The sequence below is a fragment of the Megalobrama amblycephala genome, linkage group LG16, assembly GCF_018812025.1.
Source record: "Megalobrama amblycephala isolate DHTTF-2021 linkage group LG16, ASM1881202v1, whole genome shotgun sequence".
NCBI lineage: Eukaryota > Metazoa > Chordata > Actinopteri > Cypriniformes > Xenocyprididae > Megalobrama > Megalobrama amblycephala.
This window is the reverse complement of record NC_063059.1, coordinates 6281571-6562522: the sequence shown is the minus strand read 5'-3', so window position 1 is coordinate 6562522 and position 280952 is coordinate 6281571. Positions and strand designations below refer to the sequence as shown.

The 280952-nt window shown below is 38.8% G+C and overlaps 14 protein-coding genes and 2 pseudogenes across 16 annotated transcripts; 1 reads left to right on the top strand and 15 right to left on the bottom strand.

The window, feature by feature from the left end:
• Positions 1–30199: 30199 nt before the first annotated feature.
• Positions 30200–35898, bottom strand: LOC125248967 (C3a anaphylatoxin chemotactic receptor-like). Of its 3 annotated transcripts, XM_048161138.1 has the most exons (4): positions 35285–35551; positions 32589–32672; positions 32299–32432; positions 30200–31791 (listed from the first exon to the last, which is right to left on the bottom strand). In XM_048161138.1, the coding sequence occupies exons 3-4, from the start codon at positions 32300–32302 to the stop codon at positions 30845–30847; spliced, it is 951 nt and encodes a 316-aa protein (XP_048017095.1). In that variant the 5' UTR covers positions 32303–32432; positions 32589–32672; positions 35285–35551; the 3' UTR covers positions 30200–30844. The 3 variants fall into 3 exon arrangements, with proteins under 3 accessions (XP_048017095.1, XP_048017094.1, XP_048017096.1); XM_048161137.1 differs by lacking the exon at positions 35285–35551 and adding an exon at positions 35624–35898 and having other exon boundaries at positions 32299–32672; XM_048161139.1 differs by lacking the exons at positions 32299–32432; positions 32589–32672 and having other exon boundaries at positions 35285–35554.
• A 9092-nt stretch (positions 35899–44990) lies between these two features.
• On the bottom strand, positions 44991–47346 carry LOC125249125 (C3a anaphylatoxin chemotactic receptor-like). Its single transcript, XM_048161330.1, has 2 exons — positions 47170–47346; positions 44991–46597 (listed from the first exon to the last, which is right to left on the bottom strand). The coding sequence occupies exons 1-2, from the start codon at positions 47171–47173 to the stop codon at positions 45648–45650; spliced, it is 954 nt and encodes a 317-aa protein (XP_048017287.1). The 5' UTR covers positions 47174–47346; the 3' UTR covers positions 44991–45647.
• Positions 47347–59451: 12105 nt separating this feature from the next.
• LOC125249435 (C3a anaphylatoxin chemotactic receptor-like) lies at positions 59452–63060 on the bottom strand. The gene is made up of 2 exons (XM_048161730.1): positions 62903–63060; positions 59452–60684 (listed from the first exon to the last, which is right to left on the bottom strand). The coding sequence occupies exons 1-2, from the start codon at positions 62904–62906 to the stop codon at positions 59729–59731; spliced, it is 960 nt and encodes a 319-aa protein (XP_048017687.1). The 5' UTR covers positions 62907–63060; the 3' UTR covers positions 59452–59728.
• Positions 63061–76100: 13040 nt separating this feature from the next.
• LOC125249437 lies at positions 76101–78883 on the bottom strand (annotated as a pseudogene).
• Positions 78884–92534: 13651 nt separating this feature from the next.
• Positions 92535–94626, bottom strand: LOC125248095 (C3a anaphylatoxin chemotactic receptor-like). Its single transcript, XM_048159689.1, has 2 exons — positions 94336–94626; positions 92535–93768 (listed from the first exon to the last, which is right to left on the bottom strand). The coding sequence occupies exons 1-2, from the start codon at positions 94337–94339 to the stop codon at positions 92813–92815; spliced, it is 960 nt and encodes a 319-aa protein (XP_048015646.1). The 5' UTR covers positions 94340–94626; the 3' UTR covers positions 92535–92812.
• Positions 94627–117614: 22988 nt separating this feature from the next.
• LOC125249250 (C3a anaphylatoxin chemotactic receptor-like) lies at positions 117615–120300 on the bottom strand. The gene is made up of 2 exons (XM_048161500.1): positions 119306–120300; positions 117615–118742 (listed from the first exon to the last, which is right to left on the bottom strand). The coding sequence occupies exons 1-2, from the start codon at positions 119307–119309 to the stop codon at positions 117787–117789; spliced, it is 960 nt and encodes a 319-aa protein (XP_048017457.1). The 5' UTR covers positions 119310–120300; the 3' UTR covers positions 117615–117786.
• A 10561-nt stretch (positions 120301–130861) lies between these two features.
• On the bottom strand, positions 130862–132645 carry LOC125249361 (C3a anaphylatoxin chemotactic receptor-like). The gene is made up of 2 exons (XM_048161640.1): positions 132528–132645; positions 130862–132095 (listed from the first exon to the last, which is right to left on the bottom strand). The coding sequence occupies exons 1-2, from the start codon at positions 132529–132531 to the stop codon at positions 131140–131142; spliced, it is 960 nt and encodes a 319-aa protein (XP_048017597.1). The 5' UTR covers positions 132532–132645; the 3' UTR covers positions 130862–131139.
• A 19123-nt stretch (positions 132646–151768) lies between these two features.
• On the bottom strand, positions 151769–153425 carry LOC125248221 (C3a anaphylatoxin chemotactic receptor-like). Its single transcript, XM_048159951.1, has 2 exons — positions 153422–153425; positions 151769–152866 (listed from the first exon to the last, which is right to left on the bottom strand). The coding sequence occupies exons 1-2, from the start codon at positions 153423–153425 to the stop codon at positions 151923–151925; spliced, it is 948 nt and encodes a 315-aa protein (XP_048015908.1). The 3' UTR covers positions 151769–151922.
• A 17049-nt stretch (positions 153426–170474) lies between these two features.
• On the bottom strand, positions 170475–171985 carry LOC125249514 (C3a anaphylatoxin chemotactic receptor-like). Its single transcript, XM_048161822.1, has one exon. The coding sequence runs from the start codon at positions 171655–171657 to the stop codon at positions 170560–170562; it is 1098 nt and encodes a 365-aa protein (XP_048017779.1). The 5' UTR covers positions 171658–171985; the 3' UTR covers positions 170475–170559.
• Positions 171986–175958: 3973 nt separating this feature from the next.
• On the bottom strand, positions 175959–178653 carry ctrl (chymotrypsin-like). Its single transcript, XM_048162045.1, has 7 exons — positions 178546–178653; positions 178282–178385; positions 177924–178003; positions 177737–177818; positions 176487–176667; positions 176262–176392; positions 175959–176170 (listed from the first exon to the last, which is right to left on the bottom strand). The coding sequence occupies exons 1-7, from the start codon at positions 178592–178594 to the stop codon at positions 176009–176011; spliced, it is 789 nt and encodes a 262-aa protein (XP_048018002.1). The 5' UTR covers positions 178595–178653; the 3' UTR covers positions 175959–176008.
• A 1275-nt stretch (positions 178654–179928) lies between these two features.
• On the bottom strand, positions 179929–182605 carry si:dkey-238d18.3 (chymotrypsin-like protease CTRL-1). Its single transcript, XM_048160427.1, has 7 exons — positions 182306–182605; positions 182024–182166; positions 181815–181894; positions 181623–181704; positions 180782–180965; positions 180536–180666; positions 179929–180382 (listed from the first exon to the last, which is right to left on the bottom strand). The coding sequence occupies exons 1-7, from the start codon at positions 182349–182351 to the stop codon at positions 180221–180223; spliced, it is 828 nt and encodes a 275-aa protein (XP_048016384.1). The 5' UTR covers positions 182352–182605; the 3' UTR covers positions 179929–180220.
• A 117-nt stretch (positions 182606–182722) lies between these two features.
• On the bottom strand, positions 182723–193811 carry hsc70 (heat shock cognate 70). Its single transcript, XM_048160426.1, has 9 exons — positions 193656–193811; positions 191398–191607; positions 190938–191143; positions 189409–189561; positions 188622–189177; positions 188339–188541; positions 187752–187950; positions 187389–187621; positions 182723–183352 (listed from the first exon to the last, which is right to left on the bottom strand). The coding sequence occupies exons 2-9, from the start codon at positions 191600–191602 to the stop codon at positions 183164–183166; spliced, it is 1944 nt and encodes a 647-aa protein (XP_048016383.1). The 5' UTR covers positions 191603–191607; positions 193656–193811; the 3' UTR covers positions 182723–183163.
• A 2395-nt stretch (positions 193812–196206) lies between these two features.
• si:dkey-238d18.4 (TBC1 domain family member 15) lies at positions 196207–214627 on the bottom strand. The gene is made up of 10 exons (XM_048161296.1): positions 214120–214627; positions 206301–206486; positions 205991–206109; positions 204854–204957; positions 201699–201766; positions 200529–200675; positions 200314–200404; positions 200076–200224; positions 199529–199670; positions 196207–197590 (listed from the first exon to the last, which is right to left on the bottom strand). Exons 1-10 carry the CDS (start codon positions 214364–214366, stop codon positions 197428–197430), a joined length of 1416 nt encoding a protein of 471 aa, XP_048017253.1. The 5' UTR covers positions 214367–214627; the 3' UTR covers positions 196207–197427.
• Positions 214628–217220: 2593 nt separating this feature from the next.
• LOC125249233 lies at positions 217221–220766 on the bottom strand. Its single transcript, XM_048161484.1, has 4 exons — positions 220176–220766; positions 219832–219894; positions 217625–218023; positions 217221–217492 (listed from the first exon to the last, which is right to left on the bottom strand). The coding sequence occupies exons 1-4, from the start codon at positions 220195–220197 to the stop codon at positions 217371–217373; spliced, it is 606 nt and encodes a 201-aa protein (XP_048017441.1). The 5' UTR covers positions 220198–220766; the 3' UTR covers positions 217221–217370.
• Positions 220767–228948: 8182 nt separating this feature from the next.
• Positions 228949–255267, bottom strand: si:dkey-238d18.5 (B-cell receptor CD22). Its single transcript, XM_048161314.1, has 10 exons — positions 254991–255267; positions 254710–254776; positions 253910–254275; positions 250166–250457; positions 248843–249094; positions 232331–232582; positions 231821–232084; positions 231650–231731; positions 231457–231540; positions 228949–230128 (listed from the first exon to the last, which is right to left on the bottom strand). The coding sequence occupies exons 4-10, from the start codon at positions 250332–250334 to the stop codon at positions 230053–230055; spliced, it is 1179 nt and encodes a 392-aa protein (XP_048017271.1). The 5' UTR covers positions 250335–250457; positions 253910–254275; positions 254710–254776; positions 254991–255267; the 3' UTR covers positions 228949–230052.
• Positions 255268–279887: 24620 nt separating this feature from the next.
• LOC125249360 overlaps positions 279888–280952 on the top strand; it is a 14987-nt pseudogene continuing 13922 nt past the window's right edge.

The window sequence follows — 280952 nt, the reverse complement described above, 5'->3', positions numbered from 1 at the left end:
ACACTGAAGTGTCTATAGATCAAAGGAAGCCATTACCAGCCATCACATTTTGCCTGAGAAACTGCAATTTAATCTAATATAAGTTTTAAGTACTAAACAAAACAACATTACGTCGCTGTCCGATGAAAACCACGTATGTCCATTTTGCCGATTTTGAGATTTTTCGACGGATTGAATGTCCAGGTTCATTTCCGTATACTGTATGCTTCGCATATCTAAATGGCCAATGAAAAGTTGTGAAATCATGTCATCTGATTTTCACGTATATCCATTTGGTGTCAAAGCTGTCAATCACGCCGCGTATCTCCCGCCCTGTGGAAGCATCTCGCCGGTCTCGTGAAGTTTCATCGAAGCTCAGCACTGGATAGCCGAATAACACTGTGAGGTTACATTGCCAAATAAACATAGCCTGGTGAGACAATGACTTTCCTTTATCGAGGTAAACGTTTCCCCCCTGACGTACGTCTAGGAGTGACAAAATTACAGTAGGACTGTGCAAACAAAGCATCTGTCTAGCATTACCAAGTCAGTGTATTGACTCATTGTCCCTTCATAGTTTGCAAGAGACATTTAATAAATGTATAATTAATATATGTAACACAGTTCGTAGATGTGGGAAGAAGGAGGCGGGAACCGGCGAACGTTCAACAAAACTTTAATTCAAAATAAACAAAGAACAAAACGAAATTAATGCCGGCAGACCCTCGCGGACGTCTGCAGGCCACACAAACATAATAAAACATAACGTAAAGTCCAGGCCTGGTCCTCTCTCGTCCTCCACGGTCGTCGCTCCTCCTTTTATGCTCCCGGAGCTCCTCCATGAGAGACTCAAGGCCGGTGCGCTTCCCAGGTGATGCTCGTTATCACTTGCGTCACCGGCCTCGCGCCGTTCCCTCACGGCTCTCGCCCGCCCTGGTTGCCACAATATTAAATAAACTAAGCGTATTTAATAAAACTAAGACGTAGGCTATTTAATAAACTGAGCGTATTCATCTGTCAATATGAAACGCGACTTGGCCATTCTAATTAATGATCGGAAGAACGCGTATCGACCACCGTTACTGTAAAATATGCACGTATGTCCATTTAAACTCAATTTTGGTCAAATGTGGATTATATCATTACACTGGCAAGAATATGGTTACATGTAAAGATGCCGTACCAAGTATGACAACGCTACATTCAACTGCTTTTGAAATACGGTGTTTTTTTCACTTCCTGAAAAGTAACCGTTTTGGACATACGTGAGTTTCATCGGGCAGCGACGATTAGTAACCCAATGGCTTCTACACAGCTAGCGGAAAACACCGGCTGACATGGGTGGGGTAGGTTGTAACACATCTTTAAAGAGTGGTGCAACCATCCTCTTGCGTACAACTAAGAACAGTTTCTTTGGAAAAGTGGAAAAGAATAACAGATAGATGTGTGCTGGCCAGTGTTTTTTTTTTTTTTTTTTTTTTTTTTTAAGAGGAAATGATGAAGTTCTAAAGAAGGACACATCAGTCAGATCAGTTGTGAATATAGGCCTATAAAAGGCAACAGAAAGAAAGAAAGAAAGAAAGAAAGAAAGATTCCATCTGTTGTGACCATCAATTAAACAATAATAAAAAGTTTAAACCAATCCCTGTGACATGTAGTTAAAGGGTTAGTTCACCCCAAAATGAAATTTCTGTCATTAATTACTCACCCTCATGTCGTTCCAAACCCGTAAGATTTTCATCAAAAAGAATGTTCATCTTTGGAAAACAAAAAAAATATATATTTTGATGAAATCCGAGAGATTTCTGTCCCTCCACTGACTGGATAATCTATGAATAATCTATATGAATCGAGCAGTTTTGTTCAAATTTTCTGAAGCAGGGTTTCTGCAGGTTTCATCAAATCTATCTATTAATGCCTTTTTAATGCCTTTTTTTTTTATGCCATATACAGGTGCTGGTCATATAATTAGAATATCATCAAAAAGTTGATTTATTTCACTAATTCCATTCAAAAAGTGAAACTTGTATATTATATTCATTCATTACACACAGACTGATATATTTCAAATGTTTATTTCTTTTAATTTTGATGATTTTAACTGACAACTAAGGAAAATCCCAAATTCAGTATCTCAGAAAATTAGAATGTTACTTAAGACGAATACAAAGAAAGGATTTTTAGAAATCTTGGCCAACTGAAAAGTATGAACATGAAAAGTATGAGCATGTACAACACTCAATACTTAGTTGGGGCTCCTTTTGCCTGAATTACTGCAGCAATGCGGCGTGGCATGGAGTTGATCAGTCTGTGGCACTGCTCAGGTGTTATGAGAGCCCAGGTTCCTCTGATAGTGGCCTTCAGCTCTTCTGCATTGTTGGGTCTGGCATATCGCATCTTCCTCTTCACAATACCCAATAGATTTTCTATGAGGTTAAGGTCAGGCGAGTTTACTGGCCAGTTAAGAACAGGGATACCATGGTCCTTAAACCAGGTACTGGTAGCTTTGGCACTGTGTGCAGGTGCCAAGTCCTGTTGGAAAATAAAATCTGCATCTCCATAAAGTTGGTCAGCAGCAGGAAGCATGAAGTGCTCTAAAACTTCCTGGTATACGGCTGCGTTGACCTTGGACCTCAGAAAACACAGTGGACCAACACCAGCAGATGACATGGCACCCCAAACCATCACTGACTGTGGAAACTTTACACTGGACCTCAAGCAACGTGGAGATTGTGTGCCTCTCCTCTCTTCCTCCAGACTCTGGGACCCTGATTTCCAAAGGAAATGCAAAATTTACTTTCATCAGAGATCATAACTTTGGACCATTCAGCAGCAGTTCAGTACTTTTTGTCTTTAGACGCTTCTGACGCTGTCTGTTGTTCAAGAGTGGCTTGACACAAGGAATGCGATAGCTGAAACCCATGTCTTGCTTACGTCTGTGCGTAGTGGTTCTTGAAGCACTGACTCCAGCTGCAGTACACTCTTTGTGAATCTCCCCCACATTTTTGAATAGGTTTTGTTTCACAATCCTCTCCAGGGTGCGGTTATCCCTATTGCTTGTACACTTTTTTCTACCACATCTTTTCCTTCCCTTCGCCTCTCTATTAATGTGCTTGGACACAGAGCTCTGTGAACAGCCAGCCTCTTTTGCAATGACCTTTTGTGTCTTGTCCTCCTTGTGCAAGGTGTCAATGGTTGTCTTTTGGAAAACTGTCAAGTCAGCAGTCTTCCCCATGATTGTGTAGCCTACAGAACTAGACTGAGAGACCATTTAAAGGCCTTTGCAGGTGTTTTGAGTTAATTAGCTGATTAGAGTGTGGCACCAGGTGTCTTCAATATTGAACCTTTTCACAATATTCTAATTTTCTGAAATACTGAATTTGGGATTTTCCTTAGTTGTCAGTTATAATCATCAAAATTAAAAGAAATAAACATTTGAAATATGTGTGTAATGAATGAATATAATATACAAGTTTCACTTTTTGAATGGAATTAGTGAAATAAATAAACTTTTTGATGATATTCTAATTATATGACCAGCACCTGTATATGTCGATAGATGACGTTGTCACAGTTCCTGTCAGTTCTGAACTCAATCTCCCATCATCCTCCCTGGCCCACACCTGCACTCACTTCCTCATCACCTCTCCTGATCAGCACATCACCTCACTTAGGGTTCCGTTCTCGTTGATACCAAGGACTACTCTTGCTATGCTTCCAGTCATCGTTGATACCTACCCATTCTACTCCAGCGTGCTTCCCAGTCTTCGAGCCTTATATCTGTGTGTGTCATCCCACCGTCTCCATGAGTCTGCTTCTCCACTCTGCTTCCAGCCATCCACGAGTCATCAACCTGCAATACAAGGGACAGTATCATTACTACGGTTTCACCATTATAGGGCATCGTTCGACAGAACTTACCAAATGACTTTATCAACAAGGAACATGACCAAACAAAGCTTCATTTGACCAAAAGATCCATTTCCTGACCCCAAGACCCCCAGCCTTAACAGAAGTGATGACGCAACTTCTTTTAACAAAACTTTGTCTTGAGTACTTCTCAGCTCATCCGGAGTAAACTAATCAAAGCCTATCATGTGGGGTCTGATCACATTAAATCTATCGATTCTCTCTCAAAAGCTTCTGTATTATCAACGGACCAGGAAAAGACCAATCAACGGATTTAAGACCAATGGTTTCTGTCATGATTGATCACAGGAAGCAAATGCGAGTAAACACGTTTATTAACAAGAAGAGAGATGGAACACAATCACTGAACGGGCAGGCCTCTGGTGACGCAGGGATTGAGATGATCGGCTGGTGGTGCGTGGTGGTGACGAGGAGTGCTGAGGTGAAGTAAATTCAAGGTCCGGACATAGAATGAGAACACGAAGAAAACCGAACTGGAACTGGAGACAACACGACTGGAACTCCGAGCAGGAACAGGACGAGACAACACAGCACAGGACACCAAACAACGATCTGACAGGGAAGATGAGAATGAGGTGAGCTTATAAAGGGTAAGTGAATGAGCAGCAGCTGGTGAAGTGATGGGTGGCAGCTGGATCCACTGATGAGCCACGTGGCCTGGACACACCTACAAACACACACACACACATACACGCCCACCGCTGTCACAACACAGAACACGCGACAAGAAGGAAACAATGCATCTGCGAACCGTGACAGTACCCCTCCTCCTAGGAACGCCTTCTGGCGTTCCCCGACTCCCTTACCTGTCGATTGTAATCATCGATAAGGGTGTGATCCAGAATGTCTCTGGCAGGTACCCAACTCCTCTCCTCCGGACCGTAACCTTCCCAGTCCACCAAGTACTGGAATCCGCGTCCCCTCCGCCTTGAGTCCAGAATACGGTTGACCGAATAAGATGGTTCCCCATCTATGAGTCGCGGCAGTGGGGGAACCGGGATTGGTGGATTAATATTGGAATGAAACACGGGCTTGATTTTAGAAACATGGAAGACGGGATGAATCCTCCTGTACGCCGGAGGAAGTTTGAGGCGGACTGCCACCGAACTAATGATCTTGGTGACGGTAAATGGACCAATAAATTTGGGAGCAAGCTTATTAGAGATGGATCGGAGAGGAATATTCTTGGTAGAAAGCCACACTTTTTGACCAACGACGTATACGGGAGGCTTTGACCGGTGGCGATCGGCCTTGGCCTTGGTGCGCTCCCTCACTTGGAGAAGAGTCTCTCAAGCTCTCGTCCAAGTGCGGTGACACCTCTGGACAAATGCGTGAGCAGAGGGGACCGCGACCTCGGATTCCAGACTAGGAAAAATAGATGGCTGGTAACCTACACTACACTCAAACGGCGATAGGCCTGTGGACGACACTGGTAACGTATTGTGGGCGTACTCCACCATTGAAAGTTGCTGGCTCCAGGAGGAAGGATTCTTAGAGACTAAACGTCGCAACGTTCGCTCCAAATCTTGATTGGCTCTCTCAGTTTGACCATTGCTTTGGGGATGAAACCCTGAGGATAAACTGACAGTCGCCCCCAGCAATCTACAAAACTCTTGCCAAAATTTTGACACAAATTGGGGTCCCCTGTCGGAAACCATGTCCATCGGGAGGCCATGAAGCCGAAACCGCTATATACCGACTATAACCGCTGTCTCCTTGGCTGATGGTAATTTGGGCAAGGGGATAAAATGAGCCGCCTTCGAGAATCGGTCCACTATAGTCAAAACAACCGTGTACCCCTGGGAGGGTGGGAGGGCGGTGATAAAATCTAGCGAGATGTGGGACCAGGGTCTCGAAGGGACTGGCAGCGGTTGGAGCAACCCATCCGGGGAACGATTGGAAGTCTTACCAACAGCACAAACTGAGCAAGCCAACACAAAATTGCGGACGTCCCGAGCCATAAGAGGCCACCAGAATCGTTGCTTGACTAGAAATTTAGTGCGTTTGACTCCTGGATGACACGCTACCTTAGAACAATGACCCCACTGGATGACCATGGACCGTAATCCCTCCAGCACAAATAAGCAGTTCGGTGGACACCCGGGCGGAGGCGTTACCCCTTCTAAGGCCGTCTTGACCCTCGATTCGACCTCCCATGTGAGTGTGGAGACCACTAATGTCTCCGGTAAAATGCACTCGGGAGTAGACGGGCGTTCGGAACGATCAAAAATGCGTGATAAAGAATCGGGTTTGATGTTTTTAGAACCCGGGCGATACGAGAGAGTAAAGTCAAAACGTCCGAAAAAAAGTGCCCACCGAGCCTGCCTGGAGTTCAATCTTTTGGCAGTCCTAATATATTCCAAATTCTTATGATCGGTCCATACAATAAAAGGCACCCCTGAACCCTCTAACCAGTGGCGCCATTCCTCTAAGGCCAACTTGACTGCCAGCAACTCCCGGTTCCCAATGTCGTACGTTCGGCAGGAGATAAACGATGGGAAAAAAACGTGCACGGTGCATCTTATCGTCTGCGGGAGAACGCTGGGATAACACTGCACCTACCCCCACCTCTGATGCGTCGACCTCCACCACAAACTGCCGTGATGGATCAGGGGCAACGAGAATGGGGGCTGAAACGAAGCAACCCTTGAGTTTGGCAAACACAGCCTCAGCTGTGTCTGACCACCTGAACGTAGTTTTGGGGGAGGTCAAGGCAATCAGAGGCGCGGCTATTTGGCTGAAATTGCGAATGAAATGCCGGTAAAAATTGGCGAACCCCAGAAACCTCTGTTGGGCCTTACGGGAATCTGGACTTGGCCAATCCACCACAGCCTTAACCTTCTCAGGATCCATGCGCACTCCCTCAGTCAACACGATGTACCCTAGGAAAGGAACAGACTGTGCATGAAAAACGCATTTCTCCGCCTTGACAAAAAGCCTATTCACTAGCAACCTCTGAAGTACTCGTCGAACGTGCTGCACATGTTCCTGGAGAGACGAGGAAAAAATCAATATGTCGTCCAGGTAGACATATATGAATTGATCGACCATATCTCGCAGCACATCGTTGACGAGTGCCTGGAAGACCGCTGGGGAGTTGGAAAGCCCGAACGGCATAACCAAATATTCAAAGTGCCCCCTAGGGGTGTTAAAAGCGGTCTTCCATTCATCCCCCTCCCTGATGCGGACCAAATGATAAGCATTCCTTAAATCCAATTTTGTGAAAATAGATGCTCCCTGCAACCTCTCGAACGCTGAAGACATTAACGGCAAAGGATATGTATTCTTTACCGTTATGTTGTTCAGCCCCTGGTAGTCAATACAAGGTCGCAGAGATCCATCCTTCTTACCCACAAAAAAGAATCCCGCCCCCGCTGGAGAAGAGGAAGGGCAGATGAACCCCGTCGCCGGTGAATCAGAAATATATTTCTCCATAGCCTCCCTTTCTGGAACAGAAAGTAAATATAACTTGCCTTTAGGTGGAGATTTTCCTGGCAATAAGTCTATAGCACAGTCATAGGGACGGTGCGGAGGGAGAGAAGCAGCCCTAGACTTACTGAACACCTCCTTCAGGTCAAGGTACTCCGTGGGCACATTAGACAGATCCACTGCTTCCTCCTGTAAAACAGAACCAGAAACAGATGAACATGCAGAGACAAGACAAGACTCATGACACTCCTTGCTCCAGGCCACAATGGAATTCTGGATCCAGTCTACCCGGGGGTTGTGTTTGGTGAGCCAGGGGTGACCAAGGACGATGGGTGTGAGGGGAGAATCAAAAATCAGGAAGGAGGTGAGTTCAGTGTGGTTTCCGGAGGTGATGAGTGTGATGTCTTCAGTGCTGTATGAGATGGTGGGGAGACTCTGTCCGTTGAGGGCGTGCACAGCAATTCTGTTGGTGAGTGGCTTGAAGGGGATGTGGAGTTTTATTGCAAGTGATCTGTCCAGAAAATTACCTTCAGCCCCGGAGTCCAACAGTGCTCTGCAGTCGTGCGTGTGGTTCGACCATCTCAATCTAACCGGGAGGAGCGTAGATGTTGATGAGGTCTTCTCGGCGGAGATCCCACCCGACAGTAGCCTCATACTTACTGTCGGGCTTGCCCTTTTAACGGGCAGTTGTATGCGAAATGGCCAGCTCCGCCACAATATAAACAAAGTCCCTGGGATCTCCGCCTTTCCCTCTCCTCCCGGGAAAGCCGAGCTCGACCCACCTGCATGGGCTCGTGATCTTGGACCGGGCTGACCGTGTCCCCGCCGCTGGATCGCGGACCTTCCATTCCGCTAACGCCTCTATGGGCAGGAATCCTCTGCTCGACCCTGGTCAGTCGAGCATCAACTCTTAGCGCCAAATCAATAAGTCCGTTGAGTGTAGTCGGAAGATCCAGCGCATAGATCTCCCTCTGGACACGGTCAGCCAACCCATGCAGGAACATGTCCCACTGCGCCTCCTCGTTCCAGTGACACTCAGCCGCTAACGTGCGAAATTCGATGGAAAAGTCAGACACCGACTTCTCTCCTTGACGTAATTCCGCCAGTAGCCTGGCGGCTTCTCTCCCAGCGACCGACCAGTCAAATACCTGTTTCATCTCCGCGGAGAGTGACTGGAACGAGGCGCAGCATGGATCTTGATTCTCCCACACCGCCGTCCCCCAAAGAGAAGCCTTCCCAGTGAGTAAGGTGAGTACGAACACCACCTTGCTTCGCTCCGTATTGAAAGTTCGAGGCTGTAATGCAAAATGCATAGCACATCGAGTTAGAAAAGCTCTGCAAAAGTTCGGTTCACCTGAGTATGATTCGGGCACCGGAAGACGAGGTTCGGGACTGGTGGCGTCCTCAGATGTAGAGGGAAGGACGGCCGGTGTGGGCAGCACAGCGGGACTCAGAAGAAGCTGGAACTGCTGGGTGAGCTCGGACACCTGCGCCACCAAAGCCTGAACCGCTCGCCCCGTCTCGTTCAAATTCTTCTCCTGAGAATCCATTCTGTGAATACTGCTGTTGATAAATTCCTCCAACGCTGTATGCGGGCTGCTCGCTGCTTCCATGCCTTGGTCAGATCGTTCTGTCATGATTGATCACAGGAAGCAAATGCGAGTTAACACGTTTATTAACAAGAAGAGAGATGGAACACAGTCACTGAACGGGCAGGCCTCTGGTGACGCAGGGATTGAGATGATCGGCTGGTGGTGCCTAACAGTCTTTGGTTTCTCAGTCATCGAAAACATCCTCTATAGCACCTTTAATTCTGTGTGCATGAAACATTGGTATCAGGGAAACAATTTGGTATCAGGGAGATATTAGGAAACTTTATAAAGTTACTAATAAAACAGGATTATGTTCCGCGAACATCACATGTTGCAATAGACAATAGACAGGGTGTGTCTAAGCTCCGTAGCAACGTCTCATTTGAGGACCGCATCTGAGGATGGAGCCAACTTTCTCCTTTAAAACTATGCTGTCCAAACAGCTAGGGGGCTGAAAAAGTTGCTTGGGTTGTGCTGAAAAGAAGTTGAGAACTGATACTTTTACCGGGGCTGATTTTCCATCTAACAGTCGCAAGACCGCAGCTGACCGCAGCTGACCACCCAACAGCCGTCACATCCAGAACTCTGAAACACTCTGTTGAACTATTTGACCAAAGTCTCCAAAGAAGAGAGCTGCTCAGAACAGCGCGTTTCACCAACCGGCAACAACTTCAAAGCTTCCGTGCTACCCAACGTCGGACTTCCCCAAGAAGACGTCACCGCAAAGACAGCCAATCCAGGCCAGGATTCTGCTGCACACGAGTCACGGAACAACCCGATTACCTCAGCTGTCAGAGTGAACACAGGTACAAGCAAAACTTCTCTTGCTGGAAACTGGTGAAACTCCTTTAAATCTAAAGAATCAAGCCAAAGCTCTGCTTTTGTGATTTTTCTCAGGTTACAATTTCAGTTAGTACAGAACTTGGGACTTTCTTCATAACTCATATCAACTCCGTGAATGTGTGTGCATATGTATGTGTGTGTGTTTAGCCTTAGTTTCTTGTAATCATTAGAAGTAGTCAATAAAGTCTTGTAGTCTATTCATTTTCACATATACAAGTTTCTTGTGCTGTTTCAAATTACTGCCTTAAACGTAAAGATCGGTTACCTTGCTTATAATAATCATAATTATATATTGTTACTGTTGGCCACAGGATAATATTTTATCCAGAATTGATAAGATACTTTAACCTCAATTTTTCGCTGGACGAATAATTGATGGTGTTAAATATTAATTCTGAATCATTTACAGTTTGAATCCGTTACAGTTGATTCAATTATTATTCCCTGTAACTTAATTACCCCTCTTTATAATTAATTGAGCTAATAAATAGGTGAAACCCTACACCATTACAAAGAACCAATTTACCAGTCACTTACCTGTTCATCTGTGTTTTATCTGCTGTTTGTTAATAAACCACTTTCTATGTGCAAACCTGTTGTCTCCTACCCTCTGTCTGTAACAGACGTCATGCGGCAATTTGTTTGCTTCTCTGCTGCTACCCTTTTTGCTCACATATTTTAATACAGCCAAATTCCCAATAAAATTGTTTCATCTATATATTTTTCTGTTTTTTGTTGTCAGAATATATGAAATGGTGACTGAAACGCAGCCCATTAAGACTTCATACAGGGCCTGTATGGAAGAGTTAGTGGTAACGCTTTAGATTACAGCCCGGAAAGTACTGCATAATTACAACGAATTTACAGCGTAACTATCGATAATTATAGTGTACCTATACAGTAAGTATGTGTAAGTATAGGGGAACAATATGTAAAGTATTGGGAATAAAGGGGTAACAACCAGGAAAGTATCAAATTATTTATACTGTAAGTATTTTAGAACTAAGGGGTACTTACACTGTTATGATAGACAACAATCTTATGTCTGGGAGCAATTTAGCGAGAAAGTGCACTGATTAAGTTGTTTCAAGGCAAGTAGAAAGAACTATTGCAATCTTTTTTAATACATGGGCAAATATAGCTACTTTTGTTTCATGTAGTTATAGGGTAAGTATGACATTACGGGCCGTAAATGAAAGTGGTGCTTGTTACCCTCTTATTTCATGTAGTTACAGGGTAAGTATGACATTACGGGCCGTAAATTAAAGTGGTGCTTGTTACCCTCTTATTTCATGTAGTTACAGGGTAAGTATGACATTACGGGCCGTAAATTAAAGTGGAGCTTGTTACACTCTTATTTCATGTAGTTACAAGGAAAGTAAAAAAAAAAAAAAAACGCAAACAATCTGATATCACTTGGAAACCTTTATTTGAAAAACAACTAATTTCAAAACAGTTTTGAAGTTACAACACTTCTCATTTGTTTCTCTTGCTTGGCTATCTCCTCCTCTTGTTCCTCTTTTTCTTTCTTTCCACTGATGAATCTTAAGAGGTCCCATTTGCTATTCTGTATTAAAAGAAAATACAGTACACCCGGAAATGTGCTTGTTTACTCATCTTTTACCTTCATGCCATCTGAGATGTATACGACTTTCCTTCTTAAGATGAACATAAAAAGGTTTTTAGGAAAAAATAAATCATATGGGAGCACTTTATAATGCAAGCTCACGTGTTCCTAAAAGTCAAAGCATCAAACAACACAAACAGCAATAATGTCTAGGTAATTGGCCAGTGAGATTTACATGCGGGACCACACCCCCGGCATCCGGGTATAAATAGGGCCGGCATACTCACCTTCATTCATATTTTTGCTGAGGAGCCGAGATAGGTATCTGGCCGCTCAGCGGTGACTCAGAGCTATGGCAGGGGAACGTAACGTCTCCATTCCCTCCTTCTGGGAACGGGGATTACAATAGTAACCTAGTAGAGGGGACTCTAGCCGAAGTGATGGTGTCAACTACCGTGGACGGTAGGCCACTTAAGTCTGCCGCGTCCCGTCCAGGAACCACACGTGGTCGGGACGTGGGTGCCATATGGTGCCCTGCCCCTGAGAAAGGAGGTCCTTCCTCAGGGGGATGCACCAGGGATGGGCTGTCGCGGGGTGCCAGGTCCGGTTGGGCCAGTATGGCGCAACTAACAAGACCTGCTCCTCGTCCTCCCTGACCTTGCACAGTGTCTGTGCAAGGAGGCTCACTGGGGGAAACGCATACTTGCGTAGGCCCCGGGGCCAGCTGTGTGCCAGTGCATCCGTGCCGAGGGTCCCCTCGGTCAGGGAATAAAACAACTGGCAATGGGCGGATTCCTGAGAGGCGAACAGGTCCACCTGTGCCTCTCCGAATCGGCTCCATATCAGCTGGACCGCCTGGGGGTGGAGTCTCCATTCCCCCGGGAGCGTGAGCTGTCGTGAGAGCGCATCGGCCGCACAATTGAGCTCGCCCGGGATGTAGGAGGCGCGCAGCGACCTGAGTCGGTGCTGACTCCACAGGAGGAGACAGCAGGCGAGTTGCGACATGCGACGGGAGCGTAGACCACCCTGGTGGTTGATGTACGCAACGGTCGATGTGTTATCCGTCCGGACCAGTACATGCTTGCCCTGCAGCAGTGGTCGAAACCGGCGCAGCGCAAGGAGTACTGCCAGCAACTCGAGGCAGTTGATATGCCAGTGGTGATGGGGTCCTGTCCAGGAGCCCAACGCCGACTGGCCACTGCATATGGCACCCCAGCCGGTGGTGGAGGCATCTGTTGTGACCGCGGCTGCGGATGCCATATGCCCCAGGAGCCTCTGAAATTGTTTCAGTGGGACCGCTGTTTTCCGCGAGAACGAGTTCAGGCAGTTCAGCACCGACTGTGTGCGTTCGTTGGTGAGACGTGCTGCCATGTTGACCGAGTCCAGCTCCACACCGAGAAAAGAGATGCTCTGCACGGGGCAAAGCTTGCTTTTTTCCCAGTTGACCCGAAGCCCCAACTGGCTGAGGTGACTGAGCACCAGGTCCCTGTGTACCAGGTCCCTGTGTTCTCACAACTGCTCTCGGGACTGGGCCAGAATGAGCCAGTCGTCGAGGTAGTTGAGGATGCGAACACCCACTTCCCTGAGCGGGGCAAGGGCCCCCTCCGCGACTTTGGTAAAGACGCGAGGAGACAGGGACAGCCCGAAGGATAGGACCTTGTACTGATATGCCTGCCCCTCGAACGCAAACCGTAGGAATGGTCTGTGTCGAGGAAGGATCGAGACATGAAAGTACGCGTCCTTCAGGTCGATTGCTGCAATCCAATCCTGGGTGCAAACGCACGTGACAATGCATTAAATAATGTTATGGGAATGTAAGAAATGTTAGGGGGAAATGATACGTCTTAATAAGTGAGTCATTTATTTAAACGATTCATTCCAATAGCTGATTCATTAAAGAATGAGGCAGTTGTTTATGAATTGGTCATTAAATCTTTAACTCAAAATGCTTCAAATTGCTGAATCATTCAGTAACGAAAACAAGGCTGAGCCTGCATCTCAATGAACATTCTATCCATCCTAAATAGTATGTAACATTATTAATATTCAATACTATTTAGGGCGGACAGGGTGGATAGACAAAAACAAAAACGGAACAAAAACAGTCAATGTTCCTTCTAAAATGTAAGTGACTTAACATTAAATATTTGTTAACTGAACTGTTGTATGAAATAAATGTCACGTTTATAATTGTGGTAGCCTGTTTAGGAAAACAGCATTCTTGGTCTTGTGATACTGCTTAACTGTATCAAGTTATAAAAACTCCACATTTTGAATTTTTACAGCAGTATGTTTAACTGAGTTTCTTTTTGTGTGTGCATGTTTCCATTTCTCCTCGAGATGGTGCGCAAGCCTCAACAGCGCAACCTTGTTATCGTCAGTAGCCTACATTATACAGCCTATTATTATTCACTATCGATCGCCACTTAAACTAAATGTAATAAAGTCATTCCTTTTTTTTTTTTTTTTTTGTATTGACCAGCGCTAAATCCTGATTTATAATCAAGACGTTGTCTGACAAAATCACAATACACATTATTACACACGTTATATGTACACGTAAAATGATCAGCAATAGTATCTATTTTAATCATTCTCTGGCAGACAACAGCAGACGCAGAGAGAGGTGCGCCTGCGGCAGCGTCAGGAAAGCAAGATCTCGCGGTCGTGCGGCAGTACCGGTGGGTCTCAGAAGCTAGATCAGGTTAACAAGTATATTCGTCATAACGTGCTTTCTTGGAAAAAAAAGTCGCAAAAGGGGTCTGTTAAGTTGCTAAGTTGCCAACACTGATGCAGCCTTCTGCAGGTCACAGCCCACCGCTGTCCAAAACGGCGTTACGACAATTTTGCACCGGCCGGAGGCAATTACCAAACTGGTTGCGTGTGTGTATCACACCAATGTACATATTTTACGACAGCAAATCAAAGTTATTCATTATGAAGGCTATATATTTAATATAAACTGGTAGTTTTATTTTTCTTCAAACTATCTAAAAAAATGTAATGCCTGTAGGAATAAAATTTAAGGCTATTTAATGCCATTTAAGGCCTTAATTTTCACAAAATCCATTAATGACGTTTAATGCTTTTTAATGCTCAGCGGATACCCTGTGAAGAGACTTGATCGCTTTTTATTGTGAGGAGATTTAATTTAAAGGGGACCTATTATGCCTATTTTTACAGGATGTAATTTAAGTCTCAGGTGTCCCCAGAATGTGTCTGTGAAGTTTCAGCTTAAAATACCTCACAGATCATTTATAAATTCATGTTGTAAATACCAATTTCTGACTATAGTCAAGAACAGGCTGTTTTTGTGCATGTGCCTTTAAATGCAAATGAGCTGCCATGCCCCGCCCCCTCTCTACGATCACAGTTTCTGCCTCAATCGGATTCTCTGCCAAATATTAACAAGACATCTGCTTGGTTTTTATTATCATCTATATCGTGATCACTCTCGCAAATAGCATAGTCCATCTTTCATCATTAAAGTTTATTATTTCCACACGTCTTAATCAATTTAAACTTCTAATGGATCATTTTCTGAGCGCACTTATCTGAAGCACATGCACACACAGACAGCTGACTGTCAGACATCAAGTCTTGTGAGTAACTTATTTCACATTTTTTGTTTTGTTTAAACTGTCAAGTGAGTTGAGTTGACTGTTGTCTTCACTTTGTAGCCTGTCACAAATATGACAAGCCCATTTCCAATGTATGGAATCCCAAACCTGCCAATATTAAAAGTTCCAGGTTCGGGATTCCATACCAATGAAGCCCACAACAAAGATGGTGAGGTAAATGCATAAAGTGAAGATCTGGGTGCTTGACAATCTCTCTTTCACCTGTCACTAGTCAGATTATCATATCCCAAACTGGTGCAAACTATAGCAAAAAAGAGAGAGAGAGAGAGAGAGAGAGAGAGAGAGAGAGGAGAAAATAATGCAGTGAGAGTTGGTTCTGCAAAAATATGCTAATTAAACATTGTGTGTTTTTTGTCTTGCAACACATTTTCTCTGTTAGAAATAGCATTGTGTAACATTTCTAGTGACTTGTTTCAGAATGTCTAGAGAACATTCAAAAGTATTGTTCCTATAATGTGTGCAAAATGATAAAATTGAATTGTTAGCGACTGCACTCGCGATCAGAGGCATAAAAAGACCATGGCGACAGGAAATCCCAGTTGAGGTGCATTTATTGTACAGAGAGTGTAAATCCCACAGTGAAAAAAGCCAAACACAGGAAACTATAAAAATAAATTTATATATATATATATATATATATATATATATATATATATATTACACACACACACAAAAGTCTTTTGTTGGAACGTAGTCACAACAGCCGTTGTATAGTCTTAATAACACACCTTCACTTCACTGCACAATATAACAATACAACAAATTAATTAACAAAGATAAACCTTGTTTTACAGGAATATTGGAAACCCCCCTATGACATACCCAACATGGTTTCTCCCATTCAGAAGGCCCATCCACCATGTTTAAATACTCAACTTTTAAAACAATGCAGGTTTGGTCACTGGTGTTTTACAAGCAGGTAAGTTATATTTGTTGGTGGTCATTTATACTAACAAAGAATGAGCAATGTTAGCTCTAACTAGTGATGGCGAGATGAAGCCTCATGAAGCACTGAAGCTTTTCAGCCAAGTGGTTCATAAAAGGGTTCATTTCTCGAGGCTTCATTTGCTCACAATACCACCTGGTGGTCAAGTGTGTAAACAAGCAGATTGTCTCAGGTTATGACTATAACCATGGTTCCCTGAGAGAGGGAACGAGACACTGCATCCCGAAGGGGGCGCTATGGGAACGCCCTCAGCATGTAAGCATCTGATGCACGTGTGTCAACTAGTCCAATGGCGAGAGTGATCATCAGCGGTGGGTGACGTCACGACCAGGAAAGTATAAATACACATCCGGAAAGACCGGCTTCAGCTTAAACTGCCGAAGCAAATTGATCACAGGGATGCAGGGAGTATGGCAACGCGACGCAGTGTCTCGTTCCCTCTCTCAGGGAACCATGGTTATAGTCATAACCTGAGACGTTCCCTTTCGAGGGAACTCGCACTGCGTCCCGAAGGGGGCGCTATGGGAACGATATCCCAAAACGCCATAATTCCAAAATACCTGTCCGTGTGAAACTGTGGCACACTAAGACAAGAGCACTGATGAGCCTGGAGCTGCATCCAGGCCGAGATAATCTCACAAACGTGAGTGGCGAGAATCAGCCCGCTGCATCACAGATCTCCTTGAGGAAAACCCCCAACATCCAGGCCTTGGAGGCCGCCATACTCCTAGTAGAAGGAGCTCTGACAGACAGTGGATACTGCTGACCAGAGACCTCATACGCAAGTGAAATAGTCTCAACTATCCACTTGCTAACCATTTGTATGGACGCAGGGAGACCCCTAATTGCGCAGTCCAAACAAACAAACAGTCGATCTGACATTCTCCACAGGGCAGCCGAGTGGAAATTAGGTGATTCAACTAATTCAACTTTTCCTGGTCTGGATCGGAGAACAGAGGACAGAAAGCTTGCAGCACTATAGGCCGTGGCATATTGGTCAGAACCTTAGGTATATAACCCAGTAGGGTAAAGGAACACTTTGACCATCCCCGGTGCACACTAAAGGCACGTAGGGGATACAGATAGGGCCTGAAGGTCTCCTACTCTATAGGGAAGAAATGGCAGGAGGAACACAGTAAAAACTTCAGAAATTTTCTGAGACAGAGTCACGCAGCTCAAATAGAGCTGCAGATAGCCTTCCAACACAAAGGCCAACTCCCAAGCAGGAACCTTAGTGCATGTAGCAGGCCTCAGCCTCAAAGTGCCACGAAGGAAACAATACCTCAAAGGGTTATACCCCACAATTGTACCATCCACAGGCCAAACCCACAGGTTCAATACTTCTGGACGGGGTGAAAAATCAAGCCCGTCACCTGAGATAGGTCTCTCCTGATCGGAATCTCCAAGGGAGAGCCGTCGAGGTCCAAGAACCATATCCGACTTGGCCAGTAAGGCGCTACTAGCAGTAGACTTATCCCTTCCAGGCGAATTTTGTCCAGAACTCCTGGGAGCAGAACAGTTGGGGGAAAGATGTACAGACGTAGCCTCGGCCATGTCTGTACCCTGGCATCCAGTCCAAGAGGAACTTGATGCATAAGGGCTAACCACAGTGGACAGTGCGTCGTATCCTGAGACGCGAAAGATCCACCTCCACGTGGCTATAAATCTCCCATATGAGCTTCACTTTGGGGTGAACTCTCCATTCCCCTAGCCTCAGCCCCTGTCTCGACAGGATGTCTGCTCCTATATTCTAGGTCCCTGAAATAAGATAAGATTGTTCTCGAGGAGAGCATCCTCCCCAGGGACCACAGGAGGATCTGGTGCGCCAGATAGTGGGCGCAAACGCAAACCCCCCTGTTGATTTATATAAGAGACCATCGATGAATTGTCTGTCCAGACAGCTCGATGACCTCTCAGGTCTGGGAGGAAGAACTTCAACGCATTGAAGCCCGCCATCATCTCCAGGCAATTATGTGCCACGAAAGATGATGACTCCTCAACAGCCCTTGAGCTGAGCAGCCTTCCATTACCACTCCCCAGCCTGTGAGAGAAACATCTACCATGAGAGTGACTCAATGATATTAAGCTCCTAACACAGGGCCCTGGGACAGGAACCAACTTTTCTTCCATATAACCAAGGCGCGGAGACACCGCTGTGTGATCTTGATCATAGGAAGTGGATTCCCCCTCAGGGAAAACCCTTGGTCCTGAACCACCACTGTAAGGGTCTCATGAACAGCAGGCCAAAAGGTATCACCATTGGACACAGCTGTCATCAGACCCAACAGTTTTAGAAAACTGTTTTACAGTGAGTGACTGGCCTAGTTATATCTCCTGTGTGACTGAAAAGATTGCAGTAATACAAGTGGGCGACAGAACGGCCCGCAGTGTCACTGAATCCATACCATGCCCAGGAAGGTGGTTCTCTGTAACGGAGAAAGCACACTCTTCTTGGCGTTCAGCCACAACCCCAATTTTTATGAGCAAGAACAACATCTCAATGTTGAACTGACCATCTGTTCCGACTGCGCTAATATTAGCCAGTCATCTTATCAGTTCAGAATGCGTATGCCCTGCAGCCTGAGCAAGGCCAGAGCTGCATCTACGCATTCCATGAACATGTGGGCTGATGGAGCTAGACCAAATGGAATAACCTAATATAGGTATACTTTGCCCCTGAAAGCAAACCCGAGGAACTTCCTATGCTGTAGAATGACGGAGACATGGAAGTATGCATCCTTTAGAACTATCATGACAAACCAGTCCTCGGATCTGGTTTAGAGTCAACATTTTGAACCTAAGTCTCCTGACTGACTGATTCAAATGATTAAGATCTAATATAGGATGCAACCCTCCATCCTTCTTTGGAACAAAATCGTAGCGGCCCTAAAAACCCTAACTCTCTGCTGGGAGGAGGAACCCATTTTGTAGCTCCTTTCGCAAAAGAGTTTACTTTCTGTTCCATTACCAGAGCCTGCCCATTGAGATACATCTTTGGCAGAAGCCTCAACTCTGCCAGAAAATCCACAAAAGGGAACCAGCCTCTCAAGACTGGTCTCTGGTATACCTAGAGCAGCCACTTTGGTGACCTGAAATACACTGGCAGGAAATAACCCATTTGACTGCTTTTCGACCCTCCTCAGAGGGTGTGAACCTGATGCAGCGTCGAGTGAGCGCTGAATCAAAGCTTTCTGGAAACCGCTGCGCCCCAAAGCACTAAGAGTGATGGGGTTGGCAGATCGGTCCCCTGAGGGCAACGAAGTGCCACGGGCATCGTATACTGAGGTGTACACCACTCCACCCCGCAGAGGGCTGCCCCAAGAAGCCTAACACCACAGGCGTCCGGATCTACATGAAAGGCTGAACTAATACATGAATCTAACTACTTAAAGTCAGATAAATATGCATTATTTTAATTTCTCAAAATTAAATTACAGCCAACTGTCCATTTAATTCCTCAAAATTAAATGCAGCAAATGATCTATCAGACACGTTAATATGGTCTGAAAGAAATGCTAAATATAGTATGTATATATATATATATATATATATATATATATATATATAGGCATATAGGCCATACACACATCAAATTACATTTAATCTCTCAAAATTAAATGCAGTCACATATCAACCAGACAGGTAACAACGGTCTGGATGAAAGGCTAAATAAAGAGTTATTAGTGCAGACATATAGCTTTTTAAAAACCAGGCAATATCCCATTTAATTCCTCAAATTAAATGAATCAATGAACCACCAGACAAGTGTACACGGTCTGAATGATTGGTTGAATATTTATAACTGCCGTCTGCACACCCTAATCTACGCGTTGCCTCGGCAAACACGCTAGATCAAAGCCACTAGAATCTTTATTGCAGTTTGCAGACACGAAATCTACGCGTCGCCTCGGCAGACGCGAGATCAGAGCCATTAGATTCTTTAATGCAGTTTGCAGACTTGAAATCTAAGCGTCGCCTCGGCAGACGCGAGATCAGAGCCACTAGAATCTTAATTGCAGTTTGCAGACACGAAATCTAAGCGTCGCCTCGGCAGACGCGAGATCAGAGCCACTAGAATCTTTATTGCAGTTTGCAGACCCGAAATCAACGCGTCGCCTCAGCAAACGCTTGATCCAAGGCCATAGATTCTTTATTGCTTAAGACTTTATTCCCTCGAGAAAAAAGCCAAGAGGAGCAGAGCTAAAAATCTCGATAGTGCATCACATCGGGAAATATGAATGAACACTGTCAGATCCCCTTCTTTTACAAGAACTGACGTGCATGCTCTGCTCTAAAACAAACAACACATGAATCACGTGTATCCCCACTCGTATAGTAGCGAGTGCAGGGAAGCACACACGACTCAAGTTGCTATTTGCTCACCAATAAGCTTCTGTCTAGAATAAATATAATGCTTGAGGACAAACAACAATAAATAGACAGAGACAGTTTAACACAGAGCGCTTTGCTGAGGCACAAAAGCTGAAGCCGGTCTTTCCGGATGTGTATTTATACTTTCCTGGTCGTGACGTCACCCGCCGGTGACGTTCACTCTTGCCATTGGACTAGTTGACACACGTGCATCAGACGCTTTCACGCTGAGGGCGTTCCCATAGCGCCCCCTTCGGGACGCAGTGCGAGTTCCCTCGAAAGGGAAACATTACAGATGACCTGATGTGATCTGTGATACACTTTATTTTGCGCCAGTTAAGGCTTAGAAATAAAAGTGAATAAAAAATCAATTTCCACATAGACTAATCTATTTATATGAATATAATACAGACATAACATAACTGTATAATAAACATATTGGCTTTAAATAAATGGGACTATTAAATGTGTTTAAATATATTATTTGGTCATAATAGGCTGGAGGGATGATATTATTATTCTAAAACCACACATTTTGAGGGGATCCCATGGGTCGCTTATATATCTCTCAAAATGTCGTGCCAAGACCAGTCATGTGGAAGCGAGGCTTCAAACATCATCAACGACGTCATTGGTCTAAAGCGATACAAGCCTCGATACGCGCTTCACTGAAAGCTTCCGGGATTTCTCGACACATGCTCTGAAGCCTCGGCACAGAATGTAACATCACTAGCTCTAACACATTGTACATATCCACTATAACAAACAAATGCACATTGAATCCCCACATATCTTAAACACATAAAACACAACACAATCAGTATTCAGTCTGCGTATATCAGTGTCAATAAACAGATCGTGTTAATGCTGCAACAATATATTTATCTGGCTATCACCAGACCAAGCTCAATTTAAAATTGAACATTGGTCTGGAGAGGCTGTATGACTCAGTACATATGACTCAGTAATGCCCTGACATTCGGTTCTATTTATTTAATGAATCATAATGCGATTGTATTATTCAACGCACTATTATTATGTTTAAGATATAAACCACTGGTCGATGACCAAAATGTTTGTATAAACTGTAGGTAACAACTGGTAAAATGTATACCTAGATCATAAATACCGTAATGATACCTAAATATTTTCTTCTCAGCCATGTCATCAATTGCTCTTGAGTGAAATCTCCTCCCATCCGTTGTCTGATTGGCATTTCGCAAGGATTCCTGGGTAGTTAAAGTGTGCGGAGCCTGCATCTATGCGGGCTTCACGGAAGATCGCTTCAAGGGTACAAAGGGGGCTCTGCTGAGCACACTTCAGAGCATTAAAATGCTGAATGGGACAGCCTACGGACTTGTAGACTCAGTGAGCATGCGCAATTTAAGTCCACGAGACCGAAAGTCCACATGAAGTGCGTCATTTGGGACAGGGCCAATCACTCATTTGGAACACACTACAAACGTCATCAAAGAAAGTCAATGACGGTGTTGCGCAGATTATGATATAACAAATAAATAGATATAATTTACTTTCAAATTTAAAATGGACTCTTAACAGATTTGAAGCTGTAGCCTCTCATGCCATATAAAAATAAATTCTCATTTTGATTAACTGTATAAATGTATTGTTAATCCACCGTCTGGGTCTCATCTTGTGCGCTTTCTTTTCCATGCGCAGCCACATAGTAAACACTTCTGAAGTAAATAAAGTAAAATAAAAAATGTCAGAGCCTCAGCTGCTTTTCAACACTTTTACTTTGTCATGCCTATTCATACAATAAATATGCAAATATACTCATCTCCATAACCATTCATACTTTCGTTCGTATAATAATAACAAAATGTATGAATACTCAAAATTCAAATGTAAATTCCTCCATCGGAGAGCCGTTAAAAAACAGCTCTGCTCCATCGTAGTTCTGACTGGTGACGCGGTGCGCAATGACAGTTGGGTGATTTTACCTCTCTACTACCTGTGAAGTGATGTTCCCTTATTCCCTATGCCGTTCTCAGTGCCCTTCGAACTGAACATGTTTGCTCCCTTCGGAATGGAATCTCACTTAAGATGGCGAAATACCCTGTGAAGTCCACTTCGCAGTCCACTTGTGGTCGAATGGAATGCACCTTTAGTTTGTATTGGTTTGTAGCATTGATCAGCGGTTTGCAGAAGCAGCAATGGCATCGAGTGATTTTTGCAGGTTGTGCAAAAAAAAAAAACATGAAAGTGAGTGGTATTTACACCCACTCGAGCGATTTGTTTGCTAAACTAAAGTAGTCATTCAGCATCATCGAGAGGTTAAAAGGAATTGGATTGACGGTCGTGCTTGCCATCGCTTCTCTATCGTCATCGTGTTATACACGCTAATAGCGAGCAAGGTGAATAAAGCCAGCACCCCCCCCCCCCCCCAACACACACACACACTTAAACTTTTGCAGATAAAATTATATAACTTATATTTGATTAAATTGTAGCTACTCAGGCAAAATGTGATGCATTTTTAACCTAATTTCAAACCATTTTGCTAAAACAGCTTGCTGAACACTGGCTGACAGGGGTGAGGTGGGTTGTAACACATCTTTAAAAAGTGTTACATCCCCTTTAATTCAATCAACTAAGAACAGTTTCTTTTAATAATCTTATAGAATACCTACACAGTTGAAAAGAATGACAGATAGATGCGTTTAAAAAAAAGGAACTGATGAAGTTTTAAAGAAGGGCAGGTCAGTCAGATCAGTTGCGGTGACAATGTTGAAAGCCAGTGGTGAGAATTCTGAGACAGCAGAAAACTTTTTTTGTATGGAGCTATTTGGTAACTCAAAGCCAAATGAAGTGTGGGTAAAATATGCCATACGCAACCTCTGGGCCCACCAAACCTGCATTCTAGAGTTAAAAACACTGTTTTTTTGTTTTTTGGGTTTTTTAACCAATGTTACTCTGAGAATATTAACATATATACACACAAATTAACTTTTTTGTTGTTGTTGTTGTTCTTTACATGTGTCGTGACAGATCGCTGTAGTGCCTCAGTTCAAGCGGCTCATGAACTGATCATCTCTTCCTACTAGTTAATTTATAGCATCAAATAAACATGAATGATCAGAAGGAATGTTGTTTCAACCACGGAAAGATGTCAGTACACACCATTTTTTAAGTTCAAGTCCACCGATATTCATTTACTAACTCCCCTGACTGCTTTGTCATTGTTTTGAGCTGACTTTACAGAATGATTTGAAATGGCTTGGGCTGCTCTGAATAGGAGAGATGTTGTGCTTTGAAGCCAAATACAACATTCTCTGAAATTGGCTGGGTTTTCTCTGCATTAGGGCTGATTTGGACCGGCAGTTTGAATGCATTTGCTTACTGGATCCTTGGACTGAAAACTTTGCAGGAGTTTATAGCTTAAAATGTTCTGATCAAAAAAAGAGGAGTGGAAATATGGCCCATACTTTGAAAACCCCTTGATTAGATCTTAAAATCCTTCCGGAGATGCTCAACAAGCTCTAATCTAATCTATGTTTAGATCTCTGTTTTTCATTGCAATCTTGAGAACAATGTGTTGTTCTAGAAATCGGATTGAATTTCAAGCACAACTGTCAGAAAACAAGACACTTATTGTGACAGCATTTTAATGACCAGAACGAATAGAGTCTCCGGCCGATAGATTGAAGCGCTAGTCTGTGTGAAGACTGCGCAGTGTGCACAATCGCCAACACTATTGCGCTACTGAGAACAGCGGCAACAAGCACTCAACATGATTTCAAAAACACATCCCAGCGATAGATCACCTATTATTTAACACAAACGAATGAATTGCTAATCAACTAAAGATGTTTCTTTTGTATTAGATGCATCTGCGCTGCGAAATGTTTCAAAAAGTGGTGGGGACAATATCGCCCCTGGCAAAAAGTGGTGGGGACATGTCTATGCCTATGAGAAGGGTTATCCTTGGCACCCTTCGAGCCATTTAGACACAGCTTCTGACAAGTGTATCTCTCTAAAGATGGTGTTTTCATTAGTGATTACACCCCTCAAGAGATTTGGGGACTTACAAGTTTTGTCAGTTGCTCCCTCCTGTTTGGAGTTTGATCCGGGTGGCATAAAAACTATTTTGCACCTGAGACCGGGTTATGTACCCAAAGTACCCACTAATTTGGCCCGGACTAGTCCTCCAGGCCTTTCATCCTCAAGTGTCGACCAAATCTGAGAAGCTATGGTTGCTCTGCCCTGTCAGGGCCCTTGAGATATATGAGAAACATCTCAATGGAGAAAATCTGATCAACTGTTGGTATGCTTCGGGCCCCCTAAGAAAGGCTGCCCAGCTACAAAACCTACTGTAAGCAGGTGGATTGTAGAGGCTATTTCTATGGCATATGAGGTGTGCGACCTGCCTTCATCTCTGCCCCTCAAAGCCCATTCCACACAAAGTAGAGGTCTGCATTCCCAGATATTTTGCGCCGCGGGATTAAATTTCCGTCTAAAACACGGTAGCGGTCGGTAACTCTGGTGTAATTTGAACGGGAGCAGTCGGTCATTCAGTATCACATTCCCGACATCCTTTCAGAACAGCATATCTTCGCTTTACTTAATCTTATCGACCACCCGGTATACAGCCTGCACTCAGGACCGTTATGCACGCACTGCACGCATGGACCAGTTCTTTCTGCGTCATGCATTGTATTTGCGGGGTCTGTGCGCACAGCATGTGCATAACGGTCCTCAGGGCAGACCGTACCGGTGGTAAATATACAGCCCTCATAAAGAACAGGCAGGTTGTCGATGACTGACAGTGCAGAATAAGGATGGCAGAGCAAAGTGTGGATGCACTGTCCTTCAAGGACGTTCAACTTGGACTGGAAAATGGTCAGTTTACTGCTAAGAAACCCACGTCAGGCAAGTCTGATGTATGGGAGTCCTTTTCATGTGTCATAGACGCAGATGGGAAAAAAAAAAAAAAACCCTTTGCGCAATGTGATAAATGCCTAAAAGTGTTCCCGTTCAGCAGTCACAAGACTGGAACCTCGAGTTTAAGGCGGCACTCATGCATCATCACAAAGGGTCAAACTAAACTGACATTTACAAAGTCTAGGCCGGTGCCAGAGCAGTTCGACCGTATGATACTGTGTCCGGAAAAGGTTTTAATCAGCTGGCCCAACATTTGGTCGACACAGCAGCAAAAATCAGAAAGTTTAATGTCAGTGAGATACTTCCACATCCAACAACAGTATCAAGAAATATTGAAACGAGGGCTCAGAGTCTGCGTAGACATGTTGTTGACAAAATCACTGCATTTACAACAGACATATGGACAGAAACTTATTGCAAAATGTCTTTTTTGTAGGCAACCATCCATTACGTTAATGAGCAATCTGAGCTACATTCAAGAGTGCTTTTTGCTGTCCCTTTTGACCCAAGCACCTCAAAGACGGGTGAAAATATTCGAATGCACCAGCTGCAGAATCTCAGAATATTTGGCATTGATGTGACAGAAATGGGCAGAAAGATGGGATCAACAGCCAACATGATCAGTGCCTTACGAGGATACACAAGACTAAACTGCACAGCGCAGATACTAAACGTGACTCTGTCCAGTGCGTTTGGTCCTGCCGTAATGGAAATGTCTCCAGAGATCGCTGGGCTTCTAACTGGTGTTAAAAAGTTGTTCACATATTTCAAACACTCAGGACAGCAAACCAAGCTAAAAAGGTCACTGAAACAATCCATAGGAACAGTATGAAGACATCGTATATGTGCTGACTGAGAACAATAATCATCACAAGATCATACGCATCAATGCCAGCACGCTCAAGTTACTAGTATCATTCATGAAACCCTTCAAAGAGGCAACTGACGACTTGGAAACCGACAACACAACTCCAAGCGCCTCACTAGTTCTTCCATGGTCTGTGCGATTAATTGAGCGCTGTATCAGCCACAAAAGACCCTCTGCTCTCTGAAATCGCAACAGTCTGTGTGAAATGGCTGAAAGAACTACTGTCAACAGACAGCACTTTGCCAAATTTGGTTCACATGCTTTATAGAATAGCAACCTTTCTGACACCAAATCTGCGAAGTTTGAAAATGTTGGATGAAAGAGGGCGTCAGGAGGTGACGAGGAGGTACAGAGTGTCAAGGAGATAATCAAAGATTTAAAGTTTGATACCCATGGTGAGGATGTTGAGCCAACACCTGCCAAATGGCCTACTGTTCTCTCTACATTTTCAGATTGGGAGGACAATGAAGAATCATTTGGATCGAAATCACTAGATATTCAGATTCAGGACCATGAAACTTGAACTATCAAGTCAACAAAAAGTGGTGGAATTCACAGCAGTCCCAGTTTCCTGCTCTGAGCAACCTTGCAAGATATGTCCTCTGCATCCCGGCCACGAGTGCACCTTCCGAGAGAGCATTCAGCCTTTGCGGTTGGATTTTGGTGGAAACACGTTCGGTACTGAAACAGTCATCAGTCAGTGACATTCTTTTCTTGCATGGATATTTAAAATAGTTTGGAAAAAGCTGATTTTGCCAAGTAAGTAAACGGTTTTCGTTCATTTCATATATTGCCTACAATTTTGAGATGTCATTTAATTTATTATTAGTTATTGTTTGAATTTTTCTTTTGTAGGAGAGACGTTGAAATTGATGTGGGGACATTCTTCTCAGGGATGTTAAATTGTTCGGTTAAAAAGTGATTTCATTTCGCGATGGAAGCCTACATATTTTGCTTATAATAAATGACATGTCGTATTTTTTTTTTTCTCTCTGACACTTTTACTGTGTTGACATCGAAGTATTTTGACAATACGAATTTAGGTCAGCAAAATGTTAAATTTTGTATCTTGACAAGGTGAATAAAATAATAAATACAATTTTTGTGCAGACTACATTTTTATTTTCTCTGTGGAAATTTAAATGTGAAATTCTGGAAACGAGATCTAAATTTAGTGGGATGGTCGGGTCGGGAAGAAAATTATTCTAAGCAGACAGTGGGTGAACAAAGAGTGTATATATATCGGGAACGGGTGGGTGCGGAATATAACCCCAGCGAGAGCGGGCGGGAGCGGGACTTAATAAACAGTCCCGCGCAGACCTCTAACACAAAGTATGGCACCATCTCCAAGATATCTGTGATGCTGCGGGATGGTCCTTCCCACACAACTTCATTAGGTTCTATAGTTTGGACCTGCCGGCCATGCTGGGTTCTCAAGTATTCATGATCTAAGCTGTGTCTTAATTTCTTCACATCAGGACAGGCATTTTGTCAGTATGGCGATGTGGGTATGTCATTCCCCAAAGTGTCGTCATGACGACGTAGCACGAGTTCCCTCGAAAGGGGAACGTCTCAGGTTATGCATGTGACCATGGTTCCCTGAGAAGGGAACGAGACTACGTCACCTTGCCATACTTCATGCATGCATAGAAGCAGCCTGCTTCAGATCAATGGGCTGAAACAGCTGTGTTTGCCGGATCCTTTTATAGCTTCCGCCGGCATACGTCACGGGATGATGTTGCACCAATCAAGATTGGAATAGTTGCACATGCCTTCAGGAGAGCGTACACTGAAGGTATTCTCCAAAGTGTCATCATGGCGACGCAGCGTCTCGTTCCCTTCTCAGGGAACCATGGTTACATGTGTAACCTAAGACGTTTTGTGCCATATTTTTGTAGTTGCAAGCTATGAACTATGCACTGGAGGAAAAATCTAATAAATTAGAAACATTTTTTTAAATTTTTTTAAGAATGACTATATAAAGCACATACCTTTTTGTGAGTTGCTTATATGGGAAAAGAGTGGTGGGCGAAGTACACAAATCAAGTACTTGTAAAATTGTACTTATAAATATTAATTATCACTATTGACCCCGGGGGCTCGCGAGATGATTTCCAGAAATAAAAAAAAAAATAGATTTTTTAATGATTAGAAATAGCATATTTTAGCAATAATTGTAACAAAATACTAAAAATAGTAGTTAAATTAAAAACAAAAACTATGCAAATAAAAAAGCCATCCACCTTTCGATTTTTGGTAGCCTCGACCGTGACTCCTGTGGTGATTACGACAGATTAACGACATAATAGCAACAGCATTGTAGCAGGTCAATTTACAGCACCATGTTAAATATTCCGACATGTGCACGTAGGTAATTCTTTAGGCTTTAAGCTTTGGATATTATTTTTGTTGAAATGAAACGTTTGTTAATATTGACCAAAGACAACGTAGGGAGGCCAGTGGAGGAGAGTGGAGAAGCACCACCTTCATTCCTTTGCAGTAGCCTAAATGCAGTACGCACTACTGTATTTTCACATATGCCGCGTTTGCATTGCGCAGCTGATCTGCGGCTGTTTATCACAAACACAACATTTACTTATTTTTATTTCAAATCCAAAAGTTGTTACTGAACATGGCTTGTCAGCATTGCGATTCTTATACAAGATGTCACGTTTAACACACTACATTTAAACATTTTATTCCTTTCATTACACTTTATATTTATATAAAGTAATACTTTAGATTTATATATTATGTTGCTTACACAAGTGGCAAAACATTTAAACATAAGCTTTATGTTAAAATCACAAACAATTTAAATTAAAACTTAAAATAGAAAAAAAAACAGGCTCTCCTTTCTTTCCTTTTAAATCTTTTTACAAGAAATCCCTCAGGCAATAAAAAACTTTTTCCACCTTCGTGAAGAGACGAGTGCTATCCTTTGTCTCCTTGGCTGCGTTTACTTGTCTTTTCAATGCAGCCCTTGTTCACCAAAATGCCGGGTAAGGTACCATTTTCCTTGCTTTACCCGAGGAAAAAAAGCCATGTGTTGACTGTAACAGAGACTTTAAATTATATGCATCTATGGTGAAATTACTAGTTTTTCACATCAATGTTTATTTTAATGCATACAGTGTGCTATCGTTTTATTTCAGCACAGTGCAGCACAGCAAAAGACTGTGCATAAATGAACGCTGCACTGCTGCAGACGTACCACTTCTGGAACGCACTGCCAGACCGCATCCATGTGTAGAGTTTGGGAACCCCTGATTTAATATAAGCAAATCTTTTATTTCATTACAAAAGTGTATTATACATTTTTCTTGTTAATAATACACTTTTACGACAGATTTACTTCACAAATAACTGACAGTCAGGACCTAAATATGACTTGATTTACAAATTTACCATTAGTAACTTCCTTTTTGTGCCATTCAAGCTCATGCACAAATAGCAGCATAAACAACATAACATGAGGATTCATACATCACACACCTGCAGCGCTTCTGCAAATAGAAAAAAACAAATACAATTATACATAAGGAATAAATGGGCCTATTCGCAAAATACAGTTCACTTAAAGCGGAACTCAGTAAGATTTGCGAAGCTCCCCCTACAGGTTCCTTCAGTGAATCACACTGTCGTAAATACTCCAAGCGCAGCTCTGGACTACAACGACTACAACGCTCACCAGCACAGTAGTTTTGCAAATTTAGTACAAGAAATCTCGATGGAGGTGGGTAATTTTCGAAATTGTCTTATAAAGTCATAATATATACATTGTTTTTGAATTACCGTAAAGCATTTTGTCACTCTCGCGTGAACGTGAACATGAGGCGAGATTGTGTCGGGTCGGCGCAGCTCAACTTGCAAGTGCTGTTTTCTGGCGTAGACGTGCCAGAGGGGGTTAGTGCTCGCCTCAAACACACCACTACAAGTCAATTAACCATCATAAGGACTTAGAAAACTATTTAAGAAGGTAAAAAAGTTACTTAGTTATGCTTTAAATAACAGATTAACAAAACGAAAGATAAAATAGTGTGACAAATTTTGGTTTATTTTTGTGACACACTCCACAAACAAATTCACAGAAAGGACAACGAGAAAATGGCATTTTTTTTTTTTTTTTTTTTTTTTTTTTTTTTACAAAATCACAATGTTTTGCTTTTATTGTGAGTGTATGCAAATTAAAACACACCCTTTACAGTTTCGAATGACGTCTTAATCTGTATGACCATAAATTATGAGTGCTTTGTTTGTCTTTATGGCTGGCAGTTGGCAGGCATAGAGATGGTGGTATATTTTGTTTGCTTTTAAACTCGGTAATCCAAATTAGGGCTGTAACGATTCTTTGATTAAATTTGACTACTTGATTTTAAAAAAATCCTCGATTTCAATTTGCCAGTGTCGAGTAACTGGTAAAATACCAGAAGTGGCGACCATTTTCTAAGGCTGCATGATATGTGCTGCAGCCTGCAGGTTTAATATGTGCTGTAATTATTTACATACGTGTAGGTTTTATATATATATATATATATATATATATATATATTTTTTTTTTTTTTTTTTTTTTAAGCCAAATGTGTAAGTGAATGTGCTTTGTTGTGCAAGCACCTTTATAATGATCGCATTAGTGGTTGAGCTATGCATGCGCCATGTTTGTTTATGCTGCGGTCAGGAGAATAGATCGTATAGATCTGGCGCGATTACTTGAGGAATCGTTAGAATAATCGAACGATTTCTCAATTACCAAAATAATTGTTAGCTACAGCCCTAATCCAAATGATCCTCAGCAAACACCGTCTCCAGCACCAGCAGCAGAGACTGTTTAAGCTTCTTCTTAAACTCCTCACACATGAACACATAGAGAATGGGGTTCAGACAGCTGTTTAGAAAAGGCAGGCAGGTAACTACAACTTCTGTTTTATAAAAAATCTTTTTAGCAGACCCACTCAACTGATTCTCTTTTGCACTTAAGTAATACAATTTGTTGACATGAAAAGGAAGCCAGCATATGAAAAAGGCCAGGACCACAGCTATAATGACCCGGTAAGACCTGAGCTGATTCTCCATTTTGAGACGTTTGACTCGCACACTGATAGCTATATATGAAGATGCAATGATCAGGAAGGGAATGACAAAGCTCACTATAAACCTGTATGTGACCAGAAACTTGTAGTATTGAATAGGATAGCCATAGATTCCTTCACTCTTCGCTGTTGAGTAATTGATGAATACTGGGATGCAGCCGCTGATGGATAAAACCCACACAATCATGCAGATGATTCTGGCTTTGAATACGGTTCGATTATTACGAGACCACACAACCATCCATGTGCACAGACATCGGTCCAGACTAATAGTCATCAGCAGCAAAATGCTAGTAAATGAGTTTATGTAAATTACGAAACAAAGAAATGTGCATTGTAGTTTGTCAAAGTCCCAAATACTGCCTTTGACTAAAACGGTGTTCATGAGTACAGCTAAGGAGGAGGTGAAGTCTGCAATCGCCAAGTTGAGGAACCAAATGGAGTTGACTGTCGTCTTCATTTTGTAACCAGTCACAAATATGACAAGCCCATTTCCAATGAGACTTACAGCAGGGATGGCAAAGAACATGCACACAATGAAGATATTAAAGCCTGAGATAATCTGTTTCTGCACTGTAGTATTGTTCGTAGTGAATCTGGTCAGATTTTGAAATCCAATAGTAGTGCTTGCTACATGAAAACAAGAGAAAAAATACAGTGACTTTAAAGTATTCTGCAATGTCCAACAGTAGATAATAGGACTGCATTACAGGATAATTCTTTCATTTATTGTCCTAAATATTTCAACAGCATGTACTGTATCTATGCAAACACATACAATTAAAATAAAGTTTTCATTTTTCAAATAAGTTTATACAATTACAGTTTATAAAACACAATATTCAATAAGGATTTACCTAATTTTTGTTATGGTAAATATTAAATGGTGTGTGATTATTTGTTATCATCACCAGATATATAGAAAGGTTCTAACTGTTGTGACCACCAATTTTTCAAAACTAAAAAGATAAAATCAAACTGACACATAGCCTGTAGTTGAAAAATAAAAATCATTTTGGAAATATCTCTTATCTCTCTACAATTTCAAAATCAACAAAATCAACCAACAACAGAGAAGTATAATATTTTCTCTTCACACCCATAGATATGCATATAATGTGCACATTCGATTCTTACCCATTTTCTGTATGGCTTCAGTCCCATTAAAAACCTCTTTGCAAGTTCTGTCTACAGTTGAAAATCAACAACTGATGATACGTCCCCCTTCTCTTAAAACGTGATGGTGGGATGGTGTAGGAAGAGAAATTCTTCTACAGAAATCAATTTTCAGAAATCATCGACCATGCAATATTCTAAGAAAAGTTATATTTCTGCGGTCTGAAATATTAATTGAATGCAGAGGAATAACAGCAAGTTTTTTATTTCTCAGCAGCTGGTCAAGGAAGAGTTCGCTTCTTCTTGTTTACTTTGTGATTAAAAAAGTCCAGATGATCTTCAGCAAACGCTGTCTCCAGCACCAGCAGCAGAGACTGTTTAAGCTTCTTCTTGAACTGCATGAACACATAGAGAATAGAGAATGGGGTTCAGACAACTGTTTAGAAAAAAATAGGCACACTTGTTTTGGAAATTACTTCTCAAACATTGATATTCTGCTTATTCTCCACTGCATTTAATGAAATGAAACACTGATAAGAAAATCTCAAACAACAGTTTCACCTTTGACAAAACATTCTCCACACAAAAGAAATAAACTTATGCTGTATGACTGTAATGTCCCATTTAATGTTTCTTTCTTTCTTTCTTTCTTTCTTTTATAAATCAAGACAGGTTGGTGGTTTCCATATACAGGTATAGGGTAACGTTTCTCTTCACAGGTTGGAACTGGTGTTTGTGCTGTTTCACTGGAAGATACAGTGCCATCTTGAGGTGTTGTTGTATCACTTCCACTGGTAACAGTATTAGTAGTGGTGAATGGAACACTCACAGGACCACCTTAACTGTGGTTTATTACACCTGACTCCAGTTTCTCTAGCCACACCCAGGCCTAATTACTGCCACACCTGTTCGCAATCAATAAATCACTTAAATAGGACCTGTCTGACAAAGTGAAGTAGACCAAAAGATCCTCAAAAGCTACACATCATGTTGAGATCCAAAGAAATTCAAGGGGAAAAAAATTAAAAAGAAAGTAATTGAGATCTATTAGTCTGGAAAAGGTTATAAAGCCATTTCTAAAGCTTTGGGACTCCAGCGAACCACAGTGAGAGCCATTATCCACAAATCGTGAAAACATGGAACAGTGGCGAACCTTCCCAGGAGTGGCCGGCCGATCAAAATTACCCCAAGAGCGCAGCGACGACTCATCCCCGAGGCCACAAAAGACCCCACAATAACATCCAAAGATCTGCAGGGCTCACTTGCCTCAGTTAAGGTCAGTGTTCATGACCATAAGAAAGAGACTGGGCAAAAATGGACTGCATTGCAGAGTTCAAAGATGAAAACCGCTGCTGAGCAAAAAGAACATAAAGGCTCGTCTCAGTTTTGCCAGGAAACATCTTGATGATCCCCAAGACTTTTGGGAAAATACTCTGTGGACTGACGAGACAAAAGTTTAACTTTTTGGAAGGTGTGTGTCCCATTACGTCTGGCATAAAAGTAACACAGCATTTCAGAAAAAGAACATCATACCAACAGTAAAATATGGTGGTGGTAGTGATGGTCTGGGGCTGTTTTGCTGCTTCAGGACCTGGAAGACTTGCTGTTATAAATGGAACCATGAATTCTGCTGTCTACCAAAAAATCCTGAAGGACAATATCTGGCCATCTGTTTGTGACCTCAAGCTGAAGTGAACTTGGGTTCTGCAGCAGGATAATGATCCAAAACACACCAGCAAGTCCACCTCTGAATGGTTGACGAAAAACAAAATGAAGACTTTGGAGTGGCCTAGTCAAAGTCCTGACCTCAATCCTATTGAGATGCTGTGGCATGACCTTAAAAAGCGGTTCATGCTCGAAAACCCTCATATGTGGCTGAATTACAACAATTCTGCAAAGACGAGTGGGCCAAAATTCCTCCACAGCGCTGTAACAGACTCATTGCAAGTTATTGCAAACGCTTGATTGCAGTTGTTGCTGCTAAGGGTGGCCCAACCAGCTATTAGGTTTAGGGGCAAGCACTTTTTCACACAGGGCCATGTGGGTTTGGATTTTGTTTTCCCTTCATAATAAAAACCTTCACTTAAAAACTGCATGTTGTGTTTACTTGTGTTATCTTTAAATCATATTTAAATTTGTTTGATGATCAGAAACATTAAAGTGTGACAAACTTGCAAAAAAATAAAAAAAATCAGGAAGGGGGCAAGCACTTTTTCTCACCACTGTATGTACACATACAGACAAAAACAAACAAACAAAAAAAAAACTTTACTGCAATAATAATAATAAAAATCAATAATAAAGCAAACTGTAACTACTTCAGCAACAAGGGTGATTTGAAACATGAATCTTGCATTGTTTGCTATTGAATGAACGGATTGTTAAAAGTAATGACCTAAAAGAAGATCATATTGTTGTTTCGGTAATTAAACCAAATGTTCTCAATGCATTTCACAACGATCTTTTGTTCTGAAACAGTGGATATGTAGAATGGAAATATGTACACCTAGAATTAAAGCATGAGATCAGGTGTTGAAAGAATGACTAGCTGTGTTACACGTGTGATCAGTTTGGAATTTTTTTTTTTTGTACTAAGAGTTTTGAAAATGTACATCATACTTAGAAATTGTAAAGGAGAATTTTGTCGCTTTTTTTGTCCTAAATGTTACAATCGCATGTACTGTTTCTACAATACATACGTAAACACATAAAATGTAAATCAACTTTTCAACCTTTTCACGTTAGACGACACAATTACAGTTTGAAAATGATTGTCCACAAGTGATTTCCCTACTTTTTTCCCCTAAATTACCTACAAAGAAAGAAAGAAAAGAAAAATATTCCATCTATTGTGATCATCTATTAAAGTTAATAAACCAATCCCTAGGACATGTAATTAAGGACACATATAAAAAAAAAAAATCTTTTGGAAATCTATCTAATCAGATAATGATAATATTATCTCCTCATATGCTCTCAACAGGCAATGTACATATTAGATTCTTACCCATTTTCTGTATGGCTTCAGTCCCATAAAAACCTCTTTGCAAGTTCTGTTTATTGTTGAAAATCAACAACTGATGATAAGTTCCCCTTTACTTCTCTTAAAGAGTGATGGTGGGATGGTGTAGGAAGATAAATATGCTTCTATAGAAATCAATTTTTATCGACTACACACTTTCTATTTCTGCAGTCTAAATGAATTAATATAGACTATATTTTAGTTATTAATATTAATTATTAGTTATAGTTAATATATGAGTAACTAATACATGAGAGGAACATGTTCAAATGATATATCAAGTCAGCACGAGAGGAGGCTTATATATATACGTAGCCGACTCACCTGTATGTTCCTCGATGGTTTTTGGCATCCCTCCACCTCACTCTTGGCTGGTTCCTATCACAGCAGGAATACAGGGGCAGTACTCTTGGATCGGTCCAAAATGATTATTGGTAAGTGTGAACTCGTGAACCAAGAAAAAACTGGATGTTTTGAACACGACATTCAGAAATAATGTTTTCATAACTTAATGCTAACATTGGCAAAATGTTTTTAGAACATATTTTTATCTGATATTCACGAGATGCTGCAAAAGCTGCGAGATGTGGGCATCCATCTATGATTAAGGGAGACCGGGTATGGTTGTAACATGGGGAGAGTTTTAATACCACCAATTCCACCAATCAGGGATAAGCTAGGAGTCCTATGATCATTTCATTATTTAGCAACTTTCTCCCAGATCCCACAAGAATGGTTGTCAAGGCTGTCAATAGGTACATGCAAAAACTATAGCTAAACCTATATTTTGTTTAGTACTTAAACGGTTGCAGATAAAATCATATAACTTAAATTGAAGTTTCTCAGGCAAAACGTGACACATATTTAACCTGCTAATTCAGCTTGTAATGGCTTCCTTTGATCTATAGCCCCTTCAGTGTAGCAAAGTATCTTTGATGCTACAGCCTCTTTGAACAAGACTTGAATTTTATTGTAACAAAAACAAAACTGTTACAAAAACAAAACTGTGATTCCAAAGTAAGCAGTATAGTGTAGTGTAGAACAAAAAAAAACTGTCACTTCCTATTTAAAATTGGTACAATTCATTCCCTTTAAAGTGGAAGTACAGAAATATAGTAACATTTAGTAAAAACATTGAATAATAACATTAGTAACCCTATGGCTTCTACAAAGCTGAACACCGGCTGACATGGGTGGGGTAGGTTGTAACACATCTTTAAAGAGTGGTACAACCATCCTCTTTCATACAACTAAGAACAGTTTCTTTTTAATAATCTTTTTTTAAAAATGTCAAGACAGTGGAAAAGAATGACAGATAGATGTGTGCTGGCCAGTTTTTTTTTTTTTTTTTTTTTTTTTTAAAGAGGAAATGATGAAGTTCTAAAGAAGGACACATCAGTCAGATCAGTTGCGACAACAATGTTGAAACCCAGTGGTGAGGAAACAATGAAAACTTTTATGATGTCTGTATAGAGCTATTTGGCAACACAAAGCCACAGGAAATATGCCCTATGCAGTCTCTGGGCCCACCAAGCCTGCACTCTAAGACAGAATATATATGTGAATATAGGCCTATAAAAGGCAACAGAAAGAAAGAAAGAAAGAAAGACTTGCAACTACCACTTTGACGCTTCAAATAGATCATAAGGAGATCATAAAAATAATCTATATGAATCGAGCGGTTTTGCTCAAATTTTTGCTCAAAAAAGAGACTTGATCGCTTTTTATTGTGAGCAAATTTAATTTAAAGGGGACCTATTATGCCCATTTTTACAAGATGCAATTTAAGTCTCAGGTGTCCCCAGAATGTGTCTGTTAAGTTTCAGCTTAAAATACCTCACAGGTCATTTATAAATCCATGTTTTAAATAGCCATTTTATGACTATAGTCAAGAACAGGCTGTTTTCGTGCATGTGCCTTTTAATGCAAATGAGCTGCAGTGCCCCGCCCCCTCTCTACGATCACAGTTCCTGCCTCAATTGGATTCTCTGCCAAATATTATGCTGCGTTCACGCCACCTCGTATTTACAGGAATCTTGTGATGACAACTCGTGACATTATATTCGGAGCTGTTCACGTCCTTGGACTGGGAATTATGCATTTCCATGGCACCACTATCAACGTCTATGAATCTACAGCGGTCAGGTTGTACAGCGGCCACATGGTACATCTGGGAGCTTTCAGAAAATTCCCAGCTTACAAGTTGTAATTGCGAACTCTACGAGGACATGAAGGCTTTTCACAAGCTGGAATCTTGTAACTACAGGAATTACAAGGCCGTATGAATGCACCTTTAACAAGACATCTTGGTTTTGATTATCATCTATATCGTGATCACTCTCACGGATAGCATATAGTTCTTCTTTCATCGTTAAAGTTTATTATTTCCACACATTTTAAAGCTATATCACTTTAAACTTCTAATGGATTGGTTTCTGAGCGCATTATCTGAAGCACACGCACACAGACAGCTGGCTGTCAGACGTCAAGTCTTGTGAGTAACTTATTTCATATATGTTACATACACAAATACACACAAGGTTCTGTCAAAAACACACACAGTTCACATAAACACAGTCAGTTATGTCTGTGAATGTAAACAGCAGGCAACGTTACAGAAATTGTGTGCATGGTTGTGGGCGGGGCCTGTGGCTAATGTGACGTCACATTAGCACCGATTAGCACCATGGCTGAAAACAGGTTGTTGGGAAACACTGCATATGATTTATGGGGATTTAAAAAAAGGAGTGGGTGGAGGGGGGTTGTGTACACACACTGCCAACACACATTTATGTCCAAAGTGAATTTTGCATAATAGGTCCCCTTCAAGCTTTTACTCACATTTAAATATTGATCAGCAAATGAAAGCAGAAGCTCAACCGAAACAGTTTGATGTGCTAGAACAAACCTCTTCCAGAAGCTCAAACATGCAGAAATAACCAATGAGGTTCATTCTAGTGTGTTAAGCAGCACATCTGAGCTTCCACAAGAGGTTTCCCTACCAGCTGACACACTATCAAAAGACACTATCCCATGACACAGCACATCCAATGTGAAACTTTCACTGTACAGTTTATATCTAGAGATTCATTTCTGGGACATTGACTTTGACTAGATTGCTTGCCACAAGACACCTTTGACACACTTTTATTTACAGCACAAATCAGATTAACCATTGTAACACAACAGGCTGTAGCAACATAGAGTCTGATGTTCTTAAAGAGTTTTCTTGTCTCAGCAGCTGGTCAAGGAAGTCTTGGTTTCTTTTTGTTGTCTTTGTGATTAAGAAAGTACAGAAGATCTTCAGCTAGCGCCGTCTCCAGCACCAGCAGCAGAGACTGTTTCAGCTTCTTCTTAACCCTTATAGGGTCTTTGGAGTCTTTTTAGGCCCTAAACGAAGTTTGCTAAATTAAAAAAAAAAAAAAAAAAAAAAAAGTTCTATTTGTCCAAATGACATGAATCTTTGTGCAGTGGTTAACGCTTTCTAGATCTACAAATAAAAAATAAATAAATAAATGGAGTGATATCTCGTTTGTATGTTAGTGTAGAAAAAAAATCACACTCAGGGTCTTTGGGGTAGTGTACTTATAGTACATTTGAACCCATAGTGTACTAAAATTTAAATACAGATATAGTATATTAAATGCACACTTTAGTTCATATTTCATGGTGTCTCAAAATAGCACAGTTGAGTACACTTAGATGTTCTTAAGATGATCTTAAGAAGTACTAAAGAAGAATTTTTAGTATATTAAGTACAAAATTAGTGCACAAAAATAGAGCACTTTAAGTACATTATTGAAATTATTGAATTATTGAAAAATCTTTTTTTTTTTTTTTTACCTGCGTTAACTAAGATTGAGCAATAGCTACATTTGTTACATAAAGTATTATTTTTTTGTTAATGTTGTTAGGAAATGCAACTGATCATTGCTAGTTTTATCTCATGTCCATTAAATAAGTTATTTTGTTTTTAGTAATGTTATTAAACAGTACGAAATTAACATTAACTAAGAATAATTAATGCCTTAAAAGTATTTTTCATTGTCAGTTTGGTAATAATGAATTAACACGTTAACTAATGAAGCCGTATGTCGCTAAGTGTTACTGAACAATAAAAAATAATCAGAACATTTTTAATCATTATGGCATGTTGTAGTCAAAGACTATAGAATAACACAAGACACATCACTCGTATTGCTTTGAATGGGAGAAAGTGCAACGCGCAATATGGCGGAATAAGTCCTGCCTTCTAAATAAGAGCCCATAGATATATACACTAGATGTCGCCTTGGCTACGGCAGTTCATTGGAACGAATGCGTCAATAGAGCCGCCATCTTGGAACAGGGGAGCCCCTCCTCTTAAATGCATCAGCGTCAATGTAGGCAAGAAAATCACCACAGTGGTACTTGGGGAGATCTAGAACAAGAATCAGGTGGAGTTTGTAGAAAACAATTTGATTTCATATTTTTATGAATTTTTAAAATACGTCTGTATAGCGAGGTAGTCTATGACTTTGACATAATTATTAAAGAATAAAACAGTAAAACAACATGATAGTCACCACAGTGGTACTTAATTGGGAACATGATGTCAAGAATCAGGTGAAGTTTGCAGTAAACTGTTTCATTTTATTTATTTTTTTATTAATTTAAAAAATATTTCTACCGACACTAAACACCTACCACGCAACCTCATGTAGACGCGCAATACATTTTAAGCATAGATGGCGTCGCATACAGGTCGCGGAGCAGACGCGTTTAACCGTGGCAGGTCGACTGACAGGCGCGTTTATCCATGGCAGGTCGTGGGGCAGGCAGGTAGCCATGGCAGGTCGAGTGACTGGTCTCAGTGGCAGCTGCCCCTGCCACGCAAAGATTTTACCCCTACTGCGGTTTTCCTAACTGTCAAAAACTAATGGGTAACTTAACTAGCATGGATTAGCTGCGGTCGTTAACCAAGGACTGAAACAAACCAACGTAACCAGAGATAAAATTTCGTAACATTCAATATCATAAAACACATTCTCACTTGTGAAATGTAATCCCTTGCTGTCTGGTTTTTAGATTTCTTTCGTTTGAACATCCATACGCAGCACAAAAGTCCGGCATCGTCCATGAATTCAAAGTAAAGGTGGAGATAGCAGCGTTACCTAGCTACTTCCTATGACAAGACCCCTGATCCAAGATGGCGGCAGTTTTGACGCATGCTTAGAATCCCAAGGCGACATCTAGTGTATATACCTATGACACTAAACCATGTTAAATAATCCATGTTTTCTCCATGAAGGAAAGTTAGAAATGTGGGTCTTTTATAAAGTGAATTTTTGTTTTTGTATAAAAAACTATTTAATTTGTTTTTATTTATTTATATAAATTTAAAAGAATATGATAAATCCTCAAAAAACTGCACAAATGTGGAGTAAAAACATTAATAAACAGAGTAAAATTACATTTGTTTATATATATATATATATATATATATTTTTTTTTTTTTTTTTTTTTTTTTTTTTTTTTTTTCAAAAAAATTGCATTTTGTTGCCAAAGACCCTGAGTGTACACCCCAAATGAAGACCACACAAGGGTTAAACTCTTCACTCATGAACACATAGAGAATAGGGTTCAGACAGCTGTTTAGAAAAGCCAGGCACACTACAAAAGGTGTTGTTTGAGAAATGAGAAATGATTTCTTGAACATTAACAGTCTGCTTATTCTCCACTGCATTAAATGAAATGAAACACAATTTGTGAATATGGTAAGGGAACCAACATACAAAAAAGGCCAGAACCAAAGATATAATAAGATGGTAAGATTTGAAATGGCTTCCCTTTTTGAGATGTTTGACTGCATAGTAGCTGCATATGAAGATGCAATGATCAGGAAGGGGATGAGAAAGCAGTCAGAAAAAAAAAAAAAAAATGCTTGCAAACATATTTAGCTCTGTCATGAAAGAAAGAAGCTTGGACAAAAAGTAACCCAGTGGCTTGCCAAAGACCAAGACAAAGCGTATGACTGGTGCAAAAGAAAAAAAAATTAGTCTGTTGTCTTCATTTTGTAGCCAGTCACAAATATGACAAGCCCATTTACAATAAAGCCCACGACAAAGATGGTGAGGTAAATGCATAAAGCAAAGATCTGCAGATTTTGCAGATGGTTCTGCAAAAACATTTTGTCTTGCAACACATTTTCTGTTAGAAATACCATTGTGTAACATTTCTAATTACTTGTTTCAGAATATCTAGCATTCAAAAGTATCGTTCCCATAACATTTGCAAAATGATAAAATGGAATGGTCCCTTAAAGTTTGTATAACCAAGAAAAAACATGACATACAGAAATAACATTTTCATAACTTAATGGGGAAAATGTTTTAGCTGCGAGATGCATTTATCTGCAAAAGCTGTGAGATGTGGGCATCCGTCTATGCTTAGGGGAGACCGGGTATGGTTGTAACATGGGGATAGTTGTAACACCACCAATTCCACCAATCAGGGATAATCTAGGAGTCCTATGATCATTTCATTTTTTATCCACTTCCTCCCAGATCCCATATCAATGGTTGTCAAGACTGTAAAAAAGTACATGCAGATTTTATGAAGAAAAAAAAACAACAACAACAACAACAGATATTTTGGGTAATAATGCAATTTCTTTTTTACTAAAACTGTTTTTTGTTTAGTACTGAAACTTTTGCAGATAAAATTATACAACTTATATTAGATTAAATTGTAGTTTCTCAGGCAAAATGTGATGCATTTTTACCTGCTAATTTCAAACCACTAAAACAGCTAGCTAGCTAGCTGACAGGGGTGAGGTAGGTTGTAACACATCTTTAAAAAGTGTTACAACCATCCCCTTACATATATTTAACTTAGAACAGTTTCTTTTAATAATCTTATAGAATAAAAAAAGAATGACAGATACTGTAGATGTGTTTAAAGGGAAAAAAAAGAACTGATGATGTTTCAAAGAAGGACAGGTCGGTCAGATCAGTTGCGGCGACCATGTTGAAAGCCAGTGGTGAGGATTCTGAGACCGCAGACATGAAAACTTTTATGTTGTCTGTATGGAGCTATTTGGCAACTAAAGCCAAATGAAGTGTGGGTAAAATGTGCCAAATGCAGTCTCTGGGCCCACCAAGATATATCACATCATTCCACTCAGTAAAAAGTAATCATGCACTTATTGGGTTTATTCACATTCAAGATTTACATTTTTAAAGGAACTGAGAAATCAAATTTTCCTTGAGCGTTTGACAAATAAGAGGTCATCATACTTTAAGAATATCCTCTAAGTTTTAGAGCTGAAAACTTTAATTGACACCAGACCCAGCAAACAACAGGATTTACACAGTAAAGATCTATGGTCAAAGGGCAGCAAGCACTGCCTCTGCAGAAGAAGATCAACGCCTACTTCATCACTGCTTGTTTAGCCCCGCCCACCGATTCACGAATGACATGCAATAGAGTAGGTAGCCTAAGTAACATAGGCCTGTGGTGCTAAACCAGATCAAGCTAACAAGCAATAAACATGCCGTTGAGGATTACAAAATATTGTGTAGTGCCTGGACTCGACAGTAATGTACGGAGCCCAGCACATCACCTATAGGAGAAAAAAAAAAACAATCCATGCCGACAGTTTTGCAATCCAATCCCTCAGTTTATAAACCGTGCTCATGAATTCTTAAACCGTTCCCTCGGTTTAACAAATCGTGCCCATGGATTAATAAACCCACGAATTTCAAATCTGTGCGCTCAGATTTTGCAAACTGTACCCTCGGTTTTTAAATCCATTCCCACAAATTCACAATCCGTGCGCATGCTTTCGCAAATCCGTACTCACGGATTTGTGGCCCCGCCTCCAATCTTTACTGGCAGATTCAACCAGGCCTGGGACCTGTACCATGAAGCTGGATTAGCTGGCTAGTAAGTTTCAGATTAGTTTGCGCCAATCCTGGGTTTTAGCTACCATGAAAGTGACTTGGCTTTTATTGGCGTTCATCGCCATATTAACTTACGCTCCATGGCTAACCTGCTCCAGGGCAGGTTATGTTCTGGTTCAGAAATCTTAAACCAAATTTGGGCCAATCGGATGTAAGCAAAGTGACACTGACACATCCAATGCAATAAAGTCACTCTCCCAGTTTCTCGCCCTCCAAATTAAAGGTCACTATATAGTAAAAAAATATTTAACAGTGAAATTGTCTGGCTTTAATGATAATTACTTAGAATGTTTTTTTTTATTTTATTTATTTATATATGATTTATATAATAATTCAATGATATATATTATTATTAATCCATTACACAAGCGATTTTATTTTAACAGTTATTATTAATTATTTAGTTTCAATGAATATTAATATATACAGATCATATGTAATATAAATAAACTGTGAATAAACTTTAAATATGTCTACATGTGAAATGTCTGAGTCTCTATCACTATATAGAGTACCTCAGGGATGACGTGTTTTTGTAGGCCAACCCAGAAGTTAGCGGCGGACGGGTTTCCTCGATCGAAAGCCTATTCATGTTTCCCATAGACTTTTGGAATTTCACTTACATGTTTTGTCTATCAAGATAATGTTTACAAGTTAACACAACATTTATACATTTTGAAGCCTAAATAAAGTCGTCAGATATAAAAGGCTAACAGTAGGCTATAAACGGACTACAGCACACCATGGTCGTGGATCAACGTCACCACCACCAAGCTTCCTCAAACTTTATTTAAAAAAAACTACTTTATTTAAAAACATGCTTGCTGATTATGATCTGCGATGTGAATGAATACTTATGTTTAACATAATTAAACAACATCTTTATAAGTTGTTTTTAAGAATTTCATTTTGTTATTATGTTAAAATGTTCAGTGTTCAAACTGCTCTCCTATAACACAGTTTGGTACATCCCTGACTCATTCCTGAAATCTCACAAAAGAGAACCATTCCACAGTGTACTAGAATAAAACTAGTAATGTCAATCATTTCTAGTTTCCTCATAAGTATAAATATGCAGGTTTTGCATGTTTAGCGGTAAAGGAACGACTGCAGTAGGTTCCCAAACTGAATAGTTTTGAGGTTTGTGATGCACGAAAGGGAAAAATGTTTTGTCATTTTTTTTGCACAAAACTTTAGCAAACTATTTTATGTCACATATCTGATTTTCTTTTTCTTTTTTTTTTTATTTTTATTTAAAGTGATGTTTTGAGCCTTCTTATGATTTAAACTCACACTAACATCAAGGATCAAGTTAAGCCCACACAGACTCTTTGTTGTTTTGTGCCATATTGCTTTAGTCACAAACCACTAGAGGAAAAATCTAATAATAAGAAATCTAGGTGGTGTTTTTTTTATAAATAATATATATAAATGATGTATAATTAATATATAAATATATATAAATATGACTATTAGGTACATCACTTTGTGATTTGCATATATTGGAAAAGACAGTGGTACACAAAGTACACAAATCAAAAACATCAGTAAAAGTACAGATACCCTATAAAATATTACTTATAAATACTAATTTTCATTAATACTTGTGTAAAAATACAAAAGTATTTGATTTTTTAATGTACTTAAGTATTAAAAGTAAAAAGTACTGTTTGAACTGTTTATTATATATTCTAGCCAGTACTAGTCATTGGTCAGCAATAATAAGAAAGATAAGTGCAGTCATTTAATATATATTGATCTGCAAATAAGCAAACCTTTTATTTTATTACAAAACTGTATTATACATTTTTCTTGTTAATTATATACATTTACAACAGATTTACTTCACAAATAACTGACAGTCAGGACATAAATATGACTTTTTTTTTTTTTTTTTTTTTTACAAATTCAGCATTAGTAACTTCTTTTTTTTTCTGCCATTCAAGCTCATGCACAAAAAGCAGCATAAACAACAGAACATGAGGATTCACACATCATCACATCACATACCTGCAGAGCTTCTGCGAACAGAGAAAAATACAATACATTTATGTATAAGGAATAAATGGGCCTATACACAAAATATATTTCACTTAAATAACAGTTTAACAAAACAAAGGATAAAATGGTGTGACAAGTAATATGTGTGAGTTTTGGTTTATTTTTGTGACATGCTCCACAAACAGAAAAGGAGACATATCCTGTTTGTTTTCTTTATTTTACAAAAGAACAATGTTTTTTTTTTTTTGTTTTTTTGTGAGTTTATGCAAATTAAAACACACCCTTTACAGTTTCGAATGACGTCTTACACTGTATGACCATAAATTATGAGTGCTTTGTTTGTCTTTATGTGGCTGGCAGCTGGCAGGAATAGAGATGGTGGAATCTTTTGTTTGCTTTTAGACTCAGAAGTCCAGATGATCTTCAGCAAACGCCGTCTCCAGCACCAGCAGCAGAGACTGTTTCAGCTTCTTCTTAAACTCATCACACATGAACACATAGAGAATGGGGTTCAGACAGCAATTTAGAAAAACCAGGAAGCTAACTACAACTTTAATTTTTGAAAGAACCTCTTTAGCAGAATCGCTCAACTGCTTCTCTTTTACACTTATATAATACAATTTGTATACATGATAAGGAAGCCAGCATATGAAAAATGCCAGGACCACAGCTATAATGACCCGGTAAGACCTGAACTTATTCTCCTTTTTGAGACGTTTGACTCGCACACCAATAGCTATATATGAAGATGCAATGATCAGGAAGGGGATGACAAAGGCCAAAATAAACCTGGATATGATCAGAAACTTGTAGTATTGAATAGGATAGCCATTGATTCCTTCACTCTTTGTTGCTGAGCAATTGATGAATGCAGGGATGCAGCAGCCGATGGATAAAACCCACACAATCACGCAGATGATTCTGGCTTTGAATACGGTTCGATTATTACGGGACCACACAACCATCCATGTGCTCAGGCATCGGTCCAGACTAATAGTCGTCAGCAGCAAAATGCTAGTAAATGAGTTTAGGTAAATAATGAACCAGAGAAATATGCACTTGAAGGTACCAACATGCCAGATACTGTGTATGTCTAAAAGTGCTCTTATGAGTAGAGATAAGGAGAAGATGAAGTCTGCAATCGCCAAGTTGAGGAACCAAATGGAGTTGACTGTCGTCTTCATTTTGTAACCAGTCACAAATATGACGAGCCCATTTCCAATGAGACTTACAACAAGGATGGCAAAGTAAATGCATATTATGAAGATGTTAATGCCTGAGAAGATCTCTGTCTGCACTGTGGAATTGTCTGTAGTGATTCTGGTCATATTTTGAATTCCAATAGTAGTGCTTGCTACGATGAAAACAAGAGGAAAAAAATACAGTGAGTTTTGGTTTCTGGAATCTGAATATTTGTTATGCCATATTTCACATGCAACATCTACCCCAGGATGCCATACGAAGCCTAGAGTTTAACACTTTCATCAGTTTATTTAATTTTCTATTTTAGTTTTTTTTTTTTTTTTTCTATTCTGCAATGTCCAACAGTAGATAACAGGACTGCATTACAGGAGAATTTTTTAATTTATTGTCCTAAATGTTTCAACTGCATGTACTGTATTTACGCAAACACATATAATTAAAATAAAATTTTCACTTTCCACATAAGAGGACACAATTACAGTTGGCCTATACATAGCAATTAAAAAAGTAATAAATTAAAACTAAATAAATAAGTGATGTGATGTGACCACCAATTAAAAAAAAAAAAAAAGTTGAAACCAAGCTATCTGTAGTTGACACATGGTAAAAGTCCTTTTGGAAATATATTTAAACTCTCTGCATTTTTCACCCAACTACAGAGAAAGATAATATTTTCTCCTCGCACCCATACATAAGCATATAATGTACATATTAGATTCTTACCCATATTCTGTAAGGCTTAAATCCCATAAAAACCTCTTTGCAAGTTCTGTTTATTGTTGAAAATCAACAACTGATGATAAGTTCCCCTTTACTTCTCTTAAAGAGTGATGGTGGGATGGCTTAGGTAGAGAAATGCTTCTATAGAATATTCCATCATTCCATGTTCCATAGTTCCATCGATTTGCTAAATCATGCGCACGATTTGCTAAATCATGATGATTTAGCGCATGATTTAGCAAACCGAGGGAACTAATTAGTTAATCGTGCGCACGATTTGGCATATTATTTTTTTTTCATGCATGTCTTGTGCGGGGCTCCGTATTTAAGTTCTATTTCTGCAGTCTGAAATATTAAATGCAGAGGAAGGGTGTTCCCTACCATCTGACATGCCATCAAACGACACTTTACCATGACACAGCACATCCAGTGTGAAACTTTCACTGTACAGTTCATATTTTGAGATGGGACATTGACTTTGCTTGCCTTATATACACTCATAAGTCACAAGAAACCTTTGACACACTTTTATTTAAAGCACAAATCAGATTAATCATTATATCGGAAGTTTTCCTGTCTAGTGTTAGTTTCTCTTTGTTGTCTTCGTGATTAAGAAAGTCCAGTGGCCTGTTGCATGAAGCTTTCAAAGTTGGTTTGGAGTTGACAAATCCAGATAAATCCAACCTGGTTTACATCAGGATCAACTGTTGCACAACGCTCGGTATAAGAGTTTCCAAAGCACGTGCACCTAAAAGTGTGACACGTGTGGCAAACAGCCAGTCACACAGAACAAGGAGAACGTCAGTTTGATTCACTTCTCGTGAGAAATCCACACAATTCAATTCAAGACAATGTCTCTTCCGAAGATTAAGAGATTGTTGTGAAAAATATGAAATTAAACACATTTACAAAGCAGGAATAAACACTGATGCAGTGAAAGTTTGAGAAGGCAGCTGAAAGAAAATATCTGACTAAATCAATGCATGTGAATCAAACAAATAGACTGAATAATTAATATAGTTCACTATGAACTGCTTTAATTTGGAGCGAGAGATACAGGGGGAGTGGCTTTATTGCATCAGATACATGTCACTTTACTCACAGCTGATTGGTCGAGTTTGGGTTCATGATCTCAGAATAAAACCTGCTCTGGAGCAGGTTAGCCGTGTAGCGTAAGTTACCATAGTGATGAAACCCGCTAAAAATCAATCCACCTTCATAAGCCTGAAAAACCAGAGTTTGCTCAAACTAATCTTGAAATTACCTTGGGTGCGTTTCCCAAAAGCATCGTTAGCCAACTAACATCGCAAGTTCTGTCGTTACTTACATAGTTCAACAATTTGGTGTTTCCTGAAACCATCATTCAAACGAACGTTCGCAAACTTGTGTGGTTGTAACAACAGCACTGGAGCTGTGGTTAGAAGCATAGTTTCTTGTTTTTATGATATGTGGACTTAATAAATCGTTATCTTGTGCAAAATAAGCAAGCTGACATCAAGTACAATGTATATTTTTTCTTTCGAATATACACAAATGTCATTTATATATTTTAGTTTGTCACGAGATTTAAAGCACCGTTTTTGAAGAGTGCGCATGTGTGTACGTGCTCTAGTACGTCAGAACAAGCATTTGATTTAATCTGGAAATAAAGCAAAATAACTGAGGAAAATGAGAATTAGTCCTCTAATGCCATGTCTTTAATTTATAGCTGAAATTCTAGCATTAATTCAATCTCAAACGGATTCATTTAAAGAAGTTATTACTCACCACCTGCGTGACGTCATTCACCAACGTGGCTGAACGACAGGTTTGCGACAATACAGTTTCGGAAAACAGTCGTGACTAGCTAGTTGATTTGTTCAACGATGCATCGTACTATGGTAGTTCAACAGCGGGTAACATTGTTGTTCGGGAAACGCACCCCTGGGTAGCAACTGAAACTGGCTTTGTGCAACAGGCCACAGATGATCTTCAGCAAACGCTGTCTCCAGCAGCAGAGACTGTTTCACGAGTTCACACTTACAAATAAGTCAGGTAAATAAATTGGTAAACGTATTTGGCGTGCTGTCCGGGGAGAGGGCTCCGAGCTCGGTAATCGGCCCGAACACAGAGTACCCCCCCAAAAGCAAGAGTTAACTACGGACAGCAGCCGGGAACTGAAACTGTGACCCCCCCCCAAAAAAATATAGAAATAAGGCTGATGTTTGCAAGGAGAAAGCTGTCTGCGTGATCGGGAAGGTTCTATCTGACGGGAGTTCAATACTCACAGCGAACCAATGAATAACCTCGTCGACCGGTAAACTAAGATAAGGTTTAAATGTTTTGGCTGGTGGCGCCTGCAGCATCCGACGGGAGTTCAATACTCGCAGCAATCGGACGGTTAACCCCTGCTGATGGTGGGTGGATGTTTAGAAATTTAGAATATTTAGCCATAGTTGAACGAGAATAGAAAATGTATACTGTTTCTGAGGTTCTTATGGGAGCTCAATACTCATGGTGTCAGATAGAAGTTTGACGGATTTGACTGGGTGGTTTGAATCATCTGTTTAGAGGGTTAGTTTGAAGACCGGGAGATTTCTTGCAACATTGGATGAGGGTGAGTTTAGGAAGAGCTGGGCTCCTGCGGGAACGGGGGTGACATCACTGCTGCGGCAGTGGAGAAATTAGCCAGAAGAACTGATCTGTAGGAGCCGAGGCAACATCACTGCTGCGGCAGTGGAGAAATTAGCCAGAAGAGCTGATCTGTGGGAGCCGAGGCGACATCACTGCTGTGGCAGTGGAGAAATTAGCCAGAAGAACTGATCTGCGGGAGCCGAGGGGACATCACTGCTGTGGCAGTGGAGAGAAGAGCCAGAAGAATTGAGCTCCTGCGGGAGCCGAGGCGACATCGCTACACTGGCAATGAGATCATTCCCATTTTATTGGAATGATGGTATTAGTGGAGTTTGATATGGCTTGTGGGTATGTGTGAGAATATGAGCTGGAGCTGAAAACCTAGCTGATAAGCGTTTGTTAGGCTTCTTTAATGTGGAAACTGTTTGATGTAGTTCTTAAAAGCTTCTTATGACCAGTGACCAAGTGTTTGAATCTGATGCTGGGAAAGGCCTTATTGAGCAGCTGTGGTTGTTGCTCCTATGGGGAACGAATGACTGGAAAAGTGGTCTGCTGGGAGCTTGGAGGTTCTTAATGCTGTTTACATGATATGAATAAAGTAATGTTGAGAAGAGAAAATCAGGAAAGGCAGGCTGGAGGAACGGCTGGGACCGAGGCCACTTGCAGAGGCAGCCTCATGCTCGGGCTGGCCCTGGAACCTAGGGAGGAACAAGAAGTGTAGAAAAGAGGGAAGCTGGGAGTCCAATAAGGCCTCTGGGCCTGCGCCGCTAACGGAGGCAACCTCACGCTTGGGTCAGTCCCTGGAGCCTGGGGAGGAACAAGAAGTGTAGAAAAGAGGGAAGCTGGGAGTCCAATAAGGCCTCTGGGCCTGCGCCGCTAGCGGAGGCAACCTCACGCTTGGGTCAGTCCCTGGAGCCTGGGGAGGAACAAGAAGTGTAGAAAAGAGGGAAGCTGGGAGTCCAATAAGGCCTCTGGGCCTGCGCTGCTAGCGGAGGCAACCTCACGCTTGGGTCAGTCCCTGGAGCCTGGGGAGGAACAAAAAGTGTAGAAAAGAGGGAAACTGGGGAGTAAAATATGGGATCTGGGCCTGCGCCGCTAGCGGAGGCAGCCTCACGCTAAGGTCCGTGGTTGAGCTGTAGACCAAAGACAAAAAGAGAGTTTGAGACTGATGACCGGGCCTGCGCTATTAGCGGAGGCATCCTCACGCTAACATCTACAGGCCACAGACAATGGATAGGGTAAGAGACGGTGGGATGAAATGGCTGAAACAGCGGAGCTTGCTCTGCTAGCAGAGGCATCCTCACGCTAGGAGGGAAGGCATTCGCCAAGAGGGCGAAGAGAGCTGTATGTGGTGTGGCACCTGGGAAACTGCGGTGTGTGGCTAGGCGGAGGGAGGAGGAGAGTGGGGAATCTGGGGCCCAGCCCAGGCTCACTGCGGCCTGACGCCTGTCTTCTAGTGCATGAATCAAAGCAGCAAGAGAGAGGAGATGAAAAAGCGACCTGCGGGATTATGCGCATCATGCTGAGCAAAGATAGCAGTTCCTGTTTAGAATAGTTTGGACCATCTATGAAGATGGAAACAAATAAAAATATCCTATTTTTCCTTATGTAGTGAGGCCTAGAAATTAACTGTATTTAAGTTAAAGCCCATAAATTCAGTTTGAGTTCAGCGAAACTGTGCAAGGCTGAGAAATCGATTAATTTTTATTAATAAGCCTAAAATGCTTTATAACCTGCATATATTCACCTCTGGCACGATTGTTTGATACCATACTGTCGTTTACAGTTTGTACTGTCATTGATTGATGTTGAACGATCATCAAACAGCAAAGTAGGCTACAGACTGATTTAGATGATCGTTTGTTCTTTTAACTGTTGCTGGTTTGAGTCACGTGCACCTTCATTTAGTAAAGATCAAAAGAGACTAGCTTGTAAAAAGAGAGCTTTGCATTTTTTTTTTTTTAAATTAAATTTGTTTACTTTTTAGTTCTATTTCCCAATACTGATCCAGACCTGGTACTCAAATTACTCAAATCAAATTCCATGCTTTCTCAAACTGCGTAGGAACATACAACATAACAGTTTATTCACTGGTTATTTGTCTATGGTTCGTTACGTTACTTACAGATTTCTGCTAGTTCTAAATATAGATGAACATACAGATGAATAGGAACGGTAAAATTTATTTAAATGCATCAGCAAAAGAACGATTTTAAGAATCTGTCCTACCAGTCTGTGCCTCGTCTCAATAGTGAAGCTGTGGGTTGAAGTTACAGAAATGCATACTATTACTTTAAGTTTCCAAGCGATTTGTTGATAAATCGCAGAACAGCGATGACAGTAAGTTCCGAGTTTCATAGTGATTCAGCGTGCGAACTGAACGTGATATATGAGCCACTGTTTGCGTGTTTAACCACAAGGAAGCGGCACAGTAATTTATAACGGCAAGTCACAGAAACAATCCCCCGATCAACATTGATCCAGATGAATGACTGAAAATTCAGGAAAGAAGACGAGAAGGATTTAAACTGTGCTTCTTGCGGGGTTGAGCCGATGGAGTGGAGAATGTGAGCCGGCTGGGAACTGGATCTGCACTGCGGTGCGGCTCCGGGCTTACTGAAGGCCTGCTGCGGCGGCCTGGCGCTGGAAGAAGGCCCGTTCCGTCGCGGGAAGAGGCGGCATTGCCCGAGACTCGAGCTTGGTGCTCGGTTGCCTTATTGTCATTTTTCTATGACAGTAATGATTGAATGGGCCAGAGTATGGAAATACACAGAAGGATATCGCGGATGATTCGGACGTGGTGACAGGCCTCGGCGTTTTGGCATGCAGGGACCCGTTTGTTTGGGCTGACGCCCCTCCGAAATAATGCCGTTGGATTGGAGAAAAATTGTTCTTAAGGCCAGAGGATTGTGGCAAAGATTCCGCGAGGATGAAAGATTCTTCATCGGACGCGACTTCGGACATGTTAGGAACTTAGGGCGGGACCAAATTCTGGAAACTGTCGAGGATCCTTGGGTGAGTTTTGACTGTGATTATATACAGGCCTGAACTCATGCTGATTGGGTAGATACGTTGAATACAGATTGTTGACAGCTGGTTGAGATGACGTAATCATTAAGATGACGTAATGATTGGGTAGGTTATTTGACTTGTTCCTCCTGAACTACGTTAATGAAACATAATTTAAGCTTCTTCTTAAACTCATCACACATGAACACATAGAGAATGGGATTCAGACAACTGTTTAAAAATACCAGGCACACTATGTTACAACCTCTCATAAAAATATCAGCTCGAAGAGAAGAGAGATTATGTAATATAAATAAGAATGACTAAACGGCAGAATCAATCCAATCTATTTATTCACTCACTCATAACAAACATCACCATAATAACAAACATAACCAAATAAAGAATTTAACAAAACAGACAACGATTAACAAAGGGGGGAAAAAAACAACAAAAGCAAAATAAAGATTATAAAGACACTTATTTGCTGGCTAGCCCACAAAATCTGTCTTCTCCGTCTCTTTCTCCTCCTCGTTGGCGTCTTTATCAGTCAGCTCAATCAATCACACCAAGAAAAACAAGGGAGGGACAAAACAGAAAAAGATCAAGACACAGACTAAGCCACCGACCGTAACACTCCCCCACCCAAAAAACAAAACAAAAAACAAAACAAAAAAAAAGCATATGTTTTTGAGTTGAGTGTACATGAGAATCCAAACAAACAATTATAACACATAACACATTATCATCGCGAAAAAGCATCTGCAACAACATTGTCACTACCCTTCTTGCACTTAATCTCCAGGTTGTATTTTTGGGCCATCAGGGCCCAACGCATTAGGTGCTGGTTATGATTATACATACGTGATAAAAACATCAACGGATTGTGGTCGGTAAAAACCACCACATGCACGGATGCAGCCCCCAGATAAACATCAAAATGTTGTAACATGAGTAATGTCTCCTTCTCTATGGTCGAATAGTTCAGCTGAGGCCGACTGAACTTAGCAGAGAAGTGAGACAGGATGAGAAAACCCATCAGCACCATCTTGCAGAAGGACAGCTCCCGCCCCCGTCGCACTCGCATCCATCTCCAGCGTGAACGGTCGGGACAGGTCAGGGGTTGACAGGACTGGAGCACTACAAAGAAGAGACTTCGCACACATGAAAGCATGTTGACACTCGTCAGACCAACAGAAAGGTGGCACGATCGTAGAGAATTTTTTACAAAAGCACCTATAATATCCAGCCATTCCTAAAAATCGCCGCAGTTCCCACCGTGTCGTAGTAACGGGATATGACAGAATAACAGTTACCTCAGCATCTATTGGTTGTACCTTTCCTCGGCCAACTTACTTATGTAGGGAACCCCCCATCGCCCCAAAAACAGAATCTGATGGCCTGGGCGAAGGTTAACACGTGTATGTCTTTTCAGCGCCCCTGTGAAGTTCACTTAATTTCACTCATTTAATCTGACTCCAATTTCAAATGATTATTAGTCTTAGGTTGTGCTTCCAATTAGAAATTAATCATTGGTTATGTATTAATTTAGATATTTGATTATTTTGGGTATCCCATACTTTCAATTATTTGTTCATCAGGGACCCAATGCTTCACAGAGATACTCGCCCCGGGTTTGTGGTAAACTCAAGGACATAAACTCGCCAGTCTGTTTTTCGTCAGAGGGTGTAATAAGTTAGCTAATACCTTTAGTCAGTTGCCTACTGCTCACTCAAACAAAAGTGTATTTTAATTTAGCCACTTACATACACCTTACTAAATCAGTGGAAAACAGAAATCAAAAGGTCTTCAGATGAAGTGCCTACTGCTCCTCCATTCACGCGCTTTCAGTTTGTTCTACCCTGGACACAGATTTACGGTAGCATTAGCCTCCCATAATTTACTGGTAATAATGATATCAGGAGAATCCAGAGTAAATCAAATATAACATTTTATTTGTCAGGTAAAAGTGTATCATTCCACTTACACAAATAACCAATTAGAAGCCAATTCAGAAATCATAAATACATAACATCAGTTGCTCAAAGATGACTCTAAGAGTAACAATTGCATATACACACAGTGGTGGATTAGTGTTTTTAAGACACGCACCCATCGCTGCATGGGGGTTTCTGGCTACAGAAGATCCCACATGACTGTTTTGCACTTTACCTTATATACCAAGAGCAGAAAGGATTGTACATTTTTACTACACCAACACCTGTTTTGGGGGGAGCGGAGTGGGTTTTCACAAGAGACACCACCCGAAAAGAGGACAGAATTCTCCTTAGTTTTCAATCTTCTTCATAATACCAGTGTGTCACGATTTCTGTCTGGACTACACTTCCCATAATCCTCCCTGCCTGTCACATGCACACTCCACACCTGTAGCTTGTTATCTGGACTATTTAAGACACACTCACACACCACCTCATTGCGAAGTCTTGTTTACCCCGGTTGCAGTTCTGAGCGTTTGTATCCTGTCTGCCTGTCTGTTACTGATCCTGCCTGTTACCTGCTTACGATCCTCTGCTGCCTACCCCTGACCTGTGCTTTGTATACTGATCTGTGAGTGATATCTGCCTGTCCTGATCATTGCCTGTATCCTGACCTCGACTCTGCCCGTACGACTCTCGACTCTACCCTGCCTGTACAACCATGCTCACTTCTAATAAAGCTTTGCATATGGATCCCTGCCTGAGTCCAGCTTTGTTACACAGTGACTGCTGTGAAATTGAGACCATTTTACCAATCGCACTGAGACATTTAAAATGATACCAAACATGAAAGGGAAAAAAAATGTAGCATTAGTGTCAGTTCTGGCAGGTCACGTCAGTCAGGCTCGCATCAGCTGACTCCCAGGTGACTTACGCCTACCTATAAGAATATGACGCCTATCACAGCATCTATATATAAGCTCCTCAGTATTATCAACAGCTATTGCATATTGTAGATGTGTGAGGACAGTTTAGGGCATAGCGTTGTCATATGCTATTTCTTTGAGATCTTCTCTCCAGATGAGTTTTATTGCTTTATTGCAGAGCGCTTGATCTCAGTTTTTGTCTGAGCAGGAAAATCAAGTCTTACACAAGTGACAGTTGCTTTCGCGAATTCACACTTTTTGGTAACGCTTTAGATTACAGCCCGGAAAGTACTGCGTAATTACAACAAATTTACAGCATAACTTTCAATAATTATAGTGTAACTATACAGTAAGTATGTGTAAGTATAGGGGAACAATATGTAAAGTCTTGGGAATAAAGGGGTAACAACCAGGAAAATAACAAATTATTTATACTGTAAATATTTTATAACTAAGGGGTTTGTATGACATATAACTAAGGGGTAAATATGACATTACGGGCCGTAAATTAAAGTGGAGCTTGTTACCCTCTTATTTCATGTAGTTACAGGGTAAATATGACATTACGGGCATTATTCATCAGTGGAAAGAAAGAAAAAGAGGAACAAGAGGAGGAGGAAGCCAAGCAGTTAACCCCGCGTGCGTCTGATATTGCTGCTTTTGTTACGCCAGATTACCTTGCTCAATATACGAGGATGGCTTACAGATGGCTTACAGTATGCAGTCTTTGGGCCCACCAAGCCTGCACTCTAGAGTTAAAATCACTGTTTTTTCACCTTTGTTACTCTGATTGAGAATATTCACACATAGACACAAATTTACTTTTTTTTTTTTTTCTGTCCTGACAGATCGCTGTAGTGCCTCAGTTCAAGTGGCTCGTGAACCGATCATCTCTTCCTACTAGTCAATTTATAGCATCAAGTAAACATGAATGATCAGAAGAAATGTTGTTTCAACCCCGGAAAGATGTCAGTACACACCATATTTCAAGTTCAAGTCCACCTATACTAATCTACTAATTCCTGACTGCTTTGTGGGACAAAACAGCAGGTTAAGCATTATGATTGGTTAGATCGCCTGTCAATCAAACTCCCGGTGAAGGGTCAGTTGTTACAAATTTTCACATGCACATCAATAATAATGGACTCTCGTCTCATGTGCCTAATGTAGGTTACGACTCCTGTATGCGTCGTCCATCAAAACTTTACTAGTACGACACTGGTTTGCTTTACAACAGGGAGATGTAATTTGCGCATTATATGCTCATGCAGTGGTTGGCTGTGTAAGACTTGATTTTCCTGCTAGACAAAAACTGAGATCAAGCGCCCTGCAATAAAGCAATAAAACTCATCTGGAGAGAAGATTTTAAAGAAATAGCATAGGACAATGCCTTGCCCTCACAACATCTACAGTATGCAATACAATTATTATTGATTTCTTCTGCATTATTCTTAATTCATTATTTCTAGTAGATTAAAGCGAAGGTATCAACGCAAATCTGTGTTCAGGATTGTTCATACGAAAGGTTTAATAGATGGAGCTTAGGGCACATCAATAAGTCCATTTCAATTTCTGACTATCACTGCCTTAAATAAGTTGAAGTTTTCGTAAATATATAAAAACTATCCTTTTTGTTACGAGTAAGCAGAGCGCCACCGACTTAAAGGTAGATATTTGCCCTGCATCCAATGTTTAAGGTCAGAACTGATGAGTTTGTGTCCAAGAAGAGCACTCAGTCAGCCAAAGTGACTTTTCTAAAGCATTACCGGGACCACAGTGAACAAATAATTGAAGATATCATATAAGGTAATCAAAAATCTAAATTAATACATAACCAATGATTAATTTCTAATTGGAAACACAACCTAAGAGTAATAATCATTTGAAATTGGAGTCAGATTAAACGAGTGAAATTAAGTGAACTTCACAGGGGCGCTGAAAAGACATACACACGTTAACCTTCACCCAGGCCATCGGATTCCGTTTTTGGGCCAGCTGTTTTGATCTGATGTTCACTGGATGATTAGAAATGGCTTGGGCTGCTCCGAATCATGCACAGAATAGGAGAGAGATTGTGCTTTGAAGCCAAATACAACATTCTCTCTCAGCTGAGTTTTCTCTGCATTAGGGCTGTTTTGGACCGAGAGTTTGAATGCATTTGCTTTCTGGATCCTTGGACTGAAATTATCTGATCAAAATCAGAGTTGAAACACGGCCCATACTTTGAAAACCCCTTTATTAGGTCTTAAATTCCTTCTGGAGATGCGCAACAAGCTATCTTAGATCTGTTTTTAATGGGAATCTGGAGAACAATGTGGTGTTCTAGAAATCGGATTGAATTTCAAGCACAAGTGTCAGAAAACAAGACACTAAATGTCATGACAAAATTTTACTTTTTTTTTCTTGATTGCTTAAGCACATTTCTTGAAACTATGCCTCATATTCTCAAAATAGTAAACACAAATCCATAACGTCTCACCCAATTCCCCAAAAATCATATTTTCAGGTCAAAATAAAGCTCTACACTCAAAACCATTCACTCTGGCTGAAAAATTGTATTGCAAGTAATGTGCTTAAGATATATCACATCATTCCACTCAATAAAAAATAATCATGCACTTATTGGGTTTATTTACATGCAATTAAAACAGCAGTTTTAAAAGATTTACATTTTTAAATCTTAGTTGGTATATTTACTGATAATAGTAATTCCTTAGTCTGACGGGTGTTTAAAAATCTGTCAATTAAATAACTTAAAAATATCCCGTAGACTTACCCATTTTCTGTGCTTTTTTATTTTAACTTTTTTTCTTTATTCTGTTACAAGTGAGATAAAACTAGTTTTAATAGATAGATAGATAGATAGATAGATAGATAGATGACTGATAATGCATAGAGTTTGTATTGGCGGTATGGTTCTGTTCTGGGCAAGAACTCCCTGCGCATCCATGCAGGCTAGCATGGATAAGAGCAGGGAGAGCAGCAATAAACCCCCCTAGGGTAAACAGAACAGGACCAACATAAGCAGATATCATTAAATGTCATAATTGAACATGTACACATATTTCAAGAATTAGCCTGATTCAGGGGAATAATAAGGCCAATAATCCTGACTGAAGAGAGGAGGAGCTGGGGATGGAGGAGAGTAATTTGCTCCTGAGAAATGCAATAGCTGCTGATAATACTGAGGAGCTTATATATGAATGCCGTGATAGGTGTCGTAGTCCTATAGGAAGACTTAAGTCACCTGGAAGTCAGCTGATGCGAGCTTGACTGACGTGACCTGCCAGAACTGACGCACACTGGATTTTGACTGAGTTTAGATAGATAAATGGATAGATGGATAGATGGTTGAGTTTGAATGAGTTTCAGTGAATTAGAAATAGTACATAGAATGCCAGCTTCATTGAGTCTAATGGGCTTCCATAGTTTAAATTTGAATTTTGACAGTTGGAGTTTGAACAGTCTTGGCTCATCTGAACATTCTGTCAATGAAAGTCAATGGGATTTTTCAGAGTTTTAATAGTCATTTTTAGGAAAGCCATAAGTCCAGTCAGTTAGAAAAGATATAGCACACTAAGTCAGAACAGTCTGAAGGTCTAAGCCAAGTTTGGAGTTTATAGAGTTAAAGCTCTAGGAAGAGTTAGAAATTTTAGTCTCAGAAGAAAATAGCATTACATTAAGTTGGCTTTCCCAAGCCAACTTAATTATATATAAGGAATAAATGGGACTATACACAAAATATATTTCACTTAAATAACAGTTTAACAAAACAAAGGATAAAATACTGCGACAAGTAATATGTGTGAGTTTTGGTTTATTTTTTGTGACACACTCCACAAACAAGTTCACAGAAAGGAGACAGAGACAGCAGAAAGTGGCATATCCTGTTTGTTTTCTTTATTTTACCAAAGCACAATATTTTGTTTTTATTGTGATTGTATGCAAATTAAAACACACCCTTTACAGTTTCGAATGACGTCTTACACTGTATGACCATAAATTATGAGTGCTTTGTTTGTCTTTATGTGGCTGGCAGCTGGCAGGAATAGAGATGGTGATATCTTTCGTTTGCTTTTAGACTCTGAAGTCCAGATGATCTTCAGCAAACGCCGTCTCCAGCACCAGCAGCAGAGACTGTTTCAGCTTCTTCTTAAACTCATCACACATGAACACATAGAGAATGGGGTTCAGACAGCTGTTGAGATTAACCAGGAAGCAAACTACAACATACATTTTTGAAAGAACCTCTTTAGCAGAATCACTCCACTGATTCTCTATTGCACTTATGCTATAAAATTTGTAGACATGAAAAGGAAGCCAGCATATGAAAAATGCCAGGACCACAGCTATAATGATCCGGTAAGACCTGAGCTGATTCTGCTTTTTGAGACGTTTGACTCGCACACCGATAGCTATATATGAAGATGCAATGATCAGGAAGGGGATAACAAAGCTCACTATGAAACTGTATTTGACCAGAAACTTTAAGTATTGAAAAGGATAGCCATAGAATCCTTCACTCTCCTCTGCTGAGTAATTGATGACTGCAGGGATGCAGCAGCCGATGGATAAAACCCACACAATTATGCAGATGATTCTGGCTTTGAATATGGTTCGATTATTACGAGACCACACAACCATCCATGTGCACAGGCATCGGTCCAGACTAATAGTTGTCAGCAGAAAAATGCTAGCAGATGAGGTTGGGTAAATCATCAACCAGAGAAATGCGTACTCGGGGATATCAACATCCCAGATACCGCGAATGTTTAAAAGTGCTCTTATGAGTAGAGATAAGGAGAAGATGAAGTCTGCAATCGCCAAGTTGAGGAACCAAATGGAGTTGACTGTTGTCTTCATTTTGTAACCAGTCACAAATATGACGAGCCCATTTCCAATGAGACTTACAACAAGGATGGCAAAGTAAATGCATGTTATGAAGATGTTAATGCCTGAGAAGATCTCTGTCTGCACTGTAGAATTGTCCGTAGTGATTCTGGTCATATTTTGAATTCCAATAGTAGTGCTTGCTACATGAAAACAAGAGAAAAAAATACAGTGAGTTTTGGTTTCTGGAATCTGAATATTTGTTATGCCATATTTCACATGCAACATCTACCCCAGGATGCCATACGAAGCCTAGAGTTTAACACTTTCATCAGTTTATTTAATTCTCTATTTTAAGTTTTTTTTTTTTTTTTTTTCTATTCTGCAATGTCCAACAGTAGATAACAGGACTGCATTACAGGAATTTTTTTTCCTTTATTGTCCTAAATGTTTCAACCACATGTACTGTATCTGCTCAAACACATAAAATTAAAATAAAATTTTCACTTTTCACATAAGAGGATTCAATCACAGTTGGCCTATAAAAGGCAATTAAAAAAGTAATACAGTTTTTTTTTCAATTGCTAACAAGCGTTTAGCAATACTTAAAGTACTTTTTCTAAACTCTTAACACAGCAACACACAAACATCACACACTTAGCCAAATAGTTAATTTTCTGCCCAAAACCATATTTTGTTATATAAACACTAACTCCACATTTCAAAACGCTAAAAACCTTTTTCAACATATACTAACTCTATCAAAACACAGCAAACCTGATTCAAAATCGAGTCGTTCTGTCAAAACATAGCACTAGTTTTCTATCCAACATGAACATATAGTCAATCAAAGCACAATGACTGTCAAAATGCTAACAGTTGATGGCATTATGAAAACTGCATTACTTGTCATGTTTCGGTTCTAACTGGAGAAAATATGAAATCCATTGTTTTTATAATTCAGTTTCCTTTTACTACAGTAATAGTATAATGCATGTAAGCCATTCTATATTTTTGGTTGAGTGTTGAATGTGTGCATTCTTGGCAACAGAAGTGAGTCATTATTTTATAGAACGTGCAGTAGAAAAAGAGAAGAAGAAGAAAAAAGTAACAGAATTGCTCAGGGCAGCCACTGGTCAGATAAGTCCCCAGTGCAGGACTTCAGTGTCTCCCTTGGTTGAAATCTCTTTCTGGGGTTAGGTGTGAGGTGTTGATGTTGCCCCCATAGAGGATGGGATGGTGTCCCCTTGGTAGTTAGTGCCCTACGCAGACCACATATTCTGCATATATGAAACAGTGGTAGTGGAATCGTTGTAGTAAAAGATTTACATGAAGCTTTTACTGAAATGAAAACATGAAATTGCTGCCATTGATCAACAACAAATCCAACATACATGGCCTTTGGTTACTGTTGAAGCTTTTTTCCACCACAGAATAAAAAAAAGTATAAAAGGTAATTGTGACTTTTTATCTCACAATTCTATTTTTTTTTATTTATTTTTTTTATTTTGCAATTGTGAATATACATCTCACAATTCTGACTTTTTCCCCTCCGAATTGTGATATGTAAACTATAGGAATTGAGTTTAAAAAGTCAGAATTGTGAGATAAAAAGACATAATTACCTTTTTTATTTTCTATTCATAGCAGAAATAAGCTTTCATAGGTTCCACGTGTAAGTGAAAAAAACAGAGATGCACAGTCCAGCATTCTTCCTCCCCTCCCATACCTCTTCTTCTCCCTTGTCCTGATCCAACTTCTCCTTTCCTCCTTCATCTATTCTTCTCCCATACCCAGATATTATTTTCTCTCTGCTCCTCTGTGTTGTTCTTCATCCACACTGAACAAATCCGTTTCAAAGAGTCCTATTTTACTGTATGTCCATGTAATGGAAAGAAGTTCAACCCCTGACTATACTTCCAACTGAGACTGGAATCTGCTATTTCTCAGTATTTCAGTGATCTGCTAATTAAAAATGCTTATCAATTGTTTCAGTATTTGTTTTATATTTTTTTTTCAATACTTTTGAGCTGCTGTTGTTGCAGAATTAGAGGTTTTATCCTATATTTAAAGATTGGAACGTTGGGTCTTCATTTCTGACTTGCTGTGTTTAAGCATTGTAAGATGAGAAAGATCCATGATTTTGGTATGAGGTAAGCTTATATGAAAAGAAAATTTAAGCATTTAAGAAATGTGTTAATTGATTGCATTTTGTGTGAAAACGACCACCAATGTGACCACCAATAAAAAATAAAACTAAAAAAAAAAAGTTGAAACCAAGCTATCTGTAGTTGACACATGGTAAAAATCCTTTTGGAAATATCTTTAAACTCTCTGCAATTTTCACCCAACTATAGAGAAAGATAATATTTTCTCCTCGCACCCATACATAAGCATATAATGTGCATATTAGATTCTTACCCATATTCTGTAAGGCTTCAATCCCACAAAAACCTCTTTGCAAGTTCTGTTTTTTGTTGAAAATCAACAACTGATGATAAGTTCCCCTTTACTTCTCTTAAAGAGTGATGGTGGGATGGCTCAGGAAGAGAAATGCTTCTATGGACATCTATTTTCATCGACTACACACTTTTACAGTATTTCACAATTGCTAAAACACATTTCTTGAAACCATCACTCATTTTCTCAAAACATTACAGTATTTCACAATTGCTAAAACACATTTCTTGAAACCATCACTCATTTTCTCAAAACATTAAACACAAATCCAATCTTCAAACTAATTTCACAAAACCTCTGACTCTTATGGCAAAATCAAACAAAGCTTTCAGATCATACACACATTAAACAATATATAAACACTACAGATCATTCATTAGACACTACATTAAAAAATGGAAAACACAACATCCAGAACATGGGGTTAAAGAAAAAAAGTATATTGTAACACAGTAAACACATTTTGCCATTACATAAAATGTATAGAAATCACAAGTAATGTGAATTTACTGCAATTCACATTACTTGTGATTTCTATACATTTTATGTAATGGCAAAATGTGTTTACTGTGTTACAATATACTTTTTTTTTTTTTAACCTCATGTTCTGTGTTTTCCATTTTTTAATGTAGTGTCTAATGAATGATCTGTAGTGTTTATATATTGTTTAATGTGTGTATGATCTGAAAGCTTTGTTTGATTTTGCCATAAGAGTCAGAGGTTTTGTGAAATTAGTTTGAAGATTGGATTTGTGTTTAATGTTTTGAGAAAATGAGTGATGGTTTCAAGAAATGTGTTTTAGCAGTTGTGAAATACTGTATTTTCCTCTATAAAGCAGTTCTGCAGAAAACAGTGATGTCATCATCTAGGCTAGCTTCGTTCAGTTCTCATCCTATAATGTCAGTACTGTCAGATCAATAATATTGTTGAATATTATTGAATATTGTTGAGGACATTTTCCACATCACAGGCAATGTTGTCTCTTGCCAGGCAAAGGGAAAAACCTGTGCCGGATCCAGCCTTGACAGCCTTGTCTCCATACCTATTGCTCTTTCTCCTCATCATCCTCTTACACATACTCTTCCTCCTCTACTTTTCAGATTGTTTCCATCTATTGCTGGTATCATCATTCAGCACCTGTATCACTTGTGCACTCTGAACTGACCTGTATTTTATACAGTTGATTTGATCACATCATTAGAAATAAGTGTGAATAATTTTTAGTCATTGTGTGTAAAGGATGACAACTCTGTTGTAGTTGTGTTTAACTTTTGCCACATGTATTTACCATTTGCATGTTTAGAGTTTTGCAAAAAGAGTGGATGAGATTTGCAAACAGTATCTTAACTACCTAACCTTGTTTAAGGTTTTGCCTACAAAGTGACTGATTCAACAAATGGGTTTAGGCCACTGAGCATTGGGTTCAGAGAATGGGGTTTAGTGTTTTAGCAATTGTGAAATACTGTAAGTATGGAGCCCCGCACATGACATGCAGGAAAAAAAGTCAAACATGCGCACGATTTAGGCCTACTATTTCATTCCCTCGATTTGCTAAATCATGCGCACGATGTACTAAATCTTGATGATTTAGCAAATCAAGGGAACTAATTAGTAAATTGTGCGTATGCGTCACAGATCCCTTGTCTCCCTGGACTACAATTCCCATGATCCTCCTGTTTCGTCACCTGCACTCACTTCCCTCGTCAGCTCCTCATCATCACTCATCACCTGCACCTGGACTCTATTATCATCACTCCCTTTATATGGCACTCACTCCCTTCACTCCTTGTCCGTTCTCTGTTTTGTTAAGGTGTCTGTCTGTTGTTCCTTGCCGTTGTTTGAAGTAAAGTATCTATGATTGTGGAAGTCTGTATCTGCCTCATCTCTTTACCAGCCACCCGTAACAGAAGAACGGACCTTAAACGTTGGATTTTCCACAAAGGAAAATGGAGACTTTCCCCAGCTCCCTGGCTCCTGCTCCTCCAACACCTCTCACTCATCTGTCACCCGGCGATCGCCTCACCGGGCTCCTGCAGGTCGGTCGTTCGCTGGAGAGGTATGTGGAGGAGTTCATTGAGCTCGCTTTTCTGTCGGACTGGCCTGATGCATGTTTAATCTCCCTGTTTCTGGATGGACTAGATGATGACACTATCCGTTTTGGTGAACCTGATTATTGTTTCTCCTTAAGCGAGACTATCAATTCTATTTTGTGGTTAAATGGCTCCAAATTCTTCGTTGATTGGGTTCAGGATGAGTGTTTGTCTCTAGTACATCCAGAAACACGGTTGGCCGGGCCAGTCAGTCAGCCACCGTCTTCCTCCGCATACCCCTCCAGCGAACTTCCTGCCTGTACCATGCTGGACCCACACTCCTCTGCTGGGTCCAGAAGGCGGAGGAAGAGACAAAAGCCTAAGCAATCTCCAGTCTCCGCTGAGCCCTCTCCAGTCTCCGCCGCGCCCGCTCCCGTTCCTATGGGTATTTTAATTGAATTTGAGGGGATGGACTGGCCCTCTGCTCCAGCCACCGAGCGCTTATCTCCAGCCTCCGCCGAGCAAGCAGCGCCAGCCTCCGCCGAGCAAGCAGCGCCAGCCTCCGCCGAGCAAGCAGCGCCAGCCTCCGCCGAGCAAGCAGCGCCAGCTGCCACCGAGCCAACCGCTCTAGCCTATCATGAGCCAGCTCCTGTTATGAACTTGGCTATTGAACTCTCCAGCCCAAAGACTGTTTTCCCTCCCTGCCTCCCTCTCCCGCCTCCTCCTATTTATGTCTGCACTGAACCTCCACCTCAAGCCCCCTCGCCCAGATCTCCACCTCGGACCTCTAGGCGATTACCTACACCCTGGCTCCAACCTCCCTCGTCTCCACCATGGTCCATCAGTCCACCAGTCTCACCAGTCTCCATCCTGCCCCCGTTCACACCTTGGTCCCTCGTCAGCCTGCCCTCACTTCTGGACTGCACTCCTCCGTCTCCGCTCCGTCCCTCAGTTCCAGTTGGCCTCCTTACTCCCCCCGGTGTTCACTTTGTTGTATGTCGTCTGTCTTCTACTGCGGCCTTCTGGAGCCTCGGCTGCACTTCGGTCGGCGGAGCCGTGGGTTCGGCCATCTCCCGCCGGTCCTTCAGCGCCGCCTGGGCTCAACGGCATGAAGGCTTCGTTGTAGTAGTAATGTCACGGATCCCTTGTCTCCCTGGACTACAATTCCCATGATCCTTCTGTTTCGTCACCTGCACTCACTTCCCTCGTCAGCTCCTCATCACTCATCACCTGCACCTGGACGCTATTATCATCACTCCCTTTATATGGCACTCACTCCCTTCACTCCTTGTCCGTTCTCTGTTTTGTTAAGGTGTCTGTCTGTTCCTTGCCGTTGTTTGAAGTAAAGTATCTATGATTGTGGAAATCTGTATCTGCCTCATCTCTCTACCAGCCACCCGTAACAGTATGATTTAGCATTTTATTTTTTTTTCCTGCATGTCTTGTGCAGGGCTCCGTATTTAAGTTCTATTTCTGCAGTCTGAAATATTAATTAAATGCAGAGGAAGGGTGTTCCCTACCATCTGACATGCCATCAAACGACACTTTACCATGACACAGCACATCCAGTGTGAAACTTTCACTGTACAGTTCATATTTTGAGATGGGACATTGACTTTGCTTGCCTTATATACACTCATAAGTCACACGACACCTTTGACACACTTTTATTCACAGCACAAATCAGATTAATCATCATATCGGGAGTTTTCCTGCCTAGTGTTGGTTTCTCTTTGTTGTCTTTGTGATTAAGAAAATCCAGTGGCCTGTTGCATGAAGCTAGCTGAACATCAGTATGAGATGGACCCTGTCCCGGCGAATCCTCTCCAGAACTCCTGGGAACAGAGCGATTGGGGAAAATGTGTACAGACGTAACTTCGGCCACGTCTACACCATGGCATCCAACCCCAGAGGGGCTGGATGAGTCAGAGAGCACCACAGTGGGCAAAGAGATGTTCTTTCGAAGCAAATAGCTCAACTTCTGCACAACCGAAGTTTTTTCAAATGAGACTCCATTCCCCGGGCCTCGGCCCCTGCCTCAACAGGATGTCTGCCCCCACATTTTGATGCCCCATGATAAGAGCTGCTCTCAGGGAGAGGAGCTTCCCCTGGGCCCACAGGGGGATCTGATGGGCTAATTTGCACAACTGGCGAGACCTCAGACCCCCCTGATGGTTGATATAAGAGACCACCAACATGTTCTCTGTGCGAAACAACAAATGGGAGAAGGGTGAAGCTGCAGGCCCGGAGGCCCAACTGCACACACAGACCTGAATGCTGAGAGCAGCACTCCCAGAACTATTGTTTTTTCAGACAGTGCCACCTGCTGTTTTGATGAACTTTTTTTTTTTTTTTTGTAGCGTGTGTAACCGTAATAATTTCCAACATTATAAAACTGCTAGCAAGTAGCAACATCGGACAAGTGAGTAAGGTTATTAATTTTATTAAAGTGATTCCTGAAAATTACCAGGTTTTATGGCATAAATCAATGTGGCATCTTATTACACCAAAAAACGAATAGACTAGTGTTTCCACTAAAATCCTGTTTTCAAGTGCCTGTCTACATTGAAAATTAGCAGTCCCTGACAATCCTGTATAACTACATGAAAGGAATTCTTAATAAAACCCAAATGCAGCTGACCTACAGTGATGAGGTGGAGTTCATTTGTGGATGTCTCCTCCCTGAGGTAAGCCCAAAACATGTTTGAACATGAGCATGTTTATGTTCTGCAGTGTGTGCATGTTTTGTTTTATTTTATTAATTGGTTTATTTGTACAGGCCATCATTCATGCCCTTTGCGAGCTGCAGGGCCTGTCTTGGCAGGAGGCTGAAGAGATGTTCCTCCACTCAAGGTATGTTTTAAATTTTTTGTTTGTACACAAACTTGGATTTTTGTGTTACACAACATTTCTGATAACAGAATTTATCTTTTCTTTTAGTGAAGTTGAGGAATTTGACCGAAGAATTGCTCGAGAAATGAAAAATCTCCCCAACAATAATGTAAAGCATTTATTTTATTTGATGTTGTTTAATATATACATTATTAACCCAATTATTTTTTTCCACCGTTTTTCTCTGCATTGTTTACAGCTCAATGACTTGTAGGACCTCATGAAAAAGAATACAAAAATAAAGTTTGGTGTGAGAAAATGACTCCAAGCACTATCATTTATTGTATGTAAATATAGAGTTAATGTTCATCCCCTAACTCTATACTGAAGAATGTGATAAATCATTAAGAATTAGGAAAACAATAAATGACTATGAAAATATTTAAGTAACTGAACAATTTCTATTTACAAATACAATTAATAAAAATAAACCAGACTTAATGCATTAAATCATAACCTAGTTTGTGTAATATTTTATATAATAATGCATTTAATCATAGCGTAATATTTTCTAGTAGAAAAATAGTGTAAGTTGCAATCTATCAGCAATTGAATTCAGGTTAGGTAATATCTAATCAGGTTAAATAACCTTCCAAACAGCAGGTGGCACTGTCTGAAAAAAACAATAGTTCTGGGAGTGCTGCTCTGAGTGTGCAGGTCTGAGTGTGCAGTTGGGCCTCCGGGCCTGCAGCCTTATAATGTTGACACATGGTGGCCCCTCAGGTCTGGGAGGAAGTATTTGAGTGCTTGAAATACTGCCATCATTTCCAGCCGATTTATGTGCCAGGAAAGTAGATGGTCCTCCCAAAGACCCTGAGCTGAGCAACCACTCTTGATCACCCCCCTAGCCTGTGAGGGAAGCATCCGTCTTTAGCATTACGCAACGACAGGACTGAAACCAAGGCTTCTTCCACATGACTAAGGCACGAAGATATTGCCGCATGACCTTGATCATGCGAAAAGGATTTCCTCTCGGAGAAAACCCCTTTGTCCTGAGCCACCACTGTAAGGGTCTCATGTGCAGCAGGCCAAAAGGTATCACGTTGGACGCAGCTGCCATCAGACCCAGTCGTCTCTGAAACTGTTTTACAGTGCATGACTGGCCTAACTTCACCCCATTCATGGCCGACAAAATGGAATTCACCAGAGCAGGAGACAGGCGTGCCTGCATCGTGATGGAATCCCAGACTACCCTTAGATAGTTGGTAGTTTGAGCTGGAAGAAGCACACTCTTCTTGGCATTAAGTCTCAGCCCTAACCTTCTCATGTGAGACAGAACAACATCTCGATGTTGGACTGCCATGTGCTCAAATTGAGCTAAAATGAACCAATCGTTGACGATGTCAACACATGAATGCCCTGGAGCGTTAGCATCGGTGAAGCACGTTGGCGACCTGCAGGCCCTCTCCGTGAGCCCTGCATGCCTTGAGTTCAGGCCCAATGACTCCAAAGTCATTCTGAAACCCAGGCATGGCTACGTTCCTAAGTGCTCTCGACTCCGTTCAGAGCACAGGTCATTTCCCTCTCAGCGCTACCTTCTTCCTCGGACGAGCGAGAGATGGGATTGCTCTGCCCCGTCAGGGCATTGAGGACCTATGTTGAGCAGTCTGAGCCATTTAGGCAGTCTGACCAGCTCTTTGTCTGCTTTGGCGGCTGCACCAAGGGGGCTCCAGTCTCAATGCAACGCCTCTTGCGTTGGATAGTCGACGCGATCACTCTGTTACTCCTCTATGGGCCTGGATTGCACCATCAGAGTAAAACACACTCCACTAGAGGTATGGCCTCTTCGTGGGTGTGGTCGAGTGGTGTTTCACTCAAAGACATCTGTGAGGCGGCCGGCTGGTCCTCGCCGTCCACTTTTGTCAGGTTCTACAACTTGGATGTCCCGACCTTGCATGCTCGGGTCCTCTCAGTGTGACACGACGACCTCGCTCGAGCTCAGGCAATTCTTTCCCTCTCCAGTGTAACATAAGGGTTAGACGGCCCCTGGCCCCTCACGTATCCGCTGGGCCCCTAGGCGCCCAAGATATGTTTTTGTCGTTCCCTGCCGTGGCACGGCGTGATTGTATTCGTTCCCCATACACAGTATGAGTGAATATATCGAAAGGGAACGTACTCGGTTACGAACATAACCTCGGTTCCCTGAGATACAGGAACGAGTACTGCGTTTTATGCCGTGCCACGACATATGCGGCTCAGTGTCGTCGCTTCAGTCGAAGTTAACTGAGTTCTATGGTGAAACGCCTGCTTATATAGACATAAGCCACACCCGTTTGGTGGGCTCGTTGGCACGCTGTTTCACCATAGGCTCGCGCGACTACGCCACACCGTCATTGGTTCAAAAAGTTTCTTTCTTTGAACCAATAGACGTGCAGTTACACTGCGCTATTGAAAAAGGCTTCAGTGAGGAGGAAAAAAGAGCTTTTCCCCATACGCAGTATGAGTGAATGTATCGAAAGGGAACACTACTTTAACATCATTGAGCTTTGCTTCTATGCAGAGAATACGACCTTCCTTGTCTTTGTGTTGATTCATTAATACAAAATGTATTTTCTTCCTCACTAGTATGGCTACTCCACTCCTCTTGCTTGACACAGAATTATGAAACACATGACCAACCCAGTCACGTCTAAGTTTCAAAGCTTCCTTTTCATCTTTAAAATGCGTTTCTTGTAAAAAGGCAATGTCTGTTTTTCTGATCTTAAGATATGCAAATATTTTTTTTTTCCTTTTAACAGGTGACCCACAACCATATTCCAAGATATGATATTTATACATTGTCTATCCATCATACACCTGTTGTGGACAGCGAAGGATGTAATGTACTTATTAAGTTCCAAAATGAAATAATAAATAAACCTTTAACATATAAACTGGTATTATACCCACAGTCATTTCTGATAGATGTAAGGACCTTAGGTCATTTATTAGCTCAATTTAATTGTTACAGGGAATAAGAATTGAATCAACTGTAAATGATTCACTGTAAACGATTCAGAATTCATATTTAACACTTCATCAATTATTCGTCCAGCGAAAACTGAAGTTAAAGTATTTTACCAATTCTGGATAAAATATTATTCTGCGGCCAACAGTAACAATATTTTATTATGATTATTATGATTATAATTATTATATTATTATAAGCAAGAGGTAACTTGATCTTTTAAGTTTAAGGCAGTAATTTGACACACAGCACAAGAAACTCGTATATGTGAAAATCAAAACAAGCTTTATTGACTACTTCTAATGATTACAGGAAACTAAGGCTAAACACACACACACATTCATACGCACACACACACACACACACACACACACATATTCACGGAGTTGATATGAGTTATGAAGAAAGTCCCAAATACTAACTAAACATCGCAACCTGAGGAAAATCACAAAAGCAGAGCTTTGGCTTGATTCTTTAGGTTTAAAGGAGTTTCACCAGTTTCCAGCAAGAGAGTGAAGTTTGCTTGTACCTGTGTTTGCTCTGACAGCTGAGGTAATCGGGTTGTTCTGCGACTCGCATGCAGCGGAGTCCCGTTCTGGATTGGCTGTCTTTCAGGTGACGTCTTCTCGGGAAAGCCCTTCGTGGGTTGCGCGGAAGCTTTAAAGTTAAAGTTGGTGAAACGCGCTGTTCTGAGCAGTTTTCTTCTTTGGAGACTTTGGTCAGATATTTCACAGAGTGTTTTGGAGTCTGGATGTGACGGCTGTTGAATGGTCAGCTGCGCGGCTCGTGGTTGAAGTCGGCGACTGTTAGATGGAAAATCAGCCCCGGTAAGGATCAGTTCTCAATGACCCATGCGACTTTTCCGCCGTGGTCAAAGTAGCGGTGCTTCGGCTACTGGGCTTCAACGACTGTGCTTCAGTCCGACTTCTGACCGACCTTTTGACCGATTTCTGACCGATTTCTGACCACTAGCTATTGGGAAAGCATCGTTTTAAAGGAGCAATTTGGCTCCATCCTTCAGATGCGATCCTCCAATGAGACGTTGCTACGGAGATTAGACACGCCTCGTCTATTGTCTATTGATCACATGGCGTGATATCTGTGGAACATTCTCCTGTTTTATTAACAACTTTATAACGTTTCTTAATATCTTCCTGATACTGAATTTCAATGTTTCATTCACACAGAATTACAGAGAATTATAAATTCTGCATTTTGAACTCAAACATGACACACTTCTTACACATATTATACTAGACTGACCTAATTAAAACAATGATTACAATAATGCATTTGAAGAAAACCCACATATTGAATACATTGAATAGACATGTTAGTAATTACATCATGGCATGTATTATTCTGTATATAGTTTAAAATGATCTCTTAATGATGGTCCATTTGAAATTCAAGATTGAGTCTGTAAGCATAAAGTCATTGAACAGCGACCGGAGTCACAAGTGACCGGGTCAAAAGGGATTGCTCCACACAAAGGAGGATAGGACATATTCGTCTTTAAATCCATTGATGGGTGTTTTCCTGTTCCGTCCGATAATACAAGAGGGTTTTGTGAGTATCAGTTAAAACCTGAACATCATATTCATTTCTTAAAACCACAGTGATATCATCAGCATACGCTGAGATTTTTACACACTCATTAAAAACTGGAACATTTGTCTGTAAACTCGTTAGATTTTTCCTTAGTTTACATAGGAGAGGTTCAATGACCAAACTATACAGTTGACCTGAGAGTGGGCATCCCTGTCTTATGCCCCTCTCTACTTTAACAGGAACACTCAGTCCACCCGCCATCTTTATCATACACGTAGCATTATTATACAACAGTTGAATCATTGCAACAAATTTTTCTCCAAAACCAAAAGCCTTTAAAACTCTGAAAAGAAACTGATGATCAACTCGATCAAATGCCTTTTCCTGATCTAGTGATACAATTCCTATATCAACATTATTTTTCAAGGCATAATCAATAACATCACGTACTAAATGCAAATTGTCAGTGATACATCTCTCTTTTATACAATAGGATTGGTCTTTGTGTACAATACTATGTAATACTTTGTTTAACCTATTAGCCAGACATTTTGATATTAGTTTGTATTCAGAACATAAAACTGCCACTGGTCTCCAATTCTTAATTAAAGTAAGATCACCTTTCTTTGGAAGTAATGTTAAAACTGCTCGCTGGCAACTTTTAGACATCAAACCCACACGAAAAACTTGTTTTAGTACTTCATAGAAATCAGCTCCAATTAATGTCCAGAAGTGCTTGTAAAATTCACCAGGAAGTCCATCTATACCTGGGGTACGGCCTGAAGCAAGTCCTAATACTGCAGTACTTAATTCCTCAAAAGTAATTTCCGACTCCAAAGTTTGTTTGTCTTCAGCGGTTAACTGGGGAAGATCCTGTAAAAGTTCGTTTTGCCTCTTCTCGTCAGTTTTCTCAGCAGAATATAATTTAGAATAAAAGTCCACTGCCATTCTTTGCATTTCCACAGGGTCACTTGTATTATGACCATGACTGTTTTTCAAATTATACTTTTTTTTTTCTTGTACATGTTTGGGCCCTATCTTGCACCCAGCGCAATTGACTTTGTACACCGACGCATGTGTCATTCCTATTTTGCACCCGCGCAAAGCGCGCTTTTCCCTCCACAGAAGCACGTCGCTAAACTAGTGAATGAACTTGCGCTCCCTGGGCGGTTCAGCGCAAAAAAGGAGGTGTGTTCAGGCGCATTGCCTGCGCATTGCTATTTTAAGGAGCTGAAAATAGACTGCGCCATAGACCAACTCAAACCTGGTCTAAAGTCAATGGCGCAATATTTTTTTGTTAGAGCGCGTTGGTAGAAACTGCGCCTCTGGGCGCGTCCACAGTGCGCGTTGACTTTGCTTATTACACACAGGGATGCGCATCACACAAACATGCCAAATATTAAAAACAAAAGGATTACAGTGTAAAAGAATATTATTGTGTACATAAATATAAAAATGTAATGATGAATAGTCATTGCGTGTATTAGAATTAGGCTACCTATTTTCAATTCAGCCTATTACTACTTATAATGATGAACGAAATTGGCTAATTAATTGAACAATCGTGCCAATACACACACACACATATATATTAATTGACTCATCGCGTGTACGCCATGTAAATAGCAATCCGCCATGGCGCGAGCGCATCTCGCTCTTAAAGGGAATGGGAGATGACACTCTGATTGGTTTATTTCACGTTACGCCCAAACCACACCTATGAATAATGAAGCTACTTCAGACCAACCCATTTTAGATTTGCGCCGGGCGCAAGAGCCATTTATCCCGCCGGGAAAATAGCAACAGCGCCGAGACCCGCCCACAAAGTTACTTGCGCTTCGCGCTTTGACACTTGCGTTTCAGATCGTTAAAATAGGGCCCTTTATGTTCCAAGTTAAAAAAAAAAAGAAGTAGGCCCATCCATATCATTCCTTGATAAAAACCTGCTCCTCACAAGAGCCTCTCTCGTTTAAAATAGAACTCAACTTTAATTTCTTGTCAGTCCACTCTTGTAAATTAGCAGAACTATCTGTCATCATTTTCTCTTCAATTACTAAAATTTCTTTCTCAATCCACTCCAAAGTCCGTTTCAAAGACAAAGTTGAATAAGATGTATACTGTTGACAAAAATCCCTTATATGTGCTTTACCAATTTCCCACCAAAGAATTACATTTTCATATCTACTTTTTTCACTTTTCCAGGTTTCACAAAAATGCTTAAAAGATTCACAAAAACTTTTGTCTTGTAATAACTTTACATTAAAATGCCAATAGGAACTCTTATTTCGTGTAGACATCAATATGCAGTCAACAGTGATAAGCTTATGATCAGTAAAATGTGTGGGAACAATAGCTGTATGTACAACTCTGTTTTTACTATTCTTTGATAAATACAATCGGTCTAAGCGTGCAGCTGAAATTCTCCCCCCATTCACCTTTACCCAAGTATATTGTTTTACCAAGGGATTATTTTCTCTCCAAATATCCATCAGATTAAAAGTTTCAATAATATTAGCTAAAACAGTAGGTGAATGAAAATTAGGTTCTTCTCCATTTCTATCCAAAGAAGGGTCAAGTGTACAATTCCAATCCCCTCCTAGAAATATTGAATCATTAGCCTGCTGTAGTTTTAAAAAAACTTCCAATTTTTTAAAAGTGTTTGTCCTATCAGAACCACTATTAGGCGCATAGATATTAACAAAGACAAAAAACAGACCGTTAATATCAACTCTAACTGCTATTAACCGTCCTGGTTCAATTTCATTTTTGGACAGTATTTTAAATTTAGTGTTTGGAGAAAAAAGAATTGCCGCTCCTGCACTCAAGTTAGTACCATGAGTGAAAACACACTCATTACCCCACCACAGTTGCCAGTCAACCTCATTATTAACATCACTATGAGTTTCTTGCAAGAAAGTCACATTTAAATTTTTCAACTTAATGAATTCTATGATCATTTCTGCCTTCCTCATATCCCTCATCCCATTAACATTCAAAGATCCCACCCGTAAAGTCTCCAGAAGAAGAGAGATAAAAAAGAAAGCAGACAAGAAAAGCATATTAACCATAGTGTTTAGTTCGTTTTTTATTAGAATTAGAAATCTAGTTTTTTTTTTATTTTTTATTATTATTAATAAATATGACTATTAGGTACATCACTTTGTGATTTGCATATATTGGAAAAGACAGTGGTACACAAAGTACACAAATCAAATACATTAGTAAAAGCACAGATAGCCTATAAAATATTACTTATAAATACTAATTTTCATTAATATTTGTGTAAAAATACAAATACAAAAGTATTTGATTTTTTAATGTACTTAAGTATTAAAAGTAAAAAGTACTGATTGAACTGTTTATTATTTATTCTAGCCAGTACTAGTCATTGGACAGCAATAATAAGAAAGATTAGTGCAGTCATTTAATATATATATTGATCTACAAATAAGCAAACCTTTTATTTTATTACAAAAATTTATTATACAGTTTTCTTGTTAATTATACACATTTAAAGCTGATTTACTTCACAAATAACTGACAGTCAGGACATAAATATGACTTTAATTTACAAATTCAGCATTAGTAACTTCTTTTTTGTGCCATTCAAGCTCATGCACAAAAAGCAGCATAAACAACAGAACATGAGGATTCACACATCATCACATCACACACCTGCAGAGCTTCTGCGAACAGAGAAAAACAGAATACAATTATGTATAAGTAATAAATGGGCCTATACACAAAATATATTTCACTTAAATAACAGTTTAACAAAACAAAGGATAAAATGGTGTGACAAGTAATATGTGTGAGTTTTGGTTTATTTTTGTGACATGCTACACAAAGAAGTTCACTGAAAGGAGACAGAGACATATCCTGTTTGTTTTCTTTATTTTACAAAAGAACATTTTTTTATTATTATTATTGTGAGTGTATGCAAATTAAAACACACACTTTACAGTTAACGAATGATGTCTTACACTGTATGACCATAAATTATGAGTGCTTTGTTTGTCTTTATGTGGCTGGCAGCTGGCAGGTATAGAGATGGTGGAATCTTTCGTTTGCTTTTAGACTCTGAAGTCCAGATGATCTTCAGCAAACGCCGTCTCCAGCACCAGCAGCAGAGACTGTTTAAGCTTCTTCTTAAACTCCTCACACATGAACACATAAAGAATGGGGTTCAGACAGCTGTTGAGATGAACCAGGAATGTAACTACAACATAAATTTTTGAAAGAACCTCTTTAGCAGAATCGCTCAACTGATTCTCTTTTGCACTTATGCTATAAAATTTGTAGACATGATAAGGAAGCCAGCATATGAAAAATGCCAGGACCACAGCTATAATGACCCGGTAAGACCTGAACTGATTCTCCTTTTTGAGACGTTTGACTCGCACACCGATAGCTATATATGAAGATGCAATGATCAAAAAGGGGATGACAAAGCTCACTATAAACCTGAATGTGACCAGAAACTTGTAGTATTGAATAGAATAGCCATTGATTCCTTCACTCTGTGTTGTTGAGCAATTGATGAGTACAGGGATGCAGCAGCCGATGGATAAAACCCACACAATCATGCAGTTGATTTTGGCTTTTAATACGGTTCGATTATTACGAGACCACACAACCATCCATGTGCACAGGCATCAGTCCAGACTAATAGTCGTCAATAGCAAAATGCTAGCAGATGAGGTTAGGTAAATCATGAACCAGAGAAATGTGCACTGGGAGGTATCAGCATGCCAGATAACGCGTATGTCTAAAAGTGCTCTTATGATTAGAGTTAAGGAGAAGATGAAGTCTGCAATCGCCAAGTTGAGGAACCAAATGGAGTTGACTGTCGTCTTCATTTTGTAACCAGTCACAAATATGACAAGCCCATTTCCAATGAGACTTACAACAAGGATGGCAAAGTAAATGCATATTATGAAGATGTTAATGCCTGAGAAGATCTCTGTCTGCCCTGTGGAATTGTCTGTAGTGATTCTGGTCATATTTTGAATTCCAATAGTAGTGCTTGCTACATGAAAACAAGAGAAAAAAATACAGTGAGTTTTGGTTTCTGGAATCTGAATATATGTTATGCCACATTTCACATGCAACATCTACCCCAGGATGCCATACGAAGCCTAGAGTTTAACACCCTTATCAGTTTATTTAATTTTCTATTTTAAGTTTTTTTCTATTCTGCAATGTCCAACAGTAGATAACAGGACTGCATTACAGGAGAATGTTTTCATTTATTGTCCTAAATGTTTCAACTGCATGTACTGTATCTACACAAACACATAAAATTAAAATAAAATTTTCACTTTTCACATAAGAGGACACAATTACAGTTGGCCTAAAAAAGGCATTTAAAAAAGTATTAAATCAAAACGAAATAAATAAGTGATGTGATGTGACCACCAATTAAAAAAAAAAAAAAAAAAAGTTGAAACAAAGTTCACACATGGTAAAAATCCTTTTGGAAATATCTGAATATACTGCATATACTCTCTGCAATTTTCACCCAACTACAGAGAAAGATAATATTTTCTCCTCGCACCCATACATAAGCATATAATGTGCATATTAGATTCTTACCCATATTCTGTAAGGCTTCAATCCCACAAAAACCTCTTTGCAAGTTCTGTTTATTGTTGAAAATCAACAACTGATGATAAGTTCCCCTTTACTTCTCTTAAAGAGTGATGGTGGGATGGCTTAGGAAGAGAAATGCTTCTATAGAAATCTATATTCATCGACTACATACTTTTAAGTACAGAGCCCCGCACATCACATGCAGGAAAAAAGTCAAACGTGCGCACGATTTAGGCCTACTATTCCGTTCCCTCGATTTGCTAAATCATACGCACAATTTACTAAATCTTGATGATTTAGCACATGATTTAGCAAATCGAGGGAACTAATTAGTAAATTGTGCATACGATTTAGCATATTACTTTTTCATGCATGTCTTGTGCGGGGCTCCGTATTTAAGTTCTATTTCTGCAGTCTGAAATATTAATTCAATGCAGAGGAAGGGTGTTCCCTACCATCTGACATGCTATCAAACTACACTATACCATGACACAACACATCCAGAGTGAAACTTTCACTGTACAGTTCATATTTTGAGATGGGACATTGACTTTGCTTGCCTTATATACACTCATAAGTCACAAGACACCTTTGACACACTTTTATTTAAAGCACAAATCAGATTAATCATTATATCAGGAGTTTTCTTGTCTAATGTTGGTTTCTCTTTGTTGTCTTTGTGATTAAGAAAGTCCAGTGGCCTGTTGCATGAAGCTTTCAGAGTTGGTTTGGAGTTGACAAATCCAGATAAATCCAACCTGGTTTAGATCAGGATCAACTGTTGCACAACGCTCGGTATAAACTTTCGCTGTAAACTCAGGTTTAATCGAGAGTTTGCAAAGCGTGTGCACCTAAAAGTGTGACACGTGTGGCAAACAGCCAGTCACACAGAACAAGGAGAACGTCAGTTTGATTCACTTCTCGTGAGAAATCCACACAATTCAATTCAAGACAATGTCTCTTCCGAAGATTAAGAGATTGTTATGAAAAATATGAAATTAAACACATTTACAAAGCAGGAATAAACACTGATGCAGTGAAAGTTTGAGAAGGCAGCTGAAAGAAAATATCTGACTAAATCAATGCATGTGAATCAAACAAATAGACTGAATAATTAATATAGTTTAATATAGTTTTTTATATAATTAATATAGTTATGTAATCTTAATCTGTTTAAAAGCTTTATATATTATGCATGTATTTATTCTAATTTAAAAGCAAAGTTTAATATTGTCAATTAATATGATAGGCCTAATTATATGAATATGTCATGAATGATTCATAATTTAAATTTATTTAATAAAAATATAATGAATAATTAACAGCAAATTTTGAGCAATTTTTATCTCTAAAATGTTTTCACTATAAACTGCTTTAATGTGGAGCGAGAGATACAGGGAGAGTGGCTTTATTGCATCAGATACATGTCACTTTACTCACAGCCGATTGGTCGAGTTTGGGTTCATGATCTCAGAATAAAACCTGCTCCGGAACCATAGCGATGAAACCCGCTAAAAATCAATCCACCTTCATAAGCCTGAAAAACCAGAGTTTGCTCAAACTAATCTTGAACATACCTGGGTAGCAACTGAAACCGGCTTTGTGCAACAGGCCACAGATGATCTTCAGCAAACGCTTTCTCCAGCAGCAGAGACTGTTTAAGCTTCTTCTTAAACTCATCACACATGAACACATAGAGAATGGGATTCAGACAACTGTTTAAAAATGCTAGGCACACCATGTTACAACCTCTCATAAAAATATCAGCTCAAAGAGAAGAGAGATTATGTAATATAAATAAGAATGACTAAACGGCAGAATCAATCCAATCTATTTATTCACTCACTCATAACAAACATAACGATAATAACGAACATAACCAAATAAAGAATTTAACAAAATGGACAACGACTAACAAAGGGGGGAAAAAACAACAAAAGCAAAATAAAGATACTTGACACCAAGAAAAACAAGGGAGGGACAAAACAGAACACCACCTCAAAAAACAAAAAAAGACAACAACAACAACAACAAAAAAACTATGTATGTTTTTGAGTTGTCTGTACATGAGAAGCCAAACAAACAATTATAACACGTTATCATCACGAAAGAGCATCTGCAACAACATTGTCTCTACCCTTCTTGTGCTTAATCTCCAGGTTGTATTTTTAGGCCATCAGAGCCCAACGCATTAAGGCCTGTTCACACCTGGACGAATATCGCCGACGTTTCACGCCTCATGACTAAACAACAGGCGCCAATGTGAGTGTGCACACCGACACGAAAAACGCAAGGCGTAAAAGCGTCATTTTTTTAAAAACGCCTCGGGTTAGTTTATTTGGTTTGACGCGCCGCATTAAAAACTGGCCGACCATTGAGATTGGTGCTTTTGTTCACGTGCCTGGAGCTGCTGAAGTTACAGTAAAACACGACTTGGTGGCGCTCAGGCACAAAACAGTCTTGCCGAGCACACAAGACGACGAAGAGAAAGTAAGTAGAAGGACAGCTCCCACCCCGTCACACTCGCATCCACCTCCAGCGTGAACGGTCGGGACAGGTCAGGGGTGGACTGAAGCACTACAAAGAGACTTCGCACACATGAAAGCATGTTGACACTCATCAGACCAACAGAAAGGTTTTTTAGGACTGCATAAAGCTGTCAAAGGTGCCACGATCGTAGAGAATTTTTTTACAAAAGCACCTATAATATCCAGCCATTCGTAAAAATCACCGCAGTTCCCACCGTGTCGTAGGAATGGGATATGACAGAATAGCAGTTACCTCAGCATCTATTGGTCGTACCTTTCCTCGGCCAACTTGCTTACCTAAGTCAGTGGTTCTCAAACCTGTCCTGGGGACCCCCCACCACTGCACATTCTGCATGTCACCCTCATCTAACACACCTGATTCAAGTCATCAGCTAATTAGTAGAGACTGCAAGAGTTGAATTGGGTGTGTTAGATGAGGGAGACATGCAAAATGTGCAGTGGTGGGGGGTCCTCAGGACAGGTTTGAGAACCACTGACCTAAGTGACAGTTGCTTTCACGAATTCACACTTTTTCAAGTTAAGTGTGAGAGAAGCACTAGAAAGACGACTAAAAACGGTCTGTAACGTTGTCATATGCTCAGTCCAAGTGGCAGAATAAATCACCACATCATCCAAGTACACGTTACACTTGTCAACATCTCTTAAAACCAACTCCATTAAACACTGGAAAGTCGTGGGTGCATTTCACTGATACTGGCGTGACAAAAGCAGCAATATCAGACGCACGCGGGGTTAACGGGAACCTTCCAGTATCCTTTTAAGAGACCGAGCTTTGTGATATACTGTGCAGTTCCAATATTGTCGATACAATCTTCAATTCGTTGCAATGGAAATGAGTATGGCACAGTCACGGCATTCACCTTTTGAAAGTCGGTGCAAAATCTGACCGATCCGTCTTGTTTTGGAACTAAAACACAAGGAGAACTCCACAGGCTTTTACTCGACTTTGCAAAATTATCCTGCAACAGATACTCCTGCTTTCATTACTTGTCTTTTGTCCACAGAACATCGATACGCATGCTGTTTGATGGGTATGGCAGAGCCCACATCGATATCATGCTGGAGAACTGAAGTACATGAAGGAACATCATGAAACAAAACACAATATTTTTTAATCAGTTCCATAATATCCTGCTTTTGATCAGCATCTAAGTAAGACAACTGCTTCTGTAAATAATTAAAAAACTCAGAATTATTCAAAAACACGCCATTCAGCATCTCACTGTGTATTAAACACGGATAAAACAGGCTCCACCTTTTCGTTCACCATGGGTAACTCAGAAACGTTAGCTGTCACATCAGTGTTATTTGACCATTCCAAATACGCTTTCAGCACATTCACATGGCATAAACGCGTTTTCCTACGTTGGCCTGGAGTATGAAGCACATAGTCTCGCTCACTTTTCTCTGAATGACATAAACCCTTGATAGAAAATTAGAGCCTTGATCAGTCTGAACTGTCTTCGGAAGTCCAAAGGTAGTAAAGAACTTTACAAGCGCTTTCGTCACCGTAACTTCCGTGATCTTACGCAACAGAACCGTTTTAGGGAATCATGTGGCTACACACATTATGGTCAAAAGATACTGGTACCCCTTTTTGGTATGCGGAAGTGGACCAACACAATCCACAATTACTTTTTCAAAGGGTTCACCAGCTGCTGGAATTGGGTGAAGCGGGGGCTGTCGAAACCACATGATTAGGCTTACCAGCCATCTGACACCTAGGCTATGACAAGTTTTACAATATCGAGAAACCTCTGTTTTTAAACGGGGGCAAAAGAAGTGCTGAAGGATACGATCATATGTTTTAGTCACACCGAGATGTCCCGCCCAGGGATGATCATGCGCCACAGCCAAAAACATGCTGTCGAAATTTAGAAGGGGCGACAATTTGGTTCACAGTACCCCACTCATTATCTTCATCAGTGAATGAGCATGCATTCCATTTACGCATTAAAACTTCATTGTCCCAATAAAATTGATGCTTACATGATTGCTGCTCTGCAACATTAGCACTGGCGCGACATTTCTCATGTGTATGATCATAATTTTGAGTCTCAGTTGTAACACCACCAATTCCACCAATCAGGGATAAGCTATGATCATTTATTATTATTCATTATTCAACTTCCTCCCAGATCACATATGAATGGTTGTCAAGGCTGTAAATAAGTACATGCAGATTTTATAAAGAAAAACAACAACAACAACAACAGATATTTTAGGTAAGAATGTTTTTTTTTTTTTTTTTTTACTAAAACTGTTTTTTGTTTAGTACTGAAACTTTTGCAGATAAAGTTATAACTTATATTAGATTAAATTGTAGTTTCTAAGACAACATGTGATGCATTTTTAACCTGCTAATTTCAAACCATTATGCTAAAACAGCTAGCTGAACACTGGCTGACAGGGGTGAGGTAGGTTGTAACACATCTTTAAAAAGTGTTACAACCATCCCCTTACATACAATTAACTAAGAACAGTTTATTTTTAATAATCGTATAGAATACCTACACAGTGGAAAAGAATGACAGATACTGTAGATGTGTTTAACCTGTTAGCCAGCACCCCCGCTTTTGGAAAATCCCAAAAAATGACATACCCAAACTAAAACAGATACAGTTCATGAACCCTTTGCACTAAAAGCATAAGTAAGGTATCATTTGAAAGCAGACACTTTGCAGTTTATGGTAAACTCATAATTAATTATTGGGTAACACTTTACTTGAAGGGGTGTGCATAAGACTGACATGACACCTTCATAATCATGACATGACACATGTCATGAATATGAAGGAGGTTTTATGAATGTTTATGACAACTGTCATTAAGTGTCATTCGCTCAATTATGTCATTTTTAATGCAAAGATGACATTGTTTGAGATGTCCGAGTTATGACAACTTGACATAAACCAATACATCATAACCTGTCAGTGTCTTTGTCATGACAACTTGACATCATTTAGCTTTATGGGTTAACATTACATTAAACTGTCATGTCGTTGGTTTTGACATTGGCTGTCATGAGGCCATTATAATAGTGTCATAAATATGTATCTTGAGCTCAAGTACAGTAGTACAAATTGAACTTGTCATTAAAATGTCATTAAGTGACAATACTCTGACAAATAATTTTATAACAGCGTCATGACTATTTTTCATTTCATGTTTTTTTTTTTTTTTTAAGTTTCCTCCAACTGAAGGTCAGATAATAGACAATTTCAAATTTCGTAAAAAAGATGACACTGTTATAAAATAATGGTAACACTTTATTTTAGGGTCTTTTAACTAGTTGCTTATTACTATTAGCATTCATATGGCTAAAATATTGGCTATTTATTAGTAATTAATAAGCACATATTAATGCCTTATTCTGCATGATCTTATTCTACATTCTTAATCCTACCCAATACCTAAACCTAACAATTAACTATAATAAGCAGTAAATTAAGAGTTTATTGAGGGAAAAGTCATAGTTAATCGTTTATATATGTGTTCCCTATACTGAAATGTTACCAAAATAATGTAATGTAATGTTAACCCATAAAGCTAAGTAGTTTTTTTTTAAGTTTGATAATTAATCGGCTATGTCATGTTTATGACAGGTTATGATGTTTTGCTAATGTCAAGTTGTCATGACAAAGACACTGACAGGTTATGATGTGTTGGTTTATGTCAAGTTGTCGTAACAAAGACATCTCAAACAATGTCATCTTTGCATTAAAAATGACATAATTAAGCAAATGACACTTAATGACAGTTGTCATAAACATGCATAAAACCTCCTTCATATTCATGACACATGTCATGTCAAGATTATGAAGGTGTCATGTCAGTCTTATGCACACCCCTTCAAGTAAAGTGTTACCAAATATATTTATGAAAATGAAAGTGAAGTTGGCCTTGTGGCAATCTAGAAATGCACTGCAGCTAAAGCCACATGTCTGACCATGTTATATTTCAAATCTGAAGATGATAGGTTTAAAACTCTGAGTTTTATTACATGTTTTTCAAGACCATGTCATGAGACTTTATTTAGAAAGGACTCTAAAATGTTAACTGATGTTTATTGTCATCTATTCAAGGGTATTGTGGATATTGTGTTTGCGGTGCTAACTGCCCCATTCAGTTTCAGTCTCCCCTGAACACATTCACACCTCTCCAGCCATCTTATGGCTCTTATTATTCTTTTCTTTTGTCTCTATTATAATTACTGATGTTCTATTCAAGATGATTTAATCCCTCATTTCATTCACCAAACTTCTCACTTCACCTTCTTTCAAACTGTATCTAATGCCCTTCTTGGAAAAAAAGAGAGAAAAAAAGTGAGCTTTACTATTAAAAATTATTTATTTGCATTAGCTTTAGATTAGAACAGGTGCATCTCTGGGCTCGTTAGCATATTAGCTTAGCACACCAACAAAACATGACAATTTATAAGATTAAAACCACGTTTTTTCTCCAAACTTACTAGTCGATTGTTTTAAATAACCTTCTTTGATATGATGTGGCTTTGGATCAAAAATCAGACAGAAAATATATCATTTTAGGCTATTCTGCACAATGAGAAAAGCTATCTCGATTAGCATTGCATTATAAATATAATCTACTATTATGAATACCTGGCATGGCGTGAAGAACACAGATAAACCACATATCGTCACAATCGTGTATTTATTACTTTCAAAAGTGACGTTCTGTATGTTTATATCAATAGACCCTTTTCACAATGACGTCAGTTAACTTCCGCCTATCCGCAAAGCAGTGTATCAGTTGTTCCGTCTTACCTTCGCGCCGGCGACTTCTAGGGAAAATGCTTTAATAACTTCAATTGCGAACGGTTTATGTCAAGGATTTACACAGTCGGCTTCTTCTGGTAATGATATTTATTATTTCCTTTCTGTAACTGCCTTGGTTAGGGTTTCCACGAGCAGAAACTTTAGCAATGTTGTCATTGAATTGAGTTTTATCACAACGATTGTGTGTCCACACAAATCTGTTAGCCTATTTGGAATAACAAGAATATTGTCTTTAAAAAAAATCTTTATTTTTAGAAATTTGTAGGCTATATGATAATGGATATTGTTCTTGTGAGATTTATTTACAAATAATGGACATCTGGAAGTAACACGTCCACATATAATACTCCGAAGAATTAATAGTGTGAAGATTTTAGATAATTTTACATCATACCAGTTTAAACTGAACTGCTGCAATATATTAAGATTGTATAATTTGTAAGAAGTGTATTGAAAATACAAAACGGAAGTAGCCTATGTGTTCATTTAATGTTATTCCCTGGAGAAATAATTTGATTTTGTTCATTTGCTGCTATAACAATGAGTACTGTTGTAAATCCTCTGTATATTTTTGTATACGACGATCTTGTTCTGCAATAAAGAGACGAATGACAATGTTTTTTTTACTATGGTAAAAATGCCATGTACATGAGGCAGTTTTTACAACATTAACAGTCTTCATGTAGAAATAGTATTATATTAAACACAATTTGTATTATTATGTATGCCATATTTATCGAAATAAAAGTATAAAAATAGACTTTGATATTTAAAAAGAATAAGCTTATGTTGATCTTCATTGTACATAGGCCTGTAGTAGGCACTGAAATAAGTAGTGCATTAAGGTTTGAATGAATAGTTTTTTACTGCACGTAAATGTTGGAAACATGCGTTTATTTCACAAATATAAACAGCTTCATCTGCAATAAAGACAGCAAAGTGCATGTATGGCTTCAGTACATATTCAACTCCTCCGACTTTGAGCAGCAAATCGCACCGATCGGTAAGTTTGTTTGAGATCTGCGGCTGCCAAATACCTCACCTTGAATTTACATGAAATTGGGCGACTACAGTCATCCTTTAACCACATTTGTGGCATATGTACAAATATTGAGTGCACTTCATTCGAGTCGCCCTAGTATTCCACTATGCTGACGGAAGTGAGGATACACTGCTTCGAGTCCTAACGGAAGCTGTGTGACGTCATGTGAAAAGGGTCTATAGCGATGTCTGGTAGCCTCTGTTAGTTCCGTGTATGTCACATGACTGCCTCTTGTTCATGCTGTATTATTTGTGGACTAAAGGTGCACAGAGCGCCCTCCGGCTTCGGGTATGAGTTGGACACACAGTAGTCAGTGTATACAGAGCTCATATAATGACAACAGCGCGTTTTGGGTAAAAACTGAATAAATATGACTCCTCTGTATAGAAAATTGACATAAACGTATGACAGTCCATCAATATTTCTCCAAATGTGCATGCTTTTAAGCTAAAAGCCCCGAGGGATGTTATTTTGTGGAGTTTTTTCATGATGATCGTACAGAGTTTTTTTTCTCAATGGCTGAAGCTGACGCTCATATTTCAATGAAAAGGTAACGACTCCGTTTCTCATATTCATAACTCCCGACGCATATTAACAAATAACGGTCACTATACGATGTTGAGTGTAAAATAAAGATTAAAAATTGAAGCTCGAGTCTTAGATCTTTTTAATGATGTATAGTTTGTCAAGGTAATTATATTAAATCTAACAGTAAATTTGAGCTAATTTAAACAAAGAAGCTTTGGTGCGTCGGCGTGCCAGTGCTGGTTAACAGGTTAAAGAAAAAAAAGGAACTGATGAAGTTTCAAAAAAGGACAGGTCGGTCAGATCAGTTGTGGCGACCATGTTGAAAGCCAGTGGTGAGGATTTTTGAGACCGCAGACATGAAAACTTTTATGTTGTCTGTATGGAGCTATTTGGCAACTAAAGCCAAATGAAGTGTGAGTAAAATGTGCCATATGCAGTCTTTGGGCCCACCAAGCCTGCACTCTAGAGTTAAAATCATTGTTTTTTTCACCATTGTTACTCTGATTGAGAATATTCACACATAGACACACAAATTTACTTTTTTGTTGTTGTTGTTGTTGTTCTGTCATGACAGATTGCTGTAGTGCCTCAGTTCAATTGGCTTGTGAACCGATCATCTCTTCCTACTAGTCAATTTATAGCATCAAATAAACATGAATGGTCAGAAGAAATGTTGTTTCAACCACGGAAAGATGTCAGTACACACCATATTTCAAGTTCAAGTCCACCTATACTAATCTACTAATTCCCCTGACTGCTTTGTGGGACAAAATGGCTTCAGCATTACAATTGGTTAGATCGCCTGTCAGTCAAACTCACGGCTAAAGGAAAATTGTTACAAATTTTCGTATGTACATTAATAATAATGGACTCTCTCATGTGCCTAATGTAGGTTACGACTCCTGTATACGTCGTCCATCAAAACTTTACTAGTACGACACTGGTTTGCTTCACAACAGGGAGATGTAATTTGCGCATCATATGGTCATGCAGTGGTTGGCTGTTTTGAGCTGATGTTCACAGAATGATTAGAAAGGGCTTGGGCTGCTCCGAATCATGCACAGAATAGGAGAGAGATTGTGCTTTGAAGCCAAATACAACATTCTCTCTCTGATGAAATCAGCTGAGTTTTCTCTGCATTAGGGCTGTTTTGGACCGAGAGTTTGAATGCATTTGCTTTCTGGATCCTTGGACTGAAATGATCTGATCAAAATCAGAGTTGAAACACAGCCCATACTTTGAAAACCCCTTTATTAGGTCTTAAATTCCTTCTGGAGATGCGCAACAAGCTATCTTAGATCTGTTTTTCATGGGAATCTGGAGAACAATGTGGTGTTCTAGAAATCGGATTGAATTTCAAGCACAAGTGTCAGAAAACAAGACACTAAATGTCATGACAAAATGTTACATTTTTTTTCTTGATTGCTTAAGCACATTTCTTGAGACTATGCCTCATATTCTCAAAATAGTAAACACAAATCCATAACGTCTCACCCAATTCCCCAAAAATCATATTTTCAGGTCAAAATTAAGCTCTACACTCAAAACCATTCACTCTGGCTGAAAAATTGTATTGCAAGTAATGTGCTTAAGATATATCACATCATTCCACTCAATAAAAAATAATCATGCACTTATTGGGTTTATTCACATGCAATTAAAACAGCAGTTTTAAAAGATTTACATTTTTAAATCTTAGTTGGTGTAGTGAACAGCACATTCTAGGGCCCAGTTTATGGCCGGGCCCCTCTCTGTCGTAACAGCGGACAAAGGTTTGCTACATTTTGATTGGATCTTGGTGGACTAACACAAACAAACTGTCCAACGCCATCAGATAAAGATGTAAGGACAACATCCAGACCTCTCTTAGAGGGTAAGAAGAAGACCTCTTGTACCAAGCCTGGGAAGGACAAGACTTCTCATTGGTCCACAGGCAGTTACTGCCCTTCACCCATCTAGACACTACTTCCTAAGGTTGGCCAGAGACTGCCATAAAAATTCCTTGGGACCTTAGCAGCAATGGGTGAAACAAAGTGAGATCACAAAGATCCATCCAAATCCATTCAAAACTATGTTTGAAAACCTTGGAACTGATTCAAAGTACACATCTATTTCATACTTATTCACAGAAATAAATATTCTCAGTGACAGCTATTTGTAGTGCGACATCTGATACATATTCAGCTGTTAATGTACAATTGAATGACAGTTCAATCTTTTTCCATCATGTTTAGTCTCTGTTTGTTTAGAATATTGCCAAAGGTATTCTGGTGGTGGTTTGGAAAGTGAGAAATGCATTGGTTAACTTTAAAGACACTGTAAAGACTTCCAACTTTGTGCTTTATGCAAACTAGTTCCACAGGAGAAAGAAGGGTGGGTCACACTCTGTGTGTCCCCTCTGATGCCAGCAGCCAATCACAGCACTCGAATGGAGAAGCGCCAAATTGCAATCTCCTCCTCATTGGAAAGGGATAAAGGTACCCTTTCTACAGACACTCCTTGTTCTGAGTCTGCCCTTGAAAGGGGGAAGACGTAACAGATATAGCGTTCTGGGTCTCAACTTTGTATGGAGTGAGACATTAACAGATATTGTTCTGAGTCTGCCCGTCAAAGGGGAAAGACACAACAGATACACGGTTCTGGGTCCCAACTCTGTAAGGAGTGAGACATTAACAGATATTGTTCTGAGTCTCGGCTTGCGAAGCTGAGACACAACAGATACATCGTTCTGAGTCTGCCCTGCGAAGGGAGAAGACATAACAGATATACCGTTCTGAGCCTCTGGTCCATCCAGAAGAGACAACAACAGATCCCGTGATCTGAGCCTACAGCTTGTGAGGCAGAAACAGAGACGACCACGTTCTGAGCCTCTAGCTTGTGAGGAAAGAGACATCAACAAACACTACGTTCAGAGTTTCCGTCCAGCGAGACAGTAAAGACATCTGCAACAAGGTTAAGCTTAGGAGAGCAAACCTTCACTTCAAGGTACCTTCGTCTGCATGTTCCAGATTGTTAAGGACCTTCTGCACCTACACCAGGGCCTCATCTGCGTGTTCCAGATTTTAGGACCCTTTGGTGCTCCAGGAGATCAGCATCCCACAGAGCTTCATGTTCAAGACTGTTGAAACAGATTCTGGCTCATCTCCCCACTGCACTGTCGCCCAGCACAATTAGTGGAAGACGTCACCGTCATCGGACTCGACCAAGTGGAACGTAAATATCACTTAACCAAACCTCTTTCAAGAGACCTTGGCATTGTTGTATATTATCAGTATATAATTTCCTAATTTCCATTAGATGTAATATAGCTGATGTTAGTTAATAACAAATAATCTTTCGTTTATTTGTTTGGTGCATAATAAGGTTCTCCACCTTATTATTTTCAGAGAAACAGTTTATCTTTCCATAAGATAGCGTAACTCTTCCATAGCCACACCCAACTTAATCACTTGTATTCTATGCAGCTTATGCACTTTATTCCTTTATCATTCATAGTATTCATTTAGTAGTTGTGTTAGTTATTCTTGTTTATCTTTTTGTTAATAACATTTATTTTATTACACTTGTGTCTTCCTTGTGCTGATAATACAGAAGAGGTTCTACAAGTTAGCAATATCACCAATCTTTCAGATAAATCAGCTGACCACTTTACATTAATTCTAAATGAATGAAAGCCCCTGTTGGGAGTGTTCTCATACTGCAAAGGTAGAAGACCTTGACTGGTACCCTGAACTAGGGAAAAAGGGGGAAGTGGTTATCTGATGTACTCATAATCACACCTTAAGTGACGAGTGATCCTAAAATCACAACGTCAGCGGTGACGTGAGTACCAATCCCTACTTTACTTTGTGTCCTTGGATGGACAAAGTAAAAATCACTACATTGGTATATTAACTGATAATAGTAATTCCTTAGTCTGATGGATGTTTAAAAATCTGTCAATCAAATAACTTAAAAATATCCCAAAATATCCAATACAAACCGTAGACTTACCCATTTTCTGTGCTTTTTTATTTTAACTTTTTTTCTTTATTCTGTTACAAGTGAGATAAAACTAGTTCCCATTCAGTCGGTCACGTTCGACGTACGTCGGACAGACCGACGAATAGGAATCTCGCCAGAGAGGCCAATCTACTTCGAGTGTAACTAAACGAGCCAATGCACATTGGCATGCAATCATCTGCATCAGCTGCTCGCCTCGCAGCGTGGGTATATAATGAGCAGCAGGTACGTTGCATCTTCAGCTTTTCGCTTCGGAGCCGAACTACTGAGCAAACACGGTGGTTTCTACGAGCGAGTGTTTGAAGAACGGACTTCAACGAGCCAGCTCTCTCTCTGACTGCTCTTCTCGTCCAGTGCAGGAGGAACAGCACTGCAGCGGGGCCGATTTTTCTTCTTTGCTTTCGTTTTTGCCTTTTTTTATTTGAGCAAAAAGCTGTGTGTCAGCGTGAAGGCCGTTTTCACGGCTGGTGACGGTGCGCTTTAAGAGCGCTAAAAGGCTGTTCTTACAGCTGGTAAGAGCAGCGCCTGCAAAGAGAGTGCACACGACAGGCTGCACATTCCCTGTCTGTGCTGCAGCGGCTTTCCTCCGGGAGAAATGGATACCCGCGTTGGATAACGCTTGCCTGAGCGCGTTGACGGACCATTTCTCTACCGGAGGGACCGAAGGGGTTGCTGCTGAAGAGGATGATGATGATGATGATGATGATGATGATGATGATGATGATGATGATGATGATGATGATGATGATGATGATGATGATGATGATGATGATGATGAAGGATGAGATGCATCACGGCGAAGATCGGCCGAGCCCCGTGATGATCTAGATGGAGGAGGAGAAATTGGTCTTCTTGAGCGAGGTGTGTTGAGCTGGCTTGTGGAATGATGAGACCGGCGACCTGGGCGATCAACAGGTGAAATATGATGTGAAGGAGGATCCAACCTGTTTGGTGAAAAACGTGCAGGAGTTTCTGGCACATTAGAAAGCTCGTCGTCGGAGGGAAACCTGGAAGTCAGTCAGGATGCGGTTTGGGCGGGCCAAATGCCAAAAGAACTAACGACAGGAAGAGGTAAGATGCTGGTTTTATACCTCGGTATTAATTGGAAGATTAGATGGGCGTACTCCTCCCGAAATTACGTTTATTAACTTCACTTAGAAGTCGGGACTTATTCCGCCATATTGCGCGTTACACTTTCTCCCATTCAAAACAATACGAGTGACACGTCTTGTGTTATTCTATAGTCTTTGATAAAATGCCAGCTTCATTGAGTCTAATGGGCTTCCGTAGTTTAAATTTGAATTTTGACAGTTGGAGTTTGAACCGTCTTGGCTCATCTGAACATTCCGTCATTGAAAGTCAATGGGATTTTTCAGAGTTTTAATAGTCATTTTTAGGAAAGCCATAAGTCCAATCAGTTAGAAAAGATATAGCACACTAAGTCAGAACAGTCTGAAGGTCTAAGCCAAGTTTGGAGTTTGTAGAGTTAAAGCTCTAGGAAGAGTTAGAAATTTTAGTCTCAGAAGAAAATAGCATTACATTAAGTTGGCTTTCCCAAGCCAACTTAATTATATATAAGGAATAAATGGGCCTATACACAAAATATATTTCACTTAAATAACAGTTTAACAAAACAAAGGATGAAATAGTGCGACAAGTAATATGTGTGAGTTTTGGTTTATTTTTTGTGACACACTCCACAAACAAGTTCACAGAAAGGAGACAGAGACAGCAGAAAGTGGCATATCCTGTTTGTTTTCTTTATTTTACCAAAGCACAATATTTAATTTTTATTGTGATTGTATGCAAATTAAAACACACCCTTTACAGTTAACGAATGATGTCTTACACTGTATGACCATACATTATGAGTGCTTTGTTTGTCTTTATGTGGCTGGCAGCTGGCAGAAATAGAGATGGTGATATCTTTCATTTGTTTTTAGACTCTGAAGTCCAGATGATCTTCAGCAAACGCCGTCTCCAGCACCAGCAGCAGAGACTGTTTCAGCTTCTTCTTAAACTCCTCACACATGAACACATAGAGAATGGGGTTCAGACAGCTGTTGAGATGAACCAGGAAGCTAACTACAACATTCATTTTTGAAAGAACCTCTTTAGCAGAATCACTCCACTGATTCTCTTTTGCACTTATATAATACAATTTGTATACATGATAAGGAAGCCAGCATATGAAAAATGCCAGGACCACAGCTATAATGACCTGGTAAGACCTAAGCTGATTCTCCTTTTTGAGACGTTTGACTCGCACACCGATAGCTATATATGAAGATGCAATGATCAGGAAGGGGATGACAAAGCTCACTATAAACCTGAATGTGACCAGAAACTTGTAGTATTGAATAGGATAGCCATTGATTCCTTCACTCTTTGTTGCTGAGCGATTGATGAGTGCAGGGATGCAGCCGCTGATGGATAAAACCCACACAATCACGCAGATGATTCTGGCTTTGAATATGGTTCGATTATTACGGGACCACACAACCATCCATGTGCTCAGGCATCGGTCCAGACTAATAGTTGTCAGCAGCAAAATGCTAGTAAATGAGGTTAGGTAAATAATGAACCAGAGAAATGCGTACTTGGAGGTATCAGCATGCCAGATACCGTGAATGTTTAAAAGTGCTCTTATGATTAGAGAAAAGGAGAAGATGAAGTCTGCAATCGCCAAGTTGAGGAACCAAATGGAGTTGACTGTCGTCTTCATTTTGTAACCAGTCACAAATATGACGAGCCCATTTCCAATGAGACTTACAACAAGGATGGCAAAGTAAATGCATGTTATGAAGATGCTAATGCCTGAGAAGATCTCTGTCTGCACTGTGGAATTGTCCGTAGTGATTCTGGTCATATTTTGAATTCCAATAGTAGTGCTTGCTAAAGGAAAACAAGAGAAAAAAATACAGTGAGTTTTGGTTTCTGGAATCTGAATATTTGTTATGCCATATTTCACATGCAACATCTACCCCAGGATGCCATACGAAGCCTTGAGTTTAACACTCTCATCAGTTTATTTAATTTTCTATTTTAAGTTTTTTTTTTTTTTCTATTCTGCAATGTCCAACAGTAGATAACAGGACTGCATTACAGGAATTTTTTTTCATTTATTGTCCTAAATGTTTCAACCGCATGTACTGTATCTACTCAAACACATAAAATTAAAATAAAATTTTCACTTTTCACATAAGAGGATTCAATCACAGTTGGCCTATAAAAGGCAATTAAAAAAGTAATAAATTGAAACGAAATAAATAAGTCTTGTGACCACCAATAAAAAAAAAAAAAAAAAAAAATTGAAACCAAGCTATCTGTAGTTGACACATGGTAAAAATCCTTTTGGAAATATCTTTAAACTCTCTGCAATTTTCACCCAACTACAGAGAAAGATAATATTTTCTCCTCGCACCCATACATAAGCATATAATGTGCATATTAGATTCTTACCCATATTCTGTAAGGCTTCAATCCCATAAAAACCTCTTTGCAAGTTCTGTTTATTGTTGAAAATCAACAACTGATGATAAGTTCCCCTTTACTTCTCTTAAAGAGTGATGGTGGGATGGCTTAGGAAGAGAAATGCTTCTATAGAAATCTATTTTCATCGACTACATACTTTTACAGTATTTCACAATTGCTACAACACATTTCTTGAAACCATCACTCATTTTATCAAAACATTAAACACAAATCCAATCTTCAAACTAATTTCACAAAACCTCTGACTCTTATGGCAAAATCAAACAAAGCTTTCAGATCATACACACATTAAACAATATATAAATACTACAGATCATTCATTAGACACTACATTAAAAAATGGAAAACACAACATCCAGAACATGAGGTTACAGGGAAAAAAAGTATATTGTAACACAGTAAACACATTTTGCGATTACATAAAATGTATAGAAATCACAAGTAATGTGAATTTAAAGTATACTGTATGTACTGCAAGTACAGTATTATATTCAATATTATATAGTATTGAATGTCTGTATATACAGTACTTCAATACTGCAAACATACAGCAGTCTAATGCAAATGACTAAAAGGTCAAAGAAAACTCTAAATGAAAAGCATGATACAGTACACACACACACACACACACACACACACAAAAAAAACAAAGTTCAGAGTCAGTGAGAGATTCATTCTGCTTCAGCATCACGTCTTCATGTTGGGTCTGGCCTAAATCAAGTCAAGTCACCTTTATTTCAATTGCAATTTATACTACACAGATACGAGTCTAGTCTAGTATAGTATAGTATAGTATAGTATAGTCAAAGCAGCTTTACAGTGATAACAGGTACATGATGATCAGTAATGCAAAGAGGGTTAATTTTGGCTGTATAGCTCTAAAATAAAATAGTGTCATTGTTCAGCTGAAGTCAGTTCAGTGTTGATTAACTTACATTGTAAAGACCATCAATTATTATGTAAATTACTGTAATTATTTTCCTCTATAAAGCAGTTCTGCAGAAAACAATGATGTCATCATCTAGGCTAGCTTAGTTCAGTTCTCATCCTATAATGTCAGTACTGTCAGATCAATAATATTGTTAAATATTATTGAATATTGTTGAGGACATTTTCCACATCACAGGCAATGTCGTCTCTTGCCAGGCAAAGGGAAAAACCTGTGCCGGATCCAGCCTTGACAGCCTTGCTCTTTCTCCTCATCATCCTCTTACACATACTCTTCCTCCTCTACTTTTCAGATTGTTTCCATCTATTGTTGGTATCATCATTCAGCACCTGTATCACTTGTGCACTCTGATTTGACCTATATTTTATACAGTTGATTTGATCACATCATTAGAAATAAGTGTGAATAATTTTGAGTCATTGTGTTTAAAGGATGACAACTGTGTTGTAGTTGTGTTTAACTTTTGCCACATGTATTCACCATTTTGCAACACAGTGCAAAATGTGTTTTAGTGAGTAAGAATGTGTTTAGAGTTTTGCAAAAAGAGTGGATGAGATTTGCAAACACTGTCTTAACTACCTGAACTTGTTTACGGTTTTGCTTATAAAGTGACTGATTCGACAAATGGGTTTAGGCCACTGAGCATTGGGTTCAGAGAATGGGGTTTAGTGTTTTAGCAATTGTGAAATACTGTAAGTATGGAGCATGACATGCAGGAAAAAAAGTCAAACATGCGCACGATTTAGGCCTACTATTTCATTCCCTCGATTTGCTAAATCATGCGCACGATGTACTAAATCTTGATGATTTAGCAAATCAAGGGAACTAATTAGTAAATTGTGCGTATGATTTAGCATATTATTTTTTCATGCATGTCTTGTGCAGGGCTACATATTTAAGTTCTATTTCTGCAGTCTGAAATATTAATTAAATGCAGAGGAAGGGTGTTCCCTACCATCTGACATGCCATCAAACGACACTTTACCATGACACAGCACATCCAGTGTGAAACTTTCACTGTACAGTTCATATTTTGAGATGGGATATTGACTTTGCTTGCCTTATATACACTCATAAGTCACAAGACACCTTTGACACACTTTTATTCACAGCACAAATCAGATTAATCATTATATCGGGAGTTTTCTTGTCTAGTGTTGGTTTCTCTTTGTTGTCTTTGCGATTAACCCTTTCGCACGTAAGTTTAAAATATTCTGGCTGACCCCCCAGCGTGAGTTTTTTAAGGCGACTGTTCTTTAGAACGTATCACTTTATGGTTTCCATGGTGACGTGTCATTGCTTGTTACGTGACACACCGCAGCACTGAATGAATGATGATCTGCTTTCATTTAATATTTCCTTTTTTATTCAAAATATTAACACATTTGTTAACTATAGCATGAAATATCTAATATTCCGATTGCCAAATATGTGCAAGTGGATGTGTTTTGCTGTTTAAACACCTTTATAACGATCATGTTAGTTGAGCTGCATGCGCGATGGGCGCCGCCATGTTAGTTTGCTACGCACAGAGAATCGGATCTGTTGGATTTACAACCCGTGAATTCATGCACTTCTCCCGAAATACATGAAAGTAAGTGAGTCGGTGAACTGGGGAAGAATAGAGTAAGCTTTAAAGTTACTTTCACAATGTGTATCTGATATGAATTAAACGTGTTGTCAAGTTATAATGGAAAGGGTTGTTATTTCCGCTTCTAGAAACGTCATTGTGTATTTTACAAACTCTAAATATATTGTTTTGTTAGTACTCATGTGCAGTGTTGGGGAAAGTTACTTTTAAAAGTAATGCATTACAATATTGCGTTACTCCCTAAAAAAGTAACTAATTGTGTTACTTCGTTACTTTTTATGAAAAGTAATGCGTTACATTACTTTTGCGTTACTTTTTCTCACCGGGGCTGGGCTTGCTTGTTTGTTTTTTAATAAAAACAAAAAAGTTATATTTTTGGCAAAAAGGCCCTTTTACACCAAAAGTGAAATCAATAAGCCTCAGGCTGAACGAAATGCATATTTACACCTGTACAGTAGAGGGCGCAGCTCAAACAAACCTTTCAGCTGTGCTGCCATTCTGGATTAAAGAAAAATAGAATAGAGAAGAAAGAAGTTCTAGTTCTTATTTCTAAATCTAATCTAAAGTATTTTTTGATTATTAGTATGGCTGAATTAGGTATATTGAAGGTCAGCAGCAAAGACATTGGTTAATAATTGAGATTAAATACAAAGTATATTTGTGTAATTTAATATATTTTATTATTACAGGTTTGCTGAGATTGCATTTCACTGTTTTTATTCATTTTGAGGAATACTGAATGTTTTCGTGCAAGTGAAATGAGTAAATGCATGTTCACATTTAGTCTTAAACTACAATAATCATCATGCTTACACAGCGCACACAACACAGTCTGCACTTTATTTCTCTCAGTATGGGGACAGGAGATCTGTCAGTCAATAAATGTGAAAAGTAACTTGCGTTACTTATTTGAAAAAGTAACTCAGATATTTTGTTGTAAATTGAAAAAGTAATGCATTACTTTACTAGTTACTTGAAAAAGTAATCTGATTACGTAACTCAAGTTACTTGTAATGTGTTACCCCCAACACTGCTCATGTGTATTTAAATGTCTGAAACCTAAAATAATCATTATTTGGTTGAAAACACTGCATATATGTAATATATGAAAAGCACTGCACGCATCCGTCTCTGGTTTAGCGCCAGCCAAAGTGCGCACGCACATTTGAATTTGGCAGTTGATCACGTGATGCACTGAACGTTCTAATCACACCGGTGTGATCATACGCTCCTGGGACCAGCCAAGACTGATCACACTGGTGTGATCGTACGCGTTAAGGGGTTAAGAAAATCCAGTGGCCTGTTGCATGAAGCTAGCTGAACATCAGTATGAGATGGACCCTGTCTCGGCGAATCCTCTCCAGAACTTCTGGGAACAGAGCGATTGGGGAAAATGTGTACAGACGTAACTTCGGCCACGTCTACACCATGGCATCCAACCCCAGAGGGGCTGGATGAGTCAGAGAGCACCACAGTGGGCAAAGAGATGTTCTTTCGAAGCAAATAGGTCAACTTCTGCACAACCAAAGTTTTTTCAAATGAGACTCCATTCCCTGGTCCTCGGCCCCTGCCTCAACAGGATGTCTGCCCCCACATTTTTATGCCCCAGGATAAGAGCTGCTCTCAGGGAGAGGAGCTTCCCCTGGGCCCACAGGAGGATCTGATGGGCTAATTTGCACAACTGGCGAGACCTCAGACCCCCCTGATGGTTGATATAAGAGACCACAACATGTTGTCTGTGCGAAACAACACATGGGAGTAGGGTGAAGCTGCAGGCCCGGAGGCCCAACTGCACACACAGACCTGCATGCTGAGAGCAGCACTCCCAGAACTATTGTTTTTTCAGACAGTGCCACCTGCTGTTTTGATGAACTTTTTTTTTTTTTTGTAGCGTGTGTAACCGTAATAATTTCCAACATTATAAAACTGCTAGCAAGTAGCAACATCGGACAAGTGAGTAAGGTTATTAATTTTATTAAAGTGATTCCTGAAAATTACCAGGTTTTATGGCATAAATCAATGTGGCATCGTATTACACCAAAAAACGAATAGACTAGTGTTTCCACTAAAACCCCGTTTTCAAGTGCCTGTCTACATTGAAAATGAGCAGTCCCTGACAATCCTGTATAATTACATGTCATGCTACTAGTTCTTAATAAAACCCAAATGCAGCTGACCTACAGTGATGAGGTGGAGTTCATTTGTGGATGTCTCCTCCCTGAGGTAAGCCCAAAACATGTTTGAACATGAGCATGTTTATGTTCTGCAGTGTGTGCATGTTTTGTTTTATTTTATTAATTGGTTTATTTGTACAGGCCATCATTCATGCCCTTTGCGAGCTGCAGGGCCTGTCTTGGCAGGAGGCTGAAGAGATGTTCCTCCACTCAAGGTATGTTTTTAATTTTTTTGTTTGTACACAAACTGTTGAATTTTTGTGTTACACAACATTTCTGATAACAGAATTTATCTTTTCTTTTAGTGAAGTTGAGGAATTTGACCGAAGAATTGCTCGAGAAATGAAAAATCTCCCCAACAATAATGTAAAGCATTTATTTTATTTGATGTTGTTTAATATATACATTATTGACCCAATTATTTTTTTCCACCGTTTTTCTCTGCATTGTTTACAGCTCAATGACTTGTAGGACCTCATGAAAAAGAATACAAAAATAAAGTTTGGTGTGAGAAAATGACTCCAAGCACTATCATTTATTGTATGTAAATATAGAGTTAATGTTCATCCCCTAACTCTATACTGAAGAATGTGATAAATCATTAAGAATTAGGAAAATATTTAAGTAACTGAACAATTTCTATTTACAAATACAATTAATAAAAATAAACCAGACTTAATGCATTAAATCATAACCTAGTATGTGTAATATTTTATATAATAATGCATTTAATCATAGCGTAATATTTTCTAGTAGAAAAATAGTGTAAGTTGCAATCTATCAGCAATTGAATTCAGGTTAGGTAATATCTAATCAGGTTAAATAACCTTCTAAACAGCAGGTGGCACTGTCTGAAAAAACGATAGTTCTGGGAGTGCTGCTCTGAGCGTGCAGGTCTGAGTGTGCAGTTGGACCTCCGGGCCTGCAGCTTTATAATGTTGACACATGGTGGCCCCTCAGGTCTGGGAGGAAGTATTTGAGTGCTTGAAATACCGCCATCATTTCCAGCCGATTTATGTGCCAGGAAAGTAGATGGTCCTCCCAAAGACCCTGAGCTGAGCAACCACTCTTGATCACCCCCCTAGCCTGTGAGGGAAGCATCCGTCTTTAGCATTATGCGACGACAGGACTGGAACCAAGGCTTCTTCCACATGACTAAGGCACGAAGACATTGCCGCATGACCTTGATCATGCGAAAAGGATTTCCCCTCGGAGAAAACCCCTTTGCCCTGAGCCACCACTGTAAGGGTCTCATGTGCAGCAGGCCAAAAGGTATCACGTTGGACGCAGCTGCCATCAGACCCAGTCGTCTCTGAAACTGTTTTACAGTGCATGACTGGCCTAATTTCACCCCATTCATGGCCGACAAAATGGAATTCACCAGAGCAGGAGACAGACGTGCCTGCATCGTGATGGAATCCCAGACTACCCTTAGATAGTTGGTAGTTTGAGCTGGAAGAAGCACACTCTTCTTGGCATTAAGTCTCAGCCCTAACCTTCTCATGTGAGACAGAACAACATCTCGATGTTGGACTGCCATGTGCTCAAATTGAGCTAAAATCAACCAATCGTTGATATAATTCAACACACGAATGCCCTGGAGCGTTAGCATCAGTGAAGCGCGTTGGCGACCTGCAGGCCCTCTCCGTGAGCCCTGCACACCTTGAGTTCGGGCCCAACGACTCCAAAGTCATTCTGAAACCCAGGCATGGCTACGTTCCTAAGTGCTCTCGACTCCGTTCAGAGCACAGGTCATTTCCCTCTCAGTGCTACCTCCTTCCTCGGACGAGCGAGAGATGGGATTGCTCTGCCCCGTCAGGGCATTGAGGACCTATGTTGAGCAGTCTGAGCCATTTAGGCAGTCTGACCAGCTCTTTGTCTGCTTTGGCGGCCGCACCAAGGGGACTCCGGTCTCAAAGCAACGCCTCTCGTGTTGGATAGTCGACGCGATCACTTTGTTACTCCACTATGGGCCTGGATTGCCCCATAAGAGTAAAACACACTCCACTAGAGGTATGGCCTCTTCGTGGGCGTGGTCTAGTGGTGTTTCACTCAAAGACATCTGTGAGGCGGCCGGTTGGTCCTCGCCGTCCACTTTTGTCAGGTTCTACAACTTGGATGTCCCGACCTTGCATGCTCGGGTCCTCTCGGTGTGACACAACGGCCTCGCTCGAGCTCCGTCATCGCATCTCTGTCAGGGAATTCTTTCCCTCTCCAGTGTAACATAAGGGTTCAATGGCCCCTGGCCCCTCACGGATCCGCTGGGCCCCTAGGCGCACAAGATATGTTTTTGTCGTTCCCTGCCGTGGCACGGCTTGATTGTATTCGTTCCCTATACACAGTATGAGTGAATGTATCGAAAGGGAACATGCTCGGTTACGAACATAACCTCGCTTCCCTGAGATACAGGAACGAGTACTGCATTTTATGCCGTGCCACGACATATGCGGCTCAGTGTCGTCGCTTCAGTCGAAGTTAACTGAGTTCTATGGCGAAACGCCTGCTTATATAGCTATAGCCATGCCCATTTGGCAGGCTTGTTGGCACGCTGTTTCGCCATAGGCTCGCGCGACTACGCTGCGCCGTCATTGGTTCAAAAGGTTTCTTTCTTTGAACCAATAGACGTGCAGTTACACTGCGCTATTGAAAAAGGCTTCAGTGAGGAGGAAAAAGGAGCTTTTCCCCATACGCAGTATGAGTGAATGTATCGAAAGGGAACACTACTTTAACATCGTTGAGCTTTGCTTCTATGCAGAGAATACGACCTTCCTTGTCTTTGTGTTGATTCATTAATACAAAATGTATTTTCTTCCTCACTAGTATGGCTACTCCATTCCTCTTGCTTGACACAGAATTATGAAACACATGACCGACCCAGTCACGTCTAAGTTTCAAAGCTTCCTTTTCATCTTTAAAATGCGTTTCTTGTAAAAAGGCAATGTCTGTTTTTCTGATCTTAAGATATGCAAATATTTTTTTTTTTCCTTTTAACAGGGGACCCACAACCATATTCCAAGATATGATATTTATACATTGTCTATCCATCATACACTGTGTAAAACTGTGCACCTGTTGTGGACAGCGAAGGATGTAATGTACTTATTAAGTTCCAAAATTAAATAATAAATAAACCTTTAACATATAAACTGGTATTATACCCACAGTCATTTCTGATAGAAAACCAATTATTTAACTTCCAACATTTTTATGAACAATGAAACCTTCGAAAACAAAACAAATAAGGGAGAAAAAACTCAATTCAAAACACTACCCTTTCCCCTCTTTAAGGCCGATTATTTTGATGTTGTTTCACCTGCTGCGATTTTCTAAATCCTCAGCTTTATTTTAGAGTTCATCCACAAGTTTCGCCATCCTCTCAGTATCATCAGTCAGGCGATTCGTTGAATCTTCCACGTGCGAGATGTGATTCTCGGCTTCGTTGAGTCTGCTTGTACGGAACTAATATAAAACTAAAACTGCTTGACTCTAGTGACAGGGAATGGTTAGCTTCTGGGATCGTTGTTTTCAGACGTGTTTGCACTCCTCGAACTGGTTGCTTGGACGATGTCATTTTGTTGTTTGTCGGATGCTTCAAGTAAAAAATAAATTATCTATCAAAGTTTGATTAAATTTGCGAAGCAAATATATACTAAATAATGTAATTAATGGTGAGTATCCAAGCACTGCTCTAGCATGCTGCCATTTCCCAGCTTGCCATCACATACTCCAAATGATTTACATTTTTAAAAGAACTGAGAAATCAAATTTTCCTTGAGCGTTTGACATATAAGAGGTCATCATACTTTAAGAATATCCTGTAAGTTTTAGAGCTGAAAACTTTAATTGACACCAGACCCAGCAAACAACAGGATTTACACAGTCGAGATCTATGGTCAAAGGGCAGCAAGCACTGCCTCTGCATAAGAAGATCAACTCCTACTTCATCACTGCCTGTTTAGCCCCGACCACCGATTCACAAATGACATGCAATAGAATAGGTAGCCTAAGTAACATAGGCCTACAAGGTGCTAAACCAGATCGAGCTACCAAGCAATAAATATGCCGTTGAGGATTACAAAATATTGTGCAGTGCCTGGACTCGACAGTAATGTACGGAGCCCAGCACATCACCTATAGGAGAAAAAAAACAATCTGTGCCGACGGTTTTGCAATCCAATCCCTCAGTTTATAAACCGTGCTCATGAATTCTTAAACTGTTCCCTCGGTTTAACAAATCGTGCCCACGGATTAATAAACCGTACACACGAATTTCAAATCCGTGCGCTCAGATTTTGCAAACCGTACCCTCAGTTTTTAAATCCGTTCCCATAAACTCATAATCCTTGCACATGCTTTCACAAATCCATTCCCATGAGTTTGTAAAAACTGTACTCACGGATTTGTGACCCCGCCAGGGGCCTGTACCATGAAGTCAGATTATCTGGCTAGCCAGGTAAGTTTCAGATTTGCACCTGGGTTTTAGGTACCATGAAAGTGACTTGGCTTTTAGCGGTGTTCATCGCCATAGTAACTTACGCTCCACGGCTAACCTGCTCCAGGGCAGGTTATGTTCTGGTTCAGAGATCTCAAACCGAATTTGGGCCAATCGGATGTAAGCAAAGTGACACTGACACACCCAACACAATAAAGTCACTTCCCCAGTCTCTTGTCCTCCAAATTAAAGGTCACTATATAGTAAAAAAAATATTTAAGAATAAAATTGTCTGGCTTTAATGATAATTACTTAGAATGATTTCATGATTTATATATGATTTATATAATAATTCAATGATATATATTATTATTAATCCATTACACAAGCAATTTTAGTTTAACAGTTATTATTAATTATTTAGTTTCAATGAATATTAATATATACAGATCATATGTAATATAAATAAGCTGTAAATAAACTTTAAATATGACTACACGTGACCTTACATGTCTGAGTCTCTATCACTATATAGAGTACCTCAGGGATGACGTGTTTTTGTAGGCCAACCTGGAAGTTAGCGGTGCACAGGTTCCCTCGATCGAAAGCCTATTCATTTTTCCCATAGACTTTTGGAAAAAAAATAAGCTCTGTGTTTTACAAAGGGTTATGACACTTACATGTTTTGTCTTTCAAGATAATTTTTAAAAGTTAACACAACATTTTGAAGCCTAAATAAAGTGGTCAGATATAAAAAGCTAACAGTAGGCTATAAACGGACTACATCATTGTATTCCACTACCCATTGATAGAGAATCACTGCAGTTAATATAATTTGATGAATAATACACAATAAAACAATAAGATTTGTTAACACATACCCCAGGTGAAAAAAATACTATAGTAATTTATAGTAAATACTATAGTGTTTTTGAAACATACTTTAGTAAAGTACTTTAATTAATTTATTGTGGTAATTCTAGTTGCTGTGATAATATAACAACTATAATAATATAAACAAATTACTTCACCCAATGTTATACTAAGTTTTCTACAATTTTACGGTATATTATACTACAATATACACTACAGTTTACTGTAGTAAAAACTAAAGTATACCACAGTATTTATAACAGTTTATCAGTTCACTATAGTTAATACTACAGTATGCTGTAGCATTCATTAACAGTTTATTTCATTAACATCAAATTTAAAAAAACATAACATCAAATAACTCATTTAACAGTATTAAAAACTTTCAAGTAGAGAAAATAAGTGCAATTATATTATCACTTTGCATGAACACTTTGTTCAAAAGTAAATAATAATAATGCAATTGTTGCATTTTGCCTCTGATAACATAAAATTCAGAGAAAATTAAAGTGTGGACTAGTTGTGCTTTGCTTCATTTTGTCACTTTGCAAACTTCATACAAAAAAAACAAAATTTTCAAAAAAATTAATCATCTTATTCACTATTTTAGTGGCTGCAATGAGCCTGTTTTGTAGTACACATCCTTTCAAAGCGAGGTTGTAGGCTTGGTATTGCCACTCTCAAGTCATGCTCAATCTTAAAATGAGATCTGTATTTTGTTTTCATCGAAGCAACAACTGAAAATCCCATCTCACAGAGATAAGATGTAGCAAAGGGAAGAAGAATGGTCAGACTCCTCTGCCCAATGAGTGGATACTCTTTCTCCACTCCAAGTCAGAATTCACTCAGTGTCTGAACTGGAAACCTCAGCCTAAGAGTGGAGTCGCTCATCATCTCAACAAATTGGTCCTCTTCTGCAGGGCTGAAATCTGCAGGTGCTGCAGATAGAATATGAATTTTGACAACAGGCTTTTTAAATAACATACATTATAAATAAATGTACAATATATGACTATAATAAAAAAAAGTCAGTCAATAAAATTAAAATACCAACTTTTTAAATAATTCTGTAAATGTAGAGATGTGCTGTTTGATACATGGGATCACTGTGGTGGCTCCAGAAGTACTGGTTTCAGCAATTTCACTCAGATTCTCAAAGGCATCAGTACTTCCTTGATCAAGGTGCCTGCCCCATACCTTGAGCTTTCGGATGAATGTAGTGATCTTGTCTGCTAGGTGAGGCAGATGCTTGTCTCTGCCTTGAAATTGAATATTTAATTTGTTCAGCTTTCCAAATACATCACTAAGATAGGCCAGTTTCATCAGAAATTGTTCATCACTGAACTTGCCTGCAGCATCATACATGCGTTCTTCTTCCAAAAAGGCTCCATTCTCTACTCTAAGCTCAAAATCTTAGGACAACACTTTGCCTCAGGACAGCCACCTTGCCTCGCTGCGAAATAACACAGCTGTATGATCAGCTCCCATCTCCTCACAAAGTGCGGAGAACATTCGCGCTTTCAAGGGTCAGGTTTTGATGAAATTGACCACAGCCACAACGTTCGTCAAGACCTTGTTTAGTTTGGGGCTGAGCTGCTTTGACGCAAGCGCCTCCCTGTGAATAACACAGTGTGTCCATTGCGCTTGTGGAGCAACCCGCTTTATAAGTTCCTGCAGTCTTTTCCTTCTTCCTGCCATGGTCTGAGCACCATCAGAGCAAAAGCTTAACAGTTTTCCCATTTCAGATCATGTTCTATTAGATAACTGTCAAGAGTCTTAAAGAGTTCATCAGACGTCGCCCAAGTTTGGACATATTTGCATAACAGCAAATCCTCTCTCAGTGACTCAGAATATACAAAGCGGACATATGAAATGAACAAACAATCTTGATTGCTGACAGTAGCCTCATCTACTTGCAGTGCAAATCGTGTGTCTCTGAGTTCCCTTTCGATACTTCACTCGTACTGCGTACTTGTACCCCGTTACTGAAGCCTTTTTCAATAACGCAGTGTAACTGCATCGTCATTGGTTCACTCATAGACAAGTTGTTGAACCAATGACAGCGCGGCATAGCTGCGCGGCCTATGGCGACAAAGCCCTCAAATATTCCTGCCGAAATGGGCGGGGTAGCTATATAAGCAGGCGCTTCGCCATAGGATTTCAGTTCTCTCTCCTTCAGCGACGACTTCATATCGTTCTTCGCTGATCTCCGGCTGAAGCCATCGCCGCCTGGAAGAAGCTCGCCTGGGAGAAGCTCGCCTGGGAGAAGTTCTCGCCACCGTCGAAGAGGCTCCCGCAGCGGACTGAGCTGAGACCGTCGAACGAAGACAGCGCCGGCGCCCTCGCAGACTGCCGCCTCGAGCACCGCTCTCGAGCCGCCCACTTCCCGCTTCCGGCCACCTCTCAGCGCGTCTCCTGCCGCCATCCGGCGCTGTTTAAAGAGCATTTCCCGCGGCTTAACGCCGCTTTCTAAAAGAGCTTTCCCAGTGGCTCTTGCCGCTCTAAAAGAGCTACAATCGCCGTTTTCACGGTGGCGGCGTTGCCTCAATTCCGCGCCACAGCTGTGGCACATGCAGAGCCCCTCACTCTGTGGATCTTCGCTCTCTAGCAGCTGTTCACCGCGCCGCCCTCGTGCCGCCTTCAGCATCTGAGAGCATTCAGCTCATCCCCTGCCATCTTCCGTCAGGTGAGTACAGAGCTTATTTTTCTACTTTCTCGTTGGCGTTTGCTTCAAACGCCGTCTCTCCGAACGCGTCATTTGCCGGGTCCTCCCCTGCAAACCGCATTCGTTGAGGATGTGTGCTCTCACTCGGGAGCACGAGAGTGAGCTCACTCTTAGCTGAATTTGACATGATGCTCTCCCCTGACTTAGGCGAGACTCATGATACATTTTCTATCTGAGTGAATGTATTTCTCCTTATCTCAATGCGTGTCGCTCGCCGGTCCCTCCCCCGCGAGCCGCGTTAGTTCAGAAATATGACATGCCTTTCTTCCCTAGCTTGGGTGAGAAACATGTTATATGCTTAATTTAATGGAGCATATTTCTGCTGTTTGCACTGAGTCTTCTCTACGCATTGCTCGCCGGTTCTGCCCGCAAGCCGCGTTTATTGAGAAATATAACATGTCGCTCTCCCCCCTCTTGGGTGACACCCATGTTATATACATTCAGTTTATACAGCAGATTTTTGCAGAAGTTATCTGAATCTCTCAGCTGAATTTGACATGATGCTCTCCCCTGACTTAGGCGAGAATCATGATACATTTTCTATTTGTGTGAGTGTATTTTTCCTTATCTCAATGCGTGTCGCTCACCGGTTCCGCCCCGCAAGCCGCGTTGATTGAGAAATATGACGTGACGTTCTCCCCCGACTCGGGCGAGAAACATGTTTTTATACTCTATTAATGGAGCTGATTCTGCTGTTTGCGCTGAGTTTCTCTATGCGTTGCTTGCTGGTTCCGCCCCGCAAGCCGCATTCATTGAGAAATATAACATGTCGCTCTCCCCCTGTCTCGGGTGAGACATATGTTATATATTTATTTCAGTTGATACAGTGTATTTCTGTCGAGTTTGCTGAATTTCTCAGCGCGTTGCTTGCCGGTTCTGCCCTGCAAACTGCGTTCTTTGAGAAATATAACAACACTCTCACCCGAGTCAGGTGAGACCTATGTTATATATATATTCAGTATATCAGTCAATGTAGCATATTTATTCCAGTCTCTCTGCGTGTCGTTTGCCGGCCCTGCCCCTGCAAGCCACGTTCATGAGGATGTATGTGCTCTCTGAAAGCGAGCTCAATGCTCACTCGTGCTTGGTGGAACTGACATGCTCATTATGCTGGACCTCTGTTTATGTGACTTGCTGGCTCTGCCCTGCAAGCCATGTTCATTGAGGAAGAGCGGTCTCACTTCCGACACCGCTCAGCTGAATATATCTTGATGCTTTCCCCTGACTCAGGTGGGACTCATGATGTATATTTTTTCCAAGAAGCATATATCTGTTTGCTGAGTTTCTCAGAGTGTCGTTTGCCGGTTTCACCCCGACGCTCACGTCCTCCGAGCCGAAGTGATGTCTCTGTTAGAGAAGGGGCCTATAGAAATAGTCCCCCCCCCAGAGAGCGATTACAGCCATTACTTCCTTATTGCCTAGAGTGAAGGCGGTCTCAGACTCATCTTAGACCTCAGACTCCTGAACCTTTCCCTCATGAGACGGAAGTTCAAGATGTTAACACTGAAGCAGATACTCGCACAGGTTTGCCCCGGGGACTGATTCTGCTTGCTGGACCTGAAAAATGCATACTTTCACATCCAGATAGCCCCCCATCACAGGCGATTCTTGAGATTCGCATTCGAGGGTGTGGCTTACCAATATACAGTCCTTCCATTCGGGCTGTCCCTAGCTCCTCGCACTTTTACCAAGTGCATGAACGTGGCGCTTTCCCCACTGAGACAGTTGGGAATCCGGGTTCTCAATTATCTCGACAACTAGCTCATCCTAGCCCAGTCACGAGCCGAGCTGGAGCATCACAGATCCATGCTACTCAGCCACATGGAGTGCCTGGGTCTCAGGGTCAACTTTGCCAAGAGCTCACTGCTCCCTAGCCAACGTATAATGTTCTTGGGTGCAGTCTTCGACTCAGCCCGTATGACGGCTGTAGTATCGCCAGACCGCGCTCTGGCCATTCAGCAGCTCGCGGCATCGGTCAAGAACAGAGCCTATCTCCCTCTGAAGTACTTCCAGAGGATGCTAGGGCTGATGGCTTCCGCCTTCCCGGTTCTGCAGCTCGGCCTTCTTCGGATGCGGCCTCTGCAATACTGGTTGAAGTTCTGGGTCCCTCCTCACGCCTGGCGGCACGGCCGCCTGCGTCTCGGGGTCAATCAGACCTGTTTGACAGCTCTGAAACCCTGGATGAACCCTGTATGGTTCAGTCAAGGTGTACCCCTACAGGCGGTGTCCAGAAGGATGGTGCTCTCAACAGATGCATCCAACTCAGGTTGGGGTGCTCTTTGCAAGGGCAGACCGGCCTTCGGCTCGTGGTCTCACGAAGAAAGCCATCTGCACATCAACTGCCTCGATGTTGGCAGTGATTCGAGCCCTTCACGCGTTTTAGGCACACCTGACAGTACGCCACGTCTTAAGTCCAGTCGGACAGCATGACAGTGGTGTCATACATAAATCTCGGAGCAATGTCCCCTCAGACGAGTGGATGCTCCACCCCCAGACGGTTCTCACAATCTAGGAGTTCTTCGAGAAGGCAGAGGTAGACCTCTTCGCCTCAGAAGACAACTCTCACTGCCCAATTTATTTCTCGAAGGAGGACGATGCGCTGGCTCACGTCTGGCCCAGCACCCTCCTTTACGCTTTTCCCCCGATTGCTCTGATCTCGCAGATCATCAGACGAATCAGGGAAGACAAGCAGTCCTCCTGGTGGCCCTGCTCTAGAGGAGCCAAGTTTGGTCCTCAGAGCTGTTCAGGTTTTCCACGAAAGCTCCGTGGCCGATCCCCCTGAGACGGGACCTCCTCTCTCAGGCGAACAGGACAATTTGGCATCCCCAGCCAGAACTCTGGGCTCTGCACCTCTGGTCCCTCAATGGGAGCCTGCTAACCTCCCCGGGGACATGCTGAATACCATCTCTCAGGCGAGAGCTCCGTCCATGAGACGCCTCTATGCCCAGAAATGGTCGGTCTTTGTTGGCTGGTGTTCTGCATGCAACATAGACCCAGTGGAGTGTGATGTATCTCCGATACTGTCTTTCCTCCAGGAGCGTTTAGACCTGGGTCGCACCCCTTCAACGCTCAAAGTTTACGTAGCAGCCATTGCAGCGTTTCACGATCCTATCGCTGGCCAGTCAGTGGGACGAAACAACCTTGTGGTGCATTTCTTTAGAGGTTCTAGGCGATTGAATCCACCTCGTCCTCTCACCGTTCCCACCTGGGACCTCTCTTTGGTCCTCAGAGCTCTCAAAGGGCCTCCCTTTGAACCACTGTGTTTAGCTGACCTCAGGCCCCTGACGCTCAGAACAGCTCTGCTACTTGCACTAGCATCGGTTAAGCATGTTGGCGACTTGCAGGCCCTCTCCGTGGACCCAACGACTCCAAGGTCGTTTTGAAACCTAGGCATGGCTACGTCCCTAAGGTGCTCTCGACTCCATTCAGAGCACAGGTCATTTCCCTCTCAGCGCTTCCTCCCTCGTCGGACGAGTGAGAGCTGGAATTGCTCTGCCCCCTCAGGGCATTAAGAACCTTCGTTGAGCGGTCACAGCCTTTCCGGCAATCCGATCAGCTCTTTATCTGCTTTGGTGGCCGCACCAAAGGGTCTTCGGTCTCAAAGCAACGTCTTGCGCTGGATAGTTGATGCTATTACTCCTTGTTACTCCTCTATGGGCCTCAACTGCCCCATAGGAGTTAGAGCCCACTCCACTAGAGGAATGGCTTCCTCTTGGGCCTGGTCTAGTGGAGTTTCGATTAAAGACATCTGTGAGGCGGCCGGCTGGTCCTCGGCGTCCACTTTTGTCAAATTTTATCATTTGGACGTCCCGACCTTACAAGCTTGGGTCCTCTCGGTATGATCCAGCGGCCTCTATCGAGCTCCGCTTCATGCCACTCTGGGAGTTAACACTCTGAGGTCTGAAGGTATCGCCGGCGATACCACCGTGGTTTTTTCTTATCAGTGTGAAAGAGACTCAAAATACTCCGTCAATGTTGCACATACAATTAAGAGTTATACACCATTTTAATCTGTGGAATATCTTCTTTCATTTGTGTACACTCAGAGTAAAAACAAAATGTTGTGCTCTTTGTAAAATAAAGAAAACTAACATGATGCGTGATCTCTCCTCTCCCTCTGAACGAAGTCCAATCTGATAGTTCTTAGAAAATGAACTGTAACTTAGTGAATACTAATGACAAAAAAATTGCACTTATGTCTAAAAAAACGTTAAGATGTCAGGTTTTAAAACATGTAAGTCAAATCGAAAACAAACCTTCTGTGTTTATGTAATCTGTATGAAAAGAGAGCCATGTCAGAAGTCCGTGATTCAGCTCATTATCCGCTAATGCGGCCACGCCCACGGAGCGAGCGCTATTCAGACGCAAATTCAGAGGCAATACATGCATTCATCATCTCAATCGTGTATTTATTGTCTTCAAAAGTGTTTTGAATAGCCATATTTAGCGATCTCTTGCCTCTGTTAGTTCCTTGATTGTCACATGATATTCCTCTTCTTTTACTGAGGCATTTGTGGACAAAAGGGGCAGAGCGCCCTCCGGCTGCAAGTATGAATGATGAAAACACAGTATCCAGCACTCATAGTAATGACAATAAATATAGAATAATAAATATTATCTCTGTATAGAAAATTGATATAAACACATGAGAATCCATCAATATTTCTCCAAATGTGTATGCTTTTAAGCATATTAAGAAATTATGGTCAATATAAGATTTTAAGAGTCAAAATGTGAAGCTTGAGTCTTAGATCTTTTTAATGATGTATAGTTTGTCAACTGCACATCAACATTTAGGCTCTATAATATAACAAATATAGTAGTCTATATGAAATGCCCTAGAGGTAGGAATGTTCAGACGCTTTGCATCACAGAAATACATTATATTTGAAAGTATATTAAAATAGAAAACCATTATTTGGTTAGAGACTTGAGACTTATTTTAAAAACATTATAATGGCATTATAATGTGTTCAATCTTTTGACTGGTAGTGTAATTTAACATAGGCCTATACAAAATTTTCTTCATATCATGTGCAATAATACGTGCATGCATGAGATCAGAAAAATCATGTTTTTTTTGTCCTGAGTGGACTTTAATCCTGTTATTAGCATGATCACAGAGGGTTTTTTCACAGCCTACCTGACTGAAAGGCCTCATTAATATGCAAGTCATTTCAGGTCATTATTATTCAATTCTTTTGTCTTCTCAGGTGAGAATCACCCATTATACATGAGGATTCCCGCCTCCTCGCATACTGTGTTTCTTGACCAAAAGTGTCTTAGAAAATTTAAATCTCTCTATTGTTTTATATGAAGGAGTAGGAAGGATAATTTTTACTTCATTCTGAAGCAAAAACTCTAGTCTACAACCTCCAATACCTAGAAGTCTTATGAACACAGATTTAATATACTTTTTTTGGCCTTATTTCAGTGACTTAAGTTTTTTGTTTTTTCAATAACCACGCATAAACGTTATTCCTTCAAAAACACAAACATGTACATACATGTTCCTCACATATTATTGTAGCCTAGTTTGTGCTGAATACAGTGTAATGACACTTTTTCCATTAATATGTTTATGAACAAGTGAAAAAAGCACAAATGTCAGGGCATGTCAAAACTTCTCCAGGGCCCCAAAAATCCTCAGACCCCTGAGGGTTAACTCCCTTTTTGGTAGTGTAACGAGGGTTCGACGGCTCCGGCCTTCTCACTTGTCCTCTGGTTCCCTTGCGGTGTCCAAGACAAGTCCAGTCGTTCCCTGCCGTGGCACGGCGCGGTTGAATTCATTCCCCATACGCAGTACGAGTGAAGTATCGAAAGGGAACGTACTCGGTTACTAACGTAACCTCGGTTCCCTGAGATACAGAATGAGTACTGCGTTACATGCCGTGCCACGAGGCTGCGGCTTCAGTGTAGTCGCTTCAGTCGAATGACCTGAAATCCTATGGCGAAGCGCCTGCTTATATAGCTACCCCGCCCATTTCGGCGGGAATATTCGTGGGCTTTGTCGCCATAGGCCGCGCAGCTATGCCGCGCTGTCATTGGTTCAACAACTTGTCTATGAGTGAACCAATGACAATGCAGTTACACTGCGTTATTGAAAAAGGCTTCAGTAATGGGGAAAAAGGAGACCTTTCCCCATACGCAGTACTCGTTCCGTATCTCAGGGAACCGAGGTTACGTTAGTAACCGAGTGCGTTTTTTCCATGAGTTGGTCCTCAAGATCATCTAAATGTCATGTATTCATCGTGCAACTGTGTCGTTTGACAGGGGTATAGCTTACAATTCAGTGCATTTCTATTAAAGCTGCAGTAGGGAGTTTTTAGAAAACGTTGACTTAGCCTGAAAATTTGAACAAGCACAACTCACCGGTCACACCCCCTTGCTCTATGCTGCGCTACAGCCCTCCCTCCACAGCTCCTCCCCCATCACAACGGAGCCTGCCGTGAACGCGCAGGCTAGTAAGCAAGCAGGGCCACCGATGACGGCGGATAAACAGTTATGGCACATTCACTGGTACGGACGAAACATCAACAATATGATTTACATTGACTATGGCCTGCCCATACTTTGACTACAAACTTGGTCCTCAAAACATTACATATTTTGCAATACATGTAATGTATGACATTGCACTATTTCTATAAGTAATAAATAGCTAGTAAGATAATATAACGGTAACTAACGTTACAGTATGCAAGTAATTATTGTATCGATATGTAATGCTAAATAAGGTTTGCTAGTACATTATTCAGCAACATGACAAGCCAGTGAATTAGTAGGTTTCAATAGTTGCTTTGCACAGTGCGTGACATTTTATCTGTATGTTATGCGGCTAGAGTGTTGACACTGAGTCAATGGGCTCTGACGAGGAATTCACACCCACAGCGACTTTGAGGAGTCAACGGGCGGGGAGAAGAGGAAGCCGTGGTGTGCGTGGAGCATCAGGCAGGGGATGGGCAGGCCTGTTTTGAAATGATCTTAGTTGTGTAATTCTTAAAAAATGAAACAAATCAAGCAGGGATACTTACTTGTCAAGCAGAAATGTGGCTAACTCTGCATCGGTTTTTAATCCTTTCAGGACACATAGCTCCCTCCACCCCGGAAAAGCCGCTCCGATATTTACCCTTGTTTTATTTCGGGCTCTATCTAATTCTTTCTTTTTGGCTTTTTTATCATTGTCAACTGTCTTTTTCCGTTTACCCGTCTTTATTTTATTAGTAGGTGCCACTCGAGGAATTGGCAGTTTGGATTGTTTGTCCGGCATAAGAAAAGCTGCGGCACACCGGTAATCTTGAATTTGAACGCCTGTACGCGCTAGCGCTGTGCATGAGAGGAGTGTGATCAGCGCGCAAGCGAGCTTAATTGACACTGCTAAGACACTCCTCCTGGCTCTGATTGGTTGTTTCTTACCGAGAGCGGTGTATTTCTGCAAATGGCAATAGGACCACTGGGAGGAGCCAGAGGAGCTTGATTTTTTCACAGATTATTTGTCTGAATGTAGATTTTAACATTAGACTTTCCTGCTGACGGTATTCCGAGAGTTTTCATTGGAAGAAGTAAACTGACTTATTAATGTGTTCAGGATGTTTTGTCTCTAAATGTTGTCTTAATTTATTGGGCCTCGTGCTATCTGCTGCTAATGTTTTGAGACAGAGAACACACACAAGTCTCTCATCTACCACACCTCCTTGTTCTGAGTCTGTCCGTCAAAGGGGATAGACATTAACAGATAGACTGTTCTGAGTCCCGGCTTGCGAAGCTGAGACACAACAGATACATCGTTCTGAGTCTGCCCTGCGAAGGGAGAAGACATAACAGATATACCGTTCTGAGCCTCTGGTCCATCCAGAAGAGACAACAACAGATCCCGTGATCTGAGCCTACAGCTTGTGAGGCAGCAACAGAGACGACTACGTTCTAAGCCTCCAGCTTCTGAGGAAAGAGACATCAACAAACACTACGTTCAGAGTTTCCATCCAACGAGACAGTAACGACATCTGCAACAAGGTTAAGCTCAGGAGAGCAAACCTTCACTTCAAGGTACCTTCGTCTGCGTGTTCCAGATTGTTAAGGACCTTCTGCACCTACACCAGGGCCTCATCTGCGTGTTCCATATTTTAGGACCCTTTGGTGCTCCAGGAGATCAGCATCCCACAGAGCTTTGTGTTCAAGACTGTTGAAACAGATTCTGGCTCCTCTTCCCACTGCACTGTCGCCCAGCACAACCAGTGGAAGACGTCACCGTCATCGGACTCGACCAAGTGGAACGTAAATATCACTTAACCAAACCTCTTTCCAGAGACCTTGGCATTGTTGTATATTATCAGTATATAATTTCCTAATTTCCATTAGATGTAATATAGCTGATGTTAGTTAATAACAAATAATCTTTCGTTTATTTGTTTGGTGCATAATAAGGTTTTCCACCTTATTATTTTCAGAGAAACAGTTTATCTTTCCATAAGATAGCGTAACTCTTCCATAGCCACACCCAACTTAATCACTTGTATTCTATGTATCTTATGCACTTTATTCCTTTATCATTCATGGTATTCATTTAGTAGTCGTGTTAGTTATTCTTGTTTATCTTTTGTTAATAAAATGTATTTTATTACACTTGTGTCTTCCTTGTGCTGATAATACAGAAAAGGTTCTACAAGTTAGCAATCTCACCAATCTTTCAGATAAATCAGCTGACCACTTTACATTAATTCTAAACGAATGAAGGCCCCTTTTGGGAGTGTTCTCATACTGCCAAGGTAACAGATCTTGACTGGTGCCCTGAACTAGGGAATAAGGGGAAAGTGGTCATCTTATGTACTCATAACCACACCTTAAGAGACGTGTGTCCAAAAATCACAACGTCAGTGGTGACTTGAGTACCAATCCCTATTTTACTTTGTGTCCTAGGATGGACAAAGTAAAAATCACTACAAGATGATAAAATCATATACCATTAATCGTACCCAGCATGAATGTAAAAAGTTACCTGAGAGAGAGAAAGACAAATAGAGAGAGAGAGAGAGAGAGAGAGAAAGAAAGAAAGAGGGCCAGAGAGTGCCCAAGAAAAGCCAAGAATCAAAGAAAGAGCAGAGCATAAAAAAGAAACAGAGTAACCATTACAATCTTCTTTTATCCCTTCCTTGACCATGTGACTGAAACCCAAATGTGAGACATTCAAACTGACCAATCAGAATATTAAAACTTCCCCCACTGTACTAAAGGTGTGACCATTTGTTGACCCCCAATGTACACACATCTTGGCCTACAGGCCTTGATCACTATCAGCATCTTTGAGCCTTCCAAATGGCCCTTGTAGCAAGAGAGAGGGCGTTGAAACAGTAAAGCAAATGTCTTTTTTCATTTTAAAATATCTTTAGATTTTCAATTCTTACATAAATATAAATATGCAGGTTTTGCATGTTTAGCAGTAAAGGAATGACTGCAGCAGGTTCCCAGACTGAATAGTTTTGAGGTTGTGATGCACGAAAGGGAAAATGTTTTGTCTTTTTTTTTTTTTGCACAAAACTTTAGCAAACTATTTTATGTCACATATCTGATTTTCTTTTTCTTTCTTTTTTAATTTAAAGTTATGATTTAAACTCACACTAACATCAAGGATCAAGTTAAGCCCATACAGACTCCTTGTTGTTTTGTGCCATATTGCTTTAGTCACAAACCACTAGAGTAAAAATCTAATAAATTAGAAATCTAGGTTTGTTTGTTTTTTTTATTAATAAATATGACTATTAGGTACATCACTTTGTGATTTGCATATATTGGAAAAGACAGTGGTACACAAAGTACACAAATCAAATACATTTGTAAAAGCACAGATAGCCTATAAACTATTACTTATAAATACTAATTTTCATTAATACTTGTGTAAAAATACAAAAGTAATTGATTTTTAATGTACTTAAGCATTAAAAGTAAAAAGTACTGTTTGAACTGTTTATTATATATTCTAGCCAGTACTAGTCATTGGTCAGCAATAATAAAAAAGATTAGTGCAGTCATTTAATATATATTGATCTACAAAAAAGCAAACCTTTTATTTTATTACAAACATTTATTATACATTTTTCTTGTTAATTATATACATTTACAGCAGATTTACTTCACAAATAACTGACAGTCAGGACATAAATATGACTTTAATTTACAAATTCAGCATTAGTAACTTCCTTTTTGTGCCATTCAAGCTCATGCACAAATAGCAGCATAAACAACAGAACATGAGGATTCACACATCATCACATCACACACCTGCAGAGCTTCTGCGAACAGAGAAAAATACAATACATTTATGTATAAGGAATAAATGGGCCTATACACAAAATATATTTCACTTAAATAACAGTTTAACAAAACAAAGGATAAAATGGTGTGACAAGTAATATGTGTGAGTTTTGGTTTATTTTTGTGACATGCTACACAAAGAAGTTCACTGAAAGGAGACAGAGACATATCCTGTTTGTTTTCTTTATTTTACAAAAGAACATTTTTTTTATTATTATTATTGTGAGTGTATGCAAATTAAAACACACCCTTTACAGTTAACGAATGATGTCTTACACTGTATGACCATAAATTATGAGTGCTTTGTTTGTCTTTATGTGGCTGGCAGCTGGCAGGAATAGAGATGGTGGAATCTTTCGTTTGCTTTTAGACTCTGAAGTCCAGATGATCTTCAGCAAACGCCGTCTCCAGCACCAGCAGCAGAGACTGTTTCAGCTTCTTCTTAAACTCCTCACACATGAACACATAGAGAATGGGGTTCAGACAGCTGTTGAGATGAACCAGGAATGTAACTACAACATAAATTTTTGAAAGAACCTCTTTAGCAGAATCACTCCACTGATTCTCTTTTGCACTTATGCTATAAAATTTGTAGACATGAAAAGGAAGCCAGCATATGAAAAATGCCAGGACCACAGCTATAATGATCCGGTAAGACCTGAACTGATTCTCCTTTTTGAGACGTTTGACTCGCACACCGATAGCTATATATGAAGATGCAATGATCAAAAAGGGGATGACAAAGCTCACTATAAACCTGAATGTGACCAGAAACTTGTAGTATTGAATAGGATAGCCATAGATTCCTTCACTCTGTGTTGTTGAGCAATTGATGAGTGCAGGGATGCAGCAGCCGATGGATAAAACCCACACAGTCATGCAGTTGATTTTGGCTTTTAATACGGTTCGATTATTACGAGACCACACAACCATCCATGTGCACAGGCATCGGTCCAGACTAATAGTCGTCAATAGCAAAATGCTAGCAGATGAGGTTAGGTAAATCATGAACCAGAGAAATGTGCACTTGGAGGTATCAGCATGCCAGATAACGCGTATGTCTAAAAGTGCTCTTATGATTAGAGTTAAGGAGAAGATGAAGTCTGCAATCGCCAAGTTGAGGAACCAAATGGAGTTGACTGTCGTCTTCATTTTGTAACCAGTCACAAATATGACAAGCCCATTTCCAATGAGACTTACAACAAGGATGGCAAAGTAAATGCATATTATGAAGATGTTAATGCCTGAGAAGATCTCTGTCTGCCCTGTGGAATTGTCTGTAGTGATTCTGGTCATATTTTGAATTCCAATAGTAGTGCTTGCTACATGAAAACAAGAGAAAAAAATACAGTGAGTTTTGGTTTCTGGAATCTGAATATATGTTATGCCACATTTCACATGCAACATCTACCCCAGGATGCCATACGAAGCCTAGAGTTTAACACCCTTATCAGTTTATTTAATTTTCTATTTTAAGTTTTTTTCTATTCTGCAATGTCCAACAGTAGATAACAGGACTGCATTACAGGAGAATGTTTTCATTTATTGTCCTAAATGTTTCAACCGCATGTACTGTATCTACGCAAACACATAAAATTAAAATAAAATTTTCACTTTTCACATAAGAGGACACAATTACAGTTGGCCTAAAAAAGGCATTTAAAAAAGTATTAAATCAAAACGAAATAAATAAGTGATGTGATGTGACCACCAATTTAAAAAAAACAAAAAAGTTGAAACAAAGTTCACACATGGTAAAAATCCTTTTGGAAATATCTGCATATACTGCATTTACTCTCTGCAATTTTCACCCAACTACAGAGAAAGATAATATTTTCTCCTCGCACCCATACATAAGCATATAATGTGCATATTAGATTCTTACCCATATTCTGTAAGGCTTCAATCCCACAAAAACCTCTTTGCAAGTTCTGTTTATTGTTGAAAATCAACAACTGATGATAAGTTCCCCTTTACTTCTCTTAAAGAGTGATGGTGGGATGGCTTAGGAAGAGAAATGCTTCTATAGAAATCTATATTCATCGACTACATACTTTTAAGTACAGAGCCCCGCACATCACATGCAGGAAAAAAGTCAAACGTGCGCACGATTTAGGCCTACTATTCCGTTCCCTCGATTTGCTAAATCATACGCACAATTTACTAAATCTTGATGATTTAGCACATGATTTAGCAAATCGAGGGAACTAATTAGTAAATTGTGCATACGATTTAGCATATTACTTTTTCATGCATGTCTTGTGCGGGGCTCCGTATTTAAGCTCTATTTCTGCAGTCTGAAATATTAATTAAATGCAGAGGAAGGGTGTTCCCTACCATCTGACATGCTATCAAACTACACTATACCATGACACAACACATCCAGAGTGAAACTTTCACTGTACAGTTCATATTTTGAGATGGGACATTGACTTTGCTTGCCTTATATACACTCATAAGTCACAAGACACCTTTGACACACTTTTATTTAAAGCACAAATCAGATTAATCATTATATCAGGAGTTTTCTTGTCTAATGTTGGTTTCTCTTTGTTGTCTTTGTGATTAAGAAAGTCCAGTGGCCTGTTGCATGAAGCTTTCAGAGTTGGTTTGGAGTTGACAAATCCAGATAAATCCAACCTGGTTTAGATCAGGATCAACTGTTGCACAACGCTCGGTATAAACTTTCGCTGTAAACTCAGGTTTAATCGAGAGTTTGCAAAGCGTGTGCACCTAAAAGTGTGACACGTGTGGCAAACAGCCAATCACACAGAACAAGGACAACGTCAGTTTGATTCACTTCTCATGAGAAATCCACACAATTCAATTCAAGACAATGTCTCTTCCGAAGATTAAGAGATTGTTATGAAAAATATGAAATTAAACACATTTACAAAGCAGGAATAAACACTGATGCAGTGAAAGTTTGAGAAGGCAGCTGAAAGAAAATATCTGACTAAATCAATGCATGTGAATCAAACAAATAGACTGAATAATTAATATAGTTTTTCAAAGAGCTCAAAAGAATACATGTAAGCTTAATCTGTTTAAAAGCTTTATATATTATGCATGTATTTATTCTAATTTAAAAGCAAAGTTTAATATTGTCAATTAATATGATAGGCCTAATTATATGAATATGTCATGAATGATTCATAATTTAAATTTATTTAATAAAAATATAATGAATAATTAACAGCAAATTTTGAGCAATTTTTATCTCTAAAATGTTTTCACTATAAACTGCTTTAATGTGGAGCGAGAGATACAGGGAGAGTGGCTTTATTGCATCAGATACATGTCACTTTACTCACAGCCGATTGGTCGAGTTTGGGTTCATGATCTCAGAATAAAACCTGCTCCGGAGCCATAGCGATGAAACCCGCTAAAAATCAATCCACCTTCATAAGCCTGAAAAACCAGAGTTTGCTCAAACTAATCTTGAACATACCTGGGTAGCAACTGAAACCGGCTTTGTGCAACAGGCCACAGATGATCTTCAGCAAACGCTTTCTCCAGCAGCAGAGACTGTTTAAGCTTCTTCTTAAACTCATCACACATGAACACATAGAGAATGGGATTCAGACAACTGTTTAAAAATGCCAGGCACACCATGTTACAACCTCTCATAAAAATATCAGCTCGAAGAGAAGAGAGATTATGTAATATAAATAAGAATGACTAAACGGCAGAATCAATCCAATCTATTTATTCACTCACTCATAACAAACATAACGATAATAACGAACATAACCAAATAAAGAATTTAACAAAATGGACAACGACTAACAAAGGGGGGAAAAAACAACAAAAGCAAAATAAAGATACTTGACACCAAGAAAAACAAGGGAGGGACAAAACAGAACACCACCTCAAAAAAACAAAAAACAAAAAAAACAACAACAACAAAAAAACTATGTATGTTTTTGAGTTGTCTGTACATGAGAAGCCAAACAAACAATTGAAGAGTTGGGTTCCAAAACGCAATAACTCCATTTTGATTAATTTGAGTAAAAAGGTGTTTTCTTTACCAAGAAAGTGGCAAGATGAAAACCACTATTTTCTGTTTCAAACTTTCACATAGCATATTTTGGTTATAAAAACATAAAAAATTCAAATCTACATTTTGATTTTAAAAAGTTTATTATAAAAACGTATTATTTTTTTCCCCAAAATGCAATAAATCCATCAATATAAAAGTTATTTTTCAAATTCAAAATACACAACAAAGTAAGATGATTCATATACATGACAGAGTCTAAACTTTGCCAATATTTATCTTATATACAGGCATTTTACTAAAAATACATTCAGCCGTCGCTCCCAAAATGAATCTTGTTCAATTATTTGTCATTACCAATTAAAGAGTATCTGGCGCCACCGCACGGTTAAATAAACACATTTGCCGAGTACATTGGTATTAAAAACGGCTTTTAAAAAAGCCTTCAATGTTTACAGTGGGTGGAATGGAGCGCTGTGATCGGTTGAGCGGATATATCGCGTTCTGCAGAGAAGGGAGACTGGCGTTTGTCGCGTTTTGGAAAGAAAGGGAGAAAACATGACAGAATAACACGACGGATATCGCATTTTGCGCAAAATTAATAAATGACTTTTCAATACCGACCAGATACAATACTGATTTTGGTGGAAACTCAATTTTTTGAAAATGGCGTTTATCGCGTTTTGGAACCAAACTCTTCAATTATAACACGTTATCATCACGAAAGAGCATCTGCAACAACATTGTCTCCAGGTGCTTAATCTCCAGGTTGTATTTTTGGGCCATCAGGGCCCAACGCATTAAGGCCTGTTCACACCTGGACGAATATCGCCGACGTTTAACGCCTCGTGACTAAACAACGGGCGCCAATGTGAGTGTGCACACCGACACGAAAAACGTGAGGCGTAAAAGCGTATTTTTTTTAAAAACGCCTCGGGTTCGTTTTTTTGGTTTGACGCGCCGCGTTAAAAACTGGCCGACCAATGAGATTGGTGCTTTTGTTCACGTGCCTGGAGCTGCTGAAGTTACAGTAAAACACGACTTGGTGGCGCTCAGGCACAAAACAGTCTTGCCGAGCACACAAGACGACGAAGAGAAAGTAAGTAGAAGGACAGCTCCCACCCCGTCACACTCGCATCCATCTCCAGCGTGAACGGTCGGGACAGGTCAGGGGTGGACTGAAGCACTACAAAGAGACTTCGCACACATGAAAGCATGTTGACACTCATCAGACCAACAGAAAGGTTTTTTAGGACTGCATAAAGCTGTCAAAGGTGCCACGATCGTAGAGAATTTTTTTACAAAAGCATCTATAATATCCAGCCATTCCTAAAAATCACCGCAGTTCCCACCGTGTCGTAGGAATGGGATATGACAGAATAGCAGTTACCTCAGCATCTATTGGTCGTACCTTTCCTCGGCCAACTTGCTTACCTAAGTCAGTGGTTCTCAAACCTGTCCTGGGGACCCCCCACCACTGCACATTCTGCATGTCACCCTCATCTAACACACCTGATTCAAGTCATCAGCTAATTAGTAGAGACTGCAAGAGTTGAATTGGGTGTGTTAGATGAGGGAGACATGCAAAATGTGCAGTGGTGGGGGGTCCCCAGGACAGGTTTGAGAACCACTGACCTAAGTGACAGTTGCTTTCGCGAATTCACACTTTTTCAAGTTAAGTGTGAGAGAAGCACTAGAAAGACGACTAAAAACGGTCTGTAACGTTGTCTATGCTCAGTCCAAGTGGCAGAATAAATCACCACATCATCCAAGTACACGTTACACTTGTCAACATCTCTTAAAACCAACTCCATTAAACACTGGAAAGTCGCGGGTACATTTCGCAGGCCGTAGGCCACCCTCGTATATTGAGCAAAGTGATCTGGCGTGACAAAAGCAGCAATATCAGACGCACGCGGGGTTAACGGGAACCTTCCAGTATCCTTTTAAGAGACCGAGCTTTGTGATATACTGTGCAGTTCCAATATTGTCGATACAATCTTCAATTCGCTGCAATGGAAATGAGTCTGGCACGGTCACGGCATTCACCTTTTGAAAGTCGGTGCAAAATCTGACCGATCCGTCTTGTTTTGGAACTAAAACACAAGGAGAACTCCACAGGCTTTTACTCGACTTTGCAAAATTATCCTGCAACAGATACTCCTGCTTTCATTACTTGTCTTTTGTCCACAGAACATCGATACGCATGCTGTTTGATGGGTATGGCAGAGCCCACATCGATATCATGCTGGAGAACTGAAGTACATGAAGGAACATCATGAAACAAAACACAATATTTTTTAATCAGTTCCATAATATCCTGCTTTTGATCAGCATCTAAGACAACTGCTTCTGTAAATAATTAAAAAACTCAGAATTATTCAAAAACACGCCATTCAGCATCTCACTGTGTATTAAACACAGATAAAACAGGCTCCACCTTTTCGTTCACCATGGGTAACTCAGAAACGTTAGCTGTCACATCAGTGTTATTTGACCATTCCAAATACGCTTTCAGCACATTCACATGGCATAAACGCGTTTTCCTACGTTGGCCTGGAGTATGAAGCACATAGTCTCGCTCACTTTTCTCTGAATGACATAAATAGAAAATTAGAGAGAAAATTAGAGCCTTGATCAGTCTGAACTGTCTTCAGAAGTCCAAAGGTAGTAAAGAACTTTACAAGCGCTTTCGTCACCGTAACTTCCGTGATCTTACGCAACAGAACCGTCTCAGGGAATCATGTGGCTACACACATTATGGTCAAAAGATACTGGTACCCCTTTTTGGTATGCGGAAGTGGACCAACACAATCCACAATTACTTTTTCAAAGGGTTCACCAGCTGCTGGAATTGGGTGAAGCGGGGGCTGTCGAAACCACATGATTAGGCTTACCAGCCATCTGACACCTAGGCTATGACAAGTTTTACAATATCGAGAAACCTCTGTTTTTAAACGGGGGCAAAAGAAGTGCTGAAGGATACGATCATACTGTATGTTTTAGTCACACCGAGATGTCCCGCCCAGGGATGATCATGCGCCACAGCCAAAAACATGCTGTCGAAATTTAGAAGGGGCTACAATTTGGTTCACAGTACCCCACTCATTATCTTCATCAGTGAATGAGCATGCATTCCATTTACACATTAAAACTTCATTGTCCCAATAAAATTGATGCTTACATGATTGCTGCTCTGCAACATTTGCACTGGCGCGACATTTCTCATGTGTATGATCATAATTTAGATCTGATGAAGTTTCAAAGAAGGACAGGTCGTTCAGATCAGTTGTGGCGACCATGTTGAAAGCCAGTGGTGAGGATTCTGAGACCGCAGACATAAAAACTTTTATGTTGTCTGTATGGAGCTATTTGGCAACTAAAGCCAAATGAAGTGTGAGTAAAATGTGCCATATGCAGTCTTTGGGCCCACCAAGCCTGCACTCTAGAGTTAAAATCATTGTTTTTTTCACCATTGTTAGTCTGATTGAGAATATTCACACATAGACACACAAATTTACTTTTTTGTTGTTGTTGTTGTTCTGTCGTGACAGATTGCTGTAGTGCATCAGTTCAAGTGGCTTGTGAACCGATCATCTCTTCCTACTAGTCAATTTATAGCATCAAATAAACATGAATGATCAGAAGAAATGTTGTTTCAACCACGGAAAGATGTCAGTACACACCATATTTCAAGTTCAAGTCCACCTATACTAATCTACTAATTCCTGACTGCTTTGTGGGACAAAATGGCTTCAGCGTTACAATTGGTTAGATCGCCTGTCAATCAAACTCACGGCGAAGGGAAAATTGTTAAAAATTTTCGTATGTACATTAATAATAATGGACTCTCGTCTCATGTGCCTAATGTAGGTTACGACTCCTGTATACGTCGTCCATCAAAACTTTACAAGTACGACACTGGTTTGCTTTACAACAGGGAGATGTAATTTGCGCATCAAATGGTCATGCAGTGGTTGGCTGTTTTGAGCTGATGTTCACAGAATGATTAGAAAGGGCTTGGGCTGCTCCGAATCATGCACAGAATAGGAGAGAGATTGTGCTTTGAAGCCAAATACAACATTCTGTCTCAGCTGAGTTTTCTCTGCATTAGGGCTGTTTTGGACCGAGAGTTTGAATGCATTTGCTTTCTGGATCCTTGGACTGAAATGATCTGATCAAAATCAGAGTTGAAACACAGCCCATACTTTGAAAACCCCTTTTTTAGGTCTTAAATTCCTTCTGGAGATGCGCAACAAGCTATCTTAGATCTGTTTTTCATGGGAATCTGGAGAACAATGTGGTGTTCTAGAAATCCGATTGAATTTCAAGCATAAGTGTCATAAAACAAGACACTAAATGTCATGACAAAATTTTACATTTTTTTTCTTGATTGCTTAAGCACATTTCTTGAAACTATGCCTCATATTCTCAAAATAGTAAACACAAATCCATAACGTCTCACCCAATTCCCCAAAAATCATATTTTCAGGTCAAAATTAAGCTCTACACTCAAAACCATTCACTCTGGCTGAAAAATTGTATTGCAAGTAATGTGCTTAAGATATATCACATCATTCCACTCAATAAAAAATAATCATGCACTTATTGGGTTTATTCACATGCAATTAAAACAGCAGTTTTAAAAGATTTACATTTTTAAATCTTAGTTGGTGTAGTGAACAGCACATTCTAGGGCCCAGTTTATGGCCGGGCCCCTCTCTGTTGTAACAGCGGACAAAGGTTTGCTACATTTTGATTGGATCTTGGTGGACTAACACAAACAAACTGTCCAACGCCATCAGATAAAGATGTAAGGACAACATCCAGACCTCTCTTAGAGGGTAAGAAGAAGACCTCTTGTACCAAGCCTGGGAAGGACAAGACTTCTCATTGGTCCACAGGCAGTTACTGCCCTTCACCCATCTAGACACTACTTCCTAAGGTTGGCCAGAGACTGCCATAAAAATTCCTCGGGACCTTAGCAGCAATGGGTGAAACAAAGTGAGATCACAAAGATCCATCCAAATCCATTCAAAACTATGTTTGAAAACCTTGGAACTGATTCAAACTACACATCTATTTCATACTTATTCACAGAAATAAGTATTCTCAATGACAGCTATTTGTAGTGCAACATCTGATACATATTCAGCTGTTAATGTACAATTGAATGACAGTTCAATCTTTTTCCATCATGTTTAGTCTTTATTTGTTTAGAATATTGCCAAAGGTATTCTGGTGGTGGTTTGGAAAGTGAGAAATGCATTGGTTAACTTTAAAGGCACTGTAAAGACTTCCAACTTTGTGCTTTATGCAAATGAGTTCCACAGGAGAAAGAAGGGTGGGTCACACTCTGTGTATCCCCTTTGATGCCAGCAGCCAATCACAGCACTCGAATGGAGAAGCGCCAAATTGCAATCTCCTCCTCATTGGAAAGGGATAAAGGTATCCTTTCTACAGACACTCCTTGTTCTGAGTCTGCCCTTGAAAGGGGGAAGACGTAACAGATACACAGTTCTGGGTCCCAACTCTGTAAGGAGTGAGACATTAACAGATATTGTTCTGAGTCTGCCCGTCAAAGGGGAAAGACACAACAGATAGACGGTTCTGGGTCCCAACTCTGTAAGGAGTGAGACATTAACAGATATTGTTCTGAGTCTCCCATCGGAGGAGACATAACAGATACCATTCTGAGTCCCGGCTTGCGAAGCTGAGACACAACAGATACATCATTCTGAGTCTGCCCTGCTAAGGGAGAAGACATAACAGATATACCGTTCTGAGCCTCTGGTCCATCCAGAAGAGACAACAACAGATCCCGTGATCTGAGCCTACAGCTTGTGAGGCAGAAACAGAGACGACCACATTCTGAGCCTCTAGCTTGTGAGGAAAGAGACATCAACAAACACTACGTTCAGAGTTTCCGTCCAGCGAGACAGTAACGACATCTGCAACAAGGTTAAGCTCAGGAGAGCAAACCTTCACTTCAAGGTACCTTCGTCTGCGTGTTCCAGATTGTTAAGGACCTTCTGCACCTACACCAGGGCCTCATCTGCATGTTCCAGATTTTAGGACCCTTTGGTGCTCCAGGAGATCAGCATCCCGCAGAGCTTCGTGTTCAAGACTGTTGAAACAGATTCTGGCTCCTCTCCCCACTGCACTGTCGCCCAGCACAACCAGTGGAAGACGTCACCGTCATCGGACTCGACCAAGTGGAACGTAAATATCACTTAACCAAACCTCTTTCCAGAGACCTTGGCATTGTTGTATATTATCAGTATACAATTTCCTAATTTCCATTAGATGTAATATAGCTGATGTTAGTTAATAACAAATAATCTTTTGTTTATTTGTTTGGTGCATAATAAGGTTCTCCACCTTATTATTTTCAGAGAAACAGTTTATCTTTCCATAAGATAGCGTAACTCTTCCATAGCCACACCCAACTTAATCACTTGTATTCTATGTAGCTTATGCACTTTATTCTTTTATCATTCATAGTATTCATTTAGTAGTTGTGTTAGTTATTCTTGTTTATCTTTTTGTTAATAAAATTTATTTTATTACACTTGTGTCTTCCTTGTGCTGATAATACAGAAGAGGTTCTACAAGTTAGCAATATCACCAATCTTTCAGATAAATCAGCTGACCACTTTACATTAATTCTAAATGAATGAAAGCCCTTGTTGGGAGTGTTCTCATACTGCAAAGGTAGAAGACCTTGACTGGTACCCTGAACTAGGGAAAAAGGGGGAAGTGGTCATCTGATGTACTCATAATCACACCTTAAGTGACGAGTGATCCTAAAATCACAACGTCAGCGGTGACGTGAGTACCAATCCCTACTTTAATTTGTGTCCTTGGATGGACAAAGTAAAAATCACTACATTGGTATATTTACTGATAATAGTAATTCCTTAGTCTGACGGGTGTTTAAAAATCTGTCAATCAAATAACTTAAAAATATCCCAAAATATCCAATACAAACCGTAGACTTACAAATTTTCTGTGCTTTTTTATTTTAACTTTTTTTCTTTATTCTGTTACAAGTGAGATAAAACTAGTTTTAATAGATAGATAGATACAGTAGATAGATAGATAGATAGATAGATAGATAGACAGATAGACAGATGACTGAAAATGCATAGAGTTTGTATTGGCGGTATGGTTCTGTTCTGGGCAAGAACTCCCTGCGCATCCATGCAGGCTAGCATGGATAAGAGCAGGGAGAGCAGCAATAAACCCCCCTAGGGTAAAAAGAACAGGACCAACATAAGCAGATATCGTTAAATGTCATAATTTAACATGTACACATATTTCAAGAATTAGCCTGATTCAGGGGAATAATAAGGTCAATAATCCTGACTGAAGAGAGGAGGAGCTGGGGATGGAGGAGAGTAATTTGCTCCTGAGAAATGCAATAGCTGCTGATAATACTGAGGAGCTTATATATGAATGCCGTGATAGGTGTCGTAGTCCTATAGGAAGACTTAAGTCACCTGGAAGTCAGCTGATGCGAGCTTGACTGACGTGACCTGCAAGAACTGACGCACACTGGATTTTGACTGAGTTTAGATAGATAAATGGATAGATGGATAGATGGTTGAGTTTGAATGAGTTTCAGTGAATTAGAAATAGTACATAGAATGCCAGCTTCATTGAGTCTAATGGGCTTCCGTAGTTTAAATTTGAATTTTGACAGTTGGAGTTTGAACAGTCTTGGCTCATCTGAACATTCCGTCAATGAAAGTCAATGGGATTTTTCAGAGTTTTAATAGTCATTTTTAGGAAAGCCATAAGTCCAGTCAGTTAGAAAAGATATAGCACACTAAGTCAGAACAGTCTGAAGGTCTAAGCCAAGTTTGGAGTTTGTAGAGTTAAAGCTCTAGGAAGAGTTAGAAATTTTAGTCTCAGAAGAAAATAGCATTACATTAATTATATATCCATGGGTTTCATGTGACGTCACTGTATTCTATCGCCGCCATATTTGTGACCGGTCACAGCTGCGCGCTCTGTTTAAGTCTATGGTGACAGCAGCTACAACTAGCAGAGGAAGGCCAACGAAACACTCTCAGAAGGTTCACAACAAATTTACAATATGTCTGGGATATGTGGTGCTGTTAGCCGTTTCAACAGTCGTCAGAACTACACATTTATTTGATCCCAAAGGAGTTAGATCGGCAGAATTATTGGCTTCATTCAGAAGGGACCACACCACTGGCAGCCAAACAGCAACGCACAACATTAATAACTGCTGGGACTGTCATTTACATAAGATTATAATTGTATACAATATTGTATTAAAATATTGTGAATTCTAGTTGCTGTGTTTCGGCGTGTTATTACAGGATGAACAAATTCACGACACGAGCTGACTACATTACTTAGTTCAAGTACATGCGTGCATGATTTTGTGCAAATATAAGTTGTAATTTCATGTCTATCTTGTATAAATATATATGAATTACCCTATATAGGATGTGTTCCTTTGAGTTAATTAACTTAAAGCGCTTCATTTTACGGATGTTCATTCAGCGCGCAGCTCAAATAATACTATCAAAATGAGATGATTTGAGAAAAAAATCTGTTATTGTTCGTGATCCTTATTAATCAAACCATGTGTTGCTGAATATAATACAAGAACAATATAAGAGCTAGTTATTAAAAATAATGTATTATTTTTTTTAAAAATATGAAAGTTTTAATATTACTGTAAACATTTTAATGACTTAATCATTGCTGTTTGAGCTGCGCACGCTGAAGCTGAAGAGAATAAAAACCCGTAAACAAAGTTAATTAACTCAAAGGAACACATCCTATATAGGGTAATTCATATATATTTATACAAGATAGACATACAATTACAACTTATATTTGCACAAAATCATGCACGCATGTACTTGAACTAAGTAATGTAGTCAGCTCGTGTCGTGAATTTGTTCATCCTGTAATAACACGCCGAAACACAGCAACTAGAATTCACAATATTTTAATACAATATTGTATACAATTATAATCTTATGTAAATGACAGTCCCAGCAGTTATTAATGTTGTGCATTGCTGTTTGGCTGCCAGTGGTGTGGTCCCTTCTGAATGAAGCCAATAATTCTGCCGATCTAACTCCTTTGGGATCAAATAAATGTGTAGTTCTGACGACTGTTGAAACGGCTAACAGCACCACGTATCCCAGACATATTGTAAATTTGTTGTGAACCTTCTGAGAGTGTTTTGTTGGCCTTCCTCTGCTAGTTGTAGCTGCTGTCACCATAGACTTAAACAGAGCGCGCAGCTGTGACCGGTCACAAATATGGCGGCGGACATAGCGGAAGTGACGTCTTTGAAACCCATGGATAAGGAATAAATGGGCCTATACACAAAATATATTTCACTTAAATAACAGTTTAACAAAACAAAGGATAAAATAGTGCGACAAGTAATATGTGTGAGTTTTGGTTTATTTTTTGTGACACACTCCACAAACAAGTTCACAGAAAGGAGACAGAGACAGCAGAAAGTGGCATATCCTGTTTGTTTTCTTTATTTTACCAAAGCACACTATTTTGTTTTTATTGTGATTGTATGCAAATTAAAACACACCCTTTACAGTTAACGAATGATGTCTTACACTGTATGACCATAAATTATGAGTGCTTTGTTTGTCTTTATGTGGCTGGCAGCTGGCAGGAATAGAGATGGTGATATCTTTCGTTTGCTTTTAGACTCTGAAGTCCAGATGATCTTCAGCAAACGCCGTCTCCAGCACCAGCAGCAGAGACTGTTTCAGCTTCTTCTTAAACTCCTCACACATGAACACATAGAGAATGGGGTTCAGACAGCTGTTGATATTAACCAGGAAGCTAACTACAACATTCATTTTTGAAAGAACCTCTTTAGCAGAATCGCTCAACTGCTTCTCTTTTGCACTTATGCTATAAAATTTGTAGACATGTACAGGAAGCCAGCATATGAAAAATGCCAGGACCAGAGCTATAATGACCCGGTAAGACCTGAACTGATTCTCCTTTTTGAGACGTTTGACTCGCACACTGATAGCTATATATGAAGATGCAATGATCAGGAAGGGGATAACAAAGCCCACTATAAACCTGTATGTGACCAGAAACTTGAAGTATTGAATAGGATAGCCATTGATTCCTTCACTCTCCTCTACTGAGTGATTGATGAATGCAGGGATGCAGCAGCCGATGGATAAAACCCACACAATTATGCAGATGATTCTGGCTTTGAATATGGTTCGATTATTACGGGTCCACACAACCATCCATGTGCACAGGCATCTGTCCAGACTAATAGTTGTCAGCAGAAAAATGCTAGCAGATAAGGTTGGGTAAATAATGAGCCAGAGAAATGCGTACTTGGAGGTATCAGCATGCCAGATACCGTGAATGTTTAAAAGTGCTCTTATGATTAGAAACAAGGAGCAGATGAAGTCTGCAATCGCCAAGTTGAGGAACCAAATGGAGTTGACTGTCGTCTTCATTTTGTAACCAGTCACAAATATGACAAGCCCATTTCCAATGAGACTTACAACAAGGATGGCAAAGTAAATGCATGTTATGAAGATGTTAATGCCTGAGAAGATCTCTGTCTGCACTGTAGAATTGTCCGTAGTGATTCTGGTCATATTTTGAATTCCAATAGTAGTGCTTGCTACATGAAAACAAGAGAAAAAAATACAGTGAGTTTTGGTTTCTGGAATCTGAATATATGTTAGGCCATATTTCACATGCAACATCTACCCCAGGATGCCATACGAAGCCTAGAGTTTAACACTCTCATCAGTTTATTTAATTTTCTATTTTAAGTTTTTTTTTTTTTTTTTTTTTTTTTTTTCTATTCTGCAATGTCCAACAGTAGATAACAGGACTGCATTACAGGAATTTTTTTTTCATTTATTGTCCTAAATGTTTCAACCGCATGTACTGTATCTACTCAAACACATAAAATTAAAATAAAATTTCACTTTTCACATAAGAGGATTCAATCACAGTTGGCCTATAAAAGGCAATTAAAAAAGTAATAAATTGAAACGAAATAAATAAGTCTTGTGACCACCATATAATGTGCATATTAGATTCTTACCCATATTTTGTAAGGCTTCAATCCCACAAAAACCTCTTTGCAAGTTCTGTTTATTGTTGAAAATCAACAACTGATGATAAGTTCCCCTTTACTTCTCTTAAAGAGTGATGGTGGGTTGGCTTAGGTAGAGAAATGCTTCTATAGAAATCTATTTTCATCGACTACACACTTTTACAGTATTTCACAATTGCTAAAACACATTTCTTGAAACCATCACTCATTTTCTCAAAACATTAAACACAAATCCAATCTTCAAACTGATTTCACAAAACCTCTGACTCTTATGGCAAAATCAAACAAAGCTTTCAGATCATACACACATTAAACAATATATAAACACTACAGATCACTCATTAGTCACTACATTAAAAAATGGAAAACACAACATCCAGAACATGAGGTTACAGAAAAAAAAGTATATTGTAACACAGTAAACACATTTTGCGATTACATAAAATGTATAGAAATCACAAGTAATGTGAATTTAAAGTATACTGTATGTACTGCAAGTACAGTATTATATTCAATATTATATAGTATTGAATGTCTGTATATACAGTACTTCAATACTGCAATCATACAGCAGTCTAAATGCAAATGACTAAAAGGTCAAAGAAAACTCTAAATGAAAAGCATGATACAGTACACACACACACACACACACACACACAAAAAACAAAGTTCAGAGTCAGTGAGAGATTCATTCTGCTTCAGCATCACGTCTTCATGTTGGGTCTGGCCTAAATCAAGTCAAGTCACCTTTATTTCAATTGCAATTTATACTACACAGATACTAGTCTAGTCTAGTCTAGTATAGTGTAGTATAGTAAAGTAAAGTATAGTATAGTTTAGTATAGTATAGTCAAAGCAGCTTTACAGTGATAACAAGTACATGATGATCAGTAATGCAAAGAGGGTTCATTTTGGCTGTATAGCTCGAAAAGAAAATAGTGTCATTGTTCAGCTGAAGTCAGTTCAGTGTTGATTCACTTACATTGTAAAGACCATCAATTATTATGTAAATTACTGTAATTATTTCCCTCTATAAAGCAGTTCTGCAGAAAACAATGATGTCATCATCTAGGCTAGCTTAGTTCAGTTCTCATCCTATAATGTCAGTACTGTCAGATCAATAATATTGTTGAATATTATTGAATATTGTTGAGGACATTTTCCACATCACAGGCAATGCCGTCTCTTGCCAGGCAAAGTGAAAAACCTGTGCCGGATCCAGCCTTGACAGCCTTGTCTCCATACCTCTTGCTCTTTCTCCTCATCATCCTCTTACACATACTCTTCCTCCTCTACTTTTCAGTTTGTTTCCATCTATTGTTGGTATTATCATTCAGCACCTGTGTCACCTGTGTACTCTGAACTGACCTATATTGTATACAGTTGATTTGATCACATCATTAGAAATAAGTGTGAATAATTTTGAGTCATTGTGTTTAAAGGATGACAACTGTGCTGTAGTTGTGTTTAACTTTTGCCACATGTATTTACCATTTTGCAACACAGTGCAAAATGTGTTTTAGTGAGTAAGAATGTGTTTAGAGTTTTGCAAAAAGAGTGGATGAGATTTGCAAACAGTGTCTTAACTACCTGAACTTGTTTAAGGTTTTGCCTACAAAGTGACTGATTCGACAAATGGGTTTAGGCCACTGAGCATTGGGTTCAGAGAATGGGGTTTAGTGTTTTAGCAATTGTGAAATACTGTAAGTATGGAGCCCCGCACATGACATGCAGGAAAAAAAATTAAACATGCGCACGATTTAGGCCTACTATTTCATTCCCTCGATTTGCTAAATCATGCGCACAATGTACTAAATCTTGATGATTTAGCAAATCAAGGGAACTAATTAGTAAATTGTGCGTATGATTTAGCATATTATTTTTTTCCTGCATGTCTTGTGCAGGGCTCCGTATTTAAGCTCTATTTCTGCAGTCTGAAATATTAATTAAATGCAGAGGAAGGGTGTTCCCTACCATCTGACATGCCATCAAACGACACTTTACCATGACACAGCACATCCAGTGTGAAACTTTCACTGTACAGTTCATATTTTGAGATGGGATATTGACTTTGCTTGCCTTATATACACTCATAAGTCACAAGACACCTTTGACACACTTTTATTCACAGCACAAATCAGATTAATTATTATATCTGGAGTTTTCTTGTCTAGTGTTGGTTTCTCTTTGTTGTCTTTGCGATTAAGAAAATCCAGTGGCCTGTTGCATGAAGCTAGCTGAATATCAGTATGAGATGGACCCTGTCTCGGCGAATCCTCTCCAGAACTCCTGGGAACAGAGCGATTGGGGAAAATGTGTACAGACGTAACTTCGGCCACGTCTACACCATGGCATCCAACCCCAGAGGGGCTGGATGAGTCAGAGAGCATCACAGTGGGCAAAGAGATGTTCTTTCGAAGCAAATAGGTAAACTTCTGCACAACCAAAGTTTTTTCAAATGAGACTCCATTCCCCGGGCCTCGGCCCCTGCCTCAACAGGATGTCTGCCCCCACATTTTGATGCCCCAGGATAAGAGCTGCTCTCAGGGAGAGGAGCTTCCCCTGGGCCCACAGGAGGATCTGATGGGCTAATTTGCACAACTGGCGAGACCTCAGACCCCCCTGATGGTTGATATAAGAGACCGCCAACATGTTGTCTGTGCGAAACAACACATGGGAGTAGGGTGAAGCTGCAGGCCCGGAGGCCCAACTGCACACACAGACCTGCATGCTCAGAGCAGCACTCCCAGAACTATTGTTTTTTCAGACAGTGCCACCTGCTGTTTTGATGAACTTTTTTTTTTTGTAGCGTGTGTAACCGTAATAATTTCCAACATTATAAAACTGCTAGCAAGTAGCAACATTGGACAAGTGAGTAAGGTTATTAATTTTATTAAAGTGATTCCTGAAAATTACCAGGTTTTATGGCATAAATCAATGTGGCATCTTATTACACCAAAAAACGAATAGACTAGTGTTTCCACTAAAACCCCGTTTTCAAGTGCCTGTCTACATTGAAAATGAGCAGTCCCTGACAATCCTGTATAACTACATGAAAGGAGTTCTTGATAAAACCCAAATGCAGCTGACCTACAGTGATGAGGTGGAGTTAATTTGTGCATGTCTCCTCCCTGAGGTAAGCCCAAAACATGTTTGAACATGAGCATGTTTATGTTCTGCAGTGTGTGCATGTTTTGTTTTATTTTATAAATTGGTTTATTTGTACAGGCCATCATTCATGCCCTTTGCGAGCTGCAGGGCCTGTCTTGGCAGGAGGCTGAAGAGATGTTCCTCCACTCAAGGTATGTTTTAAATTTTTTGTTTGTACCTGAGCCACCACTGTAAGGGTCTCATGTGCAGCAGGCCAAAAGGTATCACGTTGGACGCAGCTGCCATCAGACCCAGTCGTCTCTGAAACTGTTTTACAGTGCATGACTGGCCTAATTTCACCCCATTCATGGCCGACAAAATGGAATTCACCAGAGCAGGAGACAGGCGTGCCTGCATCGTGATGGAATCCCAGACTACCCCTAGATAGTTGGTAGTTTGAGCTGGAAGAAGCACACTCTTCTTGGCATTAAGTCTCAGCCCTAACCTTCTCATGTGAGACAGAACAACATCTCGATGTTGGACTGCCATGTGCTCAAATTGAGCTAAAATCAACCAATCGTTGACGATGTCAACACATGAATGCCCTGGAGCGTTAGCATCGGTGAAGCACGTTGGCGACCTGCAGGCCCTCTCCGTGAGCCCTGCACACCTTGAGTTCAGGCCCAACGACTCCAAAGTCATTCTGAAACCCAGGCATGGCTACGTTCCTAAGTGCTCTCGACTCCATTCAGAGCACAGGTCATTTCCCTCTCAGCGCTACCTCCTTCCTCGGATGAGCGAGAGATGGGATTGTTCTGCCCCGTCAGGACCTATGTTGAGCGGTCTGAGCCGTTTAGGCAGTCTGACCAGCTCTTTGTCTGCTTTGGCGGCCGCACCAAGGGGGCTCCAGTCTCAAAGCAACGCCTCTTGCGTTGGATAGTCGACGCGATCACTCTGTTACTCCTCTATGGGCCTGGATTGCACCATCAGAGTAAAAAACCTGCTCCGGGGCAGGTTATGTTCTGGTTCAGAGATCTCAAACCGAATTTGGGCCAATCGGATGTAAGCAAAGTGACACTGACACACCCAACACAATAAAGTCACTGCCCCAGTCTCTTGTCCTCCAAATTAAAGGTCACTATATAGTAAAAAAAATATTTAACAATAAAAATGTCTGGCTTTAATGATAATTACTTAGAATGATTTTATGATTTATATATGATTTATATAATAATTCAATGATATATATTATTATTAATCCATAATACAAGCAATTTTAGTTTAACAGTTATTATTAATTATTTAGTTTCAATGAATAATAATATATACAGATCATATGTAATATAAATAAGCTGTAAATAAACTTTAAATATGACTACATGTGACCTTACACGAGTCTCTATCACTATATAGAGTACCTCAGGGATGACGTGTTTTTGTAGGCCAACTTGGAAGTTAGCGGCGCACAGGTTCCCTCGATCGAAAGCCTATTCATTTTTCCCATAGACTTTTGGAAAATCGCAAAAAAATAAGCTCTGTATTTTACAAAGGGTTATGACACTTACACGTTTTGTCTTTCAAGATAATTTTTAAAAGTTAACACAATATTTATAAATTTTGAAGCCTAAATAAAGTGGTCAGATATAAAAAGCTAACAGTAGGCTATAAACGGACTACATCGTTGTATTTCGCTACCCATTGATAGAGAATCACTGCAGTTAATATAATTTGATGAATAATACAAAATAAAACAATAAGATTCGTTAACACATACCCCAGGTGAAAAAAATACTAATTTATAGTAAATACTATAGTGTTTTTGAAACATACTTTAGTAAAGTACTTGAATTAATTTATTGTGGTAATTCTATAGTTACTGTGATAATATAACAACTATAAATATAGCTGCAAGCAGCAATTACGGGGCCAAGCACAAAAACGGCACAAGAAGCCAGCCAACATGGCTGGGAGCATCAGACCAACAGCAGCAGTGAGCAATTAGAAAAAAAAAAGTTATTAGGATTTTTGTCAATTTTGTTATAACTTTTGACCTCAAGGTGGCGCTGGTCCGAAACTTCTCAGGCTCCTTCAGGGCATTGTCCTGATGACCCATACCAAATTCATGAATTTTGGTCAAACCCATCAGAAGTTATAAGCAAAAATAACCATTTTTCATATCTCCACTCCAGTAGGTGGCGCTGCGCCGAAACAATGTATGATGCCTCAGGTCATGCTTATGAAGACACATACCAAGTTTGGTCTGAATATGTCAAAGCATTGTAGAGATACAGCTTCAAGAGTAATTTTTGCATCATATCTCAAATTCTTTGCTCCGGCATACGAAAACGGTTTGACTTATCGACTTGAAATCCATAACTTTTTGTCGGCATGGTCTGAAGATGATACGGTTCAATTTTGGTGAAAATCGGAGCAACGGTCTAGGAGGAGTTCGAAAAAGTAGGTTTTTAAAGAAAAACAATATGGCGGACAGGAAGTTCAGCTGACTATGGCAAATTTGATATCTATGTTCTCAGCATGACCCAAGGAATCTACTGAGACCAGTTTCATTACAATTGGTGAATATAGTCAAAAGTTATTAACATTTTTGTACATTTTGTTATAACTTTTGACCACAAGGTGGCGCTGGTCGGAAACTTCTCAGGCTCCTTCAGGGCATTGTGCTGATGACCCATACCGAGTTTCGTAATGATACGCTAATGCGTTCGTAAAATACAGCATTTTAGGTGGCGCTGCGCCGAAACACTGCATGGTGCCTCAGGTCATGCTTGTGATGACATGTACCAAGTTTGGTCTGAATATGATAAAGTGTTACAGAGATACATCCTTACTTCTATTTTCGCAAGCGCTACGTACAATTCGTTCGTGTGTTTTTCGAAAACGGTTTGAGCAATCGACTTGAATTCCATAACTTTTTGTCAGCATGGTCTGAAGATGATCTGGTTCAATTTTCGTGAAAATCGGAGTAACGGCCTAGGAGGAGTTCGAAAAAGTAGGTTTTTCAGAAAATTCAAAATGGCGGAAAAATTTTCATGACGGAAAATGACGTCATAGGGTGCAATCGATTCGGCTTGAGCCAAGGAATTTTGTTTCTAGCCCTTATGGTTAAAAAGTTATTAACATAAACATAAGTGCAAATTTGGACAGCTGGTGGCGCTAGAGGGATTGAGTTAGAGACTCCAAATTTGCTATGGACATAGCTCAGACTGTCCTCTAACTGTGTGCCAAATTTCATAACTTTCCCGCAAGCGGTTCTATGGGCTCTCATAGACTTCAAGAGCGGAAGAAGAAGAAGAAGAAGAAGAATAAAAAAAAAAAAAAAAAAAGAACGCCAACGGATACAATAGGTGCCTCCGCACCTTCGGTGCTTGGCCCCTAATAATAAGCGTACGGAACGCCAACAATAACAATAGGTGCCTAAGCACCTTCGGTGCTTGGCCCCTAATAAGCACCTTCGGTGCTTGGCCCCTAATAAGCGTACGGAACGCCAACAATAACAATAGGTGCCTAAGCACCTTCGGTGCTTGGCCCCTAATAATATAGACAAATTACTTTACCCAATGTTATACTAAGTTTTCTACAATTTTACGGTATATTATAAAACAATATACACTACAGTTTACTGTAGTAAAAACTAAAGTATACTACAGTATTTATAACAGTTTATCAGTTCACTATAGTTAATACTACAGTATGCTGTAGCATTCATTAACAGTTTATTTCATTAACATCAAATTTAAAAAAAAAAAAAACATAACATCAAATAACTCATTTAACAGTATTAAAAACTTTCAAATAGAGAAAATAAGTGCAATTATATTATCACTTTGCATGAAGACTTTGTTCAAAAGTAAATAATAATAATGCAATTGTTGCATTTTGCCTCTGATAACATAAAATTCAGAGAAAATTAAAGTGTGGACTAGTTGTGCTTTGCTTCATTTTGTCACTTTGCAAACTTCATGCAAAAAGAACAAAATTTTCAAAAAATTAATCATCTTATTCACTATTTTAGTGGATGCAATGAGCCTGTTTTGTAGTACACATCCTTTCAAAGCGAGGTTGTAGGCTTGGTACTGCCACTCTCAAGTCATGCTCAATCTTAAAATGAGATCTGTATTTTGTTTTCAGCGAAGCAACAGCTGAAAATCCCATCTCACAGAGATAAGATGTAGGGAAGAAGGGAAGAAGAATGGTCAGACTCCTCTGCCCAATGAGTGGATACTCTTTCTCCACTCCAAGTCAGAATTCACTCAGTGTCTGAACTGGAAACCTCAGCCTAACCGTGCGTTCACACCGCCGCCGGCGAGAGCGTCAACATTCGCCTTGGCCGCCCTGCCAACAACGCTGTACTGTTCGTTCAAACCGCCGCCGACGGGAGGGTCAAAGCAAATGACAAGTCGCGTCAACCAATCGGAAGCCTCTCAAGCAAGTACCTCTACATTCCAATTGGTTGCCGCTGAACCGCGTCATAGCTCATTACCATAAAGTTAACCTGATTTCAACTCTCCTCGACGCTCTAACCATCCAAGACGCGCCGCGCTGCTCTCGCCGGAGCTCGCCGCCGGCTCTCATTGAAAATGAATGACTAGCGTCACTTTGACGTTCTCGCCGCCAGCGGTGTGAACACACAGTGGAGTCGCTCATCATCTCAACGAATTGGTCCTCTTCTGCAGGGCTGAAATCTGCAGGTGCTGCAGATAGAATATGAATTTTGACAACAGTCTTTTTAAATAACATACATTATAAATAAATTTACAATATATGACTATAATAAAAAAAGTCAGTCAATAAAATTTTAACTAAATATGGGTTTTTAAGTTGGGAAAATATGATTAAATTTGCAGATATCCTACTTGTGTATAAAATTTTGCATGGTATGGCCCCACCTCCACTTAATGAATTTATTAAACAAAATTTGAATTTATCTACTAGAGCCACTACTAGAGGGGACTGTATAATACCTCATAGAAGAAGTGCTTTTGGGCAGTCAGTATTCTCTTATAGAGCAGTACATACTTGGAATACTATACCCATAGAACTAAGAAATATTACATCTCTTGCTTCTTTCTCTAAAATGATAAAAGGGTGGTTATTGGATAATCAAATATGTCTTCATAAATAGTGGTTCTTTGTTTGTTTTTTGGTTTTGTATGTATTTTTTTGCTTTTGTGTGTGTGTTTACCATCAACCTGCCAGGGACTGCAGATGAAAATTAGCCAGAATGGCTAAATCTGGCACATTTACATAAGAGACTTGTTTCTTGTGTTAATTAATGTGCATTGTCCTCTTTTAAAAATAAATAAAATAAAAATAAAAAAATTAAAAAATTAAAATACCAACTTAATATAACCTAAATAATTCTGTAAATGTAGAGATGTGCTGTTTGATACATGGGATCACTGTGGTGGCTCCAGAAGTACTGGTTTCAGCAATTTCACAAAGGCATCAGTACTTCCTTGATCAAGGTGCCTGCCCCATACCTCGAGCTTTCGGATGAATGCAGTGATCTTGTCTGCTAGGTGAGGCAGATGCTTGTCTCTGCCTTGAAGTTGAATATTTAATTTGTTCAGCTTTCCAAATACATCGCTAAGATAGGCCAGTTTCATCAGAAATTGTTCATCACTGAACTTGCCTGCAGCGTCATACATGCGTTCTTCTTCCAAAAAGGCTCCATTCTCTGCTCTAAGCTCAAAATCTTACGACAACACTTTGCCTCGGGACAGCCACCATGCCTCGCTGTGAAATAACACAGCTGTATGATCAGCTCCCATCTCCTCACAAAGTGCGGAGAACATTCGCGCTTTCAAGGGTCAGGTTTTGATGAAATTGACCACAGCCACAACGTTCGTCAAGACCTTGTTTAGTTTGGGGCTGAGCTGCTTTGACGCGAGCGCCTCCCTGTGAATAACACAGTGTGTCCATTGCGCTTGTGGAACAACCCGCTTTATAAGTGCCTGCAGTCCTTTCCTTCTTCCTGCCATGGTCTGAGCACCATTGGAGCAAAAGCCTAACAGTTTTCCCATTTCAGATCATGTTCTATTAGATAACTGTCAAGAGTCTTAAAGAGTTCATCAGCCGTCGCCCTAGTTTGGACATAACAGCAAATCCTCTCTCAGTGACTCAGAATATACAAAGCGGACATATGAAATGAACAAACAATCTTGATTGCTGACAGTAGCCTCATCTACTTGCAGTGCAAATCGTGTTTCTCTGAGTTTTTCCATGAGTTGGTCCTCAAGATCATCTGAAATGTCATGTATTCATCGTGCAACTGTGTCGTTTGACAGGGGTATAGCTTACAATTTGGCAGCGCTGGTCTCATCCAGCATAATTGACACCATGTCCTGAGCAGCGGGGAGAATGAGCTGCTCGGTTATCGTATGTGGTTTCTTGCACTGGGCAATCCTGTACGCAACTTTGAAAGAAGCCATTTGTGCATTTCTATTAAAGCTGCAGTAGTTTTTAGAAAACGTTGACTTAGCCTGAAAATTTGAACAAGCACAACTCACAGGTCAACCCCCCTTGCTCTATGCTGCGCTACAGCCCTCCCTCCACAGCTCCTCCCCCATCACAACGGAGCCTGTTGAAAAATAAGGTTTGCTAGTACATTATTTCAGCAACATGACAAGCCAGTGAATTAGTAGGTTTCAATAGTTGCTTTGCACAGTGCATGACATTTTATCTGTATGTTATGCAGCTAGAGTTTTGACACTGAGTCAATGGGCTCCGACGAGGAATTCACACCCACAGCGACTTCGAGGAGTCAACGGGCGGGGAGAAGAGGAAGCCGTGGTGTGCGTGGAGCATCAGGCAGGGGACGGGCAGGCCTGTTTTGAAATTATCTTAGTTGTGTAGTTCTTAAAAAATGAAACAAATCAAGCAGTGATACTTACTTGTCAAGCAGAAATGTGGCTGACTCTGCATCGGTTTTTAATCCTTTCAGGACACGTAGCTCCCTCCACCTCGGAAAAGCCGCTCCGATATTTACCCTCGTTTTATTTCGGGCTCTATCTAATTCTTTCTTGGCTTTTTTATCATCGTCATCTGTCTTTTTCCGTTTACCCGTCTTTATTTTATGAGCAGGTGCCACTCGAAGAATTGGCAGTTTGGATTGTTTGTCCGGCATAAGCTGCGGCACACCGGTAATCTTGAATTTGAACGCCTGTATGCGCTGGCGCTGTGCATGAGAGGAGTGTGATCAGCGCGCACGCAAGCTTAATTGACACTGCTAAGACACTCCTCCTGGCTCTGATTGGTTGTTTCTTACCGGGAGCTGTGTATTTCTGCAAATGGCAATAGGACCACTGGGAGGAGCCAGAGGAGACTGATTTTTTCACAGATTATCTGTCTCATATTCTACTGTCAGGACATAATGACAGGTTTAACAAATATGTAAAAAAATAAATTTTTACAAAAGTTACCTACTGCAGCTTTAACTGCTGTAGATTTTAACATTCGACTTTCCTGCTGATGGTATTCCGAGAGTTTTCTTTGGAAGAAGTAAACCGACTTATTAATGTGTTCAGGATGTTTTGTCTCTAAATGTTGTCTTAATTTATTGGGCCTCATGCTATCTGCTGCTAATGTTTTGAGACAGAGAACACACACAGGTCTCTCATCTACCACACCAACTGTAAATCCAAGACCAAGATATGTCTCATCATATTTTCTTTTCGGCTGGCTTTTTGGTTGATTAGGTCCACTGTCTGTCTTGGTTTGCTCTGCTGGTGTTGAATCTACAGTTTTCTTATCATTCCATGTCACAAACTTATCCATTCCCTGACAGCAACATACTGTGGCCCAGATCCGGCCCACAACTGGTACATGTGGATTATACGCGGATCAGATGTGGGCCGGATCTCGGCCGACACTATGTTGCTGTCAGGGTTGCTACCTTTTATACCCGCTACCGCCTCGATCTCCACATTAAAGTTTTTGTTCGCTTCAATTAACATGCCGACGTTAGATCATTCTCGTAGGCTACTATGGTTCCACGTGACATTTTCTTTGCAGTCTAATGTTGTTTTAAGTAAGGCTTACATTTAAATATGTAGCTGTTTTGTTTTTTGTGTATGGTCAATAACTAAAGGAATTAATAGAGATGAATAATTAATATAGACAAAAATTACCAAATTTCCTTACGTTTGTCACGCCCCACTTATCATGTCTCTATTCCTCACCAGTGGGGCGCGCCCCACACTTTGATGGGTCTGATGGGTGTTTAAAAATCTGTTAATCAAGTAACTTAAAAATATCCCAAAATATCCAATAAAAACCTTAGACTTAACCATTTTCTGTGCTTTTTTATTTTAACTTTTTTTTTCTTTATTCTGTTACAAGTGAGGAGGGCAAGGTGCTTGCTTCCAGAAGGGATGTTTAACATAATTAAACAACACCTTTATAAGTTGTTTTTAATTTTTTCATTTTTTTATTATGTAAAAATGTTCAGTGTTCAAACTGCTCTCCTATAACACAGTTTGGTACATCCCTGACTCATTCTTGAAATCTCACAAAAGAGAACCATTCCACAGTGTACTAGAATAAAACTAGTAATGTCAATCATTTCTAGTTTCCTCATAAGTGTAAGGGTGGAACTCCTACAGCGGTTCAGACTGTAAGGTTTGCCGAGCGACTAAAGAAACATTATCAGTAAGATGTTAGAAAACTGTACATTTCTTGTCTATTACCACCCACTGCAACTTATACCAATGACGGAAATAAGCACAGTTATAATAGAAAAATATGTGGGAGAGCGTTGCTATAGTGTGACAATATTGTATAGCAATAGGGAGCACATTAATGTTAATACTACATCAAAACTAGTTAGTACATCATTTGCAATTGAAAGGGTTTAATGACAATATCTGATTATGGTTACACTTAAAATAATTACAGAATAGATGTATGAGATGATAAAATCATATACCATTAATCGTACCCAGCATGAATGTAAAAAGTTACCTGAGAGAGAGAGAGAGAGAGAGAGAGAGAGAGAGAAGAGAGGGCAAGAGAGTGCCCAAGAAAAGCCAAGAATCAAAGAAAGAGCAGAGCATAAAAAAGAAACAGAGCAACAGTTACAATCTTCTTTTATCCCTTCCTTGACCATGTGACTGAAACCCAAATGTGAGACATTCAAACTGACCAATCAGAAGATTAAAACTTCCCCCACTGTACTAAAGGTGTGACCATTTGTAGACCCCCAATGTGCACACATCTTGGCCTACAGGGCTTGATCACTATCAGCACCTTTGAGCCTTCCAAATGGCCCTTGTAGCAAGAGAGAGGGGGTTGAAACAGTAAAGCAAATGTCTTTGTTCATTTTAAAATATCTTTAGATATTTTCAATTCTTACATAAATATAAATATGCAGGTTTTGCATGTTTAGCGGTTTTTGCACAAAACTTTAGCAAACTATTTTATGTCACATATCTGATTTTCTTTTTCTTTCTTTTTTAATTTAAAGTGATGTTTTGAGCCTTCTTATGATTTAAACTCACACTAACATCAAGGATCAAGTTAAGCCCACACAGACTCCTTGTTGTTTTGTGCCATATTGCTTTAATCACAAACTATGAACTATGCACTAGAGGAAAAATCTAATAAATTAGAAATCTAGTTTTTTTTTTTATTATTAATAAATATGACTATTAAGTACATCACTTTGTGATTTGCATATATTGGAAAAGACAGTGGTACACAAAGTACACAAATCAAATACATTAGTAAAAGCACAGATAGCCTATAAAATATTACTTATAAATACTAATTTTCATTAATACTTGTGTGAAAATACAAAAGTAATTGATTTTTAATGTACTTAATATTAAAAGTAAAAAGTACTGATTGAACTGTTTATTATATATTCTAGCCAGTACTAGTCATTGGTCAGCAATAATAAAAAAGATTAGTGCAATCATTTAATATATATTGATCTACTAATAAGCAAACCTTTTATTTTATTACAAAAATTTATTATACTTGTTAATTATATACATTTACAGCAGATTTACTTCCCAACTAACTGACAGTCAGGATATAAATATGACTTTAATTTACAAATTCAGCATTAGTAACTTCCTTTTTGTGCCATTGAAGCTCATGCACAAAAAGCAGCATAAACAACAGAACATGAGGATTCACACATCATCACATCACACACCTGCAGAGCTTCTGTGAACAGAGAAAAACAGAATACAATTATGTATAAGGAATAAATGGGCCTATACACAAAATATATTTCACTTAAATAACAGTTTAACAAAACAAATGTAAAGAGGGAGACCTGATCTGTCGGCAGCGTGGCACTGGCTCTGACACGCACACACACATATTAATTTGCCGCTCCTCTCCTGTTACCGCTATGGTCCGGGTGCACACGAGACTCATAGCACTTGTTGGTTTAAACACAGCGGTACTTATTGCCCTATAATAAACACACTTTGCATATACAAGCATACATATACATTTAAACATAATTACCTGTTAGTCGATGTGGAGTAAGTGAATCCGGGTGCGGAAGAGATGGAGATCAAACGTGGTTGTTTCGTTCGAGGGCTATTTATAGCGCTCTGTCACGTCTCCGCAATAATGGCGCCACACAGAACGGAGGATACTATGTGTTGTATGATGTGGGAAATGTTGTTGTGTTTGTATTAATTTATGTTTTTAAAGAATATTATGTGATCATGATATGTATTTTATGGGTTTATTTATATTTGATGTGGATTTTGGGTGTGAGTTGATGTAGTACTCGAGCACCGTAAAATTTAATAACTCCCCTGGATTTACTGGAAGAATCGGAGGAGGAGACAGAGGAATATCCGAGTGCTTCACTGAGAGCCAGTTCACCCCAGACCAGCACTGCCACAACGAAGGGGCCGACACAAACTGGGGAGATGGTGGCGTTAATGCGGGAATTCCTCAGTGCTCAACAACAGAGGGAGGAGTGATATCTGTCTGAACTTCGAGGAATACGTGAATCCATGCAGCAGACGGTACAGGCAGCGGCTACGCTAAGCAGCGCTGAGAGTCCACGAATGGAGCTTCCAACGCCAGGCAGGTCTAGGTCACTTCCACCACCACCACCCCCAAGATCTGAGCTGCAAATGCCAGTCTTCCAAGCAGGTGAGGATATGGAGAACTTTCTACGCCATTTCGAGCGGTTGGCACGGACGTGGAGGTGGCCTGAAGAGGAGTGGAGCTGTAGACTGGTGCCGTTGCTAACCGGCAAAGCGTTGGAGGCCTATCTTGCTATGGATGAGGAGCAGGCGGAGGTGTATGATGAGCTGCGGGAGGCTCTCCTCAACAAATTCAATATCTCACCAGAGACATACCGTCAGCGCTTCAGGGCTTCGACAGTACCTGCAGGAGAAACACAGACGGAGACATATCATCAGCTTCAGAACCTGTATCGTCGTTGGGTTCGACCGGAGCAGTCAACGAAGGAGGAGATTGGAGAATTGATTATCCTCGAGCAACTGTTACGAGTGTTGCCATATGACAGCCGTGTGTGGGTTAAGGAGCATGAGCCTACCAGCAGTCTGGTCGCAGCACGATTGGCGCAGCAGTGTGGAAATGCTCATCGTGGGAGTCAACGTTCTCAACCACCCCGAGGTAATGCTAAAAACACCTCACAAAGACAATGTGTGGATACGGTTGACCCAAAAACAGGTTTAGAGAAGGAACTGATTTGTTACTACTGTCAACAGCCGGGACACAAAGCTACTGTGTGTCCCATCCGTAAAGCTAAGCTCACGGGTTACTGCTATGTTCCTAGAGAGGGGGACAAGGGTGATATAAGTATATGTGACTCTCAGAACATAATGACTGTGACTGTAGATGGACAATTTTTGAGGGCGTTGTTGGACACTGGAAGTGCCATTTCTTTGTTGAAGTCATGTCATGCTGCGAACATGTGTTTTGATGACACCATTGACATACAATGTGTACATGGGGATGTGAAAAGTTACCCAAGTGCTGTGGTGAATGTGTGTGTTCATGATCAAGCGTATTTGCTCAAGGTTGCAGTTGTCGAAACACTACCTGCTGACATGATTTTAGGGAAAGATCTGCCCATATTACCTGATTTACTGCTGGGTACAGTGAACTCTGATGGTTGTAATGCTGAAGTGAATCTGTCATGCCCAGTTATAACACGGGCCAAAGCTAAGGCTGGGTTACCAGACTTGCACCATAGTCTGATTCAGGGTGGAACTAAGGGCCCCAGAAAATCACGCCAACAGCGGCGTGTAGCCAAATATTTGGGTAAACCAGACCCAGAACTTAATACTGAGGGTTTGGAAATGAGTAACTGGCAAATTCCAGAGGACATTGGAGAATTACAAAAAAAAAGACCTGTCTTTGCAACCATTGTTTGTTAAAGCAGAGGGGAACTGTATGTCTAATGTGTATAAGTAACAGTATGTCATTGACAATAGGATTCTGTATGTGCAAACTGATGATGTGAAACGTTTGGTATTGCCTACATGTTGTCGCAATCTTGTTATGAACATAGCACACTCTGTTCCATGGGCCGGGCATCTAGGTCATCACAAGACATACACACGTATAAGTGCACGCTTTTATTGGCCCACTATGTACACTGACATATACACATACTGTACTACTTGTCCAGTCTGTCAGAGAACCAGTGCTGTTCGCCAACAGGACAGGGCCCCTTTGCAACCACTACCGATCATCACTGAACCCTTCCGACGGATTGCCATGGACATTGTGGGCCCACTAGAGAGGAGCAGTGCAGGTTACCAGTACATCCTCGTCATTAGCGACTTTGCTACCAGGTACCCAGAAGCGTTCCCCCTGCGAACCATTACAACGCCAAAAATTATTCATGCTCTTGTCCAGTTGTTCTCCCGTGTAGGCATCCCGGATGAAATTCTCACTGACCAGGGGACTAACTTCACTTCACACCTAATGGCACAGTTTCGTCGCCAGTTAGGCATCTCCGGCCTCAAGACCAATCCATACCATCCGCAGACAGATGGCCTTGTGGAGCGTTTCAACAGAACGCTGAAAGGGATGCTAAGGAAGTTTGTTGCGGATACAGGGCGAGATTGGGATAGGTGGTTACCCTTCCTGCTCTTCGCTTATAGGGAAGTACCCCAAGCATCCACTGGGTTCTCTCCATTTGAGTTGCTGTATGGATGGCAGGTGCAGGGACCTCTTGATTTGCTGAGGAAGTGCTGGGAGGTACCTGCCTCCAAACCACGGGGAAAGAGTATCCTAGGCTATGTCCTGGAGATGAGAGAACGTCTGGAGCGCTACAGGGACGAAGCTAAGGTCAACCTGCAACAGGCACAACAAAACCAGAAAAGGTGGTATGATCAGAAGGCCAGGCTACGCCAGTATCAGCCAGGACAGAAGGTTTTACTTTTACTACCCTCTTCAGCCAACAAACTGCTGGCCAAGTGGCAGGGGCCCTACACCATCAGCCGGAAAATGGGTCCAGTAACGTATGAAGTGTACCACCCTGATAAAGGAAAAGAAAGACAGACTTACCATATAAACTTACTGAAAGAGTGGAAGGAGCGGGACAGTGAGGAGGCGAAACCAGTGTTGATGGTCAGGAAAGTGGAGGTGGAGGATGAGGACAGTGAGGCTCAAGTTCAGAGGCAAACATTACCACTTGACTTCACCCATCTTCAAGATGCTGAAAAGTCTGACCTACAACATCTTTTATCCCAGTTCCCACAACTGCTTCGGCAGAGTCCTGGGCGAACAGATATAGCCCAACACACCATCCACTTAAATGACCCTACGCCCTCAAGACAACGGCCGTATCGCATCCCTGAGCGCCTTCTGACACCCTTAAAAAAAGAAATCGAGATGATGATACAACTGGGTGTCATCGAACCCTCGACAAGTGAGTGGAGCAGCCCGTTGGTCATTGTGCCTAAGAAAGACAACTCTCTTCGCATCTGCGTCGACTTCCGTAAGTTAAACAGTCAATCTAAGTTTGATGCATATCCAATGCCCCGAGTGGATGAGTTGCTGGAAAGGATTGGCCGAGCCCAGTTCATCACTACTCTCGATCTTTGTAAAGGCTACTGGCAAGTGCCTCTTGACCCAGCGTCTCGACCCTACACTGCCTTTAAGACTCCCCTTGGACTATTCCATTTCACTGTCTTACCCTTTGGGTTGCATGGATCGCCTGCAACGTTCCAGAGGATGATGGACCATGTCTTGCAAGGTGGGGAGGAATGTTCAGCTGCATACTTGGATGATGTTGTCATCTTCAGCAACACCTGGACAGAACACATCCAACACCTCAAGCAAACTCTAGAAAAGATACAGGGAGCAGGTTTGACTCTGAATGTGGGAAAATGCAGCTGGGCACAACGAGAAGCCTGCTATTTAGGATACCTGCTAGGTAATGGACAATTAAAACCACAAGTCAGCAAGGTGGAGGTGATACACCGCAGCCCACAACCAAGAACAAAGAAAGAAGTAAGGTCCTTCTTAGGTTTAGTGGGATGGTACAGGCGGTTTATCCCAGAATTTGCCTCCATTGCTACCCCGTTGACCAATTTGTTGGCTAAAGCAGTACGGAACCCCTTACCATGGACGGAAGACTGTGAGATGGCTTTTAGAACCCTAAAGGAAAGGGTCTGTTCTAGTTCAGTCCTCCAGATACCTGACTTCTCTCGACGGTTTGTGGTCCAGGTAGATGCTTCTGCAACTGGAATAGGAGCTGTCCTGGCCCAAGGGATTGCTGGAGAGGAGAAACCAGTGGTGTTCCTCAGCCGTAAGCTGCTACCTAGAGAAACAAGATACTCTACAATTGAAAAGGAGTGTCTGGCCATTAAATGGTCCCTTGATAGCCTCCGATATTATCTACTTGGGAGAGAATTTGACCTGGAGACGGACCATCGGGCCCTAAGCTGGATTAACGCTATGAAGGACAGTAACGCCAGAGTTACCCGATGGTACTTAGCACTCCAGCCTTTCCTCTACAAGGTCCGGCACATCCCTGGGAGGAAGAATGTGATTGCTGACTTCCTGTCTCGGTACCCGAGCAGTACGCAGTTTGGAGAGGGGGAAGGTAGTGTAAAGAGGGAGACCTGATCTGTCGGCAGCGTGACACTGGCTCTGACACGCACACACACATATTAATTTGCCGCTCCTCTCCTGTTACCGCTATGGTCCGGGTGCACACGAGACTCATAGCACTTGTTGGTTTAAACACAGCGTACTTATTGCCCTATAATAAACACACTTTGCATACACAAGCATACATATACATTTAAACATAATTACCTGTTAGTCGATGTGGAGTAAGTGAATCCGGGTGCGGAAGAGATGGAGATCAAACGTGGTTGTTGGGTTCGAGGGCTATTTATAGCGCTCTGTCTCCGCAATAATGGCGCCACACAGAACGGAGGATACTATGTGTTGTATGATGTGGGAAATGTTGTTGTGTTTGTATTAATTTATGTTTTTAAAGAATATTATGTGATCATGATATGTATTTTATGGGTTTATTTATATTTGATGTGGATTTTGGGTGTGAGTTGATGTAGTACTCGAGCACCGTAAAATTTAATACTCCCCCTGATTTTTGTAAATGGTTGGCTCTAATAGGGGAGGAGCCAACAGTATAAAAGAGTATCTGAAGATTCATTCAGTGTCTTTTGGTAGGCCGATGGGTGAGCGTGCAGTTGTAGTGCCACAAACAATTTAACCCTTTAATTCCCTCTGTGAAACAGTGTATTGTGGATACGTTATCGCATTGTTTATTTGGTTATTTATTTATTTATTTAATTTTTGGTTTTGCCGGTGGAAGAGTTAACTAATATTGAGCAGTTGTGGACTCCCTTGTATACTGCACACTTCTATGTTAAAACACCTATTTTTTTGCACATTACTGCTTTGCGAGTTGGGCCATCATTTCTGTTTTTCCAACTTGGACCATAACACGTCCAGGGAGTGGGTTGACAAAATCCACTTCCCTACACAAAGGATAAAATAGCGCTACAAGAAATATGTGTGAGTTTTGGTTTATTTTTGTGACATGCTACACAAAGAAGTTCACTGAAAGGAGACAGAGACATATCCTGTTTGTTTTCTTTATTTTACAAAAGAACGTTTTTTTTTTTTTATTATTGTGAGTGTATGCAAATTAAAACACACCCTTTACAGTTAACGAATGATGTCTTACACTGTATGACCATAAATTATGAGTGCTTTGTTTGTCTTTATGTGGCTGGCAGCTGGCAGGCATAGAGATGGTGATATATTTTGTTTGCTTTTGACTCAGAAGTCCAGATGATCTTCAGCAAACGCCGTCTCCAGCACCAGCAGCAGAGACTGTTTCAGCTTCTTCTTAAACTCCTCACACATGAACACATAGAGAATGGGGTTCAGAGAGCTGTTTAGAAAAACCAGGAAGCTAACTACAACTTTAATTTTTGAAAGAACCTCTTTAACAGAATCGCTCAACTGCTTCTCTTTTACACTTATATAATACAATTTGTATACACGATAAGGAAGCCAGCATATGAAAAATGCCAGGACCACAGCTATAATGACCCGGTAAGACCTGAGCTGATTCTCCTTTTTGAGACGTTTGACTCGCACACCGATAGCTATATATGAAGATGCAATGATCAGGAAGGGGATGACAAAGGCCAATATAAACCTGGATATGACCAGAAACTTGTAGTATTGAATAGGATAGCTTCCTTCACTCTTTGTTGCTGAGCAATTGATGAATGCAGGGATGCAGAAGCCGATGGATAAAACCGACACAATCACGCAGATGATTTTGGCTTTGAATACGGTTCGATTATTACGAGACCACACAACCATCCATGTGCTCAGGCATCGGTCCAGACTAATAGTTGTCAGCAGCAAAATGCTAGCAGATGAGGTTAGGTAAATCATGAACCAGAGAAATGTGCACTTGGAGGTATCAACATGCCAGATACTGTGAATGTCTAAAAATGCTCTTATGATTAGAGTTAAGGAGAAGATGAAGTCTGCAATCGCCAAGTTGAGGAACCAAATGGAGTTGACTGTCGTCTTCATTTTGCAACCAGTCACAAATATGACGAGCCCATTTCCAATGAGACTTACAACAAGGATGGCAAAGTAAATGCATATTATGAAGACATTAAAGCCTGAGAAGATCTCTGTCTGCACTGTAGAATTGTCCGTAGTGATTCTGGTCATATTTTGAATTCCAATAGTAGTGCTTGCTAAATGAAAACAAGAGAAAAAGAAAAATACAGTGAGTTTTGGTTTCTGGAATCTGAATATTTGTTATGCCACATTTCACATGCAACATCTATCCCAGGATGCCATACGAAGCCTAGAGTTTAACACTCTTATCAGTTTATTTAATTTTCTATTTTAAGTTTTTTTCTATTCTGCAATGTCCAACAGTAGATAACAGGACTGTATTACAGGAGAATGTTTTCATTTATTGTCCTAAATGTTTCAACCGCATGTACTGTATCTACGCAAACACATAAAATTAAAATTAAATTTTCACTTTTCACATAAGAGGACACAATTACAGTTGGCCTAAAAAAGGCATTTAAAAAAGTAATAAATCAAAACGAAATAAATCAGTGATGTGATGTGACCACCAATTAAAAAAAAAAAAAAAGTTGAAACAAAATTCACACATGGTAAAAATCCTTTTGGAAATATCTTTAAACTCTCTGCAATTTTCACCCAACTACAGAGAATGATAATATTTTCTCCTCGCACCCATACATAAGCATATAATGTGCATATTAGATTCTTACCCATGTTCTGTATGGCTTCAATCCCACAAAAACCTCTTTGCAAGTTCTGTTTATTGTTGAAAATCAACAACTGATGATAAGTTCCCCTTTACTTCTCTTAAAGAGTGATGGTGGGATGGCTTAGGAAGAGAAATGCTTCTATAGAAATCTATTTTCATCGACTACATACTTTTAAGTATGTAGAAAAAGTCGAACGTGCGCACGATTTAGGCCTACTATTCCGTTCCCTCGATTTACTAAATCATATGCACAGTTTACTAAATCTTGATGATTTAGCGCATGATTTAGCAAATCAAGGGAACTAATTAGTAAATTGTGCATACGATTTAGCATATTATTTTTTCATGCATGTCTTGTGCGGGGCTCCATATTTAAGTTCTATTTCTGCAGTCTGAAATATTAATTCAATGCAGAGGAAGGGTGTTCCCTACCATCTGACATGCTATCAAACTACACTATACCGTGACACAGCACATCCAGAGTGAAACTTTCACTGTACAGTTTATATTTTGAGATGGGATATTGACTTTGCTTGCCTTATATACACTCATAAGTCACAAGACACCTTTGACACACTTTTATTCACAGCACAAATCAGATTAATCATTATATCAGGAGTTTTCTTGTCTAATGTTGGTTTCTCTTTGTTGTCTTTGTGATTAAGAAAGTCCAGTGCCCTGTTGCATGAAGCTTTCAGAGTTGGTTTGGAGTTGACAAATCCAGATAAATCCAACCTGGTTTAGATCAGGATCAACTGTTGCACAACGCTCGGTATAAACTTTCGCTGTAAACTCAGGTTTAATCGAGAGTTTGCAAAGCGTGTGCACCTAAAAGTGTGACACGTGTGGCAAACAGCCAATCACACAGAACAAGGAGAACGTCAGTTTGATTCACTTCTCGTGAGAAAGCCACGCAATTCATGTCTCTTCCGAAGATTAAGAGATTGTTATGAAAAATATGAAATTAAATGCATTTACAAAGCAGGAATAAACATTGATGCAGTGAAAGTTTGAGAAGGCAGCTGAAAGAAAATATCTGACTATATCAATGCATGTGAATCAAACAAATAGACTGAATAATTAATATAGTTTCACAAAGAGCTCAAAAGAATACATGTAAGCTTAATCTGTTTAAAAGCTTTATATATTATGCATGCATTGTATTTATTCTAATTTAAAAGCAAAGTTTAATATTGTCAATTAATATGATAGGCCTAATTATATGAATATGTCATGAATTATTCATAATTTTAATTTATTTAATAAAAATATAATTAATAATTAACACCACATTTTGAGCAATTTTTATCTCTAAAATGTTTTCACTATAACTGCTTTAATGTGGAGCGAGAGATACAGGGAGAGTGGCTTTATTGCATCAGATACATGTCACTTTACTCACAGCTGATTGGTCGAGTTTGGGTTCATGATCTCAGAATAAAACCTGCTCTGGAGCAGGTTAGCCATGTAGCGTAAGTTACCATAGCGATGAAACCCGCTTAAAATCAATCAACCGTCATAAGCCTGAAAAAACAGAGTTTGCTCAAACTAATCTTGAACATACCTGGGTAGCAACTGAAACCGGCTTTGTGCAACAGGCCACAGATGATCTTCAGCAAATGCTGTCTCCAGCAGCAGAGACTGTTTAAGCTTCTTCTTAAACTCATCACACATTAACACATAGAAAATGGGGTTCAGAAAAATGCCAGGCACACTATGTTACAACCTCTCATAAAAATATCAGCTCGAAGAGAAGAGAGATTATGTAATATAAAATTTATAAGAATTTATAAGGGGGGGGGGGAAACAACAAAAGCAAAATAAAGATACTTGTTTGCTGGCTAGCCCACAAAATCTGTCGTCTCTGTCTCTTTCTCCTCCTCGTTGGTGCCTTTACCAGTCAGCTCAATTAACCAGCCACTCTCAAATCATGAACAGGTGCGTCCACCTAAGACAGAGAGCTCCAAAGGGATAGAGCGACACCAAGAAAAACAAGGGAGGGTCAAAACAGAAAAAGATCAAGACACAGTCCAAGCCACCCACCATAACACTCCCCCACCTAAAACAAAACAAAAAACAAAACAAACAAACAAAAAACATATGTTTTTGAGTTGATTGTACATGAGAAGCCAAACAAACAATTATAACACGTTATCATCACGAAAGAGCATCTGCAACAACATTGTCTCTACCCTTCTTGTGCTTAATCTCCAGGTTGTATTTTTAACGCATTAGGCACTGGTTTTGATTACACCAACGGATTGTGTTCAGTAAAAACAACCACATGCACGGATGCAGCCCCCAGATAAACATCAAAATGTTGTAACGCGAGTAACATCACTAATGTCTCCTTCTCTATGGTTGAATAGTTCAGCTGAGGCCGACTGAACTTAGTAGAGAAGTGCGACAGGATGAGAAAACCCATCAGCACCATCTTGCAGAACAGCTCCCACCCCGTCACACTCGCATCCACCTCCAGCGTGAACGGTCGGGACAGGTCGGGGGTTGACAGGACTGAAGCACTACAAAGAGACTTCGCACACATGAAAGCATGTTGACACTTATCAGACCAACAGAAAGGTTTTTTAGGACTGCATAGAGCTGTCAAAGGTGCCACGATCGTAGAGCATTTTTTACAAAAGCACCTATAATATCCAGCCATTCCTAAAAATCACAGCAGTTCCCACCGTGTCGTAGGAATGGGATATGACAGAATAGCAGTTACCTCAGCATCTATTGGTCGTACCTTTCCTCGGCCAATTTGCTTACCTAAGTCAGTGGTTCTCAAACCTGTCCTGGGGACCCCCCACCACTGCACATTTTGCATGTCACCCTCATCTAACACACCTGATTCAAGTCATCAGCTAATTAGTAGAGACTGCAAGAGTTGAATTGGGTGTGTTAGATGAGGGAGACATGCAAAATGTGCAGTGGTGGGGGGTCCCCAGTAAAGGTTTGAGAACCACTGACCTAAGTGACAGTTGCTTTCGCGAATTCACACTTTATTTTTTAATCAGATATACAAACACAATATTTTTTAATCAGTTCCATAATATCCTGCTTTTGATCAGCATCTAAGTAAGACAACTGCTCCTGTAAAGAATTTAAAAACTCAGAATTATTCAAAAACCCACCATTCAGCATCTCACTGTGTATTAAACACGGATAAAACAGGCTCCACCTTTTCGTTCACCATGGGTAACTCAGAAACGTTAGCTGTCGCATCAGTGTTATTTGACCGTTCCAAATACGCTTTCAGCACATTCACATGGCATAAACGCGTTTTCCTACGTTGGCCTGGAGTATGAAGCACATAGTCTCGCTCACTTTTCTCTGAATGACATAAACCCTTGATAGAAAATTAGAGCCTTGATCAGTCTGAACTGTCTTCGGAAGTCCAAAGGTAGTAAAGAACTTTTCAAGTGCTTTCGTCACCGTAACTTCCGTGATCTTACGCAACAGAACCGCCTCAGGGAATCATGTGGCTACACACATTATGGTCAAAAGATACTGGTACCCCTTTTTGGAATGTGGAAGTGGACCAACACAATCCACAATTACTTTTTCAAAGGGTTCACCAACTGCTGGAATTGGGTGAAGCGGGGCTGTCAAAACCACATGATTAGGCTTACCAGCCTAGGCTATGACAAGTTTTACAATATCGAGAAACCTCTGTTTTTAAACGGGGGCAAAAGAAGTGCTGAAGGATACGATCATATATTTTAGTCACACCGAGATGTCCCGCCCAGGGATGATCATGCGCCGCAGCCAAAAACATGCTGTCGAAATTTAGAAGGGGCGACAATTTGGTTCACAGTACCCCACTCATTATCTTCATCAGTGAATGAGCATGCATTCCATTTACGCATTAAAACTTCATTGTCCCAATAAAATTGATGCTTACATGATTGCTGCTCTGCAACATTATGCTAAAACAGCTAGCTGAACTCTGGCTGACAGGGGTGTGGTAGGTTGTAACACATCTTTAACCCTTAAATGCATGAATGTTTCGCCAATCATTCTTACATATTCGGGTCTTTATCGACCCAGATCTATATCTAACACAGAAGGATCTCTACCTGTTGCTATAATATAAAACTCTTCTGATAATAGAGTAACAATTACAGAAGAATAAAATAAAGCATATTTTGTTACCTTTTGGAGCTTGAAAGGGCTCCGTTTGAGCAGATGTTTTATGCCATCATCACTGTCCTTGTCAGAGCTCATTTCCCAATAAATTCAGCAAATAATAGGCTAGTTTTATGTTTGAGGTCACGAATATGAGCCCATTCGCGATCTCAAACGTATTCTCATTCAGATTCAGATCCATCCAGTAAGAGTTACAGTTATATTTGATTGTGTTCACTACTTGCTCTGCAGTAAATCGCTGAGCCATTTCATGTTTTTCTTATTATTTCGTTTTCTGTCTAAATGAGTCGTCACTTCAGCGTTGTGTATCAGACATTGCCACCTTGTGGAATAAAGGTGAATTGCACTTATTCCATCAACTAAGATTCAATTATTGTTGTGCAGAAAAAATATACTTACACTCAAACACACCTCGGGTCGTTTGCGACCCTATACAATTTTAACAAAAACTGAATACAAAAATAGGCATTCATTTATAATTTTATGATTTTTTTTTTTCTTGTTATATTCTTTATAATGAATTGATTGAGGAAAACCAAGAAGGTTGAAGTCTAACTTTAAAAAATTAACGAGGAGGAGGGTAGTGAATGACGTCCCGGGTCACTAAAAACCCGAGGTATGCATTTAAGGGTTAAAAAGTGTTACAACCATCCCCTTACATACAATTAACTAAGAACAGTTTATTTTTAATAATCCTATAGAATACCTACACAGTGGAAAAGAATGACAGATACTGTAGATGTGTTTAAAGAAAAAAAAAGGAACTGATGAAGTTTCAAAGAAGGACAGGTCGGTCAGATCAGTTGCGGCGACCATGTTGAAAGCCAGTGGTAAGAATTCTGTGACCACAGACATGAAAACTTTTATGTTGTCTGTATGGAGCTATTTGGCAACTAAAGCCAAGTGAAGTGTGAGTAAAATGTGCCATATGCAGTCTTTGGGCCCACCAAGCCTGCACTCTAGAGTTAAAATCATTGTTTTTTTCACCATTGTTACTCTGATTGAGAATATTCACACATAGACACACAAATTTACTTTTTTTTGTTGTTGTTGCTCTGTCGTGACAGATTGCTGTAGTGCCTCAGTTCAAGTGGCTTGTGAACCGTCCTAATCATCTCTTCCTACTAGTCAATTTATAGCATCAAATAATCATGAATGGTCAGAAGAAATGTTGTTTCAACCACGGAAAGATGTCAGTACACACCATATTTCAAGTTCAAGTCCACCTATACTAATCTACTAATTCCCCTGACTGCTTTGTGGGACAAAATGGCTTCAGCATTACAATTGGTTAGATTGCCTGTCAATCAAACTCATGGCGAAGGGAAAATTGTTACAAATTTTTATGTGTACATCAATAATAATGGACTCTCGTCTCATGTGCCTAATGTAGGTTACGACTCCTGTATACGTCGTCCATCAAAACTTTACTAGTACGACACTGGTTTGCTTTACAACAGGGAGATGTAATTTGCGCATCATATGGTCATGCAGTGGTTGGCTGTTTTGAGCTGATGTTCACAGAATGATTAGAAAAGGCTTGGGCTGCTCCGAGTCATTCACAGAATAGGAGAGAGATTGTGCTTTGAAGCCAAATACAACATTCTCTCTCTGATGAAATCGGCTGAGTTTACTCTGCATTAGGACTATTGGACTGACAGATTGAATGCATATTTGCTTACTGGATCCTTGGACTGAAAACTTTGCAGGAGTTTATGGTTTAAAATGATCTGAAACATGGCTAATACTTTTAAAACCCCTTGATTAAGTCTTAAACTCCTTCTGGAGATGCTAAACAAGCTATCTATGTTTAGATCTCTGTTTTTCATGGGAATCTGTAGAAATCGGATTTTTTAATTTTTAAAAAAATCATTTTTTTTTTCCAATCTCTTCTCTTTTTTCCCTAACTTGTGAGCGTGTTCTCCTCATTAGAGCTTCAGATGAAGGGTTGCCAGTAGTAGAGATGCACCGGACTACCGACCATCAACCATCATTCAGAACCGGCCAGTTCCATTTTTTTGTCCCAATCTTGCACACAAAATGGATTGCAATCATTTCCCAAAATGTTATTTGTGTGGACGTTAACAGAGGCCAGAGACGTGACATGCTGAAGAAGGATGCAAAGAGAAAAACTGAGAAAATACTGTACTGGAAAGAGCAAGCTCACTGTTGCGATGCTCAGAACATTGGAAGACAATTATACTCATTAAACTGGGGTGGGGGCTTATATGAATGCGTTTCTGTAGGAACTGACTTACTTCACAAAAGTTTCGATAATATTTTCTTTTAGGGGCCATTCACATATTGCGTCTTTTCCACACCAAGTCAGTTATTTCAAATGTAGCCGCGCCCCAGGTGAAAAAAAAGTACATTTCATGTACTTAAAGTGCTCTATTTTCACGCACTAATTTTGCACTTAATATACTAAAAATGATTCTTTAGTACTTCTTAATATAATCTTAAGAACATCTAAGTGTACTCAACTGTGCTATTTTGAGACACCATGAAATATTAACGTGATGCGGTAACAAGTGAACACGCGCAGCGCAGCGTCTCGCGTCTCGCGTCCTCGCTAATGTTTGCTTATCTTTAAATTTATTACTTGTAATTTATCTCTCTCCTAAACTTATCTAAAGTGGTGGATTTACTAACTTGTGCCGAGTTCAGACTGCACGATTTTCAAAGTAGTCAGGTCACTGTTCTTTTCATACTGCATGACTATCTTGGCCAGCATTCAGTCGCTGATGTGTTCAAACTGCACGATGGATCGGCGACAGAAGGTTTCACACTGCATGACTTTACAATAGGAAGAATCGCCGACAACTCTGTCTGGCACGCAAACTACGTTTCACAACCAAACACACGCAAGACATGACAAGGAAACAATGCGATATCACGCGTTCAAGACCGGAGTTCTCACGTGAGACTGGCCCTGCGTCTCAATCAGCTCCCTAGCTCTTTATCTCCCTAGGTCGTGAATCAGTATATAATGAAAGTGAATGTGGCTGATACCCTGATCAGTGCCATGACTACTAAACTAGGGAGCTTATTGAGACACACGTTAGGATTATTATTTAAAATAGTATCCCGCAAGAAGCTTGAAATACAAATTGCCTGTGCGCTGATTTGCAGTGAAAACAACAAAAAGAAAAGAAGAATATGGAGGAGGATATTTTTAAGGAGACGCGAAGAACAAGGATTGTGTGTTCTGCAACAACAGTTGGAGCTAAATACATAACTTTTCAATGTGCTGCTGTTGCGGATGGTCAAGCAAATGTTTGTGCTTTGGTTCTGTTTGATAGAATTGTAATGTTCATGTGAATGAAGCCATGCTTGCTGATATTGTGGTCTATAACTCCTCCCCGAACTCCACGCTGCTCTGTATCTTGCTCTCTCATTGGCTGTCGGTCATCGCCAATGTAGTTTTCAGTCAGAACACTTTTCACACAGCAGGATTTTGAATCGCCGACAGGTCCAAATATTTAGCATGCCAAATATCTCACGGGCGTCGGCGACTCGTCGGCGATTCTCTCAGATCGCGTCTTTGCTCATTCACACTGAGTGATTGTCACTCGCGTGAACGAGCATCGATTTGCCTGAGATTTCGGGCATTTGTCGGCGATTTCTCAAAACCTGTCGGCGAGCCAAAATCGGGGCTAAAATCATGCAGTCTGAACTCAGCTTTTCTGATCTGTTGTGACTATGCCGAAGGCAAAAGCGGTGCAGACCGACTCAAACGCCGAGACGGTCACAATGGCGTCCCTTATGCCGAGTTCAGACTGCACGATTTTCAAAGTAGTCAGGTCACTGTTCTTTTCACTCTGCATGACTATCTTGGCGAGCATTCAGTCGCTGCTGTGTTCAAACTGCACGATGGATCGGCAACAGAAGGTTTCACACTGCATGACTTTACAATAGGAAGAATCGGCGACAACTCTGTCTGGCACGCAAACTACGTTTCACAACCAAACACACACGAGATGTGACAAGGAAACAACGCGATATCACGCGTGCAGGACCGGAGTTATTATTATTATTATTATTATTAAAAACGGTAGCCCGCAAGAAGCTTGCAATACGAGTTGCCTGTGCGCTGATTTGCAGCGAAAACAAGAAAAAGAAAAGAAGAATATGGAGGAGGAAATGGTTGGGGAGACTGTGAATTGTGTGTTCTACAACGAGAGTTGGAGGTAAATACATAACTTTTCAATGTGCTGCTGTTGCGGATGGTCAAGCAAATGTTTGTGTTTTGTTTCCGTTTGATAGAATTGTAATGTTTATGTGAATGAAGCCATGCTTGCTGATGTTGTGGTCTATAACTTTTCCCCGAACTCCCCGCTGCTCTGTATCTTGCTCTCTCATTGTCTGTCAGTCATCGCCGATGTAGTTTTCAGTCAGAACACTTTTCACACAGCAGGATTTTGAATCGATTGATTGATTGATTTGGGGCATTTGTCGGCGATTTCTCAAAACCTGTCGGCGAGCCAAAATCGGGGCTAAAATCGTGCAGTCTGAACTCGGCATTACTCATCTGCTTGAGTCTCTCCAAACCGCCATCTCCGAGGATTTCAAACAAAGTTTTTCAGCCCTCGAGACCAAGTTGAACGGTGTCATTACTATCGTGACAGAACATGCTGAGAAACTCGAAATCCTTGAGCGTGAAGGTGACGCGCAAGAGTTATGCCTGAAGGCTGCCAAAGATTAAGCTCCAGACAGACCATGCTAAACTAGCAACTAAAATCGTCGACCTCGAATCACGGAGCCGGCGTAACAACATCAGGGTCATTGGTTTTCCTGAATCCGTGGAGGGGCCACAACTGACTTCACACAACTTTCTTCACCAATATGCTTGAGGAGGTCTTTGGAGGGGTCCTCGATTCGCCTGTGGAATGTGAACAGGCTCATAGAGCCCTGGCATTTAAACCTCCATCCAACCAGCGGCCAAGACCGATCATCATTCGTCTCCTCAGGTTTTAGGTAAAGGATAAGATCATCCACCACGCACGGACCATTAGGGGTAGGCTGAAATTTCGGGGCCATTCCATCCTTGTATTTGAGGATTATCCTAGAGGTTGTGGAACAGTGGAAAGAGTCATGTCGGAGTTGTACGAGCGTGGATTCAAGCCGGCCTGCTCTACCCGGCTAGGCTTTATATCAAGATGGAGTCGGAAGGTAAGAAATACTTTCCCACGGTAGCTGAGGCTGAAGCTTTCATTGCCTCCTTGCCTTCGCGGATCACTTAGATCATAGTTTGCCCAAATCCATGTGATGAGGGTGATTGACCTGCAGGCTGTGGATTACTGTCGTTTGTGTTTCTGTCTCATTCCATTTTTTATTGACCGTGCACAGTGGTGATGTTTGCCTCTACTTTTTGCGGATTTTGGGTGTCAGTCTCTCCATTATGATTCAATGTCTCTAATAGCCTATTCTCCATTATGGGTGGCTTGAACTTGTTTTCAGGTGGAGAGTTGAGAGACATTTTTGCTTTCAATCTTTATGAGACAATTTTTATTTTTTGCGAGTCAGCGCGGTTGACTGCGGTGTGGTACAAATTATTTATACAATAGTACTGTAATATTCTTGTATGTGTGTGTGTTGTATATGTGTGTGTTTTTGGTGGCTTTGAGCATGTTTGCGACAATCGCTGTGTCAATGTCTTAATGTAATCCCAGTAAACCCCATGATCAATTTGTACTGTTATACTATGGGTTTTGATGATTTTACTATTGTTGGAGATTCTCAGTACTGTATTAATATGGATGGCAATACTACTTGTAATGTTTTTGATTCTGATAACTTAAAACTATTAAATGATATATATAATTATCCATTGGTACATTTAAACATGAGAAGCCTAAACAAACATCATTTTGATTTAGTTTCTCTTCTATCTAACTTAAGCTGTCATTTTGATGTTATTGGGTGTAGTGAAATCTGGCTCAATGAATTCTCAAATGTTGATCTACTTAACCTTGATGGATACAATTTACACTTTAAGAACAGACCAAATAGAATAGGTGGAGGGGTCTGCCTTTATGTACTTGGGTAAAGTTGGTTTTATATTCGCACATTCAGACTTCTGATAAATTCAGACTTTCCAATAAATGTGCAATAAATTAACGTTTGCGAATTTTAAGCAGCGACATGATATTGACAACCAACGATTGTCAACTTACAACATTTTTCACAGTCGATCAAAATAGGCAAGTATTGTTTTAATGGCATATTTACTTGTGAATGTCCACTGAATGTCCAATGTAGTGTGATTAACAAGGCTATTTAATACGGATGTCTGAATGTGCGAATATAAAACCAACTTTACCCAAGTCCTTTATGTTAAGAGTAGCCTCCAAGTAAGTATCTGTGACTTTTGTTTATAGGATGATCATTGTGAGTCTTTATTCATTGAGATTAACAATTATGACAAAACATTTATTGTCGGTGTTATCTATCGTCCACCAGACTCTGCTCTTGACACCTTTTATCGTAAATTGGAAGATCTATAACATAAATTGAATAATGGTGACTACAATATTGATATTTCTAGGGAAGATGGGGCAAAACGTGACTTCATGAACACATTGCATTCCTCCACTTTTTTCCCCACCATTGATAGATTTACTAGAGTAACACCTACATCCAAATCTATTATTGACAATATCATTACTAATATTCAAAACATCAAGCTGGAGACGGGAGTCGTGCAGGCTGACATCACAGATCATTTTCCAATTGTAATATTTTTTGGCTCTGGCAAATCAGTATCTCCTCCACTTTCTAAAATCAAATTTAAAATTCTTAATGAGAAAACATTACAGCATTTAATTGCTAACTTAAAGGCTAAATCGTGGACTTCTATCGATGACAGTGTGACTCCTGATGCCGCATATGACAATCTGATAAAGATCATTCAAGACTCCATTAAGGGCACAATTCCTGAGAAGACTGTCAAATGCAGCACTACTCTCCAGAACCCTTGGATCACAAAGGGAATTTTGAAATCTATTAAACATAAAAGTAGGCTTTACAAATTATACATGAAAAATCCTTCTAGTTTAAATAAAGAGAAATATATTTCTTATAACAATAAATTAACGCAGATTATAAGTAAGCGCAAAAGAAATCATTATACAGAATTACTAAAAGCTTCACAGGGGGACTGTAGGAGGTCATGAAATGTGTTAAATGAAGTTCTCAATAGGAGACATAAACCGACTGCTCTACCTGTTCTTGGTGATGTCAAAGCTGATCTTGCACAGAGTTTTAATAATCATTTTGCCTCTATCGGTGTAAATCTGTCAAAAAAGTTAAGTCAACCCATGGATGTCACTTTTAAGCATTTTCTTACTGGTAGTTATATTCATTCATTCTTCATGACACCAACAGACAGTACCGAACTCCTCAAGATTATTTTAAACTTGAGGAGCTCATACACTGCTGGTGTAGATGGAATATCTAGTAAGATCATGAAGGCCATTGTGAACGTTATTGTGGAGCCACTGGCTCATTGTATTAAGCTTTCTTTATTTACTGGTATTGTACCTAAAATGGCAAAAATTGCTAAGATAGTACCAATTTTTAAATCGGGCGATAGAAATGATTTGAATAATTATCGGCCCATATCAATTCTACCCACTTTTTCTAAAGTAATGGAGAGGGTAGTATATAATAGACTTAGTGGCTATCTTGATAAATTGGATATTCTTGTTCCCTCTCAGTACGGTTTTAGAAAAAAGAGCACAACCTGTATGGCAATATTAGACCTAATTGAACAAATTAATGACTGTATTGAAGAGGAGAAATGTGGTATTGGTATTTTTTTGGACCTATCAAAAGCCTTTGATACCATTGATTTTGATATTTTATTGCATAAATTACAACACTATGGTATCAGAGGTCTAGCACTTGAATGGTTCAGAAGTTATCTATATGGGAGGGAACAGTATGTCCATGTCAATGGTCCCCCAGGGCTCTATTTTAGGGCCACTCTTATTTATTTTATATATAAATGATTTTGTAAATTCATCGACATTATTTCATAAAATCATCTTTGCAGACGATACAAATTTGTTTTTATCACATAGTAATCTAATTATTTTACAAGATATAGTCAATTCAGAGTTAATCAAAGTTGACTCTTGGTTTAAATGTAACAAAATGTCATTAAATGTAAGTAAAACAAATGTATTATATTCAATTTGACCAAAAAAAAAAAAAAAAAACTTAAAAACACTGATCACTGTTTGATTAAAATTAATGACCAATTGATAAAAAGAGTGTATTCCACTAAATTCCTGGGGGTCCTCATTGATGAATCTCTTACCTTTAAATGTCATATTGATCATCTTGTAAACAAACTGTCAAAGTATGTTGGTTTGTTTTATAAGATCAGATACGTTCTTCCATTGTCTGCCCTACTTTTGTTGTATAAAACTCTTTGAACTCTTTGAACCACATTTGAATTACTGTAATGTGATATGGTGCAACACCTTCACAAGTCATCTTAAAAACCTTGCATCATTACAAAGGAAAGCCATACGGGCTCTGTCCTGGTCAGATACGAATTCTCCTACTCACCCTCTATTTTATCGCTTCGAGTTATTAAGACTCACTGAGCTGAATAAATATCATAATGCCTGCTTTATGTTTCAAATAGTTAATAATGTGAACTCTAGATTGTGTAACCGCGTTCCTATCTCCAGCCCCCAGCACACATATCAAACGAGAACCAAATCACTCATATCTGGAAAATACTGTTGACATATTCGCACCAGTATGAGCGTTGTCTGTAGGGGGAACGGGATTGATGATGGCCTCAAGGTGTTGCCCTCTATCTCCAACTTTAAAAGACAATTATTTTTTTTTTTTTTATTTTTTTTTTTTTCATAAACTATGGGCCCCCACTTATAAGCTTTTTTTTTTTTTTTGCTTCTTTGGGGGACCCATTTCACTGTACCAATTTTGTATTTCTGTACCCCCGCTGTATTACAGATTGTGCTGGTAGTGGTATCTGTGAATAAACTTAAATGTGCTTTTAATATACTATCTCTGTATTTGAAAAATATATTTAGTTACCACTTGTAGTACACTATGGGTTCAAATGTACTATAAGTAGTATCTAAATACATTTTTACATTAGAATACATTAGATATGTGAACGGCCCCTTAATCTTACCTCCGTATGATGCCTATTAAAGTAGTTTATATAAGTTCAGTGCTGGTGCTGCTTTGTTTACAGAGGTAAGGAAACTCTACACTGCAAAAATGCTTTTCTTATTTAGTATGTTGTCTTGTTTAGTCTAAATATCTAAGAATTCTTAAATCTAGATGTTTTTACTTGATAAGAATTTTTTGTCTTGTTTTCTGGAAAATAAAATCAAAATTAAGTGAGTTTTTGCTTATTATCTTGAGAAACAAGATTATTTTCTTACCCCATTGACAGCTTGTTTTAAGCAGAAACTCTGAAAAAAATGATTTTTTTTTTCCGCCAGAAAACAAGAAAAAATATCTTATGTTATTTTACTTATCTAGTAAAGCATCTTGATTTAAGATTTTTTAGGTATTTAAATACAAAGTAAGAAAAGCATTTTTTGCAGTGTATTGCTGCTGTTCTATATGCACCACCTTCTGGTAGAGAGTGAATTTGCATGTTTATTTTATTTATTTATTTATTTTATTTTATTTTATTTTTTTTTTTTTAGGGGTCCTCAGGGTTTCTTATATGATTTAGCAAATCGAGGGAACGAATTAGTAAATTGTGCATACGATTTAGCCTACAATTTTTTCCTGCATGTCTTGTGCAGGGCTCTGTATTTGAGTTCTATTTCTGCAGTCTGAAATATTCCCGGTGTTCCCTACCAGCTGACACGCTATCAAATGACACTATACCATGACACAGCACATCCAATGTGAAACTGTACAGTTCATATTTTGAGATTCATTTCTGGGACATTGACTTTGACTAGATTGCTTGCCTTATATACACTAAAGTCACAAGACACCTTTGACACACTTTTATTTACAGCACAAATCAGATTAATCATTTTATCAATAGTTTTCTTGTCTAGTGTTGGTTTCTTTTTGTCATCTTTGTGATTAAGAAATACTGAAGCACCAACATAATGGCTAGCAAGTATGTCTAAATAAATAAATAAACAATAATAAATATATAAAAATAACATAACTACATTTCAAAAAATAAAAGGGAAAAATTTACAACCTGGCAGAAACTATAGCACACAACCCAAGATGAAATAAGAAAGTTTCAATATTTGTGATATAAAAATAAAGTGAGGAGAACACTTTATAAAAGAACACGCACCTGACAAGTTAGATCATCTCTTCTTTGATTAAAGCAAACAGTATTTATATAATTTTTTACCTCTAAAACACCACTATGTCCAACTGCCCTCCACATCCGGTTAGTGAGGTCTGAACGCGCTCTGACAATGGAAGTGATGTCTTGCACTCGTTGAAGCAAAGCACGAGACATCACTTCCATCATCAGAACGTGTTTTTTGACCTCACTAACCGGATGCTGAACACAGTTGGACATGGTGGTGTTTTAGAGGTAAAAAATGATATAAATACTGTTCGGTTTCTCGCACAAACCGATCATTTCGTGTCTTAGGACATCAAAGTGTTGTCACAAGCCGCAGGGTTTAACTTGGATTTGTCTGTGCATGTTTTTTTACTCTTATAGATGGCGTTCCTATTGACACGCATTATACGGTTGACAGACCACAACGTTTTGAGTTAAAAATCATCATTTGTGTTCTACTGAAGAAACAAAGTCACCTACATCTTGGATGCCCTGGGGGTAAACAGATAAACATCAAATTTTCATTTTTGGGTGAACTATCCCTTTAAAGACAGAAAATGTCCTGCTGAAGTTCACAGAGGGATAGTAGCTGAATGGCAACTGAGAAAATGTCTTGCTTCCTCTGGGGAGGACAGCATTTTTTGTTCACCCTATTTGAGAATGACCTTCAGTATTTGCAGGATAAAGTAAGAAAAATTCTGGATGCCAGCTTCCCTCATTTCCCTCCCAGTTGGTGCAAAGCACTTCTTTTTGCAGTCAGAGAAAAGTCTGGAAAGAAGGACAGCATTGATCCGTCACTTGTTTTCACCTGAGCATGAAGTCTGGCAGCCCGGAGGATGAATCGCAAAAGTGAATCGCAAAAGTTTAAAAAGAAAGACCTGTGGTTTAGCACATTCCGAGGAGACCTTAGTGTTCACACAATGTGCTCATTCCACTTTAATATAACTACCTTCCAGAGAAGGGAGCCACGTCGGCAGTGATCTTTTAAAAAAAGCCCGTAGGGTCGTCCTTTTCGGATCCTTCAGGCAATCCAACTAGACGAAGACCGCTGCGCCTGTTGCGGTCTTGTAACCTGTTGTTCAAGTGCGGCTAATCACACATCGTGATCTGCAACTACTTTCTGTTGTTCTCGCATCTCACCTGTAAGAAGATCGAGTTATTGAAATAATTACAGTTACACAGGCTACAGATGACACATTAGAAAATACACTTACATTACCTAAATTACATAATTAGCATAAAATCCATAATTTTTGTAATGGTATCTATCCAGTGTGTTATCAAATGGTGTGAATTTATGAAATGTCCATGAGGGTTTTGTGCTTGAACAGAGTTTGCTGCCAATATGACTATACTGCAGTTGACCTTTATAGTAATGTGGCAGTCTCTACCATGGTAATACCTCTGTTTACTGTATCACATGGCATTTATTTGATGTCATCTGTCTCTCTTCTTCTGATGCGTCTCTGATCAATCTGATGTTATAGAGTCACACACACACACACACACACACACACACACACACACACACACACACACACTTATATATGTAGTTTACGGGGACTCTCCATAGACGTAATGGTTTTTATACTGTACAAACTGTACATTCTATCCCCCTACCCCTAAACCTACCCTTCACAGAAAACTGTCTGCATTTTTTCGGAAAAAAACAAAACAAAAAAACACACAGTTTAGTATGTTTTTTATGCCATTTGGTTTACAAGGACACAGGAAGTGTCCTCATAAACCATGTATACAAGAACAGACACACTCACACTTTAAACCTAGATGTTAGAATATATAAGTCACTTATAATGTAAAAATAATGGTTATCCATATCAGGGTGTGTTTTCTGTATAACGACGCAATTCATTGCTTCACTACCATAGTATGAACTTCTTTAAATGAATCCATTTGAGATCAAATTAATGCTAGATTTTTTGCTATAAATTATGGACATGGCATCTGAGGACTAATTCTCATTTTTCTCTGTTATTTTGCTTTATTTCCAGATTCAATCATTTTTACGTAACAGAGCACATACAAGTGCATCCGGAAAGTATTCACAGCGCTTCACTTTTTCCACATTTTTCCAGCCTTATTCCAAAATGGATTAAATTCATTATTTTCCTCAAAATTCTACAATACCCCATAATGACAATGTGAAAGAAATTTATTTGAAACATTTTCAAATTTTATAAAAATAAAATATGAAAAAATCACATGTACATAAGTATTTGCAGCCTTTGCAGACTTTGTTGAAGCACCTTTGGCACCAATTACAGCCTCAAGTCTTTGTGTGTATAATGCTACAAGCTTAGCATACGTATTTTTGGGCAGTTTTATGGAGCAATTTGGCAACACAAAGCCACAGGAAATATGCCCAATGCAGTCTCTGGGCCCACCAAGCCTGCACTCTAAGACAGAATATATAGAGGTTTCCCTACCAGCTGACACACTATCAGAAGACACTATCCCATGACACAGCACATCCAATGTGAAACTTTCACTGTACAGTTAATATCTAGAGATTAATTTCTGGGACACTGACTTTGACTAGATTGTTTGCCTTATATGCGCTTTTATTTACGGCAAAAATCAGATTAACCATTGTAACACAACAGGCTGTAGCAACATAGAGTCTGATTTTCTTAAAGAGTTTTCTTGTCTCAGCAGCTGGTCAAGGAAGTCTTGGTTTCTTTTTTGTCGTCTTTGTGATTAAGAAAGTCCAGATGATCTTCAGCTAGCGCCGTCTCCAGCACCAACAGCAGAGACTGTTTCAGCTTCTTCTTAAACTCATCACACATGAACACATAGAGAATGGGGTTCAGACAGCTGTTTAGAAAAGCCAGGCACACTACAAAAGGTGTTGTTTGAGAAATGACTTCTCGAACATTAACATTCTGCTTATTCTCCACTGCATTTAATGAAATGAAACACAATTTGTGAATATGGTAAGGGAACCAGCATACAAAAAAGGCCAGAACCAAAGATATAATAAGACGGTAAGATCTAAGATGGCTCCCCCTTTTGAGATGTTTGACCCGCACTCCAATAGCTACATATGAAGATGTAATGATAATGAAGGGGATGAGAAAGCCCACTATAAACCTGTATGTGAACAGAGACTGTAAGTCTAAATACTTGGTGCAGAAATTGATTACAAAAGGAATGCTACAGCCAATGGATAAAACCCACACAATCATGCAAATGATCTTAGCTTTGATTAGAGTTCGTTCATTGCGAGCCCAAACGATCATCCATGTGCACAGGCATCGGTCCAGACTGATAGCAGTCAGAAAAAAAATGCTTGCAAACATATTTAGCTCTGTCATGAAAGAGAGAAGCTTGGACAAAAAGTAACCCAGTGGCTTGCCAAAGACCAAGACAAAGCGCATGACTGGGGCAAAAGAAAAAAAGAAGTCTGCAATTGCCAAGTTGAGAAACCAAATGGAGTTGACTGTCGTCTTCATTTTGTAGCCGGTCACAAATATGACAAGCCCATTTCCAATGGAGCCCACAACAAAGATGGTGAGGTAAATGCATAAAGCGAAGATCTGGATGCTTGACAAGCCCTCTTTCTCCTGTGTCACAGTGACAGTGGTCAGATTATCATATCCCAAACTGGTGCACACTATAGCAAAAAAAAAAAAAAAAGGAGAGAGAGAAGAAAATAATGTAGATAGAGTTAGTTCTGGAGCAAAAACTTGCAAATTAAACATTTTGTGGTTTTTGACTTGCAACACATTTTCTGTTAGAAATACCATTGTGTAACATTTTAATGTTAGGCCTACTACTTGTTTCAGAATGTCTAGAGAACATTAACAAAATAAAATAAAAAAAAATGTACGTTTTGAACGTGACATTCAGAAGTAACATTTTCATAACTTAATGGGAACAGTGTCAAAATGTTTTTAGAACATATTTTTGTTATCTGATATTTGTGAGATGCGGGTGTCTGTCTATGATTAGGGGAGACCGGGTATGATTGTAACATGGGATAGTTGTAACACCACCAATTCCACCAATCAGGGATAAGCTAAGAGTCCTATGATCATTTAATTATTTATCAACTTTCTCCCAGACCCCATATGAATGGTTGTCAAGGCTGTAAATAGATACATGCAGATTTTATAAAGACGAAACCGAATGTTTTTTTTTTGTTTTGTTTTTTTTTGTGACTAAAACTATATTTTGTTTTGTACTCAAACATTTGCAGATAAAATTATATAACTTATATTAAATTGTAGTTTCTCAGGCAAAATGTTAACATGCTAATTTCAAACCATTATGTTAATACAGCTAGCTGAACACTGGCAGACATGGGTGGTGTAGGTTGTAACTATCTTTAAAAAGTGTTACAGCCATCCTCTTGCATACAACTAAGAACAGTTTCTTAAAAAAAAAAAAAAAAAATGGATGTGAAAAAAAAAAAAACTGATGGCTGTGTACCGACCAGTGTTGAAAAAAAAGAAAAAGGAAATGATTCAGTTTCAAAGAAGGACACGTCAGTCACTTGTGGTAACAATGTTGAAAGCCAGTGGTGAGGATTCTGAGACCACAGACAGTGCGAACTTTTATCTGGTCTGCATGGAGCTATTTGGCAACACAAAGCCAAAGGAAGTGTGCCCTATGCAGTCTCTGGGCCCACCAAGCCTGCACTTCAGGGTTAAAAACTGGGGTTTTCACCATTCTTACTCCGATTGTGTCATGAACGTCTGTTCCTGTCAGTTCCCAGGACTACATCTCCCATCAACCTCTCTGCCACTCACCTGCACACACTTAACACTAATCACTTAATCACCACACCCAGCTGCAGCTCATTACCAGGACTATAAAAGACTCTTACACACATCACCTCACTGCTAGGTCTTGTTTTCCCTGTGTGACATTTCCAAGCGTTATTATTCTGTTTCCCTGTCTGTTCCGGTTCCTGTTGCTGATCCCTGTCTGGTTCTACAGTTCTGTGATTGTTAGCTGCCTGCCTTTTGACCACTGCCTGTTTCCTGACTACGATTCTGCCTGTCTCTGATGTTCCTGTTCGCCCCGTTTGACCATGCCTGTACGACCACGCTCAACATTTAATAAAGCTTTGCATGTGGATCTTACTCTGAGTCCCGCCTACGTTACAGATTGAGAATATTCACACAAAGACACACACACTTTTTTTTTTCTTTTCCTTTTTGGTAGATCTACATGTTCTTTACATAGGTACACTGCAGTTAAGTGTTCATTAACCATAAATACCGCTAAGCAAGTTTGATCAAGTAGACTAATTTACAGACACTTGAGCTGTAGTCAATCACAGAAAGAGAGGCAATATTTTGTATTGTTCTTTTGGATTTCAGTAAACCTGTTTTTGAAGCATATTGCATGGTGTGGCTGCTGATTTTGCTTCTTTTGTCTAATTATTACAACCTACCCCAGCATGTGTTACAACCTACCCCAGTAGTGGGGTAGACTGTAACTAAGGCACACCATGTATTTGACATCAAGACAACTCATAAGGGCTGTGATATTCTTACAGAGGTTTGAATGGGTGCCTTTTGTAGTAAACAAATGTGGGTACTTTGTATACAATTTTGAGCACTCTAGATAAAAAATGTTGTGAGTTACAGATGCTGAAGCAAAAAGTGTTACAACCATACCCGTTTCCTATGTACAACCTGTGAACGGTCAGGGGTTTTTAACGTCAAAGCAGCGGTCCTTCCTTTTGACACAACATCCACAATGGCGCCTCTCCAACCCCCAATTGGTATGCACCGCAAACATATGGTTTGTTTGACCATGCGCATAAATAATAACAGACTCTCGTCTCATGTGCCTTATGTAGGCTAAGACTCCTGAATGCATCATCCATCAAAACTTTACTAGCGTGACACTGGTTTGCTTTAACATTTATCCAACCGAGAGATGTAATTCGCATATCATATTCTCATGCAAAAAATGAGGGTGAGTAATTAATAACAGAATTTTCACTTTTTAGTGACCCAACCCTTTACATTCCACAGGAATTAGATTTTGACATTGAATAAACATTGAAATGGTAGGAATATTGCACTTACCCATTTTCTGTATCTCTGCAGCTTTGTGTTGTCAATGCCCAAAACAACCACCTTGCAAAAGAATATACAACTAGTAATAGGATCTCCTCTACTTATATGAAAGAAACAAGTGTGGGTTGAGGATGTGGCAAAGACAATTGTGCCGTCTTCATATGTCACATTTAAACTAAATGCCGTAGTTATTTATAACACCTTAAAATGTAGGTGTGAACATTTCAATGTGACATTTGTTTTCCACTTAGCCTTCCACATGCAATCGACATACAAAGTGTAATTATATATATATATATATATATATATATATATATATATATATATATATATATATATATATATATATATATATATATATATATAATATGATCTGAAATTTTCTTCTACAATGAGCATTTTTATATTTTTATCAAGCTTGTATGTTTAGGTTCAGTAATTTCACTTTAATGGCAATTAAGTCCTTTTCATTGCCATTAAAGTGAAATAGCTGAATATAAACATACAAGCTTGATAAAAATGCTCATTTTAGAAGAAAATTTCAGATGGCACTTAGAGGCTTTTGCATCTAAAGTCTTCATATATATATATATATATATATATATATATATATATATATATATATATATATATATATATATAAACATCTAAGGAGGTTTTATGCATGCTTATGCTTATTAAGTGTCACTTAGTTATGTCAGTTTTAATGCAAAGATGACATTGTTCGAGATGTCTGTGTTATGACAACTTGACATAAACCAATACATCATAACCTGTCAGTGTCTTTGTCATGACAACTTAACATTACAAAGACAACATAACCTGTCATAAACATGACATAGCAGATTAATTATCAAATTTAAGAAACTACTTAGCTTTATGAGTTAACATTACATTACATTAATTTGGTAACACTTTAGTATAGGGAATATAAACTATTAACTATGACTTTTCCCTCAACAAACTCCTAATTTACTGCTTATTAATTGTTAATTGTTAACTTTAGGTATTGGGTAGGATTAAGAATGTAGATTAAGGTCATGCAGAATAAAGCATTAATATGTGCTTAATAAGTACTAATAAACAGCCAATATTTTAGCCATATGAATGCTAATAGTAATAAGCAACTAGTTAAAAGACCCTAAAATAAAGTGTTACCATTATTTCATAACAGTGTCATCTTTTAAAACATCAAATGAAAACTATTCATGACGCTGTTATAAAATTATTTGACAGGGTATTAACACTTAATGACATTTTAATGACAAATTCAATTCGTACCACTGTAGTTGAGGTCAAGAAAAATATTCATGACACTGTTATAAAATTTTTTGACAGAGTATTAACACTTAATGACATTATAATGACAAGTTCAATTTGTACCAATGAAAAAATATTCATGACACTATTACAATGGCCTCATGACAGCCAAAATCGTCCATGTCAAAACCAACCACATGACAGTTTAATGTAATGTTAACCCATAAAGCTACCGTTGTCATGACAAAGACACTGACAGGTTATGATGTATTGGTTTATGTCAAGTTGTCATAACTCGGACATCACAAACAATGTCATCTTTGCATTAAAAATGACAAAATTGAGCGAATGACATTTAATGACAGTTGTCATAAACATGCATAAAACCTCACTCATATTCATAACATGTGTCGTGTCATGTCATGATTATGAAGGTGTCATGTCAGTCTTATGCACACCCCTTCAAGTAAAGTGTTACCGAAACTTTTTCAAAATTTTAAAAATTGTTACCTATCCAAACCTTTGATCAGGACTGTACATTATTATCAGTTACATACATGCATTTTATGTGATTTAGTCAGTTGCTATTATTTTGATGTTGTTGTGTATTAGTTACTGCACTCTGTTTTGTTTTTGTTTTGTCACGGTTCCTAGAAACGGCACTTCTGAAGAACCTTGCATCGCCATCACCTTACTTTCAATACATCATGTTACTATTCTTTGACACTAAGAGTCATTAACCATCAACTTTGGAAGGTGTTTTTAGTATTTTTATTGGCATTATTTTTGGAGAGTTGGAGCTCTAGTTGTAGGCGACGGTCTGGTCAATCCATTGGCGGAGGTATGAGACACGGGCGTAGACGGCTGGGGCGCGAACATTGCAGTCGGTGGTGCCCCAGGACACAATGCCCACCTGATACCAAACACCTGAGCTCTCACACACCAGAGGACCACCAGAATCACCCTGTAGTTGATAGACAAACCCAAATAAACGCATCAGGACTAAAACACTGTGTATATATAGCCTAAATATTTAGGCATCTGTCCTCATATACCTGGCAAGAGGAGACACCAGAGGCTCCAGCACAGATCATGGCGTCTGTGATTCTGCTCTGACCCCAGTACTGCCTACACTGAGCTGGACTCAGAAGGGGCAGTGCGGTCTGCTGCAGTATATTAGGACTTGCTGTAAAAAACAAGAAGAAAACTGTAGCACATCCAGTCATTTTAGTCAGGAATGTAGTTGTTTTAGACATTAGTGATGTTAATGATAAATTTACAGGTGGTTCCAGTTTTGCCCCATCCAGTAGTGACGCAACGGGTGCCCGAGGGGATGCTGGTGGAGGAGGCAGCCAGACACACAGGAGAGATACGGGACGTCAGCTGGGCTGGAGAGGACAGTTTCAGCAGGGTGATGTCGTTGTTGAAGGTCTGACTGTTGTAGTAAGGATGGGTGATGGCCTACACAGTGAGAGGAAAAATTAACTCCTGAGATTATTTATTATATATGATAACAATTTAAAATGACTAATTTTACATTTTAATATATTTTAAATTGATTCCAGTGATGTAAAAGCTGAATTTTCAGCATCATTACTCTTCAGTGTCACATGGTCCTTCAGAAAACATTCTAATATGTTGATTTGGTGCTCAGTGTAACGAATATGTTCTGTTTTCGTTTCATTTTCTCCCTGGTTGCTCTGTTCCCATTTGCCTGTACATATTAGTTCCCTTGTTTATTCATTCAGGCTCTAGTTTGTGGCTATGGTTAATAACTGATTATTAGATTCTGTTCACCTGTGTTCATCTAGTTCCCCTTGTATGTTCCTTATATTTTGGTTGTGGTAATACTCTATTTCTGATGATCTTCTGCGTGTTTGGTTTCTGGATTTTTTATTAAATACTTTTATTTTTATACTCCTGCACCGTGTGCTTCAATACAGCCACGGACCGACACTCAGGTAACAGTTTTTCTTCTTATTATCAATGTCGAAAACAGTTGTGCTGCTTAAGATTTTGGTGCAAACCATTTTTTTCAGGATTCTTTGATGAATAGAATGATCAAAAGAAAATTTATTTGAAACGGAAAATCTTTTGTAATTTTATAAATGTCACATTTGATCAATTTAATGCACCCTTGTTAAGTAAAAGTGTTAAAACATTTCTTTAAAATACTGACCCTGAACTTTTGAACGACAGTGTCTGATATCTGTCAGATAGTAGGGACAGTTACTTGCATAATAATAAATAAATAAATAAATAAATAAATAAAAATATCGGCAACTTTAAAAATGTGGTATTACAAGCTGAAAAAAGAACAAGACGTGCAATGGACAAAATAGTATGCTTAACGGAAGTATTTGTAAAATCCCGCCCCTAGTAAGCAACACTTTGTTCTATGGCAGAATGACAAAATCCTGTGGTTTCTGAGGTAATGCCCATATCATAGAACCACAGAAATGCAATCAGTAGATAGTGACTCGGAGTAAAAGGATATTGATAAAGGGGGCATTATCAGTACAGCTGATACCTTGGCGATGCTCTTGACTTGAACAGATTCAGCACTGGAGCCGCGGTTATGCTCTCCAAGGATAACATAGTGATATCCAGCCCTAGGGTAAGAGGGGAAGAAAAGAAAAAAAGAAACATGGAAAAGCTGATATTAGAGAACCAGGCAGGGTATGTTTATAAAATAAAACAGATTCAAAGGTTCTTACTGAACACGGCAGTGAGCAGCAGTGACGACCCAGTACTGGTTGATCAGGGATCCTCCACAGAAATGGAAGCCATTGGATTGCTGGTTCATACATAAAAATATTCATGATATAACTCAGTGGACGATGAATTTTAGTTCAGGGGTGTCAAATCCTGCTCCTGGAGGGCCACAGTCCTGAAGAGTTTAGCTCCAACCCCAATTAAACACAGCTGAACAAGCTAATCAAGGTCATACTAGGCATAGCCTACTAGAAACTTCCAGACAGGTGTTTTGAGGCATCTTACAGCTAAAGACTGGTGGCCCTCCTGCTCTATTTGCTTAGCAGCAATGATTGCATAATTAAAACTTGCAACAGTTACCTGAAGAGAGACCTGCCAGGGCCAAGAACCAGACACTGCATTCTCTCCATTCACAATTTTGTTGTAGCCGCTAATTACTGGCTTAATGGAAGGCACTCCACAACCTATGGAAAGGAAAATAAATACATGCAAAAAACATATAATTATGGATAAACAAGCTTAGATTGTTTTTAATTTGAGTATGGTAATATAATATTTTGAACCTAAGAAATTCCTATATATACCACCCTCATTGCAAGATGTAGCCTCACTACATAGACTCACCCAAAGTGGAGGCCACCAAAGCAAAACAGCTAATGATCCAGAACATCATGGAGTCATGTACCTTAATTTCCCGCTGTTGTTCCCAGTCTGCCGCCTGCTTTATATTCTCTTTAGCATCTGATAAAACTGGGAATTCATCAAGGTGCTTCCATGCAGCTGGTAGGATCTCATAGCTCAGCAATGTTCATATCTTGCTCAGTAAAGTCATGTGACAAAAAGTATGTTGAAATATTGACAAGAACAAATGGGTCAACTGGGAAAAAAGGGTAGGCTGCCCACCTTTGTTAGAACAAATGTTTTCTGAATGCATTCAATTGCAGCAATGAGATTTAAAAGTTTTTCTCCACTTAATGCACTAAATCATTTTAATTTTTTTTTTCTTGTGCAGGATGTTTTGTGGTCATTTACCACCATAGAACACTGTAAAAAGATGTCTAACAACATGTGGTTTCTAGGATGGACAGATAAACAAGTCAAAGTGATTATCACTTTAATGCTGACACCTTGGGAATACTCAGAGTCTACACAGGTTCTGTACTGCAATCACAACAAGGACTACATAGAAAAGAGAACAGGACATGTAGAAAAGGCATTTCTCTTTTCCCAGTCAGTGCAAATGTATGCTTGGCCAAAGGTTTTTTCAAAACGTATTGGCAATGTACTGAAGTACATAAACAGGCAATCATGAGTTGACAAGCTCTTCTGTTTTAGTTTGATTTGAGCATCATGGTATATTTGACCTTGATAAATGTAGTTAATGCATTATATAATTTTAATATAAAACTAGGACAGGACATGGGATCTTAAGTCATTCCAAAATGGAGAAAAGGTCTAGCACTGTTTGATTGCAGATGCCACTTTTTTGTTTGTTCTTGTTTTTTACTTTAATGTCAATATATAGGCTACTTTATATACTCTATTGTTCAGACAGTTAGGGTTGATAAGATATTTTTAAGGATTTAAAAGTCTTTGTATGCTTACCAAGGCTGCATTTATTTGATCAAAAATACAGCAAAAACGTGAAATACTATTACAATTTAAAATAAATGTTTTCTATTTCAATATATTTTAAAATGTAATTTATTCCTATGATTCTTCAGAAATCATTCTACTATGCTGATTTGATTGCTGTTCAAGAAACATTCATTCAAGAATTATTATCAATAATTATTAGCAAGTATTTACTGTCACCTTTGATCAATTTAATGAATCCATGCTGAATAAAAGTTAATTTCTTTTACCCCATGCTTTTAAACAATGGTGTATATATTGTAATTTGAGAAAAAAAAAAAAAAAAAATATATATATATATATATATATATATATATATATATATATATATATATATATATATATATACAATAATTAAGCACTTTGCATTGTCACAAATGCTCAAAACATGCCAAAAAGACTCAAAATGCTTTATATAATATTTATTGAGAAACAGGTATGTCCATTAAAATGAGATTAAAACAGATACACAACTTTTAATAATTTAATTATCATTATGTCAAAGTATTTCTAGGATTCAAAACAGTAGCATCACAAAAAGTCTATGAAGATAAAGTTTAATCACTGGAAATCTTTCAGACATAGGAGATTCAGAAACTGTGAATAAAAAGGGATAAAAAGGGTAGCGATGACAGACTTCTTATGTGTCCTCTGCAGGGTAAATCTAGTTGAATTGAATAGTTTCGTCAATCCATCTTCGAAAGTAAGAGACGCGAGTATAGACTATAGGAGCTTCAACGTTGCAGTTTGTTCTGCCCCAGGAAACGATGCCCACCTGATACCAAACACCCGAAGTATTACACACCAGAGGACCACCAGAATCACCCTGTAGTTGAGAGAGAGACATCAGCAATTACCGCACAATTTTACACACATTTATTTCACTATCTTTATTTATTTTATTATCTTAATTTTGTTTGAAAATATTTAAATTAATTGCTTGTGTGTAATATATGCTTGTGCATCTGCATTCATATACCTGGCAAGATGAGGATCCAGTGGCTCCAGCACAGATCATGGCATCAGTGATTTTTGTCTGACCAAATACTTGCCTACACTGAGACTGACTCACTATCGGCTTGTTAGCCTGCTGCAGGATGCGAGGATTCCCTATAAGCAAAAGAATAATATGAGACAGTGTCTGAATGGTTGGGAAAGGACCAACTGCAGTTTTTTATCTACTACACAATTGAAAATGTACATGAAACGGGAATTGTAGACTTACAGGTGAGTCCAGTTCTGCCCCAGCCAGTGGTCACACAAACAGTCCCAGGGGGTGTGTTGTCAGAGGAGCTAGGCAGACATATAGGAGAGACACGGGACGTCATCTGTACTGGACTGGACAATTTCAGTAGTGTAACATCATTGTTGAAGTTGGTCTGTTTGTTGAAGTCAGGATGGGTGATGGCCTTTAAGAAATTAAAATATTTATCCATCAAGGACATTAAATTGATCTGAAGTGACAGTAAAGACATTTATAATGTTACAAAAGATTTATATTTAAATTAAATACTGTTCTTTTGAACTTCCTATTCAATAAAGAATCCTGAAAAAAGTACCATAGTTTCCACAAAAAAAAAAAAAAAAAAAAAAATTAATAAGCACAAATGTTTACAACATTTAAACTAATGATAATAAATGTTTCTTGAGCAGCAAATCAGCATATTAGAATGATTTCTGAAGGATCATGTGACACTGAAAACTGGAGTAATGATTCTGAAAAGTCAGCTTTGCCAACACAGGAATAAATTACATTTTTTTTAATATTTTCAAATAGAAAACGTCTCAGGTTACGTATGTAACCCTGGTTCCCTGAGTAGGGAACGAGACGCTGCGTCATGACGTAATCACGCAGAAGGTTCCCAATGCGTCATGACGCAGTGTCGACAGTTCCCACAAAAGGGAACTTATTTTAAACTCAAATAATATTTCACAGTGTTACTGTTTTTACTGCATTTTTTCTCAAAGAAATGCAACCTCGAAGAGACTTCTTTTAATAACATTTGAAAACTTTGGAACTATAGTGTAATTTAAAAGTAATGCAATAATCGCATTAAAGCTGATACCTTGGCAATTCCCTTGAACTGAATAGGTTCAGTTAAGGAGCCACGGTCATTCTGTCCAAGGACAACATTGTGAACTTTAGCCCTAGAAAGAAAGGGACAGGGAAAATCAGGAAAGTTGAATACATATATATCAAAAACATACATACATACATACATACAAACAAACAAACAAACAAACAAACAGACACTTACTTAACTAAACAGTGGGCAGCAGTGAGGACCCAATTATTGTTGATCAGGGAACCACCACAGAAGTGTTGACCAGTGGATGTCTGGTTCAAATATAAATAACTTCATGAGTACTTCATTATACAGAGAATGAGGTCCACCACCATAATGATCCATTAATAAAAACAGAGGTTTGTTAACAATGATTGTGTATTTAAAACTCATTACATTACCTGGATAGAGACCTGCCATGGCCAAGGGAGTGATCCACTTTCATCAGGTATTACATCGACTCCATTAATAATACCTGCTACCCCTCCCCCACTAGGTCTTCTGGCAGCCATATTAAAAGGCTGATATTGAGGCACTCCGCAACCTATAACACAGTCCACAGTTCATAAAGAAGCCAATAAGAAAAGCATTACATTACATTTGGTAGAGTGCAATGCTGAGTTGATTTAGGTGACCTCATGCAGGACCTTATTTAAGTACTTTTTACCATAATAAAAACTCACCCAGAGTGGAGGCCACTAAAGCAAAAAAGCTGACGATCCCAATCATGTTGTAGAGACAAGTGTCTTGCTGTTGTTCCCATCACGTCCCTCTCCGGCTTTATATTCTCTCTAACATCTGTTAAATTACGCAATTCATACAGGTGCTTTCATGCAAATAAGGAGGAGCTCAGGAGTGTTTGTATCTGTCATATGAGGAAAAGAACAATATAATTTTGACTGTAAAAGGCGAGCCAGCCAAACAAAAACAAAGGGACATGACCTACATTTCTAAAAGCAAAAAAAAATGGAGCTAATTTATCCATGAATGCATTTGATTGCAGAAATGAGTGCGTTGTGTATGTCGTAGGCTCTGAAGTGTTCTTCCATGCACATTCCTTCTATCATGAGATTTATTTAACAAAAACATGAGACATGATATTGAGGAAATAGTATGCTTTATTTTTATTGAGTCATACAGGTAACACTGATTGCTTAAATTAATGTATAAAGCAGATGTGTAAAAACCCATCCCTGTGGAATAATTATGAATAATGAGAAACTGAACAAGTTACAAGGCCTCACCTTAACTACATATTTTGTTGTAATTGTAGCATGACTAACCTTGTAAACACTGAATAATAGCTTACAGATAGGATTACAGATTTGCAAACATGATGTTAACATAGGCTAATATGTCAGTGCTAATGCTGTTTAGTAAGTGCCATATTGCTTTGGTCACAAGCTATAAGTTGGTCTCATGTGGCACATCTGACCAATGTAAGTAAACGCTAGTTGACATGAAGCCTGTTTGAGATGCAGCAAGTTGACATATAAAAGATTTTGATTTGGTTTCTCTCTATATGTGTTCTGATGTCAAGATTAGTCCACTTCCTCAATGGTAGGACCAGATGAGGAACCACTTCCTGCCCCTCCAGGAAATCCCCCGGGCATTCCGCCCGGCATTCCACCTGGCATACCACCTGTGCCCTGGTAGAGCTTGGTTATGATGGGGTTGCACACTTTTTCCAGCTCCTTCTGTTGGTGCTCGTACTCATCCTTTTCTGCGGTCTGTGGCACAAGACATAAGAAGTTTTTCAGAAGATTCTCTTTGTTTTGTGAGGTGACTCATTGCTTAATTTGTAGGGGTGTGACGAGATCTCGTGGCACGAGATCTCGCGAGACTAATATGTGACGAGATTTCTCGTTGAGGCGAAAAGTAGTCTCTTGATGTTGTTGCCATGACAGAGTGTTAGGATGATTGGGAAAGAATATGCCACCTCTACGTTTACATTACGCCTCCACTGTCGTTTTGCTTTGTATTTAAATAAAAAACATTTAATTCAGTTGGATAACGGTTGCCGCCGCTCCATATTTACAGAGTTACGCGTGATCGCTAAAAGTGAAAGTAAACGCGCGCGCGCGCATTCAAACGCGATTTCAATACCCGCATTTTGAAAGCGGCTCCCTGATGAATGCAAATATCTCTCAAAATGAAAGCTATTTTAGGCTGGGCAGTGTAGTTGTAACCATCTCGCTCTGTATCAAAGAAAAAATTGGTCTTATTTGCACTTTTGAATATTGAGAGAGTGCGATTATGGTTGCACTTATTGTAAAGTGTTACCATAAAAACAAATAACAGTTTCTCTTAATCTTATTAAGCACAAACAATAAGGTTTCATTTGTTAACATTAGTTAATGCACTGTGAACTATCATGAACTAAAAATGAATGACTATTTTTATTAACTAACATAAACAAAGATTAATAAATACTGTAGCAAATATATTGCTCATTATTAGTTGATGTTGGTTAATACATTAATGTTAATAAATGAGACCTTATTGTAAAGTGTTAACATTTTTATTTATACTGTTTTCATTTCTATGATCAGTTTGTGGAAAGGAGTTCAGTTAGGAGGTCAAAGGTTGTAGAAGCTCATAAATCATGTACAGTAAGGTCTGAAGAGACTGAAATCATACAGAAGAGAAGTCAGTCAGTTGAGTTTGTGGCAAAACCTTTTACAGTACTTGAGTATTGTTGTCTTTTACTTCATATGATAATTCATACTAAGAAAGTAGAACTGAAATGACATTCATTACGAGATGATTAGTTAAAACATTTCAAATACACCTGCAGAATATTTTTTCTAGTCATGTATTTCGCCATTGAGGATTTCTTAAAAATAGTGTGTAAAAATCTTGTCTCGTCTCGTCTCGTGAACTCAATCTCGAGTCTCGTCTCGTCTCGTGAGATACCCGTCTCGTCACACCCCTATTAATTTGTATTTCTGTTAGTGGAGGCACACCAGCAGTTGGGTACAACAGACACACCTTAAGAAAAACTTGCTTTTCACTACTCCAATAGTATATGATTACAGCAAAATATATACATGTTTTATTGAACATGGAGCATCAGATTTTGTGTGAAAATAAATCATATAAATGTATTAGGTGGCAAGGTGGTCCTTTTACCCCACACATGGGGTAAAGGGCTTGCTAGCATGGGGCGAAAGGGACAAAGTATTGATACAAATATTTATTTAATAAAATAAAATTATTTATTTTTGTTTATTTATTTTTTTAATAAACATTTTTTTTATTTTTGTTATATAAATATTTAAAGTGAAGATTCAGAAAGCATTAAAGGAGATCCCATAATAATTTAATATAGATTTACAGTAGTAACAAATATGATACTTTATTAAAATATATACATATAATTGATATATTTTTAAATATGATGGTTTCCTTATAAATATGGTGATTACCTCTTAATATGTTATCTTGTACATAATTAAGTTCTTAATATATGAATCTAACCATGTCATGTCAATAAATGTAGAAGTCGGCCAGCTATTTTTTACCATTTTAATTATTGTGTCTTTAGTCCCAACAGCAGGGGCACCTTTTACCCCAAATACCATACTTTTAACATATTCTTCTGTTATTGAAAAACTCTAAATCATTAGTAAGACCTTTGTCTTAAAATATAGTAAACAATTTTATCGAAAAAAAAAAAAAAAATGTTAAAGTTGGTTCACCCAAAAATGAAATTTCTGTCATTAATTACTCACCCTCATGTCATTCCACACCTGTAAGACCTTCGTTCATCTTCAGAACACAAATTAAAATATTTTTGATGAAATCTGGCTCAGTGAGGCCTCCATTGCCAGCAAGATAACTTAACAGATTCAGATGCCCAGAAAGGTACCAAAGACATATTTAAAACAGTTCATGTGACTACAGTGGTTCAACCTTTAATGTTATGAAGTGATGAGAAGACTTTTTGTGTGCCAAAAAACAAAATAACAACTTTATTTAACAATATCTAGTGATGGCCGATTTCAAAACACTGCTTCATGAAGCTTCGAAGCTTTACTAATCTTCTGTTTCGAATCAGTGGTTCGGAGTGTGTATCAAACTGCCAAAGTCACGCCCCCCCCAGTGGTGAACCATTGAAATTTCGAAACACTTATAATGTAATAAAGCCTCATTTACTGAAATCATGTGACTTTGGCAATTTGATACACGCTCCGAACCACTGATTCAAGAGAAAAAAAAAGAAAAAAAAAAAGATAGATTGTAAAGCTCGTAAAGCTTCATGAAGCAGTGTTTTGAAATCGCCCATCACTAAATATTCTTGAATAAAGACGTTATTTTGTTTTTTTGGTGCACAAAGTATTCTCATCGCTTTATAACATTAAGATTGAACCACTGTAGTCACATGAACTATTTTAAATATGTCTTTAGTAACTTTCTGGGCATCTGAAAGTGTTAATTTTCTGGCAATGGAGGCTTCACCAAGCCATCGGATTTTATCAAAAATATCTTAATTTGTGTTCCGAAGATGAACGAATGTCTTACGGGTGTGGAATGACATGAGAGTAATTAATGACAGAATTTTTATTTTTGGGTGAACTAACCTTTTAAAGATTCGATCAAATTAGCACAGAATCAACTTTGCATTGCTTGAAGTCAAGGATCAGCCAAATTTCCAGATGCATCATCAAATGCGTTTAAGAAAAGTGCTGATGTTAATTTCTGTGTGTTCTAGTGGTTTAATGGAGAATAAAGTCAAATGGATCTTTACCTTGTGTGCCTTAAGCCCCATTGTACCCTACATTTTTTTTTTTTTTTAACATTTCCAAAGTAAACACTCTTGATTCAACTCATCATCAGCTAATTATTAGACTCCAAGAACAGAAATAGATTGGTTAGACAATTGACACACATCCAAAATGTGTACTGGTGGTGTACCTTTAGGAGCAAGGTTGGGAAACACTGGCTTAATGATCTCTTGGAGGGTTTTCATACTTGAAATGGTTAATCCTGGGACATTCTAAACCTCAGAAAAATTGCTTATCTTGTTTTGTGTTTCACAATGCTTATAATTTACCCCGGATTTACAACTAACACTGTACATTCCTAAACACTGGGCTAACGTTTTTATTCACATATTTGCAGTGTGAGTGTCATCGACTGGATGAAGGCAGCACGCGACCAGTTTACATAAAGACATTTATCATTTCGCAACCTCATATTATATATCACTGACTCTACCATCAAGTTTTTCCTGAATGGACTTTTCAGACTATAAATGTAAGAATAATTTCTTTGTCACTCCAATGTTTTTCATCACTATTTAAATATGTTTCCCCTGAAACACTGAAACTACTATTTACACAAAAGTGTTTCTGTCATTGTCCAAAGCAACTGAATATGAGGCATACAATTGGCTGTTTATTGCTAAGCTTCTTGTCATAACATTCTAACACCACATTGTTTCAAACTGTCCGCTTTTGGCACCACAATGCAGAGAGGGGTTTCATAACCTGGTTTAAAAGTGGTACTAACTCTGCTTCTAAATAATGTTTCTCTACCTGGGGTTAAAAACAGGGTATAGAACATTGATATCCCAGGGTTAAGCAAAGTGGGAAAGGCCAATTTGTTGGGTGAAATACTTTGGGTGGTTACACAAATGGATTTGACTTCTTCAAGGTGATCCTTCAGTGACAAACATAACTGAAAGGGATTGCCTTAATCCTGTAAACAAGTGTAACCTATATATTGGCATGTAAATTGTGAAGTTTTTAGGATGTTACCTACCTGGTTTCTGTCTAGCCAGGCTATGACCTCATTGCATTTGTCAGTAATAGTTTTTTTGTCCTCTGCACTGATCTTATCCTGCAGCTTGTCATCCTCCACAGTGCTCTTCATGTTAAAGGCCAGGGACTCCAAAGTGTTCTTGGCGGTGACCTTCTCCTTCTGAGCTTCATCCTCTGCTTTGTATTTGTCGGCCTCCTGTACCATACGTTCAATGTCTTCCTTGCTCAAGCGACCTGAAAGAAGCAGAAAAGATTAGCAGGAAACTAACAGTGAAAACTAAGACCATTTTTAAACTCCAGAGTTCACTGAAGTAAATGAGTGTGAATTCAATTCTTTATCCAAGGTCAGAACAAGTTATTCTACCTTTGTCATTAGTAATAGTGATCTTGTTCTCTTTGCCAGTGCTTTTGTCCACTGCAGACACATTGAGAATGCCATTGGCGTCAATGTCGAAGGTAACTTCAATCTGTGGCACACCACGAGGAGCGGGAGGGATGCCTGTCAACTCAAATTTGCCAAGAAGGTTGTTGTCCTTTGTCATGGCTCTCTCTCCCTCAAATACCTAGGGATGAGAAAATCAATAATCCTAAACAAACTCCAATTGGTTACAAACGCCTCAATGGCTTTTGGAAGAACTGATGTCAACATCTCAACCGTTTCAAGGACCTTCCTGAATAGTCAAGCATTGCTGGTCACCAGCCCATTTTATGTTTTGGACATTGGTTTGTTGGGGCCCTCACCAGGCTGTTTAACAAGCTTTACCAGCAAGCTTTCCCTGGTCAGGCAGTTTCATTAGATGGCCATACTGGTTAACTATTATTCTTTGCTGGTGAACTATGATGAGTTGGACCTGTACCAAACCAGCTTGGAAATGAAAATTCAGGCTAATCCGACCTGGGATGGTCAGAAAGGGAGGAAGACCTTGGTCTACAACAACTTCTTTCATTTACCTGGATCAGTACACCAGGCTGGTTGTCTGAGTAAGTGGTGAACGTCTGGGTTTGCTTGGTAGGAATGGTGGTGTTCCTCTTAATTAGCACAGTCATGACACCACCAGCCGTCTCAATGCCCAGAGAGAGAGGAGTGACATCCAACAGCAACAGGTCTTGGACATTCTCCGATTTGTCACCTGCTAAGATGGCTGCCTGGACAGCTTGGTGGGATTTGAGGAAAGATTAATATGTCACAAAGCAAAAGTGATAATCCATTTATAGTGGAAATCAACCCTCTTACCTGCTCCATAAGCTACTGCTTCATCAGGATTGATGCTTTTGTTAAGATCCCGGCCATTAAAGAAGTCCTGAAGCAGTTTTTGGATCTTGGGAATGCGAGTGGAGCCACCAACCAGCACAATGTCATGGATCTGCGCCTTGTCCATCTTGGCATCCCGCAATGACTTTTCCACCGGTTCCAGCGTACCGCGGAACAGGTCGGCGTTGAGCTCCTCAAAACGTGCTCTGGTAATGGAAGTGTAGAAGTCAGAACCTTCAAACAGAGAGTCAATCTCAATGCTGGCTTGAGTGCTGGAGGAAAGGGTACGCTTGGCCCGCTCACATGCTGTCCGTAGGCGACGGACTGCACGTTTATTGCCGGTGATGTCTTTCTTGAACTTGCGCTTGAACTCGGCAATGAAATGGTTGACCATTCGGTTGTCGAAGTCCTCACCACCCAGATGGGTGTCACCTGCAGTAGACTTGACTTCAAAAATGCCATCCTCGATTGTCAGAATGGACACATCAAATGTTCCACCACCCAAATCAAAGATGAGGACATTGCGCTCACCACCAACCTGTAGTGAATTGTGGCCATAAAGCAGCAGTTTAACCCTCCTAACTCTTTAACCTTACTGTACCGAAAATTAATCGGTGAGAGGCTGGACAACAAAAATGTCTACAAACACTTCATCAAAACGTCTTTACAAACCAGTTAAGCATGTGTACCAAGTTATATATATATATATATATATATATATATAAAGCCTATATATATATATAAAGTATAGCTCAGTATGTCTATATACCTTTTTGTCCAATCCATAAGCAATAGCAGCTGCTGTTGGTTCATTGATAATACGAAGGACATTAAGGCCAGCAATGGTTCCAGCATCCTTGGTGGCTTGGCGCTGAGAGTCATTAAAGTATGCAGGCACTGTAATGACTGCATTTGACACTGCCTGAAATAACAAGATCAAATCTTCATTAGCATGATTCAGAATGGCACAGTGATTACCATCAAGTGTGATAAAAACCTCCAAGTTTGGCTTCTGCAAAAGTTGCATAGCTCTCTGAAGTCCATGTCTCACTTAGAGATGTTTTATTGGTTGGGTAAAGGATTATGTTGGATTTGATTCTGATAAACCCAGTGGGTTCTACATACTAGTGCATATTTAAAAAAAATAGTGGAGAAGAGATTTTTGTGATTAATAAGGAAAGAGTCTTTGCATTAATTATGATTACAATATAATTTTGTTCATGAAAAAACAGTAGATGCTTTCAGGAAAACTTCTTGTTAAAAAAATGCAAGTTTTTAAGCAACACAAAAACAACCTTGTTGACACTAAAGATTGTTATCAAATTGACATCCTTCCTGGAAACTAGCAATAACCAAAGTCGAGGTGTAATTCAAACTTCAAAATGTTTTAGAGATTTCTGAACATAAAACGTGTGCTGCACAATCAGATATAAATCTGTGGTAAATTTCTCTAAACCACTCTAACTGTAAGCATCACTAAACGATAAGATGCATAAAGCTGTGTTTGCAAATTTTTGCACTCAAGCTGTAGAGATAGTCTTCACTAAACTACTTGGGTTTCTCTGTTTTGGTTTGATGTGTCCTACTAAAGTATGTGATCAATTAGTCAAGATTCTTTTTAGTTTGCATTTAGCAAAATTCAAGGAAAGGCTTCAAATGTTGTACACATTTTCTTAAGAATTCAATGACAATGTGATCTCTAGAGTGATATGCTCTCTTTAGCTAGCTCATCCATTTCTTGTATGCTTGAATGCACATCAGTGTGACCCTGGACCACAAAAACATTCATAAGTCGCACGGGTATATTTGTAGCAATAGCCAACAATATATTGCATGGGTCAAAATTATCGATTTTTCGAATATGCCAAAAAATCATTAGGATATAAAGTAAAGATCAGGTTCCATGAAGATATTTTGTAAATTTCCTACTATAAATATATCCACATTTTTTATTTTTTTTTTTTTAAGTAATACGCATTGCTAAGGACTTAATTTGGACAATTTTAACGGCGATTTTTTCAAAATTTAGATTTGTTTGCACCCTTAGATTCCAGATTTTCAAATAGTTGTATCTTGGCCAAATATTGCCCTATCCTAACAAACCATACATCAATGGAAAGATTATTTATTCAGTATAAATCTCAATTTCAAAAGATTTACCCTTTTATGACTAATTTTGTGGTCTATGGTCACATATGTGAAGCAAAAGGGCCAGAAAGTGTCCTAAAACATGTAACAACCTAAATGTAAAAGATGTAAAAGCACTTATTTAAAATGCTTTTACATAGTTCTAATCACCTTGCCTAGGTAAGCCTCAGAGATCTCCTTCATCTTAGTGAGGACCATAGAAGACACCTCTTCAGGGTAGAAGGTCTTCATCTCCCCTTTGTACTCCACTTCCACCTTGGGCTTGCTACCCTCATTAATCACCTTAAAGGGCCAGTGCTTCATGTCAGACTGAACAACAGGGTCATCAAAGCGTCGACCAATCAGGCGCTTGGCGTCTGTTGAACCAATAAAGATGGATGTAAAAGGCAAAGTGGCAACAAAGAAGCATTGCTTTAAAAACTGCTACTGGTTTCTGCTGACAAAGACTCACTTGAGTTACAGTATTGGCATTCTAGTAACTACAATGCCATCTAATGGAGAATAGTAACATTGTCAATGTCAACATTGTCAGTGTCAATGTCAATCTTTCATTCTCTTTCTCAAGTAAAATGCATTATGTTCTGGTAAATTCTGTTATGGACTGCCTTACCGAACACTGTGTTGGTGGGGTTCATGGCAACTTGGTTCTTGGCTGCATCTCCGATCAGTCTTTCGGTGTCTGTGAAGGCGACATAGCTGGGGGTTGTTCTGTTCCCCTGGTCATTGGCGATGATCTCCACCTTTCCATGCTGGAAGATTCCAACACAGGAGTAGGTGGTTCCCAAATCAATACCCACTGCTGGACCTTTTGACATCCTGTCTGGACCAGATAACCAATGGTGATTTTAGCAAAGTATCTGAATAAAGTACTTTTAGAATGACTCGGAAAGAATGTTAATTTTCTTGTATATGCAAGGCTATAAAGTACACATAAAATGTGTCTACATTTTTTTTTTCTTTTTTATAAACAGTTCTACAGTATTGAGTCTCCAAGAAAAAAAAAAAAAAAAAAAAAAAAACATTACATGTTTTTAACATTACATTTAACTTTTAAACCATTTAATGCATTATTTGCATAAATTATGCAACTTTTTAAAGAACATTCATTCTCAAATGAGAAACAGACATTTTAAGCAAGTAAGTAAATAAGTAAATGATCACAAAACAACTTTGCATAAATGTAACTGCATTATTAATAATAATTAGATTTTATTACAATTTTATATATATATATATATATATATATATATATATATATATATATATTCTGTCAAAAAAATGGTCAATCTCTAAATATATCAAATATGCATAGGCCGACTGGGGCACGTTTCTAGCAACATCCACATTGGTGCTGTAATCATGCTGCCATGTGCTGCCAGCTGCTTTAGAAAGCACTAGATTGCCTGCTTGGCTGCATGCCATGACCAACTCTCTCTCTCTCTCTCTCTCTCTCTCTCTCTCTCTGTTTGTGTGTGTATGTGCGTGCTGTGTAACAGCAGACTGTGAAGTTCTGTCACCACACTTCTTACTCAATAATTATTTCTAATTTATTATTCTAAATCATTATAAAATCAGAATATTGTCTTCTTTATCTTTAAATATCATGAAATTCAAAACCCCAAAGGCCTTAAACAGGTCAGTATTCAAGAGCGACTGGAGGTTCCATTCCCACTTAACTCTGCAGAGCAAATCAAATGAAGGATTTTAGGAAAATACTCTTAGATGAAAATATTGGCTTGCCAAAGAATCAGGCTGTTTGTTACAGGAAAGCTGATGTCATGAGACAAGAGCACATTGGCAATTAAGAGACACAAAGGGCCTAGTGCTGAAGGGGTCATGTGACCTGCAAAATCCTCATGATTTGCTGCATCTGCATGTGTGGCTGATATTTTTAGTGTTTAACATTTAATCATTTCTTTATGTGCTTTTGTCATTGTGTTATTTATTTTTAATATTGCTATTTAGGTTTAATTTATTTTTATTTATACTTTTAAACTAAACATAAATCATCTTATATTTATATTTTATTTCAGTTTTTTCATCAAAATAAATGTTTTATTAGTTTAGTTTGTTAATGGTAATAATACATTTCTTAAAACTTATAATAAATAAATAAATAATAAAACATAATAATAATAATAATAATAATAATAATAATAATAATATACTTGATAATTATGTATTTAATTTAATATTTCAATTGTAGCATTTTATACAAAATATTATACATTCATTTTAATTAAAAAGTGTCCAGCATGCATGCAAACATCAACGCCATTTACAAAGTCATTACAGGATGCACCAAATGACATTGCTAAATATAAATATTTTTGATTGCAAATAATTTTTTAATTCTCATTGTACATTTGTGTTATTTCATAGAGTTTTGATTGCTTTACTATTTTTTTCAAATGTGAAAATAATAATAAAAAATGGGTAGATGTGTCCAAATTTTCAACTGCATATTCCATACATAAATGTGTTTCTTCATCTAGCACAGATGTTTTAAAATGTTTCCTGGAGCTTCCCCAGAAGTGAATATTTTAGATGTCTCTGTTTTTCCTTTTTAGATGACAAATTCTATTCCCATCACAAAGTAAATAATAAGCGGGAGTTATTTTTTTCTTCTGGGAATTCCTTCTGGCGCCTATACTTTTCACATGCTCAGTTTATTGTGGGATTTGATGGATGGAAGCATAATCAGTCCAGATTGGCCTTGAACACACACATTTGCTTTGTTTTAGCAGTGTGCACATTAGAAAATAACTTAAAATATTAATGCAGAACTGCCAAAACGGTCCATATCCAAAACAGACAGAACAGAACACCAAGCCAAGCCTCTTGCAATGCTTCAAAGAAAACTTTTACCTTACTGGAAAAGTTGTACTTGAGAGATAACGAAGTGTAACGTGTGTCCTTTCCCTTAGCACGGGGTCTGCCCTCAGCCAAAGCCCTGCTAGAGTGTGTCCTGGTGCCTTTTGCACTCCTGCACTGCTGGACTCAGAGGCAGAAGCCCTGGACTCTTCTGTGTATATAGCCACAGCAGTTGAATAGATTCCAGCATGCAGTCACCTGACCCACAGCGCAGAGAAAGTTCCAGGCTGTAGTCTCGCCAGCCAAACGTCTGCCATTTAGAGCAAGCACAGTGAGTTAACAACCAACTGCTAATACCAAGGCAGTGCAACACAGCAGACACTGGTTTCCATTCATGGGGAGATTCAGACTTCATTAAGTATGACACAAACTCAATAAGTGCACTGTCCTCATCTTTTTTATATATATATTTTATTTTGCAGATTAATGTACTTTTGAGACCTTTTGTGGTGCTTTTTGCCTTAAAATGCCCAGTGGTGCTGTAGCATGTTAGATAAACACATGCTCTCGCAAGATAAGTTTTTAATCAGAAAGTGTTAAGCACTGAAACACTTACGAATAAGATGTTCTTGTAGGGATACGTCTGCTAAAAACAAAGTTAATCCAAAACAATGCATGTGCATATAACTAATAGCATACAAAATATTCAACAAACTGAGATACTTAAAGGGTTAGTTCACCAAAAAATGAAAATTCTGTCATTAATTACTCACCGTCATTTAGTTCCAAACCTCTAAGACTTTCGTTTATCTTTCAGAACACAAATAAACATCTTTTTGATGAAATCTGAGAGATTTGTCCCTACATTGACAGCAACACAACTACCACTTTGACACTTCAAAAAGTTCATAAAGAGATCGTAAAAGTAATCCAAATGAATTGAGTGGTTTAGTCCAAATTTTCTGAAGAGACTCGATCGCTCTGATATCATGAATTTAGGCTTTTATTCACGTAAACATTCATCATCAGTTGTGGTAAACAGAAGCTCAAGTATGTTTGCTTGACTTGCGAGAAACAATGAGGTTCATTCTCACGCATCAAGCAGGTTCAGATGAGCTTCTGTTTATGTTCTCTGATCAATGGTAATATGTGAATAAAAGACTAAATTAAATCTGTTCATCATAAAAAGTGATTGAGACTCTTCAGAATATTTGTAGTAAACCACTCAATTCATATGGATTAGTTTTATGATCTCTTTATGAACTTTTTTAAGCATCAAAATGGTAGTTGCACAGCTGTCAATGGAGTGACAGAAAGCTCTCAGATTTCATCAAAAAAGATCTTCATTTGTCTTACGAAGATGAACGAAGGTTTTACGCGTTTTAAATGACATAAGGATGAATAATCAATGACAGAATTTTTATTTTTGGGTGAACTAACCCGTTAACCTTGAGAAAATGTTGGTGATCAACCTAAGGGGGATGAATTAATTTTTATTTTATTAGCTGTTTTGACTTCTATATGAGGTTGGCAATTTTTTCAACTTTGTTAGCATCTGTAAATACAGTTGAAAACCCCAATTTGTGATTAAATAATAACTTCTGACTATAAGTAACTTTGCAACTTCACGTCAACTCAGTAGAATGTTAGAGGGTTAGTTCACCCAAAAATGAAAATTCTGTCATTTATTACTCACCCTCATGCCGTTCCACACCCGTAAGACCTTCGTTCATCTTCAGAACACAAATTAAGATATTTTAGTTGAAATCCGATGGCTCCGTGAGGCCTCCATAGGAAGCAATGACATTTCCTCTCTCAAGATCCATAAAGGTACTAAAAACATATTTAAATCGGTTCATGTGAGTACAGTGGTTCAATATTAATATTATAAAGCGACAAGAATATTTTTGGAGCGACACATTGATTCATTTATGCTCCGAATCTTCCTGAAGCAGTGTTTTGAAATCGGCCATCACTAAATAAGTCGTTATTTTGGGGGTTTTTTGGCGCTCCAAAAATATTCTCATCGCTTTATAATATTAATATTGAACCACTGTACTCACATGTACCAATTTAAATATGTTTTTAGTACATTAATGGATCTTGAGAGAGGAAATGTCATTGCTGGCTAAGGAGGCCTCACGGAGCCATTGGATTTCAACTAAAATATCTTAATTTGTGTTCTGAAGATTAACGAAGGTCTTACGGGTGTGGAACGGCATGAGGGTGAGTAATTAATGACGGAATTTTCATTTTTGGGTGAACTAACCCTTTAAGTTGTACTTGCAAAGTTACTTACAGTTAGTAGAATGTCTAAAATGGAGTGTTACCAAAACAGTGTTACCAGAATTTTTCTTACAATAACTTGGTTACAGTGTACACCCTGAGCTTGATGAATACATTCAAAACTACAATATTTGTAAAAATCGAGAAAAAGTCCAAATTATATCAGTCACTGTGCATCAGATTTTTAAGGAACGTTACATATAAAAATTGTGTGGTAACAGGGTTGCACTGATATTATGATTCTTGGTTTGCACCCTATTCACGGAAAGTGCCATGAATCATAGCTCAGATTTAACTTTAATTAGAAAAAAAAGTCACATTCAAATCACCACACTTTATTTCACAAGAATATTTAATGGCTACCAAGCATGAGTCTATTCTTTATGAAGTGACTCACTAGAAACTGACAGCTTAAATGTCACATAGTAATCTTAAAATAAAACACTCACTCTCAGTATCACACACACACACACACACACACACACACACACACACACACACACACACACACACACACACACACACGGGTTCATGAATGACACTTCTCACCGAAAATACATAGCTAGATTCATTCATTCTGTTTAACATTGCAGTGTCTTTATATTATTGCTACATTAATTAAAATATTAATAAACATGATGTGCAAACTTCAAAATTTAATCCAAACATCAGTGGGCAGCATCAAAATTACAGCACCCGTTCCCCAAAATGTGTTGGTCAGTCATTTAATTATCTTAGAAAACAATGTTAACAGCACTCCCCCTGAATAGTGTGTCAATTCTCAATAAATAACCAAATGTTATGTGCAATATTCCATATCTCCAAATGTACACTTATATTTTCTGTCTCTTACATAATAAAAACCCATGCAGCGTGGTCTCAGAGTGAAGGGTGTCCTGGTTCAATGTGCTATTTCTGATCAGTACATACTTGAGCACTCTACGATTGGTAAGACAACACCACAGAGGGTCTTCTAGAGCTTCTCAGAACTGAGCCCATGTTTCTATTATTATATTGTGCTGTAAAATACGCAAGTACTATTTTTCTAAGACTGAATAATATTCACAGGTCAGGTCTCAGATCAGCAGTAAGGATCTCGGTTTTCTGCGTTTTTCCAGTCATTGCGCACTACAAAATCCTGTTCAAAATAAAGCGAATTTTGATGTTGCATACTTAATACGCTTAATCAAGTCTTCAGTACTATCAATAATCTGCTATATTCCAGAATGCTACTTATATTTTCAAGCATGGTCAGGGTTATTGGTTAAATAAAAGTCTTATTTGATTATCTTAGATTGGTTAAATTAGTGTTTTGCTGTAACTCTGGCACAATAATAAAAGCCTTATAAACTAAGATCAAATACTGAAGGAACTGTTTGGAAGGAGTCCATCTTGTTCCTGTACAAAACTCTGGTTAAAAGCAGCATCCTTCTTTGGAGTAAAATTCCCACTGGATTCCCAAAATCCCACTGGAGGATAAAGTTTGTCCATGAGTTTCTGTCAAGAAGATTGTTTCCTGAAAAATCCCAAGCAGGCCTTCTCAGGAAAAAAGGTTACGGAGTTGATATAAGAAATGGTCCTCTTTGCTCTTGCGTGTGCGACAGAGGCCGCTCAAATAGTCCCAGGATGAGCGTTTGCAGTAGTTGTAAAATTGTTCCTCAGCTTTTTTCAGGGTACTGTTCAGGTCAAGCTTGCCCTGCAGACTGACCATGACAGCATGATTAGATTCTTGTGCTTCATGAACGAAAACAATGCATTATACAATAGCCTCAAAACATATTTAGACACTTAAAGGTAGGGTAGGCAATATTTTTTTAAAAACACTTTTTGTTATACAGTAATATAGTTGAAACTTTCTGATAGCAATCGATAATAGAAGTGGTCTTAATATAAAAAAATATAAATATAAATATATGAAGAGTTTGGTTTCCAAAATGCTATAAATCCATGAGTAAAAATGTGTTTTCTTTACCAAGAAAGTGGTAAAAAGTAAACTTTCGCATAGCATCTTTTGGTTATAAAAACATTAAAAATTCAAATCTAGATTTTAATTTTCAAAGGTTTATTATAAAAACTGATTTTTTTTTCTCAAAATGCAATAAATCCATGACGTTTTTTTTTTTTTTTTTTTTCCCAAAATGCAATGAATCCACCAATATGAAAGTTATTTTTCATATTGAAAATACACAACAAAGTAAATTGATCCACATATATGCCTCTGAACTTTGTCAATACTAATCTTATATACAGGCATTTGAATAAAAATACATTCAGTCGTCGCTCCCAAAATGAATTCAACGAGTCATCTTGTTTACGTTATAAATTAATTATGTCTCTGTTTGTCATTACCGATTAAAGAGTATGTGGCGCCACCGCACGCGTCAAATAAACACATTTGCCGAGTACATTGGTATTAAAAACGGCTTTTAAAAACCGTTCATGATTCAGTTTTGGGGACCGTGACAGAAGTTTGATGCTGTCGTGGAACAAGCAACAGCCGGCATTTTTCTTCCTCCCGACTCGAGTGCCTCATCTTCTTAATCTCCTCATGTAAATGATTACATTTCGATGACTTGCATTTCTTCCCCACCGCAGAAACCACCACAGGTTCATCAATGCCGTCAAAATTATTCATTTTTCTGTTTTTGTTGATCACAAAGTACAAAGTAGATAAGGAAAACTAGGATGTCGGGTGTATTCAGAGCGTCGCCATTACTATTTACAGTGGGTGGAATGGTGCTCTGTGATTGGTTGAGCGGATATATCGCATTCTGCAGAGAAGGGGGACTGGCGTTTGTCGCATTTTGGAAAGAAAAGAAGAAAACATGACAGAATAACACGCCGGATATCGCATTTTGCGCAAAATTAATGAATGACTTTTCAATACTGACCAGATACAATACTGATTTTGGCAGATTTGGTTTTTTTTTTTAATCGCATTTATTGCATTTTGAACCAAACTCTTCATATCTAAATATATGGAAAACATCTTCTGTGGAAGTCTCAGGGCCAAAAAATGTTCGTCCAGTCATTGCATCAACCTGCCTTTCAACATATGTATTTCCATACCTCCGCACAACCTGCTTGCGCAGACATCACACGTCATCAGTGCGTTCTCTCGTGATGCTTTGGATCATGTGTTTTGGAAGAGGTGTGGCTTTGGAGATGCTCTCCAGGAAGGGTGGGATCTAATGCTTTCAAAGCTTACTATTGTTAGCAAAAATTTAATTTCTCTGAAATTACCTACCCTACCTTTAATTCACACTAAAAATGTATGAATGCCATTGCATAAGATACAACATAATCAAATCAATTGGTATTCATTTTAAAGAGAGATAGCAGTTTGTAACAAAACACTGCACAAAAATACATTTTCTATATTATTTATTTATTTATTTTTTAAAAATTTTCTTTCTTTCTTAAGACAATATATAAGTATGAGTACTTAGACGCTAAAAATTTAGACATTTTTAAGTTTGACTTTTGTGTTAAAAGCACATTTTGGGGCCACTATATGATCATGAAGGATTTATATATACACATTATATGTACATATAATACATTATATATACACACATATACATATACATATTATATATATATATTACATTATACATCTGTAGAAAATTGTACACACACACCTGCTGGTAAACTGTATGAGCTGAACCTCATTCCTGCAGCTGAGTAAAGTGTCTCTGTTCTCCAGCAAGATGGTGGCACACATGAAGAGTTCAAAGGTGAAGTCTGTGTTTACAGCATGTAGTTCCTTCACAGGTTCCTCCTCTGGAGATCACAAAGTCATAAATCAAGAACATTTAGTATTCAAGTAAGTAAAATCCATTTATATAACACATTTAAACACAGCAAAGCTGACCAAAGTGCTGAAAGAAATTACACAATATGACATGCATAATACAAAAAGTAGTGATTATCTGCTCGTTTTGTATGCAAGTCATCTTTTCGCCAGCAATTATGTTGATTTGGGCTTTTGGGATTGCTAAGATGTCTTTAAAAAGGCATCAAATGTTTAAAGGCGACATGAAATGGAAGTTGCTATAGTCTTTTCTTCCCTATAGTCTTTTCTTCCCTATAATAATAAATCATTCATGATAAAAACTGTAAAACTGAAAACTAAGAATTGTCTATTTTTATTGAGAGACTAGAAAAGGTGGTTGAAAGGACTCTTACCCAGGCTGTGTTTGCGCGCCAGTCTCTCCTGATATCGAGCACGATCCACCTGCTGTGAGATGAGCTCCAGGTGATCACAGCTGAGAATCTCAAACAGACGCAGAGCATCGCTGTGCTCAAACTCCCGCTGGAAACCCAACAGAAGCCACCTGAATGGAAGACAAAGACAAAATTAAAGTGTATAAAGTGACAGAAAGAGAAGGAAAACGAGAGAGCAAAAAAGAAAATCGAAACAAACCTGTGACAAAATGTGAGTCTTTCCATGTTATCTGTGACCAGATGAGAGTGTAGTTGAGGATCCAGTTCTTTTAGTAAAGCAGCTTCCAATTCTGATAAACATTATAGCAGAAACAGCATTTGACCGTTATTATCAGTGAATGCAGACAGCAATCAAGGGCCATTATAACTGCTAAAAACAGATCTTAACAGTTTGGAAAAAACAAGGAAACCCACCCATTTTGCGATACAGTCCATCAGCACGGAAGTCTTTGGAAAACTTCTCCATGTAGCAGGAGAAGCTCCAGTAAGTGTCCACTTCTGAGTCGAGAACCTCTAGAAAGCGACTGCATAGGTCATTCATACCCTGAGCGTAACTTACTTCTGCAAACCGGAGGGAAAAAAAAACTGATTAAAGGGATAGTTCACCCAAAAATTACAATTCTGTCATAATTTTCTTACCCTCAAGTTGTTCCAAACCTATATGAGTTTCTTTCTTCTGCTGAACACAAAATAAGTTATTTTGAAGAATGTTTGCAACCAAGCAGATCTCGCCTCCCACTGACTACCATAGTAGGAAAAAAATATATTATGGTAGTCAATGGGGGGCTGAGATCTGTTTGTTTACAAACATTCTTCCAAATATCTTCCTTTGTGTTCAGCAGAACAAAGAAATGTATGCAGGTTTGGAAAAACCTGAGGGTGAGTAAATGAAGACAGAATTTTTATTTTTGGGTGAACTATCCCTTTAAGGTTTGGAACAAATTATACGGAATACGGAAATACAGTATTTCACAATTTAACCACTAGGTGTCGCCCTTCACCAGCAAACAAAACATCAGATCACAAACAGCCAAATAATAATAAAAGAGTTCAAAGGTTTTGGGTCAATAAGATTTTATGATCATCAAGGCTGCATTTATTTGATCAAAAATACAGTAAATACTGTGAATATTATTAAAATTTAAAATAATTGTTTTCTGTTTAAATTACTTTAGTGTAATTTATTCCTTTGATGACAAAGCTGAATTTTCAGCATCATTACTCCAGTCTTCAGTGTCACATGATCCTTCATAAATCATTCTAATATGCTGATTTGATGCTTGAGAAACATTTAATCTTATTATCAACATTTAAAACAGCTTAATATTAAAACCGCGTAATATTTTTGCAGAAACCAGGATATATATTTTTTTAAGACTTGAATAGAAAGTTCAAAAGAACAGCATTTATTTCAAATAAAACTAATACTAAGTATATATATATATATATATATATATATATATATATATATATATATATATATATATATAAAATGTCTTTACTGTCACATTAGAACAATTATATCAAGTACTAATTTCTTTAAAAAAAAAAAAAGTGTATTTACTCTAAAGTGTATTTACATACCTGGGTGAAAAGCAGCATATGTGATTAGGATATCTCTCAACACAAGCAGATTACCCAATCCTTCATTCCTGTGATGAAATGCAAGTGATTAGAAGCTCTTTATTCTTTAAAAGACTGATTTAATTAAGCGGTTGTATTTTAACAGAGTAAAAAACACTTTAATACAACCACTTTCATGCTGTACATTTTAAAAATTTCCTAGTAGCAAAAAAACATTAGTAGTCGGCTATCAAGAAAACTTTGATGTTGCTGCCACAAAAGGGGTGGCATAATATAAACTAATATATATATATATATATATATATATTTTATTAGTTTGTATTATCATTTGCTCTAAGTTAGAGTACCATTCTTTTATTTAAAAAAAAAATTGTTTACAACACAAAGCAAAATACAGGTGATGGTCATATAATTAGAATATCATCAAAAAGTTGATTTATTTCACTAATTCCATTCAAAAAGTGAAACTTGTATATTATATTAATTCATTACACACAGACTGATATATTTCAAATGTTTATTTCTTTTAATTTTGATGACTATAACTGACAACTAAGGAAAATCCCAAATTCAGTATCTCAGAAAATTAGAATATTACTTAAGACCAATACAAAGAAAGGATTTTAAGAAATCTTGGCCAACTGAAAAGTATGAACATGAAAAGTATGAGCATGTACAGCACTCAATACTTAGTTGGGGCTCCTTTTGCCTGAATTACTGCAGCAATGCGGCGTGGCATGGAGTTGATCAGTCTGTGGCACTGCTCAGGTGTTATGAGAGCCCAGGTTGCTCTGATAGTGGCCTTCAGCTCTTCTGCATTGTTGGGTCTGGCATATCGCATCTTCCTCTTCATAATACCCCATAGATTTTCTATGGGGTTAAGGTCAGGTGAGTTTGCTGGCCAATTAAGAACAGGGATACCATGGTCCTTAAACCAGGTACTGGTAGCTTTGGCACTGTGTGCAGGTGCCAAGTCCTGTTGGAAAATGAAATCTGCATCTCCATAAAGTTGGTCAACAGCAGGAAGCATGAAGTGCTCTAAAACTTCCTGGTATACGGCTGAGTTGACCTTGGACCTCAGAAAACACAGTGGACCAACACCAGCAGATGACATGGTACCCCAAACCATCACTGACTGTGGAAACTTTACACTGGACCTCAAGCAACGTGGATTGTGTGCCTCTCCTCTCTTCCTCCAGACTCTGGGACCCTGATTTCCAAAGGAAATGCAAAATTTACTTTCATCAGAGAACATAACTTGGGACCACTCAGCAGCAGTCCAGTCCTTTTTGTCTTTAGCCCAGGCGAGACGCTTCTGACGCTGTCTGTTGTTCAAGAGTGGCTTGACACAAGGAATGCAACAGCTGAAACCCATGTCTTGCATACGTCTGTGCGTAGTGGTTCTTGAAGCACTGACTCCAGCTGCAGTCCACTCTTTGTGAATCTCCCCCACATTTTTGAATGGGTTTTGTTTCACAATCCTCTCCAGGGTGCGGTTATCCCCATTGCTTGTACACTTTTTTTCTACCACATCTTTTCCTTCCCTTCACCTCTCTATTAATGTGCTTGGACACAGAGCTCTGTAAACAGCCAGCCTCTTTTGCAATGACCTTTTGTGTCTTGCCCTCCTTGTGCAAGGTGTCAATGGTCGTCTTTTGGACAACTGTCAAGTCAGCAGTCTTCCCCATGATTGTGTAGCCTACAGAACTAGACTGAGAGACCATTTAAAGGCCTTTGCAGGTGTTTTGAGTTAATTAGCTGATTAGAGTGTGGCACCAGGTGTCTTCAATATTGAACCTGTTCACAATATTCTAATTTTCTGAGATACTGAATTTGGGATTTTCCTTAGTTGTCAGTTCACTTTTTGAATGGAATTAGTGAAATAAATCAACTTTTTGATGATATTCTAATTATATGACCAGCACCTGAAAAGCATTAATTTTTTGCTGAAAAGCAAAAATCATTTTTGCTAATATACCATTTATAAAATTTAATAAGTGTTTATTTTATATAAGTAATTATTGTGTATTCCTATATTTGCAATTCATTATATAATGTAATTATAATATGACTGTTCAGAAGCCAACACTGTGTCTTTGTGAAAGAGCTACAAAAATCTGCTCTATTTGTGGATTTTGTATCTAGATAGTAAATTCTGCTTCCAAAGAGAGTTAAGCTGACTGTACTCAAAACTAGTTACTGTTTAACCACAGTAAAACCGTGCAACAGACTCCTGAGTGTTATTTAAGCTGAGCTCCAAGGTTGTTTGATAAATTGGTGTGGCAATGAAATGTTTGCTTTGCGCTGGTAATACAAATTGAGCCCTATATTTCACAACTCCATGTGGTTTGTGTAAACTTGTGTAAACAGACAAGAGAAAGGAATTATTGACTTTACTTTCTTCAGCAGAAATGAAGAAGGAACTGTGCTATTTGAAAAAAAGAGAGAGAGAGAGAGAGAGAGAGAGATGTCATGCAAAACACATGCAATGATGGATTTATTTTAAAACTATTTTGGTGTAAATTAAACACCAAAACAGAATTTTAAAACAGAATCATCCAGTCATGAAGATGAATAGACTTGCTGTGTGTAGATCAAGATAGATTTATGTAGCCATTGAAGAATCAAACACGGAAATCTTAACAAGGAAGTCTTTCCTCCAGGGAAATGAAGAGATATGATAATGTGTTCGTTAATGAGCACCATAAAATCATAATATGTGAACAATAAGACCCAACAAAACAACAGAACCATAAATATATTATTCTCCACCTTTCCTCTTACTAAAAGGCTTTGTAAAGATACTGTATAACTTCAAGAGCAAAACAAAAAGGATTTTATGGAAGCTTGTTTCCGCCACAGGAAAAAAAAAAAAAATAATAATTGCAACTTCTCACAATTCTGTTTCACAATTTCATAAAAGATGTCAGATTTGCAAGTTATGAACTTGGAATTGAGAGAAAAAAAGTCAGAATTAGATGTTATAAAGATGGAATTGCAAGAAATAAAGTCAGAACTGTGATAAACTCTTGTGAGAAAATTGTGTAATTGGGAGAAAAATTTAGAATAGTGAAATAAAAAGTCGCAATTAGCAAATGCTTCGATACCTTTTTAACCAGCATTTTCTTTATTTAGCATATTAAACAAGTTCTCACCGGTAGTAGGGAAGATCTCTGTCGGTTCGAGGAACATCTTTGTCAATGATGCGTATGGCCTCCTGAAGCTCTTCCAGGTCAAAGGTTACCCGTTCAAATAGCACCTGCACATTTAAAATATGAACCAAAACTGAAGTGACATACTGTACCTTCTTATTAAACAATTGTGTTTTGAGCTCATTTATGCACATTTCATATGGATTACATAATCTGGGAATATTTGTTTTGCACTTGAAATGGTTGACAATTGCTTGACATTTCAAGCTTTCAAGATATATTTCTCATGTTTTTGAAGCAAGGACACGGAGAATTTTTTGTGGGGTTTTTTGACGCGCTCAAGTTTACAGAGACTGAGACGGTAGAAAGCACATCCTGTTTGTTTTCTTTATTTTACAATGGCACAACATTTTCTTGTTATTGTGAGTTTACACAAATAAATAAGTTTTGAATGATGCATTACTCTTATCTATATGACCAACATTTTTTTCCACTGTTTACAGGAAAAAATGCAAGTGATCGCGCATGCGCCTGCAGTAAGCGCGCTATACTTTAGCTTCCACACTCTGCACAAACACTTGGATATGCACCTAATAACAGCACACATTTATCTAGGTTAATGTTACAGCAAGCAGCCATGGAAAGTTGCTACTACATACATGTTTCAAATGATAAGCTATATCGTTAGCCTCATAGCATAATTGCCTAAGTCATTCATTTTCAAATGATACTTAGGCAATTATGCTATGAGGCTAACGATATTTGAGTTTGATGGATATCGTTTAAATTTTCTGCCTGACATACTGTAATTACCACAAGAACCCATCATTACCTATCTGTCCCTCACAGACTGCTTGACTTTGCAACAAGGTTTTTTTTTGTTTTGTTTTGTTTTTTTGCAACTAACTGACTAATAAAATTTTTGGTCAACTAAGCCTCTTCTATTTGACTAACGATTAGTCGAATATTAGAAGGCAGCCCTAGTGTTTAATATTGTTAAAGTTTTTGTCATTTTAAGTAAAATACAATACATTTTATATCACCAAGCCCTTTTATTTTTCAGCCCCTCCAACCACTTGACAACTCTAAAGTCTCACATGTGGTATATCATTTAGGAAGAAGTTAAGCTGGCAGTTTTACCTGAGCCTGCAGTTGCAAAAAGGATATCTTCTCTCGGGCCTCTTCTGACTGATACTGCTGCTGATTCTGCTCTCTGTCCTGCCTCTGGTCAAAAAACTTGACTGCTGTCAACAGTTCAGCTGGAAAATAAACAGACAAGACAAAAAAGAACATTTATTTATTATTAGTTGTGGTTCAACATCACCACAACTTATCAGTTATGTATGTATATCAAAGGTTTTCAGTATCAAGACTGAACATTTTATTGCGGTTGGTAAGGGCAAACTGTTCCATATTAAAAGTGTTTGTTCTGCCTTGTAATATGATTTACCATCAGTGCCATTAAGACGCAGACGAACAGCTCCAGGAAGCAGCTGTTGCCACTTCCTCTTCATGACCTGATAGCGCACCGCCATCTGCTCCAGCAGTAGATGGCGCTCCAGAGCTGTAGAGCTGCAGGGGTACATCCCAAACAGAAAGCGCCATACCTGACCCCGTTCGTCAGGTGACACACCACCTGAATCACACAAACAGGACACAAGACAGACATTTGAAGATGATTAGCAGGTATAATAGGAACACATGGCTCGGGATATTCGCTATTTCACAATGTCAGTTCCTTTTATTCATCAAGTATACTGACTATTTTTGAGAGCTGTACTCTACAGGAAATGTTAAAAAAATGTTTAAAGAATGCAATGCATTTTCATTGGAAATGTTAAGAGAAAAACAGGGTAAACTTAACATTAAGATAAAAAAAATATTAATAATATAAATAATTAAAAGTATTATTAAACTAAATTAACACACTTTGAAAAAGTAAAAAATAATAAAATAAAGGATATTGATTAAAAAATGTATACATAATAGAAAAAAATAATATAATGTTAAATATATAAAAAATATTTAAATAAAATAAAAACATTTTATGCATATTCATATTACTTTACAGAATTATTTGGCATTTATACAAATAAAATAAAATATATAGCTGCTTTTTAAATTTTGGGGTGGAGATGATGATATTTTGAGGTCTGTGCCATCTAAAATACTGAAAACCTCTGAACTAACTGATAACTTGCTTACTAAGGAGTATCAATTGATATTGTCAGTGTCAGACTCCTTACAATTGATTGGAAAGGCAATGCATCAGCTTTAAACAAATAAACAGTTTAAACAAATGTATTGATTAATCAAACAGAGCATCATCACAACATTTAATTGCATCACTTTAAAGAAATGTACTGCACCAGAGAGAACAAGTCAAACCTAAGCATTCGCATTGTATTAGCATTAGCAATTCAGCATTTCACAATAAGCTCACAGCCAGGGCAGAGAGAGTTTGAGGGTCCACACAGAACAAAAACAACCTCTAATCCCCTTCTTACAGAGCTGATTATGTAATTTATTCACTTTGCACAGATTCTCATGTCATCGAACAGGAGGTATGTGTTTTGGAGATGTGAGGCCTTCACACTCAGCAGAAGATACGCTGAAGGACAGTTGGTGAAATGCCAGTTCGGCTTTGAATTGTGACGTATGTCTTTAAACGTTACTGATGTGGTCATGTTTGCATCACACTCTCGTGCCACATACTTGTGTTGTAAGATTAGGGTGTGCTGCTGAATATTAAGCTTCAAATGTAACTAGATCTCATGAATACTAATAGTTGCAGATATGAGTTAATTTAGAGACCCAATGAGGGGATTACATCACATAATTTACTCAAAATACAAACAGAACTGCTCAAATTATAACTAGGCTTATTATAACTAAAAAATGCAAAATGACAAACTTTAATTAAAATTAAAATGGAATATATAAAAATAATTTCAAAATTAATAAAAACTAAAATAGTATATCAATGATAAAGTAATATTAATTTAATTTAAATAGAACAAAATAAAATGCTGAAAATGGCACAAAATGAAGAAATATTTACTCCTTTTGTAGATCAAACTAATCAAATGTAAGCTAATTGGTGACTTTGACCATGTAAACTGTTATTAAAGGTGCCATAGAACGTCTTTTTAAAAGATGTAATATAAGTCTAAGGTGTCCCCTGAATGTGTCTGTGAAGTTTCAGCTCAAAATACCCCATACATTTTTTTTTTTATTCATTTTTTTAACTGCCTATTTTGGGGCATCATTAAATATGAGCCGATTTAGGCTGCGGCCCCTTTAAATGCTCACGCTCCCCGTCCATGGAGCTCGCGCTTGCCTTTAACAGCATAAACAAAGTTCACACAGCTAATATGACCCTCAAAATTGTTCTTTACAAAGTGTTCATCATGCAGCATGTCTAATCGTGTAAGTACAGTGTTTATTTGGATGTTTACGTTTGATTCTGAATGAGTTTGAGGCTATGCTCCGTGGCTAAAGCTAACATTACACACTGTTGGAGAGATTTATAAAGAATGAAGTTGTGTTTATGAATTATACAGACTGCAAGTGTTTAAAAAATGAAAATAACGACAGTCTTGTCTTCGTGAATACAGTAAGAAACGATGGTAACTTTAACCACATTTAACAGTACATTAGCAACATGCTAACGTGCGCGCTTTGGCTGGCGCTAAACATTTAGAAAGATTGTAGATTTCAATTTACAAATATCACTAAAAATATCATGTAATCATGGATCATGTCAGTTATTATTGCTCCATCTGCCATTTTTTGCTACTGTCCTTGCTTGCTTACCTAGCCTGATGATTCAGCTGTGCACAGCCAGACGTGCGAAAGGGTAATACTGGCTGCATTTAGAAAGACCTTGTCTAATGCTTGAACATGTCCTTGCTTGCTTAGCTGGCATACAGCCAGACGTGCTGCCCTTGTCTAAATATTGGGGGCATACATATTAATGATGCCGACTGTTATGTAACAGTCGGTGTTATGTTGAGATTCGCCTGTTCGTCGGAGGTCTTTTAAACAAATGAGATTTACATAAGAAGGAGGAAACAACGGTGTTTGAGACTCACTGTATGTCATTTCCATGTACTGTACATGTACCAAGATAAATTCAATTTTTAATTCTAGGGCACCTTTAAAAGATAAAGGCATCAATCAAGTTAATCTAACAAGCTGCTAGTACAATTTAGACCTATATCAGGGGTTCAGGGTTAGTCTAGTTGCTCCATATACTGACAATGCTGACAATCTGCTAATTCACAGATATCAAACGATACTGGAGCATGTCGAATCATTTGATACTAACACTAAACAGACCTACTGCTAAAGATCTACAATTCTAAGGTGTAACATTAGGCGGTCTGGCAGAACCTAGATATTTTACTTCATAACTTGTTAAATATGGATTTTTTTTTACACAAATGCTTCACTTCACTTTAAAAGGTCTTTATTAACCCCCCCCCGGGAGCCGTGTGGAATATTTTTATAATGGATGGATGTTGATCCCGCTCACTGCCATTATAAAGCTGGGATGCATCAGGATATTTATTAATATTTCCCCGATTGTGTTCATCAGAAAGAAGAAAGTCATATACACCTAGGATGGCTTGAGGGTGAGTAAAGCTTGGGCTAATATTCATTTGAAAGTGAACTAATCCTTTAAACTAGCAACCATGCTGTCTGCCGTCACATCTAAAGCATGACTAATCCTGTGAACATGAATCTTATGATTGTAGTTCTACAACACACAGATTCTATAGCTCTTTGGATTACTATGAAGCCATTCTTCATCTGTTTGAAGGGCAACATGTCACTTGACTAGCATTTGATAAGAAGAGGACCTTTGGGTAGACCAGTGATTCCAGACAGTCATCCAGCCCTTTTGTATAGTATGCAAAATGAAGACTTTACATGTTAACTGCTTCCCTTTGAATGCAACAAAGATGGAGATAACAGTAACTAGATGACTACATCAGCAAATACAGACACATGTTTGAATGTAAAGGTACAGGGATTTCCATTGTCATCTGTTGTTTTTATACTGAGCTAATTATATTTTTAACCCCTGCATCTAACACTCACACAAAACTTTTTATGCAGTTTTACATTATTATTATTATTGTATATTAAAGTCGTCATTAAACGCAAGATGTGATAGTATTTTGTTCTCTATTGTGACATACTGTATATCCAAGTGAAACTGCCTCTAAAACAAGAAAAAATGTAGGGCGGGACTTTGTTTTGTCCATGGGGAATTGATTGGATGGTTGTGGTTTGCTATTAGACAATATCATGTGAGTGACAGTTTGCCCCGCCCTCACGCCCAGAGATGGACACAAATACATCAAAAAGTATTTAATTACAAATTACAAATACATACTCATCAAATGTATTTAAATAAATAATATTTAAAATGTATTTAATTACAATAAAAGTAATTTGAAAATACAAAAATAAAAACAAAATTTACACACAATCATGAAGTGTGAGAGTAACAGTGGAGTTAGATACAAATAAGAGAGAGTAGCTCTCAGTTGCTATGTATAGCCAAAGCATTCAAAAAGCACTAACAACTAACAGTAGGAAATAATACAAGAAATTAATACTCAAACGTAAAAACACTGCACTGTGCGATTCACTGTGTGAATTAAATATATATTGATGATCCTTATAAAGATGCTAAAGTTATTCAGTCAGGCGCAGTGAGTGATTTTGTCTTTTTCTTTTGTTGCTTGATTAACATTAATGACAGACACAGCAACAGGTTTATTACGCTGCTGTCACTTTAAGAACAAACGCACAGACCGAATATACTGACACACATCCAGTTTTCACCCAAACGGTTACATTAATTTAAGACACGACCAACTGTGTTTTCTCTCGCAATTAATCAGAATGATATTATTACTTGACCTACCCGTCCGTGGATTATCCACAGCGCCCGGGGGTATAACTGCAATTTGTGCGACACTAGACAGAGCATGTCATGCTTTAGCTAGCAAGTCAATTCACAAGTTCTAGCTATTTGCATTAATATTCTGTCTGTCCTATAAAGACATTCAGTGAATAATATCTGATAGTATATTGTACTCAGTGGTGTACTGTAACGAAGTAATAATACTTCGTTACAGTACTTAAGTATTTTTTGGGAGAATCGGTACTTTACTTGAGTTTTATATTTCTGTCAACTTTTACTTTTACTCCACTACATTTCCTAAATATAAAATGTATACTTTTACTCGATACAATTTCCCAAAGCATTTTCGTTACTTACTACAAAATAAAGTAGGAAGAACACAGACTGCAAGCAAGCATGTGCAAACAAGTGTTCGCACAACCGCGAGTGATTTCATTTTCCGGGTTGCGTCCGTCGCTGGAGTGGCTGAGAAGAGTGCGCTGTCATTATACAGTGCGAGAGCATCCTCTAGAGGTGAAATAAAAACTATCACTGATGCCTCGTAGAGTTTGTTGTGACACATGCCGTGAGGCTGCGTGCTGCACAGAGCGGGACATTTCAAAAATGGATTTAAAACAGACAACAAAACGGTATGTTATACAGTGTACACTACAGTAGGCCTACATGTTTTCATATCATTATAAAGTAACTAGTTTGTTGACTAGATGCTGCATTATTGTTGATTAGATGCTGCATTAGTGGAGAACAGCAGCATGTTTGCTGTCGAGGCTGAGAGGATGCTAACATTAATAGTTCCTCAAGCGGTTAAAACAATGTGACAAAAACACCAACTGTTCAATGTCAAGATTGTAATGTGAATAATGTTGAAAAATAATGTGGAAGTATACATATAATAGACCCATGCCATGCCTTTGTGTGTAAAGATGGTAACTTTTAACCATGACTGTTTGGATTTATATGAAATGGTAAGACTTTAAAATAAGAGTCCATTTGTAACATTAAATTAGGTTAATAAAAGTATTGTTCATTTTTCATTTCAACATTTACATTTTAACATTTTAAAGTTGTCTCTTACATTAGTTATAATGCACTATGAATTATATGCACATGAACGATCTATGTATAATTAAATTAGTATTTTTTTTATATTTAAAAATTACAGTAAACATTTAGCCATTTTTAATTCAAAGAAACAAAATGTAAGAAAGAGTTAAAACTGAACACAATCTTGCTGCTCAAACTGTGTAGAGAACTATTTTTAATATTTTTTTTTTGCTCCTTTTGTATTTTACATATAATTGTACTTTTACTTTAAATTCTTAACTACGTTTAATATATAAAAAAAATACTTTTCGTACTTAAGTGCAAAAAATATCACATACTTTAAAACTTTTACTCAAGTAACATTCTAAACAGTGACTTTAACTTCTACCAAAGTCATTTTCTGGTAAGATATCTACTTTTACTCAAGTATGTTTTTCGAGTACTTTATACACCACTGATACTAGATACTTTACCTTAATGCAGTTTGACATGAGCACAAAAGCAGCTTCTTTACCTGCTTCTGATCTTGTTCACAATAAGCGCGCTGGAATGGATCCAATAGGATGTGTCACATGATTTGCTTGCATCTAGCCAAAAAACTGTGATGGGCTATTTGGTAGTCCTATTAAAGGTAGGGTAGGTGATTTGTTACAGAAACATTTTTTGTTATGCTGGTTGAAAGTCTCTTCTCACCCTAATAGCAATCACTAAGTTAATCATCTAAATATGTATATCATCTGTGGAAGGCGTAGGACAATAAAACATTCGTCCATTGAATGTTCTACCTGCCGATCAACATACTGTATGTATTTTCATACCAGACATCACACGTCATCAGCGCTTTTCATGCTATATGGATATTAACATATTTGAATGTATTTTAAGTATATTAAATACAAAATACTGTCTATTAAAGAGTTAATTACAAGTTACATTAGATTATTTCTTTGTTAAGGAAAATTCAAATTACAAAATATTCAAAAGGAAATACGTATTTTAAATACATTTTATTAAAATACTCTGCTCACGCCAGTAAACACATCATCAGAGAAGAGATGAGATGTTGCTGCAAAAGCGAGGGGAAGTTATTTTGATTAAGTATTATGAGGGCACATGAATTAAAAAAAAAAATTAAAAAAAGATGCGATGGATAAATCATTTAAAAATACATCCTGCAATATTCAAACTTTTGGGAAAAAAATCATGTTAATAAAGTCATAATTTGAAATCACTCCTACAGGCATCAAGCAAAACACAAATAAGATTTTAGATTAACCCTTAAATGCATACCTCGGGTCTTTAGTGACCCGGGACGTCATTCACTACCCTCCTCCTCATTCATTTTTTAAAGTTAGACATCAACCTTATTATTATTATTATTATTGTTTTTTTGTTTTTTTTTTCTCAGAATTTCAGGACTTACTGTAGGAGATTGTTCATTCTAATAGAATGCCCAGCAGAATTGGTTTCAAAATCTAAAATTTCATAGAATTGCTTTTACATTTTAACAAGAGTTTGTGTCAATATAATTTTACATTTTTATAACCAACCAATATATACAAAAGCAGACAATGTGAATTGTGCTTTGTAATGTGCACCTAAGTGCAATATATAATGATATAATACTATACGTCTTGTCTGTTATAAAAGTAGGCTCTAAAAACTACAGTGTGTAGGTGCTGGGTGTAATGCATTACTAAGTAAATAATTACTGTAAACTGTAATTTAATTACTTTTGCCTTGCAGAAGTAAAGAGGGGGATTACTCTAATTTTTTCTGCAATTCAATACAATTATTTGTAATGTAACTCCATAAAATATTGTATATCAATTTTATATTGTTTATTTGAAAGAATAAAAGAGCAGTTTCATGTTTATCCTTGTTTTGTCCAACTGGTCAAGGTTGATGTGGGATTTAGAACTATTTTTAAGCAATCTCTTTTTTGCATTATTTTATGCAATCTCTGTTGGTCAAGCAGAAATACAAGTAGTGACGTGCTCAGAACATCTGACATGATATTTCTACTGAAAATGTAGATGAGAGTGTGTAACAATATAAACAGGAGAATCTGCTGATCCAGTAAAATAATCACAGTTAAATGATAAATTATAATTGTGATTATTTTACTGGATAATTGATAATACATGAAACACAACGAAGTAGCCTAAAACTTCTACTGTCACCTCTGGAGGCTGGTGATCATGTTTATTTATTTCCAACATATTATGTTATGATGACTCTCTTCAAATCAAAATATGGATGATGATGATGATCGATCATTTACCGTTTTTAAATATATGCAACCTGAGTCTGGATTCGTCCACTCGCCCCTCAGCGTCCATCACACCTGGCAGCGAGATGCGCGCACAGGCAGACTCAGGTGAGGTCACAGGTGCGACGGGCCGACAGATGTTGTTATTCCCCGTAGAAACGCTGTACTTCATTCCCTTAAACTTCCCAACGGGTCCATTACTGTCCAGATGGTTTTTACCTTTCCCTTCTACATGTGATTCATCACAAGATGTAATCATCGTGTTAAATCCTTTGGAGATTCTTTCTCTCAGGCATTGAAGTTCTCGTGAAGTCACGAGGTGATAAAGTCAGCAGGTAACAAAGTCTTCGGCGGTCTTTCTGAAACCTCATTTTAGACGTAGGAGAAAGTGTTTTGGTAGTGTGAGCACACCCCTCATCCCTGTCATATGACTCTCTCTCTCTCTCTCTCTCTCTCCACGCTTATCTCAGTTTAAAAAACCCTCAGAGCTGCAAGCGCTGTGGATATAAAGGTCAACATTTCCCCCTTGTGGTGAGTGGTTTTTGCCCTTTCTTTGTTTACAACAGTTGTACTTCATATCTTATGTAGCTGCGCGCGCATCTTCCGTTTCATTATATTCCAGGGACGCAGAAAATATTATCATGCATTATTTTAAAGGTCTAATTCATATCACCATTGTAAAATTTTAACTAAATATGGGTTTTTAAGTTGGGAAAATATGATTAAATTTGCAGATATCCTACTTGTGTATAAAATTTTGCATGGTATGGCCCCACCTCCACTTAATGAATTTATTAAACAAAATTTGAATTTATCTACTAGAGCCACTACTAGAGGGGACTGTATAATACCTCATAGAAGAAGTGCTTTTGGGCAGTCAGTATTCTCTTATAGAGCAGTACATACTTGGAATACTATACCCATAGAACTAAGAAATATTACATCTCTTGCTTCTTTCTCTAAAATGATAAAAGGGTGGTTATTGGATAATCAAATATGTCTTCATAAATAGTGGTTCTTTGTTTGTTTTTTGGTTTTGTATGTATTTTTTTGCTTTTGTGTGTGTGTTTACCATCAACCTGCCAGGGACTGCAGATGAAAATTAGCCAGAATGGCTAAATCTGGCACATTTACATAAGAGACTTGTTTCTTGTGTTAATTAATGTGCATTGTCCTCTTTTAAAAATAAATAAAATAAAAAAATAAAAAATGCATTATTTTAAATTCTAAATACAGTCATAAATAGTAATCAATAAAATAAAATAAAATAACTGTTTAAATTGTTGTTTCAGATGTCCATTGCTATTCATTGATTCTGAACAGTAGCATCCAGATAATTTTACATATATGGATCTGGTGTAAGTTATTTCAAGAAATAATCATTATAGATTCAGTTTTTTTTTTTTTTATTTATTTATTTATTTTATAACAAATCAAGGGAAGATAATCTTATTTTGGTGAGAACTGAACAAAATTTGTGGAATTATCATCATACATTGATGTTAATGTCTACATATTCCTTGGCAAACAGGTCGTACAGTGTACAATCACATATATATATATATATATATATATATATAAAAAAGTAACAATTGCGTTACTTCGTTATTTTTATGAAAAGTAATGTGTTACTTTACTTTTGCGTTACTTTTTCTCACCTGGGCTGGGCTTGCGTGTTTTTTTTTTTTTTTTAATAACAAAAAAAGTTCTATTTTTGGCAAAAAGGCCCTTTCACACAAAAGTGAAATCAATAAGCCTTAGGCTGAAGGAAAAGCATATTTACACCTGTACAGTAAGGGCGCAGCTCAAACAAACCTTTCAGATGTTCTGTCGTTCTGATTTAAGAAGAATAGGATACAGTGAAGGAAGTTCTAGTTCTTATTTCTAAATCTAATCTAAAGTATTTTTTGCTTTTAGTTGGTTGAATTGAAGGTCAGCAGCAAAGACATTGGTTAATAATTGAGATTAAATACTAAAGTTTTTGTGTAATTTAATATAGTTAATTATTACAGGTTTGCAAAAATTCTGAGATTGCATTTCACTGTTTTTATCATTTTGAGGAATACTGATGATTTCATGCAAGTGAGATGAGTAAATGCAGTTCACATTAGTCTAGAACTACAATAACCATCATTGCTTACACAGGCACACAATATCTCTGCAGATTCCTCTCAACATGGGGACAACATGTCAGTCAATAAATGTGAAAAAGTAACTTGCGTTATTTTTGAAAAAGTAAATTTGTTGGGAAAAAAATCATTACGTACTCAAGTTACTGTAATGCGTTACCACACTGATATATATATATATATATATATATATATATATATAACCATTATTGCCTTTGACAGCTCCCAAATGCAGTTCAACAGTTCTGTTGTTGACTAATCCACAACTGCTGATTTCAGTGATAAAGCTTTTTTTTTTTCTTTTTTTTTTTTTTTTTAGGCTATATGATCACATGGGTTTCAGTATTAGACGAGGTATCAGATAGACAAGGGCATTTTATGTTGGGAAAAAAATCATTTACTTTTGTCACCACTGATACCACCTAACAGAAGCATTTCTTGTGAAATGAATGTAGCGACCGCTGAACACCTCATGACCCGGGCGCCGCGGCATGTGGGAGCAAAAATGCGCCCACACACTGATTCATTCCTTCCATTGTTATTAAACTGAAAAACTGAAGGGTATTATCAGTATGATTTGAAGATATATTATTCATTGTTTTGTGCATTTTCTCACTATGAAGCACTGTGCTGTTACTTTTCTGGTTGCGCTACATTGTTTTATTAGTTACTGTCCTTACACTACTGTTCAAAAGTTTGGGGCCTTAAGATTTTTTCAAATGTTTTTGAAAGAGAAGTCTCTTCTGCTCACCAAGGCTGTATCTGATCAAAAATACAAAACAGCAAGATTGTGAAATATTACAATTTTAATATATTTTTCCAGTGATGGCAAAGAATTTTCAGCATCATTACTCTTCAGTGTCACGTGATCCTATTTTTTTTAAATTATTATTATTATCAATGTTGAAAACAGTTATCTTTTTTATCATTTTATTACATTTTAAAACATTTCATTATTTATTTACTATCTTTTTCTTTCCTTGCTCATTTTTATATTAAATTATTTAATAAATTGTTAAACAATTATTTTTTTCTCCCTAAATTATGGCAGTTTAAGCACGTTCATGTACCATTGTATATGAAATATGCTATATAAATAAGCATGCCTTGCAACAAGTAACATGATGGTTGGATTTAATGTGATGAAAAAAGTGCAATAGAACTCATAAACATAAATACCACAAGTTTAGTTAATAAAACAATTAAAACAAGAAAGGGGAAAAGCAGGTAAACTCTGTATTCATCCTCCACTCCATCTGGAAAAACAAAGAGTAAGAAACAGCTAGAGAAAGTCAAAGAACAAGAGAGTGATAATGAGAAACTGTACCAAATATAAAAGTTCCACAGCTATTTTACAAAGAATGGATGCAACATTATCTTCTGCTTACCTGTAATATTGGAGGTACAAAGTGGGCTGCCATGAGTCACATTTTCAGTACTAAAATGTACAAAAAGTCGAGTCCCAGTCCCATAGTACTGCTCAGGTGTGCCATTAATTCTGCAGATATAATTACAGTAGAACAAGCCGGTGTCGTTGAGCTCTAGGGAGGTCAGGGTGAAGCTTGAGCGTGAGTGGTTTGCTTTTTTGTGTTCAGAATGTCTCCCACTAAACTGAGGAAGCTTGTCGATGCGGTCGTATTTCCCATCTCTGTTATTGTACCAGTGTACTAAACAGATGGCCTCCTGAATGTCTCCATGAGTGTGACAGTGTATGGTGATGTTTTCTCCAGGTGTCCTGTACACCTCACCTGGCCACTGCTTCACCCAGTTTTGCATGTGAGCCTTTCCTGTGACAAAGAACAAGTATTCATCCTGCTGGTGGATAAACATCCAAAAGATATTTCTCAAATTGGGGTTTGTGTAGGAACTTCAGAGGGTAAAATTGATGAAATACTAATAATTAATTTTAATTTAAAAATTTTAAATTAAAAGAATATATTAAAATATAATTAATCAAAATAAAACACTATTTTTTTTTTTTTTTTTTTACTTGTTTATGCTGTGTGGCCATGCAATTATAGCCTAGTAGCCGTTCTTGAGAGTGCAATTCCAAAAACTGAGCAATAGTTTTTTTTTTTTTTTTTTTTAAGAAAGGAAAATGTAATAGATAAAATTAGGAGAGCTAGGGAGAATCACTAAATTAGGAGTAATTTACTGTCATATTGTAAATATATAAGGAATCATGTAATCAATAAAAAAAAAGTAACTAATCTGATTATGAGTATTTTAAAATGTAATTTAATACAATTACAAGTATTTAATTTTTGGAATCTGATTACGTAATCCAGATTACATATAATCAGTTACTGCCCAGCTCTCTATATATTTATTATATCCTAATTGTTAAGATTTTTTGAATGTGCATTAGCTTCTTGTCGATCCACCAGTTAACATTTTTTAGACTTTGAGTAAGATGTGTAAAAAAATATATGCCTAATGGGTCGCTCTTTGCATTTGACTGAAGAAAAAAAAAAGAGCAGATGAATTGAAATTCACTCTCTGACAGTAGGTGGCGCTTATATAGCAGTTCCACTGGTTACATCAGAAAAACAAAGCAACACAGGACTTATAAAGACTACTTTACATATTAATACTCTGTTCCACGTCATGCCTAACAAGGCCCCTTATTCTAAATAAACTGTAAACAACAGCTTTATATTATATTATATTATATTATATTATATTATATTATATTATACATTATGCCATGTGCAGTGCCCACATTTATTTAAATTATAGACTTTGATGTTTATTAATCAATCACATTAAGCAATATCATGATTCTTGTTTCTCCATCTCCAAATTTAAGACCTCTTGAAACTATTATTCAGACCATTTAAGATATTTAAAGTCCCCCTGTGGTGAAAATCTAAATTTTTAATGTTGTTTATATGTCTATGTGGTGTTTATATGTCTATGTGGTGTTGCCTTAAGACAAACCAAGTGCAAATTCATATGTCAACAACATTGCTGAGTATTTCTAAATACATTTTAATGCTAGAAACCATTAAAAAATGCTTGTTTTTGTTACTGAGTACTCTTTTCATTAAATATTTCAACATAATATTTTCAGTGAAAATGTAGTCTAAATATGAACATGATCACTTAAAGGGTTAGTTCACCCAAAAATGAAAATTCTGTCATTTATTACTTACCCTCATGCCGTTCCACACCCGTAAGACCTTCGTTAATCTTCGGATTAATCTTCGTTAATCTTCGGAATCATCGGATTTCAACTAAAATATCTTAATTTGTGTTCCGAAGATTAACGTAGGTCTTACGGGTGTGGAACGGCATGAGGATAAGTAATAAATGACAGAATTTTCATTTTTGGGTGAACTAACCCTTTAATAAATGGATAACTGACATAAAACAATATTTTTGGCCCTAAGGATATTAAACATAAATATAGTACAAAATAATACATCAACATAAAAATACAAATTTTATATATTAAAAATAAATGCTTAAACAATCAGTTTGCATAATAAAAGACTATTTTGAAATAGTAGAATTTTGACCCATGTATATAAGTTTAAAGCCTTGAAATACAATAGAAACAGAAAGACTAAAAAAATAACAGTAAGTGTGTTACCTGAGGGATAAAAAGCAAAGAAGACAGCGGCAAAGACGACATCATGGAATAACATATCTCTGTCTGTAAGTTTGAAAAACAATGATCTTTTACAGGAGCAACAGATTAAATGCCATTGTTTGGTGCTTACTAGATACAGCATGACTTATTTAGGCCTTTCAGAACAACCATGGCTCTCATTTCACATTATTTATGACTTTTTACAAGTTACATTTAGTAGTAAGAAAAGTGGTAAGACAGATGTGAAGAATGTTCTGAAGAACATTTACCCATTTTAGGGGTACAGTCTCTGATAACTTTTGAAATAAATGCAGAAATGTTTCATTCGGAGCAGTCTGACTTACCTCTGAGCTTCTTGCAAATCATAGGCTTCCTACAATATTGAATCTGGTTTGTGTGTCAGACAATAAGGGGGCTTGCACACATCTGTTATGGTCTCACTTCCTGTGCTGTGTATATTCAGGAAGGATGGTTTCACCTCCAATTTGAAGACTTGAATTAGTTTATAACTGTTATCTGTTATTTTTCATGCAAATTTGTGTGTTGGTCAAAGCCATGTTTTGAAAAGAAAAAAAAAAAAAAAAAAAAAAACATTTGCATGTTTGCATTCAGGTATAATCAAGAAAAATGGGGGTCTTACTTTGTAATTCTGCACAGTGGGCTGTTAGGTGCTAACAGGAAATCTATGATGTGACAATGACATGCCTGTCCCACATGAAACATTCAGAGTACAGCTAAGCTGGATGCGTGTTCATGCTATTCAACAGATAGAGGTGCTTTGGAAAGCTATTTTCTTTTGCATTGTCTTTCCTCTAGTAAGTCAGGTCATTCATGTCTAAGATGCTAAGAAATCATTATTTATGGAAAAACGTATGATATATTTTCCATTCTACAAACTTTCCTGGATGCTACAGATAATAATGCTGTGTTCAGTCTTGCTGAAATCAACTATTGGCTCAAAATATGTAATAAAAATACCTTCAGAATATCTTCTTTCGTCTTCCACAGAAGAAAGTACGTACAGCTTTGGAGTGACATATGGCTGAGTAAATGATGAAATGATGACAGATTTTTAATTTTTGGGAAAACTATCCATTTAAAAAAAAAAAAAAAATATATATATATATATATATATATATATATATATATATATATGCTAGTTCTACTTTGTTCAATAACATTTTATATTTACATTTACTATAAAATCTAGAAATATGAAGACACCCATCTATCATTTCTTCTTTCTTGACAGGCTGAATTTGATGAGGGTATGGATCAAATGAACATATTTTAGTCCTAAATGACTGCAGAACGTCAGTTTTACTAGTAATGAAATGAGAAGTAAAGCACTAGAATGCAATAATACATTCTCAATTCATGACATTATTAACAATTATATGGGTTTAAACCACATTTATTTACAGTGGTGTGTCCTAAATTTTGTATTTTTTTAAAAATTTGTTTTGCATGTTTGTCACACTTAAATGTTTAAGATCATCAAACAAATTTAAATATGAATCAAAGATAACACAAGTAAACACAACATGCAGTTGTTAAATGAAGGTTTTTATTATGAAGGGAAAACAAAATCCAAACCCACATGGCCCTGTGTGAAAAAGTGCTTGCCCCCAGTTGTTAAAACATTACTTAACTGTGGTTTATCACACCTGAGTTCAGTTTCTCTAGCCACACCCAGGCCTGAATTACTGCCACACCTGTTCACAATCAAGAAATCACTTAAATAGGACCTGCCTGATAAAGTGAAGTAGACCAAAAGATCCTCAAAAACTACACATCATGTTGAGATCCAAAGAAATTCAGGAACAAATGAAGAAAGAAAGTAATTGAGATCTATTAGTCTGGAAAAGGTTATAAAGCCATTTCTAAAGCTTTGGGACTCCAGCGAACCACAGTGAGAAAACATGGAACAGTGGTGAACCTTCCCAGGAGTGGCTGGCTGACCAAAATTACCCCAAGAGCGCAGTGACGACTCATCCAAGAGGTCACAAAAGACCCCACAACAACATCCAAAGAACTGCAGGCCTCACTTGCCTCAGTTAAGGTCAGTGTTCATGACTCCACTATAAGAGAGAGTCAGGGCAAAAATGGCCTGCATGGCAGAGTACCAAGATGAAAACCACTGCTGAGCAAAACGAACATAAAGGCACGTCTCAGTTTTGCCAAAAAACATCTTGATTATTCTCCAAGATTATTTGATTACTTGATTATTTTCTCTCTCCTTTTGGGAAAATACTCTATGGACTGACGAGACAAAAGCTGAACTATTTGGAAGGTGTTTGTCCCATTACGTCTGGTGTAAAAGTAACACAGCATTTCAGAAAAAGAACATTATACCAACAGTAAAATATGGTGGTGGTAGTGATGGTCTGGGGCTGTTTTGCTGCTTCAGGACCTGGAAGACTTGCTGTTATAAATGGAACCTTGAATTCTGCTGTCTACCAAAAAATCCTGAAGGACAATATCTGGCCATCTGTTTGTGACCTCAGGCTGAAGTGAACTGCAGCAGGATAATGATTCAAAACACACCAGCAAATCCACCTCTGAATGGCTGAAGAAAAACAAAATGAAGACTTTGGAGTGGCCTAGTCAAAGTCCTGACCTCAATCCTATTGAGATGCTGTAGGCATGACCTTAAAAAGGCGGTTCATGCTCGAAAACCCTCCAATGTGGCTGAATTACAGCAATTCTGCCAAAGAACGAGTGGGCCAAAATTCCTCCACAGCGCTGTAACAGACTCAGTTGCAAGTTATCGCAAACGCTTGATTGCAGTTGTTGCTGCTAAGGGTGGCCCAACCAGTTAATTAGGTTTAGGGGGCAAGCACTTTTTCACACAGGGTCCATGTGGGTTTGGATTTTGTTTTCCCTTCAAAATAAAAACCTTCATTTAAAAACTGCATGTTGTGTTTACTTGTGTTATCTCTGATTCATATTTAAATTTGTTTGATGATCTGAAACATTAAAGTGTGACAAACATGCAAAAAAATAAAAAAAATCAGGCACAAGTACTTTTTCACAACATTGTATGTAGTTAAATGCCACATTCAGTCAGTAGAGGGCACCATTTTTCCTTCTAATTTGTAAATCTAAAGTGTAAATATGACTTTTTATAGCACATGACATGACTGCAGATTTAACCCTAAACGGGGCAAGACCATGAAGAGATTTTGCTATTTTCCATCTTATTAGGACACAAATAATACGATTTCATGATTGTTTAATTGATTGTTTGTGTTCCGCAGGATACATTGTCCCTTTGGGGGTATAAATTCACAGAAAAAAAGAATGCTTGTTTGGATTTTTTTTATTTATTATTTTTTTTTTTTTTTTACAACATTTTAGTCACATTTCTAAAACATTTATTCTCTCATAACTTAAATTAAACATTATTTGTAAAATTTAAATGCCTATTTATGAATATAGCCTACTGTATCATATATAATACACACATTTCTAGGGCCTATAAATTATCAACATGACCAAAACTTTGCTGAAACACCTGTTATACACAATCTACAAGCTTTTGGTGTACACAAAATGTCTATTATTTATTTTATTAATTATTCTTTATATATTATTATTCTTTTACATATAATTGATTTCTTTTAAATACTTTTATACATTTTCTACTATATGCTCTGATATGTTTGATTATTTCCAAGATCTTTGGTGTCTCTTCTGTGCTGGAAGATTGAGTGGGTGTATTTTTCATCAGAATTGATCATGTGATGTACCTTTGTATCAAAATGTGTCTGTTTCCATCTCTGCACACATGAGATAATGGAAGATCTGCAGTATTCTCTTAAAGGTGTCAAAACAACACTTCATATTTTTATCTATCTTTGACATTTGACCACTGACCTAGCCATTACACCAACTATGACATAATGGATAAGTCTGTTTGACTTTTTCTTATTAGACCAAAACATTATATTCTTTTTTCTTATTTTGCTCTTCCCCTCTAGTCCTTCTGCTTCTCCTTCTGCTTCAGCTCTCTCTACCAAAGAAGGTCATCACCGTGTGCTCTCTCTCTCAACCATCTTTCAAGTGTCATCGCCTTCTTCGTACGGGGTGTGCTCTCTCTCACCCATTTTTCGAGTGTCATCAGCTTCTTTGTACGGAGGTGTGCTCTCTCTTCTCCCCTTTTATTCTGCACATCTTCTTTTGTTCTTCCTTTCTCTATACTCTGATCTTCACAACCTTAATCTTGAAGATACAATACTCTGGATTTTATTATAAACTATTATTTACTTGATTATTATTTACTTATCTATAATTTTACATTTTTACTTGAAAAATGTATTGTTTCTTATTAAAATTTGATCTCTGAACATATTCATTGCTGCATGGATTGCCTGGATCTCATTGCATCATATTGTTTCTGCCACTAAATAAAAAATAAAAATGGCAACTGCGAGTTTATATCAATGCAATTCTGAGAAAAAAGTCAGAATTGTGAGATAAAAAGTCGCAATTACCTTTTTTATGTTTTTATTTAGCGGAGGAAACAAGCTTCCATACTTCTGCCCACTGATACATCTGATACATTCTGCCCTCTGATTCATACATGTATTAAATGTTAAAAAATGTTAAATTATTTTTTACATTTTTCCATGAAATATATCAACTTTTATCTGTAGGTTGAGTTAATTTCCCACTTCAGGTAGTCAAATACTGCTCGTGAGCTAAATAAAAAATTTATGATCAAAGTCAACAGATCTAAATATTCACAACAAACACTTTTCAACATGAAACCAAGAAATGAGACCTACACTTTCTCTGCTTCTCTCAACAGCTACTCAAATGTTTAAGGGTTAAGTTTTCAGGGTTAAGGAACATCTGTTGGTTATGCTTTAATATGGATCAAAATTATCTAGATCAATTCTTAAAAATGGGCTGTTCAAAAGAAAAGGGGAACAACGTGCCAATGCCGTCATGCTCTCATATGAGAACATAAACCACGAACGCAATCTCAGCATGCTTGCGATGCAATAGAGGAGTGGTGGGCCCATGGAGATGTACTCGGCGGGAAACTCGCCCTACTGTAATTCTCAGGTCACCAAGGCTTATTAGCCGGAATAGCCCTTTTCTGGTGGCCACCAGAAGAAGAACGAGATTGGGGAATAGGCGAAGGGACTCCACCTCATTTGAGGCACTCAAGTATCGACCGCGCATCTAGAGTGCCGAACAACGCGCTGGGTTGCCGTGACAACCCACGCTGTCAGCCAGCAGCACACAACGCTGTCGATGGCACACAACACGCTGAGAAGCGCGAGCACTTAAGAGAAAGGCGAGATGCGACCAGCATGCCGACATGGTCATGCTCTAGTGTGAGAACATGAGCCAGGGGCGTAGCACCAAATTTTGGGCCCTGGGTACAAACCATCTTGCTGGGCCCCCGTACCAAATACCATAGTGATACCAATGGGAGGGGTATTGCATTTTTATCATAATAACACTTAAAGGTGCCCAAGAATGCTTTTTTACAAGATGTAATATAAGTCTAAGGTGTCTCCTGAATGTGTCTGTTAAGTTTCAGCTCAAAATACCCCATAGATTTTTTTAAATTAATTTTTTAACTGCCTATTTTGGGGCATCATTAACTATACACTGATTTTTTCAGCGCGCCGCCCTTTAAATCGCGTGCTCCCTGCCACACGAGCTCTCCACTATATTACAGCACATTTACAAAGTTCACACAGCTAATATAACCCTCAAATGGATCTTTACAAGATGTTCATCATGCATGCTGTGTGCATACATCGAATCATGTGAGTAAAGTATTTATTTTGATGTTTACATTTGATTCTCTGAGTTTGAGGCTATGCTTTGTGGCTAACGGCTAATGCTACACTGTTGGAGAGATTTATAAAGAATGAAGTTGTGTTTATGCATTATACAGACTGCAAGTGTTTAATAATGAAAATAGCGACGGCTCTTGTCTCCGTGAATTCAGTAAGAAACGATGGTAACTAACCACATTTAACAGTACATTAGCAACATGCTAACGAAACATTTAGAAAGACAATTTACAAATATCACTAAAAATATCATCCTATCATGGATCATGTCAGTTATTATTGCTCTATCTGCCATTTTTCGCTGTTGTTCTTGCTTGCTTACCTTGTCTGTGCACAGATCCAGACGTCAATACTGCCTTTCCTTGTCTAACGCTCGAACATGGGCTGGCATATATGGAAATATTGGGGGCGTACATATTAATGATCCCGACTGTTACGTAACAGTCGGTGTTATGTTGAGATCCGTGTGTTTTCCGGAAGTCTTTTAAACAAATGAGATTTACATAAGAAAGAGGAAGCAATGGGGTTTGAAACTCAATGTATGTCTTTTCCATGTAGGCTACTGAACTCTTGTTATTCAACTATGCCAAGGTAAATTCAATTTTTGATTCTAGGGCACCTTTAAAATGTAAACAAAATAAGCCACACTCTGATTAATATATTTTTTGTCTGAAACTGAAATATATGGCTTTAAATGGTTGCTAAAATATCCTTTATTGTCACAATACCTTTTTTAAAGTGTAGGCTAAGTACAAGTTAATTGCTGATTATTTGTCTGTGTAAAATAAATGCAGACTATAGAATCACAGGGTACACTAACCGCCAAACTAAACATTCAGTCTTTGAATTACGTTTTAAAATAAGTCATTTTCAATCATTAAGATGTGCATTAAACTGAGAACAATCCTGTACTTAATGTAAGAGCGTGCGCGAGCTAATTTGCATAACAATGCAGTAAAATAGGCGCTAACGATCTGTGTTTTCGCGGGTGTTAGATTTTGACAATGGAGGGAAATATGCAGTGTTTTCATGTAAACTTCTGACTCTGGGGAGAACTGCAGCAGAAGAGGAGACAAGCTGCTCAGCTGCCTGGAGTGGCTGTGTGTTGAGCTCCCAGCTCCGCCTCCGTCTGCTTCTCACTCCGTTATTTACTCAGAAATATTGTTTGCTCGCCATGTAGGGTGTGATACTATAAAGTATTGGTATATTATTCAAATAGAGTACGAACATAAATGTATGCTATTCTACCTGGAGTAGATATTTATGTTAAAACAATGTCAATGCTCTGATGCATTTGGAGCTCACCTTTCTTTTCAAAAACTGAGTGAGCAACTGCTTGCCCTCATTTGCCTTTCTCTCTTTAATCTTCTTTCTTTCGTTTTTGAGCCCCTGATTTTCCTTTCTTAAGGAAAGACATGACTCTTCCCCTGTCTTCCTAGTTCATATCACGGCTAACTCTAGCTCCTGTCTCATTAACTGATTCACCGCAGGTCCGCAGCAGAAGCACCTGACTTGCGGGTCGTACCATTTACATTGATTCGAGAGGGGTGGTGGGGCCCTGCACAGCATGAAAATGATTTTTTTTTATACCAAACCAGTGTCTAACTACAAGTTTAGTTTTGCACAGGAGCTTTTTTATTTGTACATAAATGCTATACAAATGTTAGTGTATGTATATGCATGTATAGAAAACTGACTTCTAAGGGGGCCCCCCTGCCTCGGGCCCTGGGTACTCGGTACCCTTTACCCCCCCAGTCCGACGCCCCTGACATGAGCCACCCACAAACGCAGTCTCAACATGCTTATGCCCCGGCATGTGAGAGTGATCTTGGCCGTTAGTGAGGACAGGAAATGACAGCATCCAGAAACACACGGTTTGAATGAAATCTTGAAAAAGACGCCAGATCAAACCATGTATGCTCTTTCAGGAATTTGCTCTTTGTGGTGCTGAAGCGCACAGGAAATGTATGTGGCAACACAAACAGGATGATAGTGCAAGCCTGTTGTGAGCATTGAAGCATCTCTTTATGCTGAATTAACTGCTGACTCATTGAAGACGCACATTCGAGGAGAGCTGTGAAGCTCTCGTGAGATCGCAACCACCACTGTTCGTGCTGTCACAACCACACCAGCTCGCAGAGGCTCCTTCCTGAAGAACGACTTCTCTGAGTAAACATTCTCTCAGTAAATCTGCAGAACAGGAACAACACATCCACTCGGCTGCGAAACTAAATATGCAACGCACCCTCTACTCATTTATATCTGCGCTGCTGGGCAGAGCAGCTGGATGCAATTATTGCATGCCAATGTGCACTGGCTTGTTTTTGTTACACTCAAAGTAGATTGGTCTCTCAAAGCGATCCCCAATTCGTCAGTCAGTTCCGATGTACTTCGAATGTGACCGACTGAAAGGGAACTAACTTTATGGATTTTGCAATTATACCACAATCAATAGGCCTACATAGCAAGATTTAGCTTTTTTACTGAAATATTATGTTCTCTTTGTTATGCATTTATCCTTGTTTTATTAATTATTCAATTTTTAAGACTGAATATTTTGAAAGAAAAAAAGTGCTTTTTTCTGTGCTGTGATTTTTTTTATTTTTATTTTTTTTACTTTTTTTCACTTGAGTGGATATTGAAACAGACACGAAAAATCCTGTCATACTACACTAATGAAGTGCCTTTCATAGAAAAATTTGGACAGAAATCCCCCTGGCAGCCTTTGAACGAGTGTATCATTTCCTGTTTTGCACTTTGCTTTGAGACGCTTTATCATGTAGTGCTATATCTGATCATTCATCAGCCAGTTCCTACGGCAGACTGTGGAATAATCAGAAAACCCAGTTGAAATTTATCAAAGCATGTTTCCTGATTTTCCTAGGGGACCAAAATCCACACACTGCACAGTATTAGAACCCGAAATACAATTCTACAGTTCTTGATTAATTTATTGCAAATGTTTTTTTTAATCATAGATTCTGCAGATGAAAGTAGTCACACCGTAAGTATGCTAAATATAATGCTTGCAGAGATAAATAATAAAGAGATAATAAATCTTGCAGAGGTTTATTCAGTGGTATATTGATTTTTTTTTTTTTTTTTTTTTTTTTTTTTGCAACAAACATTCTTCGACAACCTATATTACTGTGGATTTGCATAGATGTTTGTTAATTTATGTATTGATAATATTACACTTCACTCACTCACTCACTCACTCACATTAGGATTTTTTGGTGTGATTTTTTTTTTCTTTTATTCACAGAGTTTAACAACAAAACTGAATTGGCCTCAGTTGTTAGTGTTTAATGGAAAAGATTTATTAATCTTTCAGTTATTTCGTTATATAAAAAAAGAAGAAAAGGAAATGAAACTCATTTTTTAGTAAACAGAAGTGATCATTGGGAACTACATACATAGTCTGTGCCAGCTGTTGTAGAATTGAGGAATGTGATGCATGCCAACTGCATTTCACAAGCACACTAGTGTCCAGTATACACTTGAAAACGCCTTATTTTGCTTAGAAAAGAAAATGAATGAAAGCATTGCATTACATAGAATTGAACATAACAGGAAATCTTTAAAGTCAAATGCTGCTTGATTGCATAGAATGAGGAATTGGTTTAACTTTGTGTTTTATTTATTTATTTATTTATTTATTTCACACCCAAGCCAACCAATACTACAGAATATGAATATATTAATGCAATATTAACTTGTTCTTCAGTTATTACTGTATGATTTTTTTTTTTTTATCAAACTCATATTTACAAAAAATTACTACTGTAATTCTTGTACTTTTTTTCTGAACTAAACTAAACTTACACTATATATTATGCATATAAAACATTTTGGCTTACAATACATACAGTACATTCTTTACATATTAAAAGCTTTCTCAGTTTTTTCTCAGTTGCAAGACATTTTGGCATTTAACATTTCCACGCATAATCATCAGTCAACATTATTATTTTGCCTTTTTTGGTCTTTCTCAGCCTCTGTCATTTCTGCTAGGGCAACACGTGTCCTTTTTGTTAAACGTTAGCATAGACTGAGTCATCTTCCAAGGCGCAGTCAGATGGCAATGGTCTCACATCACACTAATTAAAAAAAAGCAAAATATTTTACAGAGATCATAAATAAAATAGATTACATTCACTAAATAATCACTTTTAATTATAAATGTTTAGGCACATGCAGTGTTGTTTAAAGTCATGGCTGTTGCATGCAGGAATGTGTTGTTGTCAGTTCTAACAGCTAGCTGATGTGCAAACACAGAGTCACAAAATCAACAACACCCCTATATATATCAAGTGAACTGATGCACTTCTCAGAATCAGACTTCTGTGTCATTAATAGTTGTGAAACACTGAAATGTTTTCTCACTGATGCAAAGTTGTACTTACCCCCAGTTGTCATAAACACGACCTTCCGGGCAGTTTGTGTAAGTATCTTCATCGCTGCCTTTCTCTTCTTTACTGATTTGCAGAAAATGTAAGATACAAACCATTGGTAAGAGTTCTGATATATAGTTATAGGGAACAAACTATGTAGAATGATTGCAAAGGTTTGGAATCATTAAGATGTTTTATCATTTGCTACCAAGTCTGCATTTATTTTATCCAAAATATATTAAAAACTGTTATACTATGAAATATTACAATTAAAATAACTGTTTCATATTTAATATATTTTAAAGTGCAATTTATTCCTGTTATGTAAAAGCTGAATTTTCAGCATCATTACTCCAATCTTCAGTGTCACATGATCCTTCAGAAATCATTCTAATTTGGTGTTCTAGAAACGTTTCTTATTACTATCAATGTTGAAAACAGTTGTACTGCTTCAGATTTTTGTGGAAACCAATATTTTTTTTTTTCATCACAGTTTCCATATTAAAGGGATAGTTCACCCAAAAATGAAAATTTGATGTTTATCTGCTTACCCCCAGAGCATCCAAGATGTAGGTGTCTTTGTTTCTTCAGTAGAACACAATTGATGATTTTTAACTGCAACCGCTGCCGTCTGTCAGTGGTATAATGCAAGTCAGCGGGAACTTGGACTATAAGAGTAAATAAAACACGACAGACAAATCCAAATTAAACCCTGCGGCTCGTGACAACACATTGATTTCTTAAGACACAAAACTATCAGTTTGTGTGAGAAACCGAACAGTATTTATATCATTTTTTACCTCTAATACACCACTATGTCCAACGGCCAACATTGAAGTATATGCGCGAGACATCACTGCCGTTGTCAGAGCGCAATCAGACCTCACGAATCGAGTGATGAATGCAGTTGGACATAGTGGTGTATTAGAGGTAAAAAAATATATAAATACTGTTCGGTTTCTCGCACAAACCGATCGTTTCGTGTCTAAGGACATCAATGTGTCGTCATGAGCCGCAGGGTTTAATTTGGATTTGTCTGTCATGTTTTATTTACTCTTATAGTCCAAGTTCCCACTGACTTGCATTATACCACTGACAGACAGCAGCGGTTGGAGTTAAAAATCATCAATTGTGTTCTACTGAAGAAACAAAGACACCTACATCTTGGATGCGCTGGGGGTAAGCAGATAAACATCGAATTTTCATTTTTGGGTGAACTATCCCTTTAAGCAGCAAAAACTGTTTTCAACATTTATTATAATAAGTGAGCAGCAAATCATCATAATAGAATGATTTCTGAAGGATCATTTGACACTGAAGACTGGAATAATGATGCTGAAAATGCAGACTTTCGAAAACATTAAAAATCTTAGTGATCCCAAACTCTTGTCTGGTAGTGTATCTACATATACTTTTTATAATCAGACTTCTTTGGGGTTGTCTTCATTTCATTCTGTTCATTCTTCCTTACAGGCTGTTGTGTAGCTCTGTTCCCACTGCAAAGGTATTTTAAAGTTGCCAGAAAACAAAGGAGGAACAAAACATATGGAATAAGCCTGACTCATCAAGTCCTTTAATGAGCTTAAAAGAGTTAGAGACACTTACCAGTGTCTTCTCAAAGCATACACTAAAACGCCAACTGAAACAACCACAATAGCTGCTGCAACAGCTGTGTATATTATTATGCCTGTGAAAAGAATCATTATTATTTTTTTTATTTTTTTTGTATTAAAACAATGATTGTTTTAAAAAGACTGATGTCAATTAATTTCTCACCATTTTGAGGAGCTACCAAAGTTATAGAAGAGTTTCCCAAACTGTTACTGGCAAAGCACTGGACAGTATCAGGTAAACCCAGCCAATTCTGTACTGTAAATATGGTAAGAGACTCATCTTGTTTAATGCTGGAGCTGGGTAAGGTTCTTGAGGAATCTGGACCAAACCATTTGACTTCACTGGGAGGGTTGGAGTCCACAATACAGACACAGACTGTAAAACTTGCAAACTGGCAAGACGATTCATTTTTAATCTCAGGAGGATCTAAATGAGTGAGGGAGAGAGAGAGAGAGAGAGAGAGAGAGAGAGAGAGATAGATAGATAGATAGATAGATAGATAGATAGATAGATAGATAGATAGATAGATAGATAGATAGATAGATAGATAGATAGATAGATAGATAGAGATAGATAGATAGATAGATAGATAGAATCATAACCAATGATGTACTTTCACTTACACTCATTTAAACACTGTTTGTTGAACATAAGCCCTTCACAAATACTTACACAATATATTAAGTTTCTGTGGACTAGAATGGTTTCTTCCCAATGAGTTGATGGCTGTACAGGAAATGGCCTCAGTATGGCGAGACACTTTCACCAGTTTATAAGTGGGTTTCTTTCCTAGCAACGTCCCATTTAAGCTGAACCACTGGTAGCTGTTTGCAGGAGGGTTGCTGTTACTGGAGCAGGTCAGTTCTACAGAGTCATTCTCCTTCACGGAGGGTTTAGTCTCCACACTTACATCATATGGAGGATCTGATTGAGATAAATGTTGATTAAATGTCAATTTTGTGTCAACAATGGTCTGTTAAAAAAATAAATAAAAAATATGTTTGATATATATATATATATATATATATATATATATATATATATATATATATATATATATATATATATATATATAAAATTTATATATATTTTTTCTTTTCTTTTTCAAAGCACAAGTTTATGCTGCCTCCTGATACAGTTGGATAATGTAGCAGATAGTGATGTTACGTTCTGTGCTGAGGCATCGGAGTGAGTGTCAAGAAGTCCTGAAAGCTTTCAGTGAAGTGTGTATTGAACCAAAAATGACATTGATGATGCCCAAAGCCTAGTTCAAATCTTGGCACAACATTTTGACTGATATATAAAACCCATGGGATCCGCTCAAAATGTGTGGTTTTAGAATAATATCGTGCCCTCTTTTACTATTTGCATTTGTATTTTTTTTTTATTGTCACCATTGTTGAGGTTTGTATGAGTGTTTGTATGAGTGTCTAAGTGTGTCTCAACTATTACACAAGAGGTTGTGTCAACGTTTGAATTTGTTATTTTAACGTATTCATTAAGGCTTCAACTCCATAATTAAGTCATTACTGAAAGTACAGAAAAGCAGTTGTTTAAACCACTTTAATGCAGTCATTTTTAATTGCCATTAAAAGAGACATGTTGATCTGCCTTTTCATCAATCTCTTTATCAATGCAGAATAATTTTCTGAAAACACCTGCAATTGCTAAAAGAGAAATAAACTAACAAGTCAAAGGTCAAGAGCCAAGCTAAAGCAAATACTGATGACCATAATGGTGACATCAAACAAAACATTTTCAACCAAACATCAACATCTAAACCTCTTTTAATTCTTAATAAGAACATCTGTAGACGTATGACAGAAATAAAGTTTGTAATATGTGAAGTTGGTAATGCTGTTTTTGGAGTTGTTTAATCATGCTCTGCTGAGATCTTGAGAGATTTAATATCTTAATTTATTTGCAGTTGATTTTATTGGCAATGGCTGAAAGTTAGTTGTAGTTTCTGTTCTTGTTGTTTCTCTTTCCTTCAGTCATTCTGTTCGTTAACAACAGGTGTTACATTTTTTGAAAGAATGCTTCAGAAACATCATACTAACCTTAAAATTATGTTTTATCAACATTAAGGAAACTGGACATGTTTATGTTGAAATCTTACAAAACGACGTTACAAGAATGTTGAGTTGTTAATAAAAATTAAGATGAAAGAATGTTTCAGGAACATCACACTAAAGGCCTGTACACACCGGGACAAACATCGCACACGCTTATCGCCAGCATTTTTCGAGATTTTTCATTTTTCTGTGTTCATACCCAAGCGATTTTTACTGGCGATGCGCAGAGTAAACGTGCAAATTCACTCCCTGCCAGTATATGGCGCAAAGCTTAACAGTAATGCAAATAAACATATGTATGATATTAATAAAGTTAAAGAAGATAAGAATGCAGATATAAAATGGCATATATATGACATGAGAGATGGTAGTAAGAAACTGTAGTGCAAATAACTCACAATGACATTAAATGCAAGTGAACTGTAATGCAAATAAACATATTTATGAAACAGACATTCTCAACTATATTTCTTGAATGTAAAAGAAAAAAACAAAAAACAAAAAAACAGTAAAAATACAGAAATAATACACATCTATTGGTGTGGCCAAGAACTGGAACACCCATAGAGTGTGCATCTCAATCAGCTCCCTAGTTCAGTAGTCAGGGCACTGATCAGGGAGCCACATTCATTTACTTCCTCTTCATCGTCTTGGTGTCAATGTGTGCTCGACAAGACTGTTTTGTGCTTGGACGCCAACAAGTCGTGTTTTACTGTAACTTCAGAAGCTCCATGCACGTGAACAAAAGCTTCAATCTCATTGGTCGGCCAGTCAACAAATTTTTCCATTTAAAAATATGACGCTTTTACGCCTGCCATTTTTCGCATCATGTTGGCGTCCTTTGTTTAGTCACGAGGCGTCAAATGTCTGCGATAATCGCTTGCAATATTTGTCCCGGTGTATACTGGCCTTAACCCTTTAAAAAAAGTTCCTCTAACATTAAGAAAACTTAATTTTAACATTTCCATAACCAAAACAGAATATTTGGGAAATGTCTAGGTTACTAATGTAACCCCCGTTCCCTGGAAGTGAGAATTGAGATGATGCGTCAGAACAAGTGATGAATTGGGATCTTGCCTGAGGCAATGCACATTGGCAAGTGAGATTTGCATCACAAGCCACTCTCGATTTTTATAAGGCAGCATGCAGATACTCACATTAAGTTTTTGCTGAGGAGCCAAATCGGAAGGTACAGGATTTGTGGTGATGGGACGTAATGTCTCCACAACATATGGGCATTTAGGGTCTGAGGGCAACATGAGAGTCAGCCAGCCCAAATTCCAGGAATGGACTGAAAATGCTGAAAATGACTGAAAATGCCTGCAGGTCCCCCACCCTCTTAATAGAAGTGAGCACAGTCAGGAGCCCTGTCTTAAGAGAGGATTTTAATCTCTGCTGACTGCAGAGGCTCTCCCATTAAGAATAGAGTGAGATCCCAGCAGTGTTAATTTCGTTAACGAAAAACTATGACGAAAAGTGTTCGTTGATGACTGTTTTTTCCATGACTAAGACTTGACGATGAGAGACGACACCAATGTCATTTAATGATAACGTGACTAAAACAACACATGCAATATCATTGATGAAATAAAGATGAGACTGAAATGTGGCTAAAAGACTAAAAAGTTTACCAAAATCACTCTTTTGAAATAACTTTTTTTTTGTCTAATAAAGGAGACAAAACATCACAGACTGTTTTTATGAGCGTCCATGCTTACGGTTGCCAGATTTCCAGAACTGTAACCCCCTATCAGAGATTTTCTGTTAACCCTTTGAGCGGTACGGTCCCAAATATGGGATTTTTATTTCTGTGCCTCTGGGCGTACGGTCCCACATATGGGATTTCGAACGTTCAGCAACGTCACATAACTGCCAGATTCAATCTGTGCTTTCGCGCTTTGGCTGTGAGACGGACGTGCGCAGCGCTTGTCATATATCACAACTATGCAGTGTTTTCAGCCACATAATTTTTTTTTTTTTTTTTTAAGGTTTCATACATTTAAATACGCATAAGCAGTAAAACAATAAATTTAGAGTTTATAAAATAACACACTGATGTCAGATATCAGTGGAAGCAGCAATAACAGTGAATTCGAATATAATTTGCTGACATATTCATATTCATATCAGACACATATAATGGGCCTAAGTAACTATAAAGTTTACTCTATTATTCTTCCAGTTCACCAGCCACTTACTTGCATATATTTTAAGAGAAACTGATGAATTTATGAACTGTGGGGCAAACTAAGATGGCGGCACCCATCTCAAGGCCAATTCACACCGCCGACGACGGCCAACAAACGCCAACAAACTCGTCTGTTGGAGTTTGTTGGTTTGGTGTGATACCCCTGTTGGCGTTTGTTGGCCGTTGTTGGCGTTGGTCGGAGTTGGTTTTCACCCGACTGAACATGTTTAATCGGCGTTTGTCGGGTCGTGGAATGTCTGCGCGGTGTGAACAGTTTTACAACAGACGGCAACCAACTCTGACGTAATCTGACCTGTTAACGAACCGTTGCCATGACGATGAGGGAAGTCCCCTTCAAAGACAGCTATTTGATCGCGCCCGCGCCTCAAGCACACACAACAAAGCACTGGAAACGTGACATCGCAGCTTGTTCGTTATAAAAAAAAAAAAAAAAAAAAAAAAAATATATATATATATATATATATATATATATATATATATATATATATATATACACAAAAGGTACAATAGTCCATAGTGCAATCCGTGCCATTCAGCAAGAGCAGCTGCTCCACTTCACCGAAAGAGAGAGGTAACGTTATAACCACCATGAGAGCAACGCAGGTTTACCTTCAGTTTCGTTTTTTAATAATTCGTTTTGACTTGTTTAGCTATATGGTTGTATATGCTTATGGGTCTCGTTAATAAAAAGGGTCGCGCTAAAAAAAAGTTTAAAAACCGGTATACCAACCGCAGCGCAATAGGTTACGATCAGATCGATGGCTACAGCGCTTCGGATTTCAGGTTAGTATTTTTGTTTTGCCTCAATACTTTAATACAATGAAAATATATATGATACTATATTATTAATATAGTAAACTAACCTGACATATTGTTAACATGGTTACTTGTGTAGTTGTGGAATTTTCCCAGTCAGACGTCACTCGTTGGTCGGTGTTTGTTGGGGCGGTGTGAACATGACAGTTTTTTCTCATAGAATTCTAAATCCAACGGCCAACTTGTTCGTTGGCGTTTGTTGGTGTTTGATAAAGAAGAAGATAAAGATAAAGATCATTTATAAAGGTTTTTAAATGACAAAACACACTCACTTACACATATTTGAGGATCAGAATATCATATAGTTGATGACATGGTAAGCAAGTTTGTGAATATTTTAAATAAAAAAGGAAAAACAAAATAATAGCGACCCATCTGTCATACAGTGTTATTGTTGCTGCATTCAGCGTACGTCACGCACTACGCGTCGCCATGGAAACATTAAGGGCAAACGCTTCTAAGATAACGGTTGCCTTAAAAAAACTCACTCTGAGGGGTCAGTTAGAATATTTTAAACTCATGCTCGAAAGGGGTTAAAAGAACATGTTTTACTTAATGTTTGCAATCGGGCAATCTCTTTACACTGAGGAAGAAGCGCAGATGATCTGAAAACACAGACAAGTAAGCTGGAGTTCAGCAATCTTCATTTCAGATTTTCTACTTAAATTAAAGTGTCATTCAGTTGGTCTATATTGCGCTGCTCATTTTCTGACTAAATCTGCGACCAAAGTGTAGGCTGATATCCAGCAGTGGTTCTCAAACTGACATACGCAAACAAAATGTTGAGTTTTGCCTTACATTTTATTGAACTCTAACTTAAAATAACATAAAAACTGAGCATGTGTTTCTAGCAGGTAAAATGCAGTAAATACACGACATTCAGTCAAATTACTTCCTCTTTCACTGTCAAAACTGACTCCATCCATGCCAGCAAATCGCGCTACATTAGTGCTGTTCACGACAATATACCTTTCTGAAAGTGGGGATTTAGCACTTACTAGCATGAAGAACAAATGTAGACACAGACTGCATATAGATTTAAGATTAAAACTCTCTTCGATACAAAAACATACCCTTTGGTGAGTTATTGGATTCAACCTCCTGGTGCCTCTCAGGAACATGATGACCAAGTCATGTTTCGACCAGAGACTTACCATCTACAGCATTGTGATGTGCAGCAATTGTGGCAACATACACTTTTAGGGTGGAGGGAAACAGCCTTCGCCCCAACCCGTCTTGTATGAAAGAATGCACGACATTGATCGGACATCTACGGGGGGGTCTTCCTTGTGGGAAGAACACCAATCAATGAAGAGGGGGCTCTTGCTGAAGTGATTGTGTCAACTACCACTGGAGGTAGGCCACTTGAATCCTTTGCGTCCCATCCAGAGACCACATGTGGAGGTTCCAGAAGTCTTGACATGGGTGCCATATTGTGCCCCATCCCTGAGAAAGAAGGCCCTTCCTCGGGGGAATCTAAGGGGGAGGGGCTGTTGTGAGGAACATCAGATCTGAAAACCAGGTCTGGGTGGGCCAGTACAGCGTAACCATCAAGACCTGCTCCTCGTCCTTCCTCACCTTGCACAGTGACTGTGTGAGCAGGCTGACTCGGGGAAACTCAGGGGCCAGCTGTGTGCCAGTGTATCCATGCCAAGGGTCCTCTCGGTCAAGGAATAAAACAACTGGCAGCGGGTTGTCTCTGGGGGACATAAACAGGTCAAGCTGAGTGACCTCAAAGCATTCCCAAAACAGCTGGACCGTCTGAGAGTGGAGTCTACCACTCTTCCCTGGATGTGTACTATCGTGAGAGCTCAGAACAGAGTGTGGGCAGGCTCTCACGACAAGTGCACGGCAGCAGAGATTAATCTTGACAGCACTCACAAGGAAATGGATACATATTCTAATTTACCAATGTTACACAATTTAAACATTATTTATTTGAGTTACTAAAACAATCTTTGTCATAGAATACTCTTGTTGGTTCACAGTTCAAACGTTCTTGTTTCCATTAGTTTAATTTCAAGATCTGAGGCGAATTATCCATTGTTGCTTTTCGTACGGCTACAAAGTTGTGTAAGACTTGATTTTCCTGCTAAGACAAAAGCTGAGATCAAGCACCCTGCAATAAAGCTATAAAACTCATCTGGAGAGAAGATCTACACTGCCTTGCCCAAACTCTCATCACTCATCTACAATCTACACTCCTGCAACCTTCCCCCCCCACACACCCAACTTCCTTTCCCCCTGACTCAAGTCACTGAAAGTTCTCCATGAATGCATATTCTATGAATGATGTATCTTGTGTATCTTGTTTTTTTTTCCCTTTTCATCTTTGGTATCATTTTAAATGTCTCGGTGTGATTGGTAAAATGGTCTCAATTTCACAGCAGTCACTGGTATAAGATTGAAAACTAAAGAGAATTCTGTCCTCCTTTTGGGTGGTGTCTCTTCGAGATATCTGATAACCCACTCCTCTACCCTTAAAACAGGTGTTGGTGTAGTAAATATTTACAATCCTTTTGTTCTAGTCTGGGTGTTTAAGGGAAAGTACAAAGCAGTCATGTGGGACATTCTGCAACCACAACCCTCAGTGATGGGTGAATTATTAGAAATATCTACTACTGTATGCAATTCTTACTTTCAGAGCAATTGATATTTCTGAATTGGCTTCTAATTGTTCAAATGTGTAACTGGTATGACATATTTTTACCTGAAAAATAAATGTTATTCTTGATTTATTCTTAAATCATTATTTCTAGTAGATTATCGCGAGTTTGGTATTACGCAAATTAGTGTCCAGAATAGATCATACAGGAAGTCTAAATGAAAGAAGCATGGAGCACATCATCTGAGATCTTTTCGATTTCTGTCTATTGGCGCCTTAGTAAGTTGCAGTTTCCATTAATATACAAAACTATGCTTTTTGTTACGAGTGAGCAGAGTGCAACTGACTTAAAGGTAGATATTTACCCTGCATACTCTGTCTAAGAAGCAACTGGCATGTTTGTGATCGTGGAAGTACATAAGGCCGATGTAACTTCCTGTGCGATACCGAGTCCATAATGAACGAATAATTGAAAATATCAAGTAATCAGAAAATTAAAAAATCTAAATTAATACATAACCAATAATTAATTTATAATTGGAAACACAATCTAAGAGTAATAATCATTTGAAATATGAGTCAGATTAAATGAGCAATTAAAGTAAAATTGAAGCTAAATTCTAAAAATTAAAGTGAACTTCACAGGGGTGCTGAAAAGACATACACGCATTACCTTCACCCAGGCTGTCGGATTTCGTTTTTTGGGCCGATGTGGGGTTCTTACAGTTGGGAGCATAAAAAATACAAACCCGATTCCAAAAAAGTTGGGACACTGTACAAATTGTGAATAAAAAAGGAATGCAATAATTTACAAATGTCATAAACTTATATTTTATTCACAATAGAATATAGATAACATATCAAATGTTGAAAGTGAGACATTTTGAAATGTCATGCCAAATATTGGCTCATTTTGGATTTCATGAGAGCTACACATTCCAAAAAAGTTGGGACAGGTAGCAATAAGAGGCCGGAAAAGTTAAATGTACATATATAAGGAACAGCTGGAGGACCAATTTGCAACTTATTAGGTCAATTGGCAACATGATTGGGTATAAAAAGAGCCTCTCAGAGTGGCAGTGTCTCTCAGAAGTCAAGATGGGCAGAGGATCACCAATTCCCCCAATGCTGTGGCAAAATGCTGTGCTATGACTGTGGAGCAATATCAGAAAGAATTGCAAAGAGTTTGAAGTTATCATCATCTACAGTGCATAATATCATCCAAAGATTCAGAGAATCTGGAACAATCTCTGTGCGTAAGGGTCAAGGCTGGAAAACCATACTGGATGCCAGTGATCTTCGGGCCCTTAGACGGCACTGCATCACATACAGGAATGCTACTGTAATGGAAATCGCAACATGGGAATACTCAGGAATACTTCCAGAAAACATTGTCGGTAAACACAATTCACCGTGCCATTCGCCGTTACCGCCTAAAACTCTATAGGTCAAAAAAGAAGCCATATCTAAACATGATCCAGAAGCGCAGGCGTTTTCTCTGGGCCAAGGCTCATTTAAAATGGACTGTGGCAAAGTGGAAAACTGTTCTGTGGTCAGACAAATCAAAATTTTTTTAGTTCTTTTTGGAAAACTGGGACGCTATGTCATCCGGACTAAAGAGGACAATGGACAACCCAAAATGTTATCAGCGCTCAGTTCAGAAGCCTGCATCTATGATGGTATGGGGTTGCATTAGTGCATGTGGCATGGGCAGCTTACACATCTGGAAAGGCACCATCAATGCTGAAAGGTATATCCAAGTTCTAGAATAGGGCTGCATGATATATCGCATAAGATTGTCATGTGCATTTCGTCAGTAAAGCCGGTTCCCTGATTACCGCTAAATCGCCATCACCTGCTTTCAAATGGAGCGGCATTTAATATATATATCGCAGATGAATCGCCTTCGATAATGAACGCAATATTGCGTGGCTTTTCAGTGATCTACGGCTCTGTCTATTTAATGCCACTCCATTTGAAAGCAGGTGATGGCGATTTAGCGGTAATCAGGGAACCGGCTTTACTGACGAAATGCACGTGACAATCTCATGCAATATATCGTGCAGCCCTATTCTAGAACAACATATGCTCCCATCCAGACATTGTTTCTTTCAGGGAAGACCTTGCATTTTCCAACATGACAATGCCAGACCACATACTGCATCAATTACAACATCATGGCTGCGTAGAAGAAGGATCCGGGTACTGAAATGGCCAGCCTGCAGTCCAGATCTTTCACCCATAGAAAACATTTGGCGCATCATAAAGAGGAAGATGCGACAAAAAAGACCTAAGACAGTTGAGCAACTAGAAGCCTGTATTAGACAAGAATGGGACAACATTCCTATTTCTAAACTTGAGCAACTTGTCTCCTCAGTCCCCAGACGTTTGCAGACTGTTATAAAAAGAAGAGGGCATACCACACAGTGGTAAACATGGCCTTGTCCCAACTTTCTAGAGATGTGTTGATGCCATGAAATTTTAAATCAACTTATTTTCCCCTTAAAATGATACATTTCCTCAGTTTAAACATTTGATATGTCATCTATGTTGTATTCTGAGTAAAATATTGAAATTTGAAACTTCCACATCATTGCATTCTGTTTTTATTCACAATTTGTACAGTGTCCCAACTTTTTTGGACTCGGGTTTGTATTCAAAGTCACATTACATGCTTTTAACATTAAATAAAGCACATAAACATTACCTGAGATTATCATTGGCATACTCTGTGGTGTTGTTCCAGCCACAACGTCACAGGAACCATTTCTAAAATAGTGTGCCGCTGTCATGGCTGGTTAGGACACAGTGTAAAGGCATGTTGACACTTCCAGCTTCATGCAGCGACAAAATGACACAATCCTATTAACCCTTTGATGCGTATGATCACACCAGTGTGATCAGTCTTGGCTGGCCCCAGGAGAGTATGATCACACCGGTGTGATTAGAACGTTCAGTGCATCACGTGATCAACTGCCAAATTCAAATGTGCATGTGCGCTTTGGCTGGCGCTAAACCAGAGACGGATGCACGCAGCACTTTTCATATATTACATATATGCAGTGTTTTCAACAAAATAATGTTTATTTTAGGTTTCAGACATTTAAATACACAAGAGTACTAACAAAACAATATATTTAGAGTTTGTAAAATACAAAATGATGCCTATAGAAGCGGAAATAACAACCCTTTCCATTATAATTAGATGACACGTTTTATTCATATCAGATACACATTGTGAAAGTAACTTTAAAGCTTACTCTATTCTTCCCCAGTTCACCGACTCACTTACTTTCATGTATTTTGGGAGAAGTGGATAAATTAACGTTAATTAACGTAAATCCAACAGATCCGATTCTCTGTGCGGCGCAAACTAACATGGCGGCGCCCATTGCGCATATGGCTCAACTAACATGATTGTTATAAAGGTGTTTAAACAGCAAAACACATCCACTTGCACATATTTGGCAATCGGAATATTAGATATTTTATTATTTCATTTATTATTTCAAATCTGTGAATATTTTGAATAAAAAAGGAAAAATTAAATGAAAGCAGATCATCGTTCATACAGTGCTGCGGTGTGTCATGTAACAAGCAATAATGCGTCGCCATGGAAACCATAAAGTAATACGTTCTAAATAACGGTCGCTTTAAAAAACTCACGCTGGGGGGTCAGCCAGAATATTTTAAACTTATGTGTGAAAGGGTTAATTTCAACGGAGAGCTGCTGTTTTTTTTGGTGACACAAGCAAGAGAGACCATTGGCCACCGCATTGGCCTTGCCAGAAAAGCGACAAAGTTAAGATCGGTTCAACTTTATGCAAATGAAGTTCGACTTTTGGGAGCAATATAGCAACCTCACTGCTAGCCACTGGTGACTCTGGTAGTGTGAATGCACCTTAAGAACAAAAATGTGTTAGCTGGGTACTGAACGTCTCAGTTACGCCAGAAGTGAACCGACGAATTGGGATATCGCATGAGAGCCCTACCACCTTTGAGTGTATACTAAACGAGCCAATGGACAATGGCGTGCTAGCTTTGCGTCACACGCACCGCCTCATAGCTATATATGCGGAAATGCGGAAGCGGGTGTACCCGCACTCTGTTTTCCGCTGAAGAAATGAGCACGTGGCGCTCAGCGGTGGCACAGGAACTGTGGTGATGGGATGTATGTCTCCATTCCCTCCTTCAGGGAACGAGGGTTACATACGTAACCAAGATGTTCTCTTTCATTTGGTCACGTTTGACGTATGTCAGAAGTGAACCGATGAACTGGGACCCCTTATAAAACTCCACAGTTACTGACCCATTTCAGCACCCAGCGTAAGCCTCCACATCCCCCGCACCTTGGGGCAGAAGATAGGACCAGGCTTACGCCAAGGGAGCCTACTGCTGTTCCACATGGCCCTACCAGTAAGACTTGGATAACAATGGGAAAGTGTGCCCCTAGGGGATACTGCGGAGACCACCACCTACCCAAAGGGAGGTATTACGTGGGAATATACATATTGACTGGCTGTGGGCAGTGCACATATGGAAGTCCCTGGGATGGCTCCAGCCAACATTGGGGGGAGACATATCTTGAAGGGACAGGAGAGCAGATTCTGCCAAGGGAAAAACACAGGCTCACCGAAGGGAGATTTACCGTGGAGATATACACATATGGGACCGCCGTATGGGTCACAACATATGGCACCCAGCCTAGCACAGGGAATAATGGGTGCTTGGACTAGCGACAGATACTCCACAATGTCTGAAGCCACAAGAGGGTGGTGGAGGAACTTAACAGGGTTCACCAAAGGGGAACTTACTGAAGCAATTAGGCACACTTATCCACTCAGAGAGGGGAATGGCGCAGCAAGCTGACAAAAGAACGGGGGCTCCAGGCGTTACTGGCTACTCTGGGCGAGCACACTGGAAGCAACCGGTTCTACATGGAGGCAATAAAATCTAGCAAACGTGTTAAGTGTCACCCAGCCCACAGCTCTACATATATCTGTCAGTCAGGCACCATGCACCAGCGCCCAGGAAAAAGCTACTTGGGCCTGATACGCCAAGGCAATCACATCCACTATCTAGTGGGCCATCCTCTGCTTGGAGACAGCCTTTTCCTTCCCTTCTTGGCCTCCATAACAGATGAAGAGCTGAGGTCCTAAAGCTTCACTTTCTGTCCATGTACAAGCGCAAAGTGCGGAAGGGACAGAGCAAATCCAGGGCTGGGTCTGCCTGCTCCGAAGGACAGCTCTTGCAGGTTCACGACCTGATCTCTAAAAAGAGTGGTAGGAACCTTGGGCACATATCCGGGCCGGGGTCTCAGGATAATGTGAGAGTCAGCTGGACCGAATTCTAGGCACGATTCGTCAACGAGGAGCATGAGTTCTGGAAACCAGGTCCGGTTGGACCAGTACGGCGCAACTAGCAAGATCTGCTCCTCATCCAATGTCAGTGCAAGAAGGCTCACTGGGGGAAACACATACTTGCGAAGGCCCCGGGGCCAGCTGTGTGCCAATGCATCTGTGCCAAGGGTCCCCTCGGCCAGGGAGTAAAACATCTGGCAATGGGTCGAGTCCGGGGCGGCAAACAGATCTACTTGTGCGGTCCCGGGATGGAGTCTCCCTTCTCCCGGATGTGGAGGCTCCTGTGAGAGCTCGTAGGCTGCACGGTTGAGCACGCCTGGGATGTGAATGGCAAGAAGCGACCTCAGATGCTTCTGACTCCATTGAACGAGGTGGCGGGCAAGTTGCAACATGTGACGGGAGTGTAGACCGCCCTGGTGATTGATGTACGCAACGGTAGCATTGTTGTCCATATGGACAAGTACATGCTTGCCTAGTAGCAGCTGTTTGAAGGAGCCAAGCACAAGACGTACTGCTAACAACTCAAGGCAGTTGATATGCCACTGCAGTTGGGGCCCCGTCCACAGACCCGAGATTGCATGTCTGTTGTATGTGGCCCCCCCAGCTAATGGTGGAGGCAACTGTGGAGACCCCATCTCGGGACTCGGCCGTGAAGCCAGTGCTGAAGCGGCCTCATATAAAGCAATCTGAGCAGCACAACTGTGGCTGTAGATGCCACACCTTCTTTTCTCAGAAGAACAATGGCCGCCTCTGTGACTTTAGTGAAGACACAAGATGACAGGGCCAGCCCGAAGGGTCGATACACGGAAGTACTCGTCCTTCAGGTCAATCACTGCAAACCAATCTTGGGGATGGATGCATTGAAAAATGCACTTCTGCGTCAGTATCTTGAACGGCAGCCTGTGAAGGGACCGATTCAAGACTCACAGGTCCAAGATTGGCCGTAACCCACCGCCTTTCTTGGGTATGTAGAACCCTGACTTCATATCGGCTGGAGGGACTGGCACTATTGTGCCATTCGCCAGCAGAACTGCAATCTCCACCTGAAGCACAGGAGCATCTGTCTCCCGCACACAGGTGAACAAGATGCCCTGAAGACTAGGGGACACCGGATGAACTGAATCGCAGTTCAGGGCGTATTGTGCGGATGAGCCAGCGAGACAGGCTGGGAAGTGGTAACCAGGCACCCAGACTCTGAGCAAGCAGGACCAATGGCACAGCAGATGTACCTGCAGTGGGGCAGCAAGGTGAAACACAGGGATTCTGACTCAGACGGCAGCGTGACCTTGTCCATGACCATGTCCATGACCGGCTCCCTGCTGTCTGCTGGGTGGAGGCTGCTGCTTGGCAGACTTTGTAGGGGTGGAGGACGGCAGAGGTGCTGTGGCCGGCAGCTGGGTGGAGGAAGCAGCAGTCCGTTGGGGCAGGATGTGCCGGATCACCTCTGTCTGCTTCTGTGCGCTGAGAACTGTTGGGCGAAGCTCTCAACCGCATCACCGAACAGGCCAACCTGGGAAATGGGGGAGTCCAGGAACTGATGTTTATCGGTCTTCCTCATATCAGCCATGTTTAGCCATAGGTGGCACTCCTGGACCACAAGTGTGGTCATCGCCTGACCAATGGAGCGCAGCATCACTTTAGTTGGTCAGAGAACGAGGTCAGTGGTAGTGCACAGCTCGTCCAGGAGATGTTGGTCAGGACCACTCTGGGGCATGTCCATGAGTTCTTTGGCATGATAGACCTGTAACAGGGCACAGTTGCCCCACCATCCAGGGTGGTGAAGGCGGAAAAAGCACCAGACCAGCTTCGGACAGAAAAAGGTGTCTTCCACGGTCTGGCCACCTCTTCATGCACCTCCAGGAAGAATGGTACCAGGGTGGAGCGCTGGGGCGATGGATCAGGCTCAGGCAACGCTACTCTCCCAGAAGGAGGCAACGCAGCCAAGTTTTCGTCTCCAAAGGACTCAAGCTCACCTTTCGATGCCGTGATCGACATCTGATCATCAGCGGGTGCAGCAAAGGAAACGGTTGGACGCTCATGGGAGGGACCAGCGCGATCCTCTGGAAGCACCACAGGTTGCGATGTGTGTGAGGGTTGAGGGGCCCACAGAGATTGAATTGGCAGGGAAGTCCTGACCATAATCCTCAGGTCACCCGTTCTATTCGCCGAAGTAGCGCTTCTCTAATGGCCACCAGAGAAAATGCTAGATCAGGGCATAGGGGAGGGAGCTTGGCCTTGAGAACATTGCGATCTCACAATGAGAATATGAACTATCCACAAACACTGCTTCAGCGTGCTGAACATTCAAACACGTGATGCAGCGACTGTGACCATCAGCTGGTGTCAGGGAAAGACTGCATCCAGCAGCGCAAGACCAGAATGACATCTTGAAACAGACGCAAATATGCTAGTTGCTCTTTTAGAAGGAAATGAAAATGCTCTTATGATGTGATGAAGCGCACAGGGGAACAACCGCGGTGCTGCTGCAAGAGATAATGCAGCCTGCAGAGTGCATTCACTGACTCTAAAAGAAGCTCTTTTAGCAGGCACAGAAGGAGATCTTTGCAGGAATAAACACACTGCTTGGTTCCAAAGTAAAGAATGTGTGCAGTGCACCCGCTTCCGCATATATACTTGCGCTGCGGGGCGGTGCACATGACACTAAGCTTGCAAGCCAATGCCCATTGGCTCATTTAGTATACACTTGAAGGTGATAGGGCTCTCATGCGATATCCCAATTTGTCGGAACACTTCTGACCAGTGTTGGGGAAGCTACTTTGAAACTGTAGTTTGACAAGCTACAAGCTACTCATAAATTAAAGTAGTTAAACTACTGTCAAGCTACCCTTCTGAAAAAGTAGTTAGCTACACTACAAGTTACTATCAAAAAGTAGCTAGCTACATTGAAGGTACTTTTAATGTTTTTTTTTTGTTTGTTTGTTTGTTTTTTTAATGACATAGCTTATTACAAATAACTGGATAACTGTTAATGAAGAATGTTTAAGTAAGATGTTTGGGGTTTAAACAAAGCAATGCACTACAATTATGATTTCAAAGCATACTGATTTATTTTGTAAACTATATCAAAAGATACAATAATCAAATGTAGCCTATATTTCACACTGACTCTCTTTGTACGCTTTATATATAAAACATTCAGAATTTTAATATAAGTTTTGTTTTTCATGCTATGAGAGGACCAACCACCAATTGCACTCTGCAGTTTCAGAAGTGATTTCTACATGCAGGATTCACGCTCAAAATTGCTACCATAACCATAACACGGAAAAAAAAAAAAACTATGCAATAATAAGAATAATAATAAGCAATGTAAATGGAGACTAGAAAAATATTAGAATTTTTGTATCAATATTTTTGAAATTCTATTCCAGGTAGGCTATTTGTAAAGTGACTTAATCTTAAATGTCTCACTATACATTGCTATTCCTATGGTGGAGCCATTGTTTACACATTACATCTACAGCACCCTCACTTATTTCAGAAGCACCCTCAATGATTTGATTCTGGAACCAGACCAGCACTTAAACCGAACCGGAACTTAAATTGGATACACATGAAAATGCACGTTAAACTCACAGAACATGCAGATGAAGCTCTGAGACGTGAATCATGTGCTTCTTGCGTGAACATTCTCATACCCGAGCAACCGAATTTAGTAGATCTGCTGATGAACTGATAAAGCCGCAAGATGCGTCAATTTATATAACAACAGATGGCGGTAATGGACTGTTTTAGTTCGTGATCTGAAGACGCCGTGCTGCTTCAATGCATTGCAGGCTCGTCAGAACGCAAAATGGAATGTAGCTTGTAGCTTTTGGTCGCGCTACACCGCTACTTGCTGGAAAATGTAGTTAACTACTGGAAAAGCTACACTGTTTTAAAAGTAGCTGAACTACATACAAGCTACTGAAAAATGTAGTTAAACTAGTAGTGCCGCTACATGTAGTTAACTACTCCCCAACACTGCTTCTGACATACGTCGAATGTGATCGACTGAAAGGGAACCTGGAATATTCCTTTTAGAATGAAAAAAAAAAGAAAAAAAATATGTGTGACAATAATTATTGTTCACATTAAATTCAAAGAGTCAGTACTTACATAGCACGTTAATTTTCCGTGGACTAGAACTGTTTCTTCCCAATGTGTTAATGGCTGTACAGGAAATTGCCTCAGTATGCCGAGACACTCTCTCCAGTTTATAAGTGGGTCTCTCTCCTAGCAGCGTCGCATTTAAGCTGAACCACTGGTAGCTGTTTGCAGGAGGGTTGCTTTTACTGGAGCAGGTCAGTTCTACAGAGTCATTCTCCTTCACTGAGGGTTTAGTCTCCACACTTACATCATATGGAGGATCTGATTGAGATAAAATGTTGAATAAAATGTTTATGTCAACAACTGTTTGTTCCTTCATTTCGTTTAGTTTTATTCAGAGGTCCAAACTGAGCAAAAATATGCAATATGGCAAGAAAGTAAGAACAAATCCGGATAGCTTGTAATGTATATCAATAAGACTTTATAACAGAAGACTAATTAGATAAAATGCATATAAAGATAATTTGTCACTGTATTTCCCAATAATGTCTTATTGAGATGATATTATAAATGCTTGGTTTAAGCATTGAATCTCTACTGTTAAAAAGTAGTAGAAGATTTTTTTTTCAGCAGTTTTGATGCTGGTGATAATTTAGAGGCCTTAGAAATTTGACTATTAAATATTATACAATTAGGCTTTATAGGGTTAAGTTATTATGCATTTTAAGACAGTGATTCTCAACCAGGTGTGTGGGGTCCACCAGAGGAGTCTTAGCAAACTTCCAACGTGGCTGCAAGGATGACTTACAATTATTAAAATTATGCTTATTCTTATTATTAATAATAGTATATTTAGACAATCATAATTAAATTAATACATTTAATTATACACATAGGTCTAAAATAAAGATGTATTTTTTTTTTCATATTTTTTCCTCAAATAATATATTGTTTTATTATAATACATTTATTGTAATAAAATTGTTTTATTGAAGTAAATGCAATTCTTGAAACATCTGCAATCACAAAATGAACTGTGGTTAATTATTTAGCATATTGAAGCTTACACTTAGTTTTCTTTTTTACACCTTAAAAGTTAAAACAAACACCATTGTCCTTTGACTGTTGCATTGGATTGAGGGGCTTTATAGTCAAAATGTTTGAGAACCACTGTCCTAAAACTACTAACTAGTGCTGTCAAATATATCAATCATGATTTTCAGACACAAACACACACACACACACACACACACACACACACATTTATGTTAGATGTGATTAATTGCGATTAATTGATTTTACAGTACTACAATCAACAGCAAACAAAAACAAACAAACATTTAAATTAGCATCTGGTCATTTATTTGTCTTAAACTCATATAGCAGACTTACATTTAACTTTAAGCCTTTTGAAGCCAGTCACTGTCTTCCCTATAAACTCTGCAGAACAGCTGAGTTTCTTTATCATGGTCTTCTCTAGAAGGAGTGAAGGTAAGGTTATAAGATGTAAGCTTCCATTGACCGTGATTTTGCGGCTGTGACGGATTGGAGTGCTTGCCATTGTGGTTCCAGGTGACACGAGGCAGGTCTGACGGACAGGAATGTAACACAGTGCAGGTAGCAACCACCAAATTCCCTGATGTCACTTCATCTTTCACAGAGACAGTAGGTTGTTCTGGGGACTCTGGTGAAGACATGTGCCGATAAGGTAATACAATATATCACAATAATGAGCATCCACTCTATTGTTATCATGGGCACTTCAAAATACCATGGATAGTTCTTTATTATGAATTATTATTTTTATTATGAATTTTAAAAATACTTTTCCATCAATCAATTAAAATTTACAAAACTGCATGTGTGATGCATCAAAGAGGCATGAACACTCTGATGTAGGCAAAACAAAGCCAACACGGATGAGAAGGATGAGTCAAAGAGATGGATTGAATGAAAATGCACATTCTCTGCATCCAAAATCGCATACTGTCAGACTATGTACTACATTTGAATTTGAATTTATGGTTACACTTTATTTTTGCCTTTGTTACACTGTTATTATACATTTAAGTACTGAGTAATATTAAGTAACTACATGTACGTACTCTAGGGTTAGGATTAGGGTTTGGTTTAAGGTGAGTTGCATGTAATTATGCATAAATTATATAATTATATATTTTTTTATTATATTATATTAATTTATTTTATTATAGTTATATAAATATTTTTAAATATATAGTATATAAATATTTTTTATTGTAGTTTTACTTTCATTTTGTTCTTTGTTTATTTTATATTAAAGTTATGTTGAACGTTCGCCGGTTCCCGCCTCCTTCTTCCTGTACATACAAACTACGTTACATTGGTGCCGAAACCCGGGAGGAAGGAGGGACATGCTGTCGGAGAGCCGGTGCTAGGAGGTCGGGCAGTGTGTGAAGACCGTGAGTGGCTGCCCGAGGTGGTGGTGCTGGAGCGATTTATCAACAGGTGAGATGGAGAGCTCGCTGCTGTGCTCCTGGGACGAGGAGGAGTCGCCGCCGTTCGCAGTGGGCCGGAGCCTGCTGCCGTCCGCCATGAAGGGGAGGAGCAGAGAACGGGAGACTCGCTGCCAGCTGCCCTCAGCCGGAGGAGCCATTGCCGGCTGTCAGGGGGCGGAGGAGGATCGAGCCGTCCACCAAGTGTCCAGTACCATCGCATTGCACCGCGAGGAAGAGCCTCTCAGCTGGCTGAGGAACGAGCGGCAGTGTGTCCGGGAACCGGACCAAGAATTTTTTTTTCTCTTCTCTTCCCTCTCTCGTTCTGTCACTCCCTGTGCTTCCGTCCCCTTTTTCTCTCGTCTCGTCTGTCCTTACCCCCAGGTGCTGCGGCCGCCGACACAGGCCCCGGGGGGAGTAGAGTGCAGTCTCGTGGGCACCCCCCGGCCTGCGAGGGGTGATGGGGGGATGTGACGAGCAGGGCGAGCGAGAGCCATGAGGGAATGGCTCGAATCTTTCACGGAGGAGGTCCGGAAGCATAAAAGGAGGAGCGACGACAGTGAAGGACAAGAGAGGACCAGGCCTGGACTTTATTTAATGGTTTGTTATGTTTGTGTGGCCGGCAGTTGTCCGTGAGGAACTGCCAGCATTTTACTTTCTTTTTGTTCTTTGTTTATTTTATATTAAAGTTATGTTGAATGTTCGCCGGTTCCCACCTCCTTCTTCCCGTACATACAAACTATGTTACAGACCATTAAAAAGATGATCTATATAGTATGAATGTAGGTAGTATAAATGAATTTCAGATGTACTGCATTTGCCATGTTGTCCTGTGACCTACCAGCGTCAGTTGCATAGCTTCACTGCCATTTATAAATCCTCCCCGTGACCTCATAGGATAGTAAAGTGTCCATCGAATGCACACTTTAAAATCTTGCCGGAAGTAATAAGTCATCCGGGGACTTTTTACCTACTGTTTTTCGAATGCATTTGGACATAGTACTCTGTTGGTGTTTTTTGCACACTACATAGTAGGAAAATATTAAATTTCGGACACAGCTATTCACACACTGACAATATACATTATGCCGCATAGCAGTAATGCAGCCATTACCCCGGTAACCCTAGTAGTGGGGCTGTATTCACAAAACATTTTATCTTACCACTAAGAGTTCCCCTAAATATCAGTAAAAGTTCTTAGCTAAGAGTTCTCTCTTAAAACCTATTTGCAAAGATGCTGAGACAAACTTTTACTAAGGAAAAGACAGTAGTCTTAAGCTAAGATTTTAAGGGCAGAGTTGAGAATCCAAAGACTGTTACTGAGTTTTTGAAATGAGCGCATATAAGAACAACCCCCCTCCTTCACAGCTCATTTCAAGAGAACGCCTCCCAAAACTCATGACACACACGAGTGTTTACCACCAGCATTCGCTGTGTCGTGTTTGTGGATTCATTATGTCGGATCACCGCGGGTAACTATAATCTGCAGTCCTGTCTCCTGAAAAAACTTGCATGCGGCGCCTGTAATTGGAAAATTACAGCGCGCAGCCGCGCTCGTCTCTCAAAGGAACGTCACTGCAGTGATTGACAAGCCAGAGGGTCAATCGATTGGCTGATGAATTACATAAATTAACCTTTATGTTGTCATCACATAAAATCTATAAATCAAAATTTATGAAGAAAAGGCTCAGCACCATAGAAATATTATAGAATGGGATATCATGTGGCCATATTCAAATTAAGACTCTATCACCAATTGTCTCAATGTTGTACAGTGTCTTAGGGCAGATTGCTGAGGCGGATTGCCAGCAACAGCCATTTTATGATTGTTTGTGATTTGGTATTAGTGACTTAGGAGTCCTCTTGACTACTCCTCCTAACTTTTCACAGATTTAGGAGCTAGTTTTAGCAATAAAATGCTTTGTGAAATACTCTTTGAGCAAAAATTTAGGAGTCCTAAATTTAGGAATGACAGTTTGAGGACGCAACGGGAGCGACTTTGGAAGGTGAGGTGACTTACACACTGTAAAATAATTAGTTGATTTATTGATTTATGATGAGTTGATAACGTGTTTTAATATGCTCCCGTTTATAGAGATTTTTAGATAGATGCCGAGGCTTTTTAGGTCGGGTAGAATCTGCAATCTCTGAACCAGTTTGTTCACTGCCGCCCATGGCTGCAATTTGCTGCATGTGTTTTTCGCCAACTGGCAACCCGGGGTGGCGAAATACTATTGGGTAAATTGGCAACGTGCGGTCTTGCACAGATGGAAACAAAAACAGAAATTCTGACAAGGACTGCACATTTTAAAGTAAAATAACTGGCTGTAGCAATGGTTTTCAGAGAAATTAGTATGTGAACTGAGCATGTTTAATAAATATCTGCAAACATATTATGGTATTTTTATGCTTTAATACAGTCAAAAACTTACATAGAGCCCCTTTAAGATAAGTGTTGTGAAAATGGCCCCTGAACAGTATTTAAATGTTTTAAACAGCCATTCAGATTTTTGTATTTGTAGGTGTTTATCACATCACCAAATACTTAATACTTAAAGACTTAATAGACTATTTATTTACAAACATTTGTTTACACTACATCTATTGACATAAAATGTTCTCTGATTTAATTGAACCATTTCATTGAACAAATTTCTCTTACCTTTCACTGTTATGGAAACTTTATTCTCCGTATAGGTGTACTTGTCCAAATTTCCAATCTCAATCCGGAACATGAATGGCCCAGTGTCACTGCTACGCAGAGAGCTGATTTTCAAAGAACATGTGTTTTGATGCAAATCACCAGTGAGGCTAGTACGACCTTTGAATACTTCACTGATTTTTGAGGTATCTGTATGGTATACTGTTGACTCATAATTCCCTGTGTACCACACTCCTGTAAAACTTGTGTATGTCTTTCCTTTTGCTGGGTAGCTGAACTTACAAGGAATCACCACACAAGTGCCAGACAAACCCACCACTGATGTAGGCACTTCAATGCTCCATTTGTCAGCATTAGCAGGTGAAACTGAAAGAATTAATCAGTAAAAGAAATTATATCATTTTTTAATTTTTAATTATATTATTTTATTTAGTGACCAATAAAAATATTTCATCTAATAAGTCTAATCTTATAACATTTTTTTTTTTTTTTTTTTTTTTGCTTGCAATGATCATTGTGGCTTAGTATGTGTCTAAATTCTTTTCCTCCCATAGACAATCATCTTGGTACATAGTTTCTTTCCCATAGATGAGTAAACTATAATTCCTTTGTCTGAGGAATGACTCATTTTACTTTATTTTTAATACTGCATGGTCTAAGATCTGAGAAAATTAACTCAGAATTAAAGAGTTTTATAGTGTAAAATTCACTAAAACCGGACAAAACATTGATTGTTTACAACATAAAAGCAGCTGTCACACACATAACATATCCATTTTATCTAGTTTCATTTTACTAACCTGTGAGCCAGAAAAAGAGTGACAACAAACAGCTACAGAAAACCATCTCTGCATCAAAGTTCAGCACCTGGGAATAAATGGAATACATTTGGAATAAATTTCATCATTTACAGCTAGTGCCATTACTAATAACCACTTGTTTTAGAATCTCACTGTTTACATTTTTTGAACATTGTTTAATTTCATTGTTTAAGGAGCACAGTGCAACATTTGCAATTTGCATTGCCGTTAGACATTTAAATATTCCCTGTGTAGGTACAAAATTAAATATTGTCACTTACTTTATGTTGAGGCCTCAAACAGTGCCCAAGTTCATCAGAAGAAGACTGGTGCACTAAATAGCTTCCTTGCTGCTATATTTGGTGGAGTGTGACACTTGTGATCCTTTGTTCACTTCCTCTCTTAACCCTTTCATGCACGAATTATTAAATCACAAAGTAATCATTTTTAAAATGTTGGTTTTTACTTTTAAACAAGTGAAAAATCATGCCAATAACCTTTTTTCCCCAATATATTTTATTTTGAGGGAGTTATCTGTCACCATGCATCAGCGGTATAAAAAGTGATTCAATAGAATGAATGCTTGGTCTGGGGGAAAAAAAAAAATAATAATAAAACATCCATGTTTTTAAAACATTTACTAAGAACAAATGTATGAATACAAATAAGAAGACTTCAGATGCAAAAGCCTTTAAGTCGTCTGACATTTTTCTTTGAAATTATTATTTTTTATCAGACTCCAATAGGTTTCTATATAAGTACCAGTACTTCTGAATGGGCTGAGGCTGGGATTTAGCGGGTTTGAAGTGAAAGTATTTGATGAACATATAGTATGTTCAGAGAGCATTCACACAATATCATTAACTCATTTTTGACAGATGTGGCGTTTAGAGGCTTTTACATCAGAAGGCTTGGAAAATTCAATAACAACAATAAGAGAGGATATTTGAAAAACATTCTATGCTAAACTCATTTTATTACTTTAAAAATGTCCAAGTTTTATTTAAAACTATTAAAACCAGTATCATACGTGAGCACAAATACACACACACAAGCACACACGCCCTCGAATGCAATCATGCACACATTTCCCTGTCCTCGTATAAGCCTACACTTTTATATGACCTATAAATATAGACTGTATAGGCCTAAGCATTGAAATAAATTATAAAATCTGAAGACTACTTAATTTTGCTGTTTAATAAAACTATTCAAGTGTAAATTATATCATAATTTTAACTAAAACATACAAATAAGGAAGAAACCATATATAGGCCCAATAGGCATAATATACCCTTTGGTCCACTGTAGAGGACAGATGTATTTTCTGTCACTGAAAAATATTGTTAAAATCTGGATAAAGGTATTTCACCTTACTGGGCATTGCGTTATCATGCAATACTTCTGATAGGATCATTATATTTAGCAAAATATCTTACCATTCATTGATGCATCCAGGTCACCATTATAGTTTGGTCTAAAATGCAACTGCCCTCACGCTTTGCCGCAGGACAGCAAATGCGAGTGTATTTTCTGTCATCTTTGCAGAACTGTGATATGACGAATGTGCAAAGTAACATATTTTAGCGACTGTGTGAAAGTGAACAGCATGTAACAGGCAGTATAAACATGAATATCTATTGGTACAATATGTGTCACCTGACTAAACATGCATCATTGTTTTCAAATACCTCTCTTTTCACAGTTCACACTACAACGTTTTCAAAAGCTTAGTTTTCTTAAAATAAAAAAAAAACGGCATTTCAGTGTGGACAGTTTTTTTTTTTTTTTTTTTTTACATTCACTAAATATAAATTTATGTAAAGCCTATATTTTGCAAAGCAGTAGTCTTTATAGTGCGTGTGTAATTTCTGTAAAGAAATGAAATCATATTATCAACTCTTTTTTTTTAACTTTAGTCTTTAGTTAGTGTGTAATGTTGCTGTTTGAGCATGAACAACATCTGCAAAGTTACGATGCTCAAACAAATGCAGCTACAACAAATGGCCGGTACTTCGGTAAAGTTGGTTTTATATTCGCACATTCGGACATCCGTATTCAATAGTCCTTGTTAATCACACTACATTGGACATTCAGTGGACATTCACAAGTAAATATGCCATTAAAACAATACTTGCCTATTTTGATCGACTGTGAAAAATGCTGTAAGTTGACAATCGTTGGTTGTCAATATCATGTTGCTGCTTAAAATTCGCAAACATTAATTTATTGCACATTTATTGGAAAGTCTGAATTTATCAGAAGTCTGAATGTGCGAATATAAAACCAACTTTACCGAAGTATGGCCGGTAGGGACTACAATGAGCTTCTTCCCAGGTTGCAAAAAAGATTAACATAACAGCACATGCTAGTCGATGAATTGAATCAACTCCACAGCAACTACATAAATTTATCCACTAACCATTCAGAAACGTCCAGTTACATTCTAAAAAGTTGTAACTTCTCTCCATCACTGTCTGACTCCAGTTTGAACAATGTAAGGCTTTTGGCTCTGTGAGATTCTCCAGCTTTGTTGTTGTTGTTGAGCAACCCAAGCATGAGCTGTTAAAGCTCCACCCTCTTTTGGAAAGCAGGCAGGGAGCAGCAGCTCATTTGCATTTAAAGGGACACACAAAAATTGAGTGGTTTTGCTCACACCTAAAAGGGGCAAATTTGACAAGCTATTATGATTGTTCTGTGGGATATTTGAGCTGAAACTTAACATACACATTCTGGGGACTCCATAAACTTATATAACATCTTGTGAAAAGGGGCATAAGTGGCCTTCAAACAGCCACAACAATATCCTGTTTAGACCAGTGTTTCCCAACCCTGTTCCTGGAGGCACACCAACACTGCACATTTTGCATGTCTCCTTTGTCTGACAACACCCATTTCAGGTCTTGGAGCCTCTACTAATGAGCTAATGACTTGAATCAGGTGTGTTTGATTAGAGAGACATGCAAAATGTGCAGTGTTGGTGCGCTTCCAGGAACAGGGTTGGGAAACACTGGTTTAGACATCGCACAGGAAGTCACTGAAGAGTTCAACTTTTTATCATGCCTGATTGTCTCTAATTATAACACACTGCCTAAAACACCAGAACAGAACTAATATTCTGAACATGTAAGACCAGTAAGTTTCTTTGTAAATTTCTACATTATATTTAAGTATACATTCAAACATGCTAAGTATTCATGCTAAGTATTAAGTTTTAGTTACTTTTACTTACTAAGAAAAAATTCTGCTATTGCCCACTGCTTTGTGCATGAAAACAGTTGTCCATGATGAACTATCACAACCAAAATTTCACCATAAAAGTTCACCTGAGTGACTTATTTTTAATGCATTGCTGTGGGACTATGGTATTTTAAATGGATGTTATGATCTAATTCAAAAGAGCCCATTATTTTATTTATTTATTTATTTATTGTATGTCAGTGTAAATTAATGGTATACCCTGTTTTATCATACAAATGAAAAAATCAATGACCCTATGTATGAGTAATATGGATGCTTACTCATCAGAGATTCAATAAAACGCCCTAAAACAATATGTAGCCTATTCCCTATCTTGAGCCTAAAACTGAGGTTCTGCTTTTGAAAGAACAGAGAAGTTGTCAAAACCAATGCATTTTTTTAAACCATATACCACGATGTGGTATGAATTTGACCTCTGTGTCTTCATCTGAACGGAGTGACTTTAACAAATGATATGGGATGACCTTTCACTTGCACAATGTAACACTTCACTATCCTTATGTGTGAGTTGATTACTAAACATCTGGAACTGCTAAAACTAACTTTGCAAGGTTCAGTGCTAAATTTGATCATGACATTTATCACAATCTCCATTATCTCTTGTGTTTGAGATACTGCAAAGAAGAAATGATATAGAGTTTACAAAATCTTTCAATGTTTATGTTTGCTGTACATTTAACATTTATTATAGCTTTATTCAGTTTGGCCACAAGTATTGGTAACACTGAACATGTCAGAATGCTGTAGGTAATATAACAAAATATCAAACAAGTGACTTTTATTTTAAATATGGTTACTGCATTTGTAATAACATAATGGATTTTTTTTTTTTTTTTTTTTTTTTTTTTTTTTTTCTTCTTCCAGATACAACAAATGCATATTTGAAATGCTGCTTTGGCCTTGTGACACATGGTTTGCATAAATGCAATGCATCAAAATTCACGGCTACTGCACTGATTATGAATTATGGAAAAACAGGAACTACCCAGTAATGATTTAAGGATTAGTGGAAGAAAATTTCCTGAATTTTAAAACTTTAAGACTATTATAATGCAGCCATGCACATTGTTCTCTCATCATTTTCACCATTTCACAGCGTTTGACGTGGTATTGCGGCTATCAGAGCATAAATGAAAGCTGCTGCTCTTGATGTTTTTCCGTCGTCTCCGGGCGTGTTCATATGTAAATTGTGCGAGCTTATTTTGTCCATTAGACTGAAACATCTAAAAAAAAAAAAAAAAAAAAAAAAAAAACTCATACATTTACCCGCCCATAGACCCTCCCCTCAAAGAAATCAGGACAGAAGTGGTTGAAAATGGACAAAATTGATTAAGTGGGTTAAAATGCCAGGAAGTCAATTTGTAGTTGAGTGGTAGAGTGTTGGGCAGCAGTATCTCTAATGGCATGGGTTCAAGTCCTGAATAAGCAAGAGCTATTGAGATGTGTGTGTCCTGCAGTTCTAAAACACTTCCATTTTTTAAACCATAATTTTTTTTTGCTTATACATTTATAGGCTATAATTTATAATATAAGTGCATAGGCTATGTTCCAGCTATTTGAATAGCCATACTGTTACAGTGAAATATTACAGTGACGGCAGACAAAACGCTTGAAACTACATTTAATAATTCACTTATGTATTTCAACAGGTCAGACATTCACATTTATTTCCGTACAGCACAGAGCTCTGTGCAACATGCAGTAAAATAAAGTGTCCATAAATTAAGAAATTTGTTTATTAAAGTGATAGTACACCCAAAAATGAAAACTTGATGTTTATCTGCTTACCCCCAGCGCATCCAAGATGTAGGTGACTTTGTTTCTTCAGTAGAACACAAATGATGATTTTTAACTTCAACCGTTGCGGATGTCAATGGGAACTTCGACTATAAGAGTAAAAAAAAAAAAAAAAACATGCACAGACAAATCCAAATTAAACCCTGTGGCTTGTGACAACACATTGATGTCCTAAGACACGAAATGATCGGTTTGTGCAAGAAACCGAACAGTATTTATATAATTCTGCGCATCCAGTTAGTGAGGTCAGAAAACGCGTTCTGATGACGGAAGTGATGTCTCGCGCTTTGCTTCAAAGAACACAAAAACAATTTCCAAAATGTTGATAAGTCTAAGTTTTATATAACATCTGTTTAACTTATAACATGAAAGTAAGGTTAATAAAATAACTTTAAAAAAAAAAAATAATAATAATAATCAGTTTTACTCAAATTAGGGTGATGCAAAAATGAGTACACCCCACTGAAAGTCTCTGGAGCAAAGCTAAATTTTAGACTACAAATGTCTAATTTAACAAGAATTCAACCACAGGTGAGTCTAATTATTCATTACACGGGTGTCCAGCAGACAGTTGACTATAAAAGGGTTTTAAAACCCCTTCCCATTTCATGCTGTCAGCAATGGCACCACATGGAAGAGAAATGTCACAAGACCCGAGAAATAAAATAATTTCTTTACACCAGAAAGGTGAAGGCTACAAGAAGATCAGCAAAGCTTTACTCATCAGTCAGAATACTGTAGCAAAAGTGGTACAAAAATTTTAAAAAGATGGAACTGCACAGACTGTCCTCCAAAAAAAAAAAAAAGCACCTTATTATGACCTATATTTACGTTTTAAAGTCATGCGCCCTAGCTGCCGTAAAAGTAATGACAGTGTCGTGTTACGTCTGTCGTCATGAAATGACGTATGATTGTCGTTACCAATCAAAATGTGTGTTCATTTAAATGCAATATGTGGACTTTTTACATTATTTGTCCCATTTCCATTTAGCAAAACTAATGTTTTATTAACAACTACACCCACCCAATCCCTAAACCTACCCTTACTGATTTATAGTGCATATACACTTTACGAGCACATGCGTTCCCTGAGATTGAATCCACGATCGCATGATCACATGATTGCATGTTGCTGTATATTGCAATGCTCTGCCAATTGAGCTACGCGAAACCCGAAGTATAACGCAGATAAAAGGGAACAATGCATTAAAATGAAAGTGTCCTGTTGTCGATAGAGGTGCAACTTTAGTAAACGATCCTATGGGTCATATTTCAGGGAAGTGACAAACAACCTATATAGTCGTATTGGTTGGAGAACATGTTGGAACTGCAACCATCTCACAGAGACATCCAGGTCATCCACGGAACCTCGACAGGAGCGTCTTCGGATGAGAAGGGTTGAAGAAAATCGGCATGCAAGTTCACTGCAGTTATCTAAAGAAGTAGAAAGCCAAACTGGGGTGACTATTTCCCATGACACAATACGGCGTACACGGCAGAGTAATGGCATGCATGGGTGCCGTCCACGAAAGAAGCCTCTCCTAAAGCCCAGGCACAAAAAAGCCCGCCTAGAGTTTGCCAGGGCTCATGCTGACAAAGATGAAGACTACTGGGACTCTATACTCTGGAGTGATGAGACCAAGAGAAATGTTTTTGGAACTGATGGCCTCAAAACTGTATGGCATCACAAAGGTGAGGAATACAAAGAAAAATGCATGGTGCCTACAGTGAAACATGGTGGTGTCAGTGTCCTTATGTGGGGCTGCATGAGTGCTGCTGGTGTCGGGGAGCTGCATTTCATTGATGGCATCATGAATTCACAGATATATATGCTCTATACTGAAAGAGAAGATGCTACCATCACTCCGTGCCCTTGGTCGTGCACTTTTCCAACATGACAATGATCCTAAACACACATCTAAGGCCACTGTTGGATTTCTGAAGAAGATCAGGGTGAAAGTGATTCAGTGGCTCCAGCTCTGAATCCAGTCAAACACCTATGTAAATATGAGCAAAGACGACTGTGAAAATAAATCTGCAATGTTTATCCTTTTGATTTTTCATTCAAAAAATTCACAAAATTCTAACCTTTCATCAAAGTAATACAATTGAAAGTGGGGGGAAACTCACATTATGAAATAAATGTTTTTCTCTAATACATGTTGGCCATAATTATTGGCACCCCTAGAAATTCTTATGAGTAAAATATCTCCCATTATTCCCATTCATATTTACATTTTTTAGCACACCAGGGTGACTAGGAGCATGAAATTGTCCAGCCATGACTTCCTGTTCCACAGGAGTACAAATATGTGTAAACACAAAGGCCAAATTCCCATAATCATTCATCACAATGAGTAAAACCAAAAAATATAGTTCTGATGTGCAGCAAAAGATTGCTGAGCATCACAAAATAGAAAATGGCTATAAGAAAAAAGCTAAAGCATTGAAAATCCCCATTTCCACCATCAAGGCAATAATCAAGAAGTTCCAATCAATTAAACATGTTACAAATCTGCCTAGAAGAGGAGATGTGTCTAAATCGTCCTAATGTGCGGTGAGGAGGAAAGTTTGAGTGGCCAAAGACTCTCCAAGGATCACAGGTGGAGAATTGCAGAGATTAGTTGAGTCTTGAGTCTCAGAAAGCCTAAAAGAAATGATCAAACAGCACCTACATCCCAAAAAGAAAAATCCTCCTCACTCATCCAGAAACAATCTCCAGTATATTCAGTTGTCAGACACGACTGGAACTTCAAACAGGACCGGCTTCTATGGTCAGATGAAACTAAAAAAAGAGCTTTTTGGCAGCAAACCCACCAGATGGATCTCCATGTGTGCACCAAATCCATCTGGTGGGTTTGTTGCCAAAAAGCTCTTTTTTGTAGTTTCATCTGACCATAGAAGCCGGTCCTGTTTGAAGTTCCAGTCTTGCCCAACAACTGAATATGCTGGAGATTGTTTCTGGATATGAATAAAAATATGAATAAAAAGCACCCCATGCCCACGGTTAAATATACTGCTGGATATTTAATGTTGTGGGCCTATTTTTCTGCTGGAGGTCCAGCGCAGAGTTTCCCAAAAGCATCGTAAGCCTAAGTTGATCGTAGCTCCATTGGTGGCAATGGAGCTACGATCAACTTAAGCTTACGATGCTTTTGGGAAACTCTGCCCTGGACATCTTGTTCAGATACATGGCATCATGGATTCTATCAAATACCAACACAGATAAAAAATAAAATAAAAAAAAAAAACCTGACCGCTTCTGCAAAACCAACACAAAAATGGGTCACTGAGCACAAAATGAAGCTTCTGCCATGACCATCCCAGTCCCCTGACCTGAAACCTATAGAAAATGAGTGGAGTGAATTGAAGAGAAGAAGCATCAACATGAAGCTGGAATCTGAAGGATCTGGAGAGATTCTGTATGAAGGAATGGTCTCTGATCTCTTGTTAGGTGTTCACCAAACTCATCAGGCATTATAGAAGAAGACTCAGATATCTTGGGAAAAAAATGACCCTAAATTGGAGTGATCACTTATATCAATGAATGTTATATATATATATATATATATATATATATATATATATATATATATATATATATAAAGCGCTCTATAAATAAACTTTACTTACTTACTATAATGCAAGTCAGCGGGAACTTGGACTATAAGAGTAAATAAAACACGACAGACAAATCCAAATTAAACCCTGCGGCTCGTGACGACACATTGATGTCCTAAGACACAAAACGATCAGTTTGTGCGAGAAACTCTGACATCACTGCCGTTGTCAGAGCGCGATCAGACCAAACGAATCGAGTGATGAATGCAGTTGGACATAGTGGTGTATTAGAGGTAAAAAATTATATAAACACTGTTCGGTTTCTCGCACAAACTGATCGTTTCGTGTCTAAGGACATCAATGTGTTGTCATGAGCCGCAGGGTTTAATTTGGATTTGTCTGTCGTGTTTTATTTACTCTTATAGTCCAAGTTCCCGCTGACTTGCATTATACCAATGACAGACGGCAACGGTTGGAGTTAAAAATCATCATTTGTGTTCTACTGAAGAAACAAAGACACCTACATCTTGGATGCTCTGGGGGTAAGCAGATAAACATCAAATTTTCATTTTTGGGTGAACTATCCCTTTAAATGCGCTAAAACCAGATTATTGGTGTGGGTGTGGGTATGGGTGTGTGTGTGCGCGCGCGTGTGTGTGTGTGGTTTGATGACTCAAAGGGGAAAAATCATTTTATGCACTTTTTATGCACTTTTGGTTTCGGTAGGCTACAGTTTTCCACTGGGGTCAAGCTGGCCATGGTTTGAAAATACACAGTCAAGTGTAAAAAAAAACAATCGTGTGCGCCTATTACTATGAATACGGTAATTTCAGGAACAGCAGAGAGAGAACGCTTTCAGAGCGCCTGAGTTGCCCAGATCTATCTAAAATGTCTTTCTTTCTTTCTTTCTTTCTTTCTTTCTTTCTTTCTTTCTTTCTTTCTTTCTTTCTTTCTTTCCATACAGTATGCATTCCTTGTATAAGTACATTTTACTGCAGCATTATATTACATTATTTGACTTTGGAGGCCTATAAAGACCTCATTTCAAAAGAGTAGAAAAAATAATAGCCAGTTTCAGTTTCAGCATTTTGCAGATATATGTCATTATTCTTATTTATACACCTATAAAAACCTCATTTCTAATAAATAAAGAAAACTAATCGCCAGTTTCTATAGGTGACGTCCCATACAGTATGCACACCTCATATCAAACTATTTTACTGCAGCATTTTGGAGACATGTCACATTATTTAACCTCAGAGGCCTATAAAGACATAATTTCTAATGAGTAGAAAAAACTAAAGGTCAGTTTCTATAAATGGATGTCCCAAACAATATGCATACCCCATATGAGTACATTTTACTGCAGCATTTTTGAGATATATCACATTATTTGGAGGCCTATAAAGACCTAATTTCAAATAAGTAGAAAAAAACTAATGATCAGTTTCTATAGTGTCCCATACAGTGTGTATAACTCATATGAAATAATTTTACTTCAGCATTTTGAAGATATGCCACATTATTTAACTTCAGAGGTCTATAAAAAACTCATATTTAATAAGTAAAAAACAAACAAACAAACAAAAACAAACTAATGGTCAGTTTCTAAAGGGGACGCCCCATACTGTATGCATACCTCATATCAAACCATTTTACTGCAGAATTTTGGAGATATGTCACATTAGTTAACTTCAAAGGCCTATTTAGTGTTTCTCAAAGGGGGCTGTACCGCCCCCCAGGGGGCGTTCAGAGAACAACGGGGGGCGTTGGAAGCAAGATTTTTAAAAGGGGTGCGTTCAGGTATTCTTGGGGGGCGTTCACGAGTTTACACCAAAGATCCAGGCAAGACAAGATTAAACGTGTAATTACTTGCAAAAGAATTGCCTACAACATTCTAAAATCTGCCAGTTTAACGCAACATGTAAGCTAGGCAGGGACGTGCACAGGGGGGTTGCTCAGGTTGCCCGGGCAACTGCCCATATGCCCTTCTCGACTCACGTTGCCCTTCTGAGGTGGAAAAAAATAAATAAAAAAATCGTACAATGGATGCAGAATTTCACGTAGGCCTAGATCAGGGGTCGGCAACCCAAAATGTTCAAAGAGCCATATTGGACCAAAAAAACAAAAAACAAATCTGTCTGGAGCCGCAAAAAAAATTAAAAGCCTTATATAGGCTAACCCTTATATGAAGGCAACACAGGCTGTAAGTGTATATTAGCTATATTAGCTATACATAATTAGGTATTCCCGAGGTAACGTTATATATTTAAAAACTGCTGAAAGCTACAGAAAAAAAGCAAATGGATCGGTGCAATTCACAGAAACAGCTGGACTCCAGGCAGAGAAACGTGGATTTGCATTTATCATTTTGTGTCAAATTGGTGGATTTTGAGGTAAAATCATTCCATATATATTGTATTGTTATATATTATGTTGACAACTCATCAATTAAATTTTTTCCATCTTATATTCTGCATAATTGTGTGTTTTAAAATAAACACTGACAAAAACTATACTATAAAACTATATATATTTTAGGGCTGGACAATATGACGATATATATAACATTGATATAAGTGATTACGCGGATTTAAACCTACCTATATTGTAGTTATATAAAATATTCACAGGCAGATTTGCTTTATGTATTTCCCCAGCGTCGAAATCAGGCACATATAAATGTCAGGAAACACGACTCCTGGCTGTATGTCAATATCCATGGATTAGGTTTATTTGACAAGTTGTAAGAAACACTGTCGAGTCCAACCTTTAGTGTAATCGTTTGTTTTACTCGCGTTTTCTCAGTTTCCCCTATTAAATCCAGTCACGCAGCAGGTTCTTTTGCCACTCAGTCCAGCTGAGGGAGCGCGCTTTCGGCGGGAAAGTGACGTCGATGCATACCCTCGCGCCGCGCTGAAACGTGTGTCGCAGGCTATGACGCAAATCTTCGTTGACAGAAATGTTGAAATTTAATATTATACACATTTTTACAGCATTGGAAAACGTTAAGAATGTGTCATGTTTGTCCTCCTACAGAAACCATATGAAAACAAAAAATATGTTTCCATTTTCATACATTTTTGAAAAAGCTCAAGGGAGCCACTAGAGGAGCGCTAAAGAGCCGCAGGTTGCCGACCTCCGGCCTAGATAAAAAAAATCGCAAAGCCTAATTCACTTCCATATTCGGGCACCCGTCCGAAAGTGAAAGTCAGTAGGGGAAGGGCAAACTCTGTTTACGTGGCTGCAGCGCTGCACGCGACCGGCACCTGAGCTGAGCCTGCATGAGCGGCACTAGAAGGAGATTGTCGCGGTTGTCGGGTGAGACGACTTAACGTTGTCGGAAAGGTGAGTAAGGTTATAATCGTTAACGAAAACCAACGAAAAAACGAAAACTAGGTGGGAAAAAACATCGTCGTTAACTGAAATAAAAATAAAAACGAGGCATTACAAAAAAAACGATAACTAACCAAAACTGTAGGCTAATGTGTGTTTGGCAAAACTAAGTAAAATAAAATAAAATTATAGATTAAATGTCCTTAGTTTTCGTCTTTGTCAATGTCTTTCATAGAGCAAACTTTAAGCTGCATTTCATTTCCCTGCGTCTCTCACTCACGCGTCTCTCTCACATACTCGCGCGCGCACAGCCCCTCCCCTCCGTGCACACCGCGCCTCCATGAGAACGAGTGTTGGAAGCAAGTTCGCGAAAGGTTGGTATCTCGTGAAAACCTTTACACAATCACACATTAAAAAGTGGTATAAAAATATTTTTAATTCTGAATATAATTTTGTCAGTGTGTTAATGTCGACCCGAGAAGCGATTGCTACTTTAGAAAGTTAACTAGACGCAAGTTTGAGGTAAAATGCACTTGGGTTGTCGATGTCAAAACACTATTTAAGCTGTGATTCAAGTAAAGGCAGGCATACACTGTGCGATATCTGTGCGATTTCAGCAAGGTTACCAACTCACACTGTACGAGTAGATCGCGTGCGATGTAAAGCCAAAACGCACGATTTATGTGCTCACACTATGCGGTCCGATGGTCGAGACCAGGGGCGGCGCCAGCCGATTTTGCCGGGGCTTCAGCCCCGAATGTTTTGAGTCAAGCCCCGAATGTAATGACAGTCACTGAGCAAATATGAAACTGGACAATAGCCTATGCAAACCCCCGAAATCATAAGTTGTTTTATTTCATTGCGCGTTGGCTTTGCATATACTGCATACAGCCTGTAAAAATAGACCTTAAAAATAATCTAGCCTATAGAATACATTTCTTTGCTGTCGGTAGCCTATGGGCTACACCGTTTCTTCCTCTCTGTTGAATATGCAGCAGGTAGGGGAGGAGCTAGCACAGTCAACCGCAAGAGTGCGAGACAGTCAGCGAGCAGGAATTTCAGGTTTGAGGTTTCTTAACAGTGCTCTCAAAATATAATTTTTCTAAACAGATCTCTCTATTAAAATACGTTAAGCAGTTCAATACAGCTTTTCTACAGTATCCGACCATACACCGGCAGCGCTTTCTCTCTCTCGCACATTTGCGCACGCGATCAGCTGGTGATCTGGTGATCAAAATAAAAGCTCAAGGATTTATCTTTTAAAAAGAAATGAGTACACAAGTATTGTAAAAAAGATGTTTGAACCCTTTTTAATGTCCAGGTACAAGTCAACGCTGTTTCTTTGTTCAATTTGCACACTGTATATGGGTTGAAGCTCTTAATTTTGAGTTTCCAGAGTGCACCAGATTGATGCATTTAACCTTAAAATGTACAAAATTTTCCTCACGGGGGGCATGCCCCCGGACCCCCCTAGAGCTGGTACATCCAACAAAGTTTTACAAATTACAGTGTCAAATAATGTACATTTTCTAAACAAGAATACGACAACAAAAGCTCCTTTCATGTCAGTAAAGCTGTTAATAGAAAATTAAAATGTCTTTGGACAAATATAGATTTGGGCTAAGCCCCGAATGTTTACAATGTCTGGCTCCGCCCCTGGTCGAGACGTGACTCGACTGCTCACACTATGCATTTGAAATATGCACGATAAACCCACGTAGCCTACTGGGATGCGCCGATTGACAATATGTTTCCAGAGATATCGTCAAAAGCATCAGCTATGGATATCAAGAGGATTTAGCATTTCCAATTTATATATTAAATAATAATAATAATAATTAGCCTATTATTATTATTATTATTATTATTAGTAGTAGTAGTAGTAGTAGTAGTAGTATAGGGTAGGCCTATTTAATATTAAATTGATATTACAATTCATTTGGCCCGCAATATTTTAGATAAAAAAGTTTTATATTTTATAGCGCATCACCGCATAACTGACGCACTGCGAGGATAATAAAAGATTTGATTAGCAATTACTCCTCACTGAAAATTATTTAAAGACATTTATCCAATGAATTAAAGGCATATAATTAAAATTATTAATTTATTTCGAAGACTGCAATAATCAGTCAATGAAAAGCAGCTTCACTTCAAAAACAACCTGTTTAATACGAAATACTTCTCTTCTCATTTTTTCACCCACTACATACAGTTTATGGGCCACAAGAGAAATATTAAGAAAATAAATTAAGATAGCCTACCGTTATCAGGTTGAAGTAGGATTTATCTCTCGTTGTCTCTGAGAGAATATGCACCGAAAGCTCGTCGGTTTTACTTTTTTTTTTTTTTTTTTTAAAGGCTGGTGAATAATTGACAGGGGATTGAGACGTCTTCATCGGCATAACTCTCGCGCAAAGTTTGCACATTTTGATATAAAGTAGACATTGACTCGCCTTCCTGGTTTAAAATGGAAAAAAATCCTATATTGCGACGTGACATTTTTCTTTATCACCAATTGCCAAATGATGGACAACAGTTCACATTTCCGCATTTCATAAAATTAAGTAAATATTAAATAGCCTACATGAGTAAATAGAAAGTGAAAAGCGAAACATATAAATTAATGATCAAGTAAATTAATACAAGAGGCACCGGTTATGTACACCCAGGTGGCTTGAAAGATGTGGGTTTATCCATCATGCAACACGAACTGGAGGTAAGCAACAGTTTGCTAAATTGCAGCTAGTTTGATAGCTACAGAACTTAAAGATCTCCCTCTTTTCGTTTTCTTTCTTGCTGCATTGAAGATTGGTTTAATTTCTTTTTTCGCGCAGGCGCAGTGAGGGGAAAAACACAGAGTTTAGGCAAGTCGGTTCGTAGCTCTGCTTCAACTGTGCGATATCCTCACGAGGGGCGACCAAATTTCTGACATGCCAGAAATTCATCCGACCATGCGATTGCCAGTCAGGAGAGGTTTATCGCCACTCGTTTCCCAGTGTACACTGCACGAACACTGCACGACAAACGACACACGACAAAGCTGAAAATCGGCCCGACTCAAAAAAGAGTCGCGCGAGTCAGAATTCGGCTCAAAATCGGACGAAAATCGCACAGTGTATGCTCGCCTTAAGGAATAATTGACAACGGGCCGTTGAATTATTAGAAAAATAATGCACACCTGGGCCGTGAATTTTTTTTTTTTTTGGGGGGGGGGGGGTGCCCTTTTTTTAGGTCAGAGCAACTGCCCCTCAAAATTCCTGTGCACGTCCCTGAAGCTAGGCAATGTATCATTTCTTTTGCAACGATTATTTTACCAGTCATAGACCAGTAAAGCACTGACAAGAATTCACGTGCACAAAAATTTGTTTTGCGCTGACAACAATCCGGTGACTTGAATCCAGCGCTGCTAGAACCACGCAGCGGAGGAATGGAAAGTTGACAAGCCATTAAAAAAGTACTGAGTTAAGAACCACTTATATTTTAAAATATTTTCAATAAATCATGTTCCCATTTAGCCTGGGTGCCAGCCCGAACCCCGCCCACAACATTTTTTGGACGGGAAGTTCGGTCTGGACTCGATCCATTGTGGAGTAATTATGCTTGGCTCCCAGAAGGCCGAGCCAATCAAATTGCCAGGGCGGGCTTTAATCGATGATGGACAGGCTATCTGCGGTTACGTAACCACCCACGTCATCAAAGAGCGCTTGGGTTGAATTGGTTTTCACCAACGATGACTGCAGCTGGAGAAGTAAGATGTTTAGATTCCGCTATCACGTCTGTAATAAAAGAAATCGACAGCGCATTAATTTTAAAAGACGAACAAAGAACCGCAATCAAGGCATTTGTCGATGGGAAAGATGTTTGCCGTCCTTCCAACGGGATTCGGCAAAAGTTTAAGTACAAGTTCAACATAAGTCACTTACTGCGTTGCTCTGATTGGTTGTAGGCAGGGGCGATTCTAGGGTCAGAGCTTTAGGGGTGCTGGGCACCCAATGAGCCCCACTGCCACCACCCACCCTCTTTTCACACAAAAACCAAAAATATGTCTATTGAAAAATAACAATATGTCTATTTTTTTAGCCTAGTTATTAATTGAATAACGAGACACAAATTCAATCGTGTTTGGTCCCATTTATTTTTGATCACAGTGCATAGGCTACACACAAACTTTTAGTCCCAAAGTGCGCACATTTGGAGAAATGCACGTTTACCTCAGATTTCATTAGATGTAATATAAGCCGGGCCGCACGCCGGGTTTTAATTACCGAGGTCCGAAAATGTAGGATGCTAGGGGGGTTCGGGGGCATGCTCCCCGAGAAAATTTAGATTTCCCTGGTGTACATATGTGCATTTTAAGACGTTTTAAGGCCAACAAATTGGATAACAATAGCTTTAAAACCATGTCAACAAATACATGCATGCCTGCACAGTTTTGAGGCAGCTTTAATCGCATGTTTGGTAATTTCATGACTTAACTTACAACAGAACAACGACGGTCATTGCTCGCAGTTTCTTTTGCGCTTTATTTAAGCTATAATAAAGTAATTATGCAGCACGCGCCGGCGCATTTGCGCATGCAATTCTTGAGTGCGCGCCGCGAGCACAGTATAACGGCTGATTGGACAGTCGTGTTAATTTTTCTGAGTTTCACCGACATAGCCTGACAACATCTCTTCTGACTGCACTTCACTGTTGTTCAACTGAAGCTCCCTCGTCGTCACCTGCACCTTTTCCGCGCTCGTTTGACTTGCGCCTGGCACTGAGGCGAGGTCGGAACGCGCGTCTGAAAAGTGTCCTGTTTGTTGTGGTCGTAAAGAGACAGTTCTATATAAACGCAGCGTTTTACTTGGCGATGTTTTAAAAAAGATTTATATTTTGGTATTTTATATGCTCTGTTGGTGGTTTGAGGAGTAGCATCACCCAGGGGGGATATTTTTTTTTTATACTGACTCCAGTAGGCTACTCACCGATATGGTTTCGGAATTGGAATAACTCTAGGTAAAAGGAAAGAAGTGTGAGACACAGCTTTGGAGCAGCTTAGTTGATTCTCACTCTGCGTGTGTTTCGCGCTGGATGACGGTCGTGCTGAGCGGTGCAGGTACAGAGAAGTAGAAGAAGAGAACAGGATGACACCATTTGCTAAGGGGGATGTTTTCATTTTCATCCTTAACACATACATTTTAAACCACAAACTACGGAGTATGTTTTGGACATTATTTAACCTTTTAAAAGACGAACAAAAATTTTTAGAAAGACATTTCTTACTCCAAGTTTTAGGGGTGCTGAGCTCCTTTTTAGGGGTGCTGAAGCACCCCTAAAAAAGGGCTAGCCTCGCCCATGGTTGTAGGTCTATCCAATTGAGTGCAGAGTTTTTTTTTTTTACTGGTTTGGTTAAGACACGCCCCATAATTCAAGTGCAATGGAGCAGTATCAGACTCACATTCTGCCTAGAATATGAGTATGACGAAGTCAGGCTAGTTCCCATTCACTCTGGTGACGAATTTTAAAATGAATGAAACTAAATTCTATTTGTAAGGTAAAACTTTTACATTTTTAATGCCTAATGCCAAAATGTTTTCTTTGTTCACAAAGCAATTTACTGGGCATTATTGTTAACTCGCAAGACTGTAAGGAGAAAATGACAATTTGATGGATAATTAATTTAAATATATTCTGTAATCACATTTAGGTAATTTCGCTGTTACATCTGAGCGCAAAACGCTGCTTGGATAATTTCAAGATAGGCTAGTTAAAATAATTAATAATACATTAATAATTTAATAATTGTTCATATGTGTTTATTCTTGTTAGAAGACCTTTTTTTACTTTTTATTTTTTTATTTTACTTATTATGGACACAAATTAATCATGACAAACCAAATAAATTTGAATTGAATTAATTATACCATTGATGATAACATTAAGCTGATACCATATTTAAGCTTATAATTATAACATAATTTGTTATGAAAATCATGATTGCATTTAATTATTTTTTTCCAAAGTAAGATTAATGTAAGCAGCTTGCAATACTCTCCTAAATGCGTAATAAATCCTAAGTGCACACATTAGCGCTGAAATGACCATATAGCAGCCTATGGTCGTTTTTACTCTCCAGAATTATCAAAGAAATTCAGTGGGCAGACGCAGATTATCTTGAGTTTTGCGTTAGTTCAAATGCGCGTGATGGAAAGGTGATGGAAACCATTGGCATACTCATGGTGTGTAGTGGCCATTTGTGCGTAAAACACCATGGCATTATGTATTAGGCCGAACAAAGTCTGACAAACAGCCCTCGACATAGAAATCAGGTGTTTAAACTCGTAGTTATTTTGTGCGCGAGCGCGTTCATGCGGAGACTGCCAGTGTATGGGCATACGCGTTCTTCTGCGTCTCCTCACAGCATTTCAATAAAACGATATCCAACAACACAAATAGCTCTCTCTGTAGTCACAAGTTCCCTTCATAATGCAAAACATGCGACTTGCACGCTTAAGTTTCAGAAAACATCGTCATCGAAGTTTATATGTCTATAATTTATGTAATTATATAATTTATATGTATTCTTTATATCACAGGTTTTCAAACCCTGTGTCACGAGACTTAAAAAATGGGTTGGCATTTTCATAAAAACATAGTTTAAAATGAATAAATAAACAAAATCTATTTGACTTAATTGATTAACAAAGCGAAAGAAAAAGCTGTGCCCAATAGTAGCTTATATACTGCTGAGTTTGATTCATTTTTGTGAGGCGCGGCGCTCCACAAACAAGTTCAAGGAAAGGAAACAGATATGGCAAAAAGCGCATCCTGTTTTCTTTATTTTGCAAAAGCACAATGTTCTGTTTTTAGTGTGAGTGTATGAAAGTAAACTTCGCAGTATAGAATAATGTCTTACTCATATCTGTAAATTACGGAGTATTTAAGTTGTTTCTGCTGGTATAAGGAAACAGTTGAAGTGATCGTGCCGGCGCCTCACGTGCGCACTCAACATATTCATTGCAAACTTGACATCACAGCCTGTTCATTATCAAAATAAAATACCGTCAGCCAAACATATAAAAAATTACACTGCTCATACATACTCCGTAGTATCCTATCTGTGCCGATCAGCGTGACCACCGCTGAAACTGGTTCTGCCAAACACATTTTTGCTCATTTGAAGAGGATGATTTTTTTTGTTGATATTGAAACGGGAGTGAAGTACAAATCCTATTTGACACAATAAATAAAAGTTCAGCATCCAAATACATTGCTAATATGGAACGTTGCTGAACATGCTGAACGAGAGGCTGCTTGAGAACACCGGTTTTTACTTTCAGTTTCGCTTCAAATTATTTCGTTTGGGCTTGTTTATAGCTACTTACAAGTTTTTATTCTTGTTCTGTATATGTATATTATATATTTTAGTATTCTTACGCTTGACTTAACTTGGTTTGGTCGAGTCAATTAAAAAAAAAAAAAAAAAAGGTCGTTCTTTAAAAAAAAGTTTGACAGCCACTGCTTTATATGTTGCTTATGTGTTGGAAAACACAAAACCCGGCATGGACCACTTTTGGTGTTATATGAGAGGGGGATCCCCCAAATGAGTTGCTGGATCAGATTTCGGAGGTTCCGGTTCCAGCTTGTCCCGGCTGCCTGCCACTGTTCAGTCAAATCAAATCTGTTATTTGGCTTTTAGTGACATGCTTTTTAATTATGAAAGCTGCAGTCCGTAACTTTTGGAGCTCTAGCAGTAAATAATCAAAATTGCAGGCGTCTTGTACTGTACTCCGCAGCGGTGCTGACTCGAACCAGTCTAATAGTCCCAATATAAATATAAAATATAAACTCTTATTATAGGTGTGTCATAGTGATTAAGGATATGACAAAAACATGGTTTGGAAAATGGATTCATGATGTAACTTCGGTAAAGTTGGTTTTATATTCGCACATTTGGACATCTGTATTCAATAGCCTTGTTAATCACACTACATTGGACATTCAGCTGAAAAATGTTGTAAGTTGACAATCGTTGGTTGTCAATATCATGTCGCTGCTTAAAATTCGCAAACATTAATTTATTGCACATTTATTGGAAAGTCTGAATTTATCAGAAGTCTGAATGTGCAAATATAAAACCAACTTTACCAAAGTCATGATGTAGGCTAATGGTGTTTGGGGGGCGGTAAAGGACCTGGATAATGGACAGGGGGGCGTTGACCCAAAAAAGGTTGAGAACCACTGGCCTATATAGATGTAATTTCTAATAAGTAGAAAAAACCGAAGGTCAGTTTATATAGGGGACGTCCCAAACAGTATGCATACCTCATATGAGTACATTTTACTGCAGCATAGATGTAGAATTTTGGAGATATATCACATTATTCCACTTCTAAGGCCTACAAAATCCTTATTTCTAAATATATATATATATATATATATATATATATATATATATATATATATATATATATATAAATGGACAGTTCTTATAGGGGACATTCTGTACTATATGCACACCTCTTATTAAAGTGTTTTACTGCAGCATTTTGGAGATAAACTATATTGCCAAAAGTTTTGGGATGCCTGCCTCTACGTGCACATGAAGCTTAATGACATCCCATTCTTGATCCGTATGGTTTAATATAGAGTTGGCCCACCCTTTGCAGCTATAACAGCTTCAACTCTTCTGGGAAGGCTTTCCACAAGGTTTAGAAGTGTGTTTATGGGAATTTTTGACCAGTCTTCTAGAAGTGAGGTTAGGCAGTGATGTTGGCGAGAATGCCTGGCTCACAGTCTCTGCTCTAATTCATCCCAAAGGTGTTCTATCGGGTTGAGGTCAGGACTCTGTGCAGGTCAGTCAAGTTCCTCCACACCAAACTCGCTCATCCATGTCTTCATGGACCTTGCTTTGTACACTGGTGCACAGTCATGTTGGAACAGGAAGGGGCCATCCACAATCTGTTCCCACAAAGTTGAGAGCATGAAATTGTCCAAAATGTCTTGGTATGCTGAAGCATTAAGAGTTCCTTTCACTGTAACTAAGGGGTCAAGCGCAACCCCTGAAAAACAACCTGACACCATAATCCCCCTCCACCAAACTTTACACTTGGCACAATGCAGTCAGGAAAGTACCGTTCTCCTGGCAACCGCTAAACCCAGACTCGTCCATCGGATTGCCAGCCAGAGAAGTGTTATTCGTCACTCCAGAGAACACGTCTCCGCTGCTCTAGAGTCCAGTGGTGGCGTGCTTTACACCACTGCGTCCGACACTTTGCATTGCACTTGGTGATGTAAGGCTTGGATGCAGCTGCTCGGCCATGGAAACCCATTCCATGAAGCTCTCTACGCACTGTTCTTAAGCTCATCTGAAGGCCACACGAAGTTTGGAGGTCTGTAGCTATTGACTCTGCAGAAAGTTGTTGACTTCTGCACACTGTGTGCCTCAGCATGCGCTGACCCCGCTCTGTGATTTTTTTTTTAATGTGGCCTTCCACTTCATGGCTGAGTTTCTGTTGTTCCCAGTTACTAAGACAGTGACATTAAGCTTTTTCTTTATTACGGTTTTCTATGGGAGGAAACCACAATGTGTAATAAATAATAAAATGAATTGCATTCATATTCTGGGCTCAACTGCTTTTCTGTACATAGTATGGTTTATTAGTATGATGTTTACTGAGTTTGGTCTGTTAAAAAGATAGTGATATTAAAAGATCAAATTCTGCACAAACCAATGTTTCTGTATAGTATGCCTGATTAGTATAGTGTTTACTAAGTTTGGTCTTTTTTTTTTTTTTTTTTTTTACATATTTTTATTGAATTTTACAGCATATTTAACAAACAACAATATCATACACTTCAATACTCACACATACAATTCACTTTATTAGTTTGATGTTTACTAAGTTTGGTTTGTTAATAACACTGTCTTAGTAAATTAAGCCACGTTTTAGAACGCCTTATGTCTCAGGTTTGATCTCAGGTTTTACTATCCCTGTGGGGATATATGGTGCCCACAAGGATAGACAAACAAGAACACACACACACACACACACACACACACACACACACATGTACATATAGTTTTTTTTTAGGTCTCCTACAAGAGCTGACCATGTATTTTTTCTACTTATAAGGACTTCATATTGGCCTTAGAAAAATGCATATTTCTCCTAAACACCACAGTAAGATTGCTACATATGAAGTGCGCATATAATGTGGGATGCCCCCTACAGGAAAAGACCATCCATTTTTCGACTGATTAGAAACAGGGATCAGCTGAGCGTGACTGCTTGCCGCATCTCCACTGGTTCCAAATTGCCAAACGCAGGGTCATCAGCTGGGAGCCACCCTTCACCGATGTTTCGCCCCTTTAGTCCCAGAACATCTCAGGGTGGTGGGGCAGCAGACAGGGACGTCTCCTTGCCGATCCCTGTGGCTGGACTTAGATCTCATGTCCTTATGCCTTGATACTTCTCAGCACCCCAGCTCTTGTCATTCCTCCTCAGCCATAGCCAAAAGCTTCCTTTCTCCACCTCTTTGGCAAGATCTTTTAAGGCAGTCCTGATCTTGCCAGAGCTGAAGCCAGTGTCCCTCAGGAAGCAGCTGGTTGACTGGGCAACAAAGTCACACCACATCTTCATTGGGTAAGTTGTTGCTTTCCATCCCTTTTCTTGGAATTCCATTGCCAGATCGGTGTACCATGATTTTTCTGCTTGTATGCCTCCTGTACTGCTTCTTCTAAGGGCATTGTCAGTTCCACTAGCACCACCCACTTGCTTGTCTCAGACCCCAACCAAAGGTCCGGTCTCAATGTGGTTTGCGTGAAAGAAGCAGGGAACTGCAGGTCTGCTCATAATGACCAGTCCCTGCCACTGGCCAGGATTGATTCTTTGTGCTTAGTAAGGCAATTTTGCACTAACTGTACTGCTCTCACAAATTGGGCCTCTTGTTTGCCAGTGCCCTCGCTTTTTTTGTGCATTCTGTTAATTTCCTTAGCACTTGGTCATGGCGCCACCTGTAGCAGCCCTGAGCCAAAGCAGTTTTGCACCCACACAAAATGTGATGGAGGGTTCCCTGAGCTGCTTTGCACAGGCTGCAGATTTCTTCAGTCCCAAAACACCATGCCGGGTTGACTGGGCTAGAAAGTGTGCCGTAAGTGGCTCTAATAATAAAACTTAACCGGGCTTGGGGGATTCTCCAAAGGTCACTTCAACTGACTGACCTTGGCAGGATGTCGTACCACTTTGTCCATTGGCCTTGTTGAACTTGGCTAACAGATTTCACAAGAAGTCTTTTCTCTTCCAGTCCTGTCCCTTCTGTAACCACTAGCTTTTTCCGCTGCTTTATAGATGCTTTTGACCATAATTTTCATGGTTTGCTCCAGCCAAGACCCTGTCTTCCCTATTGGGTTCTTCCAACAAACTCCTAGTGCAACAGGTTGGTGATGGCATTGTCCACTACAAGAACAGACCATTACTTTTTATACTAAAAATCAGGTCATTATAGGCATATAAAGAGGAATAATGTGATATATCTCCAGAATGCTGAAGTGAAATTGTTTGATATGAGGCATGCACACAATAGGATGTCTTGTATAAGAACTGGCCATTAATTTGTTCTGCTTATTAGAAATGGGGTTTTCATAGGTGTATAAATGGAATAATGAGAATAATAATGGAATAATGACATGTATATCCAAAACAAAGTGCTGCAGTTAAATTGTTTCTTATGAGGTATGCATACTGTATCGAACATGCCCTATAAACACTGACCATTAGTTTTTCCTACTTATTTGAAATGAGGACTTTATAGGCATCTGAAGTCGATTAATGTGACATATCTCCAAAATGCTGCAGTAAAATGGTTCTATATGTGGTATACATACTGTATGGGACATCCCCTATAGAAACTGATCATTAGTTTTTTTTCTACTTGTTAGAGATTAGGTTTTTATAGGTCTCTGAAGTTAAATAATGTGATATATCTCCAAAATGCTGCAGTAAAATGGTTTGATATGAGGTATGCATACTGCATGGGTGACCCCTAAAACATTTACCATTAGTTTTTCTACTTATTAGAAATGCAGTTTTTATAGGTGTATAAAGTAGAATAATGACATATATATCTAAAATGCTGCAGTAAAAAGGTTTGATATGAGTTATGCATACTGCATGGGAAGTGCAAAAAGGAAGAGGGGAAACATGCAAAAGATAAAGGCATGTATGCAGCTATTTCTCATATAATAGTAGGCAAATAATAAAATATAGGGCCTATCATTTATGTTATGCCATGTTTCTTGCTAATATGCTACACATTGGGAAACAATATTAATTTTTCTGTCCAACAAGCTTACATAACCAGACAGTAAAATGTGATTTTTGTAACATAATGTAACTTTTTTTAAACAAATGTGATATCACTCACTTTAATATTTTTACTGTAAAGTTGTGCAGTTTTGTCGGATTTATGGTATTTTTTGTTATTTATTTGCCTCAGTTTGTAATAATTGTATATAGTAAGTATATATATTTATATAAAATAGGAAAATGTTTATGTTAAAACCACTTTAAAAAAGAAATACATTTCTCAATTTCATTCAAAGTGATAGACATGACAAATGTGCCTGGGTTTAGTGGACGATTGCTGCCATCTACTGGAAAGTAAACACTTAAAAAAAAAAAAAATAACATGATTTTTTAACTACAGTCACTAGATGGCTAAAGAATTAATCAATGGTTCACGTTATAAAATCATTATTATACAATACAAAATGACTATATCAAATTAGCATTTTTGCACTGAATTGGAAATAATATTTTTGAAAAATACAATTAAAGGCCGTAGAGAACAGTGCACAATTTGCAGATTTAAATACTGAGGTTTTTATTACATTATTTTAATATAGTTAGTCGGGAATTAAAGTGGGCCGGTCTAAGGCATGAAACTCCAGGGCTGAAAATGAGTCCCACTCCGGCCCTGGAAACAGACCATTAGTTTTTTATACTTATTAGAAATGAGGATTTTATAGGTCTCTGAAGTGAAAGGATGTGACATATCTCCAAAATGCTGCAGTACTCATATAAGATATGCATACATTATGGGAAAAAGAAAGAAAGAAAGAAAGAAAGAAAGAAAGAAAGAAAGAAAGAAAGAAAAAAAGAAAAATATTTTTTTTAGATATATCTGAGCAACTCCAGCGCTCTGAAAGCGCGTTCTCTCTCTCTGCTGCTCCTGAAATTACCTTATTCATAGTAATAGGCGCATACGCTTTTTTTTTTCTCCAGCGGCTGGCTTGACCGCAGTTGATCACTGTGGTCAGTTGATTTCCATGACAGCCGAAGACCTTCAAGGAGCTGCGTGGACACAGTTCACCATCAGAGTTTTCGCACGCCAACCCAGCAGATACGTCAATATTCATTGCTTAGGCTACTTGTTTTTGACGTGCCAGTAAGTAGGCCTATATTTGTTAATATTTGTTTGTTTTCTGCCCTCAACTCGACAAATATTCTTTGTTTTTTTTTTCTTTCTTTAATGATCAAGTCGTCCTCCCAGCTGGGTGTAGGTCTATGTACAGTAACAAGGGTCAAACACGACATAAAGTTGATGACTGGTTTTTAATTTTTTTGGTTAAACATTCCTTTAAATGTGTTTTTCCAAAGTGGTTTCACTTTTGAATTTGCGCCATAGCCTACAGGATGCAAGATGCCTTTAATTCTAGCGGTTTAAAATCCCTGTCTTTTGGCCAATTGCACAATCGTAGGCTACACATGTAAATATCGCAACATCGCCTACATAGCGAGGCTTAATTTTATAATGCGTAGGTCGTCAAGCTCTAAAGTTGGTCACTTAGAACCTAAAGTGTCTTGTCCTGCCATCTTGTCCTGCCAGATTAGTCTTTAGTCTTTAAAAATGACTGACATTAATTATGTTAATAGTGATCACATTTAGCACTCTTATGGAAATGATCATATTTTGTAATTATCATTTAAATCTGACTAATTTTCAAAATGTCATAAATCAACGTCAGGAAAATGTTATGGGGTTTCTAATCAAAATATGACATTATGTAACAAAACAGGGGTGCGTTTCCCGAAAGCATCGTTGGTAAACCATGGTCGTAACTCCCATTGAACTCTATTGGTAACGACCGAACTTGCGACCATAGTTCGCTTCGGGAAACACGCCCCAGGGCATTGATTTCATACCTCTAAGCGATCCTGTGTGGAGTAACGTCCTGTTGACGTTCGAAGTGTTGTCAAACAAGAGCAATCTTGCATACCCAAATCAAACCCGAGTTTGCT

What these genes read in the sequence shown, in the direction of transcription:
- LOC125249514 (XM_048161822.1), bottom strand. Translation starts at nt 171,657, where the DNA reads ATGGTATTTCTAACAGAAAATGTGTTGCAAGTCAAAAACCACAAAATG.
- ctrl (XM_048162045.1), bottom strand. Translation starts at nt 178,594, where the DNA reads ATGATGTTCTGGATCATTAGCTGTTTTGCTTTGGTGGCCTCCACTTTG. An exon ending in GCTGCTCACTGCCGTGTTCA is followed by an intron (nt 177,819 to 177,923) that starts GTAAGAACCTTT and finishes CTCTTACCCTAG; the next exon opens with GGCTGGATATCACTATGTTA. An exon ending in AAGTCAAGAGCATCGCCAAG is followed by an intron (nt 176,668 to 177,736) that starts GTATCAGCTGTA and finishes CTCACTGTGTAG; the next exon opens with GCCATCACCCATCCTTACTA.
- si:dkey-238d18.3 (XM_048160427.1), bottom strand. Translation starts at nt 182,351, where the DNA reads ATGATTGGGATCGTCAGCTTTTTTGCTTTAGTGGCCTCCACTCTGG. An exon ending in TTTAGTGGCCTCCACTCTGG is followed by an intron (nt 182,167 to 182,305) that starts GTGAGTTTTTAT and finishes ACTGTGTTATAG; the next exon opens with GTTGCGGAGTGCCTCAATAT. An exon ending in GCTGCCCACTGTTTAGTTAA is followed by an intron (nt 181,705 to 181,814) that starts GTAAGTGTCTGT and finishes CTTTCTTTCTAG; the next exon opens with GGCTAAAGTTCACAATGTTG.
- hsc70 (XM_048160426.1), bottom strand. Translation starts at nt 191,602, where the DNA reads ATGTCAAAAGGTCCAGCAGTGGGTATTGATTTGGGAACCACCTACTCC. An exon ending in CTTATGGATTGGACAAAAAG is followed by an intron (nt 189,178 to 189,408) that starts GTATATAGACAT and finishes AATTCACTACAG; the next exon opens with GTTGGTGGTGAGCGCAATGT. An exon ending in AGCAGTAGCTTATGGAGCAG is followed by an intron (nt 188,542 to 188,621) that starts GTAAGAGGGTTG and finishes AATCCCACCAAG; the next exon opens with CTGTCCAGGCAGCCATCTTA.
- si:dkey-238d18.4 (XM_048161296.1), bottom strand. Translation starts at nt 214,366, where the DNA reads ATGATTACATCTTGTGATGAATCACATGTAGAAGGGAAAGGTAAAAAC. An exon ending in GGCGCGCAAACACAGCCTGG is followed by an intron (nt 199,671 to 200,075) that starts GTAAGAGTCCTT and finishes TGTGATCTCCAG; the next exon opens with AGGAGGAACCTGTGAAGGAA. An exon ending in CTCATACAGTTTACCAGCAG is followed by an intron (nt 197,591 to 199,528) that starts GTGTGTGTGTAC and finishes TGTCATGGTCAG; the next exon opens with TCTGCAGGGCAAGCTTGACC.
- LOC125249233 (XM_048161484.1), bottom strand. Translation starts at nt 220,197, where the DNA reads ATGATTTGCAAGAAGCTCAGAG. An exon ending in CTTTGCTTTTTATCCCTCAG is followed by an intron (nt 218,024 to 219,831) that starts GTAACACACTTA and finishes TCTTTGTCACAG; the next exon opens with GAAAGGCTCACATGCAAAAC. An exon ending in TTGTACCTCCAATATTACAG is followed by an intron (nt 217,493 to 217,624) that starts GTAAGCAGAAGA and finishes TTGTTTTTCCAG; the next exon opens with ATGGAGTGGAGGATGAATAC.
- si:dkey-238d18.5 (XM_048161314.1), bottom strand. Translation starts at nt 250,334, where the DNA reads ATGGCAAGCACTCCAATCCGTCACAGCCGCAAAATCACGGTCAATGGA. An exon ending in ACGGAAAATTAACGTGCTAT is followed by an intron (nt 232,583 to 248,842) that starts GTAAGTACTGAC and finishes TATCTCAATCAG; the next exon opens with ATCCTCCATATGATGTAAGT. An exon ending in ACAGAAACTTAATATATTGT is followed by an intron (nt 232,085 to 232,330) that starts GTAAGTATTTGT and finishes TCACTCATTTAG; the next exon opens with ATCCTCCTGAGATTAAAAAT.